Here is a 288,358-nt window from a genome sequence, read left to right as displayed (position 1 = left end):
GTGCGTTCCAAAACACCTAGGATCCAAACCTGCCCTGTTTATTGCCATCTCCATGACCCTTTTAAACTGGAACCTGGTGCACGGGGTCCCATCTGCATCTAATAACAATTCTCCCCCCATTGTACTTTTCCTCTGTCGCAGGAATGTTTCTAGCGGAGTCTCGTGGCAGCAAGGATTATCATGGTGCGGTGGAGTACTATCCCCTCGCCACGGGCTTCCTGATCTGTTTTGGACTTTTTTACAGATATTAGTAAGGTGTCGCCCTGCACTTTTGCATGTTCAATCTGCAGCCCTTCTAGCACATCCTGTTTATTTTGCGCCACCAGCTGCCCTATCCTAAAGGCTCCATAAAAGGCCAGTGAAAAGGCGGCTCTGAATAGCAAAGCCTCCCATGTTGATCTGCAGATGCCATCCAGAGCTGCCAGTAGAGATGTCAGTAGTTCTATCCCAATTCGGCGTCTTGTGTCTGGTGCTGCTCCCTGGAGGTGTCTCCACCCTTTTAGGGCCTTCCTAACAATGAAACTATTGGTAGGAATCCCCCTGCGATTAATTTGCGCGAAGAAGGAGATTGCTGCCACATGTCGCCTGGCTGCCGCCGCTGAGCGCCCTTCTTTATTCAAAGCATCTAAATGCCGCAGGCGTGCCTCTGTGTCATGCCAGCTTTCAACCCAATCTTTCCCCAAAAAAGCGCAGTAAGCCCAAACGCCCCTACATAAGCTTTCCTGGTCTTGGGAGCTAGGCTAGCTGCCACGAGGTTCTGTAGTTGGGGGCACCAATCTGCCAAAGTACTTCCGGGTAGAATGATGGGGTTGTCTCTGCAGAGGGTAGATGTTCCCTGAAAACCTGCATCTTGAAGCGAGAGAGTGCTCCAGCAGCATTATTCAAGACCCCCGGGACGTGTTTAGCCTTAAACTGTATGTTCAATTTCATACATAACAACACTATCTCCCTCAACAGCCGGAGGATCATTTTACACCGTGCAGCCTGCTGGTTGATACATTCTACCACAGTTATGTTGTCCGACCAAAAAATCACAGATTGATTACGCTGATGTTCAGGCCAAACAGTGAGTGCCACCCAGATGGGAAAGAGTTCCAGGAAACCACACCATTCTCCACCCACCATGTCGGCCAATGTTGCGCCACCCACTCATTCCCAAGTATGGCACCGAATCCCACACTGCCCGCAGCGTCAGTCCATAAAGCTAACTCCGCAGAAGTAGTAGGAGGACCGGGCCACACCATCCTGCCATTGAAATCCCCCAGGAATGCCATCCAAATACACATGTCCTGGCGAACCTCAGACGGCAGTCTTGTGTGATGGTATTTTTCTTAGAGACCTGCCATGGCCTGTGAGATGGAGCGGAAGAATGGTTGTGTCATAGGTATGACTCTCATCGCAAAGTTCAACTGACCCACTGTCTGTAGTAGCTGATGTAAGGTCACCTTATCTTTTGCCAGGCATTGTTGTAATGCTGTCTTAAATTTCTCAAATTTTCCCATAGGTATCCGGAAACACCCCTGTACTGAGTCTAACTCGATGCCCAGGAATTCTATTGTAATGGCTGGACCCACTGTCGTCCCAGGCGCCAGGGGAACCCCGAAGGCCCGCATGAGCATGCAAAATTCCTGCAATGCCTAAGCTCACTCCCGGGAGCCCCCTGACCCCAGAAAAAGAAAATCATCCAGATCATGCATGACATATTGGTGCCCCGTCGCCTGTCTAAAAACCCATTCCAAAAATAAAATGAATTTTTCAAAGTAAGCGCAGGAGACGGAGCATCCTATGGGCATGCACATATCCATGTAGAATTTGTCTTGACATTTAAAACCCATAAGGTGATAATCCAGTGGATGGACTTGCAGCAAACGGAAAGCAGACTCAATATCTGATTTAGCTAGCAAGGCCCCGGGGCCCATACCCCTTAGCATAACAACTGCCTGGTCAAAGGAAGCATATTTAACACTACAGATTTCCTCACTGATGGCATCATTCAATGAATTGCCTCTGGGGGCTGACAGATTATTAATCAACCTGAACTCCCCCTCCTCTTTCTTGAGGACCACTCCCAGGGGTGAGCAAACAAAATTGTGTACAGGGATGTGATCAAAAGGGCCAGCTATTCTTCCCAAGCGAATCTCTTTTGCAATTTTTGTTGCTGCCACCCCAGGATTGGTCCTTACAGAAAGCAGATTTTTGCAATCTGGTGTCCCTATGTAATAAAATGCAGGAATCCTAAAGGCATTCAGAAAACCTTCTTGTAATGTCCTAGCCATGGCATGATCTGGGTATTTGTTTAACCAAGGAGTCATAGCCGTAATGTCAATGGGCAAGTGTGTTACAAGTTGTGTCCACTCCTCACTCTTGTTTCTTCTTTCCTCTATATCCTGATTTTTTGAGGCATTTGGATTCTGGGTGAGATGAGTTAGCGCAGATAGAGCATGCATGCCTGAACTTACAGGTGCCTTGGGCCCTGGTGCATGTCTGCCTATTAAAATCCCAACATGTCCCTTTCCGTCCCCTCCGCTACCTGGACTAGGGGCCGTGCCAGTTGTTTGGGGTGGCCGAAAGGGCTGAGAAGAAAGAAATGTGTGACCCCTGTTGAAGTTTTGCACTGGGTTAGCAGGCTGCCCTGGCCCAAACTGATCCAACCATGCGATCGTGTCAACTCGGTCCCAGGAAAGGAATCGGTCAGCTGCCCTAACCTTTCTGAAATTTCTGTCATATTCCGTCCACCCTATGCCCCCATATTTGTCATGAGACATAGTAATCCTGCTCTGGAAACAAGCCATTTCTGCTTCTATGTTAGGAGAACGCTCAGCTGTTATGGCCATAAATACTGAGAAAGCCCTAATCCAGTGGCTCAAATTCTCCTCCACCCGGAATTTCAACAATTCACTATGCCATTCACTAGGAAGCATCAAATCTTTCTGTTTCCTTGAATACTCCATTTCCCTTTCGTCCATAAGCAGAGTGAATATATTAATGTAAGCACCAGACCACACCAGTTCTTTCACTTCCCGCGTTACATGCCTGGCCAAATGTTCCCTCCCGGTGCGTGACTCACCCACACCCAGTAATGGCAATGTCACTTCCTTACCTATTGAAACCACTCCAGCTGGCTCCGTCGGCTTGTCCTTCCCAGGGCTGCTCACTGACACATCTTTGCTTTTTCCTACTAAAGGAACCCCCTCAGTTGGTTGCGGAAGAGATGGAGTACCTGGCCCTTCGCTTGGCGTCCCACCTGGTGTTGCAATAATCTGTGCCACCATCTTTTTTGCCTCAGCCAAAGGTCTTCCCCTACCTCTTTTGCCCCGAATGAAGTTAGCAACATCCAGGCTTTAGGAGCGATGTAGGAGAAGGCCAACCGCCAGTTCTGGTTGTGTGTGGGATGTGTGCAAGAAGGAGCCCGGATGAGTGGAGGTGTCTGGTTTGTTTTTGTAATGAAATTAATCTTTTGAGGTAGGCGGGGCCAATGTTGTGGAGCGCGTTGACGGTGTACGTGAGGAGTTTGCACTGGGATCTTTGTGTATCGGGAGCCAGTGGAGCTATGTGAGGTTTGGTGTGATGTGTGTGCTGTGTGAAAGGTTGAGTGTGATCCTGGCTGCCAAGATCTGAATAGTTTGAAGTTGTCCGAGATGTTGTTTGTTGCTTGTGACGTAGAGGGTGTTGGCCGTCTTGTAAGTTGTAGCTGTATAATATTTTAAGAATGTGAAGTGAAGTAAATTATCAACCCACACACATAGACTCACACACCCTCACACCCACCCATTCTCAAGCACACACACCCATTCGCAAAACAAACACGTGTGAACATGCCCACGCACATCCATTCAAAAGCAAATTCACTGAAATACTCACACATGCATTCATACATACACATCTGCACCCTGCATTCAATGAAACACTTATCTGATGGCCTGTGGCAGTGATAAGTGGTAATGGCTTTGAAGGCGACACCATTGGGTGGCTAGATACAGAAACATGTTGGCCCAGAAAGGAGCTTGAGACTTTCGGCCAGCAACTTAAAGCAGAAGATCTCACAACCTCCTCTCATTGGCTGCTATTACCAAGCATTAGCCAATCCGTGGGCGACCTTTTGTACCTCATCACGGAGGAGGTGGGGTCAGTGATACTTGCTGATACTGCTCTGTGACCAGATGGGAAAGGATGGTGTGAAGTGTCCCTGATGGACAGCCCTGGATACTTCAGGGCTCAAACCTAAAGGAGCCAAGCTGACTTTATCAGTGATGCTTTTCACTCATTTACACAACATGGGATTCGTTTAACCTTCACTACACAAAGGCTATGGCACCTTGCATCCTCTATGTGAATGAGAAGGGTTTCTTACAGCAAAAGCATCTCTGCCATTGGCTACTTGATGGGGATATGGACTAGCAGGAGCAAAATCCTAGGATCACTTATGAAAGCTTGTAACAAACCACAGGGCGTGTGTCTAGATGACCTCCCTGTTCTCCCCATCCAAGTGACCCTGATGATAACAGCCTACCCTCTTCCACCCTTCTCCCTTTGCAGGCCTATCCATGAGTGAGCCACTCGGATTTAATGAGTAGTCAGAAAAAATTAACCAACATTTGGGAAAACACAACTCAATTTCGAAAAGGATTGCTGAAGGTGTTTAGGTGCACAGGCCCAATTGGGCAGATGTGAATCAGTTATAGCGATTGATAGTGTCAAGTGAGATGAGAAAAAGACCATCGGAGAACGTGTAATAGCAGACAGTGGACCCTGGGAATGAAGGGAGTTGACTGCAGCAAGAGATGTGCTGTTGAATGCAATTGCGGAGATATGCCCAATGAAAAGTGACTGGACTAAAATTCCCTTTTGTAAGCAGAATAAGGGTGAGTCTTGGGCCAAAACGTGTTTGGGTATAGCCCATCTTAAAGAGCTGGCTCAGAAAGCTTTTGTGTAGGGATTGTTGCTGAATGTTAAAAACCAATTGAGCACTATATTTATTGGATGGCAGATTTATAGGATGTCGCCTAACAGCTAGAGTGGCCAACTTCGAAGCTGGAGAACCGGGTTCGAGTCTTGGCCGGGGCGCTCAACATCCTGTGATTCTGGGAAAATCATTTAATCTCCTGTGCAAAAAATGAATGGGTCCATCTGTGATGCAAATGGTGCTCATATAGAGCGCTCTGATACCTTCAGGTCTAGTTCATGCTATATAAAACTCCACACAAAAAAATGAAGTTAGCTGAGTTTGTGACCGGCTTGAACCCCTGTTCCGTGCCCTAGGAAAAAAAAGAAAGTGAATGCTAAACAAAAATGAATATCACTAAAATTACAAAGCATGCAGTGAGTGATTGAAAGAGTGGGGGTAAGAGCTCTACAAAGGTGGGGAGGTGGGAGAATTGGAAGAGGAAACAGAAGGAACAGAGAGAAGGACCAGGGTTAGGAGGTTGTTTCTTTACATGTGGTCAGCTGGAGCATTGGAAGCAAGACTATCCCAATTCTGCTTACTGTGCACCAGGACTCCCTGGCCAACCTAGATATCACCAAATAGTTTGGCTTCCTCATATTTTAGGACATCAACTGTGTTATGAAAACCTTAATACTTTTAGATTAGAAGCACCCTTATCTACACTGCATCATCAAAGGTGCCTCACTGACACAGGGGCAAGATGCTCAGCCCTCAAAACTTCTGAATTCACTTCTCTACCTCTCTCTGGCTTGTCCATAAATGCAGTTGGAATTTCCAATCAATTAGTTCCAAACAACACTACAGACCCCATGTCAATTTCTATTGGACCTATTAGTGATAAACATTTCTTTCTTGCTTACTTTCACTTTTATGACAAACCTGCTTGGCAGGGACATCTTCTGCACATTGAACCATATTGTGTTTTGTACCCCAGATGAGGTGTTTGTGAATATCCCTAAATAAGCAAGAGAGTAAAGTACTTATACTGTTACATGAAACCTTGAATTGCTTAGAGGAAGCAAGCCATGTTGTCATGCCCCTGATTTAACCAAATTACTTTTACAAGTACCGTTCACATTAAGGACCACAAGGGCCAAGGATGAGGGATTCATCTCCTCAATGGATCCCGTAAAGGTGAAGATCAGTCCACACAAAAAGCTGATTTGAGTATTGTAGGAGAGTAGGATCTGCTTACTATGGTTACCCCTACTTTTTGCTAGTGTTTCACTGTTTTTTTACATTAGTCTGGCTGGGGCCCTGCTAACCAGGACCCCAGCCTAGCTGCTTCCTCTCTAAATTGGTTGCATGTACTTTAGGTACACTCCTGATTGGTTCCTGGGTTACCCTTATGAGTCCCTAGTATACGGTACCTTAGGTACCAAGGGCATAGGTACCCCAGAGGCCTACCAGGGGCTGAAGCATGTATTATGCCACCCCTGGGAAGCCTACCAAAATGGCACCACAGGTTTGGTACTGCAGCCTGGGTAAGGTGGTGCTTGCACCCCTTACTAGGATAGGCTACCCATATCTACCTTAAATAACAGACACATATAAACCTATAAGTCACTCCTATGGCAGGCCTTAACAATCCTGAAGGCAGAGTGCTTGGTTTTGTGTGAGAGGATGCCCAAGCATACGCTGAGCTGAGCCCCACTGCAGCTTTCGGAATCACTTCTCTGTAGCTGTTCTGTGATACAACCATACCATATACTCTTAAGTGCATTATAACCTGGCGGTAAATGCTAACTTTGGAATGGCTGCATCAAAACATGCCGTGTTTGATGTCAAACACTTTGGAATCCTAACCCCCCCCCCCACCAGTCCTAGTGGCGGGTGTAGAATCCCACCCTTCTAGAGGGAGAAGACATGTACACACTTACCTGACCGGTAATAGTTTAAAAGAGCCCCAGCATCACAAAATGGATGCTGCAGCTACAGATACGAGTCTGACCCCCTGCTGCTGGATAAAACTCCGGCAGGGGTGGGCCTGGATAATAGGTTTCCTGTCACAGGGAGGTGTAACCACCTCCCCAGACAGGATTTAGTGTATTGGGGCTGGGTTGGTGCATTCAGTGAAGGCTTTTCAGACAGTGCTGGGGCACACTTGGTGTCCCTGTGCATACCCCAGTTCAAACTGGTTACAGGGGCACTCAGCCCCTGCTCTGGTGTGAAACTGGACAAAGGGGAAGGGGTGTAACCACCCCCTCCTCAGGTCCTCCCATAGGTGGGACCTTAGAGTAAGTCCAACCCCTAAACTTAGTATTAGTATGGGAACCCAGCCCGTAGGACTTTAGATTACCCTAGACGAAACTCTACAACATATATCCTGGAACTTTGACATTCTATTTCGACTAGAAGACGGAAGGATCTCCCTTGGAGTCAAGGAGTGACTCCCCTGTTCAAACAGGTACCAATGAAGCATCTTGCCGGTCTGCATTTCCAAGGCTCCTGCCGGAACCCGAAAGTTTTGCAACACAGGACATGGACTTCCAGACATCTCCGAGGTTGACATGAGATCCCAGCAAAGCTCAGACCTGTAGCCATCACGAGAGACGTGGGACCGGAACTCCTGGACACCGTGCACATTTGCAAGTGCATCTACTTCCCGAACTTTCCTGAAGTTGTGCATTGGGCTACTCGTAGTCCAAGCCCTGAGCATCATCTGCACTGAAGATTGTGGGCCTACACTCCACGAGTGTTCCGTGGGCCCGCTTCTAGCATTTCTACTCAAGGCCCTTTTTCCGATCCCTGGTCCGTCGACTGGTGGGTCCCCATGAAGGTAACTCTTTTGTTTCTTGGGCTACCCTGGTTGCTCCAGATGTGCCCTGACTCCCTTCCAAAGGGTGAGTACCGCAGACCTTGCTGGTCTGCTCCGAAGCCAATCTTTGCATTCTACATGGGTTGCTGTTGCCAAGGCTTGTTGGGTCCAATGCGGATAACGACACCGCAGCACTCGACATCCGCCATCGGACAGCTCCAATCCAGCTCCTGGTTGTCGTGGACGCCTTCTGATCCTCGTGGCTATAGAGTCAAGCTTCACCTTCTGCACCTGAAATCACCCAACATCGGTGGGCATCTTCTTACAAGTGACCCAGACTCTGTCCCCTCTGCTTTTAGGTTCTTCAGATCTTCGATCCACCCTTGGATCCATCAGGACACTTTTCACCTGGTCGCCCGCAGCACTTCTTTGCAGCTCGCCATAGGAAACGACGACGAAACCCAACACGAAAAGACACCTATGCACCCGGCTTCCCTGGGTGAGGTAACATGAGTACTTTGGTGCTCCCGTGGGTCTTGACTCTCGACTGCCTAATTCTGAAGGGGTTTGCTCCTAGTCCACTCCTAAGTGTCCCTCACCTTTAAAAATCTAATCGCAACTTTCTTCATAGAAGTCAATGGTGATTTGCGGCTGTGTTTAGACACTGCACGCATGCCCCGTGGGTCTCCTGCGTCACTACCTTGGGTGGTTCCTGGTTGCCCCAGCAGTTCTACAGGCCCTAGGTCTTGTCTCTATGACTGTAGTGGTACTTATACCACTTTCTTAGTATATGGTTTGTGACGTTCCTAGGGCTAAACGTATACTGTGCTAATTTACTGTGTGCTAAATATGTTTACTGTATGTACTTTTGCTTCTAGCCTCATAAAGAGACTAGAGGGATGTGTTTCGATTAAATCCATATATTTTATATATATATACCTGACGTGGTTCTCCTTTCATTTGGTCATTCCTGAGATTATAGACTGGTAAAACAAGCTACTTTACATTCCTTCCAGACTTAGGGGCCCATCAGGATGGCGGGCAGATTGCCCCCGCCAGGCCAGCGGTGGTCACCGCCTGCCTAGCGGGGGCAATCCGCCCGCCATCTCCTCCGGAATGACCCCCCGCCATACTAGTATGGCTGGGGGTCTGCGGCGGACAGAAAGACTGTCCGCTGCTTTTCCGACCCGGTCGCCTTGCGACCGGGGTGGAAAAGGGTTTATATGGTGGCGTTGTCTATCAGACACCGCCAGCCATATTAGCATGGGCTTCAAACATTGCCGCCATGGAAAGGCATGCGGAGACTCCCTGCAGGGGCCCGTTGCGGACCCCCAGGGACTCCGGGGGGTGGAGTGCACATGGGGGGTACCTATGGTACCCCCCAGCAGTTTCATGCACAGCATGGCAGGCACCACGCGGTGTCTGCCATGCTGTGCATGGAAGTGCACAGCATGCCTTCCTGCCATTGTGGCGGGTGGTGCTGAGTGCACCGCCCGCCACAATGGTAGAAATGCAGTATGCGCCCACCACTGTGGCGGGCACATCCTAATGCTGCCCACGGGACCCCCGCCCTTATGGCGGGCGGTCCCTTTCACTGACAGGACGGCGGGCGGGCAAAGTCCGCCCGCCATCCTAATGGACCCCTTAGCCTGAAGGCTGCTCTCCACAGCTACCACTAGGATAGCTTTCTATATAGGTTGTCTTTAAACCTACCATCAATAAGGGTCGTTTGGACTGATGCAAGGTGCCCCCTAGAATAGTGGACAGCATATGCCAGGCCAACATCTCACAAATACTTCAGTAGGAACTAAAATGTGAGACAGAAGAGGGGATCCCTCCACTAACAGATGATACAAGGCAAGGAAAGCCAATGTGCACAGGTTCTTCCAAGGGCTCAAGATAATGTGGTGCTCCCAAGCTTTCCTGTGGTCCATAACCGCGACCATTCTTTGCTCAATCCCTGCCAATGTCCACTGTTTCACCATGCTTGATCTTTATTCTACCTCCTTCTCCATCGCTATGCGGTATAATAGTCAGTAATTTTCCTAATCCTCATTCCGTGAGACTCAACTTTTGTGGACTTGTCTCCCAAAAAGATTTACAGAGTGGACACTTTCGAGGTTATTCACAAAGGTAACTTACTCTTGTGAGTAATTTACATGGGTTATTTACTCACACATTTGAGCAACTTTACTAGTTTGGGATATTCACAAAATATAAGTGTACAGTTACTCAAATGTGTAGGCTCGAACACCTCGCCCCTCCGAAAAAGGGGTTAGAGCCACATTTACAATTGTAAGGTACTATTGCCAAAAAGAAACAATAGTAAGTCCAGTGCCATTCATGGCCAACCATTGTTACTGCAACACCATTCCTCAGAAAATATGGGAGCTAGGGATGTCAATAAAACACCATAGGAAATAATGTTAAATCAAATTAAATTGTTAAAATTAGTTCAAAAGAAAATAAATATAATTTAATGTTAAGAAAAATCTCCACAAACATTACATATTCATTAACAACATTTGGATTTGAAAATTAATGTGAAATTACATTTTAATAAAATATAATTAAGTTACTTTCAATTAATTTTATAAATCACTTGTAATAATGACTAATGCACAGTTACAAATATTTGTCCTATAGGTGGAAATTTATATTCTTGAAATTTAAACATCAGAAAAATAATTTTAATGTAATTTAATATATTTAAATTAACGAAATAACTAAATTCAAGTTAAGTTAATAGTGCTGCAGCATTTTTTCTTTTGTTGTACATTTAAGATACATTTATACAATTAACTTACAATCATATTTAACCGAAAAAATATTTTTCATAACTTTTTACAAATGTAATAAACTTTTAAATTGTCCCCTATACAGGAAGCGCAGCGGACGAGCGCAGCGGGAGCGCCGTTTGCGCACCGAAGGCACGCCCAAGGCAAGCCCGTCTGCGCCCGTCCGCGCCAAGACCGCGACAGGCGCAGGAAACTCTGCCCTAAACTCCCCACATATCAGGTACTCCTCTTTTGATCTCCACCGTCTACGAGGTAACCAGACCTGTCCCTGTCAACTCGACCTATCAGAGGTATCCGGCCCCTCTTCCTGCATCTACTGCCAAGGGCCTCTCACTTTCCTGCCAGCCCATCCTCCCCCTACCCTCTGCCCCCCCAAGGTCCCTCAGCCACCCTTCAAAGGCGGGCTAATTAACGCACGGTCTATGTGTAAACACAGCCAAGATATTCACGACCTCATCATAGACTCCGATTTGGACTGCCTTATGATAACTGAAACCTGGCTCACAGAAGACAGCAACCCTGTCATTGCTATAGCCCTCCCCCAAGGGTACTCCTTCTATAGACAGGACAGAATCAAAGGTAGAGGTGGTGGCGTCGCTATCATCCTCAGAAGCACCTTCAACTGCCATACTTTCAGTCTAGATCCCCTAACTGACACTGAAGGTATGGGCTTCTCCATCAAACTCAGCCAATCCCTCTCCCTTACAGGAGGCCTGATTTACCGCCCTCCCGGCAACTCCTCCAAATTTCTAGTTTCCCTCAGCGACTCCCTAGGACACTTCCTCCTCCGTTACCCCCACTTTACTCTCTTAGGAGATTTTAATCTGCACCTAGAGTCCTCATCTGACTCACAAACTCATAGTTTCTCCCAGACACTTGATATCTTCAATCTACAACAAACTGTCATTCTACCTACCCATTCATTAGGACACACTCTTGATGGTATCTGCACTAACCTGCTCGCCCTTTCTACTCTGCCCCCCCTTCCACAGATATGGACGGACCACAGCCTGGTCCCATTCCACATCACTAATTGTCACCCTCAAACTGCCAAAAAAAACAATCCCCACCGTGACTACTCTGTTAACTGGAAATCCGTCCAGAAAAACCTCACGAGTAACCCCATTTCTCACTCCCTGCTACCCGCTCTATCCGGCGACATTGAAAGGGATGCAGATCTTTTTCATAAGTGGGTCACACAAGAAATTAAAACCCGGACCCCCTCAATTCACCCCGACAGAACCCACAAGAATTCTAACAATGCCCCTTGGTTCACTCCTGACCTAGCTACCTCCCACCTGCTATGCAGGAAGGCCGAGCGTAAATGGCGTCGTACCTACAACATTGACGACCGCCTAGCCTATATACTACTGAGGAAAAACTATCTCTCCAACATCAAATCGGCCAAGAGAACCTATTACGTAAAGGCTATCAAAGATGCCAGCCAAAAACAAAAAACCCTGTTTTCCATTGTAAAATCCGCCAAAAGCCCTCCAACTCGAAATTCCCCCTTCTCAAGATCTGTGCGATAAAATCTCTGAGTACTTTGATGACAAAATCACCTCCATACAAAGAAACTTCCCCTCTCCTCCCACCCCCCATGGGCTACCTAGCTCTGTGCAACCGGCATCCTCAGGGGGCAATCTCAAAAGCTTCACTCCGGTCACTTTGGCCCAGACCAGAGAAGCTATTCTATCTTGTAAATCTGGTTCTCCCTCTGATCCCTGCCCCCCCAAGATCCTCCACCAAATCATAGATGTAGTCGCCGGGAGATGCTTTGGGATCATTAAATCTCTCAGGAAATTTTTTGACTTCCTCCCTCTGGAGGCGAGAAAAACGGTTACAGTAGCCCTCATAATCTCCCGTATCGATTACTGCAACGGTCTCCTGGCAGGAACTAAAAAATCCACTCAGACCAAACTCCAAAGCGTCCTTCACACGGCCGCTCGCCTGGTTCTCAAACTGCCTCGCAGATCTTCTATCTCTGCAGCCCTTAAAACCCTACACTGGCTACCCCTTCATAAGAGAATTCTCTTCAAGATTCTTATTGTTGCCTTTCGTGCGTTCCACAATACCGGCCCTAAATATTTAACCAGACGCTTCCCTCACTATCATCCGACTCGTTCTCTTCGTTCCGCCCAAGACAATCTCATGACCTCCGCCAGGTTTAACTTGAAGTTAAAAGGTGGTAAAACTTTAAGCTACCTGGCCATCAAGGCCTGGAACAACATGCCTAGTCATCTGAGAATACAGACCTCAGAAAAGCCTTTCAGAAAACTTCTAAAAACTTGGATCTATAACCTCCCCGACGACTGGACCAGAGCTGCCATCTAGCCTCCCCCTTACCTCTTGAGGCTGGGTTATAAGGATCTTTAGCGCCATGATGCTCCCTCCGGAGCGAACACCGCGCTCTATAAATACCCCCTCAAATATCAAATATCAAATATCAAATATACTGTACCACTGGAAGATATTCACCACTGGGGTGGAGCTCTCTCTGTGATATAGTACAGGGAACTCTCTAAAATCTCAACATAGTCTTTGAGGAGATCAAGTCAAATAGAACACTCCAGCAATATACATCCAGGTGCTAGGTTCAAAGTTGTTGGAGCCTTGTGTCCCTGAGACTCTAGTCAGGAGGCCAGCCAATTAGCCTGTGGAGTCTCTCTGGGGTCCTAAGTTCAACAGATGCAGGCATAGTGCTTCTCACCCATGCCAGATGGCAGCAGGCAGCAGGACAGCAGTCCTTCAGTCCAGCAGTACAGCAGTGGCAGTCCTTTCAGCAGCACAGCAGTCCTTCTTCCTGGCAGAGTCCACAGGTCCAGAAGTGTACTGAAGAGTTGGGGTCTGACGTTCAATATTTACCCCTGATGTCTACTTTGAAGTGGATTAAGCTTCTAGAGGTTTTTACCTTCCTGAAGTGTCAGACATCCCCTTCCTCTTAGTCCTGGCCCCAGCTTATCTGGGGTCACAAAAGACCAGAGGCAGACCTTTTTTGAGAATGCTCACCCGGAACTTTTGTGATGCGCATGCGTGGTAGGTGACAGCTCTTCCACCTCATTAAATCAGAGTAGCCCATCCTGCGAATACCTATATTCCCTTGATTACACTGTCTGGAAACAAAGCACAAAATCCAACTTCCAGCTTCACCTAGTTACGCAACCCAGGATCAGGCTGCAGGCACCAAATGATTAGGCCAGGAAAATGCCAACTCTCTAAAAGTGATATTTTCAGAATGGTGATAAAACATCCAACTTTATTATTAATGAGGGCTTTTAATTACACATCTTTGGACACCACCCTCGAACCATCTAACCCTTCCTAATTGGGAGTTACAGCTTATTAATGTAATAGGGTACCTCCAGAGTTATTTATGGGAGAGGTAGGCCCTTCATCAGTAAAAATGAAAGTAGGAGTTTTCACTACCAGAGCACGTAAAACTTATAAGCAGACGTCCTACTTTTTAAATAAACTGCACCCTGCACTCTAGACTGTTCGGAACCTGTCCTGGGGGTGACCTATATGTATTCAAAAGGAAGGTTTGGTCCTGGCAAAAGATTTACTTTGCCAGGTTCAAATTTGCAGTTTAAAACTGCACACACAGGCTGCAAATGCAGGCCTGAGACACATTTGAAAGGCTGCTTAAGTGGGTGGCACAATACGTGCTGCAGGCCCACTAGTAGCATTCAATTTACAGGCCTTTGGTAAAAGTAGTACCATTTTACTAGAGACTTATAAGTACAATAAATATGCCAGTTTGGTGTAAGCTGATTTTACCATGTTTAGAGGAGAGAGCACAAGCACTTTAGCACTAGTTAGTAGTGGTAAAGAGTGCAAAGTCCTAAAGGCAAACAAAAACCGGTTTAGAAAGCAAGAGAGTGGAGGCAAAAAGCTTGATTATGTTTAACAGTGGGATTACATGATGCTCTAAAATGCTGAACTGTGATTTGCGTGAGAATGATAGATTTGCTCCTCTTATGCTGACATTGCATTTCTCATTGCTTTCTATGGTGAAATTCATTATAAAATACCCTCAAATTTGGGGATAAGCCAAACTTTTTTTCTAAGCTTTTAGGGATGCAAGCCCAATTCTCTGTTGATTTGCTGCATATTCTGGACTTAGTTGATTTTCAGATTTCTTCATTATTGCATCTATTTGAAATCGCTAAACGCCTTCATGCAAATGAGTTCTACATTTTATAACTGATTTATTGAGATAACCATGCCTTCATTTTGTCCTCTGTATTACACTTTATATTTCAATAAACCTTCATGATCTTAACTGATCTCAAACACATTTTTTGAGTCAGTCTTTTGTTCCTGATTTATTGCAAAAATTTGTTTAGTCACCAGAAGCTACCCCGTATGTTATAGTGCTGGGAAATGTCCCTCCTCTTAAGGCAAGGCCAGTTCTACTGAAAGCTTTAGCCAACTGAAGAACAAGGCTATGCACTGGCTAGTTTCTAATTCTAAGCAGGGGGTTCATATCAGTGGTTGGATCAATATGGTACAAAGAGTAAACTAGATAGACACAGAAGCAAAATCCCTGTATGGAGACTGTGTTAATAACATTTTTAATAAGCCATCAGTGCCACCAGGATGTTAACCAGTCTCCCCACTTCATTAGGGCACTCCCACTAGTCTTCTTTTATAGAGCTCCACTCATGTACAGGTCCCCCAACTAAGCCTTTGGCAGTTACCTAGGTGCCCAGCCCCAGCCAGAGGTGGCCTCCAAACAGCTCCCAGGGATTTAGATCTCTTTAACAAGTAGGCCCACTGAATTTCCTTGATGGCCCGACTGAATGGATGCTCATGACGATCTTGAAAGGGACGCGATGGCCTTAATGGCGCAGTACCATGCAGGGTTCCCTTGAACCCATTGGGAAAGAGCCTTAACTCCCAAAGGCCAGAAGGGCCCCTTTGACCTTTCTGGGGAGCAGTTTAAGTATAATAACCAGAGCACCACCGGTCTGTCAATAACCTGTGGGAATTTGGCTGAGCCAACTGACACGGTTGGGCGGGGATCCCCAAACCTGCATAGTGCGAGTACCTAAGTAGAAATCAGGACTTAGAATATTGCAGGTATTAAAAACAAATTAGGGCACAAGGATTGGGTAGACCTAATTATGTCATCCCACATCATCTGCTGACAAGAAACCTGGCATTGGCTGGATTTCCATCAAGATAAGACCTTTAGAACCCCAGCCATCCCCTCCAGCCATGGATGAGCAAAGGGGACCTAGCTTTACTAATTTCCACCACCTCCCTGATAACGGTGGAAAAGTGTCTCTCCAGCTCACCCTTTTTCCAGGTATTTAATCTCCAGACCATAGAGAAAGTCAATTTTATTCTAATTAATTTTTATAATAATGTTTTTGACAACAAGAGGAATAGGGTGCTCAACGACCTGGGGAAAGAACTGGAATATTTTGAGACACATGTTTCAGATATCTGTACATATATAGGTTATACTTGTATAGGTTGGGACTTTCAGCACTGAAATTTGAGAAAAGCCCTCTATTAAGATGTTTGGATTCACAAACATCCATGGGGATAACCAAACACACTCTTCACCCATCCCATATGGTGAGGCCCTTAATGAACTGATCTTCAGACATAATTTAGGGTTTATGGAACATACACTGGACAGTGAGGGAAAATTAATTACCTCCTTCCAGGGGAATCGTTCTGGTTCTACTATTGACCACATTCTGGTCTCTGTAGCCGGACTAGGATTGGTGGACTCTTTTAAAAATATACCAAGCCATTTGAACAATCATCACCCATTGCTAATGTCACTAAATATTAAAACACAGTGGTCTAAGGGACCTCAACTGGTGGAACATATAGAAACCATGTCACATTAGCCTCAAACGGACAAATGTCAATGTAGTTGCCCCACTAGATAAAGTGATAAAGGACTACCCCATTGAATTTTCCACTTTCACTTAAGAACATTTTTTGCCCGACCAAATTATAGATGCTCTCAGCAAAATATTAACAGCTATTGCGAGTAACTTGAGATCGACTAGAGAGAGGCCTGATAATAAACTCATTAGGTTGTTTAACCGGGACTGCTCGAATGCCCACTGGAACCTAAAGAAGGACCTCCAGACCCACTCCAGAAATAGTGTGGAGATTTTAACCCTGAGACTCATTAAGGAAAAGAAGGGTGGATCTACAAGAGGAAGCATGGGCAAATTTGCAACAGGCATCTGAAACAAGGGATGTTATCCTTTTTTGGAAAACAATAAACCAGGGCTTTTTAAAATATTCATCAGCTCCCCGGGTAGAGGCGCTCATCCAACAGGCGAACTGGCTGAGCCACTATGGAGGAATTTTTAATCCAGAAAATAATGGTCTGGACATTACCCCTGTAGCAATATGCTATATAGGACCATCACATCTAAAACCCATTCGTTTAGAAGAGGTTACTACCTCCTTGGAAGGGTTTGTTGCTGCGAAGACACCCGACCCTGATGAGGTCCCAATTAACACATTTAAATCATGCATTAATTTATGGGCCCCTATATTGACGCAGGTGTAAAAAGCAGCAGATAGAGGAGATCTGCCCTTTTCTTGGACAGGAAGTATTATAATCCTGATCTTTTAAAAAGGGGACAGAGGGGATACAAGGTGCTATTGCCCAATCTCCCTCCTGGATTCCCCATCTAAATTACTGGACAATCAGATCCTAAAAGATACCCAATATGGTTTTAGAAGGGATGTGGGCACTATGGATCAGTCTTCATCTGCTCATCAGCAAATTCACCCTGGCGAAACAGGGCAACATACATTTATGCTATGCTGATTTGAGCAGTGTGTTTGATCTGGTTAATCACGCTCTAAGTTGTGACAGTCACTAGTTAAAAGGGGTGCCTTCATTGAGATTATGACATTTTTGTCACAGCTACAGGCACAGTTACCACCAAGGGTACACTGTGGGTCAGGCGAGAAGTCATACCATGTTTTAAAATTATCCAAGGAGTCCGGCAAGGTTGTGTCCTTGCCCCCCTTTTATTTTTGTTGTATATTAATTGGGTAGATGAGTTTTTGCAAAAGATCAATGTAGATACCCCAAAAGTCAGCCGACATCCAACACCGGTACTCCATCTTAATCTCGAGAACTGGTGATGGCCTCCAACTCTTGGTTGACGGTTTCACCTTGTACAAGGATATGAATATTAATCATTTAAAAAAAAAAATTAACAATGACTTGCAGGAAAGGGAGACCCAAGAAGAAAACTCATCATATCAAGGGAGTAGTACATATCTAGGTGTGAATTTTTCTAGAAATGGCCAATGGGGGACACATGTGGAAGCAGCAAAACTGACATTTATTAGATCTTCAGAAGCCATTTTTTTGGTTTGCATTGAAAATTGGGAATACGCTCATTAGAGCTGTTGACCATATACAGAAGTAAATGTATTCCTTGTGTCAATTACAGAGCCCGCCTGTGGGCCCTGACAAACTGTAAATTGTTACATATACAGGAAAATCTTTTCCTGTGCAGATTATTAGCAGTGCCCTGTTCAACCTCCTCTTATATAGCTCAATAGGAATTAGCTATCCCCTATTTCGAGGATGGCTTGCAGACAAGTCCCATCAAACTCGGGCAATATTTATGGAGCCAAGATCGCACTAAATTCACTAAAGCGATGATGACAGACTGTCTTACTTTGGAATATAGAACAAGTATACCATATACCATGGCTAGCCTATGTAAACAGTTTCCTAATGGAGGTGGATGGAAAATTGAACATTGAGGATCTGGAGGGAGTGTTACAATTTAGTAAGATAGTATTAAAAAGGGTTCTGATTGTGAAAATGATGGCTGATAGGGAAAATAGAGAGTGTTTTTAAACCTACTGTTTCAGTGTACTTAACAGGCCCCATACAACCAAGAACTACCTCACCCTAGTATCGAACATTCAACATAGAGTTTATTTAACATGACTGCAAATGGGCCCCGCACTTTTTGGTTGCTTTTTACAAGATGTGCTTTAGTTTCCAAAAGTTACCCAAATGCTCATGTTATTGCCAACCAGTCCACAATACATTTTCTATTCTTTTGTAACTTTTACAGGGATCTGAAGAAACAAATACTGTGGCCATTGTTTTACAAAGAAAAAATAATTTATCATAAAGCTGGTTCTAATTTTATCCATAACCTTTTATTATGTGATTTTATGCTTTTGAGTTTATGTCTACGTTTCTTATGCCATTCAAAGAGCGAAAAAGCTGCTATACCTGGACGTTTCAAGATATGAAAATTAATAGCTAAGTATAATATACTTTTAACAGCGTGGATATATGTCAATTAATTATCCCCTATCCAAAACTTCTGGTAATGTTTTTATACTTGTTGGCAATTGAGTTGATGCCTAGCTTGGTACATTTGTGCATTGTATGTTTTTATTAAGATCTTTGTAAATTGTATGTACATTTTAAATTGGAACAGCACGTGCTAAAAGCCCTGACCAACCATATAGAAAACAACCATCTCCCACAATCCAACCCGGCAGGGTTCAGGGCGCATCACAGCACAGAATTGGTGATGCTGTCTGTATTAGATGAACTTAGATTGAGGGCCAACAAGAAAAAGCCATGCGCCCTAGTTTTACTGGACCTATCCGAAGGCTTTCGACGCGGTCAATCATGACCAACTAGTGTCGCGGATTTTGGAGCTGGGCATCAAGGGCACGGCCCTTGCATGGCTGACCTTCCTCAAAGGTCGCTCCCACAAAATACAGCTGAATGACCATGTGTCTGACCCAGGACTACTCTTGTGCAGGGTACCGCAGGGCTCAGCGCTATCACCCCTCCTTTTCAACTCCTACCTTCAGCCCCTGATAGCGGCACTGAACCACATGAAGTGTCAAATTTACAACTGCGCTGATGACACTCAAATTATCATTCAGATAGATAATGCCCCGTCCGCCCACACAAGATTCCAAAACATCTTGAAATTCACTGTTAACTGGATGACGGCCAACTCCCTCAAAATCAATTTGGATAAAACTGAAGTACTGGCTGTCACCTCAGACTCTAACCCTTGGAAGGAACTATTTTGGCCACAAGAACTTGGCACATACCCAGAGCCGGCCGTGGCTGTAAAAAGCCTGGGCATCAAAATGTATGCCAATCTCTCTATGACCCAGCAGGTATCAACAGTAGTGGGAGTATGTACAGGCATGCTGAGACAGCTGCTTAAGTTTGCCCCTCTACTCACCTTCAATACACTCAGAATGGCAGTGTCTGCTTTGATACTATCACGCCTCAACTATGGTAACTCCTTGTATATCGTCCTCCCGGGTAACCTTATGGCCAGATTGCAGGTTACCATGAACGACGCTGCTAGGCTAATCTTTAGAGTGCCCAAGCGAGCCCATGCGTCACCTCTACTAAAACAGTTGCATTGGCTCCCGGTTGGACAGAGAACAAAGTTCAAAGGCCTCTGCATCGCACATAAGACCATCTATGGCCAAGCCCCTAGCTACATCAAGGACCGGCTAGCCAAATACACTCCCAGAAGGGTGATACGGTCCTCCAATGCCAGCCTTCTGGCTTGCCCCCGATTCAACCTGTCTTCAAAAGGAGGAAGAGCATTCTCCTCATCAATTCCCCATAAATGGAACAATCTGCCGGAGAATGTACCCAAGGAAGAAATTAAAAACAGTACTTTTTGCGGAGGCTTGGGGCGTAATTTAAACCCCCACACTCCCCCACATGCGACGACTGGGATCTCTCTGACAGCGCTTAGAGACCTGATGGTGATAACGTGCTTAACAAATGACAATTAACAATAACAATTTTATGTGTGACTCTTTTGTGGATATTTTTATCCAAATAAAGATTTATTGATTTGATTTGAATGCACCTGCTATTACCATTGTAACATTTGTTCCAAAGAAGACTCATACTATGAGGTTGGTTCTTCTCAAGTTTTTTAAACATGGGATTAGAAACACATGAACCATGAGGCATGGCAAGAAACAACACTGAACATCATAACAGCCTGCTCAACCTTCAATTACTTTAGATCTTCTTCTCTACAAACGTATGTGGTGCAGCAAAACTTTGAGGGTCACCCAGTCCCCTCACTGGGATATGTAGGTGATGAAAAGCTTTGCTAAAAACTTTAACTGTTTTAAATGTTCTGAAGCAGAGCTTTCGGATACTCCCCAGTTCTGGTGTGATCAATCAATGTATCAATGGCCACATGGAGTGGTATAGTGTTCCACAACTCTTCATACTATACCAGCTAAGAGGCCAGGAAGAGCACTTGGTGTCCTTGGTATCCTGTGGCCACTAGTAGAAACGCATTGTTTGGTCCCCAAGAACAAGAGATCTTTTTTTACCACTCAAATTAAATAATGTTTTGACCACCAGGACTAAGGAACTAAGGGCCAGAAGTACAACCCTATTTTGCATGCGCAAACGGGTTTGTAACTTGCTATTTAGATATTGCGAGTCGCTATTAGAAAGGGGCGTACCCTTTCTAATAGCGACCCCAAAGCCATGCATGAATGTGTTGCGGTCGTAAAACACTCGCAAATTGCTACCCTCTTCCAGAGGGTGGTAATGCACTCGCAAAAGGGAAGGGGTCCCCAGGGACGCCTTCCCTTTGCAAATGCACGGGAAATATGTTTTTAAGGACAAGCAGTGGTCCCAAGGACCACTGGCTGCCCTTAAAAACATGAAACGAAAACGTTTCATTTTTTGTTTTTAAATGCATCCCATTTTCCTTTAAGGAAAACGGGCTGCATTTAATTAAAAAACCTGCTTGACTGAAAAGCAGCCCCAGACATGGTGGTCTGCTGAGCCCAGCAGGCCACCATCCCTGGGAGGGCCAGCTATTCTCAATCGGGTCGCAAATTGTGAGTGGCTCATTGATAGTCATTAGCCTCGCATTTTGCAACCCCTTTGGGAATCACAATCAGTGTCTCTGACACTGTAGTACATTGTAAATTGCATCTCGCAATTTGCGACTCGGAATCAAGAGCAAATTGTGAGGTGCAGTTTGCAAGGGTTGTACATCTGGCCCTAAGACATCCTTTGACTACTAGGGCTAAGATATCCTTTGACCAGCAGGATTAAGCAGCACTTCGACTATCATGTTTCAAAGACCTTATCACCGCAAGTACCAAGAAATCCTTTGATCACTAGGACCAAGATATGCAGGAGCGGCCCTTGCAGGTAAGAGCAGTGGGGCGGATGCGATTCAAAAGACGACGCAGAGGGAAAATTAAATAAAAATTTTATTTTCCGTCATCTGTCGAATTCACCCCCACCCTGCCCACCGCTCATACCTGCAAGGGCATCGCCCGATGATAAGTTTAATACAACAGAATTATGAATTCCTTTCACCACAAGCAGTTAGAAATATTTTGACGTTTAGGATTACCGCATTGTTTAACTACCAGCATCCTTTGACCATGAAGACAAAAAGATCTTTTGACCAGCCATATTAAGGGCCTTATGTACTCGTGGTGGCGGGCCGTTGATCATCAGATTGGTGGTCCACTCACCATATTTGGACCGCCACTGGACTACTGTTGCCAACGGGATCCACGATCACTCGGCGATGTCGCAGCAGTCTGAGGCTACAATATACTGGCTGAGCCGCTGCGGCATCGCCAAGCATGCTGTGAGTTTCTTCACCACCACAGTTTTCATGGCTGTCAGCCAGCCATGAAAAGTGTGGTGGTGAGGAAACTAAGGAGGCCCTACAGGGGCCCCTGTTGCCTCCGGGCCAGGAGATGTATGCAGAGGGACACATGGTGTGCCCCCATCTGCATGCATCCCCAGTTCCTGCACGTCATGGACTTCACTGTCCAGTTAGGGGAGAGGATGTGGCCTAATGGCTAGAGCGGTTGACCTTGAAGCTGGGAAACCGAGTTTGAGTCTCGACTTCCTGTGATTCTGGGCAAGTCACCTAATCTCCCCATGCCTAACAGAATCTAACAGAATGAATGTGTCCATCTGTAATGTAACTGGGTTCATGTAAAGCGCTCTGATACCTTCGGGTCGAGTTCGCCCTATGTAAAAAAACAAAAATGGTGTTCCCGTTGCCGTGCCGTGCCTTGCTGAGGCCCACATATAAGACTTAGTACGGCACCATTGTGGGCCAGCTGCCGCAGGATCGTCAGACTTGGATTCCAGTCGGAATCCGGTGGGTGGTCCCATTATGGCTTTGGTTGTCTTAGAGCGGGTCTTCAAGACCGCCAAAATCAAAGACCGTCAAAGTCTTTTAAACTCATTATAAGGCCTTAAGATTCCATGTAACAACCAAGGCTAAGGCATTATTTGACCACCAGGACTCCTAACTTTAGTCTATGCCAGAGTGGGATATTGAGGGGCAAAAAATCAATGGCCCAGACTCATAGAGTTTTTCCCTGGATGGGAATAGAAAATCAGTGGTAGTAGGCCAGCCCAAGACAGAGCAGTGCTAACCTCACTATGACCCACTTGTCTATGTTAGATGGGCATCAGCTGGCTCTATACCCATTGGCACCCCTAGCTGAATATGAGCCAAGGAAACCACACGTATGATAGGGTAAGAGCTATTGCAATTTGTTGAAGGCCCTCTCACTTATATATTTTTTTACAATTGCCATCATTATAACTTGGTATTTGGCAGCTGGATGCGTTTGCACCCTGCTTCACTTTACCTTCCAATTATATATCGGCATGACGCCGCATTTGGGCAGATGTCATAATGCTTATGTCACCTCCTCTAACTTTCCTCATTACCACCCTTCCCTTGTACTCACAACTGAGCAGATTCTGTTTTTTTACTACAGAAGCGTCTCATGTTTGGTGCTCTAGTTCCTTCTGCATGCTATTTTTCCACCAGTCTCGACTAACCTAGCAGGAGCTTCGGTCCTGTAAGGGATGGTTCATGCTGATGTAAGTATGTGCACATGTGATTGGGGTACTTCCGTAGTTGGGCACTCCTACCATGGATTCACTCCAAAAGGATGGCTGATTGCTCCACCAGTTCTTTCCCTAGCCGTTATTACCTGCTATGATGTATACTGCCTAATTCATTGGGACGTCTACATTCTGGTGCTGGTTATAACGGAGATTCCTTTTCCCAGTCGTGGCACATTCCAATTTGTGCCCTTTCCATTACTGGTGATCTCAATCTGAATCCAACTGGGATTCCTGCCCTGGACTTAATTCCTTACAGCACTTGGTCACAGGAGAATCCTTCAGGAAACCTCTTGTCAAAGTACCATTACATGGACCTTCTGCATTGTGAACAGAGAAAGTTCAGGCTCAGGGTGAGCAAGTAAATGGCAACAGCTGTAATACGTCCCCCTGGCTTTAAACAATGTTTCATATGCCTTTACCTTTATGCATACTGTATGTAAAATAATATGATATGGACCTGATTTTAAGTTTGATGGGTCTTTCAGGATGGCAGACAACTCTTTACTATACGTTGACAGGAACCGCCATGATGGCGGTTCATATTAATGTAGGAAAAGTTTGACTGAAGCCATCATCAAATATAATGACTGTCTATCAAACTTTTCCTATGTTTATCTATTTTTCTGAAAAAAACAACTAAAATGGGTGTTTACCTTTGAACCAAAAAGATGAAGGAAGCCCATTCAATATTTGTTATCTTCCTTGCTGAGGGGATCATTTTTTTCTATTTACTGTCCCTCACATCAGGAATATAAGTCAAAAAAGCAATCTGACTTCCAACTCAAGAGAGGGCAGATGGCTTACTTTCCACAGCCCCTATTGCCTTATTCATCATAAAAAGGTTTATGCCAACAGAGTAAATTTTACTCTGTTGGCGCAGACTTCTTGTCCACCTACCTCTAAATTAGGTGAGTGTGATGGAGCAAGGTTGCACTCTAAGCGACTTGCTTGGACTCAATCGTCTCTGCTTAACTAGTAACTTGCTAAACAACATGTTTTGTGTACTAATAATTGCACCGCACAACATAATAGGCATCTAGGGGATGATAGACAATGTGCTTTTACTAATCACAATCCGCTTGCATTAAAATGGCTGCTGCTACGCGGGATTTCCTACTGCGCATGCGTCTGTCACACTCACGTGACATGACGCACCTTTCGCTTGGAGGGAAACTTTTGCTTCTGCGCACTACAACTAAGATGGCTGCTATGTGTCCTAACGTGCAAGAAGCTTGTATCGCTGCTTTTGCTATGCTGTTCGTTATGCTTAATCACTAATGCAATAGTTAAAATAAGCAAAAAACTCCCTAGCACACGTAAAATATCAAGTCTTTTTCAGTATTTCAGAATTATACATTCATCATTCTTGCATTCAGAAATGACTCTTGTCCATATGGTCCGGTCATTTCTTATGAAGTTTATTCCTGGACTTTCACAGGCAACACGTGTTTCGTCGTATTGGGAATGTAACCCACGACTTTCTCAAGACTCTTTATGTAGTAACACGGACATATTTATTTTGCGGTGATAATTCCAACCCGCAGTGGGTTTCTGTTAGGTTCGAGAACCGGAGTCTTACTGGAGGACCGGAGACGAGTGAGAATACCAAACAAATGGCGAAAGCCTTCCAAAAGGACTAACAGAACTAGGAAGCAACACACCCTGACTTCCTTACATACCTATTTGCGACGCCAAGGACGTCCCTAACAGAAACCCATTATTACAATGTATTTGTTATTGAATCATTTATTGTCGGGTGGAATAAAAGTGCATGGGATAATAAATTGATGGGAGGGAACATAAATTTTAATGCAAGACGTAAGTTACCTCATATAAATATGATGTGATGACCTCTCCCCGTCTTTTGTCCAATCAAAATTGAGGATTCTTACACTCGCAACATTGGTGGGTGGTACACTGCCCTGGAAAATGGTATAACTAAGGTAGGCTTAGCTAGTTAGATTGTCCGACTTGCCTGAACAGCTGACCTGTCACTGACCCAACACACTCAATAGGGATCGAGAGGGGAGTTGCTGGTGGAGCACTCTGTCAGAAGATTCGATAACCCAATCGGGGTTCTCTGGGAGAAGATTCGATAACCCAATCGAGGTTCTCTGGGAGAAGATTCAATAGCCCAATCGGGGTTTTGGCTGTTAGCTGCAGAGAGGGTTGTAGCGCTGGCGTAGCAACTTCAACTGTGGGTGCCGGACTTAACCTGTGGTGGTCCTGTCCTGATCCAATTTGGCTGTACCTGTCCTGATTCTGATCTGCACCTGTTGTCTTGCTGGCACCTGCACTTTTGGGGTTCTATCCTTTATCCAGCCCTTGCCAGGGTTGGTCTTCACACCATTCTAGGTAACTATAAATAAATGTGGGTTTGTCATTGTATTGTTTCCCTTTTCTTACCCTTCCTATGTTTCAATGCATAAAGAAATTCTTGCATTATTCACATGTCATATTCCTTTGATCATAATTTTTCTAATTGATAAAGCTTTGTTGGCATTGACATGGACTTTGACATTTAATAATTTTCATAGATAAAAGGTTAAACTTTTCCCGAGTCTGTGGTCATTTCATACAGGAAATGAAATGTTAATTACTACCTATTTTCTTGCTAACTCCCTTGATCCAAAAGGTCTCTAGGTATTGGTGACAAAGAATTGGTAAGTCAATGGTATAGGACTAATAGGTAAGCTATATAATTTGGTAGAGTGTGGAGGTAACCTGTTCAAAGTGAGTGTTAAATGTTTATGGGCCCAGGTGAGTATGGTCAAACCAAGCAGGTTAACCATCACGCCCTATCAGTTTCTTTTGGTAGCAGAGGATGGTTAGGGTTTAGTTAAGATAGGTAGTTAGTCGTATATATATTATTGATTGCAATCATTGATTTTGAATTTTCAATTTTGAATTGATTTTTTGTATTAACCAAAATTTGTTCGTACCTGTTTTATGTTTTGTCTGGAATCCCCGGGGGCAGAACAAGCAGGTGGTAAATGAAAGCCACTCTGTAGTGAGGTCACTTGCCTGTAGGAAGTACGTGCATGGTTAGGTAGAACCGGAAGCACTGTTTGGGGACTTTTTGTATAAATGTGTGAATAATTGATAGCAAAGAGTTCGCTGGCAAAACTTTGGTGTGATATCACCTAGAAAGGGTCACACTAGAGGAGTAGCAGGTTCATCTAAGCTTAATTGATAGCAAAAGAGTTCGCTGGTGAAACTTTGGCCTTATATCACCTAGAAAGGGTAAGCCCGAGGGAGTAACAGGTTCTCTAATGCTTGCGTGAAGGGTAGACAGAAGGGATCTACTCGTAGTATGTGAAGAGTAAACGGAAGGGATTTACTCGTAGTGTGTGTAAATTATCTTTCCTTTGAACTCACTCAGGCACAGTGGCGAATGTTTATACGTTGTTAATTAATAAGATTTACATTTGAAAAGTGAAAAGAAATAAGTTCTCGTATTACCTTGCAAAAGAAGGAGTCAGTCGCGGTGCTGCACTGACATCAGCTAGAGCCGCACTGGTATTGGTTGAGACAGCGGGTGTGTAGCTGAGGTAATAATTGTAAAGTAGGGGTGAGTGCAGGAGCGTGAGAACTTGTCTCACGGGAAAAACTGCGCAACCATTGGCTGATATTATTTGAAATCGCATTGTTGATCGGTCATTGAAAAATAAGAAACGCGCTGGTATTGGAAAAGTATTTAGTAAACAATTGAAGTGTCACTGAAATCTTAATCGGCACAAAATATATGTGGCATATGGGCCCAATTGTAGGAAACAGACCAGATAGAAGGTATTTAGGGTTTGCACAAGAACAGTACATTAGAGGAAGACCTTATATTATGTACGGAGAAAAGAGAAAAATGTCATTTCTAAAGAAAGTTAAAAATGTCTTCAAGAAAGATAAAATGATTAAAACTAGAGAAGGGATTATTATTCCACTACCAAATACGCCTGCATCATTTATAATGGTTGAAAGGTGCTATCACACCTGTGTGTGGTTAGAAAATTGGATTGAATACACTAAAGACTATGGTGTTTTACCTTTCCCTGAAAATGATACCTTTAATGGTAGGGTTTTGTACAATCTAAGAACCCGCATGAATGAACTAGATCTCAGACGTCGATTAACGCAATATGAGGTATTAGAGGTTTGGAAAACTGAGGCTTTTGAGCGAGATAGACCCAGAAGTAACAAAATTGGAGTAAGTTCTATCCCCGTTTGCCAAAAGAGACAAGAGATAAGCAAATGAAACAATGGAGACAGTCCATGTTAGTGGAGGGATTGTATCCTGTATTTACTCAAGAAAACCCATCAGGAAGTAAAAAGACTAAGAAAACGAAACATTTAATGGCTAGTGGTGATTCGGATGATGATTATTTGGAAGATTTGGTAATGAAGAATCCACCACCTTATCATGAAGAACCAAGCACAGTTAATCCTAGTGCTCCGTTTTTGAAGCCACCTTTGGTCCCACAATTATACATGAGACTTCATTAGAAAAAGTATTACAAGAAAGAGAAAGAGAAGCATTAAAAAACCAAAGAATTGAGTTAATCCAGAAAATTTCCCAATTGAATACGAGTCCTGAAGCCCTAACAATTCCGGTAACTAGTGGCCCGGTTGTTCCCTTATATGGAGATAAACAGCCTAGTCTTAAAACTCCTGTTCTAACTACACCTGTAGTGCAGTCAAGAAAAGAGACAGTAATAGTGGATGATCAAGCAAGTGAATATGAGTCGGTAATTTCCCTTATGGATTTTACCAATAAGAGAACCTGAAAGAAGCTCAGTCAGAAAAAGTACTCCTGGAAGTTCTAGAGAAGTACGAATGGAAACATCATCAGGTACAATAAATGCAACTGAAGTTACCCCAGAAGAAATAGAGAGATGGTCCCGAGAAATAGAAAAACCAAAATCGCAACCTAAGGTATTGGACATATTTAAATTAAGTCAAATTGGAAGAAATGATAGCGGGAAATGTGGGATTGGACAGGTTAAATACATTCAGTGAAGATTAGTTATTATTCATATGTAAAAGCATTACCAGAAATACAAGAGTGTTTCATGAAAAATTAATGAATACGGCCTTGGGAATTGACATTGGCAAATCTAAAGTTTTGCAAAAACCATATCGAGCTGAATTTTCTGACAAAGAGCTAGAGAATTTGATTGTGTCAGGTAGAAAAGTACAAATTAAGGAGCTTATGTCATTATTGCAGAAATGGGGTGACATAGATAGATGGAAAACTAGATGGGCAAAGAAAAGGGAGGAATCTCAAGCAAAACAAACTGCTTCGGAATATTTACTAAAAGAACCCGAAAAGGTGGAAAGGTTGTGCCCAATGAGAGAAGTGCCAGGAGGAGGTTATGTACATGTCCCATGGCCCCGACAGGATATTTTGTCATTTACGAATGACTTCCTGAAATTACGAGAGAAACCTGTAGAATGGTACAGACAAGTCGAAAGATTCGTAAAAGTCTCACAAGTTTTGTTAAAGGATTTAGATGGGTTATTTGATATTGTTTTTCCTGTAGATTTATGGACAGAATGTAAAATTGCTGTCGACTGGCCTAATGATGAGTAGCCTAGAGACTCAAAGACAGGAGCCCCCTCAGATGAAGTGATGAAAAAGTACAATCAAGTAATATTGTACCTAAAAGGGAAAGTACCCCCGAAAGAAACTGATTGGACTAAAATAGACAGAACTACTCAGAATAAAGCTGAATCTGTACATGCATATTATTAACGTCTTCTACAGATTTTTAAACAGTATAGTGGGTTAGAAAACATTGATACAAAATACATGACACATTTCATCAATCGGTTTGTGCTAGGCTTAAAACCAGAAATTTCGCAATGGATTAAAGATCATAGGGGGAGGAGCCACGCGCGGAACCAAAATGGCCGCGTGAGCACTAAGCTCCTGATACCCCGGTCGCCTCCGGCACTATCCTGACCTTGATTCTGTGCCCTGTGCCGAAAATCCTGCGTCGGAGGTGAAGCGACCGCTGACACTGCAACTACCGATTAAATCCGATTTTGGGTCGTAAAGTTATGCTGCCCGCAAATTCTGGGCCTGCCACCCCTTGAGCCGGGACCTGGAGTAGACCTGTTCCCCAGCCGCGGGTTGAACAACACAGGGGCCAGCGACCAGAAGTTGACGGTCCGGCCCCGCTCACGGTGTAATTTTGCCTGACTTGGATTCTGGACCCAGCCTGATTGCCTGCACACAGCCGGCAACAACATAAATGCCCAGGAGACAGGGGCGGGACCGCTGCGGTACGGGCAGAGAATCGGAGGATCTGAAGTCCTCGGGAAGCAGATGAACACGGCGCCGCTCCCCCGATCCTTTTAGACGGCGCGCTGGGGCTGGCTGCCGGGGGAGTAATATGTTATCAAGTGACGCCAGGACCACACTGCGTTATGCTCATTTATGTGGAGCCCGGTACCTGAAGTGACTGCTGTGCGAGTCACACACACAGCAGTGAGAAGGCTAACGGCCAAGTGATACAGGTGTAGCGCTATGAGGCTGGAAAAGAGTGGCAATAACTAGGATCGCCTGTAATGTGAACGATGAGGGTGATTCCTGGTGAGAGGTGGCCCGCATCTGTCCCAGTGTGAAATTTGGCAATCTGATACTGAGAGGGCCGCAGACTTCTGGTGCTGGCCTGAGTACCTGGGTTGCTTGTGGATGCTAGGATCCCCAGTGCATTCTACTGCTGCGGAGGATAGCTGGGACACACTGTCGAAGCCAGGGGCGCGAAACGGGTGAGAGACACCCGCAGCGATGGCGACAAGGTTGGATTCTGATAGGGCCACGACCAGGACATCGAAGGGGCTGAAACAGGTGCAATCTTACAAGCTTGATAGATACACAATGCCCAAAGGATCCCCGGCGGAACATAAGAAGAACCATGGGTTGGGTGGAGATGTGCCTGATGACCTCACTGAGCCTACACTGAAGGACGTTATGGCAGCGATAAATGGGGTCCAATCGTCCCTTGGGGGAAAGATGGAGTCTATGGATAATAAATTGGACGCGGTCACGGTAGAGGTCAACCTGATTCGTGTGGACCTCACTAAAGCTAGCGAGAAAGTAAAACCACTTGACATTAAGACCACTATTTTGATGGACGACGTGACGGAACTGCAACGGGAGGTGCGTGCCCTCGTGGCTTCTCCGAACTCCACAGACGGTAAACTCGATGAGTACAAAGGGAGAGTTCGACGCAATAATGTGCGCATCCTTGGAGTTCCCGAGGGGTCGGAGGGTCCCACGCCGGATCTGCTCACTGAGAATATTGTCCTTAATCACCTCAAGCCAAAGGGTCTCAGCAATTTCTTTACTATCGAAAGGGCCCACAGAGTGCCTGGAGAAAGACCTAGGCCTGGAGCACCTCCATGCCCGATGATCGCCAGAGTGCTTCATTTTTGGGATCGAGACGCTATTTTGCAGGCGGCGCGATTGGGGGTCCCACTGCGGTATGAAAACACGACTCTTTCCTTTTTCCCAGACTTCACTCAGACAGTGCTGAAAATGAGACAAAGTTTCCTTTCAGTGAAACGGAAGCTTCGAGACAAGGGACTGCGGTATGGTATGATGTATCCTGCGCGGCTGCGAATGGAAGTTGATGGAAAGGCTTGGTTCTTTGATGGGGGGCATGGCTACGGGCCAAGCATGAAGGACGTGATCTGAGCCAGCTCCGTCCCATGCCCTGAACATATGCTGATTATCCTGTGAGCCCTGTTCCGACTCGGCACCCAGCTTCGCCCAATTGCTTGTGATATCCTAGGGGATCGGCGGCAGCAACTCTGGAGGTGATCCCAGCTCCTGAAAGAGAGGAACACCGCCGGGAACTGAGTGGCCTTGTGGAACATCGGAGGCCGCGGTCTGGAGTAGGGGGAGGAGCTGATCCGATTGCGACGCAAGGAACGAGCCATGGACCCGACGTCCGGAACTGTGTGCACCGCGACCCGCTAAGAGCAGGAAAGACGACATCTGCACACCAAACACCACCTGCGCAGGTTGGCGAACAGAGGCGGAGTGCAGCAGACTCCAAGAACGCCACCGCGGGGAGCCCCGTTTCCGGTGAGAAAACTGCTATACGCAGATCCGCGACACCGGATCTACCGGAGAGACATTCGCAGTAAGCGGCACCGGGTGGAGTGGCGGAGGGGAGCATTATTACGGAGGGAGCCCCGGGGAGCCAAACCACACCCGGAACACCGGACCGGGGAGGGTTACATACCCTGGCACTCAGAGCAGGAAACGACGGGCGCCATTTTGCTAAGCACTGCAACAGCTCGCAACACGCATGAGCTCCACTGAGTTCCCCCACATGCCCGGGTGCGATTGAATGACAAAGGTGCGATGAGCCAGCGAGATCACTTTGGCTAAGGACAAGGGGACACACCGATACCCTATTTAACACGTCGGGGAGGGCCACGCTGCTACTCCCCATAAAGTGCATAAGGCGTATTGGGCTGGTGCACCCTGCAAACTCGTCACTGGATCGCGGCCCGCCACCCGACCGGTTGCCTGCCAGCATAGAGCGGCCACACAAGACATACACCCTGATCGTAGCAGAGTTGGCGACTTATAACCCTCGTATTGAAAGGAGGATACAAGTATAACGCGTGGGCTGCGACGGCGCTGGGAGCAACACCGGGGAAGCCCCCCCACTCTCCGCCCTGGCCAGATGCAGGGGACACCGGACTGTCCCGCGGGAAGTGTGTGATATAGAGACAGTCTGAATAATACGCGTGCATGTGCGACTACGGCTGGTGACACTGCTGGATCGGCCCCACGCAACGTATCTTGAGCACCAGCCCTCAAAACAGATAGTGGCAGTGACTGAATAGCACAGACACCACCGCAGTGGGAAACAGAGCATTTACACGAAAAATCGGAACACGGCACAACTCCCACACGCAATCATGGGTAGAAACAGGCTCAAGCACCAGGAACCTGTGGCGGACCCGAACAACAATCTACTGGTTCTGAGGACCCACTGGCCTCTTCCAACAACGAAATCATACAGCCGACGGGCAAGGACACACAGGAGGCTAAATTAGACCTTACTTAAACGGAAATACGGGCCTCACGGGAAGCACTGGAATCACGGATGGATGCAATGGCAACGGGCATGTCACTTCTGAAAGCCGACCACAACAAACTGGCTGAGAAAGTCCAGGAGCACAAACTTGCATTGGAAGATCTGATTCCGCAACAAACAGAACACTCAACGAAACTTGAGAACATGGAACAGCAGCTTAAGACTTTGAGAGATTGAGTGGATGAGGCAGAAGGGCGCTCACGCCGAAACAATGTTCGCATATTGGGGGTGCCGGAATGCAGCGAGGGGAGAAACCCCACACAGTTTGTGGAAGACTGGCTGAAGACAATGGTGGGGCCTACGGACCTTACTCCCCTATACAGTGTGGAGAGGGCGCACAGAATGCCTCTAAAACCGCCGAAACCGGGGACCCCACCGCGACCTCTGGTTGCACGCCTACTGCATTATAAAGATAGAGACTCGGTACTCAGGGCGGCCAGGGAGAAAGCTCCTTTGAAATTTGAAATAAAATGGATATCTATCTATCCAGATTTCACACCGGCAGTCCAAAAGACCAGATTGACTTTCCTGGGTGTAAAACGCAAGCTACGAGACCATAATCTGAAGTATGCACTCCTTTTCCCAGCCCGCCTAAAAACTGTGCACGGTAACAAAACGTATTTTTATGACTCCCCTGAGGAGGGTTCGGAGTGGATGGAAGTAACACTTACACCGCTGCACATGCAAGATCCAATGGAGGAAGACCGGGAGGAGGGACCATCTCGCCAAGGAGAAATACAGCCCACTGCATGGGACAGCATCATGGAGAAACCTAATGCGAAAGGACGGAGGGCACCGGACAGGCCAAGATCAAACTCGGCAGTAACTTTGCTTACGACAGATGCGCTGGCAGCGCATGATGCCAGAGACAAAACGGGCACGGGCAGCAACTCAGACTCTCACACGGAGCTGTCAGGCTCTGTCACTATTGTGCAATTGTTCCCGAAAATCACTGCACAAATGGCGAACGAATTCTAATTGTAACAACTGAAGACATCAGTTGGTAACGTATGATGCTGAGGTGTAAAGGCGGAGGTGGGCAAGCAGGAACAGGGTACTTTTTAGAACATGGGTAAATCGCTGTACATATCAGCGAATACTTAGTGAGTGAGTGTGCCAGACCACACCCCCCAGGGCGCAGACACGATTTCGTTTATTTGTTGCCCACGTTGGGCGTTGATGTTTTGTCCCCGGATCTTTTCAGATGGAGACCTTAAGGTTAGAGAGTTTAATACAATAAGGGCACTTGTGACTTGTAATTACATACAATACACGACACTTGTACTGGGTTTGACATATGAGACGGACACACCCTGCCATGGAGACTCCTAGCACATATAAGATATGCACCTGGAACCTAAGGGGTATGGGATCAGTACATAAGAGACATAGAATCTTAGCGCAACTGCACCGGAGGCAGGTGAATATAGCATATCTCCAAGAGACCCACCTTAATGGTGCAGAAGGTGCTAAACTACAAAAAAATTGGAAAGGCCAATTGTTTGCCACTACTTACTCCGCATTCTTGAGAGGAGCAGCAGTGTGGCTCAAAAATTCCGTTCCCTTTAAAATGATAGAGCAAAGAGTGGACACAGAGGGTAGATATGTGTTTGTGAGGGGGACATTGGACGGTTTCCCTATTGTAATCGGCAGTGTATACGCGCCGAACACGGATCAGATGTTGTTCCTCACCACACTTAGTAAGGTGCTAGCTGAATGGTCGGAATATGACTGGGTAATAGGGGGAGACTGTAATGCAGTACTGGATATATCCCTCGACCGGTCTCATCCCCCACTGCATGCAGCAGAAAGTAGGAAACAAGCGGAAGCACTAACTCAGTGGGCAGATGGTTGGGATTTGACTGATATATGGAGGAACAAAAATGTATTGCACAGGGAATATACCTTCTATTCTCCACCTCATAAGTTACACACTAGAATAGATCAAATCTTCTGCTCTAGGGCCTTCTTGGGGTCTATGGTGACTGCTGAACATATGGGGAAGACGTTCTCTGATCACAACCCAGTAGAAATCACGATGCACTGGGGTAGGATCCCAACTCCAATACCAACGTGGCGCCTATCGCCGGAACTACTAGAGGATACGGTTTTTAGATCCACACTATCAGATGCTATTACACAATACTTCACCTTGAATACTGGCACAGCTAGCTCAAGACAGATTGAGTGGGACGCCTTTAAAGTGTCCATACGAGGCGTTGCGATGAGTACGAAAGTGGACATGAGGTACACAGTAATGGAAAGACTAAGGGAGGAAGAGGGGAGGCTGGCAATGCTAGAGAGCGAGGCAGCGGGTACGAATGAACAGCTCACGCAATTACAAGAGGCACACATCCAACACGCTGAATTGCTTGAAGAGTTGAGAATCCTAGACTATAGAGAATACACATGCAGACAACATGCCCAAGCTGAAAAATCGGGTCCCTTACTGGCAAGATTGGTACGAGATGCACCAATATATACTCCCATAATGGAGGTGACTGACCAACAAGGCACGCCGGTTCAGACACAACTGGGCATAAACACTACATTTCAGGAATATTATGAGGCACTATATGGGCGGCACCCGCAATTATCAGAGGAGCAATATGAGTCCTTTATGACGGACCTCACTATGCCACGGCTCATGGCGGAGCATAGTACGGAATTAGCCCGCCCCATTATGATTGCAGAAATGAGGCAGGCGATCCGAGCACTACCGCGAGGTAAAACCCCTGGGAATGACGGCCTACCGGCTGAGTTCTATGGGACATATGTAGACATACTTGCGCCGCATTTACACGTGCTTTATCTAGAGTCACTGAACTCTACTGAGCTTCCGCCCATGACGCTGCAGGCGCTGATAGTCTCACTTTTAAAACCTGGTAGGGACGGGTTCCACCTAGCAAACTACAGGCCACTCTCGCTATTAAACACGGACTACAAGATCCTTAGTAAGATCTTGGCGGCGAGGTTGGCCCCCTATATCCCACACTTAATACACTCGGACCAATGGGGTTTTGTTCCCAGTCGGAGTACGACGATGAACCTATGGAGGCTCAGCCAGATAATGCTTCACGAAGACGCGGCAAACGGTGCGGAGGGCTGCATATCTTTAGACCTGAAACAGGCATTTGATTCCCTTAGGTGGAATTATATGTTCGCAACACTCAGTACATTCGGACTCCCGCCCGAGTTTGTGGCATGGGTTACGCCCGGGTACGCACCAATAAATGTATCTCCAGACCTCTGAGTATTGCGAAGGGCACTCGCCCCTTCTGTTCATCTTAGCATTGGAACCACTTTTACATAAACTCCGGACTTTTGCCCAACACAGAGGTATACAGAGGAATGCAGTGACACATATAGTATCGGCTTATGCGGACGACATAATACTGTACATAGGGGACATGAGGGACTGTCTTGACCCGATATCGGAATTTTTTGAGGAATTTCAGGTCATATCGGGCCTTACGATAAATGACGCTAAGTCATATGGTTATTGTTTTAGTGCCGCAGGAGAGGACGCACAGATGCGGTTCCCCCCATATCGCTTGCAGATTGCAGCGACGACCTTCAAGTACTTGGGGATACAAATATACAGAGAGACGAAAGACATGCTGGACGGAAACCTGGGTAGAGCAATTACCGCCCTAAAGTCACAAGTACAGTTTTGGAACACGCTGCCATTATCGGTAGCCGGAAGAGTGGCCATCTCTAAAATGGTAGTTCTACCCTGTCTTCTTTATTTCTTTACGAATTTACCTCTTATGATTCCCACACGTACATTTAAAACACTAAATACTATTTTGACAGAACTGGTGTGGGGCTCGGGTAGAAGACGTATTAGCCTCGCCAAACTACAGCTACTGACTGCACAAGGAGGTATGGGAGTCCCAGATATGATGGCGTATGGGTACGCTTGCCAACTGCAATGGCTAGCTTACTGGCTGGCAGGCTGCAATCTTCATGAGATCAACATGACAGAAGCAGACAGAGCAAACGGCGCCATTCATAAACTATTGCTGCCAAAGATTAAAATCCCCGGTTCAGCACCACTTCTACTTAAACTCGCTATTGGTTGCTGGAGGAAGGCAGTGCAGTATACGAATGCGGCGACCTCCTATGCACCCACGATACCACTGTTAGGTATTCCACTTGGAACAAGCGCACTAACAGAACACGAACTAACTGATTGGCATGACGCAGGCGTCATGCAAGTGGGAGACTATCATGCCATATGTGGACTTTACAGAACACATCAGACCCCTGAGAGGTTATTTCTCTTATACGCCAGAGTTAAACATTATATTACACTGACATGGGCGCCAACTGGTACGGAGCCGCCCACAAACTCGTTGCTTACTATGCAATATTTAATGGGGGCGGGTAGCCATTTGACGAAATGGATAACGAATGGCATCAGCACTGGAAAGAGTTGGAAAGAATTTTGAAATTCCCTAAAAAGGTTTCGAGGAACCCAAAATTTAAATGTATACAGCTAATGATTATACACAGGGCATACCTCACTCCGCATCGGATACACACCATGTTTCCTGATGCTGCGGACACGTGCCCCCGATGTAAGGCGGATGACGCACAACTGATGCACATGCTATGGGAATGCCCAAAGTTAGGATACTACTGGACAACAGTACATGAAAAACTAACCAGGGTAGCACCAGCAAGACCATACACCTCCATGGCATATAGCATACTGGGGTTGGGCCCTACTGAAAAGAAGAAGAGTGTAGCGTCCCGCTTCGCTGACCTGGCCCTATTATTGGCAAAGAGAACAATAACTATGAGGTGGAAATCGGCTAGGCCACCAGATCCAGACATTTGGCATGGGGAGGTACTGCGGTGGGGGAAAGCCGAGAGTATGGAACTACAACGGGAGGAGCGTAGAGGCCTAGGAAGAACCCCCATTTCAATGGAATGGAATGCAATGCTAATAGACTGATATTAGCGTGCCTCAATCAGTTGGTGAAGACAACGGTGAAGAGACGCAAAATTAGCGAAGTAGATGTTACCATCCCGATGTTACCATCCCCCCTCCTCGTCCCCCCCCCTATCCTCCCCCCCTACCCCCACCCCAATGATCCCATATAGGGACAACTGAGGCCGCGCAACCAGGTGCAGAAAGAAAGAACAAAAGGAAAGAACAACAATAAAGTTACTTTGATCTGTTAACGTAGGGAGTGAAATGGAAGTGGCAGGGAATTATTAGAAATTAAGGCTATATGTCATTACAGATACTGCGGACACAGTACGAGAGGTTTGTGACTCGAAATGTATAAGTGCCGGGGAAGTTAGCGGGAGGGGGGAGTTGTTGTAAACAGAAGGGAACCAAAACAAAAAGAAACTTACTACTATATCTGATATTTTGTAACCTGTACGGACCTTAAATACATGATATGTGATTGATGCAATGTTCATAATTGTCACTGTCCATGTCTAAATCCTGAAATAAAAATATGTTTAAAAAAAGGCTTGGTTCTTTGACAATCCGGAAGTCGCATCGGACTGGATCGATAGCAGGCATGCAGCTGGGACTGAGGGACGTGGGCTCGGGGAAGAGGGGGAGAGAACGGATCAGTAGAGCGATGGGCCTGGGTTTGAATATACTGAATGGAGTGCATTGGATTTTGGTGAGATACCGGCTGTTGTAACTTCCTTATCACAGTTGATTTATCGTAAAAGTAGGGCGAAAGATGATACCGCTGGGGCGAGGGGTGGGGGCGGGGCATTGGCTACCTCCTCTCTATTCTATATTTAGTCACTAGTTGGGGGATACCGGGCGACAGGCACACTGCGAGTTGGGGATGGGCATTGGCCATATGCAGGGGTGCAGGGAGGGGGGATCGGAGTTGGGGTGGGTAAAATGGGTTGGTTGTGGGTTGTTATTGATTGGTGTAATGATCGCATTTTTGCGGGGGGAAGTAGGGGTAGTTTTGTATTTGTTTTCTTTTTTCATGGCATCAGTATATTGTATTTGATTAGCATGCAGCAGACAGTAGAGGGACATTTCCCTTTTCCATATGACGATGGGGGGTAGTGAACTGAAGGTTTTAAGTTGGAATGTGAATGGGTTGGGGGACAAAATTAAGCGTAGTGTGGTTCTTCAATATCTCAAGCGCCAGGCGCCGGATGTGGTCTTGTTCCAAGAAACGCACTTAATTGGAAATTCAATTATGGCGATGCATAGAATGGGGTGGCTCATGCAGGGTTCACGTCTGGGTCCAGCGGGGTAGGTATCCTGATTCAGAAAGCACTCCGCTTAGTGATAGACTCCACGTGGGTGGATGACAGGGGAAGATATGTTGGGATTACGGGTCGATGGGAGGGTATGCAGTCTACCTCATTCTTTAATTTGGGAAAGCTTTTACTCGAACTGCCGGTGGGGCTCTTGATACTGGGTGGTGATTTCAATGCGGTGTCTTGGATAGACATCCCCCACGAGATACTAGGCACGCCCAGAGGTGGTTGCCCGACTTTCTGGATGCAATGGGTTTGGTGGACAGCTGGAGACAGCTCCACCCAGACCAAAAGCAATATACATTTCACTCGGGTGTGCACGGTATCCTCTCCCGGCTGGACTATTGACTGGTCCCGGTGGCTCAAGCATCTTATATCGTTGAAGCGGTTCATCTTGCTAGGGGTATCTCTGACCACTCCCCACTTTGGCTCCAGTTTTGTGTGGCTTCGAGATCAGCAGCTAGGATTGCCCCTATTAACCCTTGGTATATGCGGAACCCCAAAATCCGTAAGAACCTCATTAAGGCTCTAGACGATTATTTTATAGATAATGAAGGATCGGTACCCTCTTCGGTATCTCTTTGGGAAGCATTTAAAACGGTCATCAGGGGTCAAGCTCTATCATTGATACCTGGAACAAGGAGGTAGGCGAGTAGAGAGATTGTTGAGGCGGAGACGGAGATTGGTCGGCTGGAGAAGGAACTGGAGCGGGGGGTAACACGGGGTAACTTACATATTCTGAGCCTTAAACAACATGATTATAAATCTCTGGTCACTGATAGGGCTAGAACTCTTGGCAGGGAGCAGCAGGGTAGACTTTACGACCTCGGAGATAAGGCAGGGAAACTTATTGCTTGGTTGGACAAAAGGGACAGTGCTGGGCGGGTAGTTCCAGAAATTGTTACAGAAGAGGGAAAGTTACTTACAGACCTCCAAAATATTGTCGATAGCTTTGTGGCGTATTTTCAAACTGTGTATACCTCGGTCTCGGATCGGCCGGAGGAGGGCTCCCATTTGCTGCTTCGTGATATACAGCTCTCTTGTTTGTCCAAAGAGGATCGTGATTTTATGAATAGTGCCCTGACAGTAGATGAAATAGCTCAAGCCATTCCCTCATTGAACTCGGGCAGGGCGCTAGGACCCAACGGGCTCCCAATTGAGCTATATAAGCTCAGGCCAAATAAGCTGGCTTATTACCTTAAAGGTATGTTTGTTGAGGCCCGGGAGAGGGGGATTCTGCCTCGGGACCAGAGAGTGGCGTCGGTGGTGGTAATTCATAAGGAAGTTAAGCCAAAGACTAAATGTGCCTCTTATAGGCCTATTTCTGTATTAAATGCTGAACCCAAAATACTGGCTACGCTTCTCTCTAATAGGCTGGTAAAGGTGATCAGTGAACTGATCCACCCGGACCAATCGGGCTTTATTCCCCATAGAAAATACGGCCCTGTATTTATGCAGGTTGCATGGCGTGATAGCTAGAGCCCACACTCTGCAGGAGCCGGCCGTGATCGCTACCTTTGACGCAACCATGGCCTTTGATACCGTAGAATGGTCCTATTTGTGGGCGGTCCTGGCTAAATTTGGATTTGGACCTGATTTTATTGGCTGGGTGCGTTTGCTGTATGCTGAGCCACTCACCCAAATAGTGGTTAATGGCCGGGTCTCGACATCCTTTCGTTTGGGTAGGGGCACTCGGCAGGACTGCCCCCTCTCTCCACTCCTTTTCTCACTGGCTCTGGAACCCCTGGCGGCTTGGATTCGTTGGGAACCATCAATCCAGGGCATAAGGTGGTCCCCTGAGTGGGAAGATCGGATCTCCTTATATGCATATGATATTCTGCTTTACCTGACCTCTCCTCGGAAGTCCCTCATTGTGGTGTGTGTCGTCCTGGCCTCTTTTGGTAAGAACTCTGGACTCTCCATAAATTGGCGGTAATCTCTGATGGTTGTCCTCAGGAAGGAGGCCCCGGTTCCTCCGAGAAACTGTCCCATCCAGATTAATACAAGTGGATTCCGATACCTGGGTATTTTCATCTCTCTGGACCCGGCAGTCAGATATGTTGAAAATCTTCTTCCCCGTGGCAGAGGCTTAGGAGTGACTCCCCTCATTGGTGGATGTCTCTGCCCCGTTTCCTTTATGCCCTTCTGAATACCTTGGATGTAGTGTCCGCTGGTTATTTCCGTGAGGTGGAGGGGCTACAGCGTAGTCTGTTATGGGAGGGGAGGCCCCGTATTGCTTTAACCAAGCTGACGCTCCCATGGTATGACGGAGGTATTGCCCTCCCAGATATCAAGCGTTATTACTGGGCTTCCCAACTGGCTGCAATCAACCATGGAACGTATGGACCCGTAGCTGACCCCGGATATGCTATGGACAAGTGGCACCTCCCAGGGGGTGATTACGGCAGGGCACTGTATTCTAAGCCAATGAACCTGGGCTCGACAGGACCAACTAAACATGCAGTAAGGATCTGGCATGATGCCACAAGTTCCTTGGGGTGGAGGGACAAGCTGACGCTAGCTACCCCACTTTTTGATTCGGAAAGATTAGGTAAGCTGTGGAACACAAAGGGTTTCGATAAGTGGGAGCTGATAGGGATCTCAACTATTAAGGACATGTGGGGCAAAGGGCGGATTACATCATTTGAAGAAATGCAGGTCGAATTTGAGCTTTCAGGCTCTGAATATTTCCGCTATGCGCAAATTCGACATTCATTACAGGCGGCTCTACCTGTAGGGGTAGACCTACCGGAGAATCTTAGATGGTCATCTCCCCGAAAAAACAATCTCCCTGATCTACAAGAAACTAATTAATAATAGGGTGGATCTACTCAGGGAGTTGAGGGATAAGGGGACACGAGACGGAATACAATTGGATGATGAGGACTGGCAGTCGGCTGTGTCCTCCCCAAAAGTGGCTGCTATTCCTGCAAGATTGCGGCTTGTACAGTTAAAAATACTACACAGGGTCTATGTCACCGGCCCCCGCCTTGTACAGATGGGGTTAGTGGATGTTGGACTGTGTAGACGTAAGTGTGGTCTTGTGGGTATATTTCTTCATATCATCTGGGAGTGTCGATACATAGCAGAGTATTCGGGTGAGATTCATAACACTATTCGCGAGATCACGGGTGTCTCCTTACTACAGGAGGCACGAAGATGCCTTCTTAATATATGGGAGCCTACTGATCTTAACTCTGCACAGACACAGTGTACCACTAGCTAAAAGGGATATTGCCCAACAGTGGGGTTCCGAGTTGCCTCCCACTCTTGAGAACTGGAAAAATGACCTAGACTGGAGTATGTTCCGAGAAAAAACTGTATACATGGTGAGAGGACGTCCCCGAAAATGGGCCTCAATTTGGGATCAGTGGAATAAGTATAGAGTAGAGATCTGTGTGCCACCTCGAGATTCTGTTTTTGATGTTCCCCCATCCCCGTAAAGTTTCCGACAAGTATGTCATTTGGTTCTTCTCCCCCCCCTGAAGATGTACTGCAGATTATAATTTGACTCTTCTGTACTGTGTCTTTTGTTTGGTGCCTCGATTTAATAAAAAGAATTAAAAAAATATATATATATCATAAAATCTGTTGGCAAGCCAAACCTATCGATGAAATTCTCAAATATGCGAAATATTGTGAAGATGAAATTGACAATAAACGAAAGAATTTAGACGATAAAGTAATGTGGGCACAGGTAAAATTAGCAGGGCAACAGGAACTCCAATTAAGTCAAATGAAAAATAATCAGACTCAAGGAGACGGTAATGGGAGTAAACTAAGGGGTAGATTCAACAGAGATGAGGCTAAAAAGAAGTTCCCATGTCACGGGTGCGGAAAATTGGGGCATTGGAAGAACAAGTGTAAAGCTGTACTGAATAATGACAATCTACAAATTAATCATTTGAATCCACAGACGCAGAATGAGGTGTCAAAGAAACAACAGCGGCAGGTAATACAAAACCAGTTATCCCTTGTACCTACACCAGATTCTGGGAGCAAAGTAAAATGCAGTGTGGATACCACTAATTGGGAGGGAAGTGGTAGGAGAGACACAGTGACATCACAGTTTCTTTTGAGTGACACATTTTTCGACGAAGACACCTACTGACGGTGCCTGAGAGGGGAGGACGAGGAGCGCGTACTTGGCGTATCCTTGCCGGTAGATCAGTCAGGTCCATACATTGAGGGAAAAGTTGAGGGAAATTATGTTACCTTTTTATTGGACACTGGCGCTACCCGTTCTACTGTGAGAACAGCAGATGTTCCAAACCTACCCCTCTCGGGAGAAGCGATCCAAGTAGTGGGCGTTTCTAATAAACAAATTAGTACCACAATTACAGAACCAATGGAAGTCAGAATAGGCAATTTTAAAGAAATGCATAAATTTGTCGTGTGCGATTCAAGTCCAGTGAATCTGTTAGGCAGAGACTTGTTATGTAAAATGAACTGCACTATCTTTTGCACCCCAAGTGGTGTTGAAATTCAAACCCTAGATGAAGATGGAATTTATAAACTAATGTTAGTAAAACAAGAAACTGAAAATAAAAAGCTGACTATAGAGGACCTACCAAGTGAATTACAATATACAGTGAATCCTATTGTATGGGATTTTACAGGGAAAGATGTAGGATTAATGGCAAATGTTGATCCAATAAAAGTGACAGTGAAAGAAGGTGCAGTTTATCCAAATATTCGACAGTACAAAATGAGCCCAGAAATAAAAGCAGGTGTTGCAGCAGAAATAAAGCGTATGGTTGAAAGAGGCATTTTTCAAGAAATAATGAGCAGTCCATGTAATTCACCGATAATTGTCATAAAGAAACCGAGCATAAAGTACAGGGTCGTACAAGACCTCCGCAAAACTAATAAGATTGTTGTTCCATGCTGTCCATTTTGCCAAACCCTTCAGTGATTCTGTATCAGATACCGTGGGGGGCTGGATGGTTTACCGTAATTGATTTATGTCATGCCTTTTTTCTCCATTCTATTGTATCCAGATAGCAAGTATCTTTTCTCGTTCAAATTTGACGACCATGTCTACGTTTGGACCATGTTCCTCAGGGGTATACAGAAAGCCCCTCGATTTTTATTCAGATTTTGAAAAAATATCTTGAATCATTGATACTGCCAGGACAATCTGTCCTAGTGCAGTACATAGACAACCTATTGGTGGCGTCTAAAACTCGAAATGACTGTGTTGTGGATACCATAGCTTTACTAAATCATTTGGCTGAAGGAGGACATGAATTGTCACCTGAGAAATTGCAATTCTGCACCACATCAGTGAAATATCTGGGGCACCTGATAGAAAGAGGTGTCAGAAGAGTTACCTCAGAAAGAATCATAATAATCAAAAACCTGAATCTACCTCAAACTCAAAAAGAGATCAGAATGTTTCTTGGAGTCATAGGTTACTGCAGGCAGTGGATTGTGGGATTTGCAGTCCTAGCAAAACCATTGATACAAATGACAAAGAAAAGAGCAAAGGACCCAGTAGAGTGGGATGACGAAAGCCTGACTGCTTTCTTGAAATTACGAGAATGTCTGTGTACAGCTCCAGCACTAGGGATGTCTGATTATTCAAAAGAATTCACACTGTTCTGTGATGCACAAGATAATTGTGCACTTTCAGTTCTGACCCAAATTCATGGTCTGATGAGACGTTCTGTGGCCTAATTTTCTTCCACACTGGATCCAGTGGCATCAGCATTGCCAGGATGTCTGAAAGCAGTAGCTGCAACTTGTATGAGTCTTGAGCAAAGTGAGTCCATTATTATGGGACATCCAGTGACCATGTATGTCCCACATGCAGTTTTGATTAGGCCTGGGCGGTAAATTCCATTCCGCTCGCGGAATTTGGGTAATTTCTCGTTCCGCGGAGAACACGAAATTGCTCAAAATTCTGCGTTCCGCTACTTCGCAAAATGCATGTTCATGATATATTTCCCCCCGAGCACACAAACAGCGATTGCGAACAGAAAAAAAGCATCGCGGACAAGCAATTCCGCACGTTCGCGGAATTTCTGCGTGTTCGCGGAGATGTTTTGCCGTTTTGTGGAGATTTGCGTAACGCGATTACGCAAATTCCGCCCACCCTTAGTTGTGATCTTACTGATGAGAACCAAAACTTAATACTTGACTCCTAGTCGACTGACTAAGTATGAGCAAATCCTTGTAGGAGCAGGAAATGTAACCATAGCAAGGTGTAATTTTCTGAGTCCAGCAACACTGCTACCTGATTCACATTTTGCGGAAGTGAAGGGAGAAGTCGAACAGGATTGTATCGACCTTACAGAATACAGTACTAAACCACGTCCAGACATAAAAGAAGAACCATTAATAAATTCAGAGTATGAGCTATTTGTAGATGGCTCATGCATGAGACATGAGGAAGGAGGTTTAGTGCTGCATATGCTGTGTGCACCTTGGGGGTGTCCAATCGAAGCACACTATTTACCTGGAGTCAAGTCTGCACAAGTAGCCAAATTGATTGCAATCACAAAAGTTTGCAAATTTGGGAAAAATTGGAAAGTAACCATTTATACTGATAGCCAGTATGGTTACGGGGTTGTGCATGACTTTGGCCAACTTTGGATGGAAAGGGAGTTTCTGACTTCCTCAGGTACTCCTATTAAAAATGGTCATTATGTAAAAGTTTTGCTAGAAGCAATTCAGTTACCAAAAGAAGTGGCTCTGGTCAAGTGTGCTGCTCACCAATCCGGAAATTATAGAGTGACAGCCGGTAACAGATATACTGACCAGTTAGCCCAGCATTGTGCCAAACATAAAATGGCAATAAACAAGAAAATTGATGCATGTGAAAACAGCTGCCAACTTATGTTGCTTGAAGGTGTGAGAACATGGGAGGAAGTGGGAGAATTGCAAAATGAAGCAGAACAAAAGGAAAGGGAAGATTTGGTAAAGATAGGCTGTCAAAGAAGAGCTGGAGATGGTGTCATTGTTTATCTTGATGGTAGACCTGTGTTATAAGACTGTATGTTCGCTCCTATGGCTAGGATGGATCACGGAGACTCCCATTTGGGGCGGGATGCAATGATGAGATTGTTCAGGCAGACTTGGTTTAATGCGAAGTTCAGGAACATAGCAGAGGGTCTTTGCCAAAGATGCCTAGTCTGCCAGCAAATGAATCCTGGTAAGAAAACAGTAGTCTGCCCTGGGAAAGATTGGAAACGCAGAAGGCCCATTCATAAGACAGCAGATTGATTTTATTCAGTTACCCCCTTGTCGAGGACTGAAGTATGTCCTTGGCATTGTCTGCCTGTTTTCAAAGTGGGTGGAAGCCTATCCTACTCGCAGGAATGATAGCCTCACTGTAGCAAAACTCCTACTCAGAGAACTCATACCACGGTTCGGTTTTCCAGTAACGATTGAATCAGACCGAGGGTCTCATGTTAATAACAAAATAATTAGTCTAATCTGTGAAGCATTCAAAATTGAGCAAAAGCTGCACTGTGCATACCGCCCAGAGGCTTCTGGAGTGGAGAACAACTGATAGGTGGAGAAGTGTGGCTCAGGGGTTAGAGGCGGCAGACCCGGAAGCTGACATCGGTCCTGGACCAGGGTTCAATTCCCCGCCTCGCCGGGTCTTGGGCTCAAAAATTCCATGGACTCGATAATTCTCGTTCCGGTGCCTACTCGACTCACGGGTTCACACTCTGCGACTCTGGGCAATAGCTTGCTTAATCTCCACTACGGCCCCTCGCGGCGGGATGCCTGGCTTTCACCTTGTGGATACCCTGCTGGGGCTATCTCACAGGGGAATACCAGGATGGGTTCCCAAGGCAAGCGCCTTGATGCCTACGGGTGATACGTGCGCTATATAAATCGCAATACATACATAGGCACAATCAAGTCAAGATTGGGAAAGATGTATGAATCTACCCGATTAGAATAGCCAGATGCTTTACCGCTTGTTCTGATGGGACTCAGAAGTATTCCAGACAGGAACACAGGCTTGAGTCCTCATGAGATACTCATGGGAAGAGCAATGAGGCAGTCATGGGTACCAGGAGACAAGCTGATAAATATATCTGATGACTTAGTACTAGAGTACTGCAAAGAACTGGCTGACCAAGTTCATTCTATCTCTCACCAGGTTGGGGAAGGCGCTGTCCCCAGACAATCAACTCCAGCACATGACTTGAATCCAGGTGACTGGGTAGTGATAAAAGTACATATTCGAAAATCTTGCCTAGCACCAAGGTGGGGAAAGCCACAACAAGTGATATTGGTTACCACCACAGCTGTAAAGTGCAAGGGAATTCCGAATTGGATCCATGCCAGTCACACGAAAAGAGTGACTGAACCTGATGAAATTGAAGCCGAAGGTTGTGCAGCTGAGGGGTCTCAAGATATCGATCCTGAAGTAGCTGAAAAGGAACAACCGAGCACACCTGCAGAATTCGTGAGAACCAGAAGTCAAACTTATCTAGATAGTCAGAGTGATTGTGAGGATGAGATAGGTCAAGAAGAACGTACTCAGATTACAGAAATCCAAGCCAATAGTAATTCTGAGGAGGACCAGATAAGGAAATATCAATATACTCAGACATCCCACACACCTGTCAAAGCTCCAGAGTCTGAGGAGGGACAGATAGGAACTAGGGCGGAGACTCAGGCAGAAGAAAATAAAGAGTTCGAAGGGCCTGAGCAGGACCAGATAGGTATAGAAAAACGTGTTCAGGAAGAAGAAGAAGGCGAAATAAATCAAAGTCAAATTCAGCAAACACCTGAACAAGGCCAGATCAGTAACCAGGCAGAATAAATAAAAACAAGACCTGGACCTAGTCAGATAGAGAGGGACACAGAAAACAGCATTAAAATAGATGTGCCACACCTGAATGTAAATAAAAGAGCACTTGAAGAAAGTCAGAGCACAGTGCCAGCTAAAAGACTCAGAAAAGGAGACAAGTGGCCTGGATTTGTTAAAAGACTGAAATTTCACCTTAAAACAATAATTGAAGAACCAGAGCAAGTAAATGAAATATCAAGCCAAGCTAGACCATCCACAGAACAACCAAGAAGAAGGAGTCCGTTTTAAAAAAAATTGAATAATAAATTCAGAGGCCCTGAATGGACATACGTCATCCTTGAAGACTTCGAAAACCTAGAAATAAGTGACAAAAGTGATGACGAATTAATTGTTGATCAGACTGACGAAGAAGTGAGACCAACCTGAAAAGAAAATGCACAGGTTAAAAGACTGTGTAAAAGTTACAAGGGGTTAAGTCTCCTTAGTCAGAAATGTCTGATGGTACTGTTAATGGAAAACTGAAAAGAAATTGCCTAAAGACATGTTGTAGAATATGCACATGTAGTGTAGTGATAATACTCATAGTATGGTTAGGACTGACTGTAGCTATTTCTTATCTAATGAGTAGAAACATTCAGAATGACACTAATATACCTGAGAAAGTAGATTCACCTGAAAAATTAAAATATACACGAGAAAGCACTTAGCATTAAACAGCAGAAAGTAGATTTAGGAGCATCAGATGAGGAAGGATTACACTATAGTAGAGTTAAGAATAGAAAGAATTTAAATGTGTTTGCTAATCTGTTAGTACATTATGTAGAAGCTATGGAGATAAGTGACTGTTATGTTTGTATGAAATGACCCACTTCAATAGCTGAGGATGTCACGTACCATCATTTACCCCTGACATATGGTATTTCATGTAGTATTTTAGCTAGCTTATTTTATAAGAAAGGACCCTTACAGTATTATTATTCTAACTCAGATGTAATTTTTGTCAGAACTTCCTATACATAGTAACCTGAATCCTGTACACACTAAAAGTGACGTAACACGTGATATGGGTGAATATTTTCTAACAATAGGTACTATAGATATAGCTGCAGCACACAAGAACAATTTAACATGCATGAAAATGAGAAAATATTTCTGAATTTAGTTGAGAAAAAGAGACAGGATTTCCAGAGAAAAGCCAAAGAACAGAAAAACAAGGGTCCTAAATGGGCTGAAAATATAGGGTTTACCCCAAATGGCAAGGCTCACGCTGCTATGTTGCTGGAATTTGAAAAGAAAGGGAAACTCTGTCTCCATAGAGAGAGAGAGAGAGTTATTATAACAATATATTCACTGGTTCCAGTGTGTGTGAACACAATTATAAGGGAATAGGGGGTTGGGCTTTCAAGGATGGAACCGAACCAGTATTTCCTGGAATTTGTTATATATGTGGAAACAAGGCATATTATAAACTGCCTGATCATTGGTATGGGAGTTGCTATTTTGGAATAGTATTCCCAAAAGTATATCATGTAAAGAAAATCACTGGAAGCAATGAAGAAATGAATGGACTAACAAGATATAAAAGAGCTAGTTTTGCTGAAATTGTAGGTGATATATTTAGTTCATTGATACCTTCAGTGGGAGTGGTTTTGAATACTCAAAGAATTTGCAAATTGTCGACAGTAGTGGATCGCTTATCGACTGACACTGCTGGAGGATTTCTGATGATCAATACCGAATTGGTTGTGATCAGATCGATGGTTTTACAAAATCGACTTGCTCTTGATTTCTTATTGGCAAAAGAGGGCGGAGTCGGTAGAATGTTGAGGGTGCAACATTGTTGCACTTACATACCTGACAAAAGTGTTGAAATTACACATTTGGAAAGAGAACTTAAACCACTGGAGGTTGATGGTGCATGGAAGAGACTAACAGATGGGCTCTCCTCTATAGGTAGTTGGTTTTCTAATGTAGGAAAAAGTATTGTAGGTAGAATACTGATGCCAATAACGGGAGCAGTCTTACTGATTTTAGCAATAATACTTTGGTTGTAAATGCTGCAGAAACAGAAATACATATACAGTAAATAAGAGAGGAAAGAAAAGAAACTTTGAAGAAATGGAACTTGAAGAGTTGATTTGAGATTTGTACAAAAAGATTAAGAATGTCCAAATGAATAATGAAAAGAAATAAAACAGAAAGTTTGAAGAAATTGAATTGTGAAAGGTGTGAAAGTTGGCATTTGTTTCATTAATTGGTGATGATATAAAATATCATCAAAGAGGGGATTGATGGAGCAAGGTTGCGCACGTAAAGCGACTTGCTTGGACTCAATCATCTCTGCTTAACTAGTAACTTGCTAAACAACATGTTTTGTGTACTAATAATTGCACCACACGACATAATAGGCATCTAGGGGAAGCTTGACAATGTGCTTTTACTAATCATAATCCGCTTGCATTAAAATGGCTGCTGCTACGCGAGATTTCCCACTGCGCATGCGTCTGTCACACTCACGTGACATGACGTACCTTTCGCTTGGAGGGAAACTTTTGCTTCTGCACACTAGAACTAAGATGGCTGCTATGTGTCCTAACATGCAAGAAGCTTGCATCGCTGCTTTTTCTATGCTGTTCGTTCTGCTTAATCACTAATGCAATAGTTAAAATAATTTAATGGGAATAGAGTAGAGATAAGTGGTATACAGTGCATTAATTTATTTCTCTGTTCTAAAACTGTTTCTTTCCTATTTTGCATGTACCGTATTTTGGGCCTGGGATGTGCTGTAACTCCATTTTCAAACTCACACTGTGCAACACCCAAGTCATGGCATTGAATGAGTGCCAGGGACAGTCTTGACTGAGATGCGCCTGGGAAGTTGACCCCATAACCCTGCCAGAGGAAGCTGAACTGTACAATTTTTATTACAATGTATTTGTTATTAAATCATTCATTGTCGGGTGGAATAAAAGTGCGTGGGATAATAAATTGATGGGAGGGAACATACATTTGAAAGCAAGACATAAGTTACCTCATATAAATATGGTGTGATGACCTGTCCCCGTCTTTTGTCCAATCAAAATTGAGGATTCTTACACTCGCAACATTGGTGGGTGGTACACTGCCCTGGAAAATTGTATAACCAAGGTAGGCTTAGCTAATTAGATTGTCCGACTTGTCTGAATAGCTGACCTGTCACTGACCCAACGCACTAAATAGGGATCGAGATCAGAGTTGCTGGGGGAGCACTCTGTCAGAAGATTCGACAACCCAATCGGGGTTCTCTGGGAGAAGATTCGATAACCCAATCGGGGTTCTCTGGGAGAAGATTCGATAGCCCAATCGGGGTTTTGGCTGTTTGCTGCAGAGAGGGTTGTAGCGCTGGCGTAGCAACTTTAACTATGGGTGCCGGTTTTAACCTGTGGTGGTCCTGTTGTGGTAAATAAATAAATTATTACCTGATCTATTTTTGACTATAATCAATAAACGGTTAGCTCAATAAATAAGAGTCAAGATACGAGGTAGCTAGAGTATACAGGCTTTAATTAAGCATAAAGGACAAGAACAGGACAGCCTGTACGGGAATGGGATTTCAGGGCCCGGCAGCTGCCGGGGCAGGATCTGGGAATGGCTAGCAAACTTTAATAACAGTGCACAATATTTATAGTTAAACAAAATACATTACAGTCAAAACAGTAGGCGTAGCAGTAGGTGGAGTTTGTAGCAGTCGCGAAAGATAAGGGCAAAATGAGGTAACGAGAAGGCGTGTACAGGGCGTATACATAGACATGTGATGTAAACGTAACAGAATATGTCATAAACGGGGCGGAAACATGGAGGGGGCTACCTGAGCAGCTGGGACCTCTAACCTAGTGGTGCGCGCAAACCGACAATGACGTGTTACTAGGGAGAACTGGGGGCTATGACTTCTGCGCCAGAAGAGGAGACTAAAGTCTGGAGAGTCAAAGCGACATGTACCTAAAGCCTATCTAGTATCTAGTGTTTAGAGAACATGTTGATAGAATCCAAAAGTTATCAGAGCAAAGGCTAACAGACACTAAGACTGGTGCATGCATAATTCTACATGTAGTGTGTGTGCGAGGAATATTCTATGAATATTAATACAGTATTTCTCTTACATGGAGACATAAAGGCTAGACCATGACGGAAACTATTGATGCGATTCAGTAGCTTAGGAATGCAGAGAAGGAGGGCTGGACTGATAACTAGAATCATAACATACTCTTGGCAGACTAGGAGGCAGAGCCAGGCCGAGCCGGGCACTGCGAGGCATGAAAGTAAGCTAAGGGTCAGGGATACAGGTGGGGGCTGTATCGCTCCTCGGAGAGGGTTCAGGAAACAGGAGCTGAATCTGAGTCCGGGCCCTTTTGAGGCCTAGAAACGGGGACTTTTCAATGAAGTAACGTGCACACTGTGAAACGTGGCAACGTAGTTTTACATGGGCCTGATATTCGTTGTATTCACGAAAACTGGAAACTGGCATACTAGAGATGGACACAACTGTAATTGCGTCTTTAATCGATGAAAGGGAAATACATGCATATCGATCATGCACATATGACATAACATGGGGAATACGTAGGCACATATAACATGGCAAAATTTACTTTTCCACATTCCCTCCTTGTGCCCTACGTTTCCATCAGGAAACATCTATATTCATGATACCATCTATCATTTCATACAGCATCATTTGCTCGTCTCGAATTGTCTTGGAACGGGACTTAGGACTAGGAATACAAGAGGTAGCGCACATGCCGCAAATCGCAGGGCCACATTGTATACAGAGGCAGCAACTGAATATGATCATTACTGCAATACCTAGGAATGACAATACTTTCCATCCCCAAGCAGATATAATACTCCAGAGCCAACCGGACCATGTCCAGGTGCCTGGATTCTGGTGTAACTGATGGGCAATTTTATGAAGTCTGGTTATAGCTGAATAAACAGACGGCGCGTTATTAGGAATGAAAATGCAGCAACTAGATCCGATGACTCTACATGCTCCTCCTCTATCGGCCAGTATGACGTCAAGAACGAGACGATTTTGGAGCACGACAAATCTCATAGCAGATTGCTCTTCGGTTAAGTTACCTAGAGCAGAAGTAGTCTCATTCACTACTGCTTCAAGGGTTCTGGTTAATCTACGGATTAACTTACTATTCTGGATAGGTCCTATAAAGAAAAAGAAACCTCTATTGAAATCTGTATACTGTTCTAGAGCAGTTTCAGTTTGATCGACAATTGGGGACTCAATCTCCCGTCTATGTCTAACGTGTACTAGATGTGTGTTTCTGTGATAATCAGATGGGGCTAGGAAAACTGGTGGCAGTAGGAAGGCAATGTAACATGTTCCATCCCAATCGAGGGGCAGACGAACATATGCGGTCTGACCACAAACAAAATAAGAATGACGTGAAGCTTTAAAAATAGATTTCCCACTGTCACTATACTCGACAGTAGTAGTACAATCACTATGTCCTACATGTGCGGAACCATTATTTCGGACACATAATTCGCCTTTGACTGGTAGTACTGAAATAGCAGGTAAGTCTGGAGTAGTATCAGACTGAACATTCAGGACCATAAAATTAGAAGAATAATTACCTAAATTATAAACTTCATTTTCTAGATCTAACCCTGTTCTATGGGGGAGACCTTGCTTGTCTGGAAAACATGTTCTATTCAGAAGGGACATATCATTTGAGGATGACGTTAACATGGACCATGCTCCACACGAACCATTATGTGAAAACGGATAAGGAAAGAGTGGCAGAACTCCCTTCGGTGTCTGGAAAGGGGGAAGTCGACCACACACCCAACAATTAGTAGCATTGCTGGTCTGGTGTGAATAATGTAACATCCTGATGAATGTGTTATTACGCATAGCAAGACGATAGGATAACTCGTGAGGAGGCAGATCACTAAATGTGTGTTCTACTGTAGCATTAGAAAACTTATTTACATGAGAAATTGGAAAACATAAATAAAATGCATAACTTGTGCAGGTAACCATCAAACTTAGAAACAATAGAAAACTTAGAAAAACGATACATCGGATAGAGTTTTGACTAACTCTCTCACTATGGGGGTCTATCTCATACATGTCAGATACCTGTCTAACCGTTTCACCCGAGGGGGACTTAGACAATTAAACTGGCTGACTTATTTTACTAGACCGGAGTTTTAATTTATACTCCTGCTGCGGAGTTTTCTCTAACAGAGGAACTTTCAGTTCGGGATTTGAATTAATGTCTGATTTAGAGTCTGGTTTCAGGCAGTCCTTAGAAAAGGAAATGTCTGTAGAAATGTCATTAAAAGTCTTGTTTCGGAGTCCGTGAAATTTCTTGACATGCGACAGATGCACCCAACCCTTGCGACCTTCCAACTTCACGGCCGTACGGGTGGTGAGAAGGACTAGTTTCGGTTCTTTCCAGCGAGGCTCCAGCGGACTTGAACGATCAAAGTTCCTGACCAACACGAGGTCGCCTGGAATGACCTCGTGCGGTTTCACTTCAGTATTGTCTGGAAATGCAGCGGCAACCTGTGAACGACAAGAGTGTAGGGCAGACATCAAGGAAGCTAGGTAATCTGTCAACATATTACTGGAAACATCTGTAATACTGCGGGGTCTAGGTGTACCCCACATATTAGGGGGGCGGCCGAATACGACCTCATAAGGGGACAGACCTGATCTGGAATGTGCGACCATGCGCATAAAGAATAAAGCAACTGGCAGGGCAACTAGCCAGTCTACACCTTTCTCTTGACATGTCTTGGCAATACGGATTTTCAAGGTTTGATTATGTCTCTCTACGAGACCGGCTGCTTCTGGATGGCGTACACAATGGAACTTCCACTGGTACCCTAACAAGAGGGAAACGTGTTTCATGAGCTCAGATGAGAATGGCTGGCCGTTATCAGAATACACGACCCTAGGGAGTCCATAACGGGGGAAGAATTCACGAACCAACTGCTTGGCAGTGGTCGCTGCTGTGTAATCTGGAACTGGATATGCTTCTGTCCACCTGGACAAAGCGCATACAACTACAAGGACATACTTGAAACCTCGACATCGCTCCATCTGAATATAATCCATCTGGAGGACTTCAAAAGGGTGGTCAGGGGGCTGGAATCCACCTTGTTCCACCGGAACACTTTTACCTGGATTGAATTGACAACATATCATACAAGTACGGACTTTCTGCTTGGCTGCAGCTCGTAAGTGTTTGTTGAACCAAAGGTTCTGAATACTGTCTAACATGGCTTTTTCTCCTAGATGTGCTGGACTATGTGCGGTATTGATAATGACTTGAACCATAGAGTCGGGGAGAAACCATGTGGCTTTTCCCTTCGTCAACCATCCCTGATCTGTCTGGACCCCTCCTTGTTCGGACCATTTCTTGATTTCTTCGGGAGTGGCATGTAACTGTATGTCTATGACATCTTGTGTAGGGTCCTTAACTGTCATACATGTAGTCTGTTCTGGAGTGGATGTCTGTGTCTTGTTAACTGGAATGTCTGGTGTCTGAGCTGTAAGCTTGGCTGTTCGATCTGCTAGATCATTACCTTGGGAAATGATGTCTGTAACTTTCGTATGTGCCTTGCACTTCATGATAGCGATAGCTGTCGGTAAATGTATTGCATCTAACAGAGCTTGAATGAGGAGACCGTGCTGAATCTTGGTTCCATGAGAAGTCATGAAACCTCTCTCCTGCCAGAGCACTCCGAAGTCGTGTACAACTCCGAATGCGTAACGTGAATCTGTATATATGTTTACTTTCAGGTTCTTGGCACGTATGCAGGCTTGGGTCAGAGCAACTAGCTCCGCTGCTTGAGCAGACAGGGTGTCAATACGGTGTGTTTCAATAACTTCAGTGTCAGTAGTCACTGCATACGTGGCTACTAGTTCTCCTGTACTAGTTCTCATACATGAACCATCCACATAAAGTGTCAGGTCGGGATCAGGTAATGCAATGTCTGTCAGGTCTTGTCTTGGCTTAGTCATAGTGTTAATGACTTCCACACAGTCATGTGTGACAGGATTAGAAGTAACTGACGGTAACAGAGTAGCAGGATTTAGAACGTTGCAGCGTCTGATTTCTATGTGTGGCTGGAACAATGTCAGTTCATAACCTGTTAAACGTGCAATGGTCAAGTGATGAGTCTGGGTTCTATTTAAAAGAACTTCCACGGAGTGTGGAACTTGTACTGTCAGGGAGTGTCCTAATACTATAGAATCACTTTGTCTGATTGCTAGAGCTGTGGCTGCAACTGACTTGAGGCACGCAGGCAAAGCCTGGGCTACTGGATCTAGTGTGCTCGAAAAATAAGCACAAGGCTTGTACTGTCCGGCTTGATCTTGTGTGAGAACAGATAATGCAGTACCATCACGTTCTGTGACAAAAAGTGTAAAAGGCTTACTGTAGTTCGGTGTAGCTAGAACAGGTGCTTGGCATAAAGCTTTCTTTAACTCATTAAAACTAAGTGTATGTTCAGATGTCCAAGGGAGGCCAGTCGATACGGCTGCCTCCTGTGTCGTTAACTGTATCAGTGGCTTGGCTAGAAATGCATACTGAGGAATCCATTGTCTGCAGTAAGAAGTGAGGCCAATAAAAGCACGTACCTCCTTCTGTGTCTTGGGCTGCGGAAGACTCGCTATTAGCTGGATACGGTCTGGTGTCAACTGCCTACCCCACTTGGACAGTAAGTGGCCTAAGTAGATCACTTGCTGGACACAGAACTGGAGCTTCGAAGGGGACACCTTGTGCCCCATCTCAGCTAGGAAATACAGAACTGTAAGTGATACTCGCTCGCAAGCACGCTCAGAGCGGGCTGTGATCAGTAGATCATCGACATACTGGAGCAGGGCAGTGTCAGCTGGCATGTGAATATTGTCTAGTTGTCGTTTAAGTGCTTGACTGTAAATGCTAGGACTTTCTGTGAAACCTTGAGGAGCTCGTGTGAATTTATAGCTCCTTCCATTTAAACAAAAACCGAAAAGGTACTGGCTATCTGGATGAATCGGAACACTGAAAAATGCATTCTTGAGGTCTATTACTGTAAAAAATGTAGTTTCAGAATCAATAGCTGTCAATAGGGATGAAATATCTGGGACTACTGGATACTGGGGTATGATACATTTATTAAGTTCTCGAAGGTCAATCACTAATCGATATACTGGAGGTGCATTTGGATCAGTACGTTTCATAACTGGAATGATAGGAGAATTACATACATTGGAGTCAGTTTCTACAACCACTCCTTGAGCAATGAGTTCGTCAATAATTTTGGATAAGGCTGCTACAGCCTCAGGTGGCAATCTGTACTGTCTAATTCGTGGCAAGACTACACCTTGCTTGAGGGTCACACGATGGGGTGTGATTCGCATAAAACCTACATCAGTTGGACCTTGCGCCCATAAATGCTGTGGAACATTAGACAATCTTGGATCAAAATCTCGTAATACATAGTGACCTTTAAAATCCCTTAAAAACAAGCGTATTCCCTCTGGGGAACAGCAAATAACTGCACCTAATTCTTTCAATGTTTTAATACCTAACAAATTTTCTGGACATGACTTCGTAAGTAACAAATCAGTAGTTCGGGACAATGGACCAACTTCTAGAGTAACTGGCTTTGATATCTCGTTTACAATAGGCTTTCCTGAAAATCCAAGGGAAACATTTCTAGAGCCTGAGAGCGGAGACCCTGGAACCTCGTCATGACTGATAGTAGTCCTACTTGCCCCTGTATCAATCAAAAACTTTCTGTCTTTCCCTAATACTTGACTATGTACATAGGGACCCTCTTGATCTACAGGTATCTCGATGAGAGGCAAGCCTACCTCCCTCTCTAGGCTGTTTCATGAATACGGTTGATACTCTGGATACTCGGACTGTGCATACTGGTACATTTGCTGTGTAACATGCTGTGTTGCAGCAATAGGCTGCGGTGCTGGAACTGTCTGTTGTGCATTCTGTGGCTGAGAAGTCTGTGAAACTTGCTCTTGTCTAGGCGGACGTGGTCTTTCTTTAGTTTTACCAGTTGCTATGTTGTGTTTCAGAACTGCACACTCGTTTATAAAATGACCTGGCTGTTTACAATAATTGCATGTCCCTTTAACGGGAGCTGCAGGATGACTGACTTGATTCGGACCCCTCTTCTGACTGTCTTGTGGAACAGATTGTGCAACTAGTACTTTCATTTTCGTGTCTTTCATACGTCTCCTTTCGTGTTCTTGCTCTTCCCTGATTCTATTCTGGTGATACTGGAGCATCTGGAGCATCTGGGATGGGGTACTAGCTTGCCAAGTACTTTCGACTTTCAAAACTCGATTTTTAACTTGTGGGCTTGAATTCTCGACTAGTTTAGTAACAAAAAGATGAGGGTATGATTCGCTACCTGTCTTCAAACCACTGTTGATAATAAAGCATTTCTCGAATCTAGAATAAAAATCACTAGTATCTTCATCCTGTTTCTGTTTGCATGCTGAGATTGCATCCCAATCTTCCTTTTTCGTGGCTAATAACCTTGGCAAAACCTGAATCAATAACTCTGGCAATTCTTTACATTTCTCTCCAAGACCGGTACCTGGTACTCGTATCTTATCTTCAGCTTCTAGAACTGCCCAATCGATCTTTTTCTCTCCCACCTCCCATTCTTTTTCCTTGAGTTTCTCATATACCCCTGCGGGCAACAGGACCTTTAACATTTTAATAATATCTGGATACGTGTATTCTCCCATACGGAGCATGTCTTTTAATTCTCGATGGAACCCTGCTGGATCTTTGTCGTGACAGGGAATTAATTTCTTCATCTCTAAGAGTTCCATCTTTGTAACTGGGGTGTAAACAAATACTCGTTGCATTTCACCATCCGGTGTCCTAACTGGATGTACTTCTCGTAACGGATTCTGTCTATCTATGTAAAATGGTTTACTTTCTGGAGGTGAGACGTGAACAAAATGCGGATTCAGAAACGTTCTATATTTGTGGCGCTGTTCTAGAATGACACTAATTAAATCGGTACCTAAACCTTTCCATTTATACTGGAGTAACTCGTTCAGGACATCATGTAACGGACCTGGATCAGAATGCTGACCCTCATACAATGTAATGAGGTGCTGGATCATATACATACCCACCAGTCGCTGCTCGGCTGGGGGCAGTTTCAGAAACATTTGTGCCACTATTTTATCTGGAAAAGTGGTAGAATCAGTAATCCATCGGACTGCTGATCGGGCTAGTTCTTGCTCATGCATGGTACTGAGTTCACTATAACCGATTCGTGATTTCAGAATGTGATCGGTAGCTTGAAATACTTGTTCTAGAGAACCTTGTTCTGGTGCTGGATGATGAAAGACTTTCTTGTGTTCTAGACGTGAATGTCGGTCTGGAAATCTAGATTTACCTACATACGCTATTCTGGCGGTATTCTCGTCTTCTACTTCTTCAGTATCAGAGTTACTTTCTTTCTCGTTTACTTGTGCTGCTTTACGATTGTCGTGTAACCTTATTATTTCCTTGCGAATTTTCTTGTACATACTCTCTATACTACTGAGTGTCTTGTGTCTACCTTCGGCTATATTATCACTCCACTTTGTCAGAACTCTCATTTCGATCGGATCTTTAGTCGGATAATCTTGTTCCCTTATTAAACAATTGATTAGAAACTTTAATAACATGAGCTGGGTCTCAGCTTTCCTGAGAGACATGATTTCGCCAATACTTTCTGGATCTTCTCCTGTACGGATGAAACGATACATTCTGTCTAGATCTTCTTTCATATTCGGTAGGGTGTCCAAATACCCGGTCACCCGTCTTACACGCAATGAATATATAACCATATTATCATTGCCTGGGACTGGATCATAACAGCATTCGGTAAGAGCTCGTCTGATATCTGCAACGGACTGATATTTGGGCGTACGCTGTAACGCACGTTCATGTAACTCGACTAACGTTACACGTTTGTTTGGCGGTGGGGTACCAGGAGGACCTCCTCCCGCGGCCCCTAAACTGGAATCGTCGACTGATACTCTTCGTGCTGGCAGAGTGACCGATGTAGCGGGAACATGTATTATGGGCTGGACCGGGGGTACCGTAACAGGTACTGTAACAGGTGCCCCGGTGGCTGGAGGAACAGGAATTATATTATTTACTGGTGCTGGCGGAACAGGATTCGCATATTCTGGGACTGTGTCGTCCAAGTAGGACGAGAGAAAAATATCAGCTGCGGTCGGTTGGTGACGTAGCTTAATCGGAACTAATGGCGGCGGAAAATTACATGGTGCTTCCGGGGTTGCTTTCGGCAAGCCCTCGGCAAGAAGAGGATACATACCCTTAATGAGGGCATTTCTCTGTCTGTCTGACTGTTCGGCTTTGACTCGTTCACCTACTTCGATTAATTCCCTTTCTTGGGCTCTTTCTGAGGATTCCCTACTTAATTCTGACTTTCTGATTTCTTTTTCTGTTCTTTTATGAGATTCTTTGCGCCATAACTCGATGGCATCTTTCTGGGACTGTCTGGCTTTCTTTTTCCATAATGCTTCTTCTACTCGCATGATGCACTCGGCATCCCACGTACCTGATACGGGCCATCTATACTTTTCCTCTAACTGTTTGGTGTATTCCACCCATAAATCTAGATACAATATGGCACTTATGCCATGCTTTTGATACATAAAATGACCTGGACTGTCCCTAGGCGGGACAGGAACTGCTTCTTCGAGCAGACCTTTTCTAGTTTTTAACTGACGTAACTTGGAGAACAGAGGCATGACTAGACTGGAGTCTAGAAACAATACAATACACAATGAACACAATAATTAAAAACAAATCATTCATACCACGACATTGAAAACACATGGAACAACCTTAAAAATAACAGTTCGGACAGAATACTACCTGGAATACTGAAAACAGAACAGAACACATGAATTTCTCGAGAACAGAACTTTACTAGAGCAGAAACTAGAATAACTGGATGCACTGCTAAAACAGTACGAAACTTACCGGTCCCATAAAGAGACACGTCAGGACCCGCATCCACCTAAGTGGACACTTCGTGTTGGATCTGTGTACCCAAACCCACGGACCAGAGACAAATCAATTGACCCTGTCTAGATACTACCCCAGCAACGGTACTCACCGGGCAGCAAGAACGGAAGGCCTCGGACTGGACTGGACTGCTACGACGACGGACGGACGAACTTCGGACTTCTGTTACAGGTGGGCCTCCGGATACCTCGGACCTTGGACTCTCGGCTTGGGCTCTGGTCGGGACTCGCCGCGTTCCTCCACCGCCTCGTCTGGACGCTGGACCGCAACCTCCGTCTCCTCCGTGGGCCTGAGGGATACTTGAAGCAGAAATATCTGCACGTGCACGGTATGGTTCCGTCACGGCTGCAGAGGATCAGGGGGCCTGCGTGGCTTCTCCGGCGCGTGGGGAAAGGGCAAGTACCTATTCGGGCGCCATTATGTGGTAAATAAATAAATTATTACCTGATCTATTTTTGACTATAATCAATAAACGGTTAGCTCAATAAATAAGAGTCAAGATACGAGGTAGCTAGAGTATACAGGCTTTAATTAAGCATAAAGGACAAGAACAGGACAGCCTGTACGGGAATGGGATGGCAGGGCCCGGCAGCTGCCGGGGCAGGATCTGGGAATGGCTAGCAAACTTTAATAACAGTGCACAATATTTATAGTTAAACAAAATACATTACAGTCAATACAGTAGGCGTAGCAGTAGGTGGAGTTTGTAGCAGTCGCGAAAGATAAGGGCAAAATGAGGTAACGAGAAGGCGTGTACAGGGCGTATACATAGACATGTGATGTAAACGTAACAGAATATGTCATAAACGGGGCGGAAACATGGAGGGGGCTACCTGAGCAGCTGGGACCTCTAACCTAGTGGTGCGCGCAAACCGACAATGACGTGTTACTAGGGAGAACTGGGGGCTATGACTTCTGCGCCAGAAGAGGAGACTAAAGTCTGGAGAGTCAAAGCGACATGTACCTAAAGCCTATCTAGTATCTAGTGTTTAGAGAACATGTTGATAGAATCCAAAAGTTATCAGAGCAAAGGCTAACAGACACTAAGACTGGTGCATGCATAATTCTACATGTAGTGTGTGTGCGAGGAATATTCTATGAATATTAATACAGTATTTCTCTTACATGGAGACATAAAGGCTAGACCATGACGGAAACTATTGATGCGATTCAGTAGCTTAGGAATGCAGAGAAGGAGGGCTGGACTGATAACTAGAATCATAACATACTCTTGGCAGACTAGGAGGCAGAGCCAGGCCGAGCCGGGACCTGCGAGGCATGAAAGTAAGCTAAGGGTCAGGGATACAGGTGGGGGCTGTATCGCTCCTCGGAGAGGGTTCAGGAAACAGGAGCTGAATCTGAGTCCGGGCCCTTTTGAGGCCTAGAAACGGGGACTTTTCAATGAAGTAACGTGCACACTGTGAAACGTGGCAACGTAGTTTTACATGGGCCTGATATTCGTTGTATTCACGAAAACTGGAAACTGGCATACTAGAGATGGACACAACTGTAATTGCGTCTTTAATCGATGAAAGGGAAATACATGCATATCGATCATGCACATATGACATAACATGGGGAATACGTAGGCACATATAACATGGCAAAATTTACTTTTCCACACTGTCCTGATCCAATTTGGCCTTTCCTTGTCTGATTCTGATCTGCACCTGTTGTCTTGCTGCCACCTGCACTTTTGGGGTTCTATCCTTTATCCAGCCCATGGCCAGGGTTAGTCTTCACACCCATCTAGGTAAATATAAATAAATGTGGGTTTGTTATTGTATTGTTTCCCTTTTCTTACCCTTCCTATGTTTCAATGTGTAAAGAAATTCTTGCATTATTCACATTTCATATTCCTTTGATCGTAATTTTTCTAATTGATAAAGCTTTGTTGGCATTGACATGGACTTTGACATTTAATAATTTTCATAGATAAAAGGTTAACGTTTCCCGAGTCTGTGGTCATTTCATACAGGAAATGTTAATTACTACCTATTTTCTTGCTAACTCCATTGATCCAATAGGTCTCTAGGTACTGGTGACAAGGAATTGGTAAGTCAATGGTATAGGACCTAATAGGTAAACTATATAATTTGGTAGAGTGTGAGGGTAACCTGTTCAAAGTGAGTGTTAAATGTTTATGGGCCCAGGTGAGTACGGTAAAACCAAGCAGGTTAACCATCACGCCCTATCAAGTGGACCAAGAGTTTGGTGGGCAGGGTTCTCAATTGCCACTGCGATGGAGTACCCATCTATGTCAAATTCTAGATTACTGTCTATATGTGCGGGAAACAGCATTTATAACGTTGCCATTAAATCGCATTCCTTTTATAACACGGTTGTTACAACGAATGCCTTGTTAGAACGCCATACCTTTACATCGCAAGTCTTTAGATCGAATTACTGTCGGGGAAACTCTAACCTAAGGAATATTATAAGTTACTATTCCAACACCTTCCCTACTGTTGTGCAGGCTGGAGTTGGAATAGTAAATAATGCTATTCCTAAATCCAGCGCGCCCCCTACAGCAAGTTGATCAAATGACTTGCGATGTAAAGGTATCACTCTCTCTCTAACAACGCAGTCGTTGTAATGGTCGCCTGGTAATAGAACGCAATGTAATTGCATGCGTTGTAACATGCTATATTCATATGTGCACCTTGTGAGTTCACAAGGGGCACACATGCTTTTTATTCGAGTCGCCAGTATTCATCACTATGTACTGTAAGTTTGGAGTCAATAATTCCCATATTGCTCTGCTTACTATAATTATACCCATGTGCTCATTTCCTCTATTACCTTGCAGCCCCTTGTGTGCCAAAGTTGTTTAGTCCTGATGATGGCCTTCTCAGTGACAGTACGGTCGAAACGTCATTGACAGCCACACAGCCACATTCGGGAACAATCATCAATGTGTACCTTTTTTCTATTTTAGACTTGTATCACTTAACAAGTGATCACTTTATTGAGCTTAAATAACTTCAACACACAATTCTTTAAATTTTCATGTTCATTGTTGCACTGGACACATTGATTATCCAGGTATTCACTAAGTTTACGTCGAATGAGTCCACTGATCTGTTGTTTTTGTAAATTATTGAAACTGACCTTTCGAACATATGAGAGGATACATTTGCTATTGTGCTGTGTCGTAATTTAATCATGTTTAACTATAAAAGATGAATATATACATATAAATGATAAATTCAAATAAATTATATAGCCATACTCTAATTGACCAGTGCATCCTACACGTATGTCTCACACAACTTCATTTCAGAATTAAACACATCAGACAAAGGTGTTGCTTCTACTGAAAAGTATGTGTATTGAAATTTCTTTCTGTGGGAAAGTAAATCTAGGCATACTAATATTTGTCATAAATTCTCATGTTCTAGTAGGATTGTTTATCTATAACCTCTCAACAGTTAAAATGTATTTCATACAAATATCATCAACAGTGAATGTCAATGTCCTTCCTACCAGGAGAATAAAAGTACTCATAACTAAAATAACTGCAATTTTTCTTTAAACAATAAGCTTTATAATATAAACAATCATATACATTGTCTTATCTCATTTACTAAACCTCTTAAAATGACCATAAATGAAGTCATTCAAGTACCATTCCACCAAAAGCATATGTTAAGTTGCACCATTTCACGTTCCAGCAACAAACCTCACAGTTTAAAAAATGCTGCTTTTAAAAAGGAATCAGTATTGTTGGCTTTTCAGTTACATTACAGTTGCAGTAACAACTTTAAACGAGGTACAGTGCCCTATTATGGACACACTCCCTGTAGAATATATGATGGCTGTGTAATTCAATGCTATTGTTGTATGATTCCTCAGTAGGCCCTATCTGGAGAATGTCAATTTAAAGTAAAAAGTAAGGCAGTCAGATAAACACTAGGCTAGTGGTAAAAATATATCATGTGGTTTCTTTTATAGCCATCAGACTTTTAAATGAAGGCACAAATTCCTATTTTAATTAACATGATTATATTTACTGATAACCCGGTCTACTCAATCACCATTTTCTGGTTCTAATTAGATTAGCTCCATTGCACTGCTGAGGACAATGATGAACGTATAGATTGTTTGTATATGTTGAATATTGAGGCCACTTTGAAAAATTGCAATGCAGCTTCCAGCAAAACTCCGAGGAAGAGGTTATGAAGCAGGCATCACAGTTAGTAACTGGTCACGTTAAGGAGTGGCAAAAGCCCAATCTAGGAAAAGGCTCATGGGTCTCAACTCACCGATAGACTTAAGCTTTATCATGCTCCTGTTCATAATTTTGAGATAATGAGGAGTATGTAATACAAAGAACACAAAACCACATGGCACAAATAAATATATGGCTCATGGCTCATGGTCCAACTACACCAGAGCCAGACAAAGCAACTAGACTCTTGCTTTTAGGATATAGACTCTCAGGGGCAGATTTACTTGTAAACACGGCCCCGTTACACATAGCGCTTTGCGTGAAAGGGGCGTTCCATGTGTGTTGCTATGGGTGTTCCCACGCAACACCCATGGAACCAGACACATTTCCAGATTTAGGGGGATTCGTAAACCTGGAAATGCGTCAGAATGCTACACCATCCTAGGGGTGTCATAGCGAGGTGCAACGAGGAGAAATGTTTTAATTTCTCCTTGTTTTTTTCCTATTTCAATGCGTGCTGCATTCCACACCACGCATTGAAAGAGGAAAATGCCTGTAGCGATTATTTTTGTGCCCCTTCCTGCACAAAAACAATCTCCCAAGATGCAGGCATCCTTGCACAATAGTGCAAGGGTGCCTGCGCAGGCACATGGCAGCTGTTTGTTGCGCCAGCACAGGGGAGAGCGCAGGAATGCGACATGTCATTCTAGATATGTTGCATTTCTGTGCTCTGAAAGTATGAAGCATGGTGAAACCAAAGGGCTTGCAGTTCCACGCTGCGGCACCTTCTTGTAAATCTGCCACCCAGTCCATATTTCATGAATCAGCAACTGAACTATGAGCATGAGGACATTCGAAATGCTGGTTCCTACACACTCAATCATTAATATTCGTTGAAACAGAGACTTAAAGCTCAGACTACCATCCTATTCTCGGCTGAAGACAGATGGCCCATACAAAAGTTCTCTGACTCAGAACTCCTGGTACCCTTAAATCAATGTGCATTCAATGCAGCCGCTCTGACTGAAAGAGGTCCTGATACTCTTAAATCAATGTGCATTCAGTGCAGCCTCTCTGACTCAAAGAGGTCCTGGTACTCTTAAATCAATGTGCATTAAGTGCAGCCTCTCTGACTCAAAGAGGTCCGGTACTCTTAAATCAATGTGCATACAGTGCAGCCTCTCTGACTCAAAGAGGTCCCGGTTCTCTTAAATCAATGTGCATTCAATGCATCCTCTCTGACTCGAAGAGGTCCCAGTACTCTTACATCAATGTGCATTCAATGCAGCCTCTCTGACTCAAAGAGGTCCGGTACTCTTAAATCAATGTGCATTCAGTGCAGCCTCTCTGACTCAAAGAGGTCCCGGTACTCTTAAATCAATGTGCATTCAGTGCAGCAACTCTGACTCAAAGAGGTCCTGGTACTCTTAAATCAATGTGCATTCAGTGCAGCCTCTCTGACTCAAAGAGGTCCCGGTACTCTTAAATCAATGTGCATTCAGTGCAGCACCTCTCACTCAAAGAGGTCCCAGTACTCTTAAATCAATGTGTATTCAGTGCAGCCTCTCTGTCTCAAAGGGGTCAGGTACTCTTAAATCAATGTGCATTCAGTGCAGCCTCTCTGTCTCAAAGAGGTCAGGTACTCTTAAATCAATTTGCATTCAGTGCAGCAACTCTGACTCAAAGAGGTCCGGTACTCTTAAATCAATGTGCATTCAGTGCAGCCTCTCTGACTCAAAGAAGTCCTGGTACTCTTAAATCAATGTGCATTCAGTGAAGCCTCTCTAACTCAAAGAGTTCCGGTGAAGCACTTGGACCTGATGGGTTACCCTATAGGAAACGTGGATATCACAAGTACCACAGTACAGAATGCACTTGTAATAGGGTGGACAGAATATCTGTCATATTTTGATGGAGAGCCTTGTCTACCAAATGTGAAATCAGGCATTTGCAGTCTAATTAAGCAATCACTATAGTGGCCTTTATAAGGAGCACGAAATCTAATCAGGCAGGCAATAATCATACACAGCTTTATTACAAACGTGCAAGAATAACACCACCTTGAAACTGGTGTGAAGTGATAGTGAACATACACCTACAACACTCTCTAGGATAACATTTTTCATAACAGCTCCTACATAGAAATCCGTCAAGAGGGATGTTTGTTACTTACGTCAGCTGTCAATGACAAGACACTCTTCTATAATGAGAGAGATGAAAATTGTAATGTACAATTTGGCATGGCATACCACCAATTTAAAGAGGAAAAATGAAAACACCTAGGGGTCCATTAGGATGGCGGGCGGATCGCCCCCGCCAGGCGGGCGGATCGCCCCCGCCAGGCTGGCGGTAGCCACCGCCGGCCTGGCGGGGGCGATCCGCCAGCCATCCATGCCGGAATGACACCCCTCCATATTATTATGACTGGGGTTCCACAGCAGACGGAAAGACTGTCCGCCGCTTTTCCACCCCGGTCGCGGGTGGAAAAGGGTTCTTTCTTTATGGTGGCTGTGTCTATCAGACACCGCCAGCCATATTAGTATGGGCATTTTTCAATGCCTTTCCGTGGCGGCATTGCCGCCACAGAAAGGCATGCGGAGTCTACCTGCGGGGGGCCTTTGCGGGCCCCCAAGGACTCCGGAGGGGGTGGGGGGTGCACATGGGGGGTACCTAAGGTACCCCCCTGCATTTCAAAAAACAACGTGGCAGGCACTGCATGGTGCCTGTCAAGTTGTGCTTGGAAATGCACAACATGTATTCTTAGCATTGCGGCGGGCAGTGCATTCAGCATCGCCCGCCGCAAGGTTAAAAATACAAGATGCGCCCGCCACTGTGGCGGGCGCATCCTAATTTGCCCCACGGGACCCCCCCCTTATAGCGGGCGGTCCCTTTCCACGATGGTATGGCGGGCGGACAAAGTCCGCCCGTCATCCTAATGGGCCCCCTAGTGTCTGACACATGAACGTTTCTAACAATCTCAGATGCATGAAATTGACAAAGCAATACAGAATCCATAGGATGATTTTCATGCTGTGAAGTTTAATTTTAGATAATTGGATACAAATTCATAGATCTGTCTGTTTGCAGAAGTGAACAGAAATCACGATATTATACTCCTTTACAGACAGATACTAATCAAATCTGCGAGATTCACAATAATGTATTGCTTCATATTTCTGCAACATCTCATTGTTCAAGGTGTGCTCTTTCCTCCTTTTACCTCCATTAAGTAACTGGTGCATGGTAAATATTGAAGACCCTGTAAATATGCTCTATCCTAATTATCATTTTTGCTGACTTTATCCGTTCTATCCATGCGTAGTTTTAACAAACACAATATATATTATCAATGTTTGTTATATTTTGACATTTGTAGACACTTGGTGCCCATTTTCTGATGCTCACCTCTGTACTAAAGGGGAATCTTGATTCATCCCTTATTCCCAGAATGAGTCCTTATTCTTTTGTACCAGGGTCTAAATCTTACGCAAATACCAAACATAAACTATGCACAACACTTTACTGCCCACCATGAACTCTCAGAAGCAACTCCTTCAAATACTCATGACTATGGAATGCAGTATTAGGAACTAATTCCCCAAATTACGACATAATACAATATGTACATTTTTTTTGTGAAGGCTTTGATATTTTTCAAAGACTAATGTCCCAAAAAAGCACTCTCTCAGAATATATTCAACACTCACTCGTCTTAATTTTTATTTTTCTCCTTGCTGAGATATCTCTGGGGCTCTTTTCGATGTGGGAGGACCTCTCAAGTTTGGATTCACTCAGGCGGCCACCTCTGACACTGAACAGTAAACGGTGTTCACTTCTGGTGTGTAGTTGGCATAAGTCTTTACTGCTTCAACCTAGAGAAATTCAGAAAGAAAGAAATTGTAAAAGAAGATGCTAGAAATAAAATTATGTTTCACTGCAAAATATAGAGAAGGCACACCAATCAATCAGGCTTAGGCGGCTTCAGTGGATTCAATCCAAACACAGCAGGTCACCCAGAGAACCTGTGGAACCAAAGTTGTTTGCACATACTTTGGAAACTCTTGGAGAATTCCAATAGAAGCCCATGTTCACACCAGAACCTGGGATTCTATGGGAATTCACAAGGGCATATTATCAAGCCTATTATCGCTGCTTTAGCGACAGTTTCCTGACAGTAAAGCGGCGATAATTTTAACGCCGTTCTTGATAATATCATCCCTTCATATTTAAGGTGTTATGACATTCTAACCCAAGATTCTTTAAAGCAAGAGTTCAGGTTCTAGAAAATGCAGACTTTGATGTAACTAATCTAATGTACCCAGGGTTGGACTGGAACAAAAAATAGGCCAGGACCGGCACCAAAATAATAGTGCCTCAAATAGATAGGCTAAAAGTGACCCATGTTTGCAAATTGGGGCAGATTTGAAGTTGCAAAGACACGCTGTATAAGTGTTTTTCAAGATAAGAAGACTGGATGGATTTGATTTAGCTGGAGGCAATGTTTGTTTTAATATGACACCAGAAAACCGGCCCTCACACTAACCTGAAGGTCAGCCCTTCAGGCACTGCCTGGTTGTCCTATAGACCAGTTGAACCCCGAATGTACCTCATGGTAGTCCTGGAAAAGCATCACACGGCGGAAGCGGGAGTTTCAAAGCTTGGCAGTTAAAACAAATGTTTCAGAAATGGAGCTGCCTCTTCCATCACTTCTTATCTGGGCAGGGCTGAGAATGTATCTTCATTCCCACTATGTCAGCTCATTTATGTTGACAGGATAAAATAGCCTGATTTTGTCTCATGTCAGATTTATTCTCGTTTTTATTTGATCATTTTTTTAAATGTCTCTGGAATATCACCAAAATCCTGCGACTCTAATGAGTCTTGATAGAAGGCCATCACAGAAATCAATCCTGGGATACTGCTGAAACTATCCCATGCATCCCAGGACACTTTTGAATTTCTATTACTTGCTGTTTTCTTCCTTTACAACTGTTAAAGAGAATAAGAAACATTTAGAGACCCACTTCAGAAGTCAGCAGTGAGTGTTATAACAGCATATTTGATTAAAGATCAATGCAAGTTTATAGGGCGAAACACTATGTGGTGGGGGTTCCTTTTTGCTCATGTAAGTGGAATGCACACCAGAGCTTAACTGTATATTTAAACTTTTTCTGCATCGCATGTTTTCAGTTTGTAGGTCACGTCTGTAGAACATTTATCTGTTGAATGTATGTGTAGGTCTCTTGAATCTATTTCTGTAACCTAGTATATCTTATCTTTTTAATCATGTTTTATTTTAACCCCTTCGCTGCTAGGCCTTTTCCTCCCCTGTGCTAAGCCTTTTTTTTGGCTATTTGGGGTAGTTCGCGCTTAGGCCCCTGTAACGTTTTGACCCCATAAGGTATCCACATCAAATTTGCATCCTTTTCTTCTAACATCATTGGGATTTTAAAGGTACTCAGGGTTTGTGGATTACCCTGCAGGGACCCATAAATTAGCCAAAATACAGCTAAATTTTGTTTTTGGGGGGAAAAATGGGAAAAAAGTGCCACAAATGAATGCGTGTTTTTTCCCCTGAAAATGATATCAAAAAAGGGTTTGTGGGGATGAAATCACCATTTTCCCAACTATTAGGGAATGAAAGACTTTTGTAAGAAAACCAACATTTTTTTACACAGTTTTGGTATTTTTCTGGGACATAGCCTATTTTTGCTATTTTTTGGGCTTTCAACCTCTTTCCAGTTAATGGTAGAAATGGGAATTAAAGCAATAATGGATCCTAGAAAACTATACATTTTAGAAAAGTAGACACAATTGAGGTATCATTTTACTCAGGACACTAAGGAGAACGCTGGGGGGTAGGACATATGTGCAGGCAGGGTGATTCCACACAAAAATATATGCAAAATGTGTTTTTTCCAGCTAAATTTGAGGTTTGCAGGGGATTCTGGGTAGGGAAACATTGGGGGATCCACGTAAGCCATACCTCATTAGACTCCCCAGGGTGTCTAGTTTTCAGAAATGTGTGGTAAGTACAAGAATGCTTCAATAGAAAGAGTGAATTGTAAGGAATAACTTATTTATTCAATGAAGTTCCTCCGAGTAGAAATCTGTGGCTCTCCTTCTGGCTAGTCAGTCAGTAACTGCCAAAGAGTGGAACCCTTCCAGCCTCATAGGAATGTGGAATGCACTAGGCACAGTGCTCCACAATCCATAACTAACATAGAAGATTACAACATATCCTCGTCCCTTATTTAAACAAAAGACATAAAGGAAAATACTAAAACAATACTCAAAGTCTAATATGGCTTGAGAGATATAAAGTTGAAAGGAGCACATGTAAGATAAAATGCAAAAGTGAATACTAGGGAACTTACCACAGAAATAGGCTTAACAATAATTAAATTATTGGAGAAAAGAAAACAAAACAAATTATTTACATATGTAATCCTTTAGGTATCCTGGAGGATAATGGTTTCTGTGAAGTCTTACCTCTCGGGTAGGTTGGCATGCCACAGGAGAATCTGCAGAAACAGAAGCAGGAGCATCACTTCCTCCCTGTACAACTTTTTGAAGAGCAAAGTTCGCCTGAGAATTGTAAATTAGGTCATTGTCAGACATTGACAAAAACGTATTATCTAGAAAATTGTCACAACGATTGTTCTTGACTACAACCCCTGTACCCACATTACTTTTCTGGTACAAAGCCACTTGCTTATAGTTCCATTTTTCATCATTGTCCAAAACCACACAATGTGGTAAGGTAAGTTTAATTCTAAAAGGACCTAAACATTTTTTGAAAGGAATTCCATGTCTGCCAGAGCGCATCTTTACCCGGTCTCCAGGACACATTCTCTTCTCTAATTTCTTTTTATAGTTCACACTTGCATGTGGAGTAACTTGAGTTGACTTGATAGGAATCAAATCTTTTGTTACAATGTCTTTAATCCAGGTGGGAACCAATTTCGTATTGGGTGGTCTCCCACGCATCATCTCAAAAGGTGTTTTGTTAGTGACACTATGCACACTAGAGCGATATGCCCAAACTATTTCTGATACCATTGAGTCTACTTCTTTACCACTGGAGATAGCCATTTGGATAACACCTTTAATTAGACGGTTGGCTCTCTCAACAATTCAGTTTTCTTGTGGGTTGTATAGGGAAGTACGGCTGTGCTTAATACCACAAGTGGACAAAAAGTTTTTCATTTCAACAGATGTTAATTGTGTACCATTATCTGTTATATGCATTAAAGGTAGTCCTTCGTCTCTCCAAATACTCTTCATAACATTGATGGTAGTTGAAGTTGTAATGTCCCTGGTAAATTTTGTCACTAACCATTTTGTGTGAACATCCACAATTACTATTCCAAATCGTAAGTTTTCTTTGAGACTATTCATTGGACTAATGAAGTCCATACATATGGTATGCCACGGTAGACCTGGATCAGAGATGTGACCATAAGATGCTTGTATGCCAGTTTTCAAACGCTTATCACTCTCTTTGCAAATTTCACAACATCCGAATCTATACCTGGCCACCACCAATTTGTTCTTAATCTTTGTTTTGTTCGAGTTTAGCCCAAATGTCCCTCATGGGCTAGTCTAATCAAATTTGTCTCAAAGAACCGGAGGAATAAACATGTCCCCTCTCATGATCACAATATCTTCGCACACTGACAATTCATCTAAAATTTTGACAAATGGCCTATTGGTGACTGTGCTCTCCCTTTTACAACCTTGCTTTATCAATTTTGTAAGTTCTTGCATAGAATTGTCAGCAGACATGGCATTGACCCACTCAATTCTGGTTAAAGCTTGGGGTTCACACACACTTAAAACATCTTGTACAAAAGCAACTGCCCCCTCATTCTCTTTTTTTAAGACAGCAACTTTTTCAACTGTCTCCCAGTTATTATTATTATTATTATTATTATTATGAGTTTTGTATAGCGCCTGGTTACCAAATAGGCATCCCAGCGCTCGCCAGATAATAACACTACCAAAGAATAATGCAGGGTTTAAGCAGAAAACAGAAACGTCTTTAAAAGTTTGCGGAACCGGAGAAGACTAGCTTCCGAACGAAGTTGTAGGGGCAGTGAATTCCACAAAGTGGCCACATTTATCGAAAACCTTCTGCCACCGGTTCTAGCCCTCTTCACCCTCCCGACCTGAAGAAGATGTTGATGGTCGGAGCGAAGAGAGCGAGGAGCCTTGTAAGGCTGGACCATCTCCCCCAGAATAGGTGGGCCTACCCCATGCAGAACTTTATGGGCTATACAGAGTGATTTGAATTTCACCCTGTCCCTAACAGGGAGCCAATGCAGAGCCCTCAGCGCCGGGCGAGCAGACTGACGCCTGGGGAGACCCGTCAACAGCCTGGCGGCCGCATTCTGCACTTGCTGCAGTTTGTTCAGGGTAGATTCAGGTGCACCCAGGAATAACGCGTTGCTGAAATCCAGCCGCGAGATGATCAATCCCTGGATGAGAAGCCTCCTAGTGGACGCTGGGAGCAAAGGTAAGATCTTCCGGGCTGAGCGGAGCAGGCCAAAACACACGCCAGCAGTCTTTTTAGCATGCGTTTTAAACGAAAGGCCCCGCTCCAGCCACACCCCCAAGCTCTTGATCTCCTGCTTGGGGGTGGGTACCGGTCCCAGACAGTCAGGCCAGCTGCTGGGGGAGAAAGATGGAGAGGAGTTCCCCAGCAGCATGAGTTCCGTCTTGGAGCCGTTCAACTTTAGCGCTGAGCTGCACATCCACATGTAGATCTTCTCCAGACACGAGTGCAGCCGGTCGGGATGATGCGCCGACTGGGAAAGGCCAACCACCAGCTGAGTATCATCAGCATAGCTGATGATTTTACTACCCAGCGGCAGTACCACACTCTCCAGGGGGGCCATGTAAATGTTGAATAAGGTAGGGCTCAATGAAGAGCCCTGTGGCACCCCACACTGGAGAGGGATTGTAGATGATTTTTCATGGCCTTCCCACACCTCAAATGTCTGACCTTCCAAGAAGGAAGCAAACCATTTGAGAGCCACACCAGTGACCCCCACCCCCGACAGCCGTTAAGTGATAATCTTGAGAGGCAGTCTGCTTGTATGTTTCTCCAGCCTTGAATATACTCTATATTATAGCAAAATTCCTGAAGACGAGAAGCAAATCTGGCTAATCTAGCTGAACACTTTGCATCACCACCTAGTAACAATACTCTTATGAGAGGTTTATGATCCGTTTTTAGTGTGAATTTAATTCCCCACATATAGGTCCTAAAGTATTCACACGCCCAGGCAGCAGCTAGAGTTTCCCGTTCTATAACTGAATCGTTTTTTTCTGATGTAGTTAACGTTCTTGATGCAAACGCTACAGTTTTCTCTTTACTATTATGAATCTGAGCTAAGACTGCCCCAAGACCTGTAGCACTTGCATCAACTGTAAGTACAGACCGTAGTTTTGTGTCAAAAGGTGTGAGAATCTCTGCATCACAAATGTCCTTTTTATAATTTTTTCAAAACAAGTTTGTTGAATATTACTCCACAAAAAACTGACTCCTTTCTTTAAGAGAGATCTTAGATCAGCTGTTTTAGTTGAGAAGTCTCTAATAAATTTAGAATAATATTCGATCAATCCTAAGAATGATCGCAGTTTATCTTTATTTGATGGAATGGGAGCTAATCGAATTGCATCCAAAAGACTCTGTTTGGGCTTCACTCCTTGTTCTGAGATTTCATACCCTAAGTAATCCACTTTGTCTACTAAAAACTTACATTTATCCTATCTAAGAGTTAAGCCTGATTCTCTAACTCTGAATAGGGCCTCACGAAGTGTATGGTTATGCTGGTCATCTGTGTCTCCAAATATTAAAATATCGTCTTGGAAGAAGACGATATTCTTCATTCCTTTAAACAGTACATTCATCATCCTTTGGAGTATGCTAGCTGCAGAGCATAAGCCAAAAGGCATTCTGATACCTTAGTAAATGCCCTCTGTGGTAAGGAACGCTGTTAAAGATTTTGATTCTTCGTGTAGTCTAATTTGGTGGTACGGGTTTTTCAAATCCAATTTTGAAAATAATTTTCCACCACTCAATGCTAAAATTAATTCATTAATGTTGGGGAGTGTGAATGTGTCGACCACTACATTTTGGTTAAGTGACCTAAGGTCAATGCAGAACCTCAACTTGCCGTCAGACATTTCGGTGATAACTACTGGCGAAACCCATGAACAGCTCTCAACCGGTTCAATTACCCCTGAATCAAGCATATCCTGAAGCATTTTCTTTACAACTTCTCTAGCTATTAAAGGTAGCCTGCGTGCTTTATGCTGAACTGGAATCGCATTTGCCTTCAAAATTATCTTATGTACATATCCTTTAAAGCAACCCAGCTCATCCTTAAATACATCCTTAGCTTCTTTTAAGATATCTTCCAAAGAGGGATTTTCTATGATTAGTACTTGTGTTGGAGCTCTGGGGTCTATAATGATGGACAGGTCAAATTGATGCATCCATCCTAAAATGGGTGGTCCATCCCTTGCAACATAGAGCTTACCTCCAATTAAGCATGGGCGTAAAATCCGCTCCGCTCGCGGATTTTTCGGATTTTCGGCAAATTCGCAATCCGCGAACGCTCGCGAATTTGTCGAAAATCCGTGAATCCGCTTGCGGCGGATTTTTTGCTTGGTTGCGGCGAGCGGCGTGGTGCACGGCATTCACTTTCCGTCATTTAGCGTTTGCCGAGTTGTTTTTCTTTGCAAGTGACGCGCCATTTTAGATCTTGCTGCGTGTTCCCGCGGGAGTTTGGCGCCCGCGAATACGTAATCGCGGCTTGCCACCTTGCACAGCACACCTCGCGAGAGTTCGCAATTGCGAACACGTAGTTGCGGCGGAAAGGAACAATCTCGCACTTGCGAAATAGAGATTTTGCAATTTCGCACAAGAAAATCACCAGCAAACAGGATAAACCTTCAGAAAATTATGATTTTTATCAGAATCACTCCTCAGGTTGACATTTGCATGGACTTTTTTTTTGCAAGGAGTCCATTTTGGGGGGGGGGGGGAAGGAAGTGCCCCACAGTCTCCAACTTCCTGTTCCTGTCCAGCAGGCTCCTCCCAGTGCTTTGTCCATCTCCTGGTCACTTTCATTTGGATCTGGAGCTGGAAGGATTACTTTTTGTGGGTGCTGCTGGATATTTGGATTTGAGGCCTTTTTGACTGTCTTTGGATCACTTTTGGATTAGAAATCAACTTTCACAAGTAAGTTTGTTTGGGGCATTACAGTTGCTGCAAGTAAAATTTTTGAACTTTTTCAGAACATTAAATAAATTATATTGTGGGTAGCCACAGTATCCAGTAGGACCAGGGTTGGTTATGGGTGCATGATACAACTGTTTTGTTGAATTTAAACACCATTGAGGCCATGGATGGGCTGGGATTGTGCTGTTTTTTGTCCTTTTTTTGGGCCTGCTGGTGTGGCCCTTTGCCCAGGGGTGGTGAGTGTTGCATGGGCCTAGTCTTTCTGTGGGGTGTCTTCTTGAATTTAAGGCAATTTGTGCTTGGGGTGTAAGGGGCCATTTTGAGGAGAGGCAGTGTCTGAGGCCTGCACTTATTTTGCCTACTTTTCATCCATTATGCCCAGGGGTAGTGAGTGTTGCATGGGCCTAGTGTTTCTGAGGGGTGTCTTCTTGAATTTAAACACCATTGAGGCCATGGATGGGCTGGGATTGTGCTGATTTTATTGTTTTTTGTCGTTTTTTTGGGCCTGCTGGTGGGGCCCTTTGCCCAGGGGTGGTGAGTGTTGCATGGGCCTAGTCTTTCTGTGGGGTGTCTTCTTGAATTTAAACATAATTGAGGCCATGGATGGGCTGGGATTGTGCTTATTTTATTGTTTTTTGTCGTTTGTGGGGGGCTGCTGGTGTGACCTTTTGCCCAGGGGTGGTGGTGCATGGACTGAGTGTGCCTGTGGTGTGGTCTCACTCTCTTTAATGTAAACATCATGGATGGCATTGGATTGTGGTGATTTCTGGCTGTTTTTCTGTTTTTTGGGGGTGTACTGTTGATGTGGACTGGCCATGTGGGTGGTGGTGGTGGCCATCTTGAGTGCTGGCTGGTACAGGCAACATGTGCTTGGGGTGTAAGGGGCCATTTTGAGGAGAGGCAGTGTCTGAGGCCTGCACTTATTTTGCCTACTTTTCATCCATTATGCCCAGGGGTAGTGAGTGTTGCATGGGCCTAGTGTTTCTGAGGGGTGTCTTCTTGAATTTAAACACCATTGAGGCCATGGATGGGCTGGGATTGTGCTGATTTTATTGTTTTTTGTCGTTCTTTTGGGCCTGCTGGTGGGGCCCTTTGCCCAGGGGTGGTGAGTGTTGCATGGGCCTAGTCTTTCTGTGGGGTGTCTTCTTGAATTTAAACATAATTGAGGCCATGGATGGGCTGGGATTGTGCTTATTTTATTGTTTTTTGTCGTTTTTGGGGGGCTGCTGGTGTGGCCTTTTGCCCAGGGGTGGTGGTGCATGGACTGAGTGTGCCTGTGGTGTGGTCTCACTCTCTTTAATGTAAACATCATGGATGGCATTGGATTGTGGTGATTTCTGGCTGTTTTTCTGTTTTTTGGGGGTGTACTGTTGATGTGGACTGGCCATGTGGGTGGTGGTGGTGGCCATCTTGAGTGCTGGCTGGTACAGGCAACATGTGCTTGGGGTGTAAGGTGCCATTTTGAGGAGAGGCAGTGTCTGAGGCCTGCACTTATTTTGCCTACTTTTCATCCATTATGCCCAGGGGTAGTGAGTGTTGCATGGGCCTAGTGTTTCTGAGGGGTGTGTTCTTGAATTTAAACACCATTGAGGCCATGGATGGGCTGGGATTGTGCTGATTTTATTGTTTTTTGTCGTTTTTTTGGGCCTGCTGGTGGGGCCCTTTGCCCAGGGGTGGTGAGTGTTGCATGGGCCTAGTCTTTCTGTGGGGTGTCTTCTTGAATTTAAACATAATTGAGGCCATGGATGGGCTGGGATTGTGCTTATTTTATTGTTTTTTGTCGTTTTTGGGGGGCTGCTGGTGTGGCCTTTTGCCCAGGGGTGGTGGTGCATGGACTGAGTGTGCCTGTGGTGTGGTCTCACTCTCTTTAATGTAAACATCATGGATGGCATTGGATTGTGGTGATTTCTGGCTGTTTTTCTGTTTTTTGGGGGTGTACTGTTGATGTGGACTGGCCATGTGGGTGGTGGTGGTGGCCATCTTGAGTGCTGGCTGGTACAGGCAACATGTGCTTGGGGTGTAAGGGGCCATTTTGAGGAGAGGCAGTGTCTGAGGCCTGCACTTATTTTGCCTACTTTTCATCCATTATGCCCAGGGGTAGTGAGTGTTGCATGGGCCTAGTGTTTCTGAAGGGTGTCTTCTTGAATTTAAACACCATTGAGGCCATGGATGGGCTGGGATTGTGCTGATTTTATCGTTTTTTGTCGTTTTTTGGGCCTGCTGGTGGGGCCCTTTGCCCAGGGGTGGTGAGTGTTGCATGGGCCTAGTCTTTCTGTGGGGTGTCTTCTTGAATTTAAACATAATTGAGGCCATGGATGGGCTGGGATTGTGCTTATTTTATTGTTATTTGTCGTTTTTGGGGGGCTGCTGGTGTGGCCTTTTGCCCAGGGGTGGTGGTGCATGGACTGAGTGTGCCTGTGGTGTGGTCTCACTCTCTTTAATGTAAACATCATGGATGGCATTGGATTGTGGTGATTTCTGGCTGTTTTTCTGTTTTTTGGGGGTGTACTGTTGATGTGGACTGGCCATGTGGGTGGTGGTGGTGGCCATCTTGAGTGCTGGCTGGTACAGGCAACATGTGCTTGGGGTGTAAGGGGCCATTTTGAGGAGAGGCAGTGTCTGAGGCCTGCACTTATTTTGCCTACTTTTCATCCATTATGCCCAGGAGTAGTGAGTGTTGCATACTTGCATGTCCCTAGTCTTTCTGTGGGGTGTCTTCAATGTAAACATCATGGATGGCATGGGATTGTGCTCATTTTTCTGTGTTTTGTCGATTTTTTGGGGTGTATAACTGAACTGATGTTCCTCTGTCTTCCATTGCTTTTAGGTGCACAAGAAGACTCAAGAGAACCACCAGTGCCAGGAAGAAGTCCTGCAGCGGTGTGTGTGTGCAGCATAACGTCACGCGACGTCACGTCTGGACACAGAACCCTCTGCAACTCGTGCAACTGCTGCCTGCTGACCTGCTCTGAAGAAGATGGCCCCAAAAAAAGTAACCCGTAGCTCCTCTAGCAAGAAAGGTGCCAGTAAGGAGCAGAAGAAGCAAGTTACCAAGGACACTGGTGTGCTGCCCGCCCCTTTTTTTGGGAGTAAAAAAAAAAGTATGCCTGCAGCAGCAGCAGCGGGATCTGCTGGGGACCAAGCTGGCAGCAGCACCCCCACTCCATTGGGCTCAGTGCCACCACCACCACCACGCCAACTTAAGTCCAAGCCCTTGAGTGCTGCAGAGGCAGCCAGTATAGTTCTTCAATCACCATCGACCAGTGATGTTGGCTCATCGCAAGAAAGCAGCAGCAATGTCCCTCAATCAACACAGGTTGTTGTAGCTCATCTGACGAGTGTTGAACAACCACAGCCGCAACAACAATCACATGTGCAAGTACAAGCCCAAGTACATGTGGAAGGAGAGGCAGCACAAGGAGATGCGCAAGCAGAGGTGCATGGAGGGTCACAAGTGCCCACAATAGTTGTTCCTCCCGAAGTAGGGGCACATCAGGAAATCGACAATCAAGGCGAGGTATCATTTGAGGAAGCCACTCCTCCTGATGATCCTTCATTGTCTTCCACACCCCTAGCAAGGAAGAGATCAAGGGTGGTGTCTACATCTTCTTCAAGCACACCTCCTTCTGATGATACGGATCAAACTTGGGAACCAGCACCACAGCCGTCTGAGAGTGAGGCAAACCATGATCCGACAAAGGTAGTTAAGCGTAAAAGGAAGCTCGTCCAAAGTCTCAGAGTTATGGAGTGTGATGAGTCTCAACAAGAAGTGGCGGATACTGCTGCTGATGAAGACTCTGCCAACGACGACCCAGTCATCATAAAGGTCACTGCAGCCCCAGCGGGCATGCAGCAAACAGACATTTTGACCCTAGCCCGAAGAGCTGCTGAGCGTGATGATGATGATGATGTTGTCGATGAGGAGGCAGTGGAAACACCACAATCATTGGAGTTAAGTAGTACACCAACTCGTCCCGCTTCCATATTTCTTTCTGGCAAGAAGAGACCTCCGTCAACCTCGACCTTAATTAGTGGCGGTGAAAGTGCAAAACGTACAAAAGTTGGGCAATCCAGATCCTCCACTTCATCTGGCATTAGCTTCATGACCACCACCACCAGTATCGCCGCCTCCTCCATGTCCCACAGACACTTCAAGTCCCCAGTTTGGGACTTCTTTACTGTTTGTCCAAAAAATCCAAAGTTTGCCATTTGTACCATTTGTAAGCAAGCAGTTAGTCGTGGTAAGCCAGGTACCAACTATGGTACCGGAGGCCAGAGAGGTCATCTTAGGAGACAGCACACTGTCAAATGGTTTGCGCACCTAGATGCGATCAAGAAAGGCCGAATTCAAGGAAACGTTGATGTTTCATCTGATGATGACGAGCAGGAAGAAGACGTGTCAAACACTTCCCTCACACCCTGTACCCCTGTCAACAGCACACCCAATGTGAGGCACACTAAGAGTGTTGGAGCGAGTGAGACACCAACGCACAAAAGTTCACCAGCGAGCAAAATTGGGTCAACGAAGTCATTATCAGCCCGTAAATGCTTGGTCCAGGGCAACATTAGAACAATGCTTACTTCAGACGTGCCATATGAACGCAACCACCCACTGACGCGTCTGTATAACACTAAGCTGGCTAAAATGCTAGCTGTGGACCTTCTACCTTTTTCTTTTGTTGAAGCGGTAGGTTTTCTTGAATTAGTGGCAACGCTCTGCCCTAAATGGAAGGTTCCGAGCCGGTTCTATTTTGCCAGAGTTGCGGTTCCAGCACTACATGAAGATGTGCTGGAGGCGATTGGGGCAGCTTTGCAGAAGAGTGCTGTTCACACAATACATCTGACAACAGACATGTGGACCAGTGGCGCAGGCGCTGATTACATGTGCATCACTGCACACTGGGTCTCTTTTTCAGGTGTTAAAGCAAAGCTAAACGCAGGTGTTGACCCGGACAAAGTTTTCAAAGCTGCTCGGAAACATGCAACACTAGCCATGTTTGGCTTGGAGAAAAGTCACACAGCAGAAAACCTTTTGGAAGAGTTTAACAAAAAGGTCTTGAAAATGCTATCCCCCCTAAAACGCAAGATTGGTTATGTTTCCACGGATAATGGCGCCAATGTAGTTAAGGCCATGTTGAAGGGTGACCATTTTAGAGTGCCGTGTTTGGCGCACTGTATCAACCTGGTAGTTCAAAAATTCTTGAGTGATAAACAGAGTCCAGCGTTCGAGGTAATGGCCACCTGCCGCAAAATGTGCAACCATTTCAGCCATTCTTTTAAGGCCCGGAAGCATCTGCGGAGACTGCTACTTCAACGTGGAATGCCAGTGAAAGCACTCATCCAGGAGGTGGCAACACGTTGGAACTCAACCTTCTACATGCTTGAGCGTCTGTATGAGCAGTATACGGTACTCGATCACTATTTCTTCACAGAGGCTACATCTCAGAAGGAGGACATGCGGATGGGTGCGGCGCAATGGGACATAGTTAAAAGCCTGACAGACATGCTTCGTCCTTTTGAGTTCTTCACGCGTGCAGTCAGCCAGGAGGACTGTAATTTGGGAAAAGCTATCCCATTGTTGTGCATGCTGGAGCACCAACTGATGGCGGTGTCTTCTGAGTTTGAAAAAGATGAAAAAAAAAAAGACAATTTTATTTTGTCTGAGAAATTATTAGAGCGCCTACGTGGTGATGAACGTCTTAAAATGATCAACTCAGAACAGCATTACATTTGTGCTACTATTCTGGATCCACGCTACAAAAAGGCGCTGGAAGACGAAGCATTCTTTCCTTTTGCTGATGCAGATGTTCAAAAGTACAAACATTGGTTAGCCTGGTCAGCCAAGAGGTTTGAAAAAGAACGGCAGGTTATTGAAGGAGAAGCCAGTACATCAGCATCAGCATCAGCAGGCCATCCCCAGTCACAAGAATCCACTTCTGCACCTGTGGCTGAAGTGACCTCTCAGCCGTTAAAGACACCGGCAACTGGATCATCTGCACCACACACAACAAAAACAGTGGCTGCTGTAGAGGATTGGCTAAGTTTGCTTGGGTATGGTTCTCGAAAAAATGTCACAGCCACAGCAAAAAGTAAGCAAAGTGGAGGAACCGTTGATGACCTTGAGTCGATGGTGCAGGTCTATCTGAATGACTCAACAGAGGTCTTTCTTAATGATGAGCCATTGCAGTATTGGCATGGCAAAAAACAATTGTGGCCACAGCTCTCCAACCTGGCTATAAACTATTTGTCTTGCCCACTCGCAAGTGTGTCTTCTGAACGTGTTTTCAGTGCTGCTGGTGGCATTGTAACTCCCAAACGGAGCCGCCTCTCGCCCAAAAATGTGGAGCGGCTGACAATGATCAAGATGAATCAGCACCTCATACCACCAGATTACAAAGTACGATAAAGCACGCCGCATGAAGACGAGGAGGACGGCAACGTAGATGAGGGGATTTGTTCTCTGTTCGGTGGCACTGACCTCATCCAGCCTGAATTCGCAGAGTATGATGACGAAATCTTGTTCTTATTCCCTGACACCGAGCCCTGAAAATGAGACAATCAATCAAGAACTTTCTTTTTCGTCCTTATTCACTTTTATTCCTGTGTGCTTTGTGTCTCTCTTTCTTTGTTTTGCACAGTTAATTTAATTCAAACTTTAATCACCTAATCCCAAAAACAAGACCATCATCAGAACTGTCTTCACTTGTTTGCTTATTGATTTGAAGGTGCCGCAGTCTACATTCCTCAGGTTCACAAGTTCTGAAGAACATGCTCCTCTATCCTCCTCCTCCAGAATGCGATTTCCCTCAAAGCAGAGTGCTGGATTACGCCCAATGAAGAAAGACTCATCACTTTAGGGGGTGTTGTACTTCTTAGCGGGTGAGTTGACGGATTTGGGCCCATTGCTGTGAAGCTCTAATAATGGACAAAAGTGTTTTGGACCAAATATGAGGTGGAAATTTCTTGCCGTTTTTGCTGACTTGCTTGCCTTTGAGGTGCTCTTTGGCGTTGGTCCGGGTGTTTGTGGGTAATTTTTGGAGTCTGGGAGCACTGCTGCGACAGTCTAATCTTGATTGCATTTGCTTTTCAGGAAATCCGTGGTGGAAAACAGGAGTTATGATGATTGATGATGATGATGACCTAGCTGCACAGCGCCGCGTTTGGACCGAAGGCCGAGAGATATTGTAAGTATGAGATTGAGCTTTTTCGCTGTTTGGGGGTGTTGTCGGGTGGTTTTTTCCGGGTGGGTTGGCGGGTCTTGCCTGGGGCATTCCTGGGAAGGTCTAATACCGGATAGAAGTGTTTTGGACAAAATCCTGAAGGAACAGCCTTTTTTTTGCTATTTCTTCTGTCATCTTGCTCAATGTAGCGTTTTGGGGGGCTTCCTGCTGTTCGTGGGTGGGTTGCGGCCGGGGTCTCTGTCGAAGCACTGCTGCGACAATCTAATCTTGATTGCATTTGCTTTTCAGGAAATCCGTGGTGGAAAACAGGAGTTATGATGATTGATGATGATGATGACCTAGCTGCACAGCGCCGCGTTTGGACCGAAGGCCGAGATATATTGTAAGTATGAGATTGAGCTTTTTCGCTGTTTGGGGGTGTTGTCGGGTGGTTTTTTCCGGGTGGGTTGGCGGGTATTGCCTGGGGCATTCCTGGGAAGGTCTAATACCGGATAGAAGTGTTTTGGACAAAATCCTGAAGGAACAGCCTTTTTTTTGCTATTTCTTCTGTCATCTTGCTCAATGTAGCGTTTTGGGGGGCTTCCTGCTGTTCGTGGGTGGGTTGCGGCCGGGGTCTCTGTCGAAGCACTGCTGCGACAATCTAATCTTGATTGCATTTGCTTTTCAGGAAATCCGTGGTGGAAAACAGGAGTTATGATGATTGATGATGATGATGACCTAGCTGCACAGCGCCGCGTTTGGACCGAAGGCCGAGATATATTGTAAGTATGAGATTGAGCTTTTTCGCTGTTTGGAGGTGTTGTCGGGTGGTTTTTTCCGGGTGGGTTGGCGGGTCTTGCCTGGGGCATTCCTGGGAAGGTCTAATAGCGGATAGAAGTGTTTTGGACAAAATCCTGAAGGAACAGCCTTTTTTTTGCTATTTCTTCTGTCATCTTGCTCAATGTAGCGTTTTGGGGGGCTTCCTGCTGTTCGTGGGTGGGTTGCGGCCGGGGTCTCTGTCGAAGCACTGCTGCGACAATCTAATCTTGATTGCATTTGCTTTTCAGGAAATCCGTGGTGGAAAACAGGAGTTATGATGATTGATGATGATGATGACCTAGCTGCACAGCGCCGCGTTTGGACCGAAGGCCGAGAGATATTGTAAGTATGAGATTTAGCTTTATCGCTGTTTGGGGGTGTTGTCGGGTGGTTTTTTCCGGGTGGGTTGGCGGGTCTTGCCTGGGGCATTCCTGGGAAGGTCTAATACCGGATAGAAGTGTTTTGGACAAAATCCTGAAGGAACAGCATTTTTTATGCTATTTCTTCTGTCATCTTGCTCAATGTAGCGTTTTGGGGGGCTTCCTGCTGTTCGTGGGTGGGTTGCGGCCGGGGTCTCTGTCAAAGCACTGCTGCGACAATCTAATCTTGATTGCATTTGCTTTTCAGGAAATCCGTGGTGGAAAACAGGAGTTATGATGATTGATGATGATGATGACCTAGCTGCACAGCGCCGCGTTTGGACCGAAGGCCGAGAGATATTGTAAGTATGAGATTTAGCTTTTTCGCTGTTTGGGGGTGTTGTCGGGTGGTTTTTTCCGGGTGGGTTGGCGGGTCTTGCCTGGGGCATTCCTGGGAAGGTCTAATACCGGATAGAAGTGTTTTGGACAAAATCCTGAAGGAAACACCAGTTTTGGCACTTTTTGTAAGTTAGGGTTCGTTAGGGTTAGCCCTAGCAGCAGGATTGCATGTGTTTCGGGGGGTTCTATTGCAACGCAGTTCTGGTGTTGTAGAGCACTGTTGGAGCGATGCTGGCTATGGATACTTTTGCTTGCTTGCAAGTGGTTTGAATACAATCCACGGTCTGTATTTGGGCCTACTGTTACTTTCAAAGTACGTTTTGTAACCATTTTTCTGCTAGGCATCGTTTTTGGAGATCTGATTGGGGTTCTTCTACATTTTTGCGACTGGCTTTAGTAAGGGTCTTGGTGGGAGCATTGCTGGGAAGGTCAAAACACAGTTTACAGTACACCTACCTTGAGGGGAAAGATCCGCTATAATATTTTGGCCATACTTTTTTATCCTTAAAAAGGTGACTCAGACAGAGCACGCAATTTCAAAAATATTGTACTGTCTATTAGGGAAATCAAAGTGTCACATTTTGAACCACACAGCGTACATACCTTTTATTTATTTATCAGTGGTATTGTAATAGCACTTCCTGTTTTCCGTTCAATAATTACAGGCCGGGTTTCAGTCAACATCCGCCAGGCAGGCAGTGGACAGGGTGTCTTCTGTCAGTGGTCACCAACATTGATGGACGAAGCATCAGCTGGAATGGAGGAGTGCCGCCAATAAGAGGAATTGTTTGCTGCATGCAACTTACTTACCAAATTCAAGGACAACTCCAACAACATACGCAATACAGATACAGTATCCATTGTTTTATTCTATGAGTGTGACTGCATGTGCTTAGCTTTACTTTGTAACCAAAGATTGTCTTTATCTTCAATTATTGTTTGTCCATGCTCTGCTTTTTTTTTCTTCTCTCAACAAAACCTACCCAAAAAGAAACCCCCATTCCCATCCATTTTACAAACCCTAACCCTCTTCCCCCGGGCTGTGTTGTTTTGCTTGATGTCTGACTAAAATGACATCAATAATTCCACACACTTGCTGGGGAGGATAAGGTCATAGCAACAGGCTGGTGAAGGAATACGAGGATATCTTCTAGACTTACTCAGCTTCAGTACTATATCTTCTAGTAGTAGTAGCCAATGTCAAATAAATTCAACGCAAGTACTAGTTATACTTGCAAGCAAATACTTTACCATTTGTTAGGCTACATTATGGCACTGTTCTGTCTGTCACCTGCTATATTCTCGATCGTACCGTAACCGTTGTAATGCTACAGTAAGGACAAACAAGGTTTCGTTTTCTTTTTTTCCATAGGCATGCAACTGCCACTGTGTCACACCACTAGTACCACCGCAATGAGGAAATGTCACCCGCCCAGGATTGACAACGTTAATCCCCATTTCACGTGGAGCCAGCCCTGGGCCTAGCCCTAATTTCTAACACAAATTACAGGTAAGATAAGCGTTTGGTGGGAGGTAGTATAATGGAGTATTATTTCGGAGTAGACAAGAGATTGACGGTTGTACTACTAAAGTCCTACGACTGTTCAGGAAAACAAAGTTACTGTTACACCCCCGCCCCCCACCCACCAGACTGAAAAGCAGTAAAAAACAGGTATGGTCAGATAAAGTTTAAAAATATATTTATGTAGCCCTAACAAAATAATCTCCCTCACCCACCCTAACCCCAACGATTGTCTTTGAAACGTCCCAAAACGATCCCAACTCCCAAATCCCACCCCCCAAAAGTCTATAAAAAAAGGGCAAGGGACACTCCACTACTGGAGGGTGCTGGTGCTGGTGCATTTTGCGGCATGGGCATCATACTCCTTGCGGAGGGTGGCAAGCTCGGAGCGGAGGCCCTTAACCAAGTTCTTATACTTCAGGACCTCCTGCTCCAGGTTGGACATTCGGACTCGTAGGCGGCGTTGGCGTTCCTTGCAGCTCCTGTGGGGGGCAGCTGGTATTTCTGTTGCTTGGCGGTGGCGGTTGTCTTTGTTAGCCCGGCTCGGTCCCGCTGGCTTAGTCACGGAGGAGGATGCAGTGGTCACAGTCGAGGATGTTGTTGTTGCCCCGCTCGACTGCGTGTCCTCCTCCTCCTCCAGGGCCACCAGCCGCCGATATTCGGCGACAGTGGCCTCCAGCCTCCGTTGCCGGGCCATTCTAGCCTGCTCCCTCCGTGTTGTTGATTTGGAAGGAGCAACTATATGAAGAAAGAAAGACATAGTCTGTAACCAATGCTCCTTAGCATTAATAACACAAAGTGATTGAGCCGAAAGTTGGGTCACAGTACAAGTAGCAAATTGAAAGCACAGTACATAACTATTGAGGACAGTATCTATGTAACCTCCCACTTCTGCATCCTTGCTCTAACATTAGTGGTAGTTTAATGAACAAATTCTACGACCACTATGGACTTCCATTACAGTCGACTATGACAGTACACCAGTCTTATTCTTCTTCTTCTCTCTTGTTTAGGGAAATTGGTACGTTATCTTATGCAAGCCGGCAGAATGACATGGACAGCACAGTGAACTTGCACCCGAGAAAAAAAGTTGCACACCATGATGAGTGAGACAGACTTGCGTTACTGTACCGGTCCAGTACATGCAGGTGGTGAAGCTATTACTTTTCTATTACGGGTGGCACTGAGAATACTCTGTTACAAGGGCTACTGCTTAATTAATTTACCTTTCACCCTACAGTGCAAATGAGTACTAGAAAAGGAAAATGAAGAAGCTAACTAATTTGATTATCTATCACTTCACATGGGACGTATTTGATGACATATGGGATAACTTTAGGTGCTTTGCTTAATATTGAGTGAACAGTGATACACCCACACATGAATGACGTACTACAAGTAAACTAAAGTTATTAAGAGAGGTACGGAGTGTCCACCGTAATAACCAGATATATGCTGTGATTGCAGACGCAATACAAAGTACTGCTACTATTCATGGTAGTATTGGACACATTTACAATTTCTTTTCCTTGCCTTCCCTGCACTGGAACGGACGTGCGGGTGCGGTGGTACATGCTCTTCAAGGTAACACTTACTTCATCTGGCGACCATCTACTCTCTCTAGATACACATGTGCTATCTAAGAGTCAGAGAATACCATGCTCCAGGCATCCATTCAGTCAAAGTATACGCACACATACAGTTTCTGTTTCACCCAGGCTGCTGTCCTTCCACCCATCCTTGCTTCATCATTGACCCAGCCATGCACCATACCATATTCTTTCCTTCCCAGCCACCTCGGGGGCCAAGCAAACACATATCGTTCTTCTTTGCCAGCCATCATACAAGTTCGCGTCCCACTTACTTACACCCTTCTTTCGCTTTTCGTTCATCCCATCCATCACGTTCGTCTAAGAACTTATTGGGATTCTTCTCACCAAAAACTTCACAGCTAAGTCGAAGTACATTTCGAGGAGGCTACTACCTGGTTGATTTGTAATACACCCGTGCAGAAAGCACACTATGCAGTCTTCAATCTCAATAAGTAAGGAATATATAGCTTACCTGTTTCCGCCACCACCGTTTGAACCCCCACAGGACCGTCCGCCGGCTCTTGCACCGCCTCCTCCCCAGAGTCCGCCGAGTCCTCGCCCAACACAGCCACCTCCGCGCTGGCCCCGTCACCAGATGTTACACCTACAAAGTACATTTAAGAATGTTAGAATACACCACTCACTACTATATAATATTTGGTCTAGGAGAAATGTTAAAAAAACTGAATACAATGTAATAATTTGTGACTGTCTACTCCAAAGTAAAAATGTCCCATTTTCCAGGGAAGGCTGTTGTCTTGCTGCACTTTTATGCACAACTGATGAATGCTTGCTTTTGATTTTTAACACGCACCACTTTTTCTCCTAACAGACAGAAGCTTGACTCCTAAGAACACGACCAGGATCAAGTTCAAACCAGGTGAGAGCTCGGCTCGACCACAAGAAATGTGTCCAATTAATCGTCAGCACTAACCACTTTTCCGTTTTCAGTTAAATAGTTTTATGACAAAGTAGATTTTAATAAATGTGTTTACTTTTAATAAAGCTTTTAAACTTAAATAGACTCTGTGGTTTTTGTTCCTCCAGACTAGAGTGGATGAGCTAAAGGTTTTGGAATTTTTGCAAGCATGAGTGCCTCTGACACTTCTTGACTGTGCTGTGACTCCGTACTCTCTTGTCCTGCGTACGATAATCTAGAGATCATTGGGGATCAATAATCGGTGACTTCGGGAGCTGAATGACTCTGCCACACTATCTAGTCAGTAAGGAGACAGTGCATAGAGCTATTGCTGAATAGAATGGGAGTCCAATGGAATGGTCAAATGTCCAATCTTAGTTAGCTACACAGACAGACTAATAAGAATAGTCTAGTAATACCACAGGGAGTCATATTCGAGGCAGGATAAGAATTTATATCGAGTCTACAAGAAGATCAAAGACGATTTAGAAAAAATCGAATGAGGAACGCTAGGAAAAAATAGGTACTCTTTATTAAAATGTAAACTTACTGGGGCCAGCAAAGGAGCCCTCGCCTGCCCGATCCTGGCCTGCATCCTCAGCACCCTCCTCCTGTGTCCTCTTGCCCTTGGGGGGAGCTGATGTACAACATGAAAGAAAGAAAAACCAGAAAACATGGATGAGATTTTTCAACCAAATCAAACATTTCAAAAGAACAATAACAAAATATTTTGGAGAAATAGCAAATAGATAGACAACTATTCCACGGGATCTATCTCATGTGGTATACTACGTTATTCGTATTGCCTGATTTGCGGAACGTTGACTTAGAAAGTTCCTATGTAACTCAATAAACAGACTACTAAAGAGGTTTGCCTAGGCCTGGCACTGCAGGCAGCAGTCCGCAGCACGCGAAGTGACAGACAAAGTCCATCCTGCTTGCAGATCAGTGAATACTCAAACTATCAATCCACCCACCACCGCCACTATTTCTTCTTATAGCCATGTGTCTAAAGGAAGGACTGGACTTCAGTCTGTTGGGGCTGATTTAGAAGTCCCTTGCGGCTCATTTTCCTCCATTGTTGCGTGCCTTTTGTGACGCAGCGGCAGAACAAAAGACTCGCCATGGTGTTGGTGCGGCGTATATATTAAAAAAAAAACACATATGGGCATATGGGCGATGCATCACGTTGTAAAGCCCTGCGCCATCAGGGGGCGTTCCGGCGCAAGGGAGGGCGTACCTGCGCAGGAACGAATCCTAAAAGTGGCTGAGGGAAATCTACAAGATGTCAATCAGTCACTTTTAGGACAATGATGCATGACTCAAACCCTGCGCGCTTGAAGCCGACGTACGGCTTGATGCAGCATTGGGGAGATAGGGTACCCCAGAGCATTGCTGGAGCTGCGCCATCGTTGGCACGCAACTCCAGCAATGCGCTGCCTTTACGGCACAGATGCGTAAGGCTTCTGTGACGTTTTGGGCCAATGGGTGGTGGTGGCATGGCACACAATTACTGCCGCATCCCTGCTACTTTGCAGGGATGCGCCGGTAATTGAAAATATGACCCTTAGTGTCTAGCATTACGCAGTTCTTATCTTTACACTACACTCATACATAATTTCTCAGGCCAATGAAATGCTTCTGAACACAACATACAAAACAAAGAAGCATAGTAGCAAGCAAGGCTACTTAGAAGGAGAGCAGTGCACCTGAAATGCATAGAAGATTTTGAAATATAATTTACCTCAATGTAATCGGCAGCATTATTGCTCTTGGTAAAGAACAAAGATTTGCAAATAACAGAGCCGGATAAAACAGAGTAGTAAATGAATAGCTACTTCTACTCACCAAGCCCGGGGACCTCTACGCCGAGCGCGTCCAGCAAGTCCCGTTCCCGGTCTATGACATCGGTCCAGCGGTGGGTGGCCTGGTTATATGTGCGCCGGACCCCAGAGAGCTTATACATGGCCCGGCACACCTTCTCCCACCGCTTGCGGCGCTCCCGGATGCCATAGCCAGTCGCGATCTTGCCGCCTCCCAGGATCGTCTTGGGGAGGCGGCGCTGGACGTGGAAGATGAGTGCCGCCACTTCCTCCGCGCTGAAGATCTCCCGCGGGACCACTTGCTCCCCCCTCAAACGCCCGCACGGGAGCCGGGCACGGGGTGCGGGACCCTTCCCCTTCTCAGGGTGCTTCCCGGCTCCCTTTACCATGGTCTGGGCAGAAATACAGTTAAATGATAAACAAGAAATAGAATAGTGAAGAAGAAAAGAAAAGAGTTTAAAAAAGTAGTTTAAAAGTAACTAAAAGCAGCAGAAAACACAAAAATATAGAGCTAGAAAAATAGAGGGATAGATAATAAGTAAAATTAGATCAAATAAACTTCAAACAAGCAAAGGATGGCAGAGATTGAGAGAGGATAGAGAAAGCATGCCCAGAACCATAGCAATGAATGAGAAACAAGATGGCCGCGCCCGTTCACGACCGCGTGGGTAAGTTCGCGCGAGATTTTCCTCGCGAGCACGCGCGAAATTGTACTAGCGAGCAGCACACTTTGCGAGATTACACATAGCGGCCGGAAACGGAATTACGTCACGCAAACAAGATGGCCGCGCCCGTGTACGACCGATAGGGTAACTTGGCAAACGTATAGCTAGAAGCGCCTCGCGAACACGCGCAAGATCACGCGAACATACACGTCGCAAAAAAAACAATTTTGTATTCGCACGCATTCGCGGCTTCCGAAATCGATCCCGCACGGATTCGCGCCCCAAAAAACGCGCGAAATTGCAGAAAAAACGATTTTAGCTAAACTGAAAGCAATGAGCAGGTGCAAAAGTTCAAACTTAACATTAGTAACATTCAAGGTAGTGCTTCCTGAGGGGCCCCTCCAGAGTTTGCAACTATTCTATGACCCTGCTATGACCCAAACAGCAGGCTCATAGAATAGCTACAAGTAGACCATAAAGGTCCTGTGAAAAAAAATGTCACTGCAACAAAAAGCAAATTACAGATAAGGAAGGAAGCAGGTGCCAGCCAGACTGGAACTTTCAAAATTTCTGACACATTAATGACCCACAAATTAATTGATGGCAGTTGAAGAAGGGCAGGTGTGCTTGCTTTTTTCAACCACCATAATCTACAGTGATAAATAAACCTAATGGGTGGCAGTGAGGATGTACCAGAGGGTGGCATGGGTGTCCCAGAGGGTGGCAGTGGTGAAACAGAGGGTGCTGTGAACCTGTGATGATAAACCAGACGTAGAAACAACATAGTCGCGGCCGTTGCGAGCCGAAAAGTAAGTTCGCAATTGCGAACTTGTCCCAAAATCGGCGCGAACGCGCGCCAACACAAAAAACGGGAAAATCCGCAAATCCGCTAGAGTTCGCGTATCTTCGCGGATTGCGAATCCGTAAATCCGCAATTTCGCGTACGCGAGATCCGCTAGATCCGCCCATGCTTACCTCCAATCGATCTGCCTTTCAATTCAATGATTGATTTCATATATCATATAAGATCAATAGGTTCACCCTGATACCCCGCTGGATTGATGTCTTTAGGATGTAACTCTTCGCTAGGCCACAAGATTACAACAGTTTGGTAGGATGGCGGCCGAGCCCGGGGCCAAAAAAACCAGGTGACCCCCCAAAACCAGATAGTTTTGTTATAGGTAATTTTGAAGTCTCCACAGTACGATTTGGGCCATTTCCTGTTGCAGTCACTATTCCTACCCACACAAGTGAGATACCATTTTTATTGAGGGACCTGGGGGAACGCTGGGTGGTAGGACATTTGTATCAGTCCAGTAATCCTACAACTTTACCACACAGAAAAGTGAGAAAAAATAGGTTTTTTCATCAAAATGTGAGGTTTGCAGGGGATTCTGGGTAGGGAAATGTTGGGGGACCCAGGCAAGCCATACCTTGCTTGACTCCCCCAGGTGTCTAGTTTTCAGAAATGTGTGGGTTTGGTAGGTTTCCCTAGATGGCCGCCGAGCCCGGTGCTAAAAACTCATGAGACCCCCCCTTGCAAAAACAGGTTGTTTTGTGATAGGTAATTTTGATGTTGCCTCAATATGTTTTGGGCGCTTGCCTTTTGCAGGTACTTGACCCACCCACACAAGTGAGGTACCATTTTTCTCGGAAGACTTTGGGGAATATGGGGTGGGAGGAATTTTGTGGATCCACTCAGATTCCAGAACTTTCCACAACAGAAATGTGAGGAAAATGTGTTTGTTTTGACAAATATTGAGGTTTGCAAGGGATTCTGGGTAACAGAACCTGTCACCTCATCCTGGATTTCCCTGGGTGTCTATTTTTCAAAAATGTATAGGCTTGCTAGGTTTCCCTAGGTGCCGGAAGAGTTAGGGTTCAATATCTACAGCTAGGCAATTTGCAAAAAAAGGGTCAGTTTTCACTGTGAAAATGTGGTGTCCACGTTGCGTTGTGGGCTGTTTCCTGTCGTGGGCACTAGGCATACCCACACAAGTGAGGTACCGTTTTTCTTGGAAGACTTTGGGGAATGTGGGTGAGTGTAATTTTGTGATTCCAGAACTTTCCACCACAGAAATGTGAGGAAAATGTGTTTTTGTTGTCAATTGTTTAGGTTTGCAAGGGATTCTGGGTAACAGAACCTGGTGAGAGCCAGTCAAGTCACCCCATCCTGGATTCCTCTGGGTGTCTAGTTTCAAAAAAATGTATAGGTTTGCTAGGTTTGCCCCAATATCCCCCCAAGGGGGCAGAAAGACTGTGGCTATTTTTTTGTTCGGGTAAGCCCATTTTGGGCAGCCCCCGTGCATAAAAAAGCCAGCATAATCACTGGTGCCTAGTGGACTTTCTGCCCCCCCAGGGGGCAGATCAGGGGCCACTGCCCCATCTGCCCTCCAGGGGCAGAAAGAGTGGAATTTCTCTGGGGGGGTATTGTCATGCCCATTTTGGGCAGCTTCTACACAAATAAAAAAAAATCCCTGGCGTCAAGTGGGCTACTGCCCCCATCTGCCCCCCAGGGGGGGAGAAAGGCTGTAATGGTCGCAGTGTGGGGGCAATGCGGTGCCCGTTTTGGGCAGCCCCCACCCTAAAAACAAATGCACCAAAAAAATCCCTGGCGTTTAGTGGGTTTTCTGGCCCCCGGGGTCTGTAATAGTGGTGGGAGGTGGGGGCATTGTTGTGCCCTTTTTGGGCAGCCCCCACCCTGGCGTCCACTGGGGGCAGAAAGGCTGTAATGGTGGTAGGGGTTGGGGGCATTGGGATGCCTGTTTCAGGCAGCTCCCATCCTAAAATCAAATGCGCCCAAAAAAATCCCTGGCATTTAGTGGGCTTTCTGCCCCCGGGGGGGCAGAAAGGCTGTGATGGTGGCAGGGGTGGGGGCATTGGCGTGCCCGTTTTGGGCAGCCCCCACCTTCATTGAAATTTCACCCAAAAAAATCCCTGCCATCCAGTGGGCTTTCTGCCTCCCCGGGTGGGCATATTGGGGGCTACTACCCCCATCTACCCCCCAAGGGATGCAGAAAGACTGAATATGGCCCAAACAATGTTGGGGGGAGCAAAGGCCCTTGCCCAAGAGGCCGCTCCGCCCTCCCTGGTGTCTAGTGGTGGATCCCTGCAAGGGGATCGCCTTCCTGCAGAGATTCTCCCCTTTCCAATGATACCTCTCCCGTCTTTCTACGTGCTCAGGGGGCAGAGATAGCCCCCAGAGGACGTAGAAAGTGAAACTGAAATGAGCCTAAATGCTCATCTCAGTTTCGGTTTCAGTGAAATGACGTCTGCACAACGTGCACGCTGATCGTCATTTCACTGAAACAGGGGGGGCTTGGGAGCTAGGGAAACTCTTCCCCAGCTTCCGAGGTCACACGGTAGAAATAGAAATCCCTCTGGTGCCTGCACCAGAGAGATTTCCGGGGCCATTTGCCATGAAGGGCGGGAACCCCGTTGCGCATGACGGCTCCCGGCCGTCGTGCGCATGGAAGGGATTAAAGGAAACCATGTAAACAATAACATGTGGTACAGTTAATCTGTGATTTATATTGCCATTAGAGTAGTAAACTATGGGGCATAATAGGGTGCCGCTTAAGTGTTTTTTTTTTAATGCCCTGTTACCAAGATGTCGCTAACAGGTGTTAGTGACAGCTTTCCGGGGATGGCAGCCGGTTTGATTATTGCCTTTTATGCCAGCGATAGTTATTGTTAATGACATGCAAACTAGGTGTTCCTTCTCAAAATTTCTGGAAAACTGTCGCTAACACCACATCGCACTATTAGCAATTTTGGCCCGAACCAGCGAACCGGCAAAAATGTCACGCTAAGGCCCTTTAGCTGCAGGAACTTAAGACCAGAAAAAACCTGGTCTAAGAATGTTAATAAAGGGAGGTATAAAAGGGAGACTAGCTCAGAGCCGCATCGGAAGAACCACTGATGCCATGGAGGTACCAATCATTCAACTTGGAGCACCACGAAGGCAACAAACCACCACCGCCACTGCCACCTCCCCCAGGCCCACCACCGAGGTAGCGCAGAAGAAGACAGAGGGGCCCGCGCAGACGTCTCAGCCTCGCAGACCTAATGCCAGAGGATTTCATTGCCCAGTACAGGCTCAAAAGGACATCCATCAACACATCCTGAACCTGATAGCCCACAGGCTGATGCCACCAACACAGCAGAGAACCATTATTCCTCCACAGACAAAGCTGCTGGCTGTGCTGCACATGTTGGCCTCTGGGGCCTTTAAATCAACAATGGCCAGCGTCAGCAGAGTTTCACGCCATAGCCTGATTCCTGCAGGTGTTGGGGCAATTGACTTCACACATGTCCTTTTTGTGCCGCCTGCGATAGCTCACACATATACTGCAACAGAAAGCACACTATGAATGTGCAGGCAATAGTGGACCACCGGGTACTGTACACCAATGTCATAGCCAAGTTCAGAGTTAGTGTGCATGATTCCGACATCTTCCGACAGTCCATCATAAACCAGCTCTTCCAGGATGGCACATATGGAAATGCAGTTCTTGTTGGTAAGTATTAACTGAACCTACCACACGCTTCAACTCCACATTGCAACTCACAATTGTGAGAATGTACATGTTACAATCTCACACACAACATGTCAATCAACATGCCCACTTACTAGACACAACAACACAAGTAACTGTGGGAACTGTGGCTAGCAATGTAGACAAACCATCCCCAAAGGCTCAGTCCCTCCGCCACTCATTTGCAAATGAGGGAAGAGGTGGGAACCAAGTATGTGCGACTGAGGGACTTGACCCATAATGAAAGTATGTACACAAGGCCCAGTGTGTCGGTGTTGTGCTGGACAGTCGGGACTAACCTGAGCGCAGACCTGCCCATGTGGGAATATAGTGTGTTTCCGTAGTCCAGCCTGATGGCAATGACTGTGTGGGTGACTGTCTTACCTGACAATGGGGGGATCCATATGAAGGTTGCATGGAGGATGCAGAGGCAGTTGAAGCAGCTGAAGGCCACTGCGTAGACCTGTTGATTCATGGAGAGTGCGGAGTCAAATATGGTGCCTAGGTACCTAGAGTTGGGGGGGTGGCTGTCGAAGGTGTTGGTCCACCAGGTGATGTCACATGCTGATGGGTTGGTACGAGGATTAGGACTCATGTCTCCTCTGCATATAGCACACCCAGCTGTTGATCATCCATGTTGCAACTTACAGCAATCCTTCCTGGAAGCCCAGTTTGGTGTGTGGGCATATTGTTGAGGGAGTTCATGAGCTTGGTGTCCTTGTAGGTGGTGTTGTTTAATGGTATCCTCAATGTTGCACCAGTTGTTCGTCATGTGTCAGCAGATGCATCTGGCAACTTTGAGGTTCTTGGTGACCAAGGTGGCATTTATTGCACGCTGTATGCTGGAGTTGCATAGTGGGGCAAGTGTGTATGCGCAGTTGGAGATACATGTCTGTAACTTGCGGACTAGTGCTATTGGTGTTGACTGCAGCTTTGTGGGTGTTGCTGTTGATGGTGGTGTGTAGCATCTCCTCGGTGACGCAGCTCCACTAACTTTGTGTGGTTCCGGATGTGGTTTAGGGTGGCTAGGGCCCCTGAGGGCCCTGGGGAGGGTGGCCTCCCCAGCCCAGGCTCCGTCCTTGAGCCTGCCGCGTGGCAGGGTACCCGGGATGGGGTCCCTCGGGTGCGGGGAGGCTTCCCCTGCGCCTCAAGGCCCTGGAGCCCCGGCAGGGTCCAGGGGCCCACCAGGCCCGGGGACAGGTGCTGCAGTCCTGGGACCTGTCCCCAGGCCTGCCGCTCTTCCAAAGGCCCGGAACGGGGTTCCCTCGTGCCCAGGGAGCCTCCCCCTGCTTTGCTGGGTTCAGGAGCTCCAGCCGGGGCCTCTGAGGGCCCTGGAGAGGGCGGCCTCCACACCCCGGGCTCCGTCCTTGGGCCTGCTGTGTAGCAGGGTGCCCAGGATGGGGTCCCGCTGACCCGGGGAGGCTTCCCCTGCGCCTCTGGGCCCAGGAGCCCCAATGGGATCCAGGGGCTCCACTGGCCCACTGGTCGAGTGCTCCCGCCCTGGGCCCCATCCTCCGGCCTGCAGCTCCGCCAATGTGTGCCCTCTTGCCTTCTGTGCAAATAATAACTCACTTTTAAAAAGTTCATAAAAACGGTCTTTAGCCAGCAGCTGACATGAAGCGGGCCTAGACACCCAAGGATGGCGTCCAGTTTGGGAGCCTTGAGGTCGAACCACACCCGCACCTGCTCAGCCGCCTCCCTCTGGCCCTCCAGCACATGGCGTTGGAAGGCCGTGTGTTGGGAGACTGCCGGGCCGTGGGTGCCTCCTGCTGGGTGGTTTGGGTGGTGGGTGGGGTATCCTCGATGCAGCTCTGATTCTGGAGGTGAGTCGCGGAGGATGTCAATGATGTCTAGGAGGGCTTGTGAGTCAATGCTGGGGTTACCTCCTCGTCATCAGTGAAGAGTGGCTGGGACTGCTCTGCAGGGGGTGTTGATGATAGCCCTGCAATGTGAAGGAGAGATGGTGTATTGCAATGTGTCCAAATGTATGTAGCCTCATGGTACATGTTGACATTCAGACAGCATGGCATTGTACATTGTGACAGTCTAAAGATCTGGGCGATGACCCAGAGTCATTGAGGATGTGCACTGAGCTCTGCTTGATTGTGCATGTGTGTCATCGTGTCCATCTCCACCCCAGTACCTGGTGGTCACTCTCCCTGTTGCGGTTGTGTTGTGTCCTGTCGAGCAGTGTCCGGTCCCCCGACTCCGGTCACAGTATCCACAATAATGACTGTTGACATCAGTTCGTAAATTGTCATCCAGCACGAGCTGTGGCGCTGGGCCCCCACCTCCAGTCTGCATTGCTGCCTTCTGGTTGGCTGGGAGATTCTCCTTGTTCTTTTGCTTGATGTCATTGCATCGCCTCTTGACCTTGTTCATTGTCCTCTCCGACGACATTCACCTTGTCTACGATGTCCCTCCATATTCCATTTTTGGGGCCCAATGACACGTTGGAGGTGACGAACAGTTATTGATGGTGTTCCATCACCTCCGTGACTATGATCCTGTTCGCCTGCGGACTGAACTTTGTCTTCCTCTTCTTCTTGTACTTGCCCTTCCCTGTCCCCGAGGTCCCGGGCTGGTCGTCCGGGGTGCTTGTGGGGTTGCGTTCGTCCTCTGCGCCTGCACCAAAGTTATAGTACAGTAACCCGTACCAACCTACAACCACCATCAAAGAGAGTCAAGACACCTCTTGCCAGATCCCACTTCCTCAGAGACACAGTGACGTGCTCTGAGCGAAATAAATGATGGTGTATGCTATGCTAGAGGGTGCGCAAAGGGACCATGGTGCCTCCTATTTTTTAAAATGCATGACCTGCTACCATGCGTGCAACCAACTGACATGATGGTGGGTGCACGTGTGGTGCTGCTCGCATGGGTTCCAGACCCTGCCCTGCTGGAGGATTTGCAGTGCTGATCATTCTAGAGCATGGCAAGCCGTGTCTGGCATGCTGGTGGGCCAAGAAACCCATCTGAGCCTTTTTGTCCATCATATTGGAGGCTGTGCAGAGCATAGAATGGAGGAGGTCTGCTAGCTGTTCCCTTGTGTCCCAGTGCTTAATCTTCCAGGATGTGCAAGTAGCTCCTGTGGGTTCTGCCACATCTGCTTGAACCTGAGTGCTGACGGGTGCACAAGTTTGAATCAGAATTTCGGTATCAGGATTTCCACTTCAATGCTTTGTTTCATTTGACGGCACGTGGAAGGTGTGGAGGAAGCAAATTAAGTCAAATAATCTACCACAAACACAACATCTTCAGAGATAAACATACCTGAAATATATTTACTTACTTAATAAGTAATTTAATAAAGCTATACCTCATTTCCCACTCCCTTGTTGACGACTCTCAAATACTGCTAGCTCTGCAGGTATTCTTTGTTAATAACATCTCATTTGCCCTTATGTGCTTGTTGGAGCAGTAGTTCTTGAGCAGTGACATAAGTGATTATTACAATATGCCTCTTACCTCAGTATTCTCATATTTTCTATGTAACGATGTATTCTGTGAGCATGCGCATTTGTAACTTCGCCTGTGAGGAAATAGAAAACAAGAGATATGAACACGTACTCCTGCATTGCAAACAGATTCAATGGTATTTAAAGCTTGTGGCACTTTCAGGTTAATATTTTCTTGCAGTAAGCTAAATTATTTCAAAGAATGCAAACTCCTCTAGAACACAGAGTGGAATAGGCAACATACAAATTCATTGCTGGCAAATGGGGACAACAGTCCAACAGGAAAGAGTAATGCTCGACAAGAGGAAAAAATGAAGGCTTACTTAAGTGAGGCTGCTTTTACCCATATTGGAACTCAGTCTGGTCACCCGAGGTTGTCTTCCCAATATTATGAAAATAAGGAAAACCAGGAAAAAAGACAATAGAGTCTTCTCTTTGAAGAGCTTATTCAGAGAAAGACACAGAGAAAAAATGAAGTCAAGGAACCCCAAACCACCCTTCTCGACCATATAATTTGTCAGAAGCAAACAACTACAACAGACATCCAGGAGACACCCGAATGTAGCATTATTAACCCATAGGAACAACATAACACCAAATTGGAAATAAAAAGGAAAATCAGAAAAGGTCTCATCGAGGGTCAAGGAAATGAAAATCGGAAAGTAAGCAAAAGAAGACGCAGGAAAATCTGTTTCATCACCCCCGAATGCCCTAAACCAGTTAATTTAAAACAAATCGCAGAAAAATAAAAAAAACCCTGGTGCACAGAGGAGGAATCTGATGAATTTGTCCCCAGTGCTAGATTGTATTAGTTTATTCAATGAAAATGCGAAAGCAGTGAACAGATCCTTATTGTAAAGTTGTTTTACTGAAATAGAATGATTGACCTTTGTGAAAAGCGGCAATGTTCAATCAGTATAAATCTCGCATGTCGCAGCGGGGTCCCCGCGCAAGGGTAAAATTCTATTCCGCGATCATAGCTAATCCAGTATTGGAAAATTATGATAATTTTCTTTGCAAAGGAATAGATGGTATACCCACTCAGCAGTCCAAGAACATGCACATGGTGCTCACTGTGCCCTCGGCCTGGTTGCCCCCTCGCTCCCCGCCTGCCACTTGCCTGCTGCCTGCCTGCCTGCTGCCGATCCATCCCGGCGCCCCAGCCGCCGCAGGGCCGCCCGCCTTGATCGCCGATCCAGCCCGGCGCCCCAGCCGCCGCAGGGCCGGCCGCCTGGATTTCGCGCTGGTTTTTGACGCGACCCCGCCCCCGGCCTACTGATAGGCCCACGCGCTCCCCGCCTCCCGCCTGACCCGCCCTCCCGGATCCCTTCTTAAGGGGACCCCGACCCCAGACTTGCAGCGACCACTGTGCCCTCGGCCTGGTTGCCCCCTCGCTCGCCGCCTGCTGCCTGCCACTTACCTGCTGCCTGCCTGCCTGCTGCCGATCCATCCCGGCGCCCCAGCCGCCGCAGGGCCGGCCGCCTGGATTTCGCGCCGGTTTTTGACGCGACCCCGCCCCCCGCCTACCGATAGGCCCACGCGCTCCCCGCCTCCCGCCTGACCCGCCCTCCCGGATCCCTTCTTAAGGGGACCCCGACCCCAGACTTGCAGCGACCACTGTGCCCTCGGCCTGGTTGCCCCCTCGCTCCCCGCCTGCTGCCTGCCACTTACCTGCTGCCTGCCTGCCTGCTGCCGATCCATCCCGGCGCCCCAGCCGCCGCAGGGCCGCCCGCCTTGATCGCCGATCCAGCCCGGCGCCCCAGCCGCCGCAGGGCCGGCCGCCTGGATTTCGCGCCGGTTTGTGACGCGACCCCGCCCCCCGCCCCCCCGCCTACCGATAGGCCCACGCGCTCCCCGCCTCCCGCCTGACCCGCCCTCCCGGATCCCTTCTTAAGGGGACCCCGACCCCAGACTTGCAGCGACCACTGTGCCCTCGGCCTGGTTGCCCCCTCGCTCCCCGCCTGCTGCCTGCCACTTACCTGCTGCCTGCCTGCCTGCTGCCGATCCATCCCGGCGCCCCAGCCGCCGCAGGGCCGGCCGCCTGGATTTCGCGCCGGTTTTTGACGCGACCCCGCCCCCCCGCCTACCGATAGGCCCACGCGCTCCCCGCCTCCCGCCTGACCCGCCCTCCCGGATCCCTTCTTAAGGGGACCCCGACCCCAGACTTGCAGCGACCACTGTGCCCTCGGCCTGGTTGCCCCCTCGCTCCCCGCCTGCTGCCTGCCACTTACCTGCTGCCTGCCTGCCTGCTGCCGATCCATCCCGGCGCCCCAGCCGCCGCAGGGCCGCCCGCCTTGATCGCCGATCCAGCCCGGCGCCCCAGCCGCCGCAGGGCCGGCCGCCTGGATTTTGCGCCGGTTTTTGACGCGACCCCGCCCCCCGCCTACCGATAGGCCCACGCGCTCCCCGCCTCCCGCCTGACCCGCCCTCCCGGATCCCTTCTTAAGGGGACCCCGACCCCAGACTTGCAGCGACCACTGTCCCCTCGGCCTGGTTGCCCCCTCGCTCCCCGCCTGCTGCCTGCCACTTACCTGCTGCCTGCCTGCCTGCTGCCGATCCATCCCGGCGCCCCAGCCGCCGCAGGGCCGCCCGCCTTGATCGCCGATCCAGCCCGGCGCCCCAGCCGCCGCAGGGCCGGCCGCCTGGATTTCGCGCCAGTTTTTGACGCGACCCCGCCCCCCCGCCTACCGATAGGCCCACGTGCTCCCCGCCTCCCGCCTGACCCGCCCTCCCGGATCCCTTCTTAAGGGGACCCCGACCCCAGACTTGCAGCGACCACTGTGCCCTCGGCCTGGTTGCCCCCTCGCTCCCCGCCTGCTGCCTGCCACTTACCTGCTGCCTGCCTGCCTGCTGCCGATCCATCCCGGCGCCCCAGCCGCCGCAGGGCCGCCCGCCTTGATCGCCGATCCAGCCCGGCGCCCCAGCCGCCGCAGGGCCGGCCGCCTGGATTTCGCGCCGGTTTTTTACGTGACCCCGCCCCCCCGCCTACCGATAGGCCCACGCGCTCCCCGCCTCCCGCCTGACCCGCCCTCCCGGATCCCTTCTTAAGGGGACCCCGACCCCAGACTTGCAGCGACCACTGTGCCCTCGGCCTGGTTGCCCCCTCGCTCCCCGCCTGCTGCCTGCCACTTACCTGCCGCCTGCCTGCCTGCTGCCGATCCATCCCGGCGCCCCAGCCGCCGCAGGGCCGCCCGCCTTGATCGCCGATCCAGCCCGGCGCCCCAGCCGCCGCAGGGCCGGCCGCCTGGATTTCGCGCTGGTTTTTGACGCGACCCCGCCCCCCGCCAACCGATAGGCCCACGCACTCCCCGCCTCCCGCCTGACCCGCCCTCCCGGATCCCTTCTTATGACGCCCCCTCAGCGACCGCGCAGCGGACGCGCGCAGCGGGAGCGCCGACTGAGCGCCGAAGGTGCGCCAAAGGTAAGCCCGTCTGCGCCCGTCCGTGCCTGGACCGCGCCCAGTGCCAGGACCCCTGGCCCCCGCAGATCCCAGCCCACCCGCCGAACGTACGACGCCGCCACCCTCATCGCACTCAACGACGGACGAGCCCCGGGATGCTACCGTGCCACCCCGAGGCGCTCCCACGGACCCTTCTGCTGCACCGCCTGCAAGTTCACCTGCATCCGGACCTGCCTCGCACCAGCACCCGCCAAGACGAACACCAGCACCAACCACCTCAAGTGCATCCTGCTCAACACCCGCTCAGTCCACAGACACGCCATCGAACTCTGGAACCTCATCGACACCACAGCTCCTGACGTTGCCTTCCTCACGGAGACCTGGATGAACGCCTCTTCAGCGCCCGACATCGCCATCGCCATCCCAGAGGGCTACAAGATCACCCGGAGGGACCGCACTGCCAACCAGATAGGAGGAGGCATCGCCATCATCCACAGGGACACCATCCGCATCACGACCAGCACAGACGACATCCTGACCACCGCCGAACACCTACACTTCCAGATCCACACCGACCCGAAGACCACCCTCAGAGGCACCCTGATCTACCGACCCCCTGGACCACGCACACGATTCAGCGAGGACATCGCCGACTTCGTCAGCCCGCATGCCCTCCCCTCCGCTGACTACATCCTCCTGGGGGACATCAACTTCCACCTGGAGAACAACAACGACCGCAACACCACCACCCTGCTGGACAACCTCGCCAACCTCGGACTCAAGCAGCTGGTGATCACCCCCACCCACCTCGCCGGACACACACTCGACGCCGTCTTCTCATCCAGCAAAGACATCACCTTCAGCCACGCCACTGGACTCCACTGGACGGACCACAGCTGCGTCCACTTCACCTTCAGAAGAACGACGATCCACCACCACCAGCAACAGGTTGCCCGCAGAAGCTGGAGCAAGATCACAGCCGACCAGCTCGCCGCTTCCCTGAGCCAGCACCCTCCCGGCAGCTCAGCGAACCCCAGCCAGGCCGCCGACAACCTCACGAAGTGGATCAGCAACTGCGCGGACGTACTCGCCCCACTGAAGACCCCGCCCAGCAGACCCGGCAGCAAGAAGGCCCCATGGTTCACCGACAAACTCAAGAGCTCCAAGAAGAACTGCCGAGCCCTCGAGAAAGCCTGGAGAAGGGAGCCAACACCGGACAACATGACCACCCTCAAGCTTGCCACCCGGAAGCACCACCAGCTGATCCGCGACACCAAGAAAACTGCATTCAAGGACCGACTGGACAACAACGCACACAACTGCAAGGAACTCTTCAACATCGTGAAAGAGCTCTCCAACCCCAACGCCGGAAACAACGACATCACCCCATCGCAAGAACTCTGCAACTCCCTCGCCTCCTACTTCCACAACAAGATCGCGGACATACACAACAGCTTCAACACCCAACCGACGAACGCCACGCCCGACTCAACCGAACCACCGCCCCCCACCACCACCCTCCGCGCCTGGACTCCTATCAGCACCGAAGACACCGTCCGCACGATGAACTCCATCCACTCCGGATCTCCGACCGACCCTTGCCCTCACCACGTCTTCAACAAGGCCGACGCTGTCATCGCACCCCACCTGCGGGACATCATCAACACCTCATTCGACACCGCCACCTTCCCTGAGAGCTGGAAGCACGCCGAACTCAGCGCTCTACTCAAGAAACCAACAGCGGACCCCACCGAACTGAAGAATTACCGCCCCATCTCGCTCCTCCCGTTTCCAGCCAAAGTCATCGAGAAGACCGTCAACAAGCAACTGGCCGCCTTCCTCGAGACGAACGGATCCCTCGACCCCTCACAGTCTGGCTTCCGAGCCAACCACAGCACCGAGACCGCCCTCATCGCTGCCACCGATGACATCCGAACCCTGATGGATAACGGAGAAACAGCGGCCCTCATCCTCCTAGACCTCTCCGCGGCCTTCGACACCGTCTGCCACCGCACCCTAGTGCAGCGCCTCTACAACGTCGGAATCCAGGAGAAGGCACTGGAATGGATCATCTCCTTCCTCGACGGAAGAACCCAGAGAGTCCGCCTACCTCCGTACAAATCAAAGGCCACCGAAGTCATCTGCGGCGTACCCCAAGGATCCTCGCTGAGCCCAACCCTCTTCAACGTCTACATGAGCCCCCTCGCGGCCATCGCACGCCAACACAACCTGAACATCATCTCCTACGCCGACGATACCCAGCTGATCCTCTCCCTTACCAATGACCCCGCCGCCGCCAGAGCCAACCTTCACGAAGGAATGAAAGAAGTAGCCGAGTGGATGTCGACCAGCCGCCTGAAGCTGAACTCGGACAAGACGGAAGTCCTCATCCTGGGATCCTCGCCCTCCGCCTGGGACGACTCCTGGTGGCCCCCCGCCCTGGGAACTGCACCCAAACCGACAGACCACGCACGCAACCTGGGCTTCATCCTGGACTCCTCCCTCTCCATGACCAAGCAAGTCAACGCAGTCTCCTCGTCGTGCTTCAACATCCTGCGCATGCTACGGAAAATCTTCCGGTGGATCCCCACCGAGACCAGGAAGACTGTCACCCAGGCCCTCGTCACCAGCCGACTGGACTACGGCAACGCCCTCTACGCCGGAACCACCGCCAAGCTCCAGAAGAGACTCCAACGGATCCAGAACGCCTCAGCCAGACTCATCCTCGACATCCCACGACACAGCCACATCTCCGGACACCTAAGAGACCTGCACTGGCTCCCGGTCAACAAGAGAATCACCTTCCGTCTCCTCACCCACGTACACAAAGCCCTACACGATCAAGGCCCGAGCTACCTCAACAACCGCATCAACTTCTACGCTCCCAAACGACACCTCCGATCAGCCAGTCACGCCCTCGCCGCCGTCCCCCGCATCCGAAGAACGACAACAGGAGGAAGGTCCTTCTCCTACCTGGCTGCCAAGACCTGGAACTCCCTCCCTCCCGACCTGCGCCTGACCCAAGACCACCTCGCCTTCAGGAAGAAGCTCAAGACCTGGCTGTTCGGGCAGTAGCAGCACCCCCCCCCCCCAGCGCCTTGAGACCCTCCGGGTAAGTAGAGCGCTCTATAAATGTCTATGATTGATTGATTGATTGATGGTTAACCCCACAGCTCCAAACATTGGAAGGTTCACAGAATTGAAAACAAACATGGAACTAAAAAGAGAGGAGCTAATGCAGAGAGCACAGAACACAACAGTTACCTGTGGAGGGATGGTCAGAAATATGGCTTCATAGGGTTGACAAATGTTCTAATGATTACTTTAATGTAGAGATTTTATAAGAAATCAATAAAGTAGAGAAGTTAACAAAATGATGATCTAAGAGTCATAGACAATGTGTTGAGTGATCACAATATGTTATGTTATGTTATGTTACGACTATTTATTGTGCGCACAGATACTCCAGCCAAGGAGCGTCCTGGCGCAGAGACAAGGTAGCCCGTAACACAACGAGAGGCTAAGAACAGAAACTAAGAAACAGCTAAAACAAGAAGGTTTTTATAGCCCTCCGAAAGGTCAGAAGGTCCTCCAGCAAGCGGATTTCAACAGGCAGGGAGTTCCATGCTGACGCAGCCATTACCCTAAACGAGCGGCCTCCCATAGGGCTAAGCCTGAATCTGGGAACCACCGCAAGGGCCAGACCTTGAGAGCGGAGGCTACGGGCAGGGACATAAAAAGACCGACAACTCGACAGGATTTCCGGGCCTGTACCTCTCAAGATTTTAAAAGCAAGGCACAAGACCTTGAAGAGGATGCGCTTCCTAACCGGAAGCCAGTGTAGGGAGCGAATGACACCTGTCACTGAGCAGAATCTGGGCAAACCAACAATCGCCCTCGCCGCAGCATTCTGAACCCGTTGTAAACGGGTTAGTTCAGCCTGGTTAGCCCCAGCCAGGAGAGAGCTGGCGTAATCCAGGCGGGAGATGATAGTAGCCTGGATCACCAGCTGCCTGGTCGGGGCATCAAAGAACTTGAGAACAGGTCTCAAGCCCCTCAGGAGACCAAAACAACAGGCCGCGGTTCTTTTAGTATGGCCTATAAAGGAGAGGCCCGCATCCAGCCATACACCCAGATTTTTCACTTCCGATACCGGGATCGGAGTAGGTCCCAACTCTGAGGGCCACCAGTGGTCATCCCACAACTCCACTCCCTTCCCGACGACCATCACCTCTGTTTTAGTGGCGTTTAGCTGAAGGCAATTGCCTGTCAGCCAGCTAGCCACCGCCTTCAGTCCGGACTGAAACCTGGGGGCCTCAATTTCCGCATCCCCGCTGAGAGTAACCGCCAGCTGAGTGTCGTCGGCATATGCGACCAAAGTAAGGCCCCACTGCCTAGCGACATCAGCCAGCGGTCTCACGTATAGATTGAATTGAATATAATTTATTTCAATAGAGATATATCGCTTGAAGAATGATCCATGTGGAATAACCAGGGTACCAACCTGGTGTTGGTTAATAACAACAAGTGGTCTTATTGGGACAGGAGTAGCCTAGCTGTCTAAAGACCCTTCTCAACAGGGCAATCGAGGATGTAAGGTTCTCCTCCCCCAACTTATTAGATACATTTTTGCAATTTATAGGAATATTTGCCAGGCAGAAAGACAGTAGATTCAAGTGTAATGTGGGCAAGTGCCACATGAAGCATCATCCAATCTTCGACAAATCTTTAACCCCCAGAAGTATAACAAGCGGAACCATTGCCATAACGAACTGCTGCTCTCTGGACTCTTTGCCGTTTTTAAGGACACTCGTTCCTGCAGTGCTTGGTGCCTTTGCCCTCCCGCCTCCCGCCGCTGACCCCTGCTCCACCTCGGGGTCTGGCAGCCGAGCGGAGCGCGGTGTAGGGACATAAAAACTACACTACCCAGCATCCTCAGCGGCGCTAATCGCGTCAATCGCGCGCCAGGAGGCGCTTAAGTTCACAGTCACCCCGGTCGAGGGGGGGAACCATTGCCATAACGAACTGCTGCTCTCTGGACTCTTTGCCGTTTTTAAGGACACTCGTTCCTGCAGTGCTTGGTGCCTTTGCCCTCCCGTCTCCCGCCGCTGACCCCTGCTCCACCTCGGGGTCTGGCAGCCGAGCGGAGCGCGGTGTAGGGACATAAAAACTACACTACCCAGCATCCTCAGCGGCGCTAATCGCGTCAATCGCGGGCCAGGAGGCGCTTAAGTTCACAGTCACCCCGGTCGAGGGGGGGAACCATTGCCATAACGAACTGCTGCTCTCTGGACTCTTTGCCGTTTTTAATGACACTCGTTCCTGCAGTGCTTGGTGCCTTTGCCCTCCCGCCTCCCGCCGCTGACCCCTGCTCCACCTCGGGGTCTGGCAGCCGAGCGGAGCGCGGTGTAGGGACATAAAAACTACACTACCCAGCATCCTCAGCGGTGCTAATCGCGTCAATCGCGCGCCAGGAGGCGCTTAAGTTCACAGTCACCCCCGTCTCGCGGGACGCCGGGCGAAGACCGGGCAAAGGGCGGGCCCTCTGTGGCCCTCAGGGGACCTAAGGTGACGGGACGGGCCCCCCCCCCTAACATCTATTGCACAGACCTGATAAAAACTACCACTGAGGCAATCAGGACAAACGATCTACCTTCATTGTTCAAAAGCAAATCGGCCTTCACCGTTTCTATTTGCCTACTCTGAACCAGGACCTTTGAGAAAGCCACACAGGAAGGTAAAGAAACTTGTTCATTCTTGCTGACTATACAGTTTACATTGGTTATAAGGCTAAAAAGAACACCATCAATGTCTAAGCCAAGAAATGTCATCGCCCCGACCAACACCATGGACAACTACCTGGTACAAGTTGTTGAAAAGATTAACAATGAACGGAGGTCCTCGCTGGGCCTAGGTACCCCCTTGACTCTGCCTCAAAATGAGAACTTACATATTGACTTAATATTGCTAGATACCCCAGTTGACCTATCTCCTGCTCCATTAGGGCCAGATGGGGGGGGTTCACAAAATGAATTACCTGAGGAAAATCTAGCTACCAATGGGGAAGCGACAGTGGGGGCTCTAGATGTTTCTTTGCATGAACTAACCCCAGATATAGAGGTAATAGACTCAAGTTCTCTACCGCCCCCTGTTCCGGCCCCAAGAGTAACAAAAGTTACTTCTAAGGCCGCTTCAAAAAGGGATGGCCTAAGATCTAGTAGGAAAAGGCCAGCCACCCCACCTAATAAGACTACCGTAGATGGGAATGAAGGGGATATGAGACATGGGTGGGATGAGGGTCTATTAAGAAAAATCATGGGCATGCTGGACATTAAGTTAAGTCAATTTGTAAAACCTTTACTGTCAAAAATTGATCATCTCACAGCTAAAATAAATAAAATGGAGGCCAATCTAAAAACAACACACGATAGAGTGGAGGAGTTTTCGACAACCTTTAATGAAAAACTTGCCGAAAATCCTCCTCTAGAAATTGCAAACTTAGGCATAGAAGAGCCACCACAAATCCACCAGGAAAACCAGAAGTCTGGCCCAGAACAAATTATTCTCCCTGGGGCTGCCCCCACAGATTCTGTGGGGGACTGTACACTGCAGGGATCTAATTTGGTCAATAATTCCGTGGAGCTAATCGTAGAAGCTTCACCTCTTATTCTGGTACTCGCCAACGTCCCCCCTTTAAATGCAGGACAGATAGAACACCCGGATTCATTACTAAACAAGGCATTACAATGGCTAAGCAACAACATGCATATGGGCCCCGGGGGTAAACATAAATTGGCAGAAGATCTGCAATCTGCAAAACGGGTAAAATGGATAGGGAGTGGGAACAAGAAATTTCCCGGGGATTGTGTGGTTGTGAATCTTAAAAACCCCGAAGTGTTGCCGGAAATCCTGAACAATCTATTTCCCCCTCAACGGAGAACGGCAGGACTAATTCCACTCTCCCTTGATTTTTTCTACAATAGGAAAGGCTTGTCTTCAAAACCAAGTGTTCTGCGTACCAAATGGTCAACATTGCCCGATAGAAGAACACGGGAGGGTCCTCCAAATGTATAGGGATTGAATTTAGATAATAGATTTTCACCATTATCCAACCTGAATGAGTGCGATTGACTGTTAAGAGATAAAGGACAAGTGGTGAAACATCAGTTGAATGATCCAATGTGCCAATTAGACAATCCACAACACCAACATACAAAAAATCGAGCACTAGATCACAAGGCACTTACAAACATAGATAATAACACGCTTACAACAGGGCTAGATGGCTCAAGCGATAATAGCCGAATAGTAGGAGATGATATTAGCCCGGAACAGGGAGAATTGATAATTAAGGACCCTAGGGAATGTAGGGAGGTGACTCCTACACTTGGTCCAACTCTAGGAGAACGGCCATTGACTTTTATATCCTGGAATGTAGCAGGAATAGCGAGTAAGCTTTTAACTCCCGAATGGGTGGATTATATTGACAGATATGACATAGTTATGATGCAGGAAACATGGTCAATCAACCCGGTATTTCGTATGGGATACTTAAACTTCTATAAACCTGCAATCAGAGGAGAAAAGGGGCGTCCTTCTGGAGGACTTATAATATGGGTACGTCAAGCATTGACTTGCACCATATCACAAAGACTCATTAAATCCAACGATATCATGGCCCTGAATATTAGATGGCCTAATGGCCAAGAGCTAGGCCTGTATAATCTCTATGCTAGAGGGGTGGGTACAGGTATTCCATCTGAGGTTTTCACAACATTAGAACAAGATTTTGAAATTCTTCCACCTAACTCCCATGTTGTTGTGGGTGGCGATTTCAATTCAACTTTCGAGCCCCTCGGAGAAGAGGATAGAAGTCTAACGGAGGAGGAAGATACCAGGTGGGGAATACCGCAATTAGAGATTCCCCCCATAAAAAGATGGAGTGCCACGGCCATCAGGATTAAGAGTCTCTGCCTCTTTAGAGGATTAAGAGCCACGAACGGGAGGACACACTCTGATTTAAATGGAAATTTTACCTTTGATAATGGTCATGCAACTAGCAGGATCGATTATTTTCTAATCGATCTTAGAGCATGGTCCAAATTAATAGACATGGCAGTTGTACCACGCTTGGAGAGCGACCACCATCCTTTGCATATGTCATTTCACCCCTACTATGAAGCTAATGCACCCATAAATAATAAAAAGATGATAACACAAGATGTGGTGTGTTCTAATAATCAAAGACATCTGAAATGGGGTACGCTGCTAGGGAATGAAAGGAAATTAGAACAGTTGAAAAACTTAGTAAAGGATGAGGTTGGTGCTATCAAGTTGCTCCATGGGAACTCTAACTTCGTGGAATACATGATGGAGGCCCACAAAAATGTGTTTATTAAACTTCAAAGCTTTTTTCTTAAAACAGTAGATCCAACTGTCCCTAAAAAATCCCATCCCGTTAAAGGCTGGTATGATAAAAACTGCAGACTAGCAAGGCAAAATCTAAGTATAGAACTGAAAATAGGAAACCCTATGGCCGTTAGAAAGGCAAGAGATATCTACAGGCAGACACAAAAGCAATCAAAGAGACGCTGGGACGAGGAGGGTTGGAGCGAGCTAAAACAGGCCTGTACTAACAAAGACTCAAAGCGGTTTTGGGCCTTAGTAAAATGGAACAGATGTGGGGAAGCAGCCCAACCACAAAATCACGTGTCCCAGGAAGGATGGAATGATTTTTTCCGACCTCAGTACGCCAGAAACCCGAGATATGCAGCCATATCTCTCCCAGAAACTGTCTTTTATAAAGCTCAAATATTTACGGAAAAGGAGGTTAGCCTGGCACTTGACTGCGTGTCATGCGGAAAAGCACCAGGCATGGATGGCATCCCAGCAGATGTTTTTTTATCCGATCGGCCATCATGGTGCACATATTTTAACTGGTTGGCCAATGCAATAGCCATGGGTGGAGACGTTCCTCCCTCGTGGAAAGGGGCTGAAATTATCCCTATATTTAAAAAGGGGGATAAAACGCTGGCAAAAAATTACAGACCCATTAGTTTAATTGACACCGCACAGAAAATAATGGGTCGTATGGTCCAGAACAAGTTACAGCAGTGGATCGAAGACCAAAATATATTGTCGCCATTCCAAGCAGGCTTTCGCCCTTTGACTAGCAGTGTTGACCAAGTTTTTTATTTTTTAGTCATTTACTGGAGAAATGTAATACTCCGAAATAGTCGACTATATGCAGTCTTTGTGGACCTAAAAGCCGCATTTGATCTGGTCCTGAGAGAAAAACTGTGGGAAACTCTGGCCAATGTGGGAATTAGCGGAGAGCTCCTCACTCTGCTTGTCCGCCTCCACGAAAATAATTTTGCAAAAATAAGGTGGGGCAAACAGGGGGAAGTGACGGCCCGTTTTCCAGTTGAACGGGGGGTGAGGCAAGGTTGCGTCCTGGCCCCAACGCTCTTTTCAATTTATATAAACGGAATTGTGGAATTTTTAAATAAATCCCCAACTGACGCCCCATTGGTAGCAGGTGTACACGTCCCCGTACTAATGTTCGCGGATGATACGCTTTTGCTATCACGTACGCCCAGTGGTTTGCAGAAAGCGGTGGACGCTTTTGGGGACTTTTGTGACAGTCGTGGTTTGGAATTAAACACCAGTAAAACCAAATTCATGTGTCTAAGTTCCCAATCGGCTTTCAAGGGGGTAATAAAATATAAGGGCGAACCACTGGAAAGGGTAGATGCCTTTACTTACCTAGGCATCATTCTCCAACATGATATGAAATGGAAATCACACACTGACATGGCATTACTAAAATTTAATCAGCTAGCAGGTGCGGTCTCCATCAAACATAATACATCTTTGACAAGACCCATTAACTGTGCGCTTGAAATTTATAGCATGAAGGTACTGAGTGCATGCTTATATGGGTCTGAGCTTTGGGGATTTTCGAACCTAGGTAATCTGGGGCGGGCGGAAAATAGATTTATGCGAGGGCTTGTTGGGGCCCCACAGAGTACCCCCATAATCCCACTAAAGATGGAATTAGGCAGGAGAAACATTGAAGATATTGCTCGCCTACGTCCTCTGTTGTATTGGAGGCGCCTAATGGTAACCCCAGAGTTAAGCCACTATGTATCAGCTTTCCTTGATGTTGTGAATTTTGACCGATTTCACTGCATTATTTGGCTAAAAAAACTCCGGGGTACACTAGGGAAACTGGGCCTTGACCATTTGTGGGGTAACACGGATGTTGCCTTATTTCCAACAAAGAAGCAATTGAAGGACATTTATTGGGATTCGGTGTATGCTACAATGTACCGTAAAGGCCTGCAATCTACCCTGTCATCTCGCTTTTTGGACTTTAAACAACTTCCATCATATGAAAAATATTGGGATTTAATAGAACGTCCATTCGACAGGAAATTGTATTTCCAATTTCGTGTGGGAACACTCCCAGTGAATGCTTTTAGACAAAACTGGTCCTCATCGCAGGATGCCTACTGCGACCATTGCAAAAATCAAATAGAAGACATTGCACACTTGTTTTTTGTCTGCCCCTTATATGTTAACCCCCGGCGAACATGGTTAAAACCAATTTGTAAAAATATGGGCACTCGCTGCTCCTCCCAAGCCCTTAGAATCTTAACATCTGATTCTTCTACATTACCGGCAAAAGGCGTAGCAAATTTTTTGGCCTGGGCGTGGGTAATAAGATTACGTGCTGCTAAAGTCTACTAGTTAATATGTATTAATAACTGCCTCCTTTAATGTCGCATGTTTTTAAAATTCTTTTTCTAAATGATTTTTTAATGCATATTTTTAGATCTTATCAGCATCGACTTTTCATGTTTAATATGTTTTTTAATCAACTGTTTTTTATGTTTAGTATTTATTGTACTATGGTTAGGAAGTATGCTTTTATGACTAAAAGTCGAATAAAGCTTTGAAATGAAAATGATAACAAGGGTCATAAATCAGATGAAAAGATCCCAATATTTACTTCATTCATTTGTAAGGAAAAACTTAATTAAAAAGCTAGAGAAAAAAAGACAAAGACATGGATTTATAATGAAACAAAATCAAGCAGAACATAAATGGATTGCTCCGGGCAAAGCTGTGGTCTACAACAGTAAGAAGGTTTGATTTCTAATCGCGGAAACTTACGAAGCAAGAACAGCGGCAACGTTAGACCCCAATAAGCAACACTGAATGGGTGCACACAAACAGCAAAGTGACTGAACTAATTAATTTATCATGGAGAGCTAAAGCCTGAAACTTTCAACATGGTCTAGGGGCCCCTCACTGCACGCATATTTAAACCATGCATCACAAAAGCCAGATTTTCCAGTGCAGGCTTCTCCAACGAGTAGTTTGTGAGCTACTGGTAGCTCTCCTGCTACAACTGACTGTGCTCAAGGTGGCGATCGCGTGAGCGTCAGTTCGAAGCAGAGCAGAGCAGAAGCCGAGGCGGCGGAGGGAGAGGCGGCGTGAAGCGAGAGGATCCTTACACCAGGGGAGCCCAGCCCAGCCCTGCCTTGCCCTCGGCTTGTCCCTCAGCCTCAATCCGCACGGACGGGAGGCCGAGAAGCCGAGATGCGTCTGCATAGAAAAGTGCATGTGCGACCCGGGACTCGCACCACGAACTGACCAGCCTGCTCGAGGGGAGGAAGGAGAGGAGCGGCTGGCGTGCCCGAGGAGTGTGGAGTCTGGTGTGGAGTCTGGCGTGCCCGAGGAGCATGGAGTCTGGCGTTTGTAGGGGCAGGCTAGTAAGTGAGCAGGTGGCTACGCAATCCAGCCGCCACCCGCTGTTGTTGTTGATTGATTGCCTGCTGCTCGTCGCTCCCCGTCCCAGCTTTGCCTCCATTGCTCCATTGCTCCTGGCCCGTTTGACGCTTGACGTCCGAGAGGTAATTCTCTGCCTCTCTGCATTTCAGGGACTGTGTCAGTGACAGGGACGCCGGGAAAGAAGGAAGGGAGGACCTGTTTTCCCCTATTTAGCTCCAGCTTGCCACTTTTGCCTGACGTTGAGAGGCAGGCGATAAGTGGAGGGCGCCCCGTCAGTTCTCAGCTTGCATTGCGCAGTTTTGGCCCACCTGAATGCAGCGTTTCCTGTCCAGATTGATTGCGGGACGCGGCTGCTCTTCCGCCGTTCTGGTGCCCCCTACGTGTGGCGCCCCTGTTTTGACTGACCTGACGTTCGCCTGCTAGTCCTCCATTTCCCGGCACGTAGCGTTTGGACACTGTCGGTTACCATGACAACAGTGCTCCTTTATGGATTTCCGACTACACGAATTGAGGACAAGGTGCTCTCCCCTTTAGGAGTCTCAACTTGTGAATGAATTTTATTGGTTGAGACTAGACTGTTTTGAAACAGCACAAACTCAACCTGAAGGTATTGGAGCCCAGAGAGTGCCGAACACATAGGGGGCACGAAGAACGAACACGTTCAAAAGAAGAAGTGGCGATTTGGTATACCAGTAAAAGTTCCCTCGATCAGTTCTACCTCCCAGCCCGAATAGAGAATAGGGGATATGCGGTCAGGAAAAGTTTGTCAAGTCCCGACTCGTAAAAATAAGAGAAGTGTGACCACAAAAGACCAAGTTAAACCGGCAAACAAATCTGCAAATAAAAGTAAAACAAAAGAGGACCAAAATCTACAAATAAAGCGCCTTGAGACCCTTACGGGTGAGTAGTTGCGCTTTAACAAACTCCTGATTGATTGATTGATTGATTGATTGATTGATCCCAATCACAACTTCAGAACCGTTTAAATTCGGGGGGAACCACTCAAAGCATAAATTCCAATTTTTAAAAGATCCGATGGCGACAATCTATGCAACGACGGAGGAGGTACAAAGTTTACAAAGTCCCATAAAGCCAATACATTCAATAACACCAAAAAAATCAGGAGACAAATGCCAGGAAGCAGAGATAAGACAACCACAACAGTGGCAACAAAAAAAAGGAAAGGATGCAGAAGGAAGTGAAGAAATACCGGTCAAAGAGAAATCAGCTTTAAAAAAATGACTACTGAAAACAACAGCACAAATACATATACCCCCAGCCCATCATGCGTCAACTGCATCAACGCATGAAAAAAGTAAGGAGGAAAAAGTAGGTCAATGCGGTGGTTAAGTTATACCACAAGGAATCACTCAAAAGATAGACTGGTCAAGATCTTTTTCAATCACTGAGGAAGACGATCTGATAAAAATGCTAGAATTTAACACGCAAAGGGAGGAGGAATCAGGGGCAAACAGGCAAGAGAAACACAAAGAAACGGGTCCGCTGCATAAAATGGAAAAGGAAGTAGAAAGGGGAACAGTTTCAACCCCCATCAAGCTTACCCATAGACCCAACCTTTGGACAAAAACAAACAAGGGGCAAACCGATTCTCCACAAGGAAACAAAAAAATACAGTCTCCAATTACCATCTCTTCAGTAAGCGGGTTCGACTCCATATCAGGGTTTCTACCACAACCGATAAACACAGAGACGGCCACTTGGAGCGACTCGCTATTAAGAAGTCTACAGCAAGCTATCACCGTTTTACATTTTCAATCAGATAAACTAGACGTGCAGGTAAACTTAATGAATTTGATTGCAACTCACATAGCAGGAATTAATACAAAGCTGGATACAATTACAGATCAAATAACTAAAGGAACAAATAAAGATAACCAAAGCCGTAACAAAGCATTAGACCAAAGCTCAGGATGCGGCAAAATAATAGATAAATTGGCTTCTCTACCAGAAATTCTGACCAAAATTCTACGGGCAGCACAAATAACAAGACAAACAGAAGAAACATTGTGCCAAGAAACTAAAGGTAAAACCACAAAGCCTGAAAAACAAAGGAACACGAGGCGAAACATTGAATCTGCAGACATCACAGCTATAAGCGAGCCAAACATAAGCGAGCCAAATATAATAAATCATAAGAGCAACATGCACAGCGAAAACAACACCCCTGCTTCACCGAGTGCATTGGAAAATCAAACTAAAAGACAACGTAAAAGAGCGCGGGAAGCTAGGAAGAACGCTATCCTAAAAACCAAGCAGGAAAAAAGACAAAAGTATGCCATATTCGCATATAAAAGTAACAAAAGTATGTTAGAGCAGGCACACGACTCGCCAAAAGCAGAATTGACCATTCAAGAAATAAATACACCAGACAATTCGGGGCCTCTTCACATTTCCAAAGAAAGTAACCAGGGGTCACCAGAAAATGGTAAATTCAAAACACAGAAAGGACAGAAAGTAGCTGAAAAAAGATTTAAAAAAATTAATGCAGAGGAAGAGAAAGAAACCATTATTAAAAGGGAAAAGAACAAAGTAACAATGGGACTACAGGATACTGAATTAAGATCATTGGAAAAAGTACCTGAAGAAAAAACTTATGATGGCCTAAAAAACCCGGACCAAAGGAAAATAATCATAAGAAGAACCGTTGAAGATAAACCAATCTCGCCAAAATGGGGAAAGAGTATCAGTCAACCCATAGAACGACCCTTGAGTACTGATACCCAATTGTTAATCACATTGGATAAAAAAGGCAGGACTTGCAATGCATTAGTGGGGAAAATATACAAGGAAAACACCAGGACACCGACTAGTTTCAGAACCAGGGAGGACAAAAGAGGTCAAAGCGAGGAGGTAGTCCCAACGTCAAAACCGAGCTCAAAAGAAAAGTCCACTATAGAGCCCCCGAGTAAAATTAAGGTCTGGGAAAAGATAGGGAAAAAAAGAGAACAAAATCAAAACCATGAACCACAATTGGAGCCGACAGAAACAGGCTGTAAACTAATCTTCAAGCCGGAATACCAAACAAAAGGAAAAAGGGATACACTAAACAGGGGCAACTTAATGAGACTATTCAGAGAAATTCCAAAACTAAGGGAAATTCCATCATCGGAACTCTTGGCGGTAGAATTTGTCCAACTAAACAAGGAGACCGAATTGGAAGTAAGTAGAACAACAGGGGCATCAACAGAGACAACGGAACAGATCTTCTCCACAAGGGAGATCTTCTTAACTTGGGGTATAATAGTATCCTACCCACCCCTAATAAAATATCCACACCCACTATTAAATGACGACGCAACGCGGCTGCCTAATACAAATGGAAAGACTTCCTCAGTATTACAAGGAGCCAGAAGTATGTCAACAAACCAAGAGAAATGTAGGGAGACAAGCGAAAACAACATTACCCTCAGACAAACAACCTCCCAGTCTGACGGAAATTAAGATTGGTCCTGGATGCCATACAACTTGAATTTACATCGATCCTGATGACAACAATACAGTAAGTAGGGAACAAAATAGGAAGACCATCAAGCAAAATGATAATAAAATTACGATGTGTTCCTGGAATGTCCATGGTTTCAAAGAAATGCAAAAGGACCAAGAAACCATTGCTTTCTTAAGTATTTATTTATTTATTTATTTATTTATTTAGAGTTTTATATAGCGCGGACAAGACCCGTGGGTATCAGAGCGCTTAACATAGAAAAGATTACAAAATTACCGATTGACATTATAATAGCCATTATAACAACAAACATATATGAGGTAGTAGGCGACATGTTAACAGTGGTGCTTATATAAGTATCTTCTTAAAGTCTGTAACGTAAGCCTTAAGAGGTGCAAAGATACGGCTAGAGTCATAGTCATATCCTCAGGCTCGGTGAGGTAGGTTACATAGTGTTATCAGTGCAATTCCATGGTTAAATAGCAATAAGAGTTGAATAGGTTTGGCATGTGGTAAGGATTAAATAGGTAGCTAAGTAGGGTAGGTAATTATATCATTAAAGGTGTGAAATGTAGTGTAGAGATCACGTATAGTTGAGGTAGTCTTGGAGTGTATAGCCGCTGTTTGAACGGGACTCGGTCATTGTCTAGTTGATCTTCCTGTTATTCAAGGTGAGTCCGACCTTCTTTGTCTTGTGTGTTCATACTAATGGTCGGTGGGGATCTCTATGTATGTTATTTACTCATTAAGTGGTTCTTCAGTTCTCGTTTGAATTTTACAAAATTTTGAATCATCCTGATGTTAGGGGGGAGGGAATTCCAGACTCTGGGGGCGGCTCCGGAGAATGCACGGTCATAGGTCTTTTTCTTGTGGAAGAAGGCCGGTCGTAGTAGCAGCTCCCTCGCGCTTCTAGTTGGTCTGTTACCTCCTGATAGCTTAATTTTCTTGGCTAGATATATTGGCGTGTTGAGGTGAACCGCTTTGTGGGTAATACATGCCATCTTCATTTTAATTCTCGCTTCGTACGATAGCCAGTTTAGTGCCTTTAAGTGGGGCGATATGTGATCGAACTTTCTCGTTCCCGTGATGAGTCTTGCCGCAGCGTTGAGGCAGGCTTTTAGTGGTGCAGTGGATGTCTTCGGTAGGCCAGCTAATGTGGTGCATCCGTATTCAATTCTCGAGATCACTAGTGATTGGGTAGCCAGTTTTAGATCTGCTTCTGAGATAAAGGGTTTCAATTTTCTTAGATAATTCAGGTGGAAACGGGCGCTCTTGGCCATTGTGTTGATGTGGTCTTTCATGTCGAGGTTCTTATCTAACGTAATTCCTAGTGATTTAGCTGAATTGATTAGGGTCGGGGTACAGTTTAGAGCAGTCACCAGTTTAGTCCATTCTTTTACCTCTGGTTGACTCTTTGCAGGTGATATTAATAGGAATTCTGTTTTGTCAGCATTAAGTTTTAGATGATTGGCTGTTAGCCATTGTAGTGCTCCCTTTAGTGTTTCATTCATTAGGACAATGTCATCCCGACAGGTGATCTTCATATATATTTGCGTGTCGTCTGCGTACATGTGATAGGAGATCTGTGATTTTCCAAGAATCTCCGTGAGGGGTTCTACATACAAGTTGAATAGATCTGGGGATAACGTCGAGCCTTGTGGGACTCCTAATGTGTTAGGGCACGGGGATGAGCTTACTTGGTTGACCAGGAATAGTTGTGTCCTGTTCTGAAGGAAGGAGTTAAACCATTTCAATACGTTTCCGGATAAACCCATCCTGTCTCGTAGCCTGGTCAGCAATATTTCGTGATTTACAGTGTCAAATGCTGATGACAAGTCTAGTAGGATCAATAGGCACGCATGATTTTGGTCTAGGGCTTGTAAGGCATCGTCAACAATATGCAGGATCGCCGTTTCAGTACTATGTCCAGTTCTGAAGCCAGATTGGCAGTCATCTAGTAGTGAGTATTTAGCGATGTGCTGACTCAGTTGACCCTGCACGCATTTCTCAATAAGCTTGGCAAGTAGCGGGATGTTGGTCACAGGTCGATAATTCTTCGGGTCTGTTGTATCCGCTGTCGGTTTTTTGATGATGGGAACTACCTGTCCAGTTTTTAGGCAGTCAGGGAGAGTTCCTTGAGCAAGTGAAGCATTTATTATCTCAGTCCAGATCGGAGTTAGGGTGTGGCTGATTTCTCTAACACACTTTGCCGGTAGAGGATCTTGATAGTGGTTGTTCGGTCTGAGTTCAGCTAGCGTTTTGGCGATCTTTCCCTGGTCAAATAGTTCAAATGTGTCCCAATTTGCCTTATTTTTTGTTTGAGGACCTTCAGATGCCGTCTTAGCCTCGTTTAGGGTCATGATGTTAGCTGCTGCACTTGTGAGCTCAACTTCTAGTAGTTTGTTTTTTTCTGTGAAAAATGTGGAGAATTCCTCGCAGCTTATGGGAGTTTTCGAGCTCTCTTGAGTCGTTTTGGTTAGTTTATTCGACTGTTGTTTTAAGATCTCGAAGAGTTTTCTTGGTCTATTTGTGGCGTTGTCGAGTTCAGCCCTTATAAATTCTTTTTTGGTGTTGATTATCTTTTTGTTATACTGTTTCCTAGTTTTTCTGAGGTCTTTCAGCTCAGGGGAGGAGGGATGTTGTCTCCATTTCCTTTCTGCCATTCTCAGTTTTCGCCTGTCTTCGTTCAATGCCTCGCTAAACCAAGGATTTTTTGGCTTTTCAGAGACGTTTTTCAGTTTTTGAGGCAGGGTGTCATTGACTATATTACCGATCGAGGCTAAGTAGTGATCCGTCAGCTCATTGACATTGACATTCTGCCTATTGTTACGAGGCTTCAAGTCTTTTTCGCATCTTTCTACCAGTAATTCAATATTGGCTTCTTTTGTATCACGAATCAATTTTTTGCACTTGCGGGGTTGCACGGTCCTACCCTTTTTCATTGTGGGTATCGCGAATGTTATGGCGTGATGGTCAGACCAATCACACGGTTCTATAGCAAGGATTGAGATCTCTTTGTTTCTTGCAATAATCCAGTCTAGAGTCGCTCCTTTTGAGTGAGTGGGCTGGGTGCATGCTTGCATGAGGTTTAGCTCATTTAGGAAGTCTTTAATCGCATTAACCATTTTGTCATTGCCATCGTCCCAATGGAGGTTAAAGTCTCCTAGGAATATGTTGTTGGCCTCCGGGTTAGAGTTGGCCGTTATTATCTCTATTAGTTGCTCTGTGAACTTTGTGTTCTCTCCTGGTGGGTGGTAGAACGCGTGTAGGTTATAGCTTTGGTTATTTATTGATCTTATGTTAAGACCAAGATATTCACAGGATTCTATGGGGTCGGATTGGAATTGGTTGACCTTAATCTCGGCCCGGTGAATGCAAGCTATACCTCCTCCCACTTTCCTTGGTCGGTCTAACCTGACAATGTTATAATGAGGTGGTACTAGGAGATCAATGGTAGGAGATGATGATTCACTGAGCCATGTTTCCGTGAGGATGGCCAGGTCAATTTCCTTGTTTATGATGAGGGCAGCTATATCTGACGCATGTTTCGTTGCCGAACGACAGTTAAGAAGTAGACATTTCAGGGCTTTCTGTGAGTTAACGGGGTCTCCATTATCAGTGTCGGTTGTGATCACCTGAATATGTTGTAAGTTGTGGAGAATTGCTTTCCTGTCGTTCTTTCTGGACGCTCTATTAGAGTCAATGGGTACAGTTTCGATATACCCCTCCTTTCCCTGAGCCGGTTTTTCACAGGATCGGAGTAAGGCCAGGGCTTCTTCATTTGTTAAGGGGTTAGTCCTGTTTGGTCTGTTGGGTCGGAGTACGAGATTCTGGATTTGTGCGACCTTTGTGTGCGTATTTAACGTAGTCTCCCAGATTTCCTCCATTGTCTTTGCGATGTTCACCGATACTTGTGCCAGGTTGCCTATTAGTTTCTTGAGCTTATTGACTTCTTTCAGTGTTCGGGTTGATTTCTTGTGTGGGATTGGCCTGGCTGTCTGCGTTCTACGTATTCCCTCTCTCCGTGCAAGGACTGTCCTCATTCCCACTGATCTTTCCGTTGTATCCTTAGTTTTGTTATGATTCTCGATTTTATTCGGGGTGTCTCCATTGCTTCTTATGTTATTAGGTGCAGAGGGTGTTTTTGCGGGTACAGATCTATGGGACTCCGGACTCCGGACCGGTTGGGGAAGGTCGATACCCTCTACCCTGTTCTTTTTGTAGTTATCTTCGTAGGCGGTCTCATTCGGAGCTGAGCCATCCTCTCCAGGCGTTGTGGCGTCATGTAGTATCGGTAACGGCATTTCTTTTGGTGCATGGTTCTTCTCATTGTTTCGAGGGTTCGGGGATACAGTTATCCTTTTAATCACCTTCTCCGGTATGGCCATCACAGTTTCAAGTAGATCTCCGGCGTTAGGTATAAGTTCGTTCTGGCCGCTCGTTTGGTCAGCTTCTCTGGTGACAGAGTTGGTTGTGTCAATTGTGATGTCTGGTGAGGTCATGTTTTGTTGCTGATTGGGTCTTTCTCCTTGGCGTGTTGGTTGAGGTGGATCTTGCAGATTTATGTTTGGTATGCCATCAGTATTGGAAGAACTGTTCTGTACTATATTGGCTACTCGTTGTGTTCGAGGTGTCTGGTGTCTTGAGTTTTCTACTTCTACTTTTAAGAATGAGAATACTTTGTCAAATTTTACTAGTTCTCTGTCAGCTGCTTGGATGAGTACAATTCCATTTTTGTATATAGTTATGTTTAGGATAGCATTGCACCATGCTGAAGGTTTGCTCCTAATTTTAGTGCCGTGTGGGATGTTGGTCGTATTTTCGATGTTTAGCCTTTTTGTCACGACATTACGCCAGGTAGCCGTCCTTCTGGTGAAGAATATCAGGTCATTTATGATGATGCCCCTATCTGTGCTAAACGAGGGGTCCAAGAACAGATGTTCCGGATTGTTCTTCAGTAGGTTGTGTTTGGCCTTTTTTGCCGCGTTCTTAGAGATCTTGTGTGGGTATGTTATGACTTGCGCGTTCATGTCTTCCCGCTCTGTGTACCTGACCGCCATAATGGTTCTTAGTTCGTGTAGGTCTGTAAGTGTTTCACGGTTCTGTCCTATCAAATTTCACAAGTTTTCTTTCTTACATTCTAGCTGTCCTTATTTTCCTCTTTCCAGTGTCTTGCCTGACCTCATTCTTTCACTTTGTAAATTGCTACTCTCTTAGTCCTTTTTCTTTTTTCTCACACTTTGTTCTCTTTTTCTTTCCTTATTAACATATGAGTCTTGAGTGAGGGTGTTTTGTTGTTAACGCAAGTTGTTCACTGTTCCAAGATGGCCGTTTGTTTCTCTATCTAAGTGAGAGCTGAAGTCCCTTCTCACTTTCAATTGCTTGAGGCCCTTTCTCAATTTCCTTTCTTTGTAGTGGTTCCAGTCAGAGTCCTTCTTCAATTTCCTTTCTATGTAGTGGTTGCAGTCAGAGTCCTTCTTCACTTTCCTCTCTGTGCCTTCTTCTGTTTTCCATTATGTCTGCTGTGTTTATTTAGGTGCAGTCATTGCTCCATGACTGGGGATGTCATAACGGCCGCCATTTTAAGGTCAGGCAAGCCGGATTTATATTTTCCTCCTTTTATCTCATCCATTTCAACACATCCCTTTATGCGCTGCTAGGCTGGGGTTAACAGCTTCTGGTCCCTCGCGCTAAATCCGTGATTGCGGCCAGTGTGAGGTTTAAGCGTTATTAGTCCGTTTTCGCCGCCATTGCTGAATCAGGCGGGACGGATCGGCTCAGACTATTCTCGGCCCCGGGCGGTGGGGCTGGGGGGGGGTAGGCAGATGGATATCGATGCCCCCACCTCTGCCCGCGCGAGCTCGCTCCTCTTGCTCCGCTCCGCCCTCCCCGACTGCTGTGCCCAACACCGTGCCCGTCCTCCTCCCGCAGCTCCCGCCGTTTCCAGCACCTCCTGCAGTGCGGCGGCGCTGCTCACCGTGCCCAGCGCTGCTGTGCCGCTGGTGCTGCCGATGTCCCTCTTATGTGCATCGCCGGTTGCGGTGACCCTGCATCCAGTTCTCGTCCCGCTCCGTCCTGCTCCGCTCCGTCCTGCAGTCCGTCCCGGAGACCAGTCCGTCCAGAGACCCGGTAAGTGCCGATTGCACTTCTCTATCTTCACCCGGTCCGCAAAGCACACGCTAGGTTTCAGGACGTAGAGATCGTTTTTGCAGGGCGGTTAAGTAAATACAATATAATACTGCTACAAGAAACGTGGAATACAACACCAGAACACATAGCAGGTTACGAAGCATACCACATAATGGCAGAAAAATTCGCCAAGTATGGACACCCAAGAGGGGGTTTGTCCGTATATACGACAATAGAATATGACTGGAAAACAGAGGAAATGGGTTCCGGAGAAAACTGGATTCAAGTAATTAAATTGGAATGTAAGCAGCCTATAAACGGACTGGGGAAAAAACTATTAATCCTAAACATATACATTCATCCTGACAAGAATAAGAAAAAGGAAAAACTGTTAAACCTAATAAATTTAATAAAAACGTTACAAATCACACATCAAAATCACGAGATATATAATCTCAGGGGATTTTAACTGCAATTTGACAGGGGGAAAATCCAATAAGAATGTATATCAAAAAACAGTAAACGAGCTGGAAATACTAGGTTTTGTCATCCTGAATGGAAATATGAAGGGAGATCAACCGGCAGGTATCACCTTTTCATGCGGGAAAAAACAATCAATTATAGATTATACAATAATCAGCAAAGACATCATTCCCCTGATCAACAACTTCCGCATTACAACAAGACCTGAAAGCGACCACTTCCCTCAGGAAACAGTCCTTCATTTAGACATCAAGCAAAAAGAGTGTGTAGCATCTCTAGTTGCACTGCCTGAAACGGGGTGTGATGATATAAAGTTAACCCAATATTTGGGACCAGAAGATGACAACCACCAAGCGCACGAAGGCGAAGAGGAAAGCAGACCACGATCCATGAGGGATCAGGGAGGTTTTGCCATAGAGATGTAGGTGTCCAAAGATGTCCATGCCCTGTTGTTTTAGGGTGTCCAAGGATTGAGCCTGGCTTAAAGGTGGAGGCGGCTGTATTTTTCCAGTTGGCTAAAATTGACTTACACACCAACGTCAGTGGTATGTCCACTAGGAGTCTATCATTCTGGGAATAGATTTGGGGGTCTAGCAAACCTTTAACTAGTGAAAGAAATTCCTTACTAAGAGGGGCTCCACAGATAGTGTGGATAAAGTCATCACACTGTCCCAAAAGGAGGAGACCGTACTGCAGTAAAATGGAACATGACAGAGGTCCCCAGTAGCTGCATTACAGTGCCAACATAAGGGGTTATCTTTAAGAGACATTTTGTGGAGATGAGAGGGAGTCCAAAGGATCTGTGTAGAAGCCAGTACTTAGTTTACGAAAGTGCAGGAGATATCTTGTGGGATACGACTGATTTCCAAATAAGTTCCCAGTTATCCGGTGGGATGGTACCATGGCGATTCCATTTTTCTAAGACAGTTTTCATGGGGGTGTAGATTTAGGTGATAAGAGGTGGTAGAACTTAGAGGCTTGGTGGCCTGACTTGTTAAATGGCATTATTGTCTTGAAGGTGGAGGGATCTTTATCCGGGAGGTTTAACTTGGACAGGTTTGCTTTGAGTTTAAGGAAGTCATAAAAATCTATGTCTGGGAGGTTGTTTTGTTGTTTTAATTCTCAGAAGGAGAGTGGGGAACTCATGGTGCCCAGATGTCTTGGGAAGTGGATGCCTTTTGATGCCAACGATTTACAGAATATGGGTTTCCCTTTAATTTTGATCTTTGAGTTGTTCCATAATGACATCATATTAGAATGGGTGAGAGGGGTCTCTAGTAGCTTATAAATTTTTCTGAGCTATATTTTAGTATTGGAGAAGATGTATTTTCGGTAGGTAAGGGGTAATGCCTTACTGGATAAAAACGTGAGAGGGTGAAATGCACTGAGTAATTCTTTATCGCCAGGTGGGATTATAGTCAGAGGTTGGGGAAAGCCAAAAAGAGTTTAGTCTAGCTAGGAAGGCAGTTTGATACTTTTTGAAGTCTGCCAGGTTAACACCGCCTAAGTGGACTGGTAAGCATCATTTCTTAAGAGATATTCTTGCCCGCTTATTTTGTCAGAATTTAGTTAATAATTTGTCCAATTTGGGATGATATTCCATTGTCAGTACAAGGGGTGGCTTACTGATCAGATAGTTTACTATGGGTGGGATCATCATTTTGATGGCCTCAAAACAGCCCCACCAAGTGATACATTTGGGATTCCAACCCTCAAGCATCGCTTCAACTTTTGTTTTTGTTAGCTTTATGTTGTGGTGGAGCTATTCTAATAAGTCTGCATTGAATTCTAGGCCAAAGTATTTATTGTAATGGGTCTGCCAAGCTAGACCCGTGTATTTGAACAGATCACTTGTGCAGAGGTTGTTCAAACCCATGATTTCATACTTATCTTTATTAAGTTGTATCAAGACACACAGGCATACTCCTATATTGATTTGAGCAAAGTAGGAATTGAGTGAGATGTGTCTTCGGTCAAATCAGTATATCCTCTACATATGCATCCACTTTTATTTTCGTGTTATTGAAAGAAACTCCAGCTATATCTAGATTTGCCTTGATCATGAGAAGTAATGGTTCTAGTGTCAAGATGAAGAGTGATGGATGTAGGGGTCAACCCTGTCGGGTACCCCTCTCTAAATTGAAGGCTGAGGATAAGAGACCAACGGAACGTACTCTAGCGGAGGGGGCACTATATAAGGCCATGATCATTTTCGTGAAAGTGTCACCAAGTTTATATTTCAACAGGGTGTCCCGGAGAAAGGACCAAGAGACCCTGTCCAAAGCTTTCTCAGCATCAAGGGGGACAGCTCCATTGTCTGATATTGCAAGCTTTGCTTTCTCGATAGTGTGGCAGAGAAGACGGGTATTGTCACTTGACAGTCTGTTTTTCATGAAGACCACCTGAGAGTGATTAACTAAAGACGGCAACAACGGCTCAAGTCTTTTACACAATATTTTGGCATAGAGCTTTGTGTCTAAGTTTAATAATTAGATTGGTCTATAGTTTTTTACCATCTGAGGATTCTTGCCCTCTTTTGGGATAACCACAATGGCTGCCTCGTTGTTTGAGACGGTTATGGAGCTTGAGTCTGAGAAATGTCAGAATAGGGCAAAAAGACTGTGGGAAAGTGCAGGGGGAAATTTTTTTATAGAAATAAGTATTGAGACTGTCCGGGCCTGGAGCCTTGTTTAGTTTAAGTGTATCGATAGCTCTATTCATCTCCTCGAACGATATTGGGGTGCTAAGCAGTAATTTGCCCTGGCAAGAGATAGACGCGAGGCTGACTCCTCAAGGTAAGATCTACATTCTTCTGCCAAGAAGACAGTCTTCTACGAAGAGAGATGTGTAGAAATCCTTAAGGATCTCAATTATTTTATCGAGATTGGAGTGTGAGATATTATTCTTGTCTTTGAGTACACTAATACCCTTACGATTGTGTTTGTGTTTCAAATATGAGGCCTGAATTTTCCCTGCCTTGTTAGCTTCACATAGTTTTAGAGACTTGTATTTGTTGATCCAGACCCTCACTCTCTCACTCAGTAATCTATTGTATTCGAATTTCTTGTTTGTTAGAGTGGAAAATGTATGTGCATCATGGCGAGAGATGAGAACGGCTTCTAGAACTTTAATATCATTTTCGAGAGTATCTGTCTTATTGCTACGGGCTTTATTTAACTTAGCTTGGATTTCGTTAAGGAGTCTCTAACCGTGGCTTTGAGCGTATCCCAGTGTATAGTAGCGGAGGTCTCCGACCACCACGTTTTCCTTTAGGTAGTTCATTATCATTGTTTCAGTAGTGGCTCTGGAAGCTGTGTCTTTAACTGATTTATCGTTGAATCTCCATATTTTTTTAGAAGCTCTTGCCTTAGTGTCCGAAAAGGTCAAAGTGACAGTCGAGTGATCTGAGATCAGCCTGGGTAAGATGTCTGTCTGAACTAGTAGGTGTGTGTGGGATTTAGAAATCAGCAGGTAGTCGGTCCTAGATTAGGATTAATGGGGGTTGCAGAAAAAAGTATAGTTACTAGTGACTGGGTGCTGTAGTCTACACGTTGAGAATGTGAAAGCAGTTGTTATTCCTGGATAGTTTTTAAGGACCCATCTACCTTTATCGTCTGTGACGTGAGAGTCAACTGAAAGGCCAGACTTTTTTGCGATTAGTGTAAGAACCCCACCCTTTTTTATTGATGGCTGGTGAGCAAAGGACGTCAGAGAGCCAGCTACTCCTAAATGAGGACACTTCCTTGTTGGAAACTTTCGTTTCCTCAAGGAGGAACACATCTGCTTTCAGTTTGTACAGGTAATATTCAAAACGTATGATTTAAACCTCTAACATTAAGGGAAGCGATTTTCAGGCTCATATCAGTGTGTGTGGATACTCATAGTGAAAGTGTCATTCTATGAAGATATAGGGGCAGATTTATGTTGGTAATGCGCCACGTTTGCGTCACGCAACTGCGGCGTAAACGTGGTGCATCCCTATGACCCATTTACAACGTGACGCATCTAGGCAGATGCGTCACGTTGTAAAGCGCTGCGCCACTTGTGGGCGTTCCGGCGCAGGGTGGGCGTTCCGGGGCAGGTGCGCCTCGCAAAAGTGGCTGAGTGAAATCTATAAGTTTCACTCAGTCACTTTCAGGCCAATGCTGCGTCAAAACCCTGCGCCTGCTTGAAGCAGGCGTAGGTCTTGATGCAGCATTGTAAAGATAGGGCACCCCCGAGCCTTGCTGGAGCTGCGTCGCGCTTGCGACGCAACTCCAGCAATGCGCCACCTTTACGGCACAGATGCGTCACGCATCTGTGCCGTTTTTGCCCCATGGTGCGCCGCATTATAAATGCGGCGCACCATGGGTGGCGGAGCAGTGGCGCAAAATAACTGGCGCATCCCTGGGGATGCGCCAGTTATCATAAATCTGCCCCTCAGTGTTGGAGTAAATCATCATGTATGTGAATAGGAGAAGACCGCACAAGGAGTCCCTGTAAAATGGAGGGCACCCAGAAACTCGGAGCACAAATGTTAATGCAGAAGGACTGACCAGAGAAACTACGGTGAAGAGGTATTGCTTGTCTGAAAAGATATACGCAAACCACCGATAAACATGAAAGGAAAAAGCAAGAAGTCACCGAGGACATCAAGAAAAACAAAGACAAGGGCAAATTAGAACGAAAATTAACCCCCACCCCACCCACTCCCCCTCTTCCTCTCTCTCCCCCCCACACCACCAACCCCAAATCATGTGTGTGAGGATGGCGACAGCGTTGTGGATCTAGACCCATGGTACACAGCAAATGTGGTAGCAAGATGGATCCAACATTATGATCTATTTCTCAGGCTCCTCAAGGCTCCAGATAAGGGCCTTGTTAAAAACATACGTGGACAGTAGCACTAGGCATAGACTGTGGGTCGGTATTCTGAAGGTTGATACCCACCCGGTGGGGGGGGGGGTCACCCAATGGTTGTTGTTGAAATGTATCTTAAAGCAGTACAGCAAATTAAAAACAATGAAGGATCATGGTTTACAACTATCTTCCAAAGAGCCAAGCAAATGCTCTGAAAAGGTTATATGATGCTCACAGAAGGAGACACTTTGGCACACTTTTGTTTCTCCTAAAAATGTTGCCATGTCTATTGCATACCACAGAGATTGTGGGAATTGATCGCTCATCATTCATGGACTCTATTGAGGGCAAAATCCTGCATAAACTTTGCAGGTTGAACTGCTTAGCCTCTGTAAGTGCGCTCCGTCTGAAAATGGGTCTATCCAGGACGTGGGTCCCATGCTCTCCATGCCACTGGAGTCAAGCTATCCTGGATGATGGGGGCTGAAAGCCCGAAACCGGTCCTAGGATGCTTGTTTCAGGTCCAGGGAGGACCTGGCCTGGCAATTTGGGCTGGACTGTTCCCATTGGGTGCAGGGTCAAGACTGATTTGCATATTGCTGGGTCCAAACTGGAATGGTATGGTGAGCAAAAAACGATGGATCTAGGCCCAGATGGACTGTTCCCATGAGGCAGAGGGTCCAGACTGATTTGCATTTGACCAGGCCTAAACTGGGGTGGCATGGTGAGCAAAAGAATGATGGATTTAATCGAGATCTCTTGACTGGGGGCGAATGTTTTGATTAGTTGTACATTCCGCCCATCAATTGTTTGTCTTTTGGGTCTATTTCAGCAGGCATGGAACAACATCCAGAGAAAACATGTATTAGATTTCCAGGATGGGAGTTAAATATTCTTTTGTTTAGAAAACCCACATGAAATGTGCGAAGACTGACACAGAGGGTAGCCAAACTGAAAGAACATATTCAGCATAAAGTTGAATATATCTTTAGGAAGAGATGTAATCTAGTATTTAAGGCCCAGATTTACTAAGTGCCTGCTTTGCCCTTACATCACACAAGGCAAAGCAAAGCAAGCCTTTAAGTCAGATTTATTAACCCCTTCAGTGCTGCGCGAATTCCGCTGCAGTGCTGAAGGTTCTAAAGAACCTATGGACTCATGACGGAACGGTTCCGTCATGAGCACAGGCCAACCGACGCTCATGACGGAACCGTTCCGTCATGAGCACCGAAGCGGTTAAGCAACACAAAGTCACCTCGTGTGGGTCTGTTTGGCTTAGTAAATCTGGAGTAACGCAAGGTAGTGCAAGTCGCTGTGTTACTCTGTGTTGAGAAGGCGTTCCATGGGTGGGGTTTTGGCGTCCCATGCATCACCAATGGGATTGGGCGCATTCTCAGTTTATTAAGAATAGAAAACCTAGGAATGCGTCAGAATGCTATGCCATTCCAACAGAGGCGTAGCGAGGAGAAATCGAGGAGAAATTTTTATTTCTCCTCGTTATGTGCTCTTTCTAAGTGTGCTGCATTAAGTACAAATATGGCACATTCCTGCACTCTCCAATTGAAGCAGAGCAGCAAGTTGTCTTGCTGCGCTGCCCCAAATGTTTGTAAATCTGACCCTCAGTTGCTGGTTAGAAGGTGAAAATTCGATTCTGATTTCCGTTTTGAGATCTGGCCACACATTGTGTGATTCTGGGCACATCTGAGATTCTCTTGGGGTCTAAAATATGTTAAGAGGAGCCAGTGAGTTGCATTCTCAGTCCATCCCAGATTTGGTTCAAATAATTTGACTGTAGAGTTTTGCAAGTAATGTTCAACTGTTTTCATATCCAGGGAGCCTCCTAACCTTTCCTCCACAGAGTGGTTGGCATACTTGGTTTTCTCAATCATCTTAGCATTCGGTGGAAGATGAAAAGGAGATTTGAACGTTCCTATTAGGCCCTATTTGTGTAAACCTAATTTTACATCAGCCAAGAAATCTTGTAAACAATATCTAGTGCTAAACAGTCTGACATGAAAGCTCTAACCAGAACTGCGTTTGGGTTTTGCCAACGCTTGATCCACAAAAGAAGGGGCCCAATTTGTTTTATTGGATCGTCTAAATAGAGAAGCCCCAGCTCCTCATCTCTTATATCTTAGCAAATATGGCACATTCCTGCACTCTCCATGTGGTGCAGCACAGCAAGCTGTCTTGCTGCGTTTGTCTTACTGTGTTGTCCCAAATGTTGGTAAATCTGGCTCTCAGTTGCTGGTAAAAAGGTTGAAAATTGGGAGACGCGCGAGCGCGTCAATCAAGACGGCCGCCGCAACCGGAGCTCCGTAATTCCCTCAGCCCGACCTCTTTCAAAACGCCGAATTTGGCGTCAGGAAGTCGGCGGAAAAGCTGGCGCTTACCTCCCAAAGTGCTTTCCGACCTGTAGAGTGATTTTGGGGCGAATTCTTGCGGAGGAAGCACGATTTCTGGATCCACGGTTCTGGACCCCGGGCTATCCTTCAGGTATCACCGAGTCTGAGTGCTTGGGGGCGGAGCAAATTTTGTGACAGAGCCTGGCTTGGGCCTAGCCACGCCTCCAGTCTAATTTAGCTGCTGCACCTGCTGCTTTTGAGAGCTTGTTGGTGTTTTTGGTGATAATTACCTCATTTTTCTCACATTTTGCGGCTGCTTTCTCCTATTTATCAGTCTGCACTTATTGTTGAGCCTTTACTTCACCTCAAAATGGATTCTAAGAATATTAATAAACGTAAGCAGCAGGTTTCTCCTCCTCCAGCAAAGTCTAAGATGGTAGAGTCTTCAGACCCTGCTCTTGCTCTAATTTATAAATTAAAGCACTGCGCTTGAATACTGATACAATTGCTTCAGAAGTCAAAAATATCCGCAAAGATATGGCCTCTATGTCAATGAAAATTTCTGACAATGCCATTAAAATTCAGGATAACAAAAATAAAATTGATACTTTCACACCTTTACTGGCCAAAATAGTTCCAATGCATACTCAACTGTTGGACATGGAAAATCATAATAGGCAATACAACCTGCGTATTTTTAATTTGCCTGAAGAAGTTGAGGGGTCAAACTGTCGTTTATATCTTGAATCTCTTCTACCGGGCCTTTTGAATATAAAATTCGCTGAAAAATTTGAGATTGATAAAGCCCACAGAGTCCCTTCCCATCGGAATCCTAGACATACTAAGCCCAGGCAAATGATTTTCAAGGTTTTGTGTCATCATCATTTGGTTCTCATTCGAAAGGCTGCAAGAGAAATCCCTTCATTATTAGTGAATGGGACCAAAATCGTTATTCACCAGGACTTTGCCAAAGAAACTGTTGCTATTCGCAAAGAGTTTTCTGCCTATCGTCCACAGCTGCGACACCTTGGATTTAAATATGGTCTTTTTGATCCTTCAACGATGCGTGTATGGAAAGACAATGTCTCCAAATCTTTTCAACGTCCTGAAGATCTTCGTTTGTTTCTTGATCAGCAAGCTCCTCCATCTATGGATACTCAGGATCCTAATACTTGACTTCGAGTAGCCTGACTTTTCTTGTCACATCTTTGCATATTCTTATACTTATGGGCTCCAACGGTTTCTGGCCATTCTTGTGGAACGGGTGTGCGTTTCCTTGTCCTTATTTATGTTCCTTGTTCGTCTCCTTTTCTTTTATGCTTTCTTCCTATTGTGTCTTTCCTTTTCTCACTCTCTGCATAAAGTCGCTCCTTTTCCATGGCTGTTTCTCCATTCCTCTTTTTCTGTGTCATTCTTTTGTCCTTTCCTCTTAATACATAATGGCTAATATTCATAATGTTAAAATTGTTTCTCTTAATGTTAAGGGTTTGAGGCATCCGGTAAAACGCACTAAGATCTTAGATTTCCTGGGTGTGTGGGTGTGTGTAAAGCTGACATTTGTTTTATTCAAGAAACGCATGTTTATGATAAAATTCTGCAATATATCACCAGAGTATTTAATCTTTCCCTTAGCTCTGCCGAATTCCCAAAATCATGGAAACAGGCTCTAGTTACTCCTTTAGTAAAGAAGGCTGGGACAGATGTTAACAATCCAGCCAACTATAGACCAATATCCCAGTTACCTTACCTATCAAAGGTTCTGGAAAAGCTGGTCAATAGACAACTTTCCACATTTCTGGAAGTTAATGGTTTGCTGGATGCCTCACAGACGGGGTTTCGGGCAAATAACAGCACAGAAACTACACTCTTAGCGGTGACAGACAGTATTAGGACCAAGGTAGATCAAGGTAGTACAGTTGCTCTGATACTCCTTGATTTATCAGCGGCTTTTGATACCGTACCCCACCATCAATTATTGAATACTCTGGCAGAGAAAGGAATTCAAGATAAAGCACTTGGATGGTTAACATCGTTCCTTGCGGATCGAACCCAATCAGTTCACCTGGGTGACTATACATCTCCTCCGCGACCTATAAAATACGGAGTTCCTCAGGGGGCGTCGTTGAGCCCAACTCTGTTCAACGTGTTCGTCTCCTCATTGGCAACCATCGGCAAAAAATGGGGTGTCGAAATGTGTTCCTATGCGGATGACACCCAGCTGATGGTCACCATTGATGAAAATGATGATTCTAAAACTAGACTGACAAACTGCCTGACCGAACTGGCAACATGGATGCAGGACCATTGTCTTAGACTTAATGCTGACAAATCCGAAATTCTATTGTTTGGCAGATGCACACAGGTCTGGGACAACAGTTGGTGGCCGAGCGATTTGGGCTTGCCTCCTAACCCGACTACAAAAGCTAAAAACTTAGGAATAACACTGGATAAGGACTTTTCCATGAAATGCCATGTCTCCATAGTTTGCGGCAGAGGCTTTGGCCTTTTGAAGATGCTCAGACGATTATTTCCCTGGGTTCCGACAGATTGCAGGAGAACACTAGTCCAATCACTATTGCTGAGTAGGTTGGACTATGGTAATTCACTGTTTGTGGGAATGGCAGATTACCTATTTTCCAAATTGCAGTTGGTTCAGAATGCCGCTGCCAAAGCCATCTGTAATAAAAAAAAATGTCAGCCAAAAAATGTATGCGTGAGCTCCACTGGCTCCCAATGCGACAACGAGCCATTTTTAAACTGTTGTGTATTTCACACAAAGTACTCCACGATACAGGCCCCATCATCCTACATGATATGATCAGATTTCATAAACCCTCTAGAAACCTACGATCTATGACGTCCGGAAGAGCATCCATCACCCGAGCTCGGACTGTCAGGATGGGAGAGAGGGCTTTCTCTCACATTGCCGCAACAAAATGGAACGAGTTACCCCACAAACTCAGAACAACTGACTGCTTCCTTTCTTTTAGGAAACAACTAAAAACATTCCTTTTTCCCAGCCCAGATCAATAATTTCTAAAGTGTTGCCGTTAAATCACTTGTAATTCTTCTTTAGCGCCGTGATGTCCTTTTAGGATGAATGTTAGCGCTTTACAAATAAAATAAAATAAATACAAATATATGAGGAAGAAGTGGGTGGATAATATTGTTTCCTCTCCTGCACAGGGAAGGAAAAATGGGGTTGCAATTCTATTTGCAAAAAGGTTACATTGTCAGATTCTTAGTAAGTTTACAGACTCAGAAGGTAGATTTATAGTGGTTAAGGTTAAAATTCACGACTCAATCTTCTGTTTGCTTAATGTTTATGGTCCTACGGCTGACGACCCTTCTTTCTGGTCTGCTTTAACTTCTGAGGTACTGAAGTTGGGGCAGGTATCTTTGATTGTTGGGGGGATTTTAATGTAATTATTGATCCGTTACTGGATAGGCTTTCCACTACAAAATTCCGTCCTCCTAAAGTGTTTCATGCCTTTAAATCTTTCCTTCACACAACCAAATTGGCTGATATTTGGAGGTTACACTTTCCTACGGAGAAATGGTTTTCCTTTTTCTCTAATCCCCATAATTCTCATTCAAGGATTGATTATTTTTTGCTTTCACCCTCTTTACTTCAATCAGCCACCAACCCTGTTATTGGTAATATTGATGTTTCGGACCATGCATTGATTTCCTTTGTGTTAAATATTTCCTCTACTTTTACTAAGCAAAATAGGTGGCGTATGAACACAAATATAGTTCTTAATGATAAACATAAGTCTAAACTTTTACAGGCTATTCAAGACAATTTTTTATTCAACCCAGAAGGTTCAACTTCTATTGTGAATAGGTGGGATGCCTTTAAGGCGTACATTAGAGGTGCCACTGTTTCTATTATGGCACATGAAAATAAACAATTTAACTCTAATGTTAAACATTTGGAAAAACAAATTGCTAAATATGAACGTTTATTTATTTCCTCTAATGACCTTCAGTACAAATCTAAACTGCAGAAGCTCCGTTATGAATTTAATGTTATTCTTAGTACTAGAGCAGGAATCCAACTTACAAAATCTAATGCTAAATTTCGCTTTAATACCAATAGAGTTGGAAAACTTCTTGCAAACTATTTACGTATTAAGAGGGACAAAACTCAAATAACATCGATACGTGGTCCTAATGGTCGAGTTGCTATTTCCCATAATGAAATTGTACAAGAACTTTTAAATTTTTATTCTCATTTATATAGTAAACCAGGACCCTGTGATGACTCTTTAATTGATTCCTTTTTAAATCAGTGCAATTTACCTCAAGTCTCTCCTTCAGACAGATTGAGTTTAGATTCCCCGATTACTTGTGATGAAATTCTACTTGCTATCAAATCACTTCCCAAGAACAAATCCCCAGGCCCAGATGGTATCCCTGCTGAATTTTATAAAGAATTTCAGTCTTACCTTTTACCTTATTTAAGTTCACTTTTTTCCCATTTTGGTTCCTCTGGCACTATTTCAGGTTCCTTTTCAGACTCTCTAATCATTGTTCTGCCCAAGCCTTCTAAGGCTCCTACCCTGGTTGCTAAAAATCGTCCTATTTCCTTAATAAACCAGGATTGTAAGCTATATGCCAAAATTCTTGCCACTAGATTAGCTCCCATTCTTCACTTCATCATTCATCCAGATCAATCTGGTTTTATGAAAAATAGGTATTCGGCTAACAATACTAGATCCCTCTTACACGTTATTGAACAGAGTCCATATCTTGCTTCCCCTGCGGGAGTGATGGCTTTGGACGCAGAAAAAGCTTTTGATAAAATTAATTGGCAGTTTTTATTTAAAACTTTATTGTCCTTTAATTTTGGTGCCCATTTTATTCGTATGATTTCTGCTTTATATTTTGCCCCTACTGCTCGTTTGTTAATTAATGGTCAAATTTCCACTCAATTTTCCCTCTTTAGAGGTACTAGACAGGGTTGTCCCCTTTCTCCACTATTTTTTTTAATAGGAATTGAGCCTTTTCTTAATTATATCCTATGCAGTGATAATATTCAGGGGATTGCGATAAATGATGTCATGATTAAAACTTTGGCCTATGTTGATGATGTTTTTTTGTTTATTAGTAATCCACTTTCTTCTGTTCCCTCCCTATTAGACATTATTGAAAAATATTCGGTGGTTTCTGGTTATAAGTTAAATGTAAGTAAAAACAGAATTTTTTCCCTTGAATGCTTTTTGTACCCCGGATATGCTACCAAACACAGATATTCTTTGGCAGAACAGTAAGCTGAAATACTTAGGTATCCTATTTGCCTCCTCGTTGCCTGCCACATTAAAACTAAATGGTGATTTTATACTTGAATATATTAAGAACAAAACGTCCAAATGGTCTCCCCTTTTCCTCACCTGGTGGGGTAGAATGGAGGCTATAAAAATGAATGTTGCTCCAAAAATTTTCTACTCATTGGCCATGATTCCCACTCAGTTTCCTCTCAAATTTTATAAAGATATTGACAAACTGTTATCTAAATTCCTCTGGTCTAATAAGGTTCCTCGTATTGCTTATAGGAAATTAAAACTCCCTAAGTCCCAGGCTGGCTTTGCTATTCCGCACTTTTACCTTACCATAAAGCTTTTATTTTAAAGCAAAGCTCCTTATGGTTCACAACCTCTCATATGGTCAAACCTCCAATTTGGCTTGATATTGAATCTTTAATTGTTAGTCCCTTTTCATTGCCCTCTTTGCTGTCAATGTCTTCTACATCCAAGGTTATTCATAAGTCCTCTATCATCAAATCCTCTAGATTAATAATTAATGATTTGGATTCTAATTTTGAATTACCCTTACTCTCCACAGTCCACTTGTCTTTATGGCACAGTGCTTTACTTAAACTAAATAGGAACATTAACTTCTGGTCCTCATGGATTTCAAAAGGAATTTTTTATCTCAAAGATGTCTTTTGTGGAACTGCTTTTATTCCTTTTGAGCAACTACGGTTAAAATTTGATATCCGAGCTTCTGATTTTATAAAATACCAATCCGTATGTAATTCAATTTTGGACTCTTTTCCCAATGGTATTCCTTCTTCCACCACTAATGACCTATTAATTTACCTTACAGCTGTTACATCATTGCCCAAAGCTGTCTCGGTATTTTATAAAAAGTTTACTCCCTTTCAGGGCTCCAATGTTGGTACAATATCCTCTTTTTGGAATACTGAATTGTCCATTTCCCTATCAGATGATACATGGTCTTCAATATGGCTTAACAGTATTTCTGGTTGGCTTCCAGTGTCTCTGTATCAAACTAATGCTTTTATTTTATTTAATGCCCTATGGACCCCATTTCGATTATGCCATGCGAAATTGTTACCATCTGATGTTTGTTGGCACTGCACTTCTAGTTCTGGATCACTTCGTCATATGTTATATGAATGTCCAGTTATTCTGAAATTTTGGTCGGAGGTTTGGATTGTAATTTCACAAATTTTACCTGTACAAGATGATATTTCTTATGCCATGTTAATATGTAAATCAGTTGCCCTTTCCCATCCTCTTAATGAGTCAGAAGCAAAGTTATTTAATTTCTTAATTACAGCTGCTTTAAAATCCATTACTTTTTGTTGGAAAGATGCTTCTTCTCTTTCAGTTCATGCCTGGTGGTCATGGATTATCTTTACTAGAAAAGGAGCACAGCTATCTCTTAAAGGCGTTATTCACAATTCGCAGTCATTTCAATATTTTTGGTCTCCTATTGATTCGTATGTTATGCAATGATTCATGGGTTATGTACTGCTTTGACCTCAAGTTCAATTCTGTATTTTGATATTTAATTTCCCTTCTGTTACCGGCCTTTATAATACAAATTAATTGTGACTCTATTTTGTTGTATTTTACGATTCTCTGATATGTCCCCCTACCCCGTCCCTTCCCTCCCTTATTCTCCCCCTTTCTTGTTCCTTGGATTATTGCATTTTATGTTCGCAATTTCATCATTTACGCATATGAGAATTATTATTTTGTATTGTATTTGTCTAATTCTTCTGTTTGCATATTGTTTCAATAAAATCATTTTGAACATAAAAAAAAAAGAAGGTTGAAAATTGGGTTCTAGTTTCCTTTTTGAGATCCGTCCACACACTGTGTGATTCTAGGCACATCTAAGCTTCTCTGGAGAGTCTGTTGCACAAGACCTTTCCTCTGAAAAAGGTGTCTTACTACTGACTTATTCTTGTATTTCCACGTGTAAGCCACACCCGCAAATGGGCAAAGGCTTTGCAAATCTATTTTGAAATTGGAAGTATTTGTAATAAAGAAAATGGTGTCAGTATGCGTGATGTACTGTCATTGTATTCAAATCATTTATCACCAATCACTTCCACCACTGATCGATGTAACCAATCGGCACATTTATAATAAGCAAATATGTTTAAACACTACGAATTCTACAGTTTACCAACCATACTGTACACTTTCATGAATCCTTTTCTCTTTTCAAATAAAATGGAAATATGGTTGCGTCACATACAGTATTTTGAGATACCTTTAAGTGCCTTTCCATTGCACATACTGTCATTAGCATCCCTTATCCATTGTCCCTTTTCTCTGATTAGTTAGATGTATGTACAATACCTGAGCACCTGAGGCCTCTTGAAGAGAAGGAATACCAAAATGGAGGAAAATGTGATGAAGCACAAAACAATAGGCAGCCGAATAGTGAGTGCTGCTTGCAAACCACCAGAACTCCATACACCTGCAAAGACAGACATAAAAGTATTTATTCAGTAAACATAAAGAATTACTATTGTCTACTTCTAACAACGACAAAAACCAGGCCTTAGTGCATTGATGACCCACATGACAAATAAATTGAGCATTTCATAAATTCTTACACTTTCAGGGCCCTTTTGGAAGCGACTCGCTGTAGTTAATAGCAAACCTTGTGAGAAAATAATGTGGCAAATAGATGGATGTTTATACTCCCAGGAAATATAGGGCACAGGAGTGCACAAGCCTAGAATTTAGCAAGTTCATTGATCAAAACACTCATAAGGCTTTCCCATGGGATTTTGACACTGAGTAGAGCGACATGAAAACGTTTACATGAAAACTAACATCAGCATAAAACATACAATGCCAGGCGTGAAAGAACATGAACAGGAACCCTTTTAAAACAGAACCACATAGGCCAGGTCATTTACATTCAATTAAAATGATGATTCTCCAATAATTCTATACACATTATCCATGATCCTGTTCATATACCCCAGTTCTATTTCAAGAAAATGGACTCTCTGTTAACAACATTTTCATGGAACAAGAAGAAAGCTATATCTCTTTATCGGATCTCAAAACCTTCAAATCTGAAGGGGGTGAATTGAAGCTGAACTGAGATCCCTATTTTGGGGAGGAAGCGCTCACGAATAGCATTACGTAAATTGCAGCAGGGGGTATATGGGGGAGGGTTGGCTCTCCCTGATACCAAAGCCTATTATTGGGCAGCCCAACCTGTAAATGTAAATGGCTGGGCCTTCAGTGACAGAATGGAACTGGCTTACAGAGTAGACAGAATGGCTTTGGGGGCGGGAGGGCACCCCCCGACATTATATGACTAATGTAGGGCCCAGGAACTTGCCGGGACTCACACAAACAGTGGTAAAAGCCTGGAGAGCAGCAACAAGGTTTTTGGGCTGGGAGGGAAGGCTAACCAAGAAGACCCCACTCTGGGACAGTGATCACTTACGAAGGGTGGGACAATTGGGCGACTTTCAAAAATGGAAAATACTCGGTTTGGACAATCTGGGAGAGGTATGGAGGGAAACAGGGATAACTATGGATACTGTCCGTGCACTGCGTTTTTATTTTGCTTGCCATCACTCACCGTATACTCATTGTTGTTTACACTCGTATGTTTATAAAGCTTTATTCACAACCCGATTGTGAACATTCACATTCTGATCACCCGGCTCCTTTAAGAGATCACGCGCGTAGCTAACGTTTTAAAACACACCCCCTATACGTCAGACGCGAACTTCTTTCGAACCGAAGGAGAAACACACCTCAGCGCCATAAGACGTTACGAAAATAATATGCGGTAAGCAGCCAAAGCGGAGCGCAGCAACCTTTTGAAACCAGCGCGTAACTCTTCGTATGGTTTAGATCATTCTTGTATCTTTATTACCATTGCTATAGATACCAGATAAGGTTGGACATATGACACATTATGGCATACAAAGTGAAGGATAGTGTTAGAAGTTGGATAAACAATGTTGGTGATTGCACAAGTGATTTTTTATTTAACTTGTTTTTATTTAACTTGTTGATGTTCATTTAACGCACCGATGTTATACCGCATAGAGTTGATAATTGTAACACGTTAATCATTTAATGTTGCACAAAATAGTGATGGTTACATCATTTGTTTCACAGACTTCCCCGATGAAGGCCAGTCGGCCGAAATGCATTGGAAGACATAATTGTGTTGGATATATGAAAATTCAATCAGTCGAATAGTTATGATACTCGATGGATAACTATAAAATACAATTGAGTAATTGCATTGAACTGATGTCATAAGTATGAATAAAATACTTGCAAAATCGAGAAGCATATCGACAACCTTTGTTTGAAAATTTCATTCTACAAGAATCAGCTGGTGTTTCCAGCAATCACCTACCCGTGCCATAGGAGACACTGACACAGTTTGTGTCAGTGCGGTCTAGAGTTAGAGGTATGGAGGGGACAGGCATACATCGCCTTCGCCTCACTGCAGCAGGAGTACGAAATGGGGCAAGGGGAATTGTTCAAATACCTCCAACTTGGGCACACCTTCAAAAACTACATCAGAGAGGGTGTGAATCTGGAGGAAGCATCTCCCCTAGAAGACCGGCTATTGACAGATCCTTTGCCAGAAAAGGCAATATCATTGATATATAAGAAAATAATGATTAATGCCCCGATACTCCAGGAGGGAAACATCCTTTACAACGCAACTTTTACAACGCACTACCATTACGACGCAACTTTTACAACGCAAGTCATTACAACGAATTGCGCTGGAGGGCGATCTAGGATAGGGAATAGTTTAATTACTATCCAACACCTTCCCTACTATCCACGGGGACTAGAGTTGGAATAGTAAATTAAACTATTCCCTATCCAGCGCCCCCCAACGCAAGTCGTTGTAACGACTTGCGTTGTAAAACCTGCGTTGTAATGGCATGTGTTGTAAAAGCATGCGTTGTAATGACATACATCCCTCCAGGAGCACTAAAGCCCTCTGTGAAGGTGACCTAGGCCACCTGGAATATGAGGAATGGAGGGACGCCATACAGGGCCCAAGGGAGGAGGCAATACGCTCCAGATTCAGATTGGTCCAGCTAAAGATCCTGGACTGGGTATATTACCCTAGGACAGTACTATATTGAATGGGGCGAATGGAGAACAGACTTTGTCAGAAGGGGTGCCGGCAGGAGGGATCCTTGTTTCACGTGCTCAGGGAGTGCCCGGTGATACAACAATACTGGCTTGAAATAGGTAGGCAAATGGCCAGAGTGGTGGGAGCTGAGGTCCCGGTGGAATCCAAGTGGTTCCTGTTGTTGATAACAGGAGAGGAAGATTGGCCGAGATATACAAGACTCTGGTTAACACTGGCCGCAGCTAATGCTAAATGCAATGTTGCAAAGCACTGGGGAAGTGCCGCTCCCTCAAAAGTCCCTGACTGGCAATTGGACCTGGACTGGTGCCACCAAGCTGAATATACAATATATAGAAGGAGAGGGTGCCACGAAGAAATGAGAGAAGATTTGGAGGTCCTGAGGGGATTTCCGCGGGCTGTGGGGGGAGGAGTAGCGGCTTAAGTGAGAGAGAACAGCCGATAATGTTGATCTCAGTTTTGCTTCCTCCGGTATTGAAATTAGAGAAAATGTAAAGCATGATTTAAAGATTTGTATACATTTTGTAATGTTGAATTGCCTGCCAAGCACTTTGCAATAAAAAGAGTTAAAACAAATAATCTGAAGGGGGTGTTAACTTTCCTAAGTTTCAGCACTATCACAAGGCTTTTGCTCTTCATTAGGCCCTTTTTTTGGTTATTAAAATCACACCCTCTTCTTCACCTCTTTGGTTAACATCAGAGAAATCCTTAATTTCTCCTTTCTCTTTTCAGAATATCTATCTCATTCTTCCACTCCTGCACATTTATCCACTCCAGTTTTCAAGCATAATACCCATGTACTGCCCCCTCTCTTTCTTCATCTCTTCTTACTCAGTTCAGTTCAGTAAGCTTTATTCGATTACTGGAAAACAATCATAAAACCACATAAAACATTAAAACGTGTACAATTCATTACAGTTAAATGACAACAATCATGACAGTAAATATTAAAATAACATACTCTTTCTAGCAGCAATTGTTTTTAGGATATAGGTTGCAGTAAAAAACAGATATCTGGATCATGTAATAAAAACAGCAAACTCATAGCAGCATTCACAGATAAAGTGCCGTGCTTTTTAAACAGGGGTTTAAGGAAAGTGATACGGAGGTGCAAATACAAATCACATATGAGGAGAAATTGCAAGGTGCTCTGTTTAGTGACGCCGTCACACGGACATGGGGCAGCAGGATACTTTTTAATACATGGAAATGCCACCAAATGATGTACAATGCCTAATCTCATTCTAGTAAGAACAAATCGGTGTGAAGCTCTAGTAACCGTAGTTAGGTATTGTTGGAAGCCCTCAGTATCCACTAGTGATGTATAAAACTTAAAAGTTGTCAACTGCCCACTAATACTTTGACGGTCACGGACTTTCTTCCTCAAATAAGAATATTTTATTTCCCTTTTGGGGATATCGATTACGCTGCTGGGGTTTTCCATAATACTTATTTTAAATATGTCCTTAAATGTTGACACTACATATTTGAGCCATGAGATCTGGAGACAGTTGTCCAGGCGAAGGCAATCATTAATAATACTTTTATTAAAAGTAGTTTCTTCCTTCAGCCAGATAGATCTCCATACCAGCAAAGGTCTTAGCCCAATTAAATCCGTCAAGTGTTCTAGCCCCACTTCATTATGTAGAAGCTCAGAAGAGGCTGACATAGGTAGACAGAGTAATTTTTTGAGAAACCTATTTCCCTCTGTTTGTAATTCTACATGATGGCAGTGGCCCCAAACCCCAGCTCCATACAATGCTATCGATGTGCATCTAGATTGGTAAATGGGCAACATATCGTGAATGCAGCGGTCCCCAAGTTTAACTGCAAATTTAAAAACCCCGTAAACACTTTTGGCAAATTTGGCCCAAACATTCATTACCTCCCGTATCCACATCCCATTACTGGTGAAGATTATACCCAGGTAGCAGAACTTCTCAACGGTTCAAATTTTTTGGCAGTCTACATAAAAGGATTTTGTTTTACCTGCACTTGGACCGCAGATCAGGGCGTATGTTTTAGTTTTATTAATCTGCAGCTTCCTGCCCTTAATGAAGTCTGTGAACTTGTCAATTAACCTCTGAAGGCCAAATGGTGTCCTTGAAAGGAGTACCGTGTCATCTGCATATAGCAGCACCGGTACATCCTGGCCCACCACCTGGGGTGCATCGGACTTTACCGTTTTAAGTTCAGCATCAATTGCATTGATAAAAAGAGTAAAAAGGAGAGGCGCAAGGACACAGCCTTGCCTAATACCTAGATTGACCTTAAATTTGGAGGTACATTCTCCTGCTGGTCCATAGCGCACACATGTAGATAGTTTAGTGTAAAGCCTTGCGAGAAAACAAATAATAGGCTCTGGGGCACCAAGATCCAATAGAATCGGCCATAGCAGGGCATGGTCTACTAAGTCAAATGCACTACTGAGATCTGCAAAGCAGAGGAAAAGAGACCCTTGCTTTGCACGCGTGTATTTCCCTATTAAAAGGTCCAAATTAATGCATTGTTCCAGGGTTTCCCACCCTTTCCTAAACCCATATTGCGACTGAGCTAAAATCCCATTATCCTCAGCCCATTCTTCTAGCCTAACTAACAAGACCCTACTCAAAATCTTGACAGATGAGTTTAGAAGAGAAATTGGTCGGTAGTTTTTGGCTTCGGATCTGTTTCCTTTCTTAAATGTGGGAATAAGTATGGATCCGCCCCATGTCGATGGTGCGCTTTCCATTACCGCAGCATTAAAAACTCTGATCAAAACGGGACCCCAGAGTGCCGGTTTGGCTTTGTACAGGTCAACTGGTACGCCGTCTGGGCCGGGTGCTTTCCCGCCCTTGCTGCTACTGATGCCATGTTCAACCTCTACAAGTATAATATTAAGAGGGAGAATTGGCCAGAAGTCTATATCCCTGGAGGCTTTTGAGGCCACATCCCCTGGGTCAAACATGCTGGTAAAATGTGCAACCCATGCTTCCTCGCTAACATGGGATGTTAGGTTAGGGGCATCCTCATTTCTTAAAAAGGGGGAAATAACTGTGTCCCAGAACATCTTGCTGTTGGATGTATCCACAGCCATTGTTAATTTGTCCCCGGCTTCTTCCTGGAGCTCCCTCTTCCTTCGTTTTAGTTGTTCTTTATACGCTAATCTCAAGTTATTAACAATCAACCTGTCCCTAGTTCTGCTTGACAGAGCTTGCTTTAGCTGCGACAGGGATTGAGTGCAGGCATGATCAAACCACCCTTTGTTCTGCACTCGCCTATTCCCCTTAGTTATGGTCAAGATGTTATCAGTTATTCCATTTATCTTGCTAAAACACGATAAAATACACAAAGGGTCGGCATTGTCATCCAAACACTCATATAATTCAGCATGACACGCCGTAACAATATGTTTTAAAAACGTATCCGAATTCTCCCCTTTCCACTTAATCCTAAAGCCATTAGGTCTGCATGGAGTTATATCATCTACAATAGTTTGGGTTACCTGACCTCCAGGGCCCCAAATACATAGTGATAGGGTAATACAATTATGGTCGCTGATGGATAGATCTATTATCTCTGGGGTAGTACAGTATGCAGTAATGTTCGCGGAGGCCAATACATGGTCGATGGTAGTGCAGGCATTCCTGCCAGTGAATGTTGGTAAGGGATTACCTTTGCAATCTCTTGCACACTGCAGCACCTCCATGTCAAATTTAACCATAACAGAATTTAGCATCTCTCCATAGGTGCTATGCGGAAAATGCACACATTCATCACCTGAATCATTGCTAAACCCACAGACCTTGGTTAGGGAAAGAGGACACATAGATATAGTAAAATCACCCCCTCATATAAAATCAAAATTAACACATTGATCGGTGCACAAATGATCTAATACAGTCTCCAGTTCAATAACCACTTTGTGAGGTGAGGAATCAAACAGGTTATTATAAAAGTTGATTAACAAAACATTACGACCATTTCTATGTTGTAACAACAGAACTTGGGAATGACAACCAATTATTTTGTACATTTTAACTTCAACCGGTAGTTTAACAGACAGGAGTATTAAGAGTCCCCCTTTTGCTCTGCCAGCGGCAGATCCCAATGCTGGTAAATTAAATGAGACAAACCCGTCAAAATTAACATGCTCCGTGCACCAAGTCTCCTGGAAACATAGGATATTGTGACTATTAACAACATCCTTCCAACCTAGTAAGTCTTTCTTCTTACTCCACCCAGCTATGTTCCATGTAGTTAGGCTATACCCATAATCATATGCTCCCTCCCTAGGGCCAACTACTTCGCTTGTCGGGAGCGGAACAATACTGATTACTTTAGACATACCAGCCACTACCTTGGGTGATGCATTCACAAAACTTTCCTGAGGATCGCCTGGCAGATTGCTTGGGCTGATCTCTTCTATTGGCTTATTAGCCCCCAGACTACTGTCAGCCTGTACAAGCAGGGAATTTTCTAACTGTCCCACAACCCCTGGAGAGTTTATACCTTCCTGATCCACCATGCCTATGTTATGGTGGGAAGGATTGTGTCAATCTATCTCCTCTAATGTTGAGAGTGGCATAAATCTGTTGGACGTTGGAATAAAGGGGTATTGTGGTGCATGAATGAGCGAATTAGATCTCCTCAGGTTCTGGTCTTGTGTCATGGAACTATCCACTTTTAAGTGTCTGTAGAAAAACCCTAACGGTTGCAAAGAGATACTTTCACCATTAATAGGCCAAATGGACACTTTCTCCAGAACTGTCCGGGCAAAATGGGGATTTTTTTAATTGACAATTACACAGTCCCCTTGAAAGGATTTATTTGATGGCCCGATCCAGTTAACTCTCCTAGTTGTGAGAATTTGGTCTGCACAAGCTATGGGATAGCCTCAATTACGGTGAAACCAGTCAACAACCTTATTTTTAAGTGAGTCATGCGTTTCTATAACGCCTGGGGTAAGTGGAGGAACATTCGCCAGTACTGCTACGTACAGGCAGCATTTTGGGGGCAGGTTAATTGATCTAGATCTTTTTACTTCCTGTTGTTCTTTGCCTGAGCTATTTATGTCTACCTGTGACGCCTCCTTATCTCTCTCGGGGCGGCTGCTCCCTGGCGTTTCCTTACAGTGTCCCGTGACAGTTGGCACGCTTCTTGTATTTTGCATTCCTAAAGTGGGGCTATCAGATGGCCCTACCCTTCCTGTTATTACACAATTACCCCCATTACTTTGGACACCTACTTGTGTGCATTCTGGTTTCCCATTTACACTTCCTATCGGGCTTTTTCCCAGTATAGTAATGATATCCTTTAGTCTACAAACTTCTCCTGTGAGTTGCTCTATTCTATCCTCTAGGGGTTTAATATGTGTTACCAGTGAACTTGTTACTTGTGCTATAATCTTACTATTCTCAATTCTGTCGCCTTGGAGAAAGTATCCGAATTTGACTACCTCGGAATTCGGATCACGGACAGCATGAACTGGTCACACCACATTGCTAAAATGGCCCTGAATCATAAGAGAGTCGGAGGTGCCCTCTTGAGGGAATTCTGGGCATCACCGAGGAGGTCGCTCGCCCCAGTAATTGACATCTACAAGGCTAAGGTAGTAACATCAGCCTTGTATGGGGCTGAACTGTGGGGGCATTGCTGTCTGGACTCCTTGGCATCAGCAGAGAGCAAACTCCTGAAATCCTTAATTGCCATCCCTCCGAGCACTCCAACAGTTCCTGTGCTGCTGGACACAGGATGTAAGAACATTAAAGACCAAGCCCGGCTTCGCCCACTCCTCTTATGGACGCGTATCTGGAGGGGTGAAGAGTTAAAATCGTATGCTGAAGGGTTGGCGGAGATAATGAGCTTGGGCGGTTGGGCAAAAATAAGGTGGCTGAGAGATACTAAAAAACTTTTGGAGGAAATTGGACTGGGGGACTGTTGGTTATCAAGATCGGCCCCACCAAAAGAGGTTCTGAAGAGACTATACTGGAACTGGGTTGCGGAACAGCTAGCTACATATTCCGAACATTGTAAATCTACAGCTGCCTTTTTAACAGTAAAAGATGCAGTAGTCTACGAGCCTTATCTGGACCTTATTACTCTTCCAGTTGATCGAGCTCTGTATTTTAAATTTAGAGTGGGCTCCCTTCCAGTTGGGGCTCTGGTGTCAAAGTGGAATTCAGGTGCTCACACGTCCCCTTTTTGTGCATGTTGTCCCACTAGGATAGAGTCCATTACGCATATCCTATTTGAATGTCCGGACTATGCAAAGCCCAGGAGTTTTTGGCTTAAACCCCTCTGCCGCAATATGGGCACACGTAGTTATCTAGTAGCCCTGCGTATTTTAATGACGGACACTTCCCCCCCTATTGTTTGTGGTATTGCCAAATTTTTAAAACAGTTTTGGTTGATTCGATGCAAGAGATTGTCAATAGCAGTTTAATCCCTTTTTAGCTAATTTATTCTGGCATTATATGTCCTTTTATCTTTTTAAATGTGCATTTAATATTGCTTTTTAAATAATGTTTTTTTTAGTTTTGTAAATGGCTGTATTCTGTGTACGCTTACAAGATATCTTGCATATCGAATAAAAGCTCAATCAATCAAATAATCTTACTAACCTGCTCATCGTAAAAAATTCCTGCTGTCGTTTGTACTTCCATTAAAGATTTGTGGGTGTGGGCATTAATGCCTTTCTTAGCTGGTCCCTGCTTTTGCTGTTTTGGCTGGGCCTTCCTACAATACCGTTTTCTTTTGGGGGAAGGAGACCCATTGTTTATTGAGATACTAAGTAGTTCATCTATCTCAGGGTCACCGACAACATCCTGATCTGGTAAATTTGTATCCGGTGTAGTTAGAGTAGATGTGTTATTCACGGAGCTAAGCACCGGTTGGGTGGCAATCACGGAGAAGGGGTCGGGTGCAATACCTAATCCCAACGAGAGTCTCCGTTCTGCTCTATCAATCTCCAGATTAATAGCACTGACCGCTTTTACTAAGTAACAGTCTATAGTGGTACCGGGTGTCTCGGAGACACTATTAATACCCTTGATTAATTTGCGTTTCGTCATGCTTGGCTGTTTAGACAATTGCCTTGGTACTATCCCTGAACCGGATTCGTTTACCAAAGATGTGCACTTTAGATTAAAACCAAGTATAATAAATGAACAATGAAATATTATTGAATCGAGCTTACTGATCACAAATCATTAGCCTTACAGGCACATTTAAAACACCCAAAAAGTGGGCAATTATATTAAAATACCGAATGATTAACTGCATTACTCAAGAGTTCCGAGTCAACCTTGTAGATTCAGCCAAGAGGGGTAGCCCAGCCCAGCCTCCTTCGGCCCCTGACAGCCACAGATGGTCCCGCCATTGTCTCGGGCTTAGCCCGGCACCGCCCGCGCGCGTCCCGTGATGCGTGGGAGCAGGAGCGCTTTAATTGGCAGTTGCGTCACAGCGGTGACGCCGATGTCCTGCGCCGCCGGGAGCCCGCTGGGTAATGAAGTTTGATTCCCTCAGCGCGGTCACAGAGCACTGCAAGCCGTCCCCCTCATGGCGTGGTCTCACAGCAGCAAGCCATTCCCCTCACGGCAGGGTTCCTGGCCGATGCCCTCGCAAAGGAAATGAAAGCCGTTCCCCTCACGGCATCCTTGGGTCGGTTTTAGGTGCGTCTTCTTACTCATAATCGTTTTCTTTATATGCCCATCTGGTACAATAACCTAATCAAATATTGTAACGGGTCTATCTTTTGGAAAGCATGGAGCATTACAGGCATAGTCTGGGTTGGAGATCTATTCTTTTATATTAATCCACTCTCTTGTACTCAATGTCAACAAAAATGTCATTGTCCTTTCTCCTTTCATCTCAAATTCTCCCTTCTAATCAACATTTTGTTAGATATTTGTATCACTTTACCTGATAACACTTCTGCAGTTCAGTCACCTCCTCCATTACTTTGGATCTTAACTACATTACAGAAACCATCCCTTATTTATAAATCCCTAATGGCTTCACCTCCCTTTTGCCCCAAATGTTGTACAAAACTCCAGTGGGGCGCCGACTTAGGATGCCTCTGGCTCTCCATCCTTTGGAACAAATTTTGGATTAAACTCCCAAAAACATCTAGAACTGCTACTCTTACTCAAGCATTATATTTCATTTATTATAGACTTCACTTTACCCCACATTCTATTTCCATTTTCTCTCTCAATCCAGATACCTCATGTTGGTCATTTTCCAGTTCACATAGTGATATTAACCTCGTTTTCCTACCTGATCACCCTATGTTTTTGGCATGATGGCTGGAGACAAATCAATTCTATTTTTCTTACTTCCATTCCATATAATATTATATCAATTTTTCTAGGAGCCTTAGATGATGGTTGATATCTCTCTCTCTTTGAATAAAAACTGCTTGATCTTTTGTTATTGCCTATCAACATATTACACCTAGCTGGAACGATATATCCAGAACCTCTACTAAAGCATAGTGGTATGCTGTTTGTTATCATCATCGGCTAGATAGAGTATACACAATTTCCACCCTTGGGGCTCACAATACAGAACTTATTTGGCATTCTCTCACTACATATTGAAACACAGTTAGCACCTAATCTAGTATTAATCCTGCTTCCAATCCTGCTACTTTTAAACCTCCTTATTCTTTTTTTTACATTCCCTAGCTAATTTCCATCAATTCATTCATTTTCTTTTTTTTTCCGTAAACTACTCATATTTTATTGTTTGTATTCCTTTTTATATTACTCTTTTATTGTATCTTTGACTTACCAATTGTATACTGACTTCTACTACTCATTCATAATCATCCCACCTATCCCCACCCCAAAAGAAAAATATAGCCAAAATAAGCCTATTTTTTTTATTCTTGAGTGTTAGTTTCTCTTTATTATGAGTCAACGACTTCGTGTATATATTTCTAAAGGCACTACTTTTGAGTGAAATGAATAATTAAAACAAATCATTAAAGCATTCGCAAGCCAAAACCTGAGCAACGTATCAATTTCGGGCATGAAAACTACTAAACTTCAAAAACCTTAAACCCTTTTGTCAACTCTGAGGTCAGTACATTCAGGGGCATATTCACAAGGAGCTATTGCGGAATTGAAGGCACTTTATCTCAGCCAAAGTTGTGGTAAATGTACCCCATCATTCACAAGCAGGTGCTAACAGCCCGCCAACAGCACCAGTTTTCCCGTGATAGCAGCCGCAAAAAACATTGCAACAGAGGACCCCCGCAACTATCGCTAATGAGATGCAGAGTAGGCGTTCCCGTGACAAAACCCGCGACAACACCACACCTCAACATTCACAACAACCAGCCAGACCTGTGATAAGAACACAAAACACGTGATAAGGGGAGTTAGCAGCAGGAAATTTACATCTGATCTGACCTGGTGTACAGTCGGACAGCAGCCTGCTCCACAATAGGGAGCCCAGCCCAGGACGTCATCGGAAGGGTAACAGATGTCATGAAGCTACTGAACATGCAGCACGGACACGCACGGACACCCAAGAGGCCCACAACACCCACTCAGCACCCCCCAGACCACTACAGAGGCCGCGCAGACAAAGACAGCGGCCCCCCAGGAAACGCACCTGCCTCACAGGAATAACATCTGACAATGCCACTGTCCACTACAGGCTGAAATGATCAACCATCCTACGCATCCTGGCCGTCATCGCCCAACAGGCCAATGGCACCAACACAGCGGACAACCAACATCCCACCCCACACCAAGCTGCTGGCTGTGAAGCACGTGTTGGCCCCTTGCCACCCTAACCAACAACCGCCAGAGTCGGCAGAGTCTCACAGCCAGGCACATCCAAGACCCCCACACCTGTCCTGAACATCACCCTGGCACCCGAGTCCCCGTACGGCCAACACAATGCGCAGAAACCGCTGGAGACCAAGCAAGGACCATACGCCATAGCCAGATGCACGCACGTGTTGGGGGCAATCCACTGCACACATGTCCTACATGTGCCCCCTGGTGACACAGCACACAATCAGAACAACAGGAAGCAATATCACACATCAATGTGCAGGCAACATCAGAACACCGTGGGACCTACACCAATGTCGCCTCCAAATACACAGCCAGTGTGCATGATCCCTTCACCCTCCAACAGTCCAACAGCAGGCAGCCTTCCCAGGATGGCACCATGGGAAATGCACAGCCCCTTGACAAGTTCCCAGTTAACACCCCACTCACCTCAACTCTGAAAGATTAGAGATTAGATTAGATTTTTTGAATTATGTGAAACAGTGTCAAAAGAGAATCTGCATTTTGTGGCCAAACGTGTTTGCAAATCAGGCATCGATAAGTCAGTTGGGTAAGTGTAATCAAGTTCATCAACGTTATCACCAGGTAAAGTACTTAATAAAGGACTGGAAACAGCAGGCATCTCAAGGGCCACTCCACGTTCAGCATTAGAAGTAGTGGCCAAAACAGAATTTCTCACAATCGAAGGACATGAGACCGCCGGAGTCATACTAAGAAGAATCGGCCACTCTTTGTATCTTGACATTGTCAATAGAGATAAACCTGTTTTCCTTACGACCTGGAAGTGGAGGTAAAATGACTGTTCTTCTGCCCTTCACGCCAAGCACAGGAACCGGAGCTCGATATGAAGGACCAAATTCTTTCTTATTATCGATCTTCTCTCGAACCAGTTCTCCAACTTGAGGTAGCCAGCCTACTACCGGGATCTGCAACGCATCATCTGATGTGGAGGGCAAATGTTCCTTTGCAAGACTGTCTCTGGTCTTTTTCTGTAAACCCCTGTATCTAGGAAATGTCATGATCACATGCCTACTTAGAATGAAACTGTTTTGTACTGTAAATAAAATATATGTATTTTTCTAGAAAGTGGCCTGAATCTTAAATTTATACACGTACCGCTCAGACAGGTGTTCTCAGTCACTTGTTATTTCTATAAAAGGATCCCCCCGCGGGACCTCCCAATTTGCCCTGGCAGGGTTTTTTGTTTTTCTATTCAGTTGTTTCTTCCCCTCATTTCCTGCCAGCATCATTAAGTCCCCCTGGGGAACCCCCTTCTATTCCTATGTCTCTGGTCTTTTGTAGATTCTGTAAATCATTGCAATGTTCATCTACGTCAAAGGTTGTGGCTTGGGCCACGCTGTCTACACCGTCAAGGTCCGAGACAAACATCTTGATACCAAAGAGCATTTAGTATGGGGTCCGCCCACCCAGAGACCTTCTAGGGAGATTATTAAGAACCATTATTGTTGGTTTAATTACCCGTCCAGGTTCTGAGGGTTATAGGGTTACCCAATTACACTTAATGGCCACAGAGTCATGGCATTGATGAACCCAAGGCCTACGCCTCAGGGGCCAGCCTATGTCTCCGGACACGAGGTCCCGGACAGGACCAGCACAGAGTTAGTGGCCCTGATGCACTGCGGCCGGCACAGGAACCCAGCCACTGGATGTTGACTTGCGGTGCAGTCAGGTGGGCCATGCGACCTGAGAGGGTATCCATCAATGTCCGAGGTGTATGTTTTGAAGTGTTTCGGGGGACAGTGGAAGGTGTCCTCCAGGGCAAGATGCCCAAAGGTTTTATTTTATCCGGAACCAGCAAATGGAGGAGTGGAATGTGACAGCCTCGTTGCCACCACCAATTCCGTATCAGCTACACGGGGATGAAAACTGCCCCTAGTCCATAGGCTCAGACGCCACTACTATACGACCAGAGAGTGTCCATGAATGTCGAGGAACAGACTTAGTGGCACTGGGGCTGAGTGGGGATGCAGACTGCAATGATGCCGGGACACTGATATGAACTCATCCATTGCTGAATCATGACTCTGTGACCTACTGCACCGCAGTGTAGACCATAGGCAGCGGTCAGCAGTGGCCCACAGCCACGTTTTGTTGACTCGCAATGCACAGCGCAAGTGGCACCAGGGCAGTTGTCGGTAGTGTACGAACCCCTCCATAACGATGATCCTTTTCTCTCCGCCAAGATGCAAGGCGTCAACCTCTTACGCCTCTCCTTGCGTGCAATGATATGTAATCTGCCTTTGCATACTTGCTGTTCCGTCCTGAATCTGTGACCTACTCGAGCGCAGCCTAGGTCGAGAGCAGTGTAGCCCGGAGGCAGAAGCAGCACGGGCCATTCACAGAGTGTCACCGGCATAGGTTGGTGGCCCCACCGGCCTGCGTAGTTCAGGTTCAGTAGCACCACGTATTCCGTCACCTCCGTGACTTTGACCCTGCTTTTGTCCGGACAGAGCCACATCTTCCTCTTAATCTTCTCCATGCGACCACTGGTGTAGACTCTGCCATTCGTGAATCGCGACTAGGTTCTGGATGCCAGCAACATTTCCTGCAAGGACCCCCACGGGCTGGGGTGACATGGTTGAGTCCACTGTCCACTACACACCATTCACCAGAGGTGTATGTCACCGTGGATATGGGTGTGTTCTGCATACTGCGGTCTGTCCAGCACTTTGCAGCCACTCTTGGCATTGTGTACTTTCCTAATCATGGTTCTACTGTATCCTTCACACATGCCTTCTTGCCTCCTCTCACCACATCCGTCTATTGTGTGGCTGAGGTGCCATGCCGTCGATTGGTCATGTTCACGGCTTGACCAGGTTACCATTGTGAGTTGTTCTAACAAGTCTGGTGGGTGGGCATGTTGTTGTGCATGTTGTTTGTGGACTTGTGACATGTGCATTGCCAGAGTTGTGGATTGCATGGTTGTGGAATGTAACATTGTACTTAATACTTCAATGGCAATTATATGTCCAAGGAGGGGTACATATGTAGTAAGACAAATAAATGAATGAACACTGACCCAAACTGTGAGAAAGTAAATCTTTGGTATTCAACTTTCTCTGTAATTTTAACTAAATCAAGCATTAGCTATGCTGTCCAAATTACAAGAAGACATATACAATGAAATACAACAAGTGATGTAGATCGTGATTTGTGATGGACAATTACAGGTTACACAACATAGATACATGAAAATGCAATTTTTCAAGCTTATCAACTGTAATCACCATAGTCTTTTGGCAAAATGATTTCTTTTGTTCCTATCAGACTTTGAACAGTTACATCTATAGCAGAGTACGTCGACGTTTCGACCCGAGTGGTGATGCGCTGACTATGTGCATCTGGGGCGGGTCTTCTTTAGGACTGAGAATAGGTTGGACAGCCTGTAAATGAAAATAACAATGGGTCAGGGCTTTCCATGGGTCAGTAAAAAAATTACATTAGGTTAGGGGCACCCTTAGTGTGCCGACCTTGGTATTGGGTATACGTTTCTTCAGTTCTTAAACTGCTTCTGGTGCCTGTCAGCCGACAGGTCACACAGGATGTTGTCGGATCACTGGTTCTATGAATAATATATGGTAATTCTTAGTGCCCGTTAGATTGACGGTGATGTGGTCTTACTGTCTTGGTTTACAGTATCCTCATACCTTATTATTGTGTGATCGATTCTTCAACACCAGCCAGTGGGAAAATCTACGAATCTGGGACGCCTTGGCGATTGCCTACAAGGATAATGGGTTGCGTCTCAGGCTAGTCATGGATAAATGCATGTAGATTGGTGACTTGAGTGATGTGAACCGTGCTCGATTAAAAACGATTGCCAAAGTGGCCTTGTGTGGCATGCGGGTTGTTCCACTGGTCTATCCTTAAGGATCAGAGTATGGTGAGCGTTGTAATTAAAGGTTGCAAACATTTGACTTGTGTCAATGAAATCGCTATAGTCGATCTATGCAATACGAAAATGGCCCCTGTGTGAAAATGTCTATTTTTAACACAAACGGTGGAAACGCGGTAAATTGCAACACGTCGTTAAGGGGTAAATGCGTGTGTTAGATGATTATCTCAGGTGAAGAAACATTGTGTTCCTAATTAAACCCGGTGATTTTTACTGTGTACTGGTGCTAAATGATTATAACGTCTTGTAAATCTATAGACATGCAGCGCGGTATTTTTGAATTTGCCTTGTGATATTTACAGAGAGAATTCGCCGGTCATGCACACGCAGAGTGTGAGTAGTGTTCGACTTACTCTAGTGTTCCTAAGCGAACCTGGTGATTTTTTTTAATAAGGGGTGACTATGTAGTGTTGCTACATGAGAATTATAGTAAATTGATTGGTGGGCGGCGCGGTGTTTCGGAACTAACATGGTGATATTTACAAAGTGAATTCGCCGATCCTGTTTCAGAATTAACATGGTGATATATACAACGTGCATTCGCTGATCCTGCACATGCGGAGTGTCAGGGATGTCAGACTTACTGGAGCGTTTCTAAATCTATAAATCTGGTGGGAGGAAGTGAGAGGCTGCCTGGTATCCCAATGGGGGAAATACAATAGAAGTACACGAACTTTGATATTTCCTCTTGACCAGGATTGAGGTGAACTACTGAGCTCTTTATTTATTTACTCACTCACTCACTCACTCAGCCAACTGGCCACTCACTCAGCCAACTCCTGAAGCGTGCTGCCTGCATCGTCCTGGTAGAGAGCAGAGCTCCGTCTGCTTTTGATTTCTGCTCCCTCTGCGTGCCGCCTCCCCTCTACGAGGACTCGCTGGTGTGAGCGAGCCCTGCAATCGGCAGGGCGAGCACAGCGCTCCCAGCTTGAGTCCCCTGGGTCGAGGCTAGGCAACCAAAAACACCACCAGTAAGCCGGGGGACTGCGAGGACCAGCAACCTCCACGTTGCACAGCTGGTTCCTCTTCCCCCGGCGGAGATGCCTACGGACACGCCCACCAGCCTATTACCTTTCGTGACACCCGCTCCGCGGGTGCCACTCACTCAGCCAACTCCTGAAGCGTGCTGCCTGCATCGTCCTGGTAGAGAGCAGAGCTCCGTCTGCTTTTGATTTCTGCTCCCTCTGCGTGCCGCCTCCCCTCTACGAGGACTCGCTGGTGTGAGCGAGCCCTGCAATCGGCAGGGCGAGCACAGCGCTCCCAGCTTGAGTCCCCTGGGTCGAGGCTAGGCAACCAAAAACACCACCAGTAAGCCGGGGGACTGCGAGGACCAGCAACCTCCACGTTGCACAGCTGGTTCCTCTTCCCCCGGCGGAGACGCCTACGGACACGCCCACCGCCCATAAGCATTTAACTGTCACTACTACTCCCGCGCAGCGGGACGCGCGCGGGTCGTAGCCCGGGGCGAAGACCGGGCAAAGAGCGGGCCGTTTGAGGCCGTTCGAGAACGTGAGGAGACCGGGCCGGGCCCCCCCTCCAAGCTCTCATTTCCACGTTACCCAACTGTATACCATTGACCTCACAGGAAATGAACACCAGGAGTCACAAACTGAAGAAACTGAAAAAGGGAGGGATAGGAGAACAACTTTTAGGCCCAATGGACGATTTTCTCACCAGGGCTAATACTTTTATTGATCACAGTATTAGTCTAATAGAGCGAAGAGTATCTACAGACTTAGCGAACGCAAGACGTTCCTCCATGGGCCCATTGGCCACAGCAAGAACCCCAGAGGTGGAGAAAGCCCTTGCTGAACCAACCGAAGGAATTAAAAGGCTCAGTCTCCCGAATAATGTAGATCTCTCAGCCTCTCAACTTTCCCTTTCATCTACCAATTCCGACCTAGAAAAAACACCTGAACTCTTACGTGAGCACACATCAGAAGATGTAAGACAAGCAAGAGGGAGGAGGGAGGGGGCTGTAAAGAAGAGGAAGGATCAGGGAAAAGTAGACGCAGCCAACGGAATTGAAACATCCGAGACAACTGACCTTATTACGCCCTCAAACCTTGCGCGTTCACCCCCAAGAGTGGCGGATACTACTAATCATCAGGTTTTAGTACACCACTCTTCACCTAAAAATAACATAAATACCACTGCTATAGGTTCACCTGTTATAATTCCCCATAGCAACGAACCAGATATTCCTGACCTGGTAAACAACATTACCTCGGTATTAAAACCCTTACTTCAACCTCTTGAAAGAAGACTAATAAATATCGAGACTCAAATGTTAATAATTATCAATTCTTTGCAATCTAACTTAACATCTGAAATTCAAAAAAAGGGAACACATAACCAACCTGTACCCTCTCTGCAAAGCAAAAAAGCTATCCAAACCTGCCCCGTAACAAATCCACAACCGGTCGCAAAAAATCCTGTAGTAGAAAAACTGCTCCCGGTAACAACAACTTCAACCTCAAATCCCAATACACTTTCAAAAGCTCCTGTCACAAAAACAATAAATGTAGCCACGCCAGCACCCAAAAGGCCAGTTGTTACAAATATCCCTCAGAATAAACCACAGTCCACGGTAAATAAAGGTATCACGCGAGGAGTCCCTGAATCTAGATCCTACATGCATCTACCACCTGAAGCATCGCCATTTGTGGTCGTAATGACGGGGGTACCAGAACTAGTTGGGGAGACAGCAGAACCAAATTGGTCATTAAAGAACAAAGTCCAGCATTGGCTGAATATAAATCGCCCCTCTCCTCCTAATCGTATAAGTAGGATAGCTACAGTTAGTAGGACCCCATGGGTGGGACATACAAAAAAAGTAATACAGGGTGATTGTATCGTTATCACATTTGAGGATCCCAAAGTTGCTGAATATATATGCTCTTGGGATCAACATAACCCAACTGGGAGTATAGACACAAAGAGTCTTTCCTTTTTCTATCCTAAAAAACATTTTAATCAGACCCTCCAGCTTATCGCGATTTCGCGATTCACGAAAAAATCGCGAAATCGCGGGACTAGCGCGATTGCCGCGATATTTACATTTGTGGCCGCGATATTGTAAAAGTTTCTACTGGGAGACAGCAAAACACATAAATCTTCATTTACTGGCTGTGCGCGCACACACGTCATTCCGTGCTGCCGTCCAATATCTGCTTCCTCCTGGCCAAGCTGTGAAAGGCGATCAAGCAGAACAATGCGTGTACAGCTCTCAGTCTCTTTTTTTTCTCAGAAAGAGCCTGTTGAAAATCGGAGCCTTGATCAGCAGCAATTGAGCATAAAAAGAACCACACGTTAGGTTATTTTCTTCAGGCGTCCACAGCCTCTTGTGATGTTTTGGAAGTTGCCAATAAACAACAAAGGGCCTAGGCTCAAAACCAGTCAGGCTGAACCAAATCAACTGTAAATAACAAAACAAGTGCCAGGACTGATGATTTTTTGACAAATAACAACTAGATGAAGGTCTTCATGAATAAAGCATAAACACCTGCTAAGACATTTGCATCATTGAATGATATAATTCATTTATTTATTTTTTCACAATTTTTTGAAAAGATATTGCTGTGTGAGAAACACTTTCAGACTACACTATATACAAATATTTACAATAATATATAAACAACAAATTTGGACAAACCAACAATTCACACTTGCACCACATCCATACCTCTCACAGACTTAGCATTCATACTAGAAAAATCCCTAGGAGCACCACATTACTTGATGAAAGTTCAAAGCTTAAACATAAACATCTCACAAAAAATGAAAACTGATTGCGTCAACATTTTTTTACTGATTGAACAAAATTCAACTGTCCATAAGTCACAATCCGAAAAATGATCACTTCATAGTGCAGGTGACCTGGGATGGGGTTGACGCGTTTCGAACCCACCTATTCATTGGGTTCTCATCAGGACCGAAAAGACTCTAAAAAACAAACAGACAAACAAAACCAATTTGTGTGCAAAATGGCTAACACAATTCTCATGTCTAGTGCCTCTCATGTTGAGAACTTCCCTACCTTAAGTCTTCTACAAATACTCCAATATGGGCGTGGTTGGTGTTGGAGTCTGAAAAATGAATTGAATAAACCCCTTTTAGGAACCACATACATATAGTTGGTGACAACAAACATTCTCTGCTTTCGTACTTGGACTTACCCTTCCAAGCAAGGTGTCTGGTGTTGTAATGTTTCATACGACAATCTGGCAGCTGGGTGGACCTGGCGCTAGGTCTCCATGCTTCCCGCTTCCAATCTCGGGGTTGCCTGTGGGCCAGACAAGGGCAGATAAGAGCGTGCCTATTGTGCTCGCAAGCATAAAACACAGTGGTCTAGGTAGACTTGTGGGTCTGCTTAAATTCAGATCTGACAAGCCCGCCGGGTAAAACGAATCTCGGAATCGGCGAGGCTGAGCGACCATACTTCACACATTACGTCGCTGGGTGACCTTTGGGGGCAGCCAGAGGCAGAATACAACGTTCCTGTATTGCTCGCAGGAATGGAAAAAAAACATTTCTGTCGTGAGCGCTTTTGTTGCAGGCAGTCTGGAAAGACGTGCAGACCCGCGTCATTCTATGTGTGGCTCGGCGCTAGTGTTGTGAATCTGACAGCCCCGCAGGGTCAGCCGAATCTAAAAATCGGCGTGGCTGCAACGATAGTGAACCCATTGTTTCGGCGTTTTGCAAGCAGCGGCGCGTGCATGGTTGACGCGGGTTTTTTTTAAAACAAAATGATCGCATGGACCCCACTGGGAGGCAATGACACTAACCTTTAATGGATTGTATTAACCAAGTCTGACACAGCAAGGCAGCAGACGTCCTTCAATGTTCAGTAATGCTGAAAGTGAGTGTCCGGTGGGAGTGAATGGTTTTACTTCCTGGTAGTCACATGGTGTAATGCTCGCTGGGGTTTCTGGGAGATGTAGTGAAAAGAGAAGAATCAACGAATGAGCAGGGAACCAAAGTTTTAGAGGTCATAATAATAGAAATGGATGATGAAGGACTAGGGTGGATGCTCAATTTTTGTAAATTTCAGATATTTCATTGAGCCCATCAACTGCTGTATTATATTTCATTATGAGTAATGCCTCTCTTTGATTGAGTCTGGCATCTAGGTCACTACCCCGTTTGTCTTTTTCAATTTTAGAAATGACCGTCCACTTAAGGTCAATTTCATTATGTTTGGATGCAGTCCAATGATTGACAAGGGGGGCATTCGCTACATTTCTCCTGATTCTTGATTTGTGTTGGGTTATCCTCTGACGTATCTCCTGTGAGGTTTTCCCAATGTATAGCTTAGGGCATGGGCACAGAATTCCGTACACAACATTCTTTGTTTTGCAGTTCGTAAAACTGTCATGTTTCCAATGAATTCCTTTGTGCGAAAAGACTGTTCCTTCTATTGTTTGTTCGCAGCATGTGCAAGTGCCACACTTGTGATGTCCCATTACAGGTGGAAGGCCTAGCATATTTCTCAAATCAGGTGGATGTTCCTGTGGGAGAGCTGCCCTAACCAAATGGTTAGCAATATTCATATCCTTTTTGAAGGCAAACATGGGTCTTTCAACAAAATCTTCATGTAGATTTTGCACTAGATGCCAGTTGGTATTCATCATTTTTCTAAGCTGGTGTGCGTTGGGGCAGAAAGTGGCAACGCATATCATCCTACTTGATTGCTTCTTTGTTCTTTTCTCTAGTAGGGTTTCCCTGGGAACCCACCAGGCACGTTTGAGTGCATGCTTAACAAGTTTCTTTGGGTATCCTCTCTCAATTAGTCTTTCAGAAAGTTGGCCAGCATGTAGAAAATATTCGTCCTTGCAGCAACAATTCCGTCGTATCCTTAGGAATTGCCCAAAAGGTAAGTTTTGACGTAGGCTTCTCGGATGGTAACTGGTGAAAAGAAGACTTTTGTTTCTATCTGTTGCCTTTCGATATAATGTGGTTCCCAAGCCACTCTTCCAAGGAAACACTTTGACGTCCAGGAACGTGATCGTTCGATCTGATGAGTCCGCTGTAAATTTAATATCAGATGTCCTAGCATTCAACCATCCTACAAACTCAGCCAGTTTCTCTTGGGTTCCAGTCCAGATGTAAAAGATGTCGTCAATATAACGCATAAAATGCGAAATGCTGCTTGAATACGGATTGTCATTGTAAATAAATTTCTCTTCATAGAGCCCCATGAAGAGAACAGCCAGCTCCGGAGCAAAGGGGCAGCCCATGGCTACTCCTTTCACTTGGAAAAAGAATTCCGAATCAAATGTGAAGAAATTCCTTTGGAGGGCGAATTTTGCTAATTCCAACAAAAATTCTGTGGGTACTCTCCTGGGACGAGGTCTAGTTTCAAGGAAAAACTGTAGAGTTTCCAATGCTTGTTCCTGCGGTATCTGAGTATACAGAGAAGTGACATCCATTGTCACCATTAGTTGTTTCGAACTGTCAAATTGAATGTTGCTGAGTTGATTAAGGAATGCAGTGGTGTCATTAAGGTGTGCTAGTACATCTTTGACAAACGGTTTTAAAAAGAAGTCTATATATTTGGCTGCCGGTTCGATGAGCGAATCGCAGCCCGACACGATAGGGCGTCCAGGCGGATTGGTCTCGTTTTTATGGAGTTTTGGAAGAACATAAAACACCGGTGTTCTAGGATTCTTATTTTGCAAGTAAAGAAATTCCTTTTGGCCCAAAATTCCTTCCTCAAAGCCTCTCTGGAGTATTTCGAAGAGTTCTGCTTGTAACTCGTTCGTGGGATTTTTTCCAATCCTTCGGTAGCAGTTGGGGTCATCAAGTTGTCGTAATATTTCTTCTTTATATTTCCCTACGTCCCAGACCACCACTGCTCCACCCTTGTCAGCCTGCTTGATGACAACTGTTTTGTCGTTCTTTAGTGACAGTAAAGCTTCTTTTTCACTCTTTTGTAGATTGTATTTTGTGTATTGTTTTTTGTGTTCCATTGCTGAAATGCCAGAGAGTAATGCTCTTTCAAACGCTAGAACCTCTTTTGGAATTTTATATCCAGGGGGAATGAAAGTGGATTTTCTTTTAAGTCCTGTGACTTCCATGGAATTAACTTCAGATACGTCTTTAAAAAATGTTTTCAGTCGAATCTTACGACAGAACTCCATCGCTTCCAATTTCATCCTCACAAAATTGGTAGGTTTTGAAGGGACAAATGATAATCCTTTATTAAGAACGGAAATCTCTGGTTTGGATAGCAACCGCGATGATAAATTGAAAACTGCTGAATTTTTTAATTCTTGTAGAACTGACGGCGTGTTGTCATTTCCCAAGGTTGTAGGTTGTAGCGTGTCCGTCCTCTGCCTCTCCGTTGGCCTCTCCCTAAAAAAGGGGTTTGATTTTGTTGTTGTTGAGCGGGTTGTTGGTTTTGTTGATTGCCTCTTCGACTTTGATTATTCCTAGTCTCCCCAGAATCAGACTCTCCTCCTGATGAGGATGATGAAGTGTCAGAAAAAGTGAGGAACTTTGACCGTGGAGTCCTTAAATTCTGAGATTTCTTTCAAAGAAATCTCAGAATTTAAGGACTCCACGGTCAATCAAAAGACAAACAAATTTGAACTGGACAAAAAGAATTTCTCTTTGGAATCTACATATCCATATCTCAACAAGGATTTTTACTCAAGAACAGATTCTAGACGTTATCTAGGGGATAATCAAGGCAGATCACGTAACAAGTTCCTCACTTTTTCTGACACTTCATCATCCTCATCAGGAGGAGAGTCTGATTCTGGGGAGACTAGGAATAATCAAAGTCGAAGAGGCAATCAACAAAACCAACAACCCGCTCAACAACAACAAAATCAAACCCCTTTTTTAGGGAGAGGCCAACGGAGAGGCAGAGGACGGACACGCTACAACCTACAACCTTGGGAAATGACAACATGCCGTCAGTTCTACAAGAATTAAAAAATTCAGCAGTTTTCAATTTATCATCACGGTTGCTATCCAAACCAGAGATTTCCGTTCTTAATAAAGGATTATCATTTGTCCCTTCAAAACCTACCAATTTTGTGAGGATGAAATTGGAAGCGATGGAGTTCTGTCGTAAGATTCGACTGAAAACATTTTTTAAAGACGTATCTGAAGTTAATTCCATGGAAGTCACAGGACTTAAAAGAAAATCCACTTTCATTCCCCCTGGATATAAAATTCCAAAAGAGGTTCTAGCGTTTGAAAGAGCATTACTCTCTGGCATTTCAGCAATGGAACACAAAAAACAATACACAAAATACAATCTACAAAAGAGTGAAAAAGAAGCTTTACTGTCACTAAAGAACGACAAAACAGTTGTCATCAAGCAGGCTGACAAGGGTGGAGCAGTGGTGGTCTGGGACGTAGGGAAATATAAAGAAGAAATATTACGACAACTTGATGACCCCAACTGCTACCGAAGGATTGGAAAAAATCCCACGAACGAGTTACAAGCAGAACTCTTCGAAATACTCCAGAGAGGCTTCGAGGAAGGAATTTTGGGCCAAAAGGAATTTCTTTACTTGCAAAATAAGAATCCTAGAACACCGGTGTTTTATGTTCTTCCAAAACTCCATAAAAACGAGACCAATCCGCCTGGACGCCCTATCGTGTCGGGCTGCGATTCGCTCATCGAACCGGCAGCCAAATATATAGACTTCTTTTTAAAACCGTTTGTCAAAGATGTACCAGCACACCTTAATGACACCACTGCATTCCTTAATCAACTCAGCAACATTCAATTTGACAGTTCGAAACAACTAATGGTGACAATGGATGTCACTTCTCTGTATACTCAGATACCGCAGGAACAAGCATTGGAAACTCTACAGTTTTTCCTTGAAACTAGACCTCGTCCCAGGAGAGTTCCCACAGAATTTTTGTTGGAATTAGCAAAATTCGCCCTCCAAAGGAATTTCTTCACATTTGATTCGGAATTCTTTTTCCAAGTGAAAGGAGTAGCCATGGGCTGCCCCTTTGCTCCGGAGCTGGCTGTTCTCTTCATGGGGCTCTATGAAGAGAAATTTATTTACAATGACAATCCGTATTCAAGCAGCATTTCGCATTTTATGCGTTATATTGACGACATCTTTTACATCTGGACTGGAACCCAAGAGAAACTGGCTGAGTTTGTAGGATGGTTGAATGCTAGGACATCTGATATTAAATTTACAGCGGACTCATCAGATCGAACGATCACGTTCCTGGACGTCAAAGTGTTTCCTTGGAAGAGTGGCTTGGGAACCACATTATATCGAAAGGCAACAGATAGAAACAAAAGTCTTCTGTTCACCAGTTACCATCCGAGAAGCCTACGTCAAAACTTACCTTTTGGGCAATTCCTAAGGATACGACGGAATTGTTGCTGCAAGGACGAATATTTTCTACATGCTGGCCAACTTTCTGAAAGACTAATTGAGAGAGGATACCCAAAGAAACTTGTTAAGCATGCACTCAAACGTGCCTGGTGGGTTCCCAGGGAAACCCTACTAGAGAAAAGAAGCAATCAAGTAGGATGATATGCGTTGCCACTTTCTGCCCCAACGCACACCAGCTTAGAAAAATGATGAATACCAACTGGCATCTAGTGCAAAATCTACATGAAGATTTTGTTGAAAGACCCATGTTTGCCTTCAAAAAGGATATGAATATTACTAACCATTTGGTTAGGGCAGCTCTCCCACAGGAACATCCACCTGATTTGAGAAATATGCTAGGCCTTCCACCTGTAATGGGACATCACAAGTGTGGCACTTGCACATGCTGCGAATAAACAATAGAAGGAACAGTCTTTTCGCACAAAGGAATTCATTGGAAACATGACAGTTTTACGAACTGCAAAACAAAGAATGTTGTGTACGGAATTCTGTGCCCATGCCCTAAGCTATACATTGGGAAAACCTCACAGGAGATACGTCAGAGGATAACCCAACACAAATCAAGAATCAGGAGAAATGTAGCGAATGCCCCCCTTGTCAATCATTGGACTGCATCCAAACATAATGAAATTGACCTTAAGTGGACGGTCATTTCTAAAATTGAAAAAGACAAACGGGGTAGTGACCTAGATGCCAGACTCAATCAAAGAGAGGCATTACTCATAATGAAATATAATACAGCAGTTGATGGGCTCAATGAAATATCTGAAATTTACAAAAATTGAGCATCCACCCTAGTCCTTCATCATCCATTTCTATTATTATGACCTCTAAAACTTTGGTTCCCTGCTCATTCGTTGATTCTTCTCTTTTCACTACATCTCCCAGAAACCCCAGCGAGCATTACACCATGTGACTACCAGGAAGTAAAACCATTCACTCCCACCGGACACTCACTTTCAGCATTACTGAACATTGAAGGACGTCTGCTGCCTTGCTGTGTCAGACTTGGTTAATACAATCCATTAAAGGTTAGTGTCATTGCCTCCCAGTGGGGTCCATGCGATCATTTTGTTTAAAAAAAACCCCGCGTCAACCATGCACGCGCCGCTGCTTGCAAAACGCCGAAACAATGGGTTCACTATCGTTGCAGCCACGCCGATTTTTAGATTCGGCTGACCCTGCGGGGCTGTCAGATTCACAACACTAGCGCCGAGCCACACATAGAATGACGCGACTGCCTGCAACAAAAGCGCTCACGACAGAAATGTTTTTTTTCCATTCCTGCGAGCAATACAGGAATGTTGTATTCTGCCTCTGGCTGCCCCCAAAGGTCACCCAGCGACGTAATGTGTGAAGTATGGTCGCTCAGCCTCGCCGATTCCGAGATTCGTTTTACCCGGCGGGCTTGTCAGATCTGAATTTAAGCAGACCCACAAGTCTACCTAGACCACTGTGTTTTATGCTTGCGAGCACAATAGGCACGCTCTTATCTGCCCTTGTCTGGCCCACAGGCAACCCCGAGATTGGAAGCGGGAAGCATGGAGACCTAGCGCCAGGTCCACCCAGCTGCCAGATTGTCGTATGAAACATTACAACACCAGACACCTTGCTTGGAAGGGTAAGTCCAAGTACGAAAGCAGAGAATGTTTGTTGTCACTAACTATATGTATGTGGTTCCTAAAAGGGGTTTATTCAATTCATTTTTCAGACTCCAACACCAACCACGCCCATATTGGAGTATTTGTAGAAGACTTAAGGTAGGGAAGTTCTCAACATGAGAGGCACTAGACATGAGAATTGTGTTAGCCATTTTGCTTACAAATTGGTTTTGTTTGTCTGTTTGTTTTTTAGAGTCTTTTTGGTCCTGATGAGAACCCAATGAATAGGTGGGTTTGAAACGCGTCGACCCCATCCCAGGTCACCTGCACTATGAAGTGATCATTTTTCGGATTGTGACTTATGGACAGTTGAATTTTGTTCAATCAGTAAAAAACTGTTGACGCAATCAGTTTTCATTTTTTGTGAGATGTTTATGTTTAAGCTTTGAACTTTCATCAAGTAATGTGGTGCTCCTAGGGATTTTTCTAGTATGAATGCTAAGTCTGTGAGAGGTATGGATGTGGTGCAAGTGTGAATTGTTGGTTTGTCCAAATTTGTTGTTTATATATTATTGTAAATATTTGTATATAGTGTAGTCCGAAAGTGTTTCTCACACAGCAATATCTTTTCAAAAAATTGTGAAAAAATAAATAAATGAATTATATCATTCAATGATGCAAATGTCTTAGCAGGTGTTTATGCTTTATTCATGAAGACCTTCATCTAGTTGTTATTTGTCAAAAAATCATCAGTTTTGGAAGTTGCAGCAGTTTGAATTCTAAGCTGCCCTACAAAACCATCTGCCTACACAGGGTTTTGAATCATTTGGTTGTTTTACCTGCCTTGTTGTAACGGCACGTGCTGTTTTGCCAACATATCTTCCACAAAGATATTTCGAGGCATGAGCTGCTGCGCAACTGTTGTGTTAAGAGAGGTATTTTATTTTGAAAGCTTCAATGCTGTCTATTAAATTAGAATTAATGTGCACACACATACAGACAAAAATAGATCTATTTCAAAAAGAAAGAAATATTTCGGCTGCCATGTTCCCAAGCTTATCCAGGCACCGTTTGGACATAATAGAAATGCAGTGGAGACTGGGCGGATGCATGAATGAATGATGTATGGATGCAGGATGGGTGGGTGGATGGATGGGTGGGTGAATGAATGAATGATGTATGGATGCTGGGTGGGTGGATGGATGGATGGGTGGATGCATGAATGAATGATGTATGGATGCAGGATGGGTGGATGGATGGGTGGATGCATGAATGAATGATGTATGGATGGATGCATGCATGATGGGTAGATGCATGATGGATGGATGGGTGGATGCATGAATGAATGATGTATGGATGCAGGATGGGTGGGTGGATGGATGGGTGGATGCATGAATGATGTATGGATGGATGCATGCATGATGGGTGGATGCATGATGGATGGATGGGTGGATGCATGAATGAATGATGTATGGATGCAGGATGGGTGGGTGGATGGATGGGTGGATGCATGAATGATGTATGGATGGATGCAAGGTGGTTCGGGCTCGCTCGCTGCGGTGCAATATGCAAATTAGTTTACGCCACACCACTTTCAAATGTCACCAGCCGCCCCTGCGTGTTGGTTCTATAAAGTAACACTGGAAAATGTTTTTTCTACCAAATAGAGCAGTTTTCCGCAGTAAAGAACGCAATGCTGTCTGAAACAATAATGCCTAGAAAGTAAGGAGGGGAACATCGAGACCACGTGCCACCTGTCGCCTATTCTAACTTCGATCAGCTGGAGACTGCTGTCCCGCAGACTTGCACCTCCCTCATGGACTGCACTTCTGGGCATCGTGGGAGACGGGTGGGGACTGAGGGGGGAGGGATTGATCCACACGTGACGGCCAGACACACACGTAGCCTCTCGTTTCGTGAATGGCGAGCTATCTTTAGCCTATGACCCGAGTGATGTCATTTAACGCTCATGGAAACGCTAGCGGCAGCCAGACATGAAACCTACCGTAGCTGTGAGCCTTCACCCACCGCACCACATTGTAAATAAACCAAATAAACATAGCTTCATGTTGTTAAATAAGTAAAAAAACTAAGATATCTGTGTTTGTTCTAGGAAAAATGGCCACATAAAATGCCGCAAAATTGCCGCTAAATTTCCATATTTGTGCCGCTAAATTTCCATTTTTGTGCCGCTAAATTTGCTAATCCATACCGCTATATCCTGGGGGGTCTGTTTAATAGTCATTTCAACGAACAAAATAACTTTTGGCGTAAAGCAGTCCCACAGCCCTGGTATTTTACTAATGCTGGCTTCAAAATCCCCCCACAGCAGAACGGCCTTGAGCCCTCCTGGTGGTCGGCTGATCAAAATTATCATCAACAGGACGGCCCATGGCAGGTAATGGGACCCCGTAATAGAAGAAGAGATTGGGAACAATGGGGTGCTCCACCACAGCGGCAATACAGACCCAGATATGGAGATACACCGTACTGGGAAAACTGGCAGGGCATCCCAACAACGAATCGATATAGCAGTCTGGAGATGGTCGATTGACCATCACCAGTTTCCACCAATGATAATCTAACTATATCATCTCGGGTCTCGGAAAGGAAAATGACTAAAGGACAAGATAATAGCTCTTGTTTATTGTCGGTCATTTTCTGGAATATAGCGGGACTCCGCCCAAAAATAGAAGACGGTTCGGCAGCCAAAATGTTAGAGAATGGCAAAATAATATGCCTCCAGGAAACATGGGCTACAAAAGAGCTACATATTGCAGGTTATAAAACTCTTTTTTCCCCAGCCCTCCCCAGTAGTGCGGGCAGACCCAAGGGGGGCTTGACCACCTATATAGCGAATACAATCCCTAACTTGAAACTACTCAAAAGTGAGAACTTACCAAACTACCAACTACTCTCTATTTCAGTTGGCAAAGAAACCATTGTCATCCTAGTAAACCTCTATAACAACCTAGAAGAGGACAAGTTTATCAAAATTCTTGTGACAATCCAGGAAAAAATCACTAGACTTATTGAACTACATAGGAAAAAAGCCACCGTCCACCTACTATGGGGAGGAGACTTCAACATACATCCCTGCCCACATTTGAACAACCACAATTGTGGGATGGTGGATGAACAGGACAACCCCCTTGCTCATTTCACCCATGATGGAAAAGGGGAGGCGATGAACAATCTCCTTACAGACCTGGAACTATCAATAATAAACCAGCAAAACTCGGATGATAACACTTTCTGCCCCACTTATCTAGGGAGGGGACATGAGACCACAGTCGACTATGTTCTCTCAACGGATGGACTGAGACAGCTGACCACAGACTTCATTCTAATGACGAATAACCTAAGCGACCACTCAGCCCTCAGAGTGGATCTGGACCTCTTAAACCTCCCAACAAAGACAACCATAATTGCACATACCCTTTCCCAAAATCAACTAGAGGTGGGTAAAGTAAATGGCTTCACGGTGAAATGGGGTAAAATAGACCCAATCCAACTAAGCAGCAATATTATCAAGACTCTATATCCTCATATAATAAAATGCCTAGATTTGGACTCTGATGATAACATCGTTCTCGTAAACTTCATGATTATTTTGGATAAAATCAAACAATTGCTGACCAGGAAAAACAAACCAAATAACTCAATAAACCCAGGCTGGTTTAACCACGATTGCACCACTTCACTAAATAAACTAAAAGAGGCCCTCAGACAACCAACAAGAGATAAGCAACTGATTAAACATCTAAGACTGCAGTACAAAAAGGTCAGGAAACAAAGAAAACAGGAGTTGAAACAATCACTATGGAACGATTTACATAAAAGCACACTCACAAAAAACAGTGAGTCTTTCTGGCGGATTGTGAAAACCCCTTTTCTCTCTGACTCTAACAGACCCCAGATTGACGTAGCGATAGATGAGGAAACCTGGGTAAATCATTTCTCCCACATATTCAAATTAACATCACCAAATGAAGAAACAACTTATCCTCATCTTCCTGTCAATTTTCCAATAAACTTGCAATTTGATATCTCCGAGGTTCTAAAAGCTCTGAATTTAAGTAAGGGGGGCAAGGCCCCAGGGCCAGACGGGGTCCCTGTCGATCTTTTTAAACAGCACTTGGATCTTTGGGCCCCTATACTCACCAGAGTATGCACTGCAACAGCGAGACTGGGCTAATGGAGTCTTGGTCTAACTCCATTATGGTACCCATTTTTAAAAAGGGGGATCGCCAAGACGCTAAATGTTACCGACCGATCTCCCTTTTAGACTCCACAGGAAAAGTCGTTGGCAGAGTAATCTTGGAACAACTACAACAATGGGCTGATGACAATAAGATTTTGTCGGACATTCAATTCGGCTTCAGAGAAGGGTTTGGAACCGTTGAACAGGCCCTTAATTTAAGTCTAATTGTGTCCAAGTATATACACGCAAAGCAGGGGACTATGTACATGGTATGTGTGGACTTGTCCTCTGCTTTCGATTGCGTTTCCCACTCAAAGTTATGGACTCTTCTGCGAAACATGGGGGTAGATCCCCCACTATTAGACTTCTTAAGGGAACTATACACCGACGCTTCTGCGCGAGTGCGCGACGGGACAAAGGGAGAGCTTACTGCGTCATTCAAGGTAGAGCGAGGAGTCAGGCAGGGGTGCGTCCTAGCCCCCTTCCTTTTCTCCCTATACACAAACGGGCTGGAAGAGAAAATGCTGAGAGGGGGGCAGGACCTCCCAAGACTAAAACAACGCATGATCCCGGCACTGCTCTACGCGGATGACGCAGTGATTCTGGCGCGCACCCCTATAGAACTTCAGAAATCCCTAAATAAATACGCTGACTTCATGTGCACTTTAGACCTGCACATCAATGTGAAAAAAACGTTTGTAATGGTGGCTGGCGGAGGGAGAAAACGAACTAAGAACATTATTTTAAATAAACAAAACATTGAGAGAACTCCACAGTATCCTTATTTGGGCATAATGATCGACGAGAAACTAAATTAGAAAGCAGCTATCGAGTCGAGGAGACACCTTTTTAGTAGAGGAAATACGGCCCTGATTAGTTTCTCACAAAGACTTGGAAGGAGATCGCCAGTGGAGATGCTACAAATCTACTCTGCGAAAAGCTTAGCCATTGCCCTATATGGGGCTGGCGTTTGGGGACATGCTGACGCTGGATCTCTTCAAATAGCTGAGAACTCTTTTTTAAGATTCCTTTTATCTGCCCCCAAGTGCTCATCGACATATGCATGCCACATGGAATTAGGAACTCCCTACATCGAGGACCTAATAAAAGTCCAGCCATTGCTACTCTGGAGGCGCATATGGTTATCTGACAAGAACACGCTGACCAAGGCCATTCTAGAGGATTCAATGGCCCTGGATAACGCGCACAGGATAGCATGGCTTACCTATGTCAAACGATTTTTTACGGACATGGGTCTAGAAAGATTCTATTCTAGTCCACACTCTCTGATTGAGATGAGCAAGAAAGAGCTGAAACAGAAAGCAATGAGCCACCTAGAGTCGCTCAGAATTATTTCGCTTTCAAACAAACAATCTGTACAACACGCAAACATGGTACAGATAACGCCACACATTCAGCCCTATCTTGCATTGGAAATTAACTCATACGAAAGAATGCTTCTGACTAGGCTTAGGCTTAATCTGTTCCACAGACTAGTAGCTTTTCCGCAAATGAACACTTGGGAATCAAAATTGACTTTGTGCCCTTGTGATGAGACTTCCGCACAAACATGCTTGCATACGATACTGTTTTGTAAATATCATCACCCTCACAGAAAAATTTGGCTATACCCATTACTAAAAGCCTGGGGTTTCAGACAATGTCGTCCGGCCATGATTTCCTTACAGATGTTAGATTCGAAGCGTACCTGTTACTATACATTGAACTTTTTAAAATGTATCATCAGGCACCGAAGGAATCTCTAAAAAAAAAATGTTCTGTGTGATACAATCTTAATAATGTAAATTTTATACTGTTGCTTTTATGGTTTTATAATGACAAAAACCGAATAAAGGAATTTATACTATAAATCTATAAATCTATTGGCGGGCGGCGCGATGTTACGGAAGTACCATGGTGATATTTACAAAGTGAATTCGCCGATCCTGTATCGGAATTAACATGGTGATAAATACAAAGTGAATTCGCCGATCCTGCACATGTGGAGTGTCAGGAATGTCAGACTTACTCGAGCGTTTCTTCATGAACGATCGTCTCCTTGGAGTCTTCGCTGTGAATGCCAAACAGAGCTTCACCGAGCGTCTTATTTGATATGCGCCGGGAGCCAGTGGTGCGCGTGCGAAACGTGACGTCTGGGCCTCAAGCCGTTCGTCATGAATAATTTAGTGAATTCTTCTACTCAGTATGCTAATCCGAGTACAGAGTGGCTGCTAATTGAATAAGTGGGATGTTGAGGGAATGATTTATAACTCGACATATGCATTAAGTAATTCTAATTCCACAGCCTGAGTATACAGTATATAAAACATAAGTGTTCTCATTTTCCCATACGAAACATGGCGTTCATTGTTATGCATGTATATCCTGCGAGAACAGGTATAGAAGGCAGCCTAGCATATCAATCAATATTAGCATTTACAAAAATGTGCGTACTCATAATACGTATACACAATTGAAATGTTAATTTGCACTTCTGCTTATGACATGTATCCTTGAACTATTCCGCATTTATGAGTATAAATGCAACAGGATAAGGTAACAAGAGGAATCTGTTCAAGTGTAAACATATATATTGAGTACATACATGCGTGACAGTTTGGTTTAATCTGTATCTCTCCAATCAGACGTTTATCCTAAGCATTCATTGTGTTTCTGGATACATCTATGTAATGTAGTGTTAGTTTCTATGGTGAAGTTACACCTATGCTTGCTGGGGTTATAAGGATTCTCTCTTACAGGCTGATAGCTGTGTAATGTAGGTAAAGCGAGGCCTGTGGTATGTGAGGCATCATAAGGACTGGTTATGGGATGGTAAAACCAGGTCTTTGTCTATGTTATAGTCTGTTCTGCTGTCTATGTTATAGTCTGCTCATTTGGACATAAGTCTCTTCCTGTTCGTTGAGACCATGGGTTGTGGCTTCAGTAGTGTGTATCCAGCAGCATTCCTTGAAGTTGAGTTGATTAGTGATGTTGCCACCTCTTTGGTGAAGGATCACCTTTTCCAATACTGTGCATTCAATTTCATTTGACGTGTGTCCAGTGAGGCATAGTGTTCCACCATTGGCGCTCCTTGTACTTTACACTTGATTCTGCTTTGGTGTTGAAGGATTCTATTTTTGACCTTCTGAGTAGTCTGGCCTATATAGATGAATTGACATGGGCATCTTATTGCATAAATGACGTTTTGGCTATTGCAATTGGTGAAGTGGTTCAAGGTGTATGTCCTTCCTTGATGGGTGATCTTGTTCCCCGTTATAGCATGTTTACAGGCTTTGCAGTTGCCACATCTTTGATGTCCAGTGATAGGTGGACCACATTGTTTCTTCATTCTTAGACTCATTACCATCACCAGACACAAGGTCGCAGCTGGGTTTTCTACCTATCACTGGACATCAAAGATGTGGCAACTGCAAAGCCTGTAAACATGCTATAACTCCAGGTGCCAGTGACTCCTTGCACCGCAAGCTATTGTCCGTTGCTGATTGTGTTTTGTGCTGTGGAGCGGTTGTGCAGGTATTTCACCTCAACCAGGGTGGGTGCCCTGAGACATGGATGGTGAAGATGATGCAGGTCTGACACACCCCTCTGCATCTACATCATGAATATCTCAAAGGGACACAGTCCGAGTCTTTTTCTGCACATGAGCGCGCTCATCTGTGGTGTCCACAGCCCAGTGCACTGCAACTCACAGACACTTCTGCTTGCATGTTGGCTGTCCTCTAGACTTTATCCGGCTAACCCCATGTTTCTCCGCAGTTGACTCTGTATTGCATGTGTTTTCTGTTTCCGTTGCACTGGTGTACAATGTTCAAGTTGTTGCCAACACCAGACATTCAGACGTGCGGCCTGGCTTACACTCACCCCACACACATCCAGCAGAGGCGTCACTGTACATGTGGCCCTGCCAATAAAGGGACCGGGCGCATGTGCCCGTTGTGAGAAGTTGGCCTGGTATATGCTGCTCACTAGTTCTAGTGATCACCTTGTACCATGCCAAGCAACCCTTATGGTGCAGGTTGTAAAGTCAACCTTATAGACAAGCTATCCTAGGGGTAGCATGGACTAAGCAGTCTTAGGCTAAACTCTGTAAAGGCATGTGAAGCAAGCTGTTTTACCATACACAATCCCTTGAATACCAAATGAAAGGACACCACACATATATATATTAAAAATATATATAGATTTATTTCTCAAAAGATACCCTATACTCTTTATGAGCACAGAAGCACAAGCGTTAAAACAAAACACAGTTTAAATACACAAAAGTTGCACGAATATGGATGAGCCCTAGGGGCCACCTAAACCATATACTAAAATAGTGGTATAAGAACCACTATGGGGAAAGTGAAGAGGCCTAGGGCCTGGGGAATCGCTGGAGCTGATCGGGACTAGCAGTGAAGAAGTCGGGAAAGGCCCGCGGGACTCGGGTGCAGTGCGGAAAGTGCACGCAGTACCAATGCAATGTCAATGGTGCGTAAAAGTTACAAAGTTAGTTATTAAGGAACCTTCCGAGTGACCTAGAAGGATGAAACTTTAGACACAGACCCTAGAGGTGTGTACCAGTGTGGGAACACCGGCAGAGCTGAGTTACCTCACCCACAGGAAGCGGGTGCACAGGGTCGAAGTAGTGTCGGGTTTCGTCACGCAGGTCGATGGTGCTTGGAGCTGAAGATGCTGCAGGCGGCTCGATGTGAAGAGTTCCGGTGGATCCAAGGGTGGATCTGAAGAGGTGAAGACCTGAAAGCAGAGGGGACAATGTTCAAAGTCACTAGCCAGTGACTACCGAGGAACCAGAGTGGAACCAGGCGATGTCAGGTGCAAACAGGCGTCAAGATGTAGCTTCTCTCTGCAGCCACGTAGACACGAGGGGTCGAAGACGTCCAGGAGTCGGTCACGAGCTGTCCCACGCAGGCTTCTCGCTGTTGGCGGTGTTGGCAACCGGATGGAAGCAAACAGGCCTTGGCTAAGGCAAGCCACGCAGGAATCAAAAAAGGCTTGTCACTCGGACCAGCAAGGTCAGAGCGGGTGCTCCCTCTTACAGGAGCAAGGGCAAGTCTGGTGCAACCAGACCTGCGGTGAAAGTTGTAGGTTTCTTCGCCAAGATGGCCGCTAGCCACGTGGCAAGTGGCTGGGATGGCGCGTCGAGTGGCACGGTGCAAAAGGGCCCCACGCAGATCGTGGAGATGCTGGGGGGCTGATCTTTGGTGCAAGGGCTGCTCGAGGTAGGGGCTTCTCAAACCCCAAAGCACAGCGTCAGGGGTGCCTCTGATGCTGCGCAGTCAGCTTCTCGGGGGTCTTTCAAGAGGTCTGGTCCCACATCTCTCGGTGCCTCCACGGGTCCCTTCTTCGCAGGGATTGTGGATCGGGCGGTGAGAAGTCTGGGAGTCTGGGTCTTGTCAGGCTCTGGGCTGGGGCTCCGGCGGGAGGCGGCGGCAAAGCAGACGTCGAGTTGCTGGTTGGTGCCTGTGTTCACGGGGTGGTCACTCCTTGGCCACAAGGGAGATTCTCTTCCGTCTTCTGAGCAGCAGAATGTCGAAGTCCAGTCTTCTTCTGTATTTCAAGTTGATTCAGGATGATCTGAAGTCTCAGGACACAGCTCCCACTCTTATTCGAATCTGGGGGGCCGGATCACCTACTAGGTCCCTCCTCTGGGTGGAACCAGGAAGGGGAGTGGTTACACCCCCTTTCCTTTGTCCAGTTTCGCGCCAGGACTGGGGCAGGAAAGCCCCAGCACCGGTTTGAACTGGCCTATGCACGGGGACACCTTGTGTGCCCCAGGCATGTCTGATTCTATTCAGCCCTGTCCTACCCAATACACAAAATCCTGTCTGGGGTGGTGCTAGCACCTCCCAAGGCAGGAAACCCTTTGTCCAAGCTGCCCTCGCTGGAAGGACTCCCAGCAGCAGGAGGTCAGACTTGTGTCTGTGGTGGCAGCATCCATTTTGCGATGCTAAGGCTCTGTTTAACTTTAACCGGGGTTCAGGCTAGGTACATGTCGTGTCCCTCTAGAAGGGTGGAATGCTACCCCCGTCGCCAGAACTGGCGGGGGGGTAGTATTCCAATTCGTATGACACCTTACTCGACATGTTTTGATAAAGCCAAACCTAAGATAGCATTTAACCGCGAGGATTATAATGCACTTAAGGGTATATGGTATGGCAGTATCATGAAACAGCTAAAGGACATGGTTACGAAAGCTGCAGACAGGCTCAGCTCATGCCAGAGCACTATCTCACATATTTCCAAGCACTCTGCCTCCAGGATTGATGAGGCCTTCCATAGGAGTGGCTGATAGGAACATATGTGTCCATTTTAGGTTAGGTATAGGCATACTACACCTAAGTAAGGGGTGGTTACACCGACTTACCCCAGCTGAGTGATCAGCCAGTTGTGTCAAATATGGAGGCCAGGCCAGGGGTGGCACAATACATGCTGCAGCCCCTGGTAGGCCTTGGAAGCACCTATGCCCTGGGTACCTGGGTACACTGTTACAGGGGCCAATAAGGTGAACCAGTTCCAATGTCGTTATGCACCTAAAGTACATGGGTAACAATTTAGAGAGAGAACAGCAGGCTGTGGGTCTGATTAGCAGGCCCACAGCCACATTAAGTCATAAACCAGTGAAGCAAAAAGCAAAAATTTGGGGTGACCATAGGATAGCAGACCCTACTCTCCTACACCCGTAGCCAGTTCAACATGATCTCTGCATGTGTCCCTGTGGTCCTGTAGTATGCGTGTGGGCCCTGGGCCCTACGACTTTACATTGTGCTGTGTACAACGGATGCAGACATGTCACCGGAGGCAGCAGGTTTGGGCTTGGACAAGTAGCTTTGTCGCCACCCACTCAATTTGTGAGGGGAGTGGCCAGTGCCGTCGTACGCACAGCCAACATGGGTGCAAGACTGCTATATGTGCGCCCCTCGGCGTGGTTCTGTGCTGCGACTGTGCATCTGCATCTGTCTCTATGGCAGTGTGGGTCTCCTTAGTGGGGTGTGGGTGGGCACTGTAGGGTGTTAGACCCCTATGTATGTGTCCTGGTTCACATTCAATGGGTTCGGTCCCCACCCACACCTGTTGGGCCACCTCCTTTTGGCATGCTGACGCATGCTATTGGGGTGCCATGTGTGGGTGGGTGAAGTATTGTGAGCCAGCTGTGCTTTCGGATGCTTCCCGCTGTGTGGTCTGTTGTCTGTTACAGGCTCGGTGTTCCCCCCTGAGTTGCTTGGCAGGCAGAGTCCTGGTGGGGGGTTGTGTGAGATGTCCATGGGCTGTTGTAGTGCGTCGGTGTCGACGGTCCTCTCCGGCATCACTGATGTGTTGTGTTTTGTGCTATGCTGGAGGTGATGTGTGCCCCTCTGAGATGTGAAGGGGAGGTGCATGTGGGATTTGTGTTGACATATGTTTTGGCACATTGTGCTGCATTGCATGCTGACTGCATGGCAATGTACATTGTGACTGTTTTGGGGGTGCTGGATTCTTCTGCAGGACAGTGTTCATTTGGACTACATGGCCGATATGAGGTCGTACGCGTACATTTCCATTTTCGTGTTTCCGGCACTGTCAGATGTAGTGTGCCTGTTTGTGTGCATGTGCAGAGCCAAATGTGTCCTCTGTTCGGCAGTGTCGGCTATGCGCTTTGTTCCACTTTGTCGTCAATGTCGGTATGCTGTTCGTGCTTTGAGTGTGTGCTGCAGTGTGCCAAGGGGATCTGGGACATGATCCTGGGTGTTTGTGGGTGTGCAGTGTGCTACGCCTCGTTGTGCATGTATGCCATTGTGCCCATCTCCCCCGTCCCCCAGTCTCTGTTCGTTGCACTCACTGTTGATGTTATGTCAGGTCCTCTCGCGCTGGGTCCATACTCCCTACTCCTTACATCGTCTCCACACTGATGACTGTGGCCTGGGTTTCCTCCAACTGCTCCTGTGGCGCTGGACTGCCACCTCCTGTCGCCAATGCTCCCTTCCTGTTGGCAGCGGGTTGGTGCCTGGTTTAGATGGTCACTTCATGTCGGCGCCTATTGGCCACCTCGGCACTCTGACTGCAATCCAGGTGGTCTGCTTACACTCACCACACACACATCCAGCACAGGTGTCACTGTACATGTGGCCCTGCCAATAAAAGGGCCGCGGCGCATGTGCCCGTAGCCAGTGCAACATGATCTCTGCATGTGTCCCTGTGGTCCTGTAGTATGCGCGTGGGCCCTGGGCCCTATGACTTTACATTGTGCTGTGTACAACGGATGCAGACATGTCACCGGAGGCAGCAGGTTTGGGCTTGGACAAGTAGCTTTGTCGCCACCCACTCAATTTGTGAGGGGAGTGGCCAGTGCCGTCGTACGCACAGCCAACATGGGTGCAAGACTGCTATATGTGCGCCCCTCGGCGTGGTTCTGTGCTGCGACTGTGCATCTGCATCTGTCTCTATGGCAGTGTGGGTCTCCTTAGTGGGGTGTGGGTGGGCACTGTAGGGTGTTATACCCCTATGTATGTGTCCTGGTTCACATTCAATGGGTTCGGTCCCCACCCACACCTGTTGGGCCACCTCCTTTTGGCATTCTGACGCATGCTATTGGGGTGCCATGTGTGGGTGGGTGAAGTATTGTGAGCCAGCTGTGCTTGCGGATGCTTCCTGCTGTGTTGTGTTTTGTGCTCTGCTGGAGGTGATGTGTGCCCCTCTGAGATGTGAAGGGGAGGTGCGTGTGGAATTTGTGTTGACATATGTGTTGGCACATTGTGCTGCATTGCATGCTGACTGCATGGCAATGTACATTGTGACTATTTTGGGGGTGCTGGATTCTTCTGCAGGACAGTGTTCATTTGGACTACATGGCCGATATGAGGTCATACGCGTACATTTCCATTTTCCTGTTTCCAGCACTGTCAGATGTAGTGTGCATGTTTGTGTGCATGTGCGGAGCTAATGTGTCCTCTGTTCTGCAGTGTCGGCTATGCGATTTGTTCCACTTTGTCGTCAATGTGGGCGTGCTGTTCGTGCTTTGAGTGTGTGCTGCAGTGTGCCAAGGGGGTCTGGGAAATGATCCTGGGTGTTTGTGGGTGTGCAGTGTGCTCCGCCTCGTTGTGCATGTATGCCATTGTGCCCATCTCCCCCCGTCCCCCAGTCTCGGTTCGTTGCACTCCCTGTTGATGTTGTGTCAGGTCCTCTCGTGCTGGGTCCGTACTCCCTACTCCTTGCATCGTCTCCACACTGATGACTGTGGCCTAGGTTTCCTCCAACTGCTCCTGTGGCGCTGGACTGCCACCTCCTGTCGCCGATGCTCCCTTCCTGTTGGCAGCGGGTTGGTGCCTGGTTTAGGTGGTCACGTCATGTCGGCGCCTATTGGCCTCCTCTGCACTCTGACTGCAATCCAGGTGGTCTGCTAGTGTGTCAGTTGCTGTTAGTGTTCTGTCACCTCTGTAACGCTGGTCTTGTTTTCCTGCGGTTTGCACCTCGTCTTTCTCTCCCTCTTCTCCTTGGCCTTCCCCGACCCTGTTGATCCTTGCTGGTAGTCTGTGAGGGTTGTGGGGTTCAAGCTGGACTCTGCGCTGGGTCAGGGTGTATCCATGTTGCTACGTGCTTTGGCTTGTTTCTGGTGTATATAACCAAAGGTATTTATAGAGCATTGTCCCTCCAGAACCGTGGGATTTGCAGACCTGTGGCTGATTTTCGCAAATTTTATACCGCGTTTGGCCTCATTGCATTTTTTTTGCGTTTGTGTATTGCAATTTTGCGGTGTGGCATTGATTTTCACACGGACATTTGCTGCGTTGTCTGGTGTCTATCGCATGCTACCGCCGCGTTGTGTATTCCACGTTGCCACGGGATTACTTTCCCACGATGGACTGCGATGTTGAAAGTTGCGTTACGCTACTCTTGCGGTAGTTATCATACGTTATTGTGAATATACCCCTCAGTGGCTTTTCTGAAACTTTGTCTAACTCTGCTTTGAAACTATTATTTCTAGCCATATATAGCTTCAATGAATGCAGTATTGCCTTTTTCATTTTTATGCAATACGGTACATATTTTACTAACTCCCTACTGGCCAACATGAATGATAGTGACTTCTACTGATATATCAGAAACAAACATGGAAAAAATGGAACACAATATTCTGCAGAAAAAGTCAAGCAGCATAAATATTACTAACAAAGTACAAAGATTTATGATAAAGGGACACCACACCAGGCCTTGGACAGAAACTGCCATGGTTTCAGCCTTAAATGAAGTAAGATTAGATCTGTATCTATTTTTTAATTGCAGACATTTGCCGACAATTCCTAAAGAAGATAACCGTGCCAATTGGCATCGAAATTGTGCCACAATATGCCATGAAAAGAACTTCTATAAGGAACAACCTGTGATTCTGGGCAGTTAATCTCCGTGCTCCTAAAAAAAATATGAATCTGACCTGGTGCTCAGGTAAAGTGCTCTAATGTCCTCTGGCCACTTTCAGCTACTTCAAGAGGGCTCCATCACTGACTATTTTCCAGCTGGAAGGAACCTGTTGTTCTGAGAATTAACTGTTCAAGAGGGAAGTAAGGGTCAGCACAATGACCTTTGAAATCCTATCAGGATGTCAGAAGGCCTCATTGATGACCTAAACGCAGTCTTTTTACTACAAATTCTGCAAGCATAGCCCATCTACTAGAATTTGTCCATTCATACCTTTCGGTAAAGGATGGACGTTTCACTGTCCCCTGTATAGTTTTCTTGATGCATTTAAAGATATCAGTAAATTTCTTTGTAAAAATAATGCAAACTTGTCACAAAATACAGGTGTATTAGGAATAGGCGGTGTCAGGCATATTCGGGTTTGGAAATTTCCTTATCACCTGAAGCATTTTTTTTGACAGTTTTCTGCCGTTATGACTTAACAGAAGAAATTAGATCCGGCACTACAGAGTTTGCTTTATAGCTGTATTCTTTCTCTGGCATACTGCAAAATGCAGGATCATGAAATTGAAATACTTGTGCTGAGAGCACAAAAAAACAAGTATTGGTAATGCATCATTTTCGCCTATGAAATGAATAAAGCGCAGTTTTCATCAATCATCGTCCAGCAGAAGGAAAGACCCCCCTGACAGGTAACACGGGAGGGGAAAGGATGTGGCGCAGCGGCCAGAGCTGTTGACTCGAGAGCCGGAGTTCCACGTTCGAGTCTCAGCTGCGCTGCGCAACATTCTGTGATTCTATGCAAATCACTTAATCTCACTGGGTGATACATTGTTGTATAAATATGCTGTAAGAGTAAAAAGCAAAACTTTATAAAAATATAGTTCCACCAAAGCAGATGGTAACAGTATTTCGGCCACGGGAAACTGAGAAGAGAAGTATTGGCAAATGCAAGAAAATATGACACAGCCAATAGAAATGGAGGAAAGGTAAGTGGCACGCACAGGAACCAATGAGAAGCAAGGAAGGAATGAGAAGCCAGGGAAGAGAGGAGACAGGATGTAAAGTGCCTTTTAAGTTTGTATTAAAATTAACAGATTTCTCAAGCACAGCGCAAGCCTATGGAGGCGAAACCTAAAATCGAATGCTATCACGTCTTCCAACCGTTCTACATTTTAAACTAAACTGTATATAGGCTTAGGCCTAAACTGTGGAATCTGGACTGTCATGCTCCTAGAGAGGGAAAGAGAATAACAACCACCATAGAAAGGATAGGAAATGTGCTGAAAAGACAAGTGAAAAAAAGCTGAATCCCTGATTCTGTCTAAGTTAGAACCGATTCTTTAAGAGATGCATGGATCTTTCTTTCTCTTCTGCTACATCCAAAATGGTGCAGTTCAGCACAGCACTTACAAATGTAATCTATTTTAGTGAACAGTGTAAAGGTATAATTTAATTATTCTCTTATTAATCACTGCTCCAACTCGGTGCCCTAGCACTTGACACCCAGAAACAATAACTATCAATGTGAAGGCTGCTATTCGGATGCAGCCATACTCTAGCTCTTTCCACGGATACTGCTATAGTTAATATATTCACATTTTTTTTGGGTAAAACATTTTTTATCAAGAAAAAACAGACATCGGTAATACAATGGCATCACTGAGGGACCAATACGATAGGCATCGTTGGTACAGTAGGTGAATCACAGAATACAATCATACATGGTGGAAGGTCTAGGGTGATGGGGGTCCTCCATAGTACGAGCCAAGGGAGGATGGCATATTTCTCCACGAAAAGAGTTCCACGGGCCCCATACACGGGACCATTTTTTCGGACACCCACGTGATACATACACAGTCTTTTCTCTGAACATTGCCCAGTCCATGTCTTTTCCCCAATCATGAACTGTGGGTGGGAGCGGCGCCCCCCACCGCTGGGCAATATTCCTCTTGGCCAGCATGAGCCCCAACGTAACCCACTGCGTCAAGCAAACATTTAAATCAGCTGGTTCCCAGATGTTGAAGAGACACCTACGGGCCTCCTCACGGAGCAGCACAGACAAAACTTTATTAATGATGTCATGAATGTCGCGCCAGTAGGGTTGATCTGTTCGCATTCCCAGACTATGTGGAAAAAGGTTCCCAGCTGGCCACATCCCCGCCTGCAGGCGCCTCCATCTGCCCTTCCCATTCGTACCAATTGGGGCCCCGTTACGCAACTCCCGTGGAGAAATTTTAGTTGGACAAGTCGGAGACGAGCTGGTATCGCCACTACTCTGGTAGAGGAAACTGCCTCCTGCCACTCCTCGTCATCCATTTCTATGCCATCCCTTGTCCACTTCTCTCGGAGGGCCCAGAGAGGGTCCGAGATGTTGTCCACCAGTTTTTTTTATATATTAGTGAAATGGTGCTGTCAGGGAGATGACCATCGAGCACTCTATCTTCCAGTGGGGATGATTCCAGTTGTGTGGTTGCAGGCTGTAAGTGTGTGCGAAGTGCATGTCGAACCTGCATGTAACGGAAGCGCTCTGATACGGTCAATTTATACTGGTGCTGCAGCGTTGCAAAAGACTAAATGTCCGATTTGTCCCACAAATCTCTTATGTGTGTGATACCTATGAGATCCCATTTGTCGAACCCCTTACTCCTCCACAGATCACCCAGTGGCTCAGAGTCCCATAGCAGTGTTGCGAGTGTTAGCTTGCGTCTCCAACATAAGCGATTGGTGGCTGCATGCCAGATGTGTACTGCATGTTTGGTGGAATATATTCACATTTTTAGTAATAAATTCACACACGGAGTACAAATATTTGGTAAATTGATTCCTCATTTGAGGTTCCAATAAATTCAGTTGTCACCTTTTAATCCTAATATACATTCCCAATGAACATTTTTTACTGGATGTTGATAATTAATAGCTCTTCAAATAAATTATCTCTTAAAATAATTTGCAGTGCATTTAATAAAAATATAATATGGTATAAAATAAAATACAATTACATTTTTATGTGTTTGCAGCCTGCTATTCCCCTGCTTGGATAGGTTTCATATGTATTTATGTTGCACCTCCAAAGCTTTCCTTCTCTACCCTAACCTCTTGATCTGATGGATACGTATCTCCTCTTTCATAATGTTTGGTTTTCGACAATAAATGATAAAAGTCACATATCTAGGGGAACTTAACATAGGGAGGTGGAATGTTACCTGAAATAGAAACATCAAAGCATTCATTCTTTCCTGAGACTACGGAATATGCTTTCCTTACCTATTGTCTTGTTTTGTGCTTCTAAAAAGGTTGGATGTGACACCACGCATGTGACGAGTGTTTCATTTTCATTGCTCGCTCTGTATGTACTGACAACGGTCACTGTCCTGTCTGGGTGAACTTGCTGTTCGGTGATGCAGCTCTCACATGCCGGGTGCCAGGAGATGTTCGCTGCTGGTTTTCCTCGGGAGGCCCGGCACACTGCCGTTGAGGGGTCCTCACTAGTCAGGGTAACCACAGGAGGGACTATGAAAAGGAGGGAACAATTATATTAAAGTAACTGCTTAACAGGCTAAGGCAGGCCAAAGAGATATGACTGTAGCTCAGATTGCGAGTGAGTGGAAGAAAAGAACAACAAATGAGACATCACATTTCTTTGGCTGAAAACGCTGCCGATTGGAGGATGAGATCAACTAATGAGACATCACTTTTGTGGGATGTTGAGGGAATGATTTCTAACTCGACATATGCATTAGGTAATACTAATTCCACAGCCTGAGTATACAGTATATAAAACATAAGTGTTCTCGTTTTCCCATACGAAACGTGGCGTTCATTGTTATGCATGTATATCCTGCGAGAACAGGTATAGAAGGCAACCTAGCATATCAATCAATATTAGCATTTACAAAAATTAGCGTACTCATAATACGTATACACAATTGAAATGTTAATTTGAACTTCTGCTTATGACATGTATCCTTGAACTATTCCGCATTTATGAGTATAAATGCAACAGGGTAAGGTAACAAGAGGAATCTGTTGTGTGGTCTGTTGTCTGTTACAGGCTCGGTGTTCCCCCCTGAGTTGCTTGGCAGGCAGAGTCCTGGTGGGGGGTTGTATGAGATGTCCATGGGCTGTTGTAGTGCGTCGGTGTCGACGGTGTGGTGGTCCTCTCCGGCATCACTGATGTGTTGTGTTTTGTGCTCTGCTGGAGGTGATGTGTGCCCCTCTGAGATGTGAAGGGGAGGTGCGTGTGGGATTTGTGTTGACATATGTGTTGGTACATTGTGCTGCATTGCATGCTGACTGCATGGCAATGTACATTGTGACTGTTTTGGGGGTGCTGGATTCTTCTGCAGGACAGTGTTCATTTGGACTACATGGCCGATATGAGGTCGTACGCGTACATTTCCATTTTCCTGTTTCCGGCACTGTCAGATGTAGTGTGCATGTTTGTGTGCATGTGCGGAGCCAAATGTGTCCTCTGTTCTGCAGTGTCGGCTATGCGCTTTGTTCCACTTTGTCGTCAATGTGGGTGTGCTGTTGGTGCTTTCAATGTGTGCTGCTGTGTGCCAAGGGGATCTGGGACATGATCCTGGGTGTTTGTGGGTGTGCAGTGTGCTACGTCTCGTTGTGCATGTATGCCATTGTGCCCATCTCCCCCCGTCCCCCAGTCTCTGTTCGTTGCACTCCCTGTTGATGTTGTGTCAGGTCCTCTTGTGCTGGGTCCGTACTCCCTACTCCTTGCATCGTCTCCACACTGATGACTGTGGCCTGGGTTTCCTCCAACTGCTCCTGTGGCGCTGGACTGCCACCTCCTGTCATCGATGCTCCCTTCCTGGCAGCGGGTTGGTGCCTGGTTTAGGTGGTCACGTCATGTCGGCGCCTATTGGCCTCCTCGGCACTCTGACTGCAATCCAGGTGGTCTGCTAGTGTGTCAGTTGCTGTTAGTGTTCTGTCACCTCTGTAACGCTGGTCTTGTTTTCCTGCGGTTTGCACCGCGTCTTTCTCTCCCTCTTCTCCTTGGCCTTCCCCGACCCTGTTATCCTTGCTGGTAGTCTGTGAGGGTTGTGGGGTTCGAGTTGGACTCTGCGCTGGGTCAGGGTGTATCCATGTTGCTACGTGCTTTGGCTTGTTTCTGGTGTATATAACCGGAGGTATTCATAGAGCATTGTCCCGCCAGACGCGTGGGATTTGCAGACCTGTGGCTGATTTTCACCACTTTTATACCCCGTTTGGCCTCATTGCATTTTTTTTGCGTTCGCGTATCGCAATTTTGCGGTGTGGCATTGATTTTCACACGGACATTTGCTACGTTGTCTGGTGTTTATCGCATGCTACCGCCGCTTTGTGTATTCCACGTTGCCACGGGATTACTTTCCCACGATGGACTGCGATGTTGAAAGTTGCGTTACGCTACTCTTGCAGTAGTTATCACACATTCTTGTGAATATACCCCTCTAGTGGCTTTTCTGAAAGTTTGTCTAACTCTGCTTTGAAACTATTATTTCTAGCCATATATAGCTTCAATGAATGCAGTAATGCCTTTTTCATTTTTATGCAATACGGTACATATTTTACTAACTCCCTACTGGCCAACATGAATGATAGTGACTTCTACTGATATATCAGAAACAAACATGGAAAAAATGGAACATAATATTCTGCAGAAAAAGTCAAGCAGCATAATTATTACTAACAAAGTACAAAGATTTATGATAAAGTGACACCACACCAGGCCTTGGACAGAAACTGCCATGGTTTCAGCCTTAAATGAAGTAAGATTAGATCTGTATCTATTTTTTAATTGCAGACATTTGCCGACATTTCCTAAAGATGATAACCGTGCCAATTGGCATCGAAATTGTGCCACAATATGTCATGAAAAGAACTTCTATAACGAACAACCTGTGATTCTGGGCAGTTAATCTCCGTGCTCCTAAAAAAAAATGAATCTGACCTGGTGCTCAGGTAAAGTGCTCTAATGTCCTCTGGCCACTTTCAGCTACTTCAAGAGGGCTCCATCACTGACTATTTTCCAGCTGGAAGGAACCTGTTGTTCTGAGAATTAACTGTTCAAGAGGGAAGTAAGGGTCAGCACAATAACCTTTGAAATCCTATCAGGATGTCTGAAGGCCTCATTGATGACCTAAACGCAGTCTTTTTACTACAAATTCTGCAAGCAAAGCCCATCTACTAGAATTTGTCTATTCATACCTTTCGGTAAAGGATGGACGTTTCACTGTCCCCTGTATAGTTTTCTTGATGCATTTGTAGATATCAGTAAATTTCTTTGTAAAAATAATGCAAGCTTGTCACAAAATACAGGTGTATTAGGAATAGGCGGTGTCAGGCATATTCGGGTTTGGAAATTTCCTTATCACCTGAAGCATATTTTTTGACAGTTTTCTGCCGTTATGACTTAACAGAAGAAATTAGATCCGGCACTACAGAGTTTGCTTTATGGCTGTATTCTTTCTCTGGCATACTGCAAAATGCAGGATCATGAAATTGAAATACTTGTGCTGAGAGCAAAAGTATTGGTAATGCATCATTTTCGCCTATTAAATGAATAAAGTGCTGTTTTCATCAATCATCGTCCAGCAGAAGGAAAGACCCCCCTGACAGGTAACACGGGAGGGGGAAGGATGTGGCGCAGCGGCCAGAGCTGCTGACTCGAGAGCTGGAGTTCCACGTTCGAGTCTCAGCTGTGCTGCGCAACATTCTGGGATTCTATGCAAATCACTTAGGGCCATATGTATCAAGCTAATTAGCATTCGCAAAGGCCGAAATTCTGCGAATTTCGGCCTTTGCGAATGCTAATTAGATAAATGGTATGTATCAAACATGTTTGATGCAAAATAAGAAATTGCAAAATTTGCTATTCCTTATTTTGCGATTGCACTTAAGGAATCGCAAATTTTGCGATCCCTTAAATGCAATGTATCAAACAAAAAATATTCAAAAATTGCCATTAAGGATTCGCAAATTACCACCAACTTCTAGTTGGTGGTAAGTTCCGAATTCTTTTCAAAAAGCTTTTTTACAAAAAACCAAAGGTGCCATATGACGCCCATACATGCCCTTAGGGCATGTATGTGCGCCATATGCCCCCAAATGTCTTTTTCAGGGGTGCAGCAGGGTGTTCTTGAGACACCCCTGCACCCTTAAAGAAATTCCTAATTTGCGATTAGCAAATTGCTAATCGTAAAATGCACTTTCATTCCTATGGGCCTCCTGGCCCATAGAAATGAATGGTTAATTTGCGATTAGCAATTTGCTAATCGCAAATTAGGAATGGTAAGGAATCGCTATTGAAAAGCGATGTTGTACATACATACCGTTTTGCGAATTCCAAATAGCGATTCCTTAAAATTCGCTATTTGGAATTCGCTAAACGGAAGTATGATACATATGGCCCTTAATCTCACTGGGTGATAAATTGTTGTATAAATATGCTGTAAGAGTAAAAAGCAAAACTTTATAAAAATATAGTTCCACCAAAGCAGATGGTAACAGTATTTCGGCCACGGGAATCTGAGGAGAGAAGCATTGGCAAATGCAGGAAAATATGACACAGCCAATAGAAATGGAGGAAAGGTAAGTGGCACGCACAGGAACCAATGAGAAGCCAGGAAGGAATGAGAAGCCAGGGAAGAGAGGAGACAGGATGTAAAGTGCCTTTTAAGTTTGTATTAAAAATAACAGATTTCTCAAGCACAGCGCAAGCCTAAGCAGGCGAAACCTAAAATTGAATGCTATCACGTCGTCCACCTGTTCTACATTTTAAACTAAACTGTACATAGGCCTAGGCCTAAACTGTGGAATCTGGACTGTTATGCGGACTGTCATGCTCCTAGAGAGGGAAAGAGAATAACAACCACCATAGAAAGGATAGGAAATGTGCTGAAAAGACAAGTGAAAAAAAGCTGAATCCCTGATTCTGTCTAAGTTAGAACCGATTCTTTAAGAGATGCATGGATCTTTATTTCTCTTCTGCTACATCCAAAATGGTGCAGTTCAGCACAGCACTTACAAATGTAATCTATTTTAGTGAACAGTGTAAAGGTATAATTTAATTATTCTCTTATTAATCACTGCTCCAACTTGGTGCCCTAGCACTTGACACCCAGAAACAATAACTATCAATGTGAAGGCTGCTATTCGGATGCAGCCATACTCTAGCTCTTTCCACGGATACTGCTATAGTTAATATATTCACATTTTTTTTGGTAAAACATTTTTTATCATGAAAAACCAGACATTGGCAATACAATGGCATCACTGAGGGAGCAATATGATAGGCATCGTTGGTACAGTAGGTGAATCACAGAATACAATCATACATGGTGGAAGGTCTAGGGTGATGGGGGTCATCCATAGTACAATCCAAGGGAGGCTGGAATATTTCTCCACGATAAGAGTTGCACGGGCCCCATACACGGGACCATTTTTTGGGACACCCACGTGATACATACACAGTCTTTTCTCTGAACATTGCCCAGTCCATGTCTTTTCCCCAATCATGAACTGTGGGTGGGAGTGGCGCCCCCCACCGCTGGGCAATATTGCTCTTGGCCAGCATGAGCCCCAACGTAACCCACTGCGCCAAGTAAACATTTAAATCAGCTGGTTCCCAGATGTTTAAGAGACACCTACGGGCCTCCTCACGGAGCAGCACAGGCAAAACTTTATTAATGATGTCATGAATGTCGCGCCAGTAGGGTTGGATCTGTTCGCATTCCCAGACTATGTGGAAAAAGGTTCCCAGCTGGCCACATCCCCGCCTGCAGGCGCCTCCATCTGCCCTTCCCATTCGTACCAATTGGGGCCCCGTTACGTAACTCCCGTGGAGAAATTTTAGTTGGACAAGTCGGAGACGAGCTGGTATCGCCACTACTCGGGGAGAGGAAACTGCCTCCTGCCACTCCTCGTCATCCATTTCTATGCCATCCCTTGTCCACTTCTCTCGGAGGGCCCAGAGAGGGTCCGAGATGTTGTCCACCAGTTTTTTTTATATATTAGTGAAATGGTGCTGTCAGGGAGATGACCATCGAGCACTCTATCTTCCAGTGGGGATGATTCCAGTTGTGTGGTTGCAGGCTGTAAGTGTGTGCGAAGTGCATGTCGAACCTGCGTGTAACGGAAGCGCTCTGATTCGGTCAATTTATACTGGTGCTGCAGCGTTGCAAAAGACTAAATGTCCGATTTGTCCCACAAATCTCTTATGTGTGTGATACCTATGAGATCCCATTTGTCGAACCCCTTACTCCTCCACAGATCACCCAGTGGCTAAGAGTCCCATAGCAGTGTTGCGAGTGTTAGCTTGCGTCTCCAACATAAGCGATTGGTGGCTGCATGCCAGACGTGTACTGCATGTTTGGTGGAATATATTCACATTTTTAGTAATAAATTCACACACGGAGTACAAATATTTGGTAAATTGATTCCTCATTTGAGGTTCCAATAAATTCCGTCGTCACCTTTTAATCCTAATATACATTCCCAATGCACATTTTTTACTGGATGTGGATGATTAATAGCTCTTCAAATAAATTATCTCTTAAAATAATTTGCAGTGCATTTAATAAAAATATAATATGGTATAAAATAAAATACAATTACATTTTTATGTGTTTGCAGCCTGATATTCCCCTGCTTGGATAGGTTTCATATGTATTTATGTTGCACCTCCAAAGCTTTCCTACTCTACCCCAACCTCTTGATCTGATGGATACGTATCTCCTCTTTCATAATGTTTGTTTTTTGACAATAAACGATAAAAGTCACATATCTAGGGGAACTTAACATAGGGAGGTGGAATGTTACCTGAAATAGAAACATCAAAGCATTCATTCTTTCCTGAGACTAAGGAATATGCTTTCCTTACCTACTGTCTTGTTTTGTGCTTCTAAAAAGGTTGGATGTGACACCACGCATGTGACGAGTGTCTCATGTTCACTGCTCGCTCTGTATGTACTGACCACGGTCACTGTCTTGTCTGGGTGAACTTGCTGTTCGGTGATGCAGCTCTCGCATGCCGGGTGCCAGGAGATGTTCGCTGCTGGTTTTCCTCCGGAGGCCCGGCACACTGCCGTTGAGGGGTCCTCACTAGTCAGGGTAACCACAGGAGGGACTATGAAAAGGAGGGAACAATTATATTAAAGTAACTGCTTAACAGGCTAAGGCAGGCCAATGAGATATGACTGCAGCTCAGATTGCGACTGAGTGGAAGAAAAGAACAACAAATGAGACATCACATTTCTTTGGTGAAAACGCTGCCGATTGGAGGATGAGATCAACTAATGAGACATCACTTTTGTTTGGCTTAGATTGCGGCTGGGGGAAGGTGAGAACAACTAACAAGCATAGGAAATGCAATAGGTCACGCATTTGTTCGAGTTTGACCTATTGGCATTGTAATTTGCAATGTTTTTCACTTATATGGATGTGTTGTGTAGTGGAATTATGTGGGTTGGATTGGATTAGTTAGTTGTATTATTGAGTGGCGTGGAATTGTGTGGTGTGGAGTGGATCTGTGCAGTGGAATTATGTGGCATGGTGTGCTGGGGAATTATTTGGGTAGTAAATATGTGGTATTGAGTGTACTGGAATTATGTGGAGTAGGGTTGCATGTTAAGAAGTGGAATTATGTGGAATGGTAATTTGTATTGTAGAGTGGTATGTAGTGAAGTTTAATTATGTGGTGTGCTGTTGAATTTTGTGGCATGATGTGGAATTGTGTGGTGTTGATTGGATGTATGTGGTGTGTTTCATTGTGTTGTTGAGTTGTATTATGTGATTGATGTTGAATTATGTGGTGTGGATTGGAAATGTGTGGAGTTGAATTGTGTGGCGTGGAACTATGTGGATAGCTTTGCCTCTTTGGTGATGAAAAAGAACAAATATGTAGGAGCTAAGCTCCAGATCTGTGTGTTTGGGTGTTACAAAAAAAAGAAATAGAGTTTAAGCTATTGGCATTGTAAATGTAAATGTTTCTTACCTATGTGTTATGGAGTGGAGTGGCTGTATGTGTGTGTAGTGGAATTATGTGAGTTACCTTGGAGTTGTTAGTTGTGGCATTATGTGGTGTGGAATTGTGTGGTGTGGAGTGGATTTCTGTGGCATGTATGCAGTGGTATTATGTGGTTAGTAATTATGTGTTTTTGAGTGTATTGGAATTATGTGGAGTGGGATTGTGTCATGGACTGTAATTGTGGAATGGTATTTTGTGTTGTGGAGTGTTATGTAATGGAGTTTAATTCTGTGGTTTGCTGTTGAATTTTATGGTATGCCGTTGTATTATTTGTTTTGAATTGGATGTATGTGATGTGGAGTGGAATTGTGTTGCGGAGTGGAATTGTGTGCTTTGGTGTTGAATTATACGATGTTGAATGGATTTGTGTGTAGTTGAATAGTGTGGCATGGAACAGTATGGCGTTGAGTAAAATTATGTTTAGTGGAATTATGTGACATGGTGAGGAGTGTATGTATATGGATTGTTGTTATGTGGCATAGAGTGGATTTATGTGGGGTATATATATATATATATATATATATATATATATATATATATATGGTATTGAGTAGTGTTTAATTAGCTGAAGTTGAATTATGTGGTGTTGTGTGGTCTTATGTGTAGTGAAATTATGTTGCGTGGTGTGGAATTGCGTTCTCCCTCTGGTCTTTCTGCGCCTCCTCTGGTGCCCCCTTCCCCTATACCAGTGTCCAGGCTCGCCACCCGCTCGCTCTGATTGCTGCCAAAGCCACTTATTACAGAGTTCATGTCTGCTGCTTTCTTCTGTCCGTACAGCCCCAGTGCTTAATTTGTAAAATAATAAGTGCTGGGCCCCAAACTTGTACTTAGAAGTTGCCAACAGCACTGCAGAAGACCCTGGTGGCGCATACCAAGCCTTACCAAGCCTTCGTAGCCTTGAATTCCCGCCTCATGCATCTTTAATCCATGACCAGACACTCCCTGCCCATCAAACTCACTCCAGCACGTTCTTTTACGTTCTGGCTTTCTCCCATTGTCATTCTTTTTCCATCTTTGGCTTCCTCCTTCTTCCCCCTTGTGGGTTTTTCTCTCTCTTGTACTGGGTCAAAGTCTGATGAGGACAAATAAGTGCTGGCGCCCAGAAACAGGTTCCAGTGGGCACCAACTGTAACCACCAGCTCAAGTTAAGCACTACAGCCCTCTGCTCATTGCTGTTCCTTCTACCTCCACGCAGTGGCTGCTTATTGCTACCCATGGAGCTCTTGCACCCGGTGCTTCTTCCAGTCCCACCCGGTGCCACCTCTTCCTCTACCTCGACTACTGTCCAGTCTCTTCACCGGCAGTAGCATCATTCTCCCCGACCCTCCTTTAAGTGTTTCCCCCAAACCTGATGGCCTCCAGAGCCCCCTGTTTTCATCCACACGCGCACCAACAGTAGCTCTAACCTACTATAGCAACCCAGGCATCTTCTGCTCGAACTCTATGACTATGTATTTCACCTGTATTATTGACGTTAATGACTATCTATGCACACATTTATCTGTAATATTTACATTATTGATGTACCTGTACTACTTTGTTCTCTCACGTACCTACCATTTATTACGTTTAATTTCACTCTCTTGTTGGTATTCCCGGCTGTGTAAAGCGCTCTGATATCTGCAAAGATCTTGTTCGCGCTATATAAAACTTTCAAAATAAAATAAATAAAAATAAATAAATAAATCAGCTGTAGGTCTGTCTGGTTGGCATCAGTCTTACCTTGTACATTCAACGTAATGTTGCTGAAGTAAGTACCATCCACATTTGAAGTTTCACAGATATAAATTCCATCATCCTTTATTCCAACTGGATTTATAAGGAGAACAGAGAAAGTTTCATATCCAGGCTTCCATCTTAGGTGCTCACTGCAGTTTTTAAATGTTTTTCCATCATGTGCTCTGAAAACCATAATGCAGTTCATATTGTGCGTTGTTATCTTCCAGATCCTCGCTGACAGCTGGGTGCTTGGTCTGGCCGAGCAGTTAATCGCAATCTCCTGGCCACTCCTTGCATTCAATGTGTATTTGTTTACTGGAACAAAAAATGAGAACAAGGAATGCAGTTAATTGCACTGAACAGTATTGCAGCTAGGCGTACAGACTCAGAGATGACTAGCTTACATACCATTTCATGCACCAATATAGTTCACACGTAGCTCACCCGTGGTGCAGCCGGTGCAATGCACCGGTACCCAAGGAATGATGGGCCCAGTCAGACCCACATGGCCAGAATTATTTGAGATGCATTTACTTTCTATTTTAAACGGCCGGCTTCGGTTCCTTTTCCAACCCTGGGGTAGAGGGAGAGATTGACAGGGGCCGACTGAGGGGCTGCCAGCCTGTAAAGCAAGGGAGGCATTGACATGGGCGGGACTGCTGCTTCAGGATGTGAACTGCAGCTGCTTTGTAACTGGAGAATGCCTCCTGTTGCAAAGCAGCCGGTTGAGTTTATATTGTTATATGTGATTTCAGTGTAGGTGAGGGTCCAATCATCAAAGCCCACCTGCATCACGTGCCCAGACCAAGCTGATAACTAGAGGCACGTGCAGTACCTCAGGGTTGATGGCTGCTGTGCAGACAGTTAACCAACCCCACTGGACTCCAGTCTGATCTGTGCCCATCCATCAATGCCAACTGAATGCAGCTTGGTGTACACCATGGGCTTTGACAAGCAGCGGGCGGACATCATGGCATCCTGGCAGCTCCTAGTTAAGAAGGGACACCTGGCGGTGGGGTGGGTCAGGTGGCAGCAGCTGCACTCGGTGGAGAGGGTGTGCTCGGGTGTCTCTGTTTTGTGGGCTTCAGGGGATCCAAGTTCATTGTTATATTCTGAGACCAGCATGATGCCCTCGTGTCTTATTCTGTCTTCTTTGTGCAGTCGCCTCCAGAGATAGGAGCTGTCTTTTGGTGGGTGCAAGTAACTCCTGTGTAGCATACAGAGATGGGGGGCTGTGGCATGGGGGAGCAGTATAGTCCTCTATTTTATTCACAGACCTCCTAGTTTTTTCCTTGTTCGATGTATGCCCATACATGTGCTGGAACCTGGCCTATGCTGTGCTCCTTATTTCGTTCCTGGGTTGATAACCATCCCCACATTGACATTTTTAGAATTGCATGGGGGTGTACAGCCAGTATAGGGGAAGTGCTTACATGATAAACAAATAGGTTTCAGGGCCCAAAAGTTTTGCTCAGATGCCTGCGACTGACACTATCGAAAGTCAGGGTGCTAAATACCCAGGCTGCGGTGTGTTGGTTCTACCTCTGGCCTCTTTCATCTATCACCAGACAATCCCTGCACCTTTATCTCACTCTTGTAGGAGCTTTTCTCCCTTTGTCACTGGTGTTCTTGTCTTTCTCTTCCTCATTCTTTCCCTCTTTTGTTTTTTTTCTCTCATGCTCTGGATCAAGGCCTGTGGTACATGTGAGACCCAACTGCAACCACCAGCTAAAATTAAGCACTGTGGGGCTGTTAAAAAGTGGGTTACTGGCAGAGAGGCAGGAACCACTATCTCTGTCAGGGTGAACCAGAAGCAACCCCAAAATTAACTTGTGCTTAACCCTCTGATCCCTTGGCACAACGTATAACATAGATGCTTATGTGTAAAGTATTTCTGCAACACTTCAAACAGTAATAAAGTGAAAATACAACATAAGAAAAACTCCACTCCAATTTAGAATGACAGGGTGAAATGTAATCAATTATTTAATAACAAATGATACAAATCCAACCTGAAGGACCGGCGATATGAAATTTTAAAGATTTAAGTGAAAATAGTGCCAAAAAACACAAAGCGCCAACTGTGGCTATCTGGTCGCGCCGGACCGGCACAAAGTCACAACTTCAGGTCGACCGCGATGGAGCATGGGCCAGATAAAGGGACCAAATTAGGCCCACTAACACAAGAGTACCTTAAACTCTGATTGTGAAGAATTGCGAGATCCCACGTAGAGGATGTGTTGCACAGCAGAGGCGATGCGAGGTCCTGGTATGGAGATGTGTCGGGCAGCAGCGATTTAGGAAGCAGCGAGGCTGCATCATAGTCAAGGATGCCATCGATGAGGGGCTTCTACTAAAGATGTGTCACGCCCAGGCCGGATCCAAAGAAGTTGCAGGGCTTTTGATGAGGAGTCCTGCGCCAGTATCTAGAATACGGTCATCAAGGCTTTATGGCTGTATTCTTTCTCTGGCATACTGCAAAATGCAGGATCATGAAACTGAAATACTTGTGCTGAGAGCAAAAGTATTGGTAATGCATCATTTTCGCCTATGAAATGAATAAAGCGCTGTTTTCATCAATCATCGTCCAGCAGAAGGAAAGACCCCCCTGACAGGTAACACGGGAGGGGAAAGGATGTGGCGCAGTAGCTAGAGCTGCTGACTCGAGAGCTGGAGTTCCACGTTCGAGTCTCAGCTGCGCTGCACAACATTCTGTGATTCTATGCAAATCACTTAGTATGTATCAAGCTAATTAGCATTCGCAAAGGCCGAAATTCTGCGAATTTCGGCCTTTGTGAATGCTAATTAGATAAATGGTATGTATCAAACATGTTTGATGCAAAATAAGGAATTGCAAAATTTGCTATTCCTTATTTTGCGATTGCACTTAAGGAATCGCAAATTTTGCGATTCCTTAAATGCAATGTATCAAACAAAAAATATTCAAAAATTACCATTAAGGATTCGCAAATTACCACCAACTTCTAGTTGGTGGTAAGTTGCGAATTCTTTTCAAAAAGCTTTTTTACAAAAAACCAAAGGTGCCATGTGACACCCATACATGCCCTTAGGGCATGTATGTGTGCCATATGCACCCAAATGTCTTCAGGGGTGCAGCAGGGTGTTCTTGAGACACCCCTGCACCCTTGAAGAAATTCCTAATTTGCGATTAGCAAATTGCTAATCGTAAAATGCACTTTCATTCCTATGGGCCTCCTGGCCCATAGAAATGAATGGTTAATTTGCGTTTAGCAATTTGCTAATCGCAAATTAGGAATGGTAAGGAATCGCTATTGAAAAGCGATTTTGTACATACATACCGTTTTGCGAATTCCAAATAGCGATTCCTTAAAATTCGCTATTTGGAATTCGCTAAACGGAAGTATGATACATATGGCCCTTAATCTCACTGGGTAATAAATTGTTGTATAAATATGCTGTAAGAGTAAAAAGCAAAACTTTATAAAAATATAGTTCCACCAAAGCAGATGGTAACAGTATTTCGGCCACGGGAAACTGAGGAGAGAAGCATTGGCAAATGCAAGAAAATATGACACAGCCAATAGAAATGGAGGAAAGGTAAGTGGCACGCAAAGGAACCAATGAGAAGCCAGGAAGGAATGAGAAGCCAGGGAAGAGAGGAGACAGGATGTAAAGTGCCTTTTAAGTTTGTATTAAAAATAACAGATTTCTCAAGCACAGCGCAAGCCTAAGCAGGCGAAACCTAAAATTGAATGCTATCACGTCGTCCACCTGTTCTACATTTTAAACTAAACTGTACATAGACCTAGGCCTAAACTGTGGAATCTGGACTGTCATGCGGACTGTCATGCTCCTAGAGAGGGAAAGAGAATAACAACCACCATAGAAAGGATAGGAAATGTGCTGAAAAGACAAGTGAAAAAAAGCTGAATCCCTGATTTTGTCTAAGTTAGAACCGATTCTTTAAGAGATGCATGGATCTTTCTTTCTCTTCTGCTACATCCAAAATGGTGCAGTTCAGCACAGCACTTACAAATGTAATCTATTTTAGTGAACAGTGTAAAGGTATAATTTAATTATTCCCTTATTAATCACTGCTCCAACTCGGTGCTCTAGCACTTGACACCCAGAAACAATAACTATCAATGTGAAGGCTGCTATTCGGATGCAGCCATACTCTAGCTCTTTCCACGGATACTGCTATAGTTAATATATTCACATTTTTTTGGGTGAAACGTTTTTTATCAAGAAAAACCAGACATCGGCAATACAATGGCATCACTGAGGGAGCAATATGATAGGCATCGTTGGTACAGTAGGTGAATCACAGAATACAATCATACATGGTGGAAGGTCTAGGGTGATGGGGTCATCCATAGTACGAGCCAAGGGAGGCTGGCATATTTCTCCACGATAAGAGTTCCACGGGCCCCATACACGGGACCATTTTTTGGGACACCCACGTGATACATACACAGTCTTTTCTCTGAACATTGCCCAGTCCATGTCTTTTCCCCAATCATGAACTGTGGGTGGGAGTGGCACCCCCCACCGCTGGGCAATATTCCTCTTGGCCAGCATGAGCCCCAATGTAACCCACTGCACCAAGTAAACATTTAAATCAGCTGGTTCCCAGATGTTTAAGAGACACCTACGGGCCTCCTCACGGAGCAGCACAGGCAAAACTTTATTAATGATGTCATGAATGTCGCGCCAGTAGGGTTGGATCTGTTTGCATTCCAAGACTATGTGGAAAAAGGTTCCCAGCTGGCCACATCCCCGCCTGCAGGCGCCTCCATTTGCCCTTCCCATTCGTACCAATTGGGGCCCCGTTACGTAACTCCCGTGGAGAAATTTTAGTTGGACAAGTCGGAGACGAGCTGGTATCGCCACTACTCGGGGAGAGGAAACTGCCTCCTGCCACTCCTCGTCATCCATTTCCATGCCATCCCTTGTCCACTTCTCTCGGAGGGCCCAGAGAGGGGCCGAGATGTTGTCCACCAGTTTTTTTTATATATTAGTGAAATGGTGCTGTCAGGGAGATGACCATCGAGCACTCTATCTTCCAGTGGGGATGATTCCAGTTGTGTGGTTGCAGGCTGTAAGTGTGTGCGAAGTGCATGTCGAACCTGCGTGTAACGGAAGCGCTCTGATTCGGTCAATTTATACTGGTGCTGCAGCATTGCATAAGACTTAATGTCCGATTTGTCCCACAAATCTCTTATGTGTGTGATACCTATGAGATCCCATTTGTCGAACCCCTTACTCCTCCACAGATCACCCAGTGGCTCAGAGTCCCATAGCAGTGTTGCGAGTGTTAGCTTGCGTCTCCAACATAAGCGATTGGTGGCTGCATGCCAGACGTGTACTGCATGTTTGGTGGAATATATTCACATTTTTAGTAATAAATTCACACACGGAGTACAAATATTTGGTAAATTGATTCCTCATTTGAGGTTCCAATAAATTCAGTCGTCACCTTTTAATCCTAATATACATTCCCAATGCACATTTTTTACTGGATGTGGCTAATTAATAGCTCTTCAAATAAATTATCTCTTAAAATAATTTGCAGTGCATTTAATAAAAATATAATATGGTATAAAATAAAATACAATTACATTTTTATGTGTTTGCAGCCTGATATTCCCCTGCTTGGATAGGTTTCATATGTATTTATGTTGCACCTCCAAAGCTTTCCTACTCTACCCCAACCTCTTGATCTGATGGATACGTATCCCCTCTTTCATAATGTTTGTTTTTTGACAATAAACGATAAAAGTCACATATCTAGGGGAACTTAACATAGGGAGGTGGAATGTTACCTGAAATAGAAATTCAAAGCATTCATTCTTTCCTGAGACTAAGGAATATGCTTTCTTTACCTGCTGTCTTGTTTTGTGCTTCTAAAAAGGTTGGATGTGACACCACACATCTGACGAGTGTCTCATGTTCACTGCTCGCTCTGTATGTACTTATAACGCTCACTGTCCTGTCTGGGTGAACTTGCTGTTCCGTGATGCAGCTCTCACATGCCGGGTGCCAGGAGATGTTCGCTGCTGGTTTTCCTCCGGAGGCCCGGCACACTGCCGTTGAGGGGTCCTCACTAGTCAGGGTAACCACAGGAGGGACTATGAAAAGGAGGGAACAATTATATTAAAGTAACTGCTTAACAGGCTAAGGCAGGCCAATGAGATATGACTGTATCTCAGATTGCGACTGAGTGGAAGAAAAGAACAACAAATGAGACATCACATTTCTTTGGCTGAAAACGCTGCCGATTGGAGGATGAGATCAAGTAATGAGACATCACTTTTGTTTGGCTTAGATTGCGGCTGGGGGGAAGGTGAGAACAACTAACAAGCATAGGAAATGCAATAGGTCTCGCATTTGTTCGAGTTTGACCTATTGGCATTGTAATTTGCAATGTTTTTCACGTATATGGATGTGGTGTGTAGTGGAATTATGTGGGTTGGATTGGATTAGTTAGTTGTGTTATTGAGTGGCGTGGAATTGTGTGGTGTGGAGTGGATCTGTGCAGTGGAATTATGTGGCATGGTGTGCTGGGGAATTATTTGGGTAGTAAATATGTGGTATTGAGTGTACTGGAATTATGTGGAGTGGGGTTGTATGGTAAGGAGTGCAATTATGTGGAATGGTAATTTGTATTGTAGAGTGGTATGTAGTGAAGTTTAATTATGTGGTGTGCTGTTGAATTTTGTGGCATGATGTGGAATTGTGTGGTGTTGATTGGATGTATGTGGTGTGTTTCATTGTGTTGTTGAGTTGTATTATGTGATTGATGTTGAATTATGTGGTGTGGATTGGAAATGTGTGGAGTTGAATTGTGTGGCGTGGAACTATGTGGATAGCTTTGCCTCTTTGGTGATGAAAAAGAACAAATATGTAGGAGCTAAGCTCCAGATCTGTGTGTTTGGGTGTTACAAAAAAAAGAAATAGAGTTTAAGCTATTGGCATTGTAAATGTAAATGTTTCTTACCTATGTGTTATGGAGTGGAGTGGCTGTATGTGTGTGTAGTGGAATTATGTGAGTTACCTTGGAGTTGTTAGTTGTGGCATTATGTGGTGTGGAATTGTGTGGTGTGGAGTGGATTTCTGTGGCATGGTATGCAGTGGTATTATGTGGTTAGTAATTATGTGTTTTTGAGTGTATTGGAATTATGTGGAGTGGGATTGTGTCATGGAGTGTAATTGTGGAATGGTATTTTGTGTTGTGGAGTGTTATGTAATGGAGTTTAATTCTGTGGTTTGCTGTTGAATTTTATGGTATGCCGTTGAATTATTTGTTTTGAATTGGATGTATGTGATGTGGAGTGGAATTGTGTTGCGGAGTGGAATTGTGTGCTTTGGTGTTGAATTATACGATGTTGAATGGATTTGTGTGTAGTTGAATAGTGTGGCATGGAACAGTATGGCATTGAGTAAAATTATGTTTAGTGGAATTATGTGACATGGTGAGGAGTGTATGTATATGGATTGTTGTTATGTGGCATAGAGTGGATTTATGTGGGGTATATATATATATATATATATATATATATATATATATATATATATATATATATATACATATATATATATATATATATATATATTTCACTACTATAACTATAACTATAACATAATTTCACTACACATAAGACCACACAACACCACATAATTCAACTTCAGCTAATTAAACACTACTCAATACCATATATATATATATATATATATATATATATATATATATATATATATATATATATATATATGGTATTGAGTAGTGTTTAATTAGCTGTAGTTGAATTATGTGGTGTTGTGTGGTCTTATGTGTAGTGAAATTATGTTGCGTGGTGTGGAATTGCGTTCTCCCTCTGGTCTTTCTGCGCCTCCTCTGGTGCCCCCTTCCCCTATACCAGTGTCCAGGCTCGCCACCCGCTCGCTCTGATTGCTGCCAAAGCCCCTTATTACAGAGTTCATGTCTGCTGCTTTCTTCTGTCCGTACAGCCCCAGTGCTTAATTTGTAAAATAATAAGTGCTGGGCCCCAAACTTGTACTTAGAAGTTGCCAACAGCACTGCAGAAGACCCTGGTGGCGCATACCAAGCCTTACCAAGCCTTCGTAGCCTTGAATTCCCCCCTCATGCATCTTTAATCCATGACCAGACACTCCCTGCCCATCAAACTCACTCCAGCACGTTCTTTTACGTTCTGGCTTTCTCCCATTGTCATTCTTTTTCCATCTTTGTCTTCCTCCTTCTTCCCCCTTGTGGGTTTTTCTCTCTCTTGTACTGGGTCAAAGTCTGATGAGGACAAATAAGTGCTGGCGCCCAGAAACAGGTTCCAGTGGGCACCAACTGTAACCACCAGCTCAAGTTAAGCACTACAGCCCTCTGCTCATCGCTGTTCCTTCTACCTCCACGCAGTGGCTGCTTATTGCTACCCATGGAGCTCTTGCACCCGGTGCTTCTTCCAGTCCCACCCGGTGCCACCTCTTCCTCTACCTCGACTACTGTCCAGTCTCTTCACCGGCAGTAGCATCATTCTCCCCGACCCTCCTTTAAGTGTTTCCCCCAAACCTGATGGCCTCCAGAGCCCCCTGTTTTCATCCACACGCGCACCAACAGTAGCTCTAACCTACTATAGCAACCCAGGCATCTTCTGCTCGAACTCTATGACTATGTATTTCACCTGTATTATTGACGTTAATGACTATCTATGCACACATTTATCTGTAATATTTACATTATTGATGTACCTGTACTACTTTGTTCTCTCACGTACCTATCATTTATTACGTTTAATTTCACTCTCTTGTTGGTATTCCCGGCTGTGTAAAGCGCTCTGATATCTGCAAAGATCTTGTTCGCGCTATATAAAACTTTCAAAATAAAATAAATAAAAATAAATAAATACATCAGCTGTAGGTCTGTCTGGTTGGCATCAGTCTTACCTTGTACATTCAACGTAATGTTGCTGAAGTAAGTACCCTCCACACTTGAAGTTTCACAGATATAAATTCCATCATCCTTTATTCCAACTGGATTTATAAGGAGAACAGAGAAAGTTTCATATCCAGGCTTCCATCTTAGGTGCTCACTGCAGTTTTTAAATGTTTTTCCATCTTGAGCCCTGAATGACATAACGCAGTTCATATTGTGCGTTTTTATCTTCCAGATCCTCGCTGACAGCTGGGTGCTTGGTCTGGCTGAGCAGTTAATCGCAATCTCCTGGCCACTCCTTGCATTCAATGTGTATTTTGTTACTGGAACAAAAAATGAGAACAAGGAATGCAGTTAATTGCACTGGACATTATTGCAGCTAGGCGTACAGACTCAGAGAGGACTAGCTTACATACCATTTCATGCACCAATATAGTTCACACGTAGCTCACCCGTGGTGCAGCCGGTGCAATGCACCGGTACCCAAGGAATGATGGGCCCAGTCAGACCCACATGGCCAGAATTATTTGAGATGCATTTACTTTCTATTTTAAACGGCCGGCTTCGGTTCCTTTTCCAACCCAGGGGTAGAGGGAGAGATTGACAGGGGCCGACTGGGGGGCTGCCAGCCTGTAAAGCAAGGGAGGCATTGACATGGGCGGGACTGCTGCTTCAGGATGTGAACTGCAGCTGCTTTGTAACTGGAGAATGCCTCCTGTTACAAAGCAGCCGGCTGAGTTTATATTGTTATATGTGATTTCAGTGTAGGTGAGGGTCCAATCATCAAAGCCCACCTGCATCACGTGCCCAGACCAAGCTGATAACTAGAGGCACGTGCAGTACCTCAGGGTTGAGGGCTGCTGTGCAGACAGTTAACCAACCCCACTGGCCTCCAGTCTGATCTGTGCCCATCCATCAATGCCAACTGAATGCAGCTTGTTGTACTGTACACCATGGGCTTTGACAAGCAGCGGGCGGACATCATGGCATCCTGGCAGCTCCTAGTTAAGAAGGGACACCTGTGCGGTGGGGTGGGTCAGGTGGCAGCAGCTGCACTCGGTGGAGAGGGTGTGCTCGGGTGTCTCTGTGTTTTGTGGGCTTCAGGGGATCCAAGTTCATTGTTATATTCTGAGACCAGCATGATGCCCTCGTGTCTTATTCTGTCTTCTTTGTGCAGTCGCCTCCAGAGATAGGAGCTGTCTTTTGGTGGGTGCAAGTAACTCCTGTGTAGCATACAGAGATGGGGGGCTGTGGCATGGGGGAGCAGCATTGTCCTCTATTTTATTCACAGACCTCCTAGTTTTTTGCTTGTTCGATGTATGCCCATACATGTGCTGGAACCTGGCCTATGCTGTTCTCCTTATTTCGTTACTGGGTTGATAACCATCCCCACATTGACATTTTTAGAATTGCATGGGGGTGTACAGCCAGTATAGGGGAAGTGCTTAAATGATAAACAAATAGGTTTCAGGGCCCACAGTTTTGCTCAGATGCCTGCGACTGACACTATCGAAAGTCAGGGTGCTAAATACCCAGGCTGCGGTGTGTTGGTTCTACCTCTGGCCTCTTTCATCTATCACCAGACAATCCCTGCACCTTTATCTCACTCTTGTAGGAGCTTTTTCTCCCTTTGTCACTGGTGTTCTTGTCTTTCTCTTCCTCATTCTTTCCCTCTTTTGTTTTTTTTTCTCTCATGCTCTGGATCAAAGCCTGTGGTACATGTGAGGCCCAACTGCAACCACCAGCTAAAATTAAGCACTGTGGGGCTGTTAAAAAGTGGGTTACTGGCAGAGAGGCAGGAACCACTATCTCTGTCAGGGTGAACCAGAAGCAAACCCCAAAATTAACTTGTGCTTAACCCTCTGATACCCTGGCTCCACTTATAACAGAGGCTTATGTGTAAAGTATTTCTGCAACACTTCAAACAGTAATAAAGTGAAAATACAACATAAGAAAAATTCCACTCCAATTTAGAATGACAGGGTGAAATGTAATCAATTATTTAGGAACAAATGATACAAATCCAACCTGAAGGACCGGCGATATGAAATTTTAAAGATTTAAGTGAAAATAGTGCCAAAAAACACAAAGCGCCAACTGTGGCTATCTGGTCACGCCGGACCGGTACAAAGTCACAACTGCAGGTCGACCGCGATGGAGCATGGGCCAGATAAAGGTACCAAACTAGGCCCACTAACACAAGAGTACCTTATACTCTGATTGTGAAGAATTGCGAGATCCCACGTAGAGGATGTGTTGCACAGCAGAGGCGATGCGAGGTCCTGGTATGGAGATGTGTCGGGCAGCAGCGATTTAGGAAGCTGCGAGGCTGCATCATAGTCAAGGATGCCATCGATGAGGGGCTTCTACTAAAGATGTGTCACGCCCAGGCCGGATCCAAAGAAGTTGCAGGGCTTTTGATGAGGAATCCTGCGCCAGTATCTAGGATACGGTCATCAAGGGGTTTACAATGTGAAGGCCTGTATTGAGGATACATTGTAGGGCAGCCGTTCTGATGAGACTGAGGGCAGCAATGTGAAGTTCTGTGTCAGACTTGAGTTGAGCAAATGTAAATGTAAATGTACATGTATTTATATAGCGCAAATCACCGACACGGTATCTAAGCGCTTGCTTAGGGAACCCGTCCTGGTATTCCCCTGTGAGATACCAGCAGGGTATCCACAAGGTGAAAGCCAGGCATCCCGCCGCGAGGGGCCGATGTGGAGATTAAGCAAGCTATTGCCCAGAGTCACAGAGTGTGACCCCGTGAGTCGAGTAGGCACCGGAGCGAGAATTGTCGAGTCCGTGGAATTTTGAGCCCAAGACCCGCCGAGGCAGGGAATTGAACCCTGGTCCACGGCCGATCTCAGCTTCCGGGTCTGCCGCCTCTAACCACTGAGTCACGCTTCTCCACGCAGCGGTTACTATGCAATGTGAGGTGGTGTGTCACACTGCTTTTGGACTGGGGTGGCACCACTTGGGAGGGTAGGACTCACAGCAGACAGAGTTCAGGTGCAGGGTTCAAGAGTGTTGGAGCCTTCTGTCTCTGAGGCTCTGGTCAGGGGACCAGACAACTAGCCCTTGGAGTCACTCTGGTGGTCCTGGATTCAATATGCAGGTCCTGTCCTTTCACTCAGGCAGCAGGGCAGCAGGACAACAGAGTAGCAGTCCTTCTTGCAGAGCAGCACAGCAGTCCTTCTGAGTCTTACAAAGGTCTACAGGTGCACTGACAAATTGGGTCTGAGGTCCAAGATTTATTCCTGGTGTCTACTGTGAAGTAGGCGAAAGTTCTGGAGAGTTCCACCCATAGAGGTGCTTGAAATTTCCTACCTCACTGCCCTGACCCCAGATTGTCTGGGTGTCAAACCGTTTGTGAGTGTACCCTTTGAAAGTGTGCTCAGATAGAGCTTTTCTGAAGTAGAAGGGCCAGATTCACAGAACTAACTTAAGACAAAATCCTAAACTACCATTTTGGTATTCACAGAAGACACTTACTGGAGAAGTGTGGCTCACTGGTTAGAGGAGGCAGACCTGGAAGCAGAGGTCATCCCGGGACCAGGGTTCCATTCCCGGCTCAGTGGGGTCTTGAGTCTTAAAAGGTCCATTAACTCGACAATTCTCGCTCCGTGCCTACTCGATTCACGGGTTCACACTCTGCGACTCTGGGCAATAGCTTGCTTAATCTCCACAATGGCCCCTCGCGGTGGGATGCCTGGCTTTCACCTTACGGATACCCTGCCGGGGTTATCTCACAGGGGAATACCAGGACGGGTTCCCTAAGCAAGCGCTTAGAAACCGCTTGGTGATTTGCGCTATATAAATTCCTGTACATTCCTGTACATTTACTCATTTCGGTATTCACAGAAGTTAGGAGTCCTAACTTTACTACTACTAAACTGAGAAAAATCCTAATTTTAAGACTTTCGGTATTCACAGAAGGCATTTAGGAGTCCTAAAGTTAGGAGTCCTAACTTTACTACTACTAAATTGAGAACAATCCTAATTTTAAGACTTTCGGTATTCACAGAAGGCATTTAGGAGTCCTAAAGTTAGGACTCCTAACTTCTGTGAATACCGAAATGAGTAAGTGCCTTCTGTGAATACCAAAATGAGTAAGTGCCTTCTGTGAATACCAAAATGATAGTAAGTTTAGGATTTTGTCTTAAGTTAGTTCTGTGAATCGGGCCCCTAGTGTAGTAGGTGTCAGCTCCTCCCCCTCATTAAACTTGAGATGGCCCATTCTGCCAACACCTATGGCCCTTTGTTTCACTGTCTGAGAGCAATACACAAAGACCAACTGCCAGCTACAACTAGTCATGTGACCCAGTAAACAGGCTTCAGGCACCAAATGGATAGGAAAAGAAAATGCCAATTTCCTAAAAGTGGATTTTCAGATTTGTGACTTAAAATCCGACTGTACCATTAAAGAGAATTATAAATTACAATTCCTTGGACACCAAACTCGACATTCCTTCCTGTTCCCAATTAAACGTTATAACTTATTAAATGTAATAAGTTAAGGTAATGTTATCCTATTGAAGAGGTAGGCCTTACAGTAGTGAAAAACGAATTTAAGAGTTTTTAACCACCAGGACATGTAAAGCCTAAAAGTACATGTCTAACTTCTTGAATACACTGTACCCTGCACGATAGCTGTTTAGGGACTAACCTATGGGTCACTTCTAGTCCAATGGGGGCATATATATCCATTATGTGCTCTCTGTGTAAACCGTGCGTGCTGTGTGTGTGCACAGGTGATAGGGCTTGTGTTCATTCATTGTGAAGGTGTTTCATTGTTTAATAATTTCTTCGTTTGTGACTGTACTCAGGCTCTGTTGTGTTTGTATGTACTTAACAGGTGTAGTCAGTGCACATGTAGTGTGGTTGTACATGTGAGATTGTGTGTGAAAGTGCACAGTGAGTATGTCCTGCAACATGATGGTGTTTGTGGGCTTCTGGTATCCTTGCAAATTACACCATGACAGACGACTCTTGCTTTCATCTGGGGAGAGTAGGTCCCGCCTTGGTTTCTTCCACTGTTTTCCTACCATCTGCAGCTGCTCTCACTGTTGTGGGCTGTGTAGACGAGTAATGTGCCCACAAATAGTGTTGTTTATTATTGTGAATAGTTTTTCCTGGTGTGCAGTGACCGATCGGTGTGTCTGCACACACAACTGTGTATGCATGTCTCCAACCAGTGTGTAGTTGGTACACACCCACTGTGGTGAAGGCATACACATCATTGAGGTGTATACACTGTCATTTTGGGATGTGTCTCTACAGCCGGTGTAGAAAGTGTACAGCCAGTGGGGTGTGTATTCACAACAACTGTTGAGGTATGTCTGTCACAGCCAGTCAAACGTGTGTACAGCCAACTGTCAGTGTGTGTGTGTGTGTGTATAGCTAAGTGTATAGCTGTGTGCACAGCCGGTGTGTTGGGCCTACACCTTCAGTTGTGTCTCATTGTTTGGTGTGCTATGTATATGTTGTGGTAGGTGTATAAAGATGATGTGGTACCAGTTTGCAAGTGTTTTAAGAATCCGTCTGTAAATAGCCCTGTTGCTTGAGGTAAGCCTCCTTTTAGATGTAGGGCATGCTGGTGGCTAGGAAAAACAGGTGATATAAGTGTGTCTCATCATGGTGGTGAGAAGGAGCATTGTGGACAGCAGGGAAGAGTGCTGAAACAGCTAGAACAAAGGTGACAACCAGCAGAGGAATGAACAGTGGACAAGGATAAAGAAGAAAACAGCAGGGCTGTAACACACTGCTCCCCCAAACAATCCAGGGTCCCTAACTCATCAGATGAGGACCATTCAGCCCAAAGAACATGAATATTTGTGAGCTATTGGCTACTCGGGCGCCCTATCACATTCTGCAGGGGGAGCATCCTGTTGCATAATGCCATTGAGCAGGGTAGAGTAAAGAGGCATGAGAGGAAATAGGATATAGAAAAGAGGGGAAGGGGAGAAGAAGACTGGCTCAGCATGGTATGAGACGAAATGACAGGGACAAAAGAGAGGAATCAGGACACAGAGAGGACATGATAGTGTTCAAAATAGAGAAGAGGCAGCGGGAAATGTCGCAGCAGGAGAAAAGACTGAGCAGGATATACAACAGATTCAGCACGAGATAGAGAAAAGACGGTAGGGAAGATAAAAAAACAAAAATTGGCAAAGCCAACAGGTCTCACCCATGCCAGATCTATTGCCTTTGCCAATGTGGTTTAGATATCAAACTGATTTCTATATAAACATGTTCCTAGTTGTAATATTTTGGCTTAAGAAAAAATATATTTAATATGTAAACAGATAAACAAAGAAAAATCCACAAAACTAAACTATTTACCAGATACCCAAACTCAGGTCTCTTTAAAGTAAAAAATGGTGAAGACTGAAAAGCAAAAAATGAATTAAAACAGGTACATGTGCATAGATATCAATGTATGTTTTTCGAGTTTTTTGCGGGGGGGGGGCCTTGCTTATCCAACAATGTCACAGGAATAAACACTTTCAAAGGATGAAAGACCTTGTTCAGCTTTGTTCAGACATTAGAGGCCTTGTAAAGGTGCTTCGCTGATGCTTGAGAGCTCATGTTAGTTTGTGTCAGGTCACAACAAACTTAAGGCCTAGCTTGCAGTGTCGCCAAACATTTTGAAGGGCATGCAACCTTTACATAGCTGACAAGGTTTCGTATTTACCCTGAATTGTTTGACTAATCCTTGCAGCAGCAGAACGTGAGCGGTGGGAGCAGAGATTGGGAGAAAGATCTGCTGTCATTTGTAGGAATACAGTAGCCACTTTGCCAAATTGCACCAGCGAACAGTATACAAAAACCAAAAATACACACACAGAGTAGAGCTGGGCTGTTTGACTCCGACTGTAAGACCTGCTAATGTGCACTCTCCAGGTGAGGACACTTTAAGGCCAGGAGCAGCGATGAGGATCTTAATTAAACTATCGTGTTACGAAGTTCAGAAAAAGCGATGTAATAGTTAAAAACAGATACATAAGCTAAATAAACTGGATATTCTTTTTAAACATAAAGGTAAATAATTAATCCACGCAACATAGGAAAACTTCTAAACTTCACACTACAAAGTAGCCTTAGAGCAACAGAAGCCGCTGGACAAAAAACGTGCATAATATCCAGGGAGTTAACTTTGTCCATTGAACTCTGCAGCGCTGCTACGCGCAACAACGAAGAATTGCCACAGTTTGATGCATTCATGGAAAGAGAATGTGGGACAAAAGGCTTGGTGCATACAGCAGCCATCGGAGCCTGTTTTTAGAACTTTATATTACATTTACCATGCTTCGCACGTCTTATGGTGTTTAGCGTAACCCTGGGCAAAGCACTACGCTAGGCTCGCGTAGTTTGGGAAGTTTGATCTACTTCGCACTACGCGAACTGCACGTAGCACAGTGCAAACACGGCACACATAGCGTAGCATAGTGCAGCGGTCATTTTTTGCTTGCTCACGGTCCTCAACATCAAGTTGGCGACCGTGAGCAAGCAAAATGACATCCCGGTGAGACTTTTTCCTCGTTCGCGATCAGCAACATCGAGTTGCCGATCACTAGCGTGGAAAATAAACCTCCCGGCAAGATTCTCAACGCAGGGAGGTCAGATTTCTCATTGCGAGTGGTCGCGTATGCTCGCGACCGCTCGCCATGAGAAACTACCAGTCCGCGTTGAGAAAGCTGCCGCTTAAGTAAAAATCTACTCGAGCGGCAGTAAAAGACAGCTCGCACTGTGCAAGATGCCGTTTTCAATGATTGACCAGAGTGGACAAGCATCCGGTACTGTGCAATCATCGCGAACAGGGTACTATGCAGTACGCGTAGTGCTATGCGTAGCTTGCGTAGTGCGAAGTGCACTTCGCATAGCTACGCGTAGCGCTATTTCGCGAACTACGCCCAGGGTTAGTTTAGCGCTATGAAGCAGTACTGTGTGAAGCCAAAAAACAGACTAACATAATTCAGCAATTACAATCCAAACACAGAAGCAGTTCACAGTGAGATCAGCAAAAATGGTGTTTGCAGGAGGGTGTGCCATGTGAATAAAAAATCCATGTACGTGTTGCGTGATTATTACGCAATATCTAAAACTTAATCTGCATAACATTAACAGCTGACATTTTATGAAAACAACATTTCTGGAAGAATCATTTCACATTTTTTTTTAATTTATTGGTTACTTGTTCTCCATATTCATCTACCATTGTATGGAGCCAGAGGAGGAACTGATCCTTCAGCACTCCACGCGGAAAACAACTTAAGAAATATAATGTTAGTGAACATCGGAAAGTATCACTGCACCGACACGAGCTAAACTTTGTGATTCTAGGCAGATGTGATCCACTCATCTCCTTTCAACACCCCAAAAGAGAACTAATATGCAGCCCTGAACACCCCAGTTCCTAAAACAGGTGCAGGCACTTATGCAGAGGCCATCTTGCCTCTTTTCACCGCAGTCGCAGACACGGCTAGGCAGATGGTGATGTGATTCACAGCAGCTGCTCTGCTCCAAGGGTTACTGATCCTGCAACAAGTCATACCTTATGAACACCCTTGTGGATCTTAACGTTTCGGAGCTGAAGGCTGCATGCATGCACCAGGCTAAGATAAACAGGCAAATGGTCCATCCTCTCGGCTGCCATGATAGGGTCAGGCAAACCATTTAGTTCAACTTCACTAGCAAAGTGGGGAAAAAGGAATCATTACTCTCCGTGCTTGACTGCAACATGGCCATTATTGATTGCGCTAATTACTGCAGAAGTGCCCCATAAAGAAAAGAGTTATACTCATGTCGCAAACACAGAAGTGAAAGAGGCGGGTCTCACTTTTGACTGAAAGCAGAACAAGTTAAAGTTGCCTTCCCTCTGCTGAAATACTCTCCGAAAAAAGCAACTGCTGAAATACTCTCCGAAACAAGCAACTGAGTGTGCGGAAAAGATGAAAGGAACAAGTTAAATTGAGGTAAAAAACTGTATTAAAAAAAAGTTTACAGGCAAGAAGCAACACATGCTGAAGAGGAGAGAGAAGCACACAAGGGAGTCAGATGGAGAACACACAAACTCGTGGAGTGCTTTAAAAAAAACTGCTTCTATGCCTGTGCAAGCAGCGATGTGTGAGTGGGTCAGCAACATGGAGATGATGAGGGCAGTGCTTAATTTGAGCAGGTGCTTTCAGGTGCTCAGCACCAGCACTTCTTTCACAGGGCCGAGGCTACAATTTCTGACCCTGCAGGTGGTGGTCTCAATATTAATTGTTCAAATTCAAAATAAAAAAAATAACATACATTGCATGGTGACTGGCTGGTAAATGTTCATAGACAGGCCAGCATACGTCTGTCCAAGCAGGCATGATTGTGTTTCATCTCTTTAGTGATAATGTCATCACGCCAATCACAAATCCAGGAAGTCATCGACAAACTATGTCTTGCAGTCTATTCCCTGAGTCTGCTGCACCCTGCCACTGCCTGAGCCTAGGCCTCCCATTGGATAATTGTAGCTGAGGGCTGGCTCATAACGGAGTTGAGGCAAGGAAGTTGCGAGAGCGAATTTAGAACGTGGGAGTGAGGGCTCTTGAGGAAGAATAAACTAAAGTAAGTGTGGACGTTCCACCTGCTGTGTAGCCAGAGTAGCATATCCTGCAGCCCTGCATTGCTGCTATCCTCAACGTGCTCGATGCGGCTGTGGCCCTCCACAACTTTTGTGCGCCATGGCATCACCTGTGGAATCTGTGCGCTGCACCCCAGAATGGTAATTGCTGAGCACGCGTGAGTCCAGTAGGCACCACAGCTATACTTAACGGCATTGGCAGCATTACGGCTGGGGACAATGCCTGTGCTGTAGCAGGTGGGTTCACAGCAAGCTGAGCCATGGATGCCGATGCCGTCGCCATCTCTGGACCTACTAAGAGGACAGGACAGAGGAAAAAAAGCGCACAAATGATAAAACGGAGACACAGCTAATCACTGCTAGAAGGGTGATAGTAAAGAGCCAAGATCGAGGGGAGAGAGAGAGCAGAACATGGATAAAAGTGAGGAGGAAAAAGGGCAGGGGTAGAATGAATAGAGGGCAAATCAGAAATGCAGGGAATAAGGTAACATACCAGGTGTGACAAAGATGATAGAAAACAATTAGAGTGGTGAGAGGATAGACTCTTAGAGCAAAGACATAGGGGACAGACAACAGATCAAGGTTAGAAGATAGGGACTGAGGCAGTGAGAGTCTTGAAAGTGGGGCTCACTGAAGGAAGAAGTGAGCTGTGGCCTCCTTGGCAAAATTCTCAGCACCTGCACTTCTTTTTGTTTACAAATTAAGCACTGAAGAGAAATATGGGAGGTAAAGAAATAGTACCTCAATGACGCATGGTGTGCGTTGGCCAATTAGGAGGCAGCCAAGAAGAGTGACAATGGAGCCACAGAATGGGAAGCAAAGGTGGGCTACACGCTCCTTATTGTGAACAATGCCCCTCGCAAGCACAACACATGCGTTGTGTAGGCAAGACCTAAAAAGAATGTGAGAGACAGAGGCAGCAGGGAACATGTGATGAAAATGTAGGCAGGTGCACAGACACAAGGAGCAGAGAAGAAATGTGGAAGAGAACAGACACAGCAGGGGCAGGGGTAATCCAATTTGAGAGGACAGAGACAACAACAGAACCCTCCTGGACGAACAGCGTGGCTGAGACCTTGACGCTGCAACTCATTGCTGCTTAGCGCTTCGCGCATTTTAATCTTTGCTTTTTGTTTATTTTGTGCATTCTTTTATTATTCTTACCCTGATCACAATAGGGACTCCTGGCCCCCACTCGCACATAATTGTACCCCGCACCGCTACTTAGCGGGTCTGGGCTCCGTGGGCTTCTTAGCTCGCCGACACCTGCATAGGCGCCATTTTGGGTGAGGACGTGCCGCCCTAGAGTCGCAGGACCGAGCGCTCTAGCCTTGCGGCCCTCCTACGCCAGCCCTACTTAAGGCTGACTTCTATCTGGCCTGCCAGAACCCTCCTGGACGAACAGCGTGGCTGAGACCTTGACGCTGCAACTCATTGCTGCTTAGCGCTTCGCGCATTTTAATCTTTGCTTTTTGTTTATTTTGTGCATTCTTTTATTATTCTTACCCTGATCACAATAGGGACTCCTGGCCCCCACTCGCACATAATTGTACCCCACACCGCTACTTAGCGGGTCTGGGCTCCGTGGGCTTCTTAGCTCGCCGACACCTGCATAGGCGCCATTTTGGGTGAGGACGTGCCGCCCTAGAGTCGCAGGACCGAGCGCTCTAGCCTTGCGGCCCTCCTACGCCAGCCCTACTTAAGGCTGACTTCTATCTGGCCTGCCAGAACCCTCCTGGACGAACAGCGTGGCTGAGACCTTGACGCTGCAACTCATTGCTGCTTAGCGCTTCGCGCATTTTAATCTTTGCTTTTTGTTTATTTTGTGCATTCTTTTATTATTCTTACCCTGATCACAATAGGGACTCCTGGCCCCCACTCGCACATAATTGTACCCCGCACCGCTACTTAGCGGGTCTGGGCTCCGTGGGCTTCTTAGCTCGCCGACACCTGCATAGGCGCCATTTTGGGTGAGGACGTGCCGCCCTAGAGTCGCAGGACCGAGCGCTCTAGCCTTGCGGCCCTCCTACGCCAGCCCTACTTAAGCATAGCTCCTGCGCGCAGCGGTGACGCGCAGCGGGTCGCGCCTTCTCGGTGCCTGAGTCGTGCCAGAGTCCTGCCCGTCTGCGCCCGTCAGCGCCAAGGAGGCGCTAGGGCAGGGCTCAGCTCTCTGCTGGTACGTAGTTTTGCCTGCTGTTCATTGTGGTATTTTATTAGCCATGTATTCTAGAATCGGTTTGTTATCTTTTCGCCCCATCTCTGGCTCCTGTTCTAACCACTCCCTGTATCCTTTGTCTGGCCCTTTCACTTGTCCCGGTTGCTCCTTTGCGCTTCCTGCTCCGACCCCTACCTCTATCCTTTGCCCTGCTTCTGCTGCGTCTTTAGAGCCAACAACCTTCAAGATCTTTCATCTTAATGTTAGATCTTTGGTCAAACACCATCTTGACGTCTATGATCTACTTGACGAGGCCCCTGACATTTTTTTCATGTCTGAGACCTGGCTACATAATGACGCATCAGTAGCTATCAACTCTGCACTCCCCCCAGATTATACTATATATACTCTCAATCGCGATTCTAGAGGCGGCGGCATCGCTGCCGCGATTAAAACTAGATATCCATGCTCTTGGAAGGTCATGGACATCGCGGGATGTGAAAGTGCCTATTTCTCAGTATCTGTCAATCCGCACTTTACCTTCTCTGGTCTACTTATTTATCGGCCTCCTGGCCCAGATGCTGCTTTTAGAGCCACCCTTCCCGATGTAGTTAGCTCTCTGGCCTTGAAAACTGCTAATTTTAATATTATCGGGGATTTTAATTTACATTTTGACTCTCCTTGCCCTTCGGTAGCCAGCAGTACCTGTGCTGACTTGGAGGCTCTCCAACTCGTTCAATTAGTCCAACATGGTACACATATTGGTGGTCATATCCTTGATCCTTTTTTTACCTCTATAACATCGGCCAAAGTATTACCTCCTAGACCGATGCCCTGGACAGACCACCACCTAATTGAATGTCATCTTCTACTTAGAGATCCTCCTATAGCTGTTTCTATTCCTGCCATTCTTAGGCGCTCATGGAAAAAGCTAAAACTCAATGATTTTCACCAGTTGTTAGGCGAGGTCCCTCTGGCCCCTTTTACAGATGTGGAGTCCGGCTACAACTCTTACTGTAGCTGGCTTACCAACGCGCTGGATAAACTTATTCCCCTTACTCTGACCAAACAACAGCGCAATCATTCCAGTCCTTGGTATGATGACGCTCTTCGGCTACTAAAAAAATCCTGCAAACAAGCCGAAAGACTGTGGCGTAAGTCCTATGACCCGGTCAGTAAAGCTTTGTTCCGCACTACCACCAAAAATTACCATAGAGCCATCTGTAGGGCCCGGGCTTCGTATTTTTCTCGTGAGTTCAGTGCTAGTAACAATCCTAGCAAACTTATTTTCAAAGCACTGAAAGACCTTGCCACCTGTAGAACCCCTACTACGGTGATCAGTTCCCCCTCTCACTGCGAGGATCTGGCCACCTTTTTCATCAATAAAGTGGAAGGTATCTATCGCACCTTTCCCAGTTCTACTGGCCCTCGGCAGTATATTACGGCTACGGCTAAAACCTCCATGGCACTATCCTATTTTCCAGAGCTTTCTATGGAAGAAGTTGAAAAGCTTGCTATTAGAGTAAAATCAGGCTCGCCCAAAGACCCCCTGCGGCCCTCACAATTTAGGGAATCCTCCTCTCTCTGTTTTCCCCCGCTTTGTGAGCTTATCAATCTGTCTCTGTCCTCGGGTTCCGTACCTAGCGCCTGGAAGCAGGCGCAGGTAATTCCTATTTTGAAGAAATCTACCTTAGACCCCGGAAAAGCTGAAAGCTATCGTCCCATTTCTCTCCTCCCGTGGGCTGCCAAACTGACTGAGGCCTACGTAAATGCCACTCTTGCAAACCATCTCCATTCTGCGAATATTTTAGATCCTACGCAGAATGGCTTCAGGCCCGGTCACAGTACTGAGACTGCGCTCCTATACATGGCTGAACATCTTCGCATGTTGGTTGACTCGGGTCATACGGCGGCACTTGTGCTTCTCGATCTAAGTGCCGCCTTTGACACTGTCTCCCATGACATTTTACTCCAACGTCTGGTTGAGGCAGGGGTAGATAAGTTGGCCCTTGATTGGTTCAGATCTTTTCTATCTGGTCGCTCCTTCAGGGTCAGCATTCCCCCCTTCGAATCTAAACCACATGCGATTGCCCAGGGAGTACCACAGGGATCGGCTCTAAGCCCCACCCTATTTAATCTTTATGTCCAGCCGCTAGCTGATGTCGCCATGCGTAGGAACCTTTCCATCGTGTCCTACGCAGACGACACCCAGCTGGCGGTTGCGATTAGTGGGGCTTCCGATCTTGAGGCAGCCAAGTTCCGTGAGGGACTTATCTCTGTGGCACACTGGATGAATGACAATTTCCTGCAATTGAACGCAAAAAAAACCGAGGTGCTCATTGTGGGAAAGCAAATTCATCTGTGGGATGATAGCTGGTGGCCTCAAGAGCTCGGGCCCACTCCTATCCCTGTTACTGAAGTAAAAAATCTTGGGGTGTGGTTTGACTCCCATTTGAGTTTCACCACCCATACTAAAAAGACCGCTGCTTCTTGCTTTGGGACTTTGCGTCAGCTTCGGTCCACCTTTAAATATTTTGACGCTCCCACTCGCCAGCTTATTGTGCAAGCCATGATCCTGTCCAAACTGGATTATGTCAGCTCTCTTTTTCTTGGAGTCAACCAGGCTGAGCTCTCTCGCCTCCAACGCATTCAGAACGCCGCCGCCAGGGCTCTGGTTGGCCTGCCCAAATTTTGCTCAGCCAGGAAAACCATCTATAAGCTTCATTGGCTCCCGGTGGCACAGAGAATAAAGTTTAAATCTTTGATCCTAACTTTCAAAATCCTTAAACGTTCTTCCCCTCCGATCCTTCAGCATCTCATCTCTCCCTATGTGCCAGCTCGCACTCTGAGGTCCTCTGCTCTTCATCTTGCTATTGTTCCTCGTTTTAAGAGATCCAGGACTGGCGGACGTTCCTTTCAAGTTCTTGCCGCCAAGCTGTGGAACTCTTTGCCTGTGCATATTCGTGCCATCGAGGGGCTTTCCGCCTTCAGGAAGGCAGTAAAAACCTTCCTTTTCCCCCTGGTCCCTTAGTTATGTTTGCTGTGTTGTGTTCTCTGTCTCTGTCCGGTTTTTGGTTGTGGTCTCGCGCCAGGACGCCCCTTTGCTGGGGCATCTGTGCGCGTAATAAATCCGGTTAACATAACATAACATAACATAACAGATAGAAAAGAAAAGAGACAATAGGGGAGTGAACTGAGGTATAACTGTCAGAGGAGAGACCTCACGGAGTGAAATAGAGATACAATGAAAAAGCAAACATAGGCACAAACTAGACAGACTGTGTCTAACAAAATGAGTAGTGAAAAGGAGTGCAGACCAAAATAGAGGTGAGGCAGCAGAAAGAGCAATTGACAAGGAAATGAAAATTACGTAGAGGACTCTGATGTGAGAGACAGAGACACAACGGGAGAGCATAGTGGTATGGGAGAAGAGCTATCAGGGGAAAATGGAGAGACTGTATAGGATGAGAGTAAGATGATAGGACTTTAAGGGAAGAGAGTCACAGGGAGGGAAAAGACTGTGAGTGGCTGAGAGAGCGGGGCAAAGCAGAGAGATTAGAGCATCGAAGAGAGATAGAATGGACATAGAAGAGAGGATAGGTGTGAGAAATTGGGTTGTTGGTTGAGTGGGGTGTTAACCCTGCTCAAGCAACAACCACAATACCTGTCAGGCAGAACCTCTAAAGTGACAAATTGACCTGTGTTTATCCCTCTAGTAGTTTGTCACAAATCAGTCAAGCTTAACTTCGAGGCAATGTGTAAAGCATTTATGTAGCACAGAAACAGTAATAAAAGGGAAACGACAACATAAGAAATAATCTCACACAAAATAAAAAAAGTAGATAACATTTTAGTAAATTATTTGACACCAAAATGACAAAAATCCAGTCAGTAGAACCTGAGTCAAGAATTTTTAAAGTTTAAGGTAAGAATAGCGCCTAAAAGATCAAAGTGACAACTACAGACATCTAGTCTCTGGAGACCGGAACACAGTTGAAAAGTATGGGTGACCGCGATGGAGAACGAGTCAGATACAAAAAATGGATTGGCCCAGTCAGTATTTACATTCGGACTTAGAATAAATTTGTAGCAAAAGTCTCTGAGGAGTTAGAAGCTCAGTGGGCCAAGGCTGCAGGCGGTGTACGGGGAGCAGGCTTTGTTGTCAGGGAGCTGCTGGACGAATTCTATGTGAAGATTTCTATGTTCAGACTTAAGTTGAATGCCCAGGTGCAAAGACGGTGATTCCACTATCCTGAGGAAGGCATTGTTGCCCAATGTGAATATGGTAATTTTTTTCACCAAATGGTCGCATATTGTGAAACAATTGGAAAAAAAGTACAGTGAGCAATCTACAAATCACTGAAATCATGATTTGTCGTGGCCTCAAACCACGTGACTTCATTTTGAGCACGCATTCACAGTCCCAGTCAACCCTTCACTATTGTGCCTTTAGAGAGGGGTCTTTTATCATCTTGAAATGCCCACAGTCCTGAAGATGATCTCACTGATATGTATGGACCGAGACCGAAGCGCTGATGCACAACCCAACTTCTTGCTTAGTCATTGTTAAACATGCTCTCTAAAGCCCAGTATCCTGTATGTGACAAGCTCAATTCGTGTATATAGGAAGTGGACAGTAGATACATGGTCATATGGAACTAAAATGTGCGTACAATAAATTAATGACCATTGTCAATGTGTTATGAGATCTATTTTTTGTGAACAGCTGTTATTTTATATCTGAAGATTTATGTCTTTCAATATAAAAATTTCGATTATATACACCTACTCTTGAGATTTGTTTTCCCTTTAGTTCACTTGAAACTAATCTTCAATTAAGTTTGCAATGTCAAGCTATGACATACTGAAAGATTTATCAATTTAAGTATAAGTGTATGTGTTTGAACAAATCCCCTGCTGGCATCCTTAACTGTTATGTGATATTCACCCAAAACCCCTTAAGGGAAAATTGGATTGCCCTTTTGGGTTTGAAAGGTCTACTGTAACGTATCTCCCAGTTAAGTTAAAGATCAGGTTTAAGACACTGTGCACCATTCACCAGTTCATTGGAACAAAAGTCAAATGCTAACTCCTCATCCCAGCGCCGCCCAGAATTTCTTATCATTGCCAGTCATCTGATCCACTAGTGATCCTTCAATGGAAAATAGCCTGTGGTGGTTCACTGTGAGTATTTGATGATCCCAAATACTGAATTGTTCTTGACCTATGCCTGAGGTTAGACTTCTCAAATTACAGACACTCAGATGAACAGTGCTCTGAAGGAATAACCTAGAGACATCAACTGAGAATACCAGCTAGGAAATCTTACTCTCATCCTACTAAAATCTAACTGCTTGCGAGCAGCTACTTGCCCTGGTATGCAGGTGCCCCCTTTATCTTGTATATTTGAGTGCTCTGAAATGTGGGCAAGGACTGGTGCTTCAATTATTAGGTAATAGCAGAGACTGGATCTGTGCTCAATTTCAATAATGAATGGCATACTGAGCCCTTCAGTTGTTTGTAAGGCGTGTCTATACTGTGATGGTACATTCTTTGGCGCAAGAGAGTGTAAACTATGTTGCTGAAATGCAGAACTGACTACACTTTATGATAGAGATCATGTTGCTTTAGAAATCACCTTAACAGGGAATGTACTACAACGCAGAGTCCACACCTAACACACTTTATTGAATAAATACAATTCCCAACCCATGTAGGAAGAACCAGCACTCATAGCCCCACCCACAAGTTTATGTGGTAAAGTACTAGAATTATCTCTTCTTGGAAATGTTAAGATTCAGCCCTTTCCAAATATACCTGACCAAGAGATAGCTCTGCCCTGACAGTAGCCGAAGGATAGAGCTGCACTTTGTCTCTATACAGGGTTTAGGTTAAATTACAGTTGGATCTGAGAGTAGCAAGAAAAGCTTCCTTTTGGACCTTGAGAGAACAAAAGGAGGGAAACCAGCACACAAAGTCACACAGTAAAGAAAATAATCAAGCGAGTGATTGAGGGGCACTGTTTCCAATTTCACATGTATTCACCTCAGACACTCCCAATGAACTCAGCCAATTAGGAAGTTGAAAGGGTAAGACATAGTTACAACTAATCAAAATACAACTGTCTGCCTGGACATGCAGCATTCCTCATGTGGGATGCAAGTGTAAATGCAAAAGGTCTGAATTTTAAAGTCATACATACCCTATCTTGTGGACTAGTGTACTGCAAAAACATTATTTTACCTTTACTCACTCATAAAATAGCCATCATAAATACATCACCACCGTCTAATACAATAATGTACTATACTATCTAGTTTAGTAGTTAACAAAAAGATAAAATCATCTGCTATTACAAACAGTTTTTGAGATTAGGTTGTATTTTGCAAGAGAGATTGATACATGCATACATTTTCATGTTCAGATATTAAAGTAAATGTCATACATGAATATTAACTACACAAATTTCCCACAGACTACTTAAAATTACCCCTAGTTTAGCAGCCATTAGATTCTGTATTACTTGACGTGTGCCTCTTGCTATCTTACATTCAGAAGTATTCCTTTTTTGCTTCCCAACCAACTAAGACTAAATTCATATTTTAACACCAGCCTTAATCTCTACATGTTCTTACTACCCACCCCATTTTGTGTGCCGAGACTTGATTATTTTTCTTTGGTCTGTTTTATACAACTTTGCACCTCTAACTATCATTTTTCGTTATAATGGGATTTTTAAACTTTGGTGGTGTATGAATTGTTGAGGACTGACAACCAAGAGGCTCTTTTGCTTTCCATCACACCCACTGAAGAACCCCTCTTTGTTTGAATGTCAGAAAGACTCCCTTATGGATCAGGGACTTGGGTTAGCAGAAAATTGTCACCTTTTTTTTAATATCTCATTTATCCATGAAGCCGGGTATGTAGCGATAGACATTATTGTAAGTCACACTTCGCAAATGTTTTGTAGTCAAATAAGCAAAAAAAAGTGATGGGCATTAATCCTTTTTTGTTAAAAGCATCAATAAACAAAGTAAAAAAACTGCATCCAAATTTGTATAGTGTATGTTTCAGGCAGTATATTTATTTATTCATAGTTGCTTGCTTGGTCAAACCGTCCAATCAGTCATCAAATTTGTGTTTAACTTCAAATGTCCATGGTATTATTTTTAGGTATGATTAAGACTTTTAGAGCAAGAGCTTTGTACTCCAGCACATTCCATGTAGTGATGCATTGTTAGTCAGCATAGCTTTACACCCCTTGAGCAACATGAAATACATCAACTGCAGATTTAGAAAATGTCCTCCCCGTATTACATCATCGTTCTACTTAACCAGGGATCAACCATGCAATATTAATGAAAGATTATCCTCTGCTTAGGTATCCTTGAATTAGAATTCAGCATCAAGTAAAATATAACAACTTGAATATCCTGTCATTCTAAATTAGATATACGAACACCCAGTGCTTCTGATCAGACATTACCAAATTTAACTAAATGGAGAATAAAATGTAGTCAGATTAGCAATGTGTACAAGTAGAAGCTGAATACACATTACCACATAAGATAAGACCTACCTCACCACTTGTTAGCGATGTTGGAACATGAATAGTTTCACCTATTGATAACATGCCTTAATAATATCCAGTTAATATAATTATTTTGCATTGGAAGAGGAGACCATCGAAACCCATTGTTGGCTCAAGCTTTCCACTAAGCTACATAATGGATACTTCTATAACAAATATTACACATCAATTCAAGACTTTATCAACTTTGTACACAGACTGAAATTATTCATATATTCATATTTACATAAGAATGCTCTTTTTGTCCACTGAAAGCATGTGTTCTTTAAAGAAGGCTTAAATTGCCTCAGAATTCAACATTGTTGGAAATCAAGACCTGTTTGAAGTGTTCCCCCATTTTTTTGGCCCCATTTGAGACCCCTGGATGCTGGTTTTCTGGTTCTGAGAGTGCGCTGGGCTGTGGTCTGGGCAGGCCCGGGCCAAAGCTATGTTGCAAACACCCACTGCTATGTTAAACACACTGTAAAAACACACATGTGTTAGGGTACACCTATGATTGGCATGACCTACCCTATAAATCCTTAGTAGATAATAGGGTGGGGGGATTAAAACTACCTTTCAGTCCCTAGTACATAATAAGGCATGGCAGTTTAGAGGCCATCAGCCCTTTCTGCACCTGCCTGTGTGCACTGCTGAGAGCCTGAGGTCATTTTAAAAGCAGCCTTGTGTTCCAGGGCGCTATAATATACTTTGGGGATGAGCATTTCTAGACGGCTATCTGACAGTCACCCACCAGCAAGCTCTCCCACGTGGGCTAGTGTTTCTCCTTAGTGTCTGGGATTAAATGGATGGCTGACTCTTATAACTACCCGCCGGCTGTCAGAGAGTCTTAGTGGGAGAGCAGCATGTGCTACAAGCTATAATTAGATCTGAGGTGATCAGAGATCCGATGGTTGTTTTAGAGTGTGCGCTGGTAAGATCTGCCACGGGCAGAAGGCGGATTTTTGCTGACCTCCGTGCTCCAAGCAGAGTTCAAAACTCCGCCCACTCAGCCAGTGGAGCAAAGTTTACTGCACACTGCTAGAGGTATGCGAGCAGGGCTCCATCACGGTCTGCCTGAATCTTTGACTTTCTCCCTGTGAAGCGCGACCAGATATCCCAGAATGGTGCAATAGGTGTCTAAGAACAACATATAGTGCTAAATCTTCTATAATTCGTATCACCAGTTGCCTACATTTGAATTTTGTTGTTTTGGTGTAATTTTAAAGATAGAAATATTTTCGATTTTTATAAATTGGTGTTGGATTTTTGTCATGTGTTGTGTCTTAAATATTTACGGAAATTGGTGTTTTTAATGCTTTACATACCTGTCTCTTAAATTAAGCCTGCCTGCTAACAACCACGCTACCCTGGGTTGAGCATGGGAATAATTTATTGAGACCTGTACTGAGCCCTAAATTGTGTTAGTGGCCTTATTGCCAGTGGTAGATGCATATTTAGCACTACTAATAACCCACTTTCCCAAAAAATATCATCATCAAACTTGAGAAGTCTGTCTCAAGCATAGTAAGCCAATTTGACCTAGGATTTCTGATATAGCTGAAAATAAGGAAAAGCAGCACTGCTTCCTTACATTCAATTCTAAGGATCCATGGTTCTTCCACACATTACAGAGAAAGTAACAAGAGATGTTTCACACCACAATAGATTGATACACAAGAAACCTCATGGAAGAAAATAGGGAGGCTACATATTTTAAACAAATCTATTTTGGCATATAGACCCAATCTCACTCCAGACCAATGAGTGGAATCACTGTTTAACTTAAAAACAAAGGCAATTAAATATGAGACTTGTTCCTAGCATATTTCAATCACACATATTCAAAAAGACTTCTAACGAAGTAATCAGAATAGTCAAAAAGGAAGTGTAAAACTTTAATGGTAGACCATCTGGCCCAACCGTTTTACTTGATTTTGGACTTCCAATATTAAAAATCAAACTAGTAAAGATTCCCTCTACGCCTCACTCAAAATTGGGAAAACAACATAAGATAATAAAGTATCTTTATTCCAAACGGAAGGCAAGAAAGTTCTACCTATACATCTGTCATAGAATTCTTTAGGCTCAATATAAGAACTCTCATTAGCATTAAAGGGTTTGCTTGAGGAATCCTTTATTTATGATTCTGAAACATTCTAACTCTTTCACTATATGTACTAGATGTTTCCCAGCTTGTTTCACATTTTTCTAAGAGTTGTGCTGAGTATTACTCACGACATGGTGAGATATTTGATTCGATGTAGTATATCAATATTGCAGCTTTTTCGACTACTCTGCCTTCCATGATTGGACACATTGCTTTTCATATTTAATTATCTTCATATACAAATTGTGTTTAACTTTCAGAGAAACCTTTGGTTTAGCAGATGCAAAGTTTATTCATTTAGGCCTCAAGTATACAATTTATGAGTTTCAAAACACGTTAAAAGAGCTGGTGGAACCACAGTTAAACGTTTATGTTATTGTTAGTTTGAACATACTCCGTAATGAATGATGCTGATGTAACAATACTTTCTCTGCTACAGTTGTTTCACACCTATTTTTACCACAGGAAATTCAATGTGATAAAAAGGTATATGGTGAGACACAACAACAATTTTCCACAAAATGAGCATCTTTATCCCTAAATTTCAGACACAAACTTGTCATTCTTGTAATAACTAGTACATGGTAAAGACAGGAAAGTAAATTCTATCTCTTCTGCCTGCTAAGTTCATAAGATGTCAGTTGAGTACCATTGGGAAAAATTCCTGCTAGTGGGAGCATGTGTTGACACACCCTTGGTGACACTATTAAGGAAGGGGTCCAGAAATGAGGGGGAGTACCTATACCTAGTGTGGCATTCTACCACCATATGGGACTGAGTGGTGGGAGGATCCTACTGTGGTCTTCTTTCATTAGGGATCTGGAAGTCTGGGTCGTAAAGCTATTTCAAGACATCAGTAACAACTTGTCTGCTGTACAGTGGCAGGCGGTGGTATGATGACTATTGGATGACCTGTATCCCAGGGAGTACTTCATCTCCTTTCAGGAGTCCAGAGAGACGCTCTCAATAGGAGAGGGACAATATCTACAATATGAAAAATTAGCTAGGGCTGCCAGGGACATCTGGCCAGGGTTCACCAATGCTCCTCCCCAGGCTGAGGCTTTACAAATAATGCTCAACACAGGAGAGGGTGGAGATTTGATATCACTGCTATATAGGGCCCGTAAGGATGACTGGCCTAGAAAGAACCTGGCGGCTAGAGCCACTTGGAGCAAAGACCTTGGAGAACAGCTTACTAATAGTGACTGGAGAACAACATATGCAATGGTCAGGGGGATGTCTAGTAACCCTAGGTTCAAATTAATACACTTTCATTATGACCATTGTACTTATCTCACCTCGATTAAAGTAAGCAGTATATACTTTGGTTGCACAGCAGCCTACTAAGGAGCTAGAGCGGGGTGTGGGCTTTCTTCGCTTAACCTAGAATTCTCCTTTGGTGCAGACATATTGGCAGGCGGTTGTACTTCGTCTCCAAGGATTGACAGAGATTGTCCTCAAGCTCACCCATGGCACTGCCTGTTGGGAACCCTCAAAGAGTTGAAACAAGGAAAGATGCTATACAAATTCCTACATCTTGCACTGGTAATGGTGAAACGGCACGTTGCCATGGGATGGCTGGCACCCAAGGCTTCGGCAACCGCACTTTGGGCAAGGGACATGACGGAATTGGTTGTTGCCAAGGAGACTCACATTCGGATATCCGTAGGGACAATAAAGTTGTGAAAGTCCAGGATACATGGGTAGAACTACCTGCTGCTTTCAGTGAGTGGGACGGAGAGCAGGAATACCCATCAACACCATCGCAACAGGGGTAGATGAGTGAATAGAGGCGTTCCAATGGATAAGAGTTAGATGAAGGAGCAGAGCACCACCAACGGGCAAGGCGTACTGGAATATCCACAGATAATGGGAGGAAGATGTATGGTATATAGACAAAGGAACTGTTGAATTGGATGGATGTTTTACCACATGGGCGGGGAAGAAAACGCCAAACCATTTTGAAATTCATGGGTACATTTTCATTAAGGGTGCGGGGATTCATATTTGTCATAAATGCCGTTTTGCTTTACCTACTGTGGAATGTATATGTAAAATGGAAAAACCAATAAAGAAATATGTTTAAACAAATTAGGGCCAACCCTTTTTTATTAATTATCTGCATCCCTTAATTATATCAGAATTCATTACTAGAATCACCATTACAGTCTTACCTAAAAGTACCCAGGGAACAATGATTTGGAGTTCATTAAAAAAAGACACATAGTTGCTGACGGAAGCATGAATATTAGTGAGTGAGTAAAGTCAGCCTTCAAGATCAATGGTTAACTTATGTCTTTTAAGTAAAGCAAATGAAAACCAGGTACGCCCTCCAGTAGGGCATTTATTATTCACAATCAATAAGGAATAGTAAATGACAGCTCCAGAACCACAGCATATCTGAAGATCTGAGGCAAGATCACAATCTAAGGCAACTAAATTATCTTATAACTCCAGACATAGCTCCTCCTCAGTAGAGTTAAAAACACTCTACAAAAGCAGCCACCTCCCTTCACTTGCGATTGTAGGCTAGATTTTGGCATGGTAGTGACATGATTTTACAAACAGATATGCAATGATGCCTTTCACTTGAATGCTATTACAACACAAACCATTCCTTCTCTCTATGCACAAAATAACACTAACAATTAAAAAATATAGCAAAGGTATTAAGATAAAGTAATCGGGAAAAAAGATAGATTCTGAACTAAAGTGTTCAACATTGAGAAGTAGTAACTTAACAAGAGAAACTTTGCTCATTTCAGAGTAAAATGTGGATTTAGCTAAATCATAGGTTATTTTGCAAAACATAGAAGAAGCATGAGGTGGTGAAGTGAAAGCTTTTGGTGGTGGGATATTGTTTTAACTTTAAAACAACGATATGTGTATTTTAGATGCACGAAGGTAAGTGAAAGATCAAAATACCATGCAATGGGGATTTTACAGATGACATTCTACAGATACAATACGCAATGTGCTATCTGATCACCTAAACAGCCCAGGGAGGGTGGTACATCATTCATGATCATTATTTATGCACATGGGAATATTATGAACCCCAATGTACCCCAATATAGGACTTGGTAGTTACACAACCCTTTACTTACATCTGTCCTACCATTTTTCTACATAACGGGTATGGCGCTGACCTTTTACCTAGTAAGGTGCTACATGTCTGTCATGTGTTTTTTTCCAAAAAACTAGCCTCATGTATTATGCATGTGGATTCTCAGTACCACAGCAGGATTATCATATTCTGCATAATAACTCTGTATAAGGGTCACCTCTGTCGTCCTCCTTGCCCAACATGCCCATAGTAAACTTCTAGGTCAGTGGTTCCTAAACTTTTTCAACATGTGGCTCCCTTGACCTAATTGGCAGTTGGCCGTGGCTCCCCATCATTTTTTTACCGGGGGGGGGGGGGGAGGGGGGGGAGGAAGCCCGACCTCTGGAGTACTTCCAGTTGTCTCCCTGAAATTAATTGGGATGCGATGAAGGTAATATAACCATATTTGTAACAAAATAAAAATATAACAGTTGTTTAATAAAAACTTTAGGTTGACGTGCCTTGATGGAATTCAGGCCTTCAGCAACCAAGATCAGGAGTGGTATTTCCATATCCATTATGACTTCCCCAACCATGCTCCAAATATTTAGGAACAAGCTGAAGAGACATGTTTTTTTCAATAGCACCGCATCATGATTTAGTAAAAGTCCACTCTTAGAAACCAGCTACACTGCCATGCGCATGTTGACTGTGTGTCTTTGCATTAGATAGGGATTGTGGGTGCAGACAGCGAGTATATATACTCGCAGATTTTGTGTTGCACTGAAACATTTGAGTGTGCCTTGCACTCCGGAGAAGAGGGCCCAACCCCCAGCTATCCAACCTTAGAGTGAGCAGGTCATAGTGACAAACCTTTGATTTGCATTCTGGTGCCAGAATCTGACGCCAGACACTATGCATGAATGGCTTTTCATTACGTTCAAAGGGATAGCAAAGCAAAACAAAACCAGATTTACAATTACCAGAATGTAAATGTAAAAGTAAGATGGGGAGAGTCATTCGCAGAACACATGAAACAACTGAAGCCCTCTCGTGTTTTACAGATCACTTCCATTAATGATCATAACCCATACATAACCACTTGCACATGTGCAGCTAACTAAACATTTAACGTGGTTAAACTCACATAAAAGACAATGACATGACAGCCGAAGGGATAAAAGGACATTATCAAAAATTGCAGCCAGGAGCTCCCAGAAGTGCCCGCGTGCAAAGACTGCTGCTGCTATGCGCTCTCCTGGGCCTGGCTGGGAGTGAGCATGCTTGCCGGGCCCTAACTTGCTGCTAACACCCTGGTGATGAGGACTCGTTTTCGCAGATTTATGTCGTTGTAGGGCAGACCCCTAATGCTTGTCTTAGAGCTGTCACCTGTCAGAACCGAGCACCCCACCCTAATCACTACCCCGCTTCCTCAATAACATGTAAATGAATGCAGGCTGCAGCACTTGACTTTCCTGACTTTGGCACTTACTGGTCTTACTGTAGCAAGAACGTATACATATACAGAACGTGTTTTGAGGCCGTGAATCTTGTCAAGTGTATTTCAAGTGTGGAATTTTTGCCTATGGGTGGCCCATTCAGGCATGGTATGCGTTAACTTCTATGTAGCATTACTCATTCGGGGCTTTTGTGCATGTTGTGTTAGCTGGAGAAGTCGCCTACTGTACTAGTACACAGTCTGACCTTTTTGGATATAGTAAGAGCTGGTGAGATTATTATGCTGATGCTTGTGCCGGACACCTAGCGTGAATGAAACTTGCTATAATAAATTCAGCTAAGTTTATGGCGGGGCAGTGTGGATGCGAGCGCTACCCTAGGCTAAACGTTAGTTACTAGCAGGGACAGGTATTCAGGTAACTACATTTCTTACAATGGCTGTCTCGCTTTGTCGAGGATTGTGTTCAAATTCTCCTACCTATTTACTTAATTTATATTTCTACCGCCGACGATGCGCATGGGACATATGTAAACCTAGTACTTACTTGATGTAAAGAAGAGCGTCAGAACCCAGGAAGCAATAACGCTTGGCATCGCTGTATGTGTGCGTCATATGCCTGGCCGGCATAAACTAAAGTGAAACACGTACACACATATGGCGGCTGTACGCTTTGGATCAAACCATGATTCCTGATTTTACTGGTGGAATGTTTAACTCCCCCACCTTATGTTGCGCTGCAGCTGGGCCAAACTACAATTCCTGATGCTGGGGGACATCCTTAGGGCATACTCGGGTCGTCCATTGATTTTATCATTACAACACCCGATTTCTTGCCTAAATTTCAAAGACGTGCGCGGCGCCCCTGGCTAGTCCTAATGGTGCACCAGGGCGCCGCGGCGCACAGTTTGGGAAGCACTGTTCTAGGTAGAGCCCCTGAGGTATATTAGCACTACATATTCAATGGGCAAAACCAGAGTAGAAAGACTTCCCTGCTGATACGAGGCGCTAAGGTACCTACAGGCAGACACTCCAACACCGGGTGATCTGGCATCCCTTGCGGGGTGTCAATCTCGAGACCAAAACGTGGTCCTTCGCTATTCCACATCAGTAAAGGGGTTGGCTCTATCCTAAGGAAATTCATGGCTATACACCTACATAAATGGAAAATCCATGTAACTCACCCATTATAGACCAGCAGAAACAGAGCAGTAAATATTGGATCGTTCAGGACCTTAGGAAGATTAATAACTTTGTTATCTCTTGTTGTCCTGTGGTACCAAATCCAGTTGTGATACTGTTCCATATTCCATGTGGGGCTGAGCGCTTCACTGTTGTCAATTTGTGTGAGGCCTTTCTGTATATACCCTTGCATGAGGACCTTTCACCTTCCGGTTACAGAACCGGGTTTTGGCATGGTGCCAAGTACCACAAAAGTATACGCAGAGCCCCTTGATCTTTAATCAAATTCTCAAGAAGAATCTTAAGTCCTTGGAAAAACCCTGAAATTCTATCATGGTTCAGTACATAGACCATTTGCTAGAAGTGTCGGATACCCAAGAGGACTTTAGACAATCACTTGGCTGAAAGTGGACATAAAGTGTCCCTGAGTAAATTACAATATTGTCAAAATTAAGTCCTGTATCTGGGACACCCCATTGAGAAGGGAGCAAGAAGTGTCACAAGAAAGAATCACTGTGATTCCAAAAATGAATCAACCAACTACTCAAAGAGAGGTCAGGATGTTTCTGGGAATAGTGGGCTACTGTTGACAGTGGATACCCAGCTTTTCCCTAGTGGCCAAGCCTTTACAGAGGCTGACAAACAAAGATGTGTCCGATCCGTAACCATGAGACAACTGTTTAGTTGTGTTCCTAGATCTGGGAGTCTATGTCATGTCCCGACACTAGGAATGCCTGATTACAGTAAAGCTTTTACACATTTCTGCAGTGAGAGGGATGGCTGGTCTCTCTTAAACAAATGCATGGGAATGCTCAAAGACCTGTGGCTTATATTTTTAGCTACTCTTGATCCCGTAGCCGCAGGTCTGCCTAGTTGCATTAAAGCTGTAGCCGCAACAAGTGTCAGCAGTGAAAGATGTGAGCGCATAGTGATAGGACATCCCCTAACCATCTTGTAACCCCATTCTGTTGAGATCTTATTGACTCACACTCATACGCAACATCTGACAAATAGCAGGCTAACCAAATATGAATAGATCACACTCACTGCCAAGAATATCACCCTTAAGTGGTGTGCCTCGCTAATTCTTATTTGCCATCGCCCGAAAATGAAATTGGTGATGTGGAAGTGGAACATGACTGTCTAGACGCCATGGACCCATGCACCAAGCCGAGAACAGATATTAGAGATGAGCCCCTGACAGAATCGGGTTTTACACTGTTTGTGGATGGCTCTTGTCTTTGAGCTGGTGGCAGTAATATGAGAGCCCCATATGCAGATGTGGTGGTACTAGTGGAAGCCTCCTGGCTCCAAGGTGTAGCCTCTGCATTAGTGGCTTAACTGGCTGCTCTTACTAGAGCCTGCTGTGTTTCAGACCAACTGAGAGTGACTGTTTTTACTGATAGTCAGTATGGCTTTGGTGTGATCCATGATTTTGGACAGTTATGGTCCCAAAGGTGATTTATGACTTCATTAAAGCCCCCCATAACGAATGGGGAACCAATGGTATTGCGGACATGGGTCCCAAACCTTTAATGGAGAATATGTGAATGAATCTGAAAAGGAGATGATAGAAGTTGATACTTGGTAAGAAGTTAAAAGGTTGCAAGAAGTACCAATGGTAGAACAGCAGGCCTCAGTCAGAGGAGGTTGAGTCAAAAGAGATGATTACTATTGGGTATCAACAGATGGAAGACCTGTGTTGCCTGATAGCTTTCTCACATTGGAATAAATCTTACATGACTAGGAAAAATTACAGTCTCAGTGTGGCCAAACTGTTGTTGAGGGAGTTAATTCCCAAGTTTGGTTTCCCGACTTCTTTAAAATCAATAATAATGATATCCTGAAAATGTTGTGCTCAGCATAGCAAGTTGAGCAGAGTCTGCACTGAAGCTATAGGCCTGAGGCTTCTGGTATTGTGGATCAGGTTAATGGCATGTTGACGTCTCAGAAATGGCCAGATGCTTTGCCTTTTGTGCTGAAAAGTTTTTGTAGTAATCCTGACCGGTTGTCTCTCCATGAAATCATCATGTGTCATACCTGCTAAAGTGCTTATGAATATTACAGATGATATGATTCTTGACTACTGCAAAGGGCTAGCTAATGTTGTGTGTTCTCAGTCTCACCAGATTGGAGCTACCACTGCTCTTCTGTGTCACAAGCAGTGCCATGACTGCAGTCTCAGAAACAAGGTCTTGGTAAAGAAGCACGTTCAGAAGAAATGCCTGGAACCATTCTGAAAAGGCCCTTTCCAAGTTTTACTGGTGACCAATACCTATGTTAAGTGTGGATGCTTACCCAACTGGGTGTATGTCTCACACACAGAGAAAGAGGAGTGCCCATTTGACGATGTGACAGTAGCTCTCCCTGAAGAGCAAACCAGAACTGCAGAGCACCAGGAAGAACAGAAGGGGGCTCAGAGAACGAGCAAGAGACTCACGCCTCTTTAGCGGTCCAAGAACCTGCAGTATCACAATTCCTGCCCAATGGAGGTTATGAAGTATTGGCGTCTGGAGTCAAGACAATGAAGGGTCCTGGCCGTTGGCACAGGTGGAGGCCAACCTTGATCTCGGCAAAGGGCCAAATGGGGTGACCAGCTGAGTCGAGCTGGAGATCAATGCCGGAAAAGGCAAAGGAGAGTGAGACGGAGTCTGTCTGTTGAACGCATACCCCAAACTGTCACTGAAGCAGTGAAGCTAATGATCTAAGTGATAGCGAAGATGAACAGCCTACAGCCAGGTGATTGAGAAGAGCACTGATCCCTTGTCGGAGTTACTCCGTCCCGAGTGAACTTATTTTATGTCCTACAACAGAGATAAAGAGTTCTATGATTTGGATGATGATTTTCTATATTGCATGCCCTCTTCTGCCTCTTGCTCTCCCCTGCTCAATGATGCAACGTAAAATGATGCCCCCACAGAATGTGATAAGGGGTTACCAAGTAGTCAATAATTTACACATATTCATTTGCTTTAGGCTGAATGGGCCCCCACTGAATGGTGGGTGCAGGGGCCTGTATCACAGCCCTGCCCCTGCAGTGTCTTCTCTATCTGTGTCCTCTGTTCACTGCCCTATAGGGTGACCAACCGTCTGTAAATTACATGGACCGTCCGTAATTTGGACCTCATGTCTGTTGTCCATGAGAATGCCTTTTACGGACGCCTTTTGTCCTTAATTCGGGGCCCAGAAGGGAGCAGAGCTGTTCCCTGCGAGAGGCCTCAACTCCCTGATGGGGCGCTTCGCACTGCTCCTCGGTGCACAAGAGCAGCCGCACCCACCCATTGTCATTCTGTATGTGGCAGATTGTCACATACAGAAGGACAATAGCTAGTTTGAGCTGCTAAATCATACTTCCCACCCTGAACCTCTGAAGCGCCTTAGCTTAAAATCACTGAGCCGAAGGTAAAGTTCAAAGTTGAAGCTTAAATATGACACACAAGGTAGGAGAAGCAGAAGAGCACTGCTGGGTTAAAAGAAGTCTACTCTTGCAGTTGGGGCACACAGAGAGACAGTGGGGTACCCTAGGGGGTTTCGGTCCTGGAAAAATGCAGGTAAGGTATCCGTGCAGTTGAAAGCATAATCTCGCCCTTCTCACCTAAGTAGATGCGTATCTTCTAACCAATGTACCTGCCTGTGTTCGATAAATTGTGAGGTCTTCCTACTCTCTGGTGCCATTTCATTTTGTAGTGTGAAAGGAACGGACAATGCTTTATCTCGCCATGAAACTGTTAAAGAAATGTAAAACAATCTGTTGTTTTTATCGTCTGTAATGAAAGAGAGAAATAGAGAAATGTTTATGCATGTCTGTCTGTATACAAGAGTAAACACAAACAGCTCCAATAAAAAGACGATTAGAACAATACTGGACTGACTGCAGGCAGCAGTAGAAAAGATTTGATCGTGCCAGTAAAGATGAGCCGTAGGGGATGTGAAAGAACAGTAGTGTGTGCATGTGTGCGCTGTCCTGGGGGTTTCCACCCTTTCACACCACCAATTATGAAAGCAGCACACTTTACAGGTTTTGTGGTAGGTAGGGCGTAGCTTAGATTTACTTCCAAACATATAGTAAAGTTGTATGTTTTCAAACAATACAGACTGTTTCATATGCAGACATTGAATAACTAAAGTTACAAGTCTTGACAACAAACATAATGTTGGCGTAATACATCATACATGTCCAATATGTACATCCTTCTTCTGGATCAGGGTCTCCGCCGCCAGGACACAGTTGTATAAGTGATACTTAAGTAGGCACGAGACCTGCAGCTGAGATGTATATTTACAGAACCAGTAACCAAGGAAAGAGTGAGCGGGACCTGGTGTGATGGAAAGAGACAGCAAGACCGAGGGTGGGTGAGAGGTACAGAGGGCAAGCGCGTATTGGAGAAAGGACAAAGATTAAAAAACAGGGTGAGACTGGGAGAGAAAGCGGTAGACTTCGACAGCAGCTCACAGCAAGAGGTTAGAGAACACTACAGGAATGTAGGACAAGAGGCTAGAAAACGCTACACTGTGCATCAAAGGGAATCCTCAGTTTACAGCTCACAGAAATAAAACAGCCCAGTCAGTATACTATTTTCCATATAGAGGTAAAATAAAGAGGGCTGATATATGGCTAGCCAGGGCATTCTATAGAAAATGTCAGCTCCTATCTAACAGTTCTGGCCTACAATTAATACCATAACACCATCAGTGTGCAGCTAATTATAGCTCATGCAGGCTGGTACTAACTTCTGTTTCCTGCGTAATTATCCTACCCTCACACAAGACTTGTCTGCTTTGGGTCATATCCATCACTCAACACTGTACCAGCCCCTAAACCAGTCATCATCAGTGGAACAGACATGGGATACGTGAAGCGATCTGACACATAAAACTGACCACTCAGAGGACTGCACTCTAGTCCAGCACTGCAGGTCCCAATTAGCTACATTCTATGAGTGCTGCTTTACATCTCACAATCATTAACAAAATGGGGTAACCCAAAAAGTCGTGGACCCGGGTGTAATGCGATATTGAAAACAATGGTCCTTGACCTTTTTCTTTAAATAACAGAATCAATCAGTACATAGTCGTTATTCATACAACATTTCAGAGCATGTCCATTAGATCAGCTCCAGCTAATAAATGCACCAGTCAAAGGAAAGGATTGCAACAGCACCAATACAAAAAACCAGAAACAATTTTAATTCATTTCATCTAGAATAAACGCGATATGTCACAGTATGTAAATTGCTAGAAACATGTAGGTTGCCCCAGGAAGGAGTGCAAAGGAGAAAGGGTGAGTGGGTTAGTGTCAGGTGAATGGGAATAATAAAAATTCAAGGAAACAGTGACATCAAATTATTTACAATAATGCTATACAAAGGAACGGTTGGGCACTTCAACGTCCTAAAAAACCTGGCCACAAGGATTAATTATGTACACATTTTTCAAAAATTCTTTCAAAGAAACACACAGCATTTCTTTCCTATTTCCACATTATATGGCGAAAGTAGGGTCCAGGTTAAGAAATAACAAGGGCGCCGACGTTTCGACTCGTCTTAGGGCCGATGGGTTAGGACCATTGTTTTCAATATTAGATCTCACAATGTCATACTGATATGAGATGCTTGTAACAAAGTCCATCCGAGCAGATCTTACCAACCCCTTCTCTTATCAAACATGTGTGCTCCAGACCATGAACTATAAACAAAATATCAGACTAGACAACCAGTGCAGTATAATAGATTATGATCATATGAAATACCACAAAAAGACCTGCATACTTGCTCAAAGCTGCGAGCATACCAGAAAACAGTGAAGTGCATGATCGTCTAACCCTAATATAAACTTATTTTCATTTGTACTTATGTTGGTGTCTATTTACTTACTTATATTGTCGCGTGACTTCCTCTGATGAGTCTTTAAAATGTACCTTTTGTCCCCAATTTTTGTCCTGAATTTTTTACCTTCTATCCTAAATTTTTGTCCTGAATTTTGACCCTTTGTCCTGAAATTTTACACTCACCCTCCTGAATTTGCACCCATACCAGTTGGTCACCCTACTGCCCTACTGTTTGTCACCTTTGTTCTAGCTGTCTCTGTACTTTTCCCTGCTGTCCACGATACTCTCCACCATGATGAGACACAACTATATCCCCTTCTCTTCCTTTCTTCAAGCTTGCCTCTCCTCAGACAGGAGGTTTATATTCAGCAGCATCAACAGGTCTATTTACAGACTTGCAAACGTGTACCACATCATCCCCACACACCTACCACAACATAACTTATATATAACACCCCCATACACCTGGCCACACAATGAGACACAACTGGCTGTGCAGACCCAACACACCGGCTGTGCACACAGTCACTTAATTGGCAGGAGACACACTGACAGTTGGCTGTATGCAGGTTTGGCTGGCTGTGCACAAACATACCACAATATGAGCCACACACGCACATACCCTGCTGGCTGTACACTCTCCACACCGGCTGAAGAGACACGTCTCAACATGACTGTGCATACACACCAATGATTTGTGTACATTCACCTTGGTGGGTGTGTACCCACTCCACACTGGTTGCATGCATGCAAGCACAGTTGGCTGTACAGACACACCTCTCTGTCACTGCACATCAGACAAAACTATTCACAATAATAAACACACTGTGCATGCAGACAGTCACGCTTGTATACTACATTACTCGCGTTTGCTGCCCAGAGTAGGAACCAGTGGAAGGAATCTGGGAGTCGCCTGCTCCCTCGGGGAGTGCAGGAGTCACCAGCAGTCCTCGTGGTGTGATTCACTGTGTGCATATACACTATGTGGTACTCAGTCCCACATGTACAACCACACTGCATGTGCACTCACTCCACCTCTTGCTTGCATACACTCATAACAGTGGCTGAGTGCAGACAAAAACCCGGAGGTTGTAAATATTGAAATACCCCATTGAAGGCGCACACTTCAGAATGAATGAACACAAGTCCCAGCACCTGTGCACACACACCGCATGCATGGCTTACACAGACAGCAATCAATGCGTAAATATGCCCCCTATATAGTGCTCAATTTCAGCTGGTAGTTGTGGGTGGGCCCCAACGGTATTCATTTTTTAGGACCACCACTTTTTTCGTCAACAGAGTTTGATCCAGAGGAAAGGAGAGAACCCTCTCCCCCACCCCCCAAATGGGGAACGAATGAGAAAGAGAAAGACAGGATAAGCAGTGACAAATAGGGGAGAAAAAGCTCCTGCCAGAGTGAGACAATGGTGCAGGGAGTGTTTGGTTGTGGAATGAAGAGACATGAGGTAGAAAGACCAGGTTCTAGCACATGTATTGGCATATTTTGAAGGGGCAGAAGCCCTGGGGGTCTGTGAATATAACAGAGCTGTGAGCTGCTCCCCCATGGCACAGCCCCCCCACCTCTGAAAGCTGCACCGGAGTTACACCCACCATACCACAGCTCTCATTTCTGGTGGGGGCTGCTCAAAGAGGACAGAATTAAACATATGGGCATGGGGGTCCAGCTAATATCAGAGTATAACAATGCACATGGATCTCCTGAGGCCAAAACAGCACAGAGACCACCCTCCGAGTGGAAAAGACACACAATTGATGGACGGATGGTGAGCAAAAAAAAGATGGATTTAGGCCCAGATCTCTGTACTGGGGTGAATGTATGGCATTGTTCTGCATTCTGTCCATCAATTGTTCTTTTTGCATTTGTCACCCCGAGTGGGACGGGTATGCCCAGACGTGGGTCCCGTGCTCTCCATGCCACTGAAGTTAAGCTAACCTGGCTGATGAGGGCTGAAAGCCCGAAACCGGTCCTAGGATGCTTGTTTCCAGTCCAGGGAGGACCCGGCCTGGCAGTTCCAGCTGGACTGTTCCCATTGGGCGCAGGGTCAAGACTGATTTGCATATGGCTGGATCCAAACTTGAATGGCATGGTGAGCAAAAAAAGATGGATTTAGGCCCAGATCTCTGTACTGGGTGAATGCATGACATTGTTCTACATTCTGTCCATCAATTGTTCTTTTTGCTTTTGTCACCCTCCGAGTGCAGCTGCTGCCACCTGAACCACCCGACCACAGAGGTGTAATTTCTTACCTAGGAGATGCGTGGTCGCCACGTTTTCTGCGCCACTGTGATTTCCAAAGCCCATGGTGTACACCAAGCTGCGTTCAGTGGGCATAAAAGAGTGGGCACAGGTTAGGCTGAAGGCCAGTGGGGTTGGTTAACTCTCTGCACAGTAGCCTTCAGCCTTTAGGTACTGTAGTTGTCAGATTGGACTGGGCACGTGATGGAAGTGGACTTTCATGATTGGTGCCACACCTACTCTGAAAACACGTGTGACGTGTGATTGTAGGAAGCCTTATCCTATTGCAAAGCAGCCGACGAGTTCATATCCTCAAAGCAGCAGCCCCAGGCCGTGCCTATGCCTCCCTTGCTTTGCAGGCTGGTTAGCCCTTAATCGACCCCTGTCAGCCCCTTCATATCCCTAATGGTTGAAAAACAAAATTTAAACCAGTGTGGCAGGCGTTTAAAATGGAATGTAAACGCATCACAGGTAACCCCACTATAAGTCAGGTTGGACCCTCTTGCTCCCTGGGCCGCAGTGCATTGCATTGGCTGCACTACTGGTAGCCATGCCCCTGGTTGTGTCTGAGAGGTCATGATGAAGAGATAGAGGGGCTTATTCACAAGCTGCTCTGCCGGTGCATCGCTTTTTTTACGCATCGGGAGCACAATGTGCTTACCTATATTTAAAAGGCCACGCAAAGCCATCCTGCATGGCTTTTCATGGCCTTGTAAATACGACCCCGTTTCACGCATCCATTTAACCTTTATTGCGACAAAAAAATTGTCATAAAAGAACACAGAAATAAAACAGTTAAAATAGTACAATACATTTTTTAAAAGCAAGTGGTAATAAGACCAATCCATAGCAGTAACTATTTCTAATACATAACAGTTTGACCCTCCTACCCTGATAAAGTTATGATACCAGCCCCAATACAATTCTATAAGTGTGCCTTCTTTGTCCTGGTTTAGAAATTAGCCACAAGTGCCCTTCTAATATTCCACATTGCTGCTAAGAACTTAGTGACAGCAAAGACCACAGCCGGTGAAAGATCCGACTTTAAAATTCGAAACACATGTAAACAGTGGATTATCCCCAAGTTTTTACATGTTGGGATGATCCACCTCCGTCTCAGGTTTAGATAAGCGGAACAAAAGAAAACAACATGGACCTCATTTTCTTGATCTGCGGTACACCCTAGGCAATTCTTGGGCGATAGTGCGCACCATTTAGACGTAAGTGATCTGATAGGTAGCAAACCATGCCGCCATTGGAGAAAGAGCTTCCTCGAGACAGCAGGGCTAATGTCATCCAGGACTTGCTCCTAATAATAGGAATCTTTGGTCAATAGAAACGTGGCTGTGAGAGTGCCCGATTGGGCCCTAGATGATAAAAGAGCCATTTTGTTATCCTGAACCAGTTGTTTCCGTGACATTCCAGCACAGGTGTGCTCCGGGTCTGACCACATTGATGCAAGTCCGAGCTTCTTGAATTCCACTCTAACATACTTAAACCAGGGAAGCCTACCCACATTAGGCAACCCCAAAACTTTGATTAGCTCTTGTCTTTATTCGTTCAGCTTTGGGGTAACCCAGAGTCTCCTCCAAAAAGTTCGAGGTCTGAGGGACAGTTCTTCCTCGATAGGTCTAAGGCCAAGATTAAGTCTTAGCGGCACTAGTGTGGTACTCGGGGGCAGGGCTACCAGCTGCCTTAAGAATCTATTCTCCAGGGGCGTGGCTTGCGCGCCGCTACAGTATGGCGTGTTGCGCTTGAGCTCCGGCGTGAGTTGGTCCCGTCGAGCGTTTCTCTCCGTCTCTTCTTGCCCTTCTGACCGGGAAAATCATACACCAGCAGCGGAACATGTGGTGATCTCGACGGCGCTGTTTTTCCGCTGTTTTAGCCATCGGAGATATGCTTTCTGCTTCAAACCTCACAGGTGCTCGCATTCCTGAAGAGCGGCCGCCATTTTGCCGCGCATGACGTTCCTGTCATCTGTCTTCTGAGGCGCCGCCGCGGATACAATTTTGCAGTGTCAAGTGTCTGACTAAGGGTTTCTACACACGACGTCTAAACTGGTAACATTTATGCTTTTTTTCTAATGTTACTCTCTTGCTTCTTGGCTGGTTTTTAAGCTGCTCACAGTTTATTTTTATTTTTTTTCTTCTTCTCAAACTGTTCATGGAGGTGTTCATATCGCTTCATTGAGGTGATTTCCTGCTCAATTCTGCTCATACTTGAACCGCTAGATTAGCGTAGCGTGATTTTGAGCGTGAACTGCCACTTTTTTCACTGTATTTGACTATTTTGCGCAATTTTGGTGTTATACCCTATTCCAGTGGTATTCTGTTAGGCTCCTGCTACAATACTGTCAATATGAATCGGTCCTCGAACAGCAAAGACTCTAAGGACCCGGGTACATCTTTGAAAAGACTTAAGGCAGTCTCTCCGACTCCTGAATCTCCTCAGGCAGACAATACTTCCACTTTGAACACCATATTGGCGCGCCTTAATGAGGTTCATGATATTGCGCAGTCAACAAAAACTAATACTGACTTACTACAAGTGGAAGTGTCTGCTATCAGGAATGACTTTAAAGCCCTTTCTCTACGTGTATCAGCGACAGAAACACGGATAAGTTCCGCAGAGGATGGTATGCAAAAGCAATCCAGGTCCCTTTCTCAACTGGAGCGCTCGATGGCGGCGATGCGCAGAGACCTCACGGAGCAGGAGGACCGTAATAGGAGATCTAATCTGCGTATTTTTGGCCTACCGGAGGACTCAGAGAAATCATCCTCCTCCATGATTGAGTTCTTATCTCATTGGATTCCGGATACACTTCAATTATCTTTCCACAGGGATTTTGAGATTGAAAGAGCACACCGTGTTCCAACGTTCCGTTCTAAGGCAGCCACCCAGCCAAGAGCAATCATTTTTAAGCCCTTACGTCATCAACACACTGAGCTGATTCTGTCTCATATGCGCAAGATTAAACAACTCAACTGGGAGGGTCATCGCATATCCATTTCCCAAGACTTTGCCAGAGACACGGTCATAAGACGGAAAGGATTCTTGAATCTTCGAAAACGTCTCACTGACTTGGGCATCCCTTTTTCCTTTTCTGGTCCATCCAAGTTTCGCATCACATATAAAGGGCGTTCCAGAATCTTCGATGAACCGGCGGACTTGGCAACGTTCTTAGATAACCAGGAGGAAATAGAAATGGAAATTCAAAGAGCAACTTCACAGGCTCATGGTGCCTCAGGAACCTGATTTGTTTTTCTCTCTATTTCTGGTTGTGTCTTTTTCTGGATAGTTACCTCCTCTTTTTTTCCAGCCATGTTTACATGTTGATCTAATCCTCTGCTATTGTACGTCCTATCTCTTTTCTCTTCTCCATACTACTCTTGCAGCTCTCCTTCTTTCTCGTATCCGACTTCCCCATCTTTTTCTCTTGTTTATCCTTCGAGAAGACTTTTTTCAGATCCTTTCAATTTTTTCTTCTTTTTCTTTTACCCGACTTATCTGGCCTCTTTAGTTTTTGTACCTCTTTATCTTTTCCTTTTTTCTTCCTCTTACCTATTTTTGTTACGGTGTGTTTTCACTTATATTGTTGCTGTTTAAACTTCCATGCTACCTGCCTTTTTATAGCTATTGTGTGCAGATTTATTGCCTGTAATTAAAGTATTATTACTTCTTTCACTAACATTTTGTATTGCATTTGCATTATACTAGGTTTCATTATATTATGGTTGTGTAGAATTCTCCTTATTCTTTCCGCTCCTTTTTATCTTCCCTCTCTGTTTCTTCCTCGTCTCTATATGCTGTTCTCATGCTCCTCTTTTTCTTTCTTATACAATTCCACTTTATAGTATAGTTCTATGCAAGTGTTTTTTATTATTAATATGTGGTCTCAGTGCATATTTGTTCCTGTAGTCACAAAATGATATATGTTATTTAGGATGTTTCGTACATAATTAAGCTTTTATTACATTTTATATTATTGTTCTTTAATATACGATCTTGTTCTCGCTGTGGTATTGCTAATCTACTCTGAGTTGTATTATTCTTCTTATAGCAATTTAGTACTTCATTGTCAAATGTATTTCTATGAGTATGGTTTTTCTATTGCTTTTTTATCTCATTGACAGTTGTTTTTTAATAGTGGGCTATTCTTCTTTACCAACTTTTGCTCCTAGTACGGGTCTCCTACTCGCCTTTTCCACGTTCTCCCTTGCATGATATGGGTCTCTTTTAGACCTCCCCCTCTGCCTCTTCTCTTTCTCTTTTCTAGTCTTTCTTCTCCTCTTCTGTCTTTTCTTTTTTCCTGGTTCTCCCACATGGATGCTCCCGTAACATCTATTTTGATTAATGGCTGGTCTCCTATATTTTTGAACTTCGCCCTTTCTCTGTTATCAATGTTGTCTTCGTTTGTATCCCCTTCCGTTAGATGCCAGGTTTAAATGTATTATCCCTAAATGTTCAGGGTTTGAATCATCCGGTGAAACGATCTAAAATCTTAGATTATTGTAAGTCTCTCTCGGCGGACTTAGTCCTATTTCAAGAATCTAAGATCACTAGTAGAGAAGCGTTATTCTTAAAGAAAGAATGGGTGTCGGATGTGTCTTGTTCGGATGCTTCGGGTAAACGCAATGGTGTGGTTACGTTAGTTTCGAGGAATTCAGGTTTATCAATTCTCTCTTCTGAGCATGATTCTGAGGGTCGCTGGCTCTTATCTAAATTGTCGGATGGACAACATGATTTGTTTGTTATGAATATCTATGCTCCGAATGTAGATAACCCTGCTTTTTGGAAATCCATTTCTAAAAAATTGCACAACACCCCACATGCTGGCAATCTCATTGTTGGTGGGGATTTTAACTTACCAATGGATCCTTTATTGGACAGGAATTCTGCATTTCAGTTTCGTCCACCTAAAGCACACAAACAGATGCTTAACATGTGTTCCATTGCTAAATTGCATGATATTTGGCGTCTCCATAATCCCACTGGTAGTGACTTTTCTTTCTTTTCCTCCCCTCATTCCTCATTCTCTCGTATTGATTATCTCCTAGTTCACTCTTCTCTTGTCTCAGCTTCTTCTTCCCCGCTTATACATCCCATTGTCATCTCGGATCATGCTGCGGTCACTTTTACTCTATCGTCCTTTGCTCCGAAACCACGTGGTCGTTCCTGGAGACTTAATACGGAAGTGTTACATGACTCTTCCCAGGTGGAAGAATTTTCATCGGATATAAACACTTTTTTCCGTGAAAATGAGGATTCTGTATCTTCTCCAATAACTTTATGGGACTCTTTTAAGTGTACTTTCCGGGGCCAAGTTATTGCATGCATGTCCAAACGTAATTTAGCGATTAAAAAAGAACTTACTGATTTATCTTCTGAAATCAAGACTCTGGAGGCTTCCTTTAGACATACTAAAGATCCGACTATCCTGCAACAAATTAAGCTCCTAAAATACAAATATAATACAATTGTCACTAAAAGAGCTCATATTGGTTTCCAACCACAAAAGTCCAAAAAGTTACTTTTGCAGAATCGGGCTGGCAAACTTTTGGCTGCTACCTTAAAATTCCAAGATTCTTCCTATAAATCCTCACAGATCTCTTCTATTAAGGATCATACTGGCTCTAAAAAATTCCAAACTGAGGAAATTCTTGAAGTTTTTCGCGATTTCTATAACAAATTATATACCCCCTCTCATCAAGCCTCTTTTGACAAATGCCAAGATTTTTTAAAATCGATTCCGATTCAATCAGTATCAGTAGAAGATTGCTCCACTCTGAATGAACCTATCTCACCTGAGGAAATAGTTTCTGCTATCAAGGCCACCCGTTCGGGGAAAGCACCTGGCCCAGATGGATATCCGATATTATTTTATAAAACCTTTCTCCCGTTGCTTGTTCCTAAGTTACAAGCTGTCTTTGACGCTTTTGTTCGTAATGGTTCTGTTTCTGGTACGGCTGCTGAAGCCACCATAGTAGGGATCCCGAAAGAGGGGAAGGACCATTCGGACCCTAAGAATTTCCGCCCTATTTCGCTTCTCAATATGGAAGCGAAGATTTTTGCTAAAATCCTGGCTAAACGTCTAGAATCTTTTATTCCCAATCTAGTTCACCCCTCCCAAACTGGTTTTGTTAAGGGTAGGCTGGCAAGAGATAATATTCGCACTTTCTGCCATATTATTGGGGCGGCTAAGCGATCCCAATTACCTGCCGCGGCCTTGGCCCTCGATGCGGAGAAGGCCTTCGATAAGGTCTCTTGGCCTTTTCTTCGAGCTGTCTTATGTGCACATAACCTTGGGGACTCTTTTATTAACATGGTAATGTCTTTATATTCCCAACCTAAAGCTAATATTAGAGTTAATGGTTCTACATCCTCTTTTTTTAATCTTTGCCAGGGCACGAGACAAGGATGTCCCTTATCCCCTCTCTTGTTTTTGTTATCTATTGATCCTCTCCTTCGGCTGATTGATTTACACCCTGATATCAAAGGGTTTTCTTTTGGCCCTCATTGTCTTAAAACTGCAGCCTACGCTGACGATGTTCTCATTTTCTCAGACGATATCGCGTTGGCCATTACTGCTATCTCTGACACCATTTCTTTGTTTTCTAAGGTATCGGGTTATACTCTAAACAAAGATAAGACAGAAATGTTCCCTTTAAATGCCTACTGCTTTCCTGCTCATATGGGTTCGGCTGGCTTTAAATGGCAATCTACCCATCTCAAATATCTAGGCATTTATTTCTGTTCCACGCTACATACCACGGTTGCCTATAATGAATCTCAAACTCTTACTAAAGTTCGTCGTCTTCTGGATACATGGTCTCCAAAACATATTTCATGGTGAGGTCGCCTACAAACCCTTAAAATGATGATCACGCCGATTATCAATTTTGTCTCATCCATGATTCCGATTAAATTATCTGACTCTTTTTTTCGGGAAATTGATGGTATCACCTCCAAATTTTTATGGAACGGCAAACGTGCTCGGTTAGCATATAAACATTTACGTAGACCTTGTGACATGGGGGGATGTAATTTCCCGGACTGGGAAAAATACCAGACTGCTTTTTTGGCCTCTCAAGGTGCCTTATGGTTTTCTCCCCCAACCCGTCATATTCCTCTATGGCTACTCATAGAACAGGATTTAGCTGCACCTTTACCAACTGCCTCTTTTTGTACTACTTCCACTCTGCATATTCTGTTTTCCCGCTCTATAATTATTGATACAATTGTCGCAATTAAGAAAGTGGACAGAAAGATGGCATTTCCTCTGCACAAAACTAGATGGTCTTCCATTTGGCGTAATTCCAAAATTAAACTTAATATCACTCCCACCCTCATGTCATACTGGGCGACGAAGGGTGTCTCTCTTGTACAACATTTGTATACTGATTCTGGTGAGCCCTTACCTTTCTCTACCTTAGCGCTCAAACACTCTCTAACAAATCTAGACTTCTATACCTTTCTTAAAATCAAGGTTGCAGTCTCGAAAACTCGTCTTCACCCCTCCTCTTCCACCATCTCCCTGTTTTGTATTTGGCTCAAAGCGGGTCATGTTGCTTCCCACATATATAGGTTTCTATCCTCTACTTCGCTTCCTGATCAGACGGTTGCACAGCAAAAATGGTCGCGTCATTTTGATCACAATATTACGGATCATATATCTTCCGAAGCTTGGCAATCCATTGGCAAATTAGCGCTACGTAATAAAATAGCTCCTTCCTTAATACAGTCCAAGTTTTTCTCGATCAATCTACTCCACTGGACTCCTGTACGTCTTCATTCCCTCAACCTTAAAGAGGATGACCTCTGTTGGAGTTGTGGCGTAGAGGCGGGTGATTTTCCACATATGTTCTATAACTGTTCCTTACTTAAACCTTTCTGGGACCTTATTCAGCAACATTTGTCTCTTATCTTTGACATTGAACTCCGGCTCTCTTTTCCTTTAGTTATATTAGGTCCCTGGGCTGCTCCTACGCCTCTTCCCCTTGATCCGTTGCAATTACAACTATTAGACCTTCTTTTATCTGTAGCGGTCAAAGTTATCCTTATGGAATGGAAATCTTTCTCGTCGGTCTCCTACCATACATGGTGGGCATGGGTTTCCTTCTTACGCAGTGCTCACACCTCAGTAGATCTAGCACACCTGTCGCCTTCCATCTCTAATGGGGTTTGGGCTACCCTAGATGATTATATGGAACTCTCCGCGAAAGGTGTAGTCCCTCAATTTCCTGCTGTTCTGTCTACCTAATTTTTGTTTGGTAGTTGCGTTACCTTGGGTTATTCCTGTGGGATTCCTTCTTTCTTTCTTCCTCTTTCCTGTCCTCTCATCCCGTTCTTTCTTTCTGCTGTTTTTTCTCTCCTTCTTTCTTCCTTTTCTTCTTATTATCTTCCCCTGCCCCTATCCTCATCTTAGGGACTGATACGCTCTGCGTTCTGAATAATGTACTCCTTTATTGGCTCATTTCATTAACTTCATATTGATTGCCTTTTCTCCAATTTTACTTACATTGAGCTTAGTTACTGATCAAATGTTATCCATGTTTTCACGTTCTTCTCATATTGGAATGTATCACCTCTTTGTATTTTGATTGCTATTATTTGGATCATTATTTCTCTCAATAAAATCTTCTTGAAATGAAAAGAATCTATTCTCCGACAGTGATTGCTGAACCGCTCTTATACTCCACAACTCGGCCCCATAGGACACTGCCCCGCGCGCCCGCAATTTGTAAATTTCCAGTGGTGGACCAATCGGCTTATACGATGATTTACTCAAAAGTTTCAGAATACCCCCAGCTATCTGGGTCATCTTAAGTTGCCATTTCAGCTGATGCTCGACCCAAGTAAATGATTCATCAAGGGTAAGCCCCAGATAGTCAAATGTGTGAACCCTTTCTAGCCTGACTCCATCTATCACAGGGTTTGGGGGGGTTAAAAATCATAAATTTGGTTTTTATGGTTTTTATTTCCAAACCCCGCTCTTTACAAAAAGAGACAAACCCATCCAAAACACGCTGAATACCCATAGGTGTTTTAGAAAGTAATAAGGTATCATCCGCGAACATAATTGCGGCGATCCGGGACCCTGCAAGCTTTGGAGCGTCACTATCTAGTACCGCATCCAGGTGCGCGATTACCCCGTTGACATAGAGGCAAAACAGGGTAGGTGCCAGGACGCACCCCAGCCTTACCCCCCTGCCAACGGGGAATCGAGCTGTCAGTGGACCGTTGCTACCACACCTAACCTGTGCATAGTTCTGAGCATGGAGTCGGATTAGCATATTCAGGAGTGGAGGTGGAATACCAAGCTCCCTGAGTACAGTCCACAACTTCTGACGCGGGACCAGATCAAATGCTGCACGTAAATCAACGAAAACAGTATAAAGTGACCCGCCCCCGATCTTGACGGTTTTCCAATAAAGCATATGTCGACGAAAAATCTGATCCGTGGTGGAGACATTCTTCCTGAATCCTGCCTGAAAGGGGCTCAGGATAGACAATTTAGGATCAGTCGTGCAAAAAGCTTTTGGGGCACGTCAATGAGGCTGATTGGCCTGTAGTTGGCTGGGAGCAGAGGTGAGCCCTTCTTGAAAATAGGAACAATCTCTGCCCCCAGCCAAGTACTCGGTACCTCCATACCTCCCTATATAGCATTAAAGATAGCCGTCAAATAAGGGGCCATACAGCAGGTTCATGCTTTAGAAGGTCGCCTGGTAATTTATCTAGGCCCGTAGCTTTACTTGAGGGAAGCTTAAGAATAGCTGTCTCTTCCTCCCCCACAGAAAAATCATACTCTTTTATTCCACTCTGGATATTGGGAGATAGTGTCAGCGGGTTCAGAGCGCCCAGGGGGGTGTCCGCCCGGTATAGGATGCGGAAGTGCTCTTCCCACACCTCGGCAGCAACATTAGGGGCCACAGCCTCAACTAGTTCAGCCGACCCAGTATTTACAATTTGCCAAAAGTTCCGGGCATCTCTTCCTGCCAGGCTCGATGTTAGATTGGCCCAATGGTCCACCTCCCAGTCAGCTTTTGCGTGGTGAATTAGCTTCTTATACGCAGCCCTTTTTTCTTTAATCAGTGCACTATTATGGCTTTGTTTCAGTGCACTGAGGAGCTCTGATTTTGCCCTTCTATATACCGGGTTAAACCAAGTAGATTTATTGCCTGATTTTTTCCCATTTCCCACAGGATTTAGGGTCTGAGCTAAACTGGTAATCAGTTCCTGATACAAAGCCCCGAGCTTAGCAAATACTGAGGCGGAGGTGAACTCGGGGGTCAAGGCAACGACAGCTTCCAGCGCTGTGGCTAATGGGCATATATCTCAGCCACTAACTCAGGGCGGGTTACTGCTTTGTCCCATCTAATTCTTTGTCTATCACTGGAGAGGAGTGCCCGGTTGTTTGATCCACTCCTTCCCTTGGGACTATCTTTAGAACAACCAGGGGAGAGGAAATCTAGGATCAAAGGGTTGTGGTCACTTTCGCCCCTGGCTTCCACCTTAAAATCAATGACCTTGTGGCAAGCGCATACCTCGACAAATATATAGTCCAGTCGAGCCTCTTGGCCAGGTTTATTATAAGTGTGGTTTGCGGGTGTATCCGAAATTGCACGGCCATTGCATGCCCTTATTGACTGGTTTAAAGTCAGAGCAAGAATTTGTACCGCCACGGCGCCCATGACTTAGGCGAAGGACCCACCACCGGAGGTATTTTCCAATAGTTGTCCTCTTCCGAGATTGCGCCATCCATCAGATCTGTCAGTGGCTCAAATTGGGAGTTAAGGTCACCACCTACCACAAAGGTGGCCCCCTGGGGAATCCTGGTTAGGAACACGGAGAGCTCCTCGATGGTGTTAGACTCCGCTGTGAGGCTCACTGGTCTAGAATAAACATTGACCAGAGCGAGTTTGGAGGCGTCAGGCCATGCCAGTAGGATGCATTGTACATCCTCCGATGTGGTCTCCAAAATCCTGGCGCTACACCCCAGATGAGTTTTCACCCAAATTGTTAGCCCCCCCGATGGCCTTCCCTTCCCCCCCCACTTTGCGGGTATAGAGAAGGAGGCAAAACCGCACCTGAATTGCTCCTCTCTTGCCCACGTTTCCTGAAAGAAACAGACATCATTCGTGTTGATGAAAGTGCCCCACTCTGGACAAGCCAATTTGTTGCATAGCCCTGCAATATTCCATGACAAGATTTTGAGCGATGGTTTACCAGTAATTGCCTTAGTAGTTGGCATAGGGTGGTCCCTCACCCCATTTTGCATAAACGCTATATTAGGAATGGCGTCCCCCTTCCAGGGGGGGCATTCATAAGCCCACCCAATTCCTCCTGCACTACCCCCATAACAGTGTTCAACCCTCTCCCCTCTACCAGAATGGGCTGTAGGTTTGTGACTTGCTGGACCATCTCTTCCCCCAATCTTTTTTCAGTTTGAAGTCAATCAACCTGGTCCAAGGAGCTGAACCTGTTGTCATGGAGGTAATTAACATGCATGGGGGTAATGTAGGGATTATGCCTAGGCCCTCCGATGTAACTCTTAGCACCCACCCTTGTCCACCCTTCTTCGCAGCCCCCAAGAACTGGATTACTTGGGGGTGGGTAAAAGAAAGACAATGGGTGGGTCTGGATTATGGTGCCGGCAGTGCCACCCACCCAATTGCAAATGTGGGAGACTAACCCCGCATTCCTAAAATTGACCAGGACACAGTCCCCATTTATATTTTTAATTGTTGGACCCACCCATGGAACCCTTCTAACCATGACAATTTCGGTTGCCTGATGCGGTGAGAGGGGTCTATAGATGTTCAACCAGCTAACCACTTTGTTTTTTAGGGAAGAGAACGGTTCTGGGGTAGAGCCACTAAGCTCAGGGACACCAGTTAGTACCACTACTAGAGGAGCCGCTTCCGGGGGCAGGTTAACTACCTTGCTCCACTTTACATGACCCTCCTCTGCAGTGGGCCGCTCTACCTTCTCCCGACCCATGCCACTGCTTCTGGGGGGATTAACCCTGGCCGCACCTGCTGGCACCTCGGCCATCACGGGATTGATTACTGGAGCCAAATTAGTGGTAGGGGGGCATGGGAACTAAAGGTACCCCCCCCCCCCACCACCAACCTCATGGCCCTGCTGTACAGTTGTGACTGATTTGAGATGGTTCATCATCTCCCCGGTGGCCAGTTCAATAGTTAGGAGCCTATGCTCAATAGAGTTTAGTCTGTCCACTAGAGGATTAAGCAAGGATTTCAGGGTAGTGCCCATGGCAAGGATCAGGTTATTTGTCCCTGCCTGCGCCGTGTCCCCAAATCTAAATGCAGTTGGCTGAGTTATCACAGAATCCTGGGAAAGTAAATTTGTGGCAGCATTAGTTACAGGGGGGGCTTCCCTGTTTTCGACTTGGTCCGTGAGATGGTTAACTTCAGGTCCCTTGTCAAGTTTCGCCTTTTTCCCGCCCCTCACCTAGGCACCACGTTTCCTCTTTGGGACAGCCCCTTCCCTCACTCCCTGTGACTGTCTGCATGCAAGATCCACGCCTCCCACTGGTAACCCAGTGTTAGCAGTACCAGCGGTAGGTGATAGTACTACCACCTCAGGGACAGTCAACAGAGGAGCCCTAGCCACTCCTGGGCTGTTCCCAAGGTCTTGTAGGACAGCCATAATAGTCTGATCAATGCTGTCCAGTAGGGCAGTGGGGGATCCCCCCTCCCTTTCTGGCGTTTTAGCACTGGCTATTAGACCTAAAGAAGATCTTCTAAGACTGTCAATACCTTGGGAAAGACGATTCTCAACCACAGCAAGCTCATTTGAAAGTACAGAGTTCGCTCTAATCAGGAAACTGTCCAGTGTACCTGCAACCATAGTACTTGAAACCGTGGCCTTACTCCTTGTCTCACAACCCGCCATAGTTCGCAGTTACACGTATCCTCAGTGCCGGAACAAAATAGGTATCCTTGTGCAAATCAGGGCCAAGGGGGTAGGCCCGGTCCGGTCCTGCACGGTCTGTAACGGGCTAGAACGGGCTCGCCCTTGGCCCGGGCTTCGCCGGGCGCACACCCGCGCGCGTCCCGCGTGCGCGTCTATGGGCGATCCTAAAGTAAGGAGGCGTGGCGGGAAGAGGACCCAGGTGCGGCCGGTGACTCTGCCGCAAAGCAACCTGGTCCTCGCAGTCCCGATATCCAGTCCAGTGATGTGCCCCAAATCGGCGTTATCCTCGATGTATCAGGCGGTCAGGAATGGCGGCTACAAATTGTCTCAGCCCTCGAGCGGCACCTGCGTAGTGGGGGCCGCGAGGCGCTATAAAGTGCTGGGAGGCGGGGCGGGAAGAGGACCCAGGTGCGGCCGGTGACTCTGCATCAAAGCAACCTGATCCTCGCAGTCCCGATATCCAGTCCAGTGATGTGCCCCAAATCGGCGTTATCCTCGATGTATCAGACGGTCAGGAATGGCGGCTACAAATTGTCTCAGCCCTCGAGCGCATCACGCATCACTTTATGTGAAAGGGACATGACATGGGTGTTGCTGTGAGTGTTCAAATGCAACATCCATGGATTCTGCCACAGTCCCAGATTTACAACATTTTGTATCCCTGAGAATGTGACAGAATCTTACACCTACTCAGGGTAGGCGTAAGGAGGTGCAACAAGGAGATGATGCATCCCTGTGCTTTTAAAATGATTCAGCTCAGCGCAGCTAAATGGTTTGCATTGCATCACTGCATCATTTTGTTGTCAATGAGGCACACAGGATGCAGTTTGCACGTCTATCATATCTGCCAAATGTAGCTAGCCGTGAGGAGATTTGATTTGATTTATTTATTGGCTTTCAACCTGCGTCTTTCGCCATAAGACAAGATAGACTTTAAAGCATTGCTGCAACAAAAATATTAAAATAATACAAAAAGTACATGTCTGACAGTTGTTAATGTGGGCCTGACGTGTTAGATAACTCACAGAATAAATGTAAGAGAAAAAACAGACTTGGATAGTTCAAAGATGCAATGTTATTGAATCCCGAAAGGTCAGCTCCTGTTCATCAGATTGTGGTTCCATTGTGCCTATTCTAGTGATGTACAGCTGCTAAGAGCCCTGGAACATGCCAGCTTGTCTTCATTTTATAGTTCATCTTGCTCAGTGTGGTGTTTTGGGCCCGAGGCCCTTATGCCACTAGATTAATGGCACAGAGGCATGGTTATGGTAACTGGAACTGGCCCTGGGCACGTGCCCCCAACCCCTTTTATTTACAGGGTCACCTGAGTGGTGACACCTGTGATGGATGGGTGTTGGGTGAGTGTGGGAGCCAGCCGTCGGGGAGTGGCTGGTTACATGTAACATTTATTGGAACAGTAGAATGTGTCCCGCAGGACTCTACATCCCTCCCAAACTTTATTGAAAAAAAAAGCAAGTCCAACCTGTGGGGGAGAAGAAACAACAATACAAAACATCCTTGAGTCTCTTCGGGCAATCCACAGGACGAGACAGGATCCGCAAATAGGTGCCGCTGCTCACACCCGGCATCACAGCACTCACCCTTGGTTTCACCAGATGACTCTGGGCACAAGTGCGCCTTGGATGAAGTTCCAGGCTTTTCTCAATCCCCTCTCTGTGGGGTCACAGTATCTCTATGCAGTGTTGTTTGATTTCACCTGCGCTCATGGTGTTGAAGCGATTCAAAACAGTTCAAACTGGGGAATGCATCAGGAGTGGTGGAGGAGTTCACTGCACAGAATTCTTTGAAGGCTCCCTGGCTCTGTGGATGGCAAACCCTCAAAGACAGAAGGCAACATTGAGTTGGACAGGAGTCTTCCTCGAAGGCCTTGATGCTTTCCAGTACCTATTGGTGGAGCAGCTTCAAACTTATCTTTTGTGCTAGGACTCCCTCACATGGGCATTTCCTTAAGGCCCCTTATGCTGTGCTGCCACAGGACTGTGTAGGCTACGGGGTGTCTCCTAGGCTGGGCAATAGGGTCGCTGTGGAACCGCCAACAGTACCACATCCAAGTCACTCTTTTAGCGTAAAGGGTTGTTGTCTCATGGTCTGTGTGACCCTCCCATCAGGACTCAGCTGCACAGGCATCCTCCAGATAGTCTTTGGATGACCAGTCTACCTCCGTGACCCTCCTGGTGTCTGTTGTGGAGCTGCTGCCTACACATCTCTCGTGCCAGGATTCCCTCACACCGGAATTCCCTCAAGGCCCTTGCCCCTGGATTGCCAAGGGACAGCATGGGCTGTGCGAGGCCTCACTTAGGCTGCACAAAGGGGACATTGAGGAACTCCAAACCGGGCCACGTCCAAATCCCTCGTGCAACCCCAAAGGTGGATCGTCTAATAATAATCCACATTTGTAAAGCGTGAACAATCACCCGTAAGGGTCTCTAGGCGCTGGGGGCCGTCGGGAAGATTAAGCAAGCTATTGCCCAGAGTCACATGGTGCTGGGCTAATGTGCTGCTGGTGCTGGGGATCGAACCGTGATCTCCAGATTCCAGAGTCAGTCGCCCTGGCCGCGGCACCACACCTCTTCGTACAATAGTCGAGTATGCTCTATTCAGCAGGTCTCAGGAACACTGGGTCTAACAGATGATTTTTGGGTGGCCAGCCTCCAACGGCGCCAGGATGCCTTGTTACTCTGGGTGTTTTGCAGGCTTAGGGATCCACTCTGATTGTAAGGTGCTCCTTAGTTGGTTCTAGTGATTCACTTGACAGTAATGACACTCAATTATAACTGTCGGTGATCTTCCGTGTGACTGTTCTATCACACACCTTTCTCTTACCTTCTTCTTTGCAATGTGGTACTGTGGCCTCGTACTACATGCTTCTGCTCATCACTGTTTCTTGTGATGTGGCATTGTGACACTTTCGTGCCACACTCTTCTGCTCAGCACTGTTTCTTAATACATGGCATTGTGCCAGTCTTTCTCCTCCTCTTCCATTTTCTTCTTCGCGATGTGGCAATGTGGCGTCTTGGCACGCCCTTCTCAATAACGCTTCTAGGACATGGCATTGAGCCACTCTTTTCTCATTGACTCTTCTGACCAGACTTCTCACTGTGGTGTTCTCTTCACAGAGACCTCCCCAGTCACATCTTGTCCATAAGACTGACTTTCTTCTTCCATCGCGGCCTCTCACAGGCCTGGTCCTGACAATAGTACCTGACTCTTTCACTTCCTCATGGACCTCAAACAGGTCCACTCCCTCTCTCAGGGATCTGGTTGCTGCTCTGCTCCATGGATGGAGGGTCATGTCTCTTCCTTCCTCCCTTCTTCACTTGGGGGCGTAGTGCTTGTGCATGGAAGCTACGCCATGGCTGCACTTGGTCCTGCCTAACTGCGGGTGTGCTTGGCAGGATCGGTCACTCCGAATGACTGGCGCAATTCGTTGCCAGGGGGAGGCCGGCTGGTGCAGCCTCTGCATCTTCCTCTCAGAGGGCTCGGCTCTCTCCTTCTCTAGGGCTCCTGCCCATGAGGTCAGATTCTCAGGTGTGGCCCTCTGCACACTTCTGATCTCGTGCTCTAAGTCTTCTTTCATGAGCACCCTCTGTTAGCGTTTTGCGGACTGCTCTTTTCTCCTGCAGTGGTGTCAGTTCACCACTGGGGGCATGTGGAGCTATATCTTCAGGTGCGGTAAATGTAAAAAAAAATGTAAATTGATACTTGTATAGCGCACTACTCACCCGCAAGGGTCTCAAGGCGCTTGTACGAATACCGCTGTGGAACCCATCCTGGCTTTCCCTGTGAGGTGTCCACTCCTGGGCACCCCCAAGGTGGAGGCCAGGCATCCTTAGCATTGTGGGGGCCGTTGTGGAGATTAAGCAAGCTATTGCCCAGATTTGCAGAGTGGGACCCATGATTGGAATAGGCACCGAGGCGAGAATTATCAGGTCTGTGGAATTTTGAGCCCAGGACCCGCCGAGGCGGGAATTGAACCCTGGTCCCGGGCTAGACCTCTGCATCAGGGTCTGCCGCTCTAACCATTGAGCCACACTTCTCCGCGGTGGTTTCAGACAGCTGCTAGGGAGCATTCAGCACTGACCTCTCTCACTGGGAACTTTCCTTGGTCCCAGGCAGTACTTACAGACTCAACAGCAGGGCCTTGCGGGGTTAACACTCTCCTCTGCTACTGTCCTTCCTTTCTTCTTCCTGGGTGCTGCCTTCTTAGGCTCTGCTGCTTTCTGCTGGGCTGCCTGAGGCTTCACTACCTTGGATGTACTTTACTGAACTGTTGCTGCTTTGGGCTTCTTGGTGCTATGTGTGCAACATACAGCTACCTGGGATATGTGGCATTCTCTGTTGGCCAGTCTCTTTGTTCACCGGGGCGCGTCAGTCTTATTGATGCTGCTGGGCTGTGAGTAATGGCACCGTGGGGCCTCACTTATGGCCTAATTTATGAGTTATTGCCTAGGGAAGCGCAGCAGGCCTTTCTGCTGCGCTTCCCTACGGCAAAAGAAAAGGGGAGGAATGTGCCGTATCTATAAGATACGGTGCATTCCTGTCCTTTTCCCCTGCGCCGGCGCACAATTGGATGCCTGCGCCAACGCAGGCACCTTAGCACAATGGTGCAAGGGTGCCTGCGTTGTGGGGATGATTATTTTTGTACAGGAAGGGAAACCTTCCTGTACAAAAATAATCACAAGAGGCTTTTCCTCTTTCTATGTGTGCTGCAGAATTCAGAACACTTAGAAAAAGGAAGACTAAGTAGAAATAAAGATATTTCTCCCCGTTGCGCCTCCCTTACGCCTCCTCTGGGGAGACGTAAGCTTTTTGGCAGTGCCTCAGATTTACGATTTCTCGTAAATCTGGGGCAGTGTGAAAAGGCCATGGATGTTGCTGGGAACGCCCCCAGCAACACCCATTGCATGCCCCTTTAACGCAGAACACTGCGTTAAAGGGACTGATATTTATTAAGCAGCATTAAGCCAAAAAAAGTGGCTTAGTGCTGCCTGATAAATATCACGCAGGCTTCTGCGCCACGGAACGTCACAAAAAGTGACATTCCGATGGCGCAAGGGGCTTCATAAATGAGGCCCTAAGTCTTTGACGTCCCTCCTTTGGCCATACATTTCTTGGTGGGAGCAGCTGTGGCCAGTTTGGAGCTCTTTGCTGCATAGGGGATAGCAGTTTCTATTCCTTCTGCTTTTGGGGCAGTGGTGTATTGTTGCCATTAGTCTTGTATTTGCCCCGGCTTAAAAACCCTCGGGCTGCCTCATTCCGCAGATGATGTAGTTCTTGATGGGCCGTACCACTGTTGACTACTAGGTGGCACTGCTGCCCCTCTCCTCACTGCTGCAGCAGCCGTTCTCCACTGTGGATGCAGCAAGGTGACCAGGCTGGGCTGCCGACAGAAGCCTCCTCTCTCTTCCCCGCGGCAGCGTCTAACCAACTCCAGGCCGTGCAGGGGCTGGACGTGCAAGTGCAGGGGGCACTCTTGCAAGGCAGCTCGTCTTCTCGCAAGTCCAGCCCTGGACAGGGCTGTAGCGCGGCGGGGCCTAGGTCTAAGTAGGCCGCAGCAGCGCTGGACAGAGTGACTGGAGAATATACTTTCATTATCAGCCAGAAGACCACGAGTGGTCTCCGGCCCTTTTATTTATACCCTCGGGACGAGCCCGCCCCGAGGGGTGTGTGAATGCATGGGTGCATGGCAACAATGGTATGCAGACAAAATATCGAAATTAAAATATCGATATGCAATAATATCGATGTTTTAATTTCGATAGTATAGAATATCGATGTCCAAAATATCGACAGACAGAATATTGTTTTTTTAAGGTATGTATGTTACTAATATCGAATTTTACTAATATCGAAATTTTGTTTAGTGTTATGTATTTTATTATGTTGTTTATATGTTTGTTAAACATGTTTTGTAATGTATGTTTGAAAATTTGTAAATTTGTTTACATTTTGCGTTTTAGTATCAGAGCGGGTTGTGGGTTTATAGGGGAATAGGGTGGGAAGTAATTTAATAATAATTAATTAATTAATGTATGTTTGTAAATGTTTTTAATGAATAATTAATTGGTAATTAATTAATATTAATTAGTTAATTAATTAATATAATTTTGTACATATTTTTAATTAATAATTAATTGGTAATTAATTAATATTAATTAGTTAATTACATTAATTAGAGTAATTTTTTTATACAGATAATTTTTTGTTGTTAATTAATTAATTGGGAAAAAATAATATTAATTAGTAAATTAAATTAATTACAGCTAATGTGCTAATATATTTACTTTATTGTTATTGTTAATTAATAATTAATTGGTAATTAAATAATATTAATTAATTTTGGGTAAAGGAGTATTTTTAGGGTTCAGGGTAAGTTTTGGGTTTTTGGGTAAAGGGGTATTTTTAGGGTTCAGGGTCAGTTTGGGGTTTTTGGGTACAGGGGTATTTTTAGGGTTCAGGGTCAGTTTTCAGTTCTTGGGTAAAGGGGTATTTTTAGGGTTCAGGGTCAGTTTTCAGTTTTTGGGTAAAGGGGTATTTTTAGGGTTCAGGGTCAGTTTTCAGTTCTTGGGTAAAGGGGTATTTTTTGGGTTCAGGGTCAGTTTTCAGTTTTTGGGTTCAGGGTCAGTTTTCAGTTTTTGGGTAAAGGGGTATTTTTAGGGTTCAGGGTCAGTTTTGGGTTTTTGGGTAAAGGGGTATTTTTAGGGTTCAGGGTCAGTTTTGGGTTTTTGGGTAAAGGGGTATTTTTAGGGTTCAGGGTGAGTTTTGGGTTTTTGGGGTACAGGGGTATTTTTAGGGTTCAGGGTCAGTTTTGGGTTTTTGGGGTACAGGCGTACACGGTAAAAATAAAATAAATTTAAATTAAATCAATTAAATGTAATTTAAAAAAATAAAATTACAATAAATTATTAAATTTTTAATTTATTTTAAATGTATATGTATTAGTTTTAATTTTTTAATTATGTTTTAATGTTTTTATTTAATATTTGTAAAATTATATGTATTTTAAAATTATTTTTACATTATTATTAATACATTTAAAAAAACAATATTTTTAATTTCGATATTTTTGTACTACGATATTAATTTTTCGATATTTTTGTACTTACCTTTATGAAGATATGACTCCGATATTTTTGATTTCGATATTTTTGTGTCGATATTTTTGTATGTAGATATTCTGTCTGTCGATATTATGTCATACATTCGGCAACAATGTATAAGAGGGCCCGGGTGGCTCTCTACATCCCTCCTTTCTTTTGGTTCTAGACCATCAAGTTCTCTCAGCTCAGGGGGAGGTATACATAAAGTCCTTCAGCCGTTGACTCAGTACCGGATTCGGCCAGAGGTTCAGGGAGATGTCGCAACCCCAGCCGGTGCTCCCTCAGCCGACTCGGCAGCACTGTTCTGGCTGGTCAGACGGGCACTACCAGCACATCCTTGACTAGCTTGCCTCGGCGACTCCGGCAAAGTGTTCCTCACTTTGGGCAATACAGGAAGAGAGAAATTCTGCAAAGAGTCCTGAAACCCAGAGACCTCTGGGTCCACTTCCGCTTCCGTTGTCTTCTTGAAGCTGGATAAATTCCTCGTGACGGATTGTTGTCTCTTTTGAGCGGTGACCATGGTCCCTTGGACACTTACAATGACCCACACTTCTGGCTCATAGTGTGTCCGGAATTTCCACCCGGGATGTCGGTCTTTGATCACCACCCGGTATCCCAGTCTGAGCTGCGGTTATTGGGTTCTTCGGGCCTCACTCGCCTTCCGGTTCGTTGTCTCTTTCCTCACCTGGACGGCTGCATCATCCCGCTCCACAGGCACCCACGTCGGGTCTGACGGGATACTGTCTTGTGGGGCGCGCTTGAACAGGAGATGAGCCGGAGCACACTTGGTGGTGCTATGAGGAGTCTGACGGAACGCAACGAGGAATTGGTTGAGGGCTGCTACAGGATCTTCCCCATTATCCACAGCGATGCGCAATGCCCGGTTGATTGTCCTCATCAGTCTTTCTACTTCCCCATTCACTTGGGGCCATAGCGGGGTGATCTTCCTGTGGCGCACCACTAGGTTCTCAAGATAATCCTGGAACTCCTGTCCCTGGAAGGGGGGTCCATTGTCAGACGCGACCTCTTCTGGCAGTCCCATCATTGCGAAGGCCCTGTCCAGGACTCTCTTCATGTGGGGGAAAGCCATGGAGGCCACCACCTCAACAACGGGGAACTTCGAGAATGAATCGACCACGACCAGAATGTGCCGTCCATCTGGAAAACACCCGAAGTCCATGCTGAGGTGCATCCACGGAGTCTTGCTCGGTTCTTCCGTGATCACCGGTGCCAGAGCTGGGTCCCCTCCAGTGACCGTACAGTCATGGCACTGCCTTACAATCTCCTCTACCATGGAGTCCATCGCCGGAAACCAGACCTTGTCTTGTAACCTGGCATTGGTCTTGGCCATTCCTTGGTGACTAACGTGAGCCAGCGCAAGGATCCTCTTCTGGAGCTTCTCTGGGATCACTATTAGATGTCCCCTCAAGACCACTCCTTCCGCCCCCACGCTCAATTCGCTCTGGACTTGCCACAGTTGTTGGCGGGCATGGCTGACCTCCAGCGGGAGGACGCGAGCACCATCCATGAAGTGGGCCCAACCGTTGTTCTCCAAGGCTCCTCGAACTCGGGAGAGAGTGGGGTCTTCGTGAGTGGCTCGGCCAATCTCTTCAAGTGTCATGGCCTTGGGTAAACTCCCCTGCGACACCATATGTACAAACGCCTCGGTGCTGCAGGCATCCGCAGAAGGGTTGGATGACGTCAGGGATTCCGGGTGGCGAGACAGGTAATCGGCAGGGTTGTGCCCACCTGGGCAGAAAACAAGTTTGAAGTTGTAGCCTTGAAACTGCACCGCCCATTGTTCGAACCTCGGAGGCGCTAACCGGGATGAGCCAGCAAACAGCGGGAGTAGCGGCTTGTGGTCGGTCACAAAGCTGAATTCTTGGCCGCACAGGTACAGGTTGAAGTGCTGGCACGCCCATTTGATCGCCAACGCCTCCCTCTCGATCTGGGCGTATCTGGTCTCGGTGTCGGTGAGGGCTTTGCTGGCATAGGCCACTGGTTTCCACACTTCCGGGCCGTGTTCCTGGAGAAGGACCGCCCTTAGGCCCACCGGGCTGGTATCAACAACCAGTTCTGTTCGGCGTCGTGGATGGAAGTAGGCCATCACGGTCTTGTCCAGCAGGCCTGCCTTGAGGTCCTGGAACGCTTTGTTGGCCGCCAGCGTCCACTCCAATTTGTGGTTGTGACGCTTGAGGACGCGCAGTGGCTCAGACATGGCTGCAAGATTGGGGAGGAAGCGCCCACAGTACGTGGCCATGCCGAGGAAGCTCCTCACCTCCGTGGGGTTTCTAGGCATGCTCGCTGTCCGGATAGCTTCTGCCTTATTCGGCGGATCTAGCAGGAGTCCCTCACGGGTGAATGTGTACCCAAAGAAGTCTACACTCTCCTGATAAAAGGAGCATTTTGCTTTGTGTAAAGTTAGGCCACAGTCCACCAGTCTTCTTAGAGTGGCTCGGAGGTGCGAGTGGTGGTCTTCGAGCGTGTTGGAGTATACTAGGATATCATAGCTGAGGTTGATCACGCATTGCAGCCCCGACAGTGCTTCCCGGATGGCATTTTGGAAGACCTCGGCAGCTTGATGATACCCCAAAACTGAGCCTCTTGTATCGACGTAGTCCGAAATGCGTCGAGAAGGTGGTAATATACCGGCTTTCAGGCTCCAGTTCCAGCTGGTGGTACCCGGCATTCAAGTCTAGTTTTGAGAACCACTTTGCTCCATTTAGGTCCGCCACAATATCGTCCATTGTGGGAGTGATGTGCCGCTCTCTCTTTACGGTGGTATTTGGCAGTCTCATATCGACACAGAGTTGAATGGCTCCGGGTTGCTTGGGTTTGGGTGCCACGACCAGCAGGGACACCCACGGAGTGGGACCAGAGACCTTCTCGATCACCCCCAGTTCTTCGAGGTTCCTCAGCTCCTCCTCCACTTGAGGCCATAGGTTGAAGGGCACCCGCCGGTGCCTGAGGGCCACAGGCTGTATTGAGGATTCAATGTGCAGCTTGAACCTTTTGCCTTTTAGCTTTCCCAGTCCTTTGAAGAGCTCCGGAAACTCCTTTAGCATCGCTTCTGCATGGGATTCGTGGACCTGGTTAGCGAAGAAGACAAGCCCTAGGTCTTCGACGGTATGGCAACTGAGTCGATTCCCCTTCTTGCCCTCAGTGATGTGGAACCTCACCTCAGTGGAGTAGCTTCCGCTTGCAACGATGGTCTAGATGACGCCATGGAGAGGGAGCGTGTCCATCCCCCCATAGATATAGATCCTAGCGGTGGACGGTGCAAGAGGAGGTCGAGGTGATAGGCGGTCCTACAGGTCGGAGTCCATTACATTGACAGATGCATCAGTGTCTATGAGAGCTTGCACGTCAGTGCCTTCGATGGACACGGAGCACATGGGAGATGGCCTTCGACGAGTTCCTGTTCGGCTTATGTATGACACCACGAATACTTCTTCGTCGTCCTCGTACATGGAGCATCGTTCCTGTGGTTGGTCATCCGGTACTGGCGATCGGTCGTCCAGGGATATTTGGTGAACCCGCTGGGACATGCTTCTCGGCCTTGACGCTGTCTGTCGTAACCGGCCACCGCAGCACACTCTAGCGTAGTGGATTTGTCTTCCGCAACAAGAGCATGTTTTTCCTTTCGCCCCGCAGACGGCCGTTGCAGGGTGATCCTCGCCACAGTACTCACACAGTCCACCCGGTGTTGGTCTTGGTGCCTGGCGAGGGGTCGTGGGGCGTCTCTGGATTGCATCCACTTTTTCCTCCTTGATTGGCTGAAGCTTGAGCGCATGCGAGGTGGCAACAGTTGTATGTAGGACGGCTTCCATTTCCTCAGCCTGGGCGTCGGACAGTTCGTGGGAGCGGGCTAGAACCAGGATCTCGTCCAGTGAGATCCCGGGTTGCCTGAGGATCAGCTTCCGCAGGAGCTTGGAGTGGCAGCCGAGAATGATCTGATCACGGATTTCATCCCGCTGGTCGGTGAAGGGGCACGTGCTAGCCAGCCGGCGTAGTCGCGCGTAGAACATGTCGACGGATTCGGTCTCAGTCTGCCACGTCCTCTTGACTTTGAACTTTTCAAAATCGTGGTTGAGCTGTGGGTCAAAGTGTCTATCGAACACGGCGACCGCCGCCTCGTAGTCATCTTCATTTCCTGTATTAGGGAGTATCTCAAATAGGTCATAGGTCTCCGCTCCGCCGTAGTAGATGAGGAGTGACTGCTTCAAGGTGCCGTTCGTTTCCCTCGTCCCCTTGAAGTAGTGATTGAGCCGTCCGACCCAGGCCTTCCATATTGGCGCAGCCGTGGCAGGGTCCGAGGCTTCACTGAAGGGGGGTAGTGGTGCGACTGCCGTGTGGGTGTGCACTAGTGGCGGAGGATTGGCAGCGACCGCTGGGTGGCGCCCTCCATCTTGCTGGGCGGCAGCCCCTGTCACCTGCATGGTGCTCATCGCGGCTGGGCAGTGATGCGTAGGCGCAAGGCTTGCGTGCGGACGTGCTGCTCAGGGGTGTGCTCTTCCACCTGTGCGGGCACGTTGTTGGCTGTGCAGCGCTTCTGAGCGCTTACATATGGGGGCACTGTAGCTATGGATGCAGCTCCACGTGGTCTGAGGAGCTCGAGCACGCTGGGCTTGAGTCGCTCTGGTCCAGATGCCTGGTGGCACATTTCTTCCCTCCCCACAGGATGAGTTCCAGAGGCATGGCCCTCCGGACTCGGGTCATTGTTTTAGGGCAGTGGAAGGAAAACTGCACATTTTTCCTCTTCCCCACTTTGTAGCTGCCAATGCTTGTTTATTCCTCCCCTCCTCTCCTGCTGGTGGTGTGCCTCTGCTTGTTTTTCTTCTTTTATTTTTTTTCTCTGACTCCTTGCTTCCCCTCTTCCTTTTCTTATCACACCCTCCTGGAGCTGTATGTCCAGGCGTTCCCCACAAGTCCTGGGGCTGGGACACGGGAGGCAGGCACAAGTGAAGGGCAGCCCAGGCGCAGGGCCTCAGTGGTGCACGGTGAGGCAGGCAGACAGGTAGGCGGGGGTCGCCTGGAGGCTCACTTCACCACGGGCGCTCAATGGGCGAGGCAGCGCGCCAGACACACGCAGCGAGGCCAGCAGAGCACTCGCCAAGCGCCACTCACCTCAGCCGCTTAAGGCCGACCCCAGCGCCGCCAGCGGAATGCGCTCCTGTTGAGCAGGGAGGCGTGTGGGTGGGCACGGGTTGGGACGGGTTAACCGCAGGCCGACTCAGCTGCAACAGAGGTCGTGCTGCGACGTGGTCCACAGACGGCAGATGCCGGGCCTCAAGGAGCGATGTGGGTAGGCTCCGCAGACACTGTGTGAGGATTGAGGAGCAGGGCAGACGCGGGTGGGCACCGTGTGGGCACCGCGCGCTCCTGACTGAAAACTTGCTGGTAGGCTGGCACAATAGGGAAGCGACCGGCCTCGTTGCTAATGTAGCACGGTGGGCCCTAGGTCTAAGTAGGCCGCAGCAGTGCTGGACAGAGTGACTGGAGAATATACTTTCGTTATCAGTCGGAAGACCACGAGCGGTCTCCGGCCCTTTTATTTTACCCTCGGGACGAGCCCACCTCGAGGGGTGTGTGGATGCATGGGTGCACGGCAACAATGTATAAGAGGGCCCGGGTGGCTCTCTACAAGGGTCTCCATGCTTAACCAGCCACAGTAAGTGTTTCTGTTACTCATAAGGCGGTGCAGTCTCATCCGATGAAGGCCACGGCTGCCTTTTAGGCACTGCAGTCAGTGCCTGTCTACACCACCTGGGCCAAAGTCAGTCTGGAGACCTCCGCTAGCTCCCCAACACACTAGGTGGGTCCCTCTGCTGTTGGGCGCCGCCACACACCACACCTCCACACTTGAACACAGACGACAGGCTATGGCAGTATGCAGCTGCTGCCACAGGTATTGGCAACACTTCTCGGGCACTCCTACTGGTAAGCTCTACTGCTCCACATCGATAGCAGTCAGTTACGGTGGGAGGGGCTTTCTCCCTTCTTTTCACCCTGGAGTAGCTCCCTTGTGCTGAATCATGTAGGGGGCATGTGTGGGCCTACGCCATACCTCGATGGTCCAGTGCATGCCTGAGGTTGGCTGCCCTCTCCATGTTGTTTAGATTGGGTGCCGTCCTCTAGCCCCTTGTGGGCATTGCAAATATGAGGACCGCCTCTTGCGGTACAGGTCAACAGCCTAAAGTTGTCTCAAGCCTGGTACTTGCGGTGACACCTCACCTCGTCACTGCTCCCAGTTACAGGAAGGGGTGCAGGGGGTGCCCTAGGCATGAGCTGCATTGTGCACCATCATGGTTGTGCCATATTTGCTATATGGCACACCATAACAGAGGGCTGAGAGGTGCGTCACGCAGAACAGCATTGTGTTGTTTTTGAGGAGGAATAGTAAATGTAACCCCTCCGAAATCCTACGCTTTCCCTACTGTTGCACAGGTTTGAGGTGGAATAGTAAATGTACCCCTCTGAATGCAACACTTTCCCTACTGTTCTTTAGACTGAAATTGGAATGATAAATTTCGCCCCTCCGAAGTCCAACACTTTCCCCACTGTTGCTTAGACTGGTGTGGAAATAGTAAATGTAATCCCTCCGAAGTCCAACGCTTTCCCTACTGTTGCACGGACTGGAGTAGGAATAGTAAATCTAATGGGGACCGCCACCTCCCCGGGGTTCTGATAATAAGATGACTATGCGAGAGGGCACTTGGCCCTCCCGCCGCCCCGGGGACCACCACCCCCATTGCTTGATTTTTTTTTTTTTTTTTAAACCTTTATTGTACAGAAAGCGTTCACAGATACGGGCCTACAACCCACCGGGCCGGCCACCACAATAAAAGAAGCACACCAGGCAATACAGGAGTTATAACAGGATATCTAAACAGCCCATATGAAAAGCAAAGGCAAAAAGCCTCCGAGTAACCACCACGGACAGGATAAGAGAAGGTTAATTTTATAATAGAAGAAAGGGTGTAGCAGAATATTGGCAAACCGTAAAGTCCAGAGGGTCGTGGTGGGCCGTGAGCAAGCAGATGTGTCGAGCACAGGAAAATTCAAAAAGAACAGTCACATTTTGGCAAAGGCAGAACGTAAGTCCCACATTAAGAGCAATCGCAACCGCTGCTCAGCGCCCTCCCACCACTACGAGAACACACAATAATACAATAGCTAAAATGAAGCTTGCAAAACAAAAGACCCTCTGCTACAACAACCCGGGAGAGGAAAAGAAAGAGGGGGGGAGAGGGGAAATAGGGGGGATGAAAAGACATAGGAAAAAAGAAGGGGGAAAGTGAGGGCGCAGCATCACTGCACGCGCCCCACGGCTAACAAGGCACTCAGGACTAGTTCGGCACACGGAACTAGTGGTAACAGGAGGAATGAATGCGTAGGAAACCGTAACGCCAGATACACCAGACGGGCCATGCCAGCAAAAACACCCCAGGGGGGCCACATGCCTACACCGCGCCACGAAAAAAAGGGGATACATAAGAGCCATAGAACAAAAAAGAGGAAAGAGGGAAAACACAATAAGACAGACCCCCCCCCACCCCGCACAGCCCACCCTGCACCCCTGCAGAAGGCTATGGCCTACCCCCCAGCAGCGTGCCTGTCGCCCTAATCAGAACCCGAAATATAGAAGAAACATAAGTAAGAAGAACCATATAGATAAAAAGGGGGGAAGGGAAAACAGGGAAATAACAGCCAGAGAGGAGCCATATAATCAAAACCCCATCAGCTCCCACCCCCCCGTCCGAAAATACTCAGAGCCCACGGGAAGATAGGAAGCACACGGATAAGCTCAAGGAACATGATGAAGTATCAGACATAGTCATACAGTTACAATCGGATCATCCGACCATACCACAAAATAATAGTCCACCGAGGCAAGTTCATCTCAACCCTGTCCTTGTTTCTCGCAAGCCGTAGTCGTCCAACGCCCAAGGAACCAGATCATGCGAAACAGGAGATGAATAACAGGGAGTCCGATCAGCAAAACAAACAAGTCATAGCGATCGCGACCCGGATGAACCGGAAAGGACAGCAACCACCTCAGGCAAAGCAGGCACAGTTCCGATGACAATATGAGGAAAGCCGATCCAACGGAGCAATCGCAGGATCTTCGTTCGGCCATTCGAGGCAAAAAGGGAAAGGGAGATCCACCGAGGCCGGTCCGGACGGGACCCGGCCGGCGGACATCTTGAACAGGAGGAAGAACAGGATGAAGGAGGGCAGCGGACTTCCGTACACCCACACCGACAGCAGCCGCCGGGCCCACGACCTCCAGGAAAGTTCCAGCAGCACACAACAGAGATGAAGCCGCACACACCGGGGGGGGGCCGGCAGGCCCAGCAAGAGGATCTCCATCCAGGATAATGCTAGGTGCGGTCATGGGAGCCCCCCAGGAGCGCAAGGCGGCGAGGATGTCGCCAAGCGTAGGATCACCTTTACGGTATTCAGCAAACGTGCCATGCGACGGGCCAGCGTCGCCAGTCTCGGCCAGGCCGAGAGACATGGGGCCGGCCGCCATCTTAGAAGCCCGGCGGGGCCGCGGCAAACTCCGACCCCCGTCCGGACACCAGCGGGGGAAAACAGGATACAGCCTACCACCGGCAGAGGCACCACCAGAGCAGGAAGGGGGGCCACCAGAAGAAGGCGATTCGCCGGCTCCCCAGACGCCGCCGGCACCGTTCTTCGAGTCCGGGCGGAGGAACTCAAAATGGCCAGACCGGAGAACAAAGGGGAGACAAGCCGCATACACGGTCAACCCCGTCCATGGAAGGCAGCGCCCCAACACCAGGCCGCAGGACCGCCGGACCAGGCCAGGAAAGCCGTAACCGGTCTAATTGCACATCGGCCTCTCCGACCGAATCCACACCGCCACCAAGGGCCGGCCACAGCGCCCCGCCCGGCCCGGGCGCCGCCAAGGAGCGTCAGGCCTGTTCGCTCCGGAGACCCCGAAGCAGACAGGGGTGCAGCTCAGGATCCGTGGCACCCAAGAACAAACGGATCAAAAGGTAAGTGCCTGTGAAATGTCGTCGTTCCACTGCTCATCTAAGAATACTTCCCGGGGCAGGATAAAACACAGGATAGTTGTTTCAGACAGGAGAGCGAACGGAGCCGAGCTAAAACGCGGCCATCTCGGACGCGAGCTTGGCTCCTCCCCCCCATTGCTTGATTTTTTAATGTGTGGGGGGCCTCCAAGCCACTGGGACCGCTACCCCCCGGGCTTCTCTTAAATATTTGCCGGGCACGAAGCCCTCCCCCGCAGCCCCGAGGACCGCCACCCCGGGGCTATGTTTATAAAAGTATGTGGGGGGGCACACGACCCTCCCGCAGCCCCGGGGACCGCCACCTCCTGGGGCTTGAGTTTTCATGTGTGGGGGGCCTCCCGCAGCCCCCGGGACCACCACCCCGGGGCTTCCCTTAAAGATTCACGGGAGCACACAGCCTCCCCCGCTGCCCAGGGGACCGCCACTCCCAGGGCTATGTTAATAAAAGTATGCAGGAGGGCACATAGTCCCCCCTGCTGCATGGGGGAATTCCACCCCTGGGTTTAAAAAAGAACAACCTGTGTGTGGGGGCTCAAGCCCCCCCACACACCCCAGGAACCGCCACCTCCCCGGGGCACTAATATGTAAATTCAGGGGTCCGTTATGGACCCCCGAGGACCACCACCTCCCCGGGGCTGTGCACTAGTTGGGAGGGGACCCCCCCTCCTGGAGCCCTTCATGGCCCTGGGGACCACCACCTCCCAGGGCGGGCTCCTGCAGTTTCACGGGGTGCCCACCTGCTGTTTGCTATGGCAGGGTGGGAGCATGGCTCCCGCCCTGCCATAGCAAACACTGCTTTTGATTTTGGAAGTGAGAGCAGGGAAGTAAGAGCAGGGAAACCTGCTCTCGCTTCCAAAATCCAAAGCAGATTGCTTTTCCAAACGGGGAGCTGCATGTCAGCAGCTCACCATGTGGAAAAGCAATGCCGGCTCCCGCAGGAGGCGGTGAGCCAGCAGGACCGTGGGGAATTTGGGGTCCCCCATGGTCCCCAACACATAGGACCGGCCTTAATCCCCCAACCTAAAACGCGCCATGGGCGCTTTTGCACAGTGCTGTGCCACAGAGCTGCGTTGCAGAGAGGTGCAAGAAGGGGCATGGCCTCGGACCACCTCTCTGCAAAGCAGCCCTGTAGTGCTTACTGGTGGTACCTGGTGGGCTAGTTGGCCCCCAGAGAGCCGCAGGATTCAAGGAGACTTTATCCCCCAACTTAAAACGTGCCACAGGGTGAGTTTGCACACTTGTCACCTTAGGCTCCACTGCCTCCCTTCACCACTGTGCAAACAGGCCCTCTGGTACATTGTAGGTTGGGGGAATAAGTCCCCTTGAATGCTGAGGGTCCCTTGTGTCCAACTAGCCGACCAGTTACCTCCAGTAAGCATATTAGAGCTGCGTTGCAGAGTGGTGTAAAAAGGGGCGTGGCCTTGGACCACCTCTCTGCAATGCAGCTCTGTGGCGCTTACTGGAGGTACCTGGTGGTCTAGTTGGCCACCAGGGACCCTCTGGATTCAAGGGGAATTAATCCCCTAACGTAAAACCTGCCAGCTGGCACGTTTGCACAGTGGTGAAGGGAGAGGGTGGGACTAATGTGACATGTGTGTACATGTCCAGTTACTCTGCCAAAACCCAAGCACTTATAAATTCACCATGCACTCTCCTTGCAGTACTCTAATCATCAAGTCAGTACCCATGCACTCATGCAATGACCCATACACTAACTCATGCACTGCTACAATACACTGAGAACTACCTATGCAGTCCAGCCATCGCCCTGTCAGTACCCATGCACTCCTTTAATCACCCAGCCAGCACCCTGTACTTATCCAATCACTCCACCAAAACCCAAGCACTTACAAATTCACCATGCACTCTTCTTGCAGTCCTCTAATCCCATGTACTCATGGAATTGCCCAGGCACTAACACGTGCACTTCTACAATCCCTTAAGCACTTCCAATGCAGACGTCTAACCACCTACACACTACTGATTCACTCCTCTAATTACCCAGGTAGTATCCGTGCACTCTAGAAATCCCTATGTCACTACCCATGCACTCCTCCAATCATGCGCCAGCACTATGTACTTATCCAGTCACTCCCCAAATACTCATGCAATAACCCAGTCACTAACACATGCACTGCTGCAATCCATTAAGGACTACCTATGCAGTCCAGTAGTCTCCCTGGTACTACCTATGCAGTCCTCCAATCACCCAGCCAGCCCTATGCCCTTATCCAATCACTGCACCAAAACCCAAGCACTTATAAATTCACCATGCACTCTCCTCGCAGTACTCTAATCATCCAGTCACTACCCATGTAGTCATGCAATGATCCAGGCGCTAACACATGCACTGCTACAATCCTTGTGTACTACCAATGCAGTCCTCTAACCACCTACCCACTTCTCATTTGCTCCTTACATTCCCCTGGCAGTACCCATGCAGTCCAGCAATCACCCTGTCACTCCCCGTGCTGTGTTCCAGTCACCCAGCCACTACCATATACTGATCCAAACACTCCGCCAATACCCACACACTTATAAATTCACTCAGGCACTCTCCTTGCAGTATTCTAATCTTTCAGTCAGTAGCTATGTACTCTTGCAATGATCCAGGCACTAACTGATCACTGTTACAATCCTATATGCCCTACCCATTCAGTCCTGTACTCCCTTACACACTTCTCATTTGGTCCTCCAATTCCCCAGGTAGGGCCCATGCAGTCCCTCAATCACACTGTCAACTCCCTGTGTACTCCTCCAGTCACCCAGCCACTACCATGTACTAATCCAAACACTCCTCCAATACCCTAGGACTTATAAATTCACCACGCACTCTCCTTGCAGTACTCTAATTATCCACTCAGTACACATGTACTCATGCAATGACCAAGCCACTAACACATGCACTGCTGCAATACCTTGAGGACTACCTATGCAGTCTAGTAATCTCCCTGGTACTATCTATCCAGTCCTCCAATCACCCAGCCAATTCTATCTGCTTATCCAATCACTGCGCCAAAAACCAAGCACTTGTAAAATCACCATGCACACTCCTTGTAGCACTCTAATCATCCAGTCACTACTCATGTACTCATGCAATGACCCTGGCATTAACTCATGGCAAATACAGAGGAGGTCATGCTAATCACAGGGGTACCCCAACAAGTAGTGTTCCCTAGTATATGTAGGTGTTTTCACTGTATTCTAAGTGTCTTTTAGCATAGCACTGTCTCTAGGCCTGGTTAGTCAGAGTCAGTAACCACCAGTACCCATCAGCAAAAAGTTGGGGGCACAGGAGGACTTTCGGCTTCTCTGTTGGTTCTTTCTGCACATCTCTTCTTCTTCCAGCACTTTTCTACGTCTTTCTGGACTTCTGTTGCCTCTTTCTGCATTTGTCTTGCTTCTTTCTGCGCTTTTCTACCTCTTTCTTCACATGCCCTACCTTTGTAGGCATAGTTAGAAATTAGCATTTAAAAAACCTTAGAAATTCACTGAAAAAAAACATTGGTTTCAGGGACGTTATAGTTGATAATTTTCATTTAAAAAACCTTTGAAATTCACTGAAAAAACTATAGGTTTCAGGGATGTTATAGTTAGAAATTAGCATTTAAAATCCTTAGAAATTCACTGAAAAAACCATAGGTTTCAGGGATGTTATAGTTAGTTGGAGATTTCACTCGTACAAAACCATTGAAATTCAGCCGTTATAGTTAGTAGACCTAACTATAACTCGTGCCCCCGCAATGCAGTGCTGATGACGTCACATATTACATCACTAGTGACAGACTTTTTCGGAGATGTTCTTTCCCCGGTATTCATCGTCAAGCGTGCCCATCACTCTCTGGGGTCTCGTCCCACTCCTGCTCGACCTATCATCACAAAACTACTGAATTTCCGAGACTGAGATGCGGTCCTCCGAGCTGCCAGGGAGAAGAGGGAAATTCGTCATCAGGAGAACTCAATATCCTTCTGCCCTGATTACACAATGGCGGTTCAGGCTGCCCACTGCGAATTTCTCCCGGCCGAACGTCTGCTGCAAAAACATGACATCTGCTACTCCCTGGCATACCCGGCCAAGCTGCGTGTCAGGCACAGCTCGCAGGTTCACACCTTCACAGAACCAAAGACAGCACTGGCCTTTGCAAAAAAACAAGACAAATCACAGCCCTCCACCCCTTCCAGCTACCAAATGGCTGTTGACAGCGATCTGAGTGACAATGACTGATGGTAACCCTCGATCATAAACTCCGATTTCATGCGCCTATTGGCACGAGCTTGCCTTTCCTGGCCCTAGTTACTGTTGTTAACCCATCACTCCCCAAGTTCTCCAGCTCATGGGCCTGGTGGATCTCTCTAGTTGCTGAGACATTTATTGCTCCTAACCCCTTAGCCCTACACTCCTCTCTCTGTTATATAGCAACAATACTCTCCTGCTCTGTATCAGTTACTTGTGTGTGTGATGGGCCCTGGGGCACAATGTGCCCTTTTGGTCTCCTACTCCTTCTCCCACAGTCCACTCTTATCCATGGCTTGGCCACCCTGTCCCAGAGGCAGGGGTGTTCACTGAGCCGAGGGATATTTCCCTTCATCTTTCACTTGGTTTTTCCCCTTCCCTGTTGGGGGTTCCTTGGGTGGGTGGGGATGCTCTCTCAACCTGATTGGGGGGTTGGTGTGGGTGGGGGCATTCCTGGGTTTGATTGCCTCTCCTCCAAGGCCTGTTGTTGGTTCTGTTTTATGACCTAATTTGCACTGTGTTGTTTGCTACACTGCCTTTGACACTGCACATCTCATCTCAAGTATATCTGGCTTCCACTTCACATACGTTTTCATCCAGCACTCACCTTTCTGATATAGCTTTATGACGGCCACTGCACTCTGGACTTGAAATGTCCGCGGTCTCAATGACCGCCTTGTACATGCACACCTCATTCGCCATACGGTTGACATCTGTTTCCTTCAAGAAACTCACTTACTTCCCGTTGCAGCCTCCAAGCTTCATTCTAGGCATGGGACGAGATTAATTCCTCCTATTCTTGCTACTCGCACGGGGTGTCTATCCCTTTACGCAGAGGACTTCCCTGGCATACCACTAAAGTCATTGTTGATACCGAGGGTCACTTTATCATCCTGCTAGGCACCCTCTTGGCTCAGCCCCTGATTCTCGCAGCAATTTATGGCCCTAACTCTGAGGACACCGACTTCCTTATGCAGGTATGGCGACACATATCCTCCCTGTGTCCTGCTCCTTTGCTGTGGGGTGTGATTACTATATTACGCCTTTAGCCACTCTAGATCGCTCTGGGCCCACTCTCTACACCCAAGCTCCATTTACCTCTTGCATTCTATCCTAGCCGACAATTCCCTGTTGGGTGCATGGCGCCAAACTCACCCGGATACGAGTGAATGCACCTGCGTTACGGGCTCTTCAGGCTGCTGGTCCCACTTGGACCTCCGGATCACCACTCAAGACGCTTTTGCATGGGTCACTTCGGTCGAGCATATGGCGCGTACTCTTTTCATCACGCTCCCGTCAGCCTCAGTTTGCTCCCCCCGCATACCCCTAAGCACAAGTTTGCCTGGTGCCTGCCCCCCAACATGCTTTGTGATTTGGTGTTTTGTGCCGAGATTCAAACTGCAATAGAGAATTATTTTGAACTTAATGCCGGCTCCTTGGACTCCCCTTCTACACTCAGGAAGGGCTTCAAGGGGAGTGGTTTGTGGCGAATGTATCTACAAGCAGTCTGGTGTTCTGCGTTCTATTTGCGGTGCCTTTGAGCGCCTGGAAGGAGAAATTAAGGCCCCCGACTCTTTGCATTCTCTCAACCCCAATCCCGACACCCTTGCACAGCTCTGAGGCAAACTTTCCGAATTCGAGCAGGAAGCAGACAGAGAACTCTCTTTTTTGGGTAGGGAAGCAAGGGCACACCGCTATGGCGAAGGTGACCGCCTGGGTAAGACTTTAGCCATTCTTCTGCGATGGCCTCACGCCACCTCCTGCCTCACAGCGCTCCAGGACGGGGGTCCAGAACGCACTACCTCTCCCACTGAGGTGATTTCACCGGTCACTGCCTTTTATACTCAACTTTACACTGCGGGGATCACCCCCTCGCGTGACATCCCGGACCAGTACTGTAACACTCTTGAGCTCCTCTGGCTGGGTAACGGCCATCAGAAATACCACGATGAACCTTTCTCTAAGGAAGAGATTCTAGCAGCCATTATTAGTCTGACGGGGACAAGACGCCCGGCTCCGACGGCCTGCCAGTGTCTTTCTATAAAACCTTCATGCCCATCCTTATCCCGCACCTCACTGCTATGTACAATGACTCCTTTGAGTCGAGCCACTTCACCCATCACTTCGTGAGGCCCTGCTAACACTGCTCTTGAAGCCAACAAGTCCCCTGAACTTCTGGACTCATATCCCTCACTATCACTTATTAAACACCGATAATAAGATTTTCCCTAAGCTTTAGGCTTCCCGCCTTTTGCCCCTCATGCCCATGATTTCTCGCCCAGACCAGTCCGGTTTCATTCCTGGGCGTGCACATAACCTCCGCTCGATATTTGCCGTACTCCACCAGATCAACCCCGCTCTTCCGAGATGCCACCAAGGCCTTTGATACTCTCGAGTGGCCCTTCCTTTTTTTACCTTCTACCTTGCCTTGGCTTTAGCCTGGTTTTTCTGTGCAAAGTCCACTTCCTCCACACCCTCCCTGTTGCTCACCTTCAGATCAATGGCCAGACATCAGAGCCCATTCCTTTTTCACGGGGTACGCGGCAGGGGTTCCCACTTTCGCCCATGCTTTTCACTGTGGCTATGGAGCCCTTCACCTCCAGGCTCCGGCAGCATCACACTCATAGAGGTCTGGGTTTTGCGGCCCGAGCCCTGGTCATTTCCATGTATGGGGACGATGTCACACTCTATGTCCGCCCGCCTCAGGAAAACCTCAGCCCCATGGTCCACGAGGTGGTACGATTTGGGGGTTTGTCCGGCATTCAGGTCAATTGGAGTACGTCTATTCTCTTTGCTTTGACGGATGACACTGTCCCCTTCACTCCGGACTACCCTTTTGTGTGGGCATCATGGCCCACCAGATATTTGTGCGTTTGGCTCAGTAGAAGTGAGGATGAACTCTGGAAGGCAAATTTCGGCCGGGCATTCAACTGGCTGGAGACCAAGATACCCCTTTGGCGGCACTTACCTCTATCCTTGGCAGGGCACATTGCCATGGCTAAGATGGTAGTGCTCCCGAAATTTTTATATCTGTTCCTGAATGTTCCTATTCCTCTTACTGCTCATTTCTTCTGCACACTCCGCTCCCTCATTATCTCTTTCTTCTGGGCTGGGCGTCAGCCTAGAATTACATATGATATTCTCACACTCCCCTTTGCGTGCAGTGGGATGGGTGCCCCAGACTTCAAATGATACACCCTCAGTGCCCAGGCCAGCTTCCTTCACTTCTGGCAGCATCCAATGCCATTTCAGCCCCATGTGGCGGAGAAAGCTGACCTAGCGGCCCCCTTCACCACTTCAGACTGCTATCTTTTCCCCTGCAAAACCACTGCGCGGGGAGATTGACATGGTGGAGACTCTGCGCTGAGCCTGGGACGGTCTTAGAAAATATTCAGGCTCTAGCTTGCTCTCCGCCGGTGCCATGTCTGTCGCATACCACCTGGCTTTTCCCTCACTGCACACGGCCGGGATGGTAAAACGTGCAGCTGACCTGAGTTTGGCCACTTTATCAGACCTCTACCCCAACTGCGATTTCTTTTCGCTTCTGGCCGAGGTTGGCCCAATGGACACATTGCTATATTATCAACTTAGAGCGTCCTCCCGGGAGTTGCACCCCACATTCCCGCAGCCTCCTCCTTCGATGTCCTCCCTTGACTTGACATACACTTCCATCTCCCCTCGCAAACCGGTCTCAAGGCTCTCTGCCACCACGTTAGCGGCATCCTCAATATCTGCTGATCACGCCGGCATTGCCTGGAGCGAGTATCTTGGTATTGATCTTTCTCAGGAGGACTGGCTGCATTGTTGTAAGCAGACCAAACGCTTATCTCCCAATTAACGCCTGTACCTCATATATTTTAAATATTTGCACAGACTGTACCGTTCCCCCGCTCAGCTGTACAGAATGGGCCTCGCCTCTAGTGATAGATGTCTCAGACTCTCCGGTGCTCGTCCCCGCGGCTCACTTTTCTCACCTTGCCTGGCTGTGCCCCTTGGTTTCTGCATACTGGCGCAATATGTGTACTGTCATTACTGAGATTACCTCCTCGCCTGTCTAACCATATCCATTGAACTGATTCCTAGGCTTGGTGAAGCACTGTCCTGATGCCTCTTGTCGGCTGAAAGCTCTGCTGCTCGTTTTCGAGCGTCACAGAGTTGCCATGCATTGGGGTCGGAGACCCGCACCCAAGGTCAGTGCTTGGCTCGAAGATGCTGCGCGTTGCCAGACACTCCTATCTGGCAACGAGCTAACGCCGGCTTCTGGTCAGCCACGTGATATCTGGGGCCCTCTTGTCTCGTACCTCCTCTCTCGGAATGCCTCTCCTTCTGTGACCTCTCCCGCGCTCCCTGCCGGCACTCCGCCCGCCGCGGCTGGTCCGTAGAGATCCACCTCCCGCTCCCTGCATTCTGCTGATTCTTCACGCCCCTCCCGCTGGCACCCTGCTCCGTTTGATGCCCCTCCCAGCCCTTTCATGCTTCGTATCCTGCCATTCCTCCTTACACTTAATGGTGTGCCGCTGCTGTATCACTTTTAATGTTCATACCTGCTGTGGTTTTTCTATTTTCTCTTGTTATTTGAAGAACAACTGCTTGATTACCTTGTAACCTGATGTGCAAGAATTTCAATTAAGGTCTTTGAAAAAAAAGAAAAAAAAAATTATAATTTTGTTAAACCGGCATTCACTGAAACCATATGTTTTTAACATGTCCATACTATACACTCTTTCAAAAGAACTCAACCCTTCAACAAAATAGTTGTTCTCGACAATGGAACTGGATTCCACCAACCAAAAGAGTAAAAAAAACTCCCCTAAGTATGATAATCAGATAAAACAATCAAACTTCACTGTACCTGCAATCCAAAATATGACAAAATGCAACCTCCCCAAATACCACAAAAGTTTAGATATATATGACTTTAATCCGATTTTACACATATGGCCATGGCCAGGGCATTTGGCAGGAACCTTCCATTGTTCTGTTCAAATTGAATCTAAAGGCGTGTATTTTCTCTTTAGATGAGAACATATTTCAGTTGTCAACAGGTATCATATTTCCTAGAGGAGTTTATATACAAGTATGTTATACAAAATTAGATAATCAATGATTCGCCATTAAATTAGATCTAAATAGAGCTTTGAGCTGGCTGTGAAAGTAAACAATTGTGTAATCAAGTAGATGTATTCTTTTACATCGTCACGTTGCTGATCCAAAGTTATGGTTGGCGCCTCAAGCAAGCCTTTTGGGTGGATGTATGACGTTACAACGCATACTTTTACAACGTCTACCTTTACATCGCAAGTTTTACAACGCATACCATTACAACGCATAATGCTTTTGGGCGCTGGATAGTGAATAGTTTAATTTACTATTCCAACTCCAGTCCCCGTGGATAGTAGGGAAGGTGTTGGATGGTACATTAAACCTATTCCCTATCCTAGAGCGCCCCCCAGCGCTATGGGTTGTAATGGTTTGCGTTGTAAAAGTTGCGTTGTAATGGTAGTTCGTTGTAAAAGTTTCGTTGTAAAGGCTGTATACCATTTTGGGTGCTTTTAGGGGCATTACTGAGTGGTCAAACATTGGATCGATAAAGAAGTGGCGATCATAATGTGTAAATCAAGTGCAGGAAAGCAGAGTTCCTAGCACATTTGTCCTAAAGAAATTCTTACATTTTCACTCTGGTCCATCTGATTACAGCACTATTTTGCTATCCGCATTTTGCACTATTAGCTAATATTTGGCATTTATGGAGAATTGTCTGCTTATCATTGGGTGGTGCTCCTAATTCCTATGCCCCCTTCCTATTCAAGCCTTCTTCTCTCCTCTGACCCATTTCTTCATGCGGTGGTCTAATTATGGATGAGCTCGAGTGCTTCAAAATCTACTCGAATTCTGACAAGGTGGCTCAGTGAGTGAAACTTTTACTGCTGATGTCAGTTCGGAACTGAAATGTAATTGATGTCAGGACAAGGCCAGCTGAACTTTTAAGTTTTCAGTGGTCAGAAATTTGAGTACCATTGAATTGGGTGCTATAAGAAACCAATATTTACAACTCTTTGACTTGAAAAAAATGTTGAATGAAGCACCATACAAAAATGTTTAAGTAGATTACTTTGATTAAAATTTTATAATATTATTTATCAATAGTGTACACATATGTATGGACTTAAAGCTAGATACGCGTGTAAAAGTCGAGTAGAAATGGGGCTTGCAAGCTACCTTTTTTACACTGACATAGGAACAAGAGCTTAAAAATTAACCATGCTCATATTTGCGCGAGCAGTTTATCAATTATAACCAGGACCAAACTCCTAAAAAGGATCAATACAAACACAGGACGACAAGATTAATAATGTGTGTGTAAAGAGTTTACAAATAATGTTTGCACGCATTGTCCTCATTACTTTAACCTATGTCTAACATGTGTGTAATTCACTTCCCACGCCCTTACACAAAGTTTATATACTCCAAGGTGATTTTACCACTCTATTTCACACTTAGGTGTAAATTAGCCTGATAAAGTTCAAACAGTTTCAATTTAAGGGTAGGCAAAAGAAAGCACTGTGCATGTGAAGGCAGACATATTCAGGGAATTTCCCATTTTGCAAAGAAGTGCAAAGCTGTTATAGTTCTTACTTTTGTCTAGTCCTTTTCCCACATTACATGGGCACCAAGGTGCAGGGAATGTGTTTCCTCGTTGTGCCTCAGAGCACGCGCCGCCCTGCTGGAAGGCAGTGGGAAAACTCCATAGGTAAGTATCAAGAAGAGAAGCAGTGGCTCAGCACAGAGTCACGCACCTATACATATTGTGTATGAGGTGTCTAAAGTTCATACCTATAGCTAGCAAATTCTCGTGGTTAATGATTAAACTTTAAACAGCACAAGTTCAAAAGCTGGAGAAGCAATCATGGTTAGAATGGCCCATAGGGCAATCGGGTTGTCCAAGTGCCGTTTTCTGACTGTTTGTGGGCCTTTTTTGCTGTTTATTGCTCTGATTTAACACAAACATTACTTGCAGCAAGTGCAAATGCATGCAGCCTCTTTGCCATGCAACATGTACAAATTAAAAACTCCCCTTATTTGCAGAATGTGGGCCACTTTTTGAGCAATCTGATTCGCTAATGAGGGCCACGTTTGTTTTAGTACCTTGGCCCATTTCTTATCCACTCCAGCACTGGGGACAAAGCCTGCACAGTGTTTCTGGCTCGTGCTGTTGCATTTCATGCATTATTTCAGAGAAATCCCGAGTTACTTGTACAAACTTTACATACGTCAGACACACACAAAAAAGCACTCAGCTCTGCACTGACCCAGTACAGTCAACTTGATATTGCCCGCATACTGCCGCTCAGTAACACGCCATCTTTTTGATATTCCATCTCTGTGACTTCTGGCAGCAGAGAAAGGAGGGGTGTGAAGTGCTGAGCTCATATCCATAATTCCCCAATTCGGTTTGCAAGAGTGTTTGCAGCGGGTGTAAGAAACACTTTTACTTAGTTGCTAGGTCCAGAAGGTTAGTTGAAAAATCATTTAAAGAATTCAAGTACATAAGCTGTGGGGTTCTAGAAAATTAATCACCATTACACCCAGTCTCCTTTCGACTACATCCTTGCCCCGGTACGGCGATCTGCTGGTCCTTTGACTATATTCACACTATACAAATACCACATGATACATACACTATTATTCACTACGGGGATACACTTTAAAAAATGCCTTGACTTTCGAATAAGGATTAAAACGAACCAAGAAAAACACATTTTCACAGATCCTCTACGTAACACATTTGTATGTAATAAGTAAGAGGCACTCAACATAGAGAAAACATGTTCTTTTAAGAATGTATCTACACTTAAATATGACAATTTTTCAAAATTCACATTGGCTTTTGTATCCCATATTCATGATGCCCTCCAAAAATCTAAAAGTGTAAGATCAGCTCTCTCTCTAGCAGTCTTACCGGTCTCTGAAAGTACAGAAAGGAAAGCGAGAAGTGAGAAGAAACAGCAGGTCTTTGGAAACAAATTCATTTCAGCTTTCCTCTTCAGTCTTTATTCTTCAGCGGAGGTCTATTCCTTTAGCATGGATCTAATTGCTGTGGTCTACTTATCAGTGAAAAATATAATGTGGCTTCTTGTCCGGGGTGTGCACTTCTCAATCAGCCACTTCTGCCTACACGGTTTCCTGGTATTGGTGTCTACGTGCCTACCAAGTATTTTCGGAAGTGCAATTTTGGGCAACAAAATATTTGTGTGAATGAGTAATTTTAGTCATGCATATGAATGTAACCGAGGAATGAATTATTTTGCACTTAAAACAAAATGAATATATCATTTAGAAGTGCGATTGCTAATGTAGTATAGTTATGCCACATTTTCATGCAATACACTATTGTTTTTAAATGGATGCCACTTTTGTGTTCTACTCATCCTGCTCCTGCTCATTTCCCCTCCTAATCAATTACCCACTACAAGTCTTCTTTCCATACAGTTTCTGCGGAACAGACAGCAATAAGCTAAATTAACTTTAGTGTTAGAAAGTACTCATTGTGAATAAAACTTACAAATCATGTCCCTGATCGATCAATTGTGAAGGATTTCCAACTGATTACGATGGTGGACGGACTTTAGGTGGTGGTCCCACAGGGTGTATTATGATGCAGCCTCCACCACCGTGGCCGCACTCGCCATACATTACATTGCGGCGTATGCTGCTGGCTGCAGCACCCACCGCAATGTAAAAAAATCACTTTTTACATTTCCATGCACTACGGTGCCTGCCACATGGTGCAGGGGAATGATGGTGCCCCAAACCCCAAAACTATGGTGCCCAGGTGAAAGGCGGGCCCGCTACGGGCCCCCAAAGTCCATTTCAGCCAGCCTTTCCATGGCAGGTGAACCGCCATGAAAAGGGTGGCGGGGATGGATCACTGTACTTCCAACGGCGGTGCCTGGTAAGCACCACCGCCATTCAAGCGGCTGTCCTACAGGGTGTATTACGATGCAGCCGCCGCCACGAATGCCGCACTAACCATACTGTAGTGAGGAGGTCCACGCATGAAGGATGTGATCAAAGATGATTTATTCAAGCAGGTAACATGTTGAATAGGTCAGAAAAACACGTAGTTAAGCTGAGAAGGGGAGCCCCACCAGGAGCAGCCTGTCTGCTGCTCAGTCCATGTCCAACTGTCACTTCACCTCTCTGTGTCCTAACATTCCAAAGCACATCATGACTCCAACCTTCTATTGCTATGAACAACACAATTGCCAGTGCTGAGACTGAAAAATCTAACTATTTTTTGAGAACGACTTTATGAGCATAACATGAAAGCCTGCTTTTTGAATTGCAAAAGTCCACTTTTTATTGTACTTTACTGATCATCATTCAATTATTTAAACACATGATTACTTGTGCATGAAAATACATAAAGATCACACATGGAAAATATATACAAAATATGTACAAAACAATTCAAAAAATTGAAACTGACATACCATCACTTTAAACACACTATTGGCCAATGAACATTCATCCCACATTCAAACTTACCACAATCATACTACAAAACAGCTGTCCCGGTATCAATACTATTTAAAAAAAATGCAAATAAAGCAAATTTTCAATACAATTTCAGTTTTTTTATGCGTTTTCTTTCACCCTGAATGGGACAAAATTTGCCTCCCTATTTACAACATTATATTCTATGTGACCCGGGACCAGATCGGTCGACGCGTTTCGAACCCGGACAGTTCGAGGGTTCTCCTCAGGACCAACAAATTCTTTATTCTTCAAGATCAGTGATCGACATCTGTGTGTAATAGTTTAATTCCAAGATTCACACCAAGAAGGAGCCGCTTCTATGCACGGGTCCTGCCTCAAAGAGCAGCTTTGCCTCAGTGAATCTGTGTGGCTGCCCTCACGGTGAACCCAGAGACCGCTGCAAGTAATTTCTTTATCGCACGGTGGCGAATGGACGGGTGTATTCGTCTTCCGTGTGTAATTCAGTGAATCCCTTCGGCATCACATTTCGAAAGCATACGTCGAAGGGATTCACTGAATTACACACGGAACACGAATACACCCGTCCATTCGCCACCGTGTGATAAAGAAATTACTTGCAGCGGTTGCTGGGTTTATATGCATTTTTTTAAATAGTATTGATACCGGGACAGTTGTTTTGTAGTATGATTGTGGTAAGTTTGAATGTGGGATGAATGTTCATTGTCCAATAGTGTGTTTAAAGTGATGGTATGTCAGTTTCAATTTTTTGAATTGTTTTGTACATATTTTGTATATATTTTCCATGTGTGATCTTTATGTATTTTCATGCACAAGTAATCATGTGTTTAAAGAATTGAATGATGATCAGTAAAGTACAATAAAAAGTGGACTTTTGCAATTCAAAAAACAGGCTATTATGTTATGCTCATAAAGTCGTTCTCAAAAAATAGTTAGATTTTTCAGTCTCAGCACTGGCAATTGTGTTGTTCTATAGCATTGTGGCTCAGCCTTGCTGAGTAAGAGCCAAGACCCATGGTAGTTTTTTGATCCAACCTTCTATTGAGCACAGAGCACAGGCACTGGCTGAGCAGGAGGAATAAAATACATTACATTACAAATGCAGGATACTACATATCCCTTTTCCTTCCAACAGAAGAACAATAAGCAATATGTGAAAAATATAACGAGAATGAACAAAGGACAGATAGCAAGGAAGGAACAACGGAGTGACAGAGAGAACGTCAAGGAAAAGAGCAAGCAAAGCAGAGCGCGGAGAAAGATGGAAGAAGACAAGGAAGAGAAGGTAAAGTGTAAGTAAGCAAATAGAATACACCCATCCTCTACAACAATGAAATAGAAAAATTGAAGGAAATAAGAAATAGAGAGAGACAGACGTACCAAAGACATCCCCTATGCACACCTACTGGCCAGGCAGGCAAGCAAGGAAAGAAGGACAAGGCAAGACGGGAACAGAACAGAAGACATACCCAAGCACAGGGAGAAGAGAAGGAAGAGATTCCTCCTGAACAAGGAAGAACAAAAAGAACACTACAGAAAGTGAAAGACTGAAGACCAAAGAAGAAATAACAGCGAAATGTGTATGGTGTAAGATGAAAAGGAAGTGACGTCAAAAGGAATTCTGAACAAATGAGAAACAGAGAAGAAGAAGCAAAGTAAATACAAACAGTATCACTAATCCTCCCCTATTATAAAATAGACAAACCAATAAGATATAATGTATAGCGTTGTATAATAATTTCGACAATGTAACATAAACAATTACATATTGAGAAAATAACAGCCAATGGGACAGAGACCAATGGGTGTCCTCTACTCCTAGGCAGAAGGGTGAGGAGCACTGTGAATGGGACAACAGCCCATGCCATAACAAGCCGTGTAAAGTGAACCCCTATGTAGAGGAAAACAGTAGTGCCATGTAGAGATGGGACTACGACCCATAAGAAACCCTGTGTGAGGGTGACTGAGAAAATGTAAATGTGACCATGACCCATGAAGCGGTGCCTGTGTGAGGGTACCTATATAAATGTAAATGGGACTGTAAACCATACAACGGTGCCCTGTGTAAGGGTTAAAACCGTATGTGACCCATGTAGGCAAATGTATGTGGGAAATGGGGCTAGATCCAAACCCATCCCTGGGTAGGGAAGAATATTATGTAAAATGTACACATGCAAATAGAACCATGAACCGAATGCAGGTAAGTACCCAGAGGCCATACATGTAAGATGTAGCCCAGCTAAGCAATAGTGGAGTAAGCAATGTGGGAATAGTACCCTATGCCACCCCTATGTGTATGGCTATAGTGTGAACACATTAAATAATACAGTAGGCTAGAATACTGCCAAGCAATAACGTCAGCTGAATGACAAAGATGAAGTTGTATGTGTCACCATAGTCCTGTGTCACACACTGGAAACATCCATAGGTACAGGCAAATTGTAGTGGCAGTCAATAGTGATGGTGGCACCCACAGAGGATAGTGAAACAAAAGTGATAGTGGCACCCACAGAGGAAATGGAAATGCACTACACAGAGAGTCTGTTGTGTGCCCATGAAGAACAATCACACTATAATGCTACTATATTCAGAAGTCGTTGCTCAAGAGACCTCATTGGAGCACTAGGGTAATGTCAGCGTTCCGAAGGGAAGATGGAATGCACTCACCAACAATTGATGACATCCTGTGAAGAGACGATAGACAGCGCGAACACAGCGCTATACAGGATGTTAATACAGAAATGGAATCCGGGTCCTGTTAGTTGCATGCTGACCCCAACCACAAGATGGTGGCACGCACTAGGAACAGTGCAGGAAGGTTTCCGGCACGCTGTTACGCCAAATGGTGTTCCTAACCAAATGCAGACGTGACATCACAGAGGGCTCTCGTCGTTAAGATGATCCGCGCAATCCGCTGAGTGAAGTAAGCGGCACGCGCAGCAGGCACACAGACAAGCAACCGAAATAACGGTTAAAATGGCCACAGGAATTGTAGCCCGTAGTGTTATGTGAAGAGAAATATTGAGAAACTCACTACGTTTGTCTTCTACAAACAGCCCCAAACAACAGTCCCTACATGGCCAGCGTGGCCGAAAGATATACACTGAGGGGAACACAATATCTTTGCTTCATGCGATGTAAGCCAAAAGTCAGTCATAGTACATTTCACGGTGACAGACCCATTTGAAGTCAGCATGAAGGCAAAATGTTGAGAGGGCACTCCGCGATTAAAACGAAATTACCGGAATAAGAAGTTCATCCCATCCATGTTGTTCAGCAACATTGTGGAGGTCACGATGACAGAATCACTGGTGGAAAGATTAGAAGACCAAATTACATTGTGTAAAAGTGCTCAAGATCACACAGCGCAGGCAGTAACCAGACTCCATAAAATGCCGCATTGTAGTTGGATATCCACAAGGTCATAGAGTGTCTGCCTGGGCATGCACCTGCATGACTGAGATGAATTTTGTACCTGCTAGAAGGCACACGCAGTAGGTGTACCACCAGAGTCCGTAATGCGTAATGTAGATGGGCACAGCACGCCTGGGCCTGGGCTGTCAGATGGAGAGGACACTGGTGGGGCTGAACGGTGTAGCGCTTCATCTTACTTGTATTGTTGTCTTCTTTTCTTTTCTGTGAAAAACTTGTTTCTTCTTTGTGGCTCTTTGTGGAACACATATATTTTTTCTTCATGTTTCTATGAATACCTCCATGTGTACTTTTTGTGGTTGTTGCAGCTGTTTCCTCTGTAGATTGCGCCATCTCCAGTTCCTATTTTGGTAGCCAGTTTACTGAGATCCGCATGTATCACGTAGGTTCATCCTGAGTCATCGCCAAATAAATGTAGTGAGGATGTCCACGCATGAAGGATGTGATCAAATATGATTTATTCAAGCAGGTAACATGTTGTATAGTTCAGAACAACAAGTAGTTAAGCTGAGAAGGAGAGCCCCACCAGGAGCAGCCTGTCTGCTGCTCAGCCCATGTCCAACTGTCACTTCACCTCTCTGTGTCCCAACATTCCAAGGCACATCATGACTCCAACCTTCCATTGAGCACAGAGCACAGGCACTGGCTGAGCAGGAGGAGCAAAATACATTACATTACAAATGCAGGATACTACACATACATTACATTGCGGCAGCACCCACCACAATGTCAAAAATGCAATTTTTAGATTTCCCTGCACTACGTGGGAGACACCATGCAGTACCTGCCAAATGGTGCAGGGAAATGCCAACCCCAAAACTAAAGTGCCCGGGCGAAAGGGGACCGCTACGGGCCCCCAAAGTCCATTCCCGCCAGCCTTTCCATGGCAGGTGAACCGCCATGGAAAAGCTGACGGGGATGGACCATCGTAAACCCAACGGCGGTGCCTGATAGGCACCGCTGCCATTTATGGGAATACGAAGGCCTCCGCAGCACCAGCATGCCCAAGAACTCTGAAACTCCGACCGCCACGATGCCCTCGCCATTATAGTATGGTGGGTGGAAATGGCCTCACGGTGGCAGTGAGCCCGCCACTGACAACCTGTCAGTGACAGGTACACAATCATCAGAATTCGGCCCTGAGTTCTGATGTAGGCATACAGAAAAGTATAATTCTATGAGCTTTCATATTTAGTTGCAAATCTCTGGAGTGCAGTTGCTGAGGAAGCAAGCAGAAGATTTCTCCTACCTTATGAAATGGGTTAGTGGTAAGAACCTTTTGGGTTTACAGAATTGTTTTTGATTTACCAGTGCAACCTAGCCATGATCCTGCTATGCTGAGCTTTCAGTTTTATTCATTAATCTATAAAACTCCCAGGTTTTGAAGAGTTGGAGCGACTTTCCATTTTCCTCTTGAAACTGTCCAATTATGGTGAGATTTTTCTCACCTAGGATGCTCTCAGTACTCTTTACAGGTTTGACACTTAGACTTTAAAGAAATTTGTTTGTCTAGCTAAGGTTTCTGTTATGATCTGTGATTCTGTAGTATGTATCTGGGCCTTCATGGAGAAATATGCAAATTTCTCTATAATACTCATTTTACCAATTCTGTATTAATGCTTTAAAACTTAGTCCCTCATTACGATGTTGGGCAGACCACTACCGACAGACCATCGGCGATGGTCTGCCTGACATCCAGGGCTGATACAAGAAGTGAGCGACCCAGATTACCCTTGAGGGCTTGGGTAATTAAATGAAAAGGTAAAAGTGCCTTCAAGGGAATTCGTTTAAACAGATATTTTCACTTTCAATGTGACTTGTAAGAATCAATTAATAATCCTCATCAGAATTCAATTCAACTGAATACAATTTAAATCAAACAAACATAACTACATATATGACAAACATAAACACAAGCCAGGTGTATAAAGAAAGAAGTTTATCAAAAATTTAAAACAATTCATCCGATATACAGAAAATAATATCATAGGGCTGCAGGTTGACACTTAGTATATGTACAAGCAACTCAACAGAACCTATTGACGCCTATCCCAAAAGCATAATAGATAAACAAACAGGATGAAGCGAAGGTCGACGTTTCGGTCTCCTACAGAATACTTGGCGAGACCATCTTCAGGACTGGTGACACTTTAAATCTGTATATTACAAAGTGTAATAGCGAGTATTCTGGCTGTTGCAAATTGAATTTAGGCAACACGAGCACGTCACATCATTAGGTAGTGGGCATGGGTACTGCAGTACGTTTATTAATATCAACCAATCTTTCACTTTTGGTCAATACGTGAAATGCAAGGTACCGCTTTCACTGAAAACGTCAGTCAGACAGCACTTCAAGGGAATAAATCAAAAAGAAGGGACAGTCCTATGATCAGACGTTAACTTTCATCAATTTCAAGTAGCTTCCGTCAATGCGATAGCGTACTACCGGAGGTCCACAAGGCGGGGATCCTGTTTCTGACGAAGTGCTGTCTGACTGACGTTTTCAGTGAAAGCGGTACCTTGCATTTCACGTATTGACCAAAAGTGAAAGATTGGTTGATATTAATAAACGTACTGCAGTACCCATGCCCACTACCTAATGATGTGACATGCTCGTGTTGCCTAAATTCAATTTGCAACAGCCATAATACTCGCTATTACACTTTGTAATATACAGATTTAAAGTGTCACCAGTCCTGAAGATGGTCTCGCCAAGTATTCTGTAGGAGACCGAAACGTCGACCTTCGCTTCATTCTGTTTGTTTATCTATTATGCTTTTGGGATAGGCGTCAATAGGTTCTGTTGAGTTCCTTGTACATATACTAAGTGTCAACCTGCAGCCCTATGATATTATTTTCTGTATATCGGATGAATTGTTTTAAATTTTTTATAAACTTCTTTCTTTATACACCTGGCTTGTGTTTATGTTTGTCATATATGTAGTTATGTTTGTTTGATTTAAATTGTATTCAGTTGAATTGAATTCTGATGAGGATTATTAATTGATTCTTACAAGTCACATTGAAAGTGAAAATATCTGTTTAAACGAATTCCCTTGAAGGCACTTTTACCTTTTCATGACATCCAGGGCAGCGGACCGACTGCCAGATTACAATACTGGTGGTCGGAGCGCAGTGGTCGGGGAAAAACCGCCGCCTCCGACAAGCTCAAGGAACCCGTTGGGACAGTGGTAGGACTGTAATCCCTACAATGCACTACCAAAGGGATTACAATGTCCCTTTCCCTCAGCATTTACATGGCGGTCCCACCACAATGTAAAGGCAGACGGAAAGAGACTTTGGGGTCCCCAAGCAGGGCCCGTCCTCTGTGGCCCACTACTCAGTGGCCAGGGAGGCCCGTGGTGCCCTTCACAAACATCCAAGCACCACATGCCAGGCACCACATGGTGCCTGGCCCACGTGCATGACTATTTGAAAAACACACTTTTGTCTACTGTGGCCCTTTTCTGAACTGCAGCACAAGCCGCAGTAGAAAAATGCAGTTTCAGACTGCCTACACAGCAGTCTTATCAAAGCTTGGCGGGTGGTACTGTCGACTACTTACTGGGCGGTCTCAATCCAGCTGTGATAGGGGTCAGACGCTCG

General features: G+C 45.5%; 1 protein-coding gene across 5 annotated transcripts; it reads right to left on the bottom strand.

The window, feature by feature from the left end:
- Nucleotides 1–67,866: 67,866 nt before the first annotated feature.
- Nucleotides 67,867–279,907, bottom strand: LOC144772438 (nectin-1-like). 5 transcript variants are annotated; one of them, XM_078656757.1, is made up of 10 exons: nt 279,762–279,907; nt 203,232–203,543; nt 200,162–200,407; nt 194,298–194,609; nt 191,430–191,675; nt 184,817–185,062; nt 139,439–139,559; nt 99,366–99,429; nt 71,340–71,435; nt 67,867–68,719 (listed from the first exon to the last, which is right to left on the bottom strand). In XM_078656757.1, the coding sequence occupies exons 1-10, from the start codon at nt 279,829–279,831 to the stop codon at nt 68,639–68,641; spliced, it is 1,794 nt and encodes a 597-aa protein (XP_078512883.1). In that variant the 5' UTR covers nt 279,832–279,907; the 3' UTR covers nt 67,867–68,638. The 5 variants fall into 5 exon arrangements, with proteins under 5 accessions (XP_078512883.1, XP_078512884.1, XP_078512885.1 ...); XM_078656758.1 differs by having other exon boundaries at nt 71,340–71,371; XM_078656759.1 differs by lacking the exon at nt 184,817–185,062.
- Between the last annotated feature and the right edge of the window lie 8,451 nt (nt 279,908–288,358).

Source organism: Lissotriton helveticus, chromosome 8, assembly GCF_964261635.1.
Source record: "Lissotriton helveticus chromosome 8, aLisHel1.1, whole genome shotgun sequence".
Lineage (NCBI taxonomy): Eukaryota > Metazoa > Chordata > Amphibia > Caudata > Salamandridae > Lissotriton > Lissotriton helveticus.
The sequence above is the reverse complement of the archived record's forward strand: the minus strand, read 5'-3'. Positions and strand labels throughout refer to the sequence as shown.

Bases quoted from the DNA above. Each gene is read 5' to 3' on its own strand.
- LOC144772438 (XM_078656757.1), bottom strand. From the start codon at position 279,831: ATGAATTTGTTTCCAAAGACCTGCTGTTTCTTCTCACTTCTCGCTTTC. The intron at 194,610-200,161 runs GTAAAGAAAGCA...TTTTTGTTCCAG, and splicing joins AGCACAAAACAAGACAGCAG to TAAACAAATACACATTGAAT. The intron at 185,063-191,429 runs GTAAGGAAAGCA...TCCTTTTCATAG, and splicing joins AGCACAAAACAAGACAGTAG to TCCCTCCTGTGGTTACCCTG.